General features: G+C 41.9%; 4 protein-coding genes across 5 annotated transcripts; 2 read left to right on the top strand and 2 right to left on the bottom strand.

Moving 5' to 3' along the window:
• Nucleotides 1-57,482: 57,482 nt before the first annotated feature.
• On the bottom strand, nt 57,483-109,106 carry TMTC3 (transmembrane O-mannosyltransferase targeting cadherins 3). Its single transcript, XM_044984613.1, has 15 exons — nt 108,966-109,106; nt 101,786-101,900; nt 99,455-99,671; nt 97,042-97,260; nt 92,688-92,787; nt 91,717-91,832; nt 87,617-87,789; nt 85,579-85,831; nt 78,140-78,288; nt 69,347-69,467; nt 67,248-67,359; nt 64,309-64,412; nt 62,369-62,538; nt 61,537-61,763; nt 57,483-59,802 (listed from the first exon to the last, which is right to left on the bottom strand). Exons 3-15 carry the CDS (start codon nt 99,641-99,643, stop codon nt 58,985-58,987), a joined length of 2,751 nt encoding a protein of 916 aa, XP_044840548.1. The 5' UTR covers nt 99,644-99,671; nt 101,786-101,900; nt 108,966-109,106; the 3' UTR covers nt 57,483-58,984.
• A 326-nt stretch (nt 109,107-109,432) lies between these two features.
• On the top strand, nt 109,433-210,687 carry CEP290 (centrosomal protein 290). Its single transcript, XM_044980233.1, has 56 exons — nt 109,433-109,496; nt 113,654-113,754; nt 115,002-115,124; nt 115,261-115,338; nt 119,709-119,778; nt 120,065-120,111; nt 122,631-122,774; nt 131,521-131,574; nt 132,782-132,934; nt 133,187-133,369; nt 133,775-133,864; nt 133,952-134,074; nt 135,200-135,323; nt 136,581-136,753; nt 138,369-138,531; nt 139,264-139,364; nt 139,446-139,533; nt 140,098-140,210; nt 140,645-141,466; nt 147,148-147,240; nt 147,569-147,653; nt 148,928-149,070; nt 149,845-150,009; nt 152,290-152,439; nt 154,242-154,357; nt 157,409-157,511; nt 165,066-165,296; nt 166,407-166,580; nt 168,826-168,941; nt 170,934-171,135; nt 172,468-172,619; nt 174,288-174,399; nt 174,773-175,228; nt 176,346-176,510; nt 176,821-176,928; nt 177,020-177,154; nt 177,787-178,053; nt 179,312-179,419; nt 180,442-180,641; nt 182,685-182,898; nt 183,494-183,631; nt 184,344-184,565; nt 185,882-185,995; nt 188,445-188,590; nt 191,175-191,330; nt 191,842-191,965; nt 196,811-196,945; nt 198,029-198,115; nt 199,556-199,720; nt 200,381-200,503; nt 200,945-201,117; nt 202,764-202,905; nt 208,154-208,227; nt 208,364-208,467; nt 209,471-209,559; nt 210,483-210,687. Exons 3-56 carry the CDS (start codon nt 115,023-115,025, stop codon nt 210,669-210,671), a joined length of 8,304 nt encoding a protein of 2,767 aa, XP_044836168.1. The 5' UTR covers nt 109,433-109,496; nt 113,654-113,754; nt 115,002-115,022; the 3' UTR covers nt 210,672-210,687.
• On the bottom strand, nt 210,380-236,952 carry C1H12orf29 (chromosome 1 C12orf29 homolog). The gene is made up of 7 exons (XM_044980220.1): nt 236,705-236,952; nt 234,410-234,527; nt 232,931-233,026; nt 219,359-219,475; nt 217,677-217,874; nt 214,379-214,548; nt 210,380-212,285 (listed from the first exon to the last, which is right to left on the bottom strand). The coding sequence occupies exons 1-7, from the start codon at nt 236,792-236,794 to the stop codon at nt 212,097-212,099; spliced, it is 978 nt and encodes a 325-aa protein (XP_044836155.1). The 5' UTR covers nt 236,795-236,952; the 3' UTR covers nt 210,380-212,096.
• C1H12orf50 (chromosome 1 C12orf50 homolog) lies at nt 234,938-273,758 on the top strand. Of its 2 annotated transcripts, none has more exons than XM_044980198.1 (13): nt 234,938-235,090; nt 241,254-241,417; nt 243,715-243,834; nt 244,867-244,990; nt 251,077-251,235; nt 252,677-252,754; nt 252,844-252,957; nt 256,079-256,189; nt 257,408-257,515; nt 259,123-259,230; nt 259,549-259,749; nt 271,974-272,066; nt 273,507-273,758. In XM_044980198.1, the coding sequence occupies exons 3-13, from the start codon at nt 243,823-243,825 to the stop codon at nt 273,530-273,532; spliced, it is 1,134 nt and encodes a 377-aa protein (XP_044836133.1). In that variant the 5' UTR covers nt 234,938-235,090; nt 241,254-241,417; nt 243,715-243,822; the 3' UTR covers nt 273,533-273,758. The 2 variants fall into 2 exon arrangements, with proteins under 2 accessions (XP_044836133.1, XP_044836144.1); XM_044980209.1 differs by lacking the exon at nt 234,938-235,090 and adding an exon at nt 236,831-236,942.
• The last annotated feature ends 14,600 nt before the right edge of the window (nt 273,759-288,358 follow it).

Below are 288,358 nucleotides of genomic sequence, written 5' to 3'. Positions count from 1 at the left end.
CTCTTTTTGGTCCTATCATCACATTGTCGTTGGTCTTTACTAGTACTGGAGTATTATTTTAATTTTCAACTGCAGTAAGTTTAACAAATGCACACTCAGAAGTCAGCTGGCTCCAGAAGCCAGCTGTTTCTTTAAAACACAGCTTTGTTTGTTCCCCACTTCAGATCTCTGAGAAACTTCAATTTTTACTGAAAGAAACATCAGTGTTTTGCCAAAAGAAAGGCTTATTATAAAACTAATGATTGCCACAAGCTAATAATAATCTTTCTGCAGTTATCTAAATAAAGCTCAATATCTGACAAATAATTTCACCCTCTGCTTTTAAACACACAAAGAATGGGGAAAGTTAGGTGCCTAAAAACAGGATTCATAGATGCCAGAATGCTGAGCAGGAAGCCACCTAAGCTAACCAGGAGGAAATGCTATGCAGAGGGAACGACCTAAGTTCCACCCTTAAGAGGGAATTAGGTGCTTCCCTCTGCATGGGATTCATAGCTATGAACTCTTTTGTGGAGTTAGGTGCCTAAGCCAGGTCAGTCCATTTTCAAGAAAAACCCAGAAGGGGGAGGTGAAAGTGCCCTTGCTGCCCAAGTGGCTAGAACATTTATCCAGAATTCAGGAGACCAAGGTTTAAATCTCCACTCTTCCTGATATGAAGCAGGTTTGAAACCAAATCTCCCCATGCCTAAATGAGTGCCTTAGTCACTAGAGGATGGTTTGTTATGGGAGAGGATCCCCTCTCCTGTTGAAGCTGTCCCACTTTGTATAAAATACTTAAATAACCATTGGGCTAGAGACAGATTGATTCTATAATCCAGTAGTTAGAGCACTCACGTGGGCTGTATGGGTAGGTTCTACAGTGCAGATAGACACCTATGACTCTGGCTTGGACTAAGGGCTATTTACATGGGCAGCAGGTGGAGCCCTACTTTGAGGAGGCTAGCCTTCAGCTCCACCCCTTCTGCCCGCCTGCCCCCCCCCATGGCCAGAGCCCCGAGATCTCCTGCCCCCCCCAACTTCCCCCTTGTGGCTGGAGCCCTAAGACACCCTGCTGCTCCTGCAGCCTGAGCCCCAAGACCCCCTGCCCCTCTTGCAGCCCAAGCCCTGAGACCTCCTTTGCTCCCCCACAGCCTGAGCCCCGAGATCCCCTGTCCCCCTCGCAGCCCAAGCCACCCTCCCATCTCTGTGGTCAGAGTCCCAAGACCTCCTGCCCTCCACGGCTAGAGCCCCGAGACCCCCTCCCTCCCATAACCAGAGAAGCCCTAGGCCATCTGGAGCCCTGAGACCCCCGTGCAACCTGCTCAGAGTATCCCTGGGCTGGCCAGAGCTCTTGGGGCCACACCTGCCCTCCGCAGACCCCAAGCCGCCTGCGAAAATTCAAAAGCTCTTCTCTAATCTGGAAGAAGAACCTGAGCTTTTGCTATGCCCTAGGCAGGTTCTGAGGCAGCTGAGGAGGCGGTATGTTTTACTCAGTGACTCCAGGGAGATTACTGATGAACCCAGGAAGCTGAATAGCACATATTGCCTCCTCAGCTGCCATGGAACCTGTATGGGGCATAATAAAAAGCAAAACTGTCCCTCCTGCCAAATCCACAGCTGGGGTCCCATGACAGCGGCTGTGCTAGGGGAGGCAGAGGAAGAGCCTCCCCTGGCCTATTATATCCGCCGCCCATGGCTCTTTAATTGAGGTGTAGATATTCAGGCTCAGGCTGCAGCCCAAGCTCTGGGATCCTCCAACCTCTCAGGGTCCTACAGCCTGGGTTGCAGCCCAAGCCTGAACATCTACACCACAATTAAACAGCCCCTTAGCCTGAGCCCCGTGAGTCTGAGTCAGCTGGCAGAGGGCAGCTGCAGGTTTTTAATTGCCGCGTAGACATACCCTGGGAGACCTGAGGTCAATCCCTGCTCCAATGATGATTTAAATGTTATACAAAATTGAGAGCAGCTTCAATGGGAGAGATTCGGAGCAAGACCTACCTCAGGATACTCCCTAGTCCAGTGGTTAGGGCACTCTCCTGCCTCTGAGGAGACCTGGGCTCAAATCCCTATCAAACAGATGGAGGATGTGTACCTGAGTCTCCACATTCTGGTGGAATGCTGTACCTTTGGGTTGTTTGTTATAAGGGCACTGGTACCACCACCATCTCCTGTGTTTTGTGCAAGGCTTGTACAGTAGATGGGCTCTAAGACAGCCTCTGAGCACAGATCAGGCCCTGCCAGAGTGATGGGTGGGGGGAATGACTATCTTATGAATCCCCTGGGGTTTAGGCATGAATTGGGCTCTGAGCTGCTTGGTGCTGTCAGGATTTAGGCAGTGTGTGTATGTTCAACAGCAGAAATTTAGGCTCCCAGGAGATTTTACCACAGGAAAATCAGGTGTCTAGGGAATTTGGATACCTACAGAGTTAGATGGCAGCTGAGTAGGAGTATTTTGAGTATCTAAATTTTGGATTTAAGTGCCTATAAGTGGCAGCTAGGTGTCTAAGTCCCTTTTATGCATTTCACCCTTTCTTTCTATCCCTTAACATAAAGGTTCACCCTTATTGCTGGAATCTCTTTTGTTTAATGTTCTTATTTTTCCGACTGGCATCTCAATTCAGCAACATTTGGAACAATGAGAAGTAGCAAGGTGGGGAAAAAGGAAATGTAAAGGGAAATAAAAAGAGACCCAAGAGACACAAATGAGGCTTCCCTAGGAAAAGAACTTAATTAGTAAATCATATTTATTTTTTTAAATGCTGTGGTGACTGTAGGCTTGAAAAATCAAAGTTTACCTTACTGTATACTCCTGCAATAACTTTAAAAATATATTTTGAGATAAAAAGCATAATGTCCAGCGTATACTACTGGTCTGTTGTGAGTCTGGTTATCTCTAAGAGGCACTCACATACTGTGCTGATGGCTCTCATAAGAACTTTGATCAATATAGCAAAACACTGAGGTCACCAAAGTCCTCTGATATGGGAGAATTATTCATTTGAATTAGCAAATACATTCATGTTGTCAGGCACTGCTATACGCGGCTATACTTCGTAATACACACTTCTCAGGAAAAATTAGTAAACCCAATCCTGCAAACATTTAGGCAAGTGAGTAATTTGACTTAGGCAAGTAACATCATTGACTTCAATGGGATTACTGACTTGCATAAAGTACATGCCTAAGTATTTGCAAGACTGGGTTTACTAATTTTTCCTGAGAAGTGAAGTTATAGCTCTACATACCCACTTGTTTTTTTCTGAACAATGGAGTCAGATAGGGTCAAACATTCAAATTACATCATGTTTAGTGGTGCCAGGAGTTAAGCTCAAGCTATTGTTTGCTATTGATCCCAAAGAGAGTTTTTTTGTCAGGGCATACCCTGCTGATGCTAGTTAATAATGAAGGTATCAGTCTCAATGAGATGTCTAAGTAAGTGTAGAAGACAGATGAGATTAGCTCTAATTCTTTTCTTTAACAAGAGAATGTGTTGCTCATAAATAGCTTTTGTAAGTTGTTTGCTGCATCAGAGTCAAGTTCTCAGACATCAGTAGGATTAACTTAAAGATATGTGGGAGAACCAGGGAGATGAAATGCTTCAAGGTCCCTTTTAAATTTAACAAATCAATTTTTAGAAATGTGGAAGGGAAGTTCTTGCACTGTCACAAGTCCTCCCTGACACAGAAGAAGTGAAGTCCAGTGGTTTAGCTTCAGTGCATGATTGCCAACATTTGAATGTTTTCCCCCTACCCCACAGGAATGCTCCAAAAAGTATGGAGGATTGTATGTACACTTAGGAGACTTTTAGACTAGTAATAAGAATGTAGAATATTAAACTAATCAACATCCATGGTGGGTGTTAGTTCTGATTTAAAGCAAAAATAAAAAACAGTTACCCACCTTTTAGTAACTGTTGTTCTTTGAGATGTGTTGTTCATGTCCATTCCAAGCAAGTGTGTGCACGCCGCGTGCAAGCCAGCCGGAAGATTTTCCCCTAGTAGCGTCCGTAAGGTCAGCCCTGGCGCCCCCTGGAGTGGCGCCACTACGGCGCCCTATAAAGGGGCCCGCCGACCCTCCAGCCCCTCAGTTCCTTCTTGCCGGCACTCCGACAGTGGGGCAGGAGGGTGGGTATTGGAATGGACATGAACAACACATCTCGAAGAACAACAGTTACTAAAAGGTGGGTAACCGTTTTTTCTTCTTCGAGTGGTTGTTCATGTCCATTCCAAGCAGGTGACTCACAAGCCTGAACCTAGGTGGTGGGGTCAGAGTTCACTGCTGACTGGAGTACTGCACGACCAAAGGCTGCATCATCCCTAGCCTGGTGCGTGATGGTATAGTGTGACGTGAACGTGTGGATGGAGGACCACGTGGCCGCTCTACAGATCTCCTGAGTCGGGATCTGAGCCAGGAAAGCCGCAGAGGAGGCCTGTGCCCTAGTGGAGTGGGCCGTGACTGGAGGGACAGGGGTCTTAGCTATGCGGTAGCATTCCCGGATGCAGGTCGCGATCCATGAAGAGATTCGTTGAGAGGAGACCGGAAGCCCTTTCATCCTATCCGCCACCGCGATGAAGAGCTGAGTTGAGCGTCTGAACGGCTTGGTATGCTCAATGTAAAAGGCTAAGGCCCTGCGGACATCCAGGGAATGTAACCTCCGCTCCTCACTGGAAGAGTGAGGTTTCGGATAAAACACCGGGAGAGAGATATCCTGTCCCATGTGGAACTGTGAGACGACCTTGGGGAGGAAGGCCGGGTGAGGTCTAAGTTGGACCTTGTCCTTATAAAAGACAGTGTACGGGGGCTTGGATGTTAACGCCCTGAGCTCCGACACCCTCCTGGCTGAGGTGATCGCCACCAGGAAGACGGTCTTATACAACAAGTACAACAGGGAGCACGAAGCCAGGGGCTCAAAGGGAGATCCCGAGAGAACAGAGAGGACCAGATTCAGGTCCCAGGCAGGAGCTGGCTGACGAACATGCAGAAATAGCTTGTCCATACCCTTGAGGAAATGCCCGACCAGCGGGTTCGCAAACACCGAGGTACCCCCTTCTCCCGGGTGGAAAGCCGAGATGGCCGCCAAGTGAACACGAACCGAGGAGAGGGAGAGGCCCAGTTGTCTGAGGTGGAGCAAATAGTCTAGGATAATAGGGATAGGGACCCCCAGAGGATTGTGACCTCGCTGACCCGACCATATGGAGAAGCGCTTCCATTTGGCCAGGTAGGTGGCCCTGGTTGATGGTTTCCTACTACCGAGCAGCACTTGTCTGACCTGCTGGGAGCACTGCATCTCCACCGGGTTCAGCCATGGAGCATCCATGCTGTGAGGTGGAGAGATTCCAGGTTCGGGTGGCGGAGGGAGCCCTGGTCCTGCGTGATCAGGTCCAGGAGCAGGAGCAGCGTCAGGGGCGCCTGAACGGACATGTGCAGGAGTGACGTGAACCAATGTTGGCACGGCCACGCCGGAGCTATCAGGATTACCCATGCGTGGTCCCTGCGAATCTTCAAAATCACCCTGTGTATCAGGGGGATCGGAGGAAAGGCGTAGAGCAGACCGACCCCCCAAGGCTGGAGGAAGGTGTCCGACAGAGACCCGTAACTGCAGCCCAGGAGGGAGCAGAATCGTCAGCACTTTCTGTTTTCCCTCAAGGCAAACAAGTCTAACTGGGGAAAGCCCCAGAGCTGGAAGATTGAGCGTACCACATCCCGTCGGAGGGACCACTCGTGACCCCAGAACAAGAGGCTGAGGGTGTCTGCCAGGCCGTTCTGCTCCCCCGGAAGGTAGAACGCCGTCAGGTGGGTAGCATTGTGGACGCAGAAATCCCACAATGAGAGGGCTTCCCTGCACAGGGGAGAGGAGCGTGCACCCCCGTTTGTTGATATAAAAGACCGCCGACGTGTTGTCTGAGAGGACTGAAACACATCTGCCAGCCAGGTGAGACTGTAAGGTCAAACAAGCCAGGCGAACCGCTCTCAGCTCCCTGACACTGATATGCAACTCGAGGTCCTCCGGCGACCACAAGCCCTGCGTCCTGAGGTGTCCCAGGTGCGCTCCCCAACCCCGATCCGAGGCATCCGTTACCAGGGAGAGGGAGGGTTGAGGGGCAGCAAAGGGGACGCCCATGCATACTTTCTGCGGGTTGAGACACCACCATAGCGAGCTTAGCACTAAGTGGGGAATGGACACCACTGAGTCCAAGGGGTCCCTGACCGGGCGGCATACTGTCGCTAACCAGGACTGTAGCGGGCGAAGCCGGAGTCTGGCATGGTTCACCACATAGGTGCATGCCGCCATGTGACCCAACAGCCGGAGGCAGATCCGCGCTGTGGTAATCGGGGCGCGGTGCATTCCGAGGATGAGCTCGGAAATTGCACGGAACCTGGATTCCGGAAGGTACGCTCTGGTGTGGGTGGAGTCCAGAACCGCCCCTATGAACTCTATTAGTTGCGTAGGAGACAGAGTGGAATTGGCTTCGTTCAAGAGGAGGCCGAGATTTATAAAGGTCCGCCTGACGAACAACACCTGGGCCTCCACCTGTTCCTTGGAGCGACCCTTTATGAGCCAATCGTCCAGGTAGGGGAATACCTGGATGCCCCACCTGCTCAGGAAGGCCGCCACGACTGCCATGCACTTCGTGAAGACCCTTGGGGCAGCTGACAGGCTGAACGGGAGCACTGTGAACTGCAGATGGGCGTCGGCCACGACGAACCTGAGGTACCGACGGTGTCAGGAAATTATGGCAATGTGGAAATAAGCATCCTTTAAGTCGAGGGCGGCGTACCAATCTCCTGGATCCGGGGTGGGGATGATCGAGGACAGGGAGACCATGCAAAACTTGAGCTTCCGTACAAACTTGTTCAGCCGCCTCAAGTCCAGGATGGGTCTCAGGCCCCCTTTGGCCTTCGGTATTAGGAAATACCGGGAGTAGAAGCCTTTGCCCCTGAGCTCCCGAGGGAGTTCCTCCACTGCCCCTGCCTCCATGAGGGACTTCACTTCTTGAATTAGAAGTTGCTTGTGAGATGGGTCCCTGAAGAGGGATGGGGAGGGGGGCTGGTGGGGCAGGAGGGAGGAAAACTGGATAGAATATCCTTTCTCAACCGTGCGGAGCACCCAGCTGTCCAACTTGATTCGGGACCAGGCACGGTAGAAGGGGGACAGACATGACCCAAAGGTAGGGGTAGACGGATCCAGAGTCTCGATAGGTAGGTCGCCCTCGACCGTACCATCAAATAGGGGGCCTAGGCCCCGATGGTGGTCTCGATTGACCGGACGCCTGGCCGGAGGGGTGGCGTTGGTGACGCCTCCTGCTATTTCTGCCCCGCCTGCGCCTCAGCTCCTGGCGAGTCTGAGGCTGGTAGGGGCGTGGGGCCATCTGCGGCCTAAAGTGCCTGCGCTGGGTCGCAGGGGTATGTAAGCCCAGCGAGCGAAGCATGGCCCTCAAGTCCTTTAGGCTATGCAGATGCTTGTCCGTCTTTTCTGAAAACAGCATCTGCCCCTCGAAGGGGAGGTCTTGAATGGTCTGCTGGACCTCATAGGGAAGGCCCGAGACCTGGAGCCAGTCTCCCCGCCTCATGTCCAGACCCGTGGCCAGGGTGTGCAAGACTGAGTCTGCCGCATCTAGGGCAGCCTGGAGAGAGGCTCGGGAGATCAGTTTCCCCTCCTCCACCAGGGCCGAAAACTCTGACCTCGAGTTCTAGGGAAGGAGCTCCGTAAACTTCGACATGGCTGAACATGTCTTATGACTATATCGGCTTACGATTGCCTGTTGGTTGGCAATACGGAGTTGTAGGCCTGCCGTGGAGTACACTTTTCTACCAAAGAGGTTGAGTCTTTTAGCGTCCCTGCTCTTTGGTGTTGACCCCTGAAACCCTTGATGCTCCCATTGGCTGGCTGCATCCACCATCAGGGAGTCCGGGGGGAGGGGGGGGTTGAACAAGTGTTCATGCCCTTTAGAGGGGACGAAATACCACCACTCCGTTCTCTTGGCAGTAGGGGCCAGTGAGGCTGGCGTTTGCCATAGGGTGCGGGACGTATCCACTATGGTTTTGATCAACGGGAGAGCCACCCTGGATGGCCTTGAGGGAGCCAGGATGTCTACGACCGGATCCGCGTCCACCTTGATTTCCTCAGCCTGGATTGCGAGGCTCTGAGCTGCTCGCCGGAGTAGTTGTTGGAGGATCCGAGTATCCTCCAGGGCCGGTGCCGCAGCCATGCCCGAGACCGCTTCGTCTGGGGAGGAAGACGAGGAAATTACTTGGATCGGCCCTTCCTCAGGTGCATGCAGCCCTTTGGGGTCTTGCAGCACACGGTACTGTGGTTGCGGGGCCGGTTCCAATTCCAAATGTGGCACCGCGACCGGTACCGGGGTCGCCAGTGAACGGCGTGGCGTATCTGGCGGTGCCTGTTGAGCCCGAACTGTAGCCGCTGCCGGTGCCGCTGCCTGGCTAGGGGGTGCTGAACTTGGATATGGCACACCCCTGCCCGGCAACGGTGCCGGTGGAGGAGGCAGCTGCGCCGGGGCCACGGACGCCAAGGAGACCGAGGCCAACCTTGATCGAGGACCGAACGCCTGGCCTACCGACTGGTGGTAGGCCCAGGGGGTCCAAAACAGCCACTGCGAGGGCGGATGCCATTGCTGCTGCCACTGTGGGTAACGCTGGTGGCTCACCCCCGAAACCGATCTCCTGCTCCGCAACCGGCTGGAGTGGTAGGAGTCTGCCTCTGAATCTGAAGTTTCTGAGTAAGAGGACCTGGGGGGAGCAGCACCCGGTGCCATTGGGGAGTGATGCTGAGGCGGTGGGGAGCCTCTTATCTGGTCCGGTGCTGCCCTAGCGGCGCAGTGCGGGGAGGGAGGTGACAGCATGGCCGGCTTGCCCCTCGATTGTACTGGGGGACGGGCCGTGGTAGGCAACTCCCTAGTACAGTGCGGGGAGGCCGGTGCCGGGAGTCTCATCGAGTCTGAGGCCGCCTCGAATGCCTCCGGTGTCAAAGGGAGGCGCAAGTCTCTGCTGAGGTCCAGGGATCTAGGCCGGTCCAGACTCGACCACCCTCTCTGCGGTGCGGGAGTCGACGGAGCAGCCGAGGGCTGTAGCCCAGCCGGTCCGCTTGCACCCGCGGACAGCGTCGGCCTCTGGGGGTCCTGGTGGGGTGACCATTCCCTCACCGGCTTCCTCTTCTTAGCGGGCACCGGAGACTGTGAGCGGTGCCGCACTGAGGCCGACTTCCTATGACCCGACTCCGTCCGGTGCCGGGTTTTAGATGACTTGGGCTGGGCCCTAAGTCCTGATGCCGGTGCCGGGGCGCTCCACACCGAGGAAGACATGCTGGGCACCACCTCGGCCGGTTCCAGGTCTGAGGGTGGTCGCAGGGCAGCCTCCACCAGGAGGACTCTAAGTCTTTGAGCTCTGTCTTTGAGAGTTCTCGGGCGGAAGTCCCTGCAGATAGAGCACTGGTCCTTTTGGTGGCTCTCTCCGAGGCACCTCAAACAAGCAGAGTGCGGGTCACTCTTGGGCATGAATTTCCCGCAGTCCTTTCAGAGTTTAAACCCGGGGGACTTGGGCATGCCCCAACGGGCGACGAAAACGTGGGGGGGGACCCCCCAACTACCAAGAACTATATACAAATGACTTTAAGTAAACTAACTATATACATGGACTATACACGAGGATAGGACACTGCTAACTTGCTATGCGCAAGAGAAGTTCCAGCTAGCCGTCACCAGCGGTAAGAAGGAACTGAGGGGGTGGAGGGTCGGCGGGCCCCTTTATAGGGCGCTGTAGTGGTGCCACTCCAGGGGGCGCCAGGGCCGACCCTACAGATGCTGCTAGGGGAAAATCTTCCGGCTGGCATGCACGCAGCGTGCACACACCTGCTTGGAATGGACATGAACAACCACTTGAAAAAGAATTACCGTTATATTGATGCATTCATCACATTAACCTGTATTAATACCAACTTACTTTAGCACAGTAATTAGAATAAACAAACCATTGATGCCTTCCAAAAGAACTTTTCCATAAAAATAGTAAACAGGCAAACCCAAAAACTTTACATTCTCAAGCACTTAGGACCTTTCCCGATGCCTGTTGAAGTCAGTAGGAGTCCTTCCAGTGATTTTAATAGGAAGTGTATCATTTAACATTAAAAAAATAAGAATATTAAAAAATACCAAAAGCATTTACTGAAACCATAGAAGTTAGTCATTGTCAGAAGTGTCATTTTAGTTTGATGTTCTGAGCACGGTTAGTTTGGGTAATTTTTGCCAGTAGTTTTTTGACAGATTGTGGATCCCAATATGATAGGGTCAGGAATTCTGGAAATAAAATGTATGTTCTGCATGGACAAGGAGGGAAACTTCAGCTGCCTCATTAATACCCATTTATTTTTAATTAGTCTGAGCAATCATCTTTGCATCCAAGTTCATAGATTCGAGTCTTGGGAAAAAAATCAAAATACATTTTTATAAAGAATCCTTTGTTTGTCTAGCTGATAGTAAGCCTCTCTTTGATTTTCCAAGAGGTTCATTAATTTAAAATTAATAGTTCTAGCACTCATTAGTTCAGCACTTTTGAGTAGAACTCTTTTGGTGATGTGATAAGACTTCTCAATATTAATAGGATCTTTTGCTACATTTAAATAATCTTGTGATTAAGGTAGTTGACTGAGACACAGGAAATTTGGAGTCAATTGCCAGCTCTGCCACAGACATCTGGCACAAATTGTTTAATCTCCCTGTCTCAGTTCCCCATCTGAAGATAAGGATAATACTCTTTCTTCCACCCTTTTTCTTGTGTGAGCTCTAAGATAGGGACTGATTTACTGTGTGCCTAGCACAATGGGGCTTCCATATTAGCGCTAGACACTATTGTAATACAACTAAAGAATGGTCATCTACATGTATTAATTTAGGAACAAGCTGTGGAGAGGTGAAGGTGATGTGAAGGTTACAATCACATAGCAGTGATTTAAGTACACAGTACCTTTCAAGATCATTAGCAACATAAAAAAAGAGAGAAAACTAGAAAATTCAGTTTTTCAAAAAACTCATTTGAATAAATGGAAGTTCACAGTTAAGATACCCCAACCACAACCAAGACCCTGAACACTGCCACAACCCTGGGCCCTGCTGTGCAGGGCCGAGTGGCAGCTGAGACACTGGACCCTGCTGTGTGGGGCCAGATGGCAGGCCGGAGCCCGGATCCTGATCCTGCTATGTGGGGCCGGGTGGCAGCCCACTGGCTGCCTGGACCCCGACTCTGCTGGCTGTCCAGACCCCAGAGCCTGCCACATGGAGTCGGCAGCAGCCAGCAGTCCAGAGCCTGCCATGTGGCAGGGCAGCCAGGAGGCCGGAGCCTGACGCCTTTAGCACACAGCTGAACTGGGCCGCAGCTGTGTGCTAATTGGGCCACATGCGGCCTACGGGCCATGGGTTGAGAACCGCTGCAGTAGATTATTAGAAGCATGCATCACAAAATACAAGTTTATAATTCGTTTCATATATCTCTCTGATACACAATGGTGAATACCTCTTATGAGTTGCTTAATGCCCTCAGCATTTTCCAGATTGGGCCCCTGATGGAAAAAAGGGCAAATGATTGGCTTCAGTTATTCTCTAATCAACAGTATTATATTGTGTATGACCATAAAGCTGGCCATAGACCAATACAACCACTATACAAGTAAAGTTAATGTATTCTACATTTTTGGTCACTGATCATTCTTTGTGATGGATTGTTAAAGTAGTAGGTGAGTTTCTGATTTTCATGGTACAAAATTATGGTTGTTTAGCTATCTTAATTGAATTTCCATATTTCAAAATGTTTGGGAGTATGGACATGTGTCACCCTACAGCATCCCCGCCCCACCCCCTAATGGCCTAAGCTAAGGTAGCCCTGCAGGCTACTTTCCCTCAGCTCTCTTTTAGTTCTGCATTAGTTTTGTAATGACTTACTCTAAGGGTATGTCTACACTACAAAATTCCGTCAATTTTATAGAAGTCGATATTTAGAAATCGATTTTATACAGTCAATTGCGTATGTCCACACTAAGCACATTAAGTCAGCAGAGTGCGTCCTCACGACCGTGGCTAGCATCGACTTACAGAGTGGTGCACTTTAGATAGCTATCCCACAATCTCCGCTGCCCATTGGAATTCCGGGTTAAGCTCCCAATGCCTGATGGGGCAAAAACATTGTCGCGGGTAGTTTCGGGTACATGTCATCAGTCGCCCCTCCCTCCGTGAAAGCAACAGCAGATAATCGTTTTGTGCCTTTTTTCCTGGGTTACCTGTGCAGATGCCATACCACGGCAAGCATGGAGCCCGCTCAGCTCACCCTCACCGCTGCTGTTATGAGCATTGTAAACACCTCGCACATTATCCTGGAGTATATGCAGAACCGTGCTAAGAGATGCCAGCACAAGGAGGATTTTGATGAGGACATGGACAAAGACATTCCTGAAAGCATGGGCTGTGGCAATTGGGACATCATGACAGCACTGGGGCTGGTTGATACAATGGAACGTCGATTCTGGGCCAGGCAAACAAGCACAGACTGGTGGGACCACATAGTGTTGCAGGTATGGGATGATTCACAGTGTCTGCGAAACTTTCACATGCGTAAGTCCACTTTCGTGGAACTCTGTGAGTTGCTTTCCTCCACCCTGAAGCGCAGGAATACCAAGTTAACAGCTGCCCTGACCGTTGAAAAGCGAGTGGTGAAAGCTCTGTGGAAACTTGCAACGCCTGACTGACACCTGTCAATCGGGAATCAAAGCTCTTATATACCTAAAAAAGATCACCAATTGTTTCTTCCATCTTAGAGATCACACATAGTCCATCTTTGTGTCTATTTATTCAAGAAAGATTTTTGTTTAAGACACAATGGTCAGCCAGTACTCCAAACAAAGCTCTTATTAGTTCTATCCAGGCCCTGAAGTATGTCCTTATCCTCAACTGCAGGGCACATTTCAAAAAAAAACCTTCTTCCTCTTTTTTCATTAGTCTAAATTTTTTGCCACTCTTTTAAATTTTTCAGTATCAGGCTTTTGAATTCATATTTATTCAAGGGTATTTCTATCACAATCTTTCCATTTCTTGCAGGGTTTTTAGCTGCTTTGTCCATCATTTTGTTCCCTGTTATCTCCGTATGTGCTGGGATCCAAGCTAACGCTATGTGTATCCCCATCTGTATTAACTTTTTTATTAGAAATATAATTTGATTGATTAAATCACCTGTACATACTGACACTTTTTTATTGCTATAAGGCCCAAGATTGAATCTGAAAAAATAACGGGGCGCTCCTGGGTTTACTTCCCAGATCCAATTTGTGCTTGCACAATTGCTACTAGTTCAGCTGTCATGACAGCTAAAAAATCAAGTAAGCTTTTAGATGGACTAATTCCAAATTTTGGTATATAATATTCTGTCCCTACTCTTCCTGTTTTATCTTTTTCAAACCCACGTGTACATATTTGACAAAATCAACACTACTTTTCATCTATATACTGGTAGACTTCACTTTTAATACCTACTGTCTCTTTTTTATGCTTAGATCTATAAAATAAATCTAAATCCACATATGGACATGTGGCTTTTTCCATCCATTACTAATTTTTTCATGACTAAAAATTTTGATGTGGTTTGCATTTCCTTGTTTTTCAACTTCTGCATCCACACTTTAACTGGAATAGCATGTAGAGTTCTAACATCCTATTTATAGTTCACTTGTCACTTCCCCAACAATCCTCATATATTTGTTTCATCATTGTAATTCCCATTAACTTTGGCCCAGAAAGTTAGGTTCAATAGTTTCATACATGATGTATCTGTGGTGGACATACAGTTGTTGTAATAAATGCACTGCACACAATTCATAGTGCCTGACTTTTATTAAAACTAATATTTTAAGTTCTGATTTTGATGCTGACCCGAAAGCTTGGCACCCATAGTCATTAACCAGTCTGATTAAGGCTGTTTTCTTATCTGCCCCCAAATTCATCTCAGCAAGACTTTTAAGCAGGTTAATCCTTCCTGTATATTTATCTTTAACATTGTTTATATGATCTTTCCAAAGTAATTTAGCATCAAATATTATCCCTATGAATTTAAACATTGTAACTATATCTATTTTTTCTCCATATAGATAAAGTTTACATTCCTTTGTAACTTTCTTTTTTGTAAAGATCAGACCTTTGGTTTTGGCAATGGAGAATTTGAAACTCCATACATTTCCCCTATACAAGGTTTCTCATAACGCTTTATTGAGTCTCTTTTCTGCCACCTCAACAGTCCTGCTCCTAACCCACAGAGCACAATCATTACCAAAGAGTATGACGCCTACCCTGGCATTTATTCATTTTGGGAGATCATTTATCATAATATTAAATAAAGTCAGGCTGATAACATTTCACTGTGGTATACAATTTTTAATGTATAGAGAGAGTCAACGTAACTTTCCCAACTCTGAATTGCATGGTCCTGTTACTCAGAAAGTCTCTAATCTACCCATGCATTCTTCCCCTTACCCTAGTGCACCTACATTGTACAACAAGCCTTCTCTCCATAGCATGTCATCTGCCTTTTCAATATCTAGAAAGACAGCTATCATGAAACCTTTGTGCCTCATACTTTTTTGTATTTCAGTTTCTAATTACAGTGTGATCAATGGTTTATCTTCCTTGTCTAAAACCACTCTGAACTTTATCTATCATGCACTGTTTTCCAAACAGGCAACCAGTCTTTCATTCATCATTCAGAATATTACTCTGACAGGTCATAAGGCCCTATAAATAACGCCCTATTTGAGTTGCGATATTGCGGAAATTGCAGATCCCACAATATTAGGCAATTTTGATTTTAATTTGCTTACTTTGCACAGACCACAATTTTGCATGAATTTGGAATATATAATTAGTACTGCACTAACATTCAATGCCTGTAAAATGTAAAAGGCTAAAATGACTGTACTCAATTTGTACAGCAGTTGTGTTAAAACTTTTAGTCTCTTGATTTTATATTGTATCGGTCAAATTTTTTTATGAATATAATATAGTTACAGCAAAATGTCTGGTTATCAAAACAATTAGCAGGCATAACATAATACTTAAGTGTTTATATCATTCCAGAAAATTTTTCTTAAACAAATAGGTCTACTCTAGCTTTTCCATACTATGGCTATTAATAAAGCTCCATTATTACTTTTCTGTGATTTTCCGTGTCTTGTCTGCAATTCAGCCGCAATTATTTTAGGATCATCCTGTAATTCAAGTAGGGCCTTATCAGTAAGCATCCACTTGTGTGGATAGTTTGACTGTTTTTTGTACTGGAATTACTACTGATGCTTCCACCCAGTGGTAGCACTCCTTTCCCCGCAACCCATATAGTATTATATAAATCATCTCCTGTTCTGAGGGGAGAGACAGAATATATACAGCCTTCTTCTCCAAAGTTTGCCCTGATTGGTGAGAAGGAGGGGACCCTTGCCCCACCTTGCTCTACAAGGTTCCTGGTTCTAGGCCCTTAAAGAAACAGTAGCCTAGTTTTTTCCTAAACATTAACTGTTCCTGTAGAACCATCTTTCTCTCTCCTAACACTTGCCTCTGCCTTCTCTGAGATCTTTGTGAGCTCTAAAAATTCTGAGAACCTTAAAGGGACACACCATGGAACAGGTCTTGACTGACTTTAATCCCTTATTACCCCTTAGGGGACACTCACCATGTTATCCAGTCATCCTATACATTTAATCTTAATTCTGCATTTCCTGGGTTTCTAACTGTAAGGTTCTTGAAATACACATTCAAAACACTGATATGTCTGTCACCTTTTGCATGGGAATTAGTGCAATATTCAGGTTAAAAGGAGTAATGAGAGAATTAGTTCTGCTAAAATAAAAGGCTGAACTAAACTATTTACAAGAGGGTGAATCTTTCTTTAGGATTTTTGTTTCCATACTTTCATACCTGCTAAATACAGAACTCTGAATTCTTTGAGGAACCAAGCATCAAATTTCATTGATGTCACAGAATAGTGTCTTCAGGAATATTTTCAGTGAACAATTCATAAAGGAGAAATCTTTTATTTTTTATAGTAAAATGATTGTTTTTGTGTGGAATGCTTCTCACAGACTAGCTGCATACAGCACAGACCTAAGTTTAGAGAAATTTAAAGGTTAATTCATAGATTTCAGTGCCAGAAGGGACCATTGTGACCATCTGGTCTGACCTCCTGTATAGCACAGTCCATAAACTTCCCCCAAAGATACCTAGAATATATTTTTTAGAAAAACATCCAAACTTGATCTAAAAATTGCCAGTGATGGAGACTCCACCACAACTCTTGGTAAATTATTCCAATGGTTAATTAGGTTAATTACCTTCATTGTTAAAAAATTGCACCTTATTTCCGGTCTGAACTTGTCTTGCTTCTAGGGATGTCAAGTGATTAAAAAAGTTAATCATGATTAATCACGTGATTAATCGCACTGTTAAATAATAACAGAATACCATTTATTTAAATATTTTTGGATGTTTTCTACATTTTCAAATATATTGATTTCAATTAAAACACAGAATACAAAATGTATAGTGCTCACTTTATATTTATTTTTTATTACAAGTATTTGCACTGCATAAAAACAAAAGAAATAGTATTTTTCAATTCACCTAATACAAGTACTGTAGTGCAATCTCTTTATCATTAAAGTTGAACTGACAAATGTAGAATTCTGTACAAAAAAACCTGCATTGAACAATAAAACAATGTAAAATTTAAGAGCCTGCAAGTCCACTCAGTCCTACTTCTTGTTCAGTCAATCACTCAAACAAGTTTGTTTACATTTGCAGAAGATAATGTGGCCTGCTTCTTGTTTACAATGTCACCTGAAAGTGAGAACACTCATTCTCAGAGCGCTGTTGTAGCTGGCATTGCAAGATATTTATGTGCCAGATGCGCTAAAGATTCATATGTCTCTTCATGCTTCAACCCACCATTCCAGGGGATATGTGTCCATGCTGATGTTGGGTTCTGCTCAATAACAGTCCAAAGCAGTGAGGACCCATGTATCGTTCATTTTCATTATCTGAGTCAGATTCCACCAGCAGAAGGTTGATTTTCTTTTTTGGTGGTTTGGGTTCTGTAGTTTCCGCATCAGAGAGTTGCTCTTTTAAGATTTCTGAAAGCATGCTCCACACCTCATCCCTCTCAGATTTTGGAAGGCACTTCAGATTCTTAAACCTTGGGTCGAGTGCTATAGCTATCTTTAGAAATCTCACATTGGTACTTTCTTTGAGTGTTGTCATATCTGCAGAGAAAGTGTTATTAAAATGGACAACATATGCTGGGTCATCATCTGAGAGTGCTATAACATGAAATATATGGCAGAATGCGGGTAAAACACAGCAGGGGACATAAAGTTCTCCCCAAAGGAGTTCAGTCACAAATTTTATTAGCACATTATTTTTTTAACAAGTGTCATCAGAATGGAAGCATGTCCTCTGGAATGGTGGCTGAAGCATGAAGGGGCCTAAAAATATTTAGCATATCTGGCATGCAAATACCTTGCAATACCGGCTAGAAAAGTGCCATGCAAATGGCTGTTCTCACTTTCTGGTGACATTGTAAATAAGCAATGGGCTGCATTATCTTCTGTAAATGTAAACAAACTTGTTTGTCTTAGTGATTGGCTGAACAAGGAGTAGAACTGAGTGGACTTGTAGGCACTGAAGTTTTAAATTGTTTTGTTTTTGAATGTAGTTATGTAACAAAAAAAAAATCCACATTTGTAAATTGCACTTTCACAACAAAGAGATTGCATTGCAATACTTGTACAAAGGGAATTGAAAAATACTATTTCTTGTATCATTTTACAGTGAAAATATTTGTAATAAAAATAATATACATTTTGATTTCAATGTAGAAAAACATCTAAAATATTTAATAAATTTCAATTGGTATTCTATTGTTTAACAGTGCGATTAAAACTGCAATTAATCACAATTAATTTTTTTAATTGCGATTAATTTTTTTTGAGTTAATCACATGAGTTTACTGTGATTAATCGACAGCCCTACTAGCTTCACTTTCCAGCCATTAAACCATGTCATATCTTTCTCTACCAGATAGAAGAGCCCATTATCAAATACTTGTTCCCCATGTAGGTGCTTATAGACCGTAATCAAGTCATCACTTAATCTTGGAGGGGGGGGTTGCTCAAATTCAATAGATTGAGCTCCTTGAGCCTATCATTATAAGGTATGTTTTCTAATCCTTTAATTATTCTCTTGACTCTTCTCTGAACCCTCTCCAATTTATCAACATCCATTATGGTTTGAGCACAAGGTGAATAGGAATTTGGATTCTGTTCACAGCTTTGCCACCAATTCATTGGGTGATCTTGAGCAAGTCATTTAATTTCTGTCTGTCTGTTTCAGATTTATGAAATATGGATGATATATACCTAGCACACCAAATTGCCAAGTATTACTACTTCATATTATTTTTGGACTTCCTTTTCAGTATAAGCCTTACAATCAACTCATCAGCCAATGGGAAGATTTGACTGCCAGAACATCTGTAAGTGCTCTACAATTAACAGAAACATTACATAAACATTTGTTCTTCTCTTTGAATAGAATCATCTGTGGAGAAATTTCACCTCATCTCTACAAAATACACTTTCTATTACATTTGGAGATTTATCAGCACTCATAAGCACCAGCCAACACATGATGCAAAATAAAATAAAATAAAATTGGATATAGGTGTAACTTTAGCGCCCTCGTGACCAAGTTGGAGTCTGCTCTGCAGAGAAAGCACACACAGGAATGCAGCAGGAAAAATCCCTCCCACTCCAGGGGCACCTGTTTCAAATCCCCCAGAGTGAACACCCACACGAAAAGTACAATGGATATAACAAAGGGAGGTATTTATTTACAGAGGAATGAGAGGAGAAAAACAACAAGGGGAAATATAGGTGGAGCAGTAAAACAGGGCTGCATCCAAACCAAGGCCCCATGGGCCCAGTGGTAGCACAGTCTGGAAGGGCAGACACTGAGCAACGTGTCTGCACACAGAGTCCAGGAGTCCTGAGCAAAGTTCCAGTCCAGTGGTGAGTCTTGGGTGCTCCTGGTCGTCTTCGGCGCCAGTGAACTTTCCCCCAACAAACCCCTCAGGTGCCCTCTTCTGCCGCTCTCTGCAATGCCACACAGAGCGACCCCCCTCCCCACTTAACTAGCTACAACCTCCCTCCTTGTTCCCAATGCAGAGTCACAAGCAGGGGCGGCTCTAGCCATTTTGCTGCTCCAAGCATGGCGGCATGCCGCGGGGGGTGCTCTGCCGGTCGCCGGTCCTGCGGCTCCGGTGGACCTCCCACAGACGTGCTTGCGGAGGGTCCGCTGGTCCTGCAGCTCCGGTGGACCTCCCACAGGCGTGCCTGCGGATGCTCCACCAGAGCTGCGGGACCAGCGGACCCTCCACAGGCATGCCTGCGGGAGGTCCACTGGAGCCGCCTGCCACCCTCCCGGCGACCGGCAGAGCGCCCCCCGCGGCATGCCGCCCCAAGCACGCGCTTGGCATGCTGGGGCCTGGAGCTGCCCCTGGTCACAAGCCCCAGTACTCACAGCCCCACACAGCTCTGGGCAGCTGTGATACTGGGTCCAGCTCCGGCCTGTCCTTCTCGGGTGATTCCTCCCTGGCACAGTGCTGCTCCTGGCTCCTGTCCTGGGCTGTCCCCGATCAGCTGCCCTGTCCATCCCAGGCTTCAGGCAGGTTCTCTCTACTTCCTTTGCAAGGGCCTGCGGGCTGCTGCCTCTCTCTCCCTCCCAGCTCCAGAGCCACACACCCGGAGTTTCCCTCCTTTTTTCCTCACTCTCCCCCCCACAGGAAAAAGATTTAAAGGGGCCATGCTCTCTAAACCCCAAAGGGGTTACACGGGGAATGCAGTCGAAGTCCAGCTCTAGCACTTTTGCTGCTCCAAATGCCTTACCCTTTTACAGCTGAAAATAAAATATTGAAAAATAAGTCTGAATAGGTGAGAACAGTATTATTGGGCTCTTGAGTCAGAGAAAGGGACAAAGCAAACCCTTCTTTGTCCAAGTGGATGAAGAGGCTGGAGTGCACAAGGCACAAACTTGTCCTTTAGCACTCTATGGTAGGGGTACAAACTAGAGCAGGAGGAACACAACCTGGGTCTCCTCTTCTTTGGACCCTTCTCTCTCATCCTTCTAGTCTATTACCTGAGCAGAGGGGGCAGAAGTGGGGGCATTGTGGTAACTTCAGGCAGGAGACAAACTGCCTCTTTCAGCCCCCACACATTTTGGTTTTTGTGTGACCAATATGTCCAAATTAAACCAAATTTTATCACTACATAACAAAAATTCTCTCTACATATCACTACATAACAAAAATTCTCTCTCTTCCAATAGGTGCTGGATTCTACACAAAACAAAACTGATGGGGACTTCAGAATGTGAGGCCTAGTTCCTCATCAGCTATCCCATTAGCTTTGGTTCTGCCCCCTTCAGCTACAGACTGGTGACAACACACACTGCAGATCCGTGGACCTAGCCCTGAGAGAGAACGGATATATTAGAGACCTATGTGGGGAAGTTTTTTGAACTATATGCCTAACATATGATCATCTCTGAATTTCTAGCAGAAGAGGGCAAATATGTCTGTGGTGACTCAAGCAGAAGGAAAAATGTTGCCAACAACAACAAAATCTCAGCAACAAAGCTTAGAAATCCACATCTGTTGGGAACTGAATCAAAACAAGTCCTGTCATGCAATGTGCATTTCCTGTAAGAATGCGATAAAAGCCAGGTTCTGTCTTGGAACTGTCATTTGTGTGTATTATATACTGTATAGACTCTGTGTTTACAGACGTTAGTGTTATCAGACTGGGGTAGAAAGGGATGTTTTGAACACCAAATAATTTTATCTCCAAAATTAGGAAAATGTATAATCTAGACAAACAAGAAATGGTAAGCCGAATCTTAATTCTCTCCCTTAATGCCAGTTCAGGGATGTAGACTACCACTATTTTAGACACATGGGGTTCTTGCCTTATGAGACACCAAATAACAGAAATATCGAGACACAAGACCGGATAGTAATGGGGGACTTTAACCATAGGTGCCGACTTACTCAGATCCCGGGGGCGGGGTGCTCGGCCCCTGCTCCACCCCAGACCCCAAGCCGTACCCACACTCCACTCCTTACCCCAAGTTCCCACCCCTGCCCTGCCTCTTCCTGCCCCTGCTCTTTCCCCTCCCCGAGCACCTCCTGCACGCCACTGAACAGCTGATCTGCGGTGGCCAGGAGGTTCTGGGGGAGAGGGGGAGGAGCTGATTGGTGGGGCCACCAGCAGGCAGGCAGCGCTGGGGCAGGAGGAGAAGGTGCTGATCTATGAGGCTGCCAGTGAGTGCTGAGCACCATTTTTTTTCTATGGATGCTCCAGCCCCAGAGCACCCATGGAGTCGGTACCTATGACTTTAACTATCCAGATATCTGTTGGAAAAATAATAAGGCAAAACACAAAATGTCCAATAAGTTCCTGGAATGTACTGGTGACTACTTTTTGTTTCAGAAAGTGGAGGAAGTAATCAAGGGGACATCCATTTTAGAACTGATTCTGACTAACAGAGAGGAATTAGTTGCGAATCTGAAGGTCACAGGATTCATCAACACTTAAATGAAATTCCTTTGCCCATCTATAAACTGTTTTAGTTATTTATGACACATTAAGATAGAACTTACTGCTGATTTGGGGAAAGATATACTTTGAGGAAAATATACTTTGATCTCTCCTAGAGAGAGAGATTCCCTTCTCTCCTAGAGAAGATTGTCCCCATTAAAGCAGAGTCAGTCTTAAAATATAATCTCTAAATGAGAATCTTAGCAATGTTTCATAAACATACTGAAAGGATCCCAGCAGTCAACACCAACCATGAAGATTTCTTCAGGATGTCTCCCATGTCCCAGGCAATAATGTGCTGTGCTTATTCCAGAACCAAACAGCTCAAATTTAACCTTTCATTCAATCAAGATTACCTGTCAAAACAGCAATCCATTTTTTTCAGGACCCACAAGTTCCCAGGTCACTAGAATGGTACTGAGTAAATCCCATTCTCAGAATTTGCTTATATTTTTGTTGTAACAATCATTGCTTTTCCCCCATTATATCACTTTATACTGCCAAAATCTGTAGTCTTTCAGTATCAAGTTGGACTTCTTTTAGCATAAAGCAGCTTGGACTTTGAAAATTCTGGTGGAAGTTTTCCTAATAAATATGTATTTCTCCCAGAGATTCTGTCAAGAATAAATAATGGATGCAAGAATTCCTCCCACTGACAGCAGGACTTCCGCATACTGAAGCATAGAATTATAGGATTTGTAAGTTTTCTTTTTTTAAAGATCACTGTAACTGAAGGCTTCATGCCTAAGAACAAAACTTCACATATCCCTACTATGGAACCTGTAATCAGGCTTGTCGAATTTAGATCTATATTTACATACAGGAAAATAGATATCTCAAGCCCTTTACATGCCTAAACAAAAGTGAAGAAAAAGATTGTTCTAAAGCCTGGTCTACACTAGGCGTTTAAACCGGTTTTAGGAGCGTAAAACCGATTTAATGCCACAACCGTCCACACTAGGAGGCACCTTATATCGATTTTAATGGCTCTTTAAACCGGTTTCTGTACTCCTCCCTAACGAGAGGAGTAACGCTAGTATCCCCAGAAGCGAAAGGGAAAACAATCCTCTGACTCTTTTACATGTCACCCTATCTTTACTGAATGCTGCAGACCCCTGCCATGGGTGGCTGATGGTACAAAAGGACTGGTAACCGTCCTCGTCATCAGCCTATTGGCACATGGGGCAGTAACCATGCTGACTAGGCTGGTAACCATCATCATCATAGCAACAGGCTGAGCTCCATCAGCCCCACCCTTCATGTGTAAAGAAAAGATTCAGTTGCCCTGGACTAGCAGAGGGATGCTGGGCTTCTCTCCTACACACTGCTTAATGTCCTGTCTGGACTATCATAGCAGCTGGAGGCTGCCTTCCACTCATTTCTCACTAACAAGTCACCATGTCTTATTCCTGCATTCTTTATTACTTCATCACACAAGTGGGGGGACAATGCTACGGTAGCCCAGAAAGGCTGGGGGAAGAACGGAATCAACAGGTGGGGTTGTTACAGGAGCACCCCCTGTGAATAGCATACAGATCATAATTTCTGCAGGATCTGACACAGAGCAGCTGTGCTCTCTGGTTCTATGATACAGTGGTTATCTAGTACACTTGCCTATATTCTAGGCAGGACTGATTCTATTTTTAGATACCAAAAAGGAGGGATTGACTCAGGGAGTCATTCCCAATTTTGGCTTTTGCGCCCCTGGCTAAGAGCAGCCAGGGGCACTTATGACAGCAGCAAATGGTACAAAAGGACTGGTAGCCATGATCATCTTAGTTACAATTTATGGAAGGGTTGGATGATGCAATATGGCTAGTAACCATCTCTGCTGTCATGCAAAAGCAAAAGCATGCTTCTGTGTAGCGCTGCTGAATCGCCTCTGTGAGCGGCATCTAGTACACATATGGTGAGAGTCACAAAAGGCAAAACAAGCTCCATGATTGCCATGCTATGGCATCTGCCAGGGCAATCCAGGGGAAAAAGGCGCGAAATGCTTGTCTGCCGTTGCTTTCCCAGAGGAAGGAGTGACTAACGACATTTACCCAGAACCACCCGCGACAATGATTTTTGCCCCATCAGGCACTGGGATCTCAACCCGGAAGTTCCAAGGGGCGGGGGAGGCTGCGGGAACTATGGGATAGCTAGGGAATAGCTACCCACAGTGCAACGCTCCAGAAGCCGACGCCAGCCTCGGACCGCGGACGCACACCACCGAATTAATGTGCTTAGTGTGGCCGCGCGCAATCGATTTTATAAAATCTGTTTTACAAAACCGGTTTATGCAAATTCGGAATAGTCCCGTAGTGTAGACGTACCCTTATAAGTTTTAAAAAAATTCTCCTGTGGGAAGGAATTTGCTAACTTTCAATCCTGAAAAGATTTTATTTCTGAGTTAGTACCTTCATTGCAGAATCTATACTACCAGTGCTAGTAAGCCCAGATTATTGTAAACTCTCTGCAACCATCATTGGAAATATGGTATCTTGTCTGATAAAGACGGGTAAATATCAAACTGAAAAACAGGAAGACACACCCTGAGAAAATAGAACATTTTTATTCACTGAAGATACCGTCTGCCAAAGTAAAAAGTAATTTGTTTGACCCAAAGGATTTTGTTTCCATATCATACACTGATTCTGATTACCCAGGAGTTTTAAAAAAATCTGCTTCTAATTTGCCTTAAACAAAGAATCTATGTGAAGTTTTCTATTTTAAATATTTTGGATTTGTTTACTAAGACAAAAAATATAATCTTTCCTTAAAACTGGCTTTAATTATGTCCTAAGAAGAAAATTGGAAATGTAGTTGAATAGAAAGTAGACACGCAGTAATTATAGTTATGGCAGTCAAAAATGTTAAACTAGAATTCTGAAGAGCAGATTACCCTGAAATCCATATTTTACGCGATGTATGCTCCAAAATATTATGTAGAGAATTTATAATATCTGATTTTATTGGTCACCTATGTAACACACAAGACTGAGCAACATTTCTCTATAGAACAACGGAATCAAAAGTTATCTATCTTGAATGTTAGAAGGCTGTTTTGAAAGTTAGAAATTCCTTTTCATGAAAATTTGTCCCATGCATCTTTTGTCTTTAAAAAAAATTGTTCATTGTATGAAGGTGTTGGTTGTGGCATTAAATCATGAACATATTTTGACTCCCTTTAATAAAGTTTGTAATTACAAGCCTCATTAGTCAACACAGTCTGAATTTCAGATCTAGTAATATGTAGAAAGATCACACAGACTCAAAGCAATTATAAAAGAAAAATTTGGATAATACAAAAATTAATAGTTATTTTTAGTAACCCTTGGAGCAATAAGAGAAAACATGGTTTAACAAGAAAGTGCAGTCATTCAATGTTTTTTTGAACCACTTTCTGTACCCAATGACCTCTTCACAAGACTACTGGCTAGATTTTTGGCCCAGTGTAAATCCCCTCTCCAGTGGCAAGTACAAGACCTCAAGCTTCCTTGAAGGGACAACTGAGGAATCCTGTGAGATATGGTTTATACCAGGGATTGGAAACCTTTGGCATGTGGCTCACCAGGATAAGCACCCTGACGGGCTGGGCTGGTTTGTTTACCTGCCACGTCCACAGGTTATGCCAATCACGGCTCCCATTGGCCACAGTTCACCGCTCCAGGCCAACGGGGACAGCAGAAAGCAGCAGCCAGCACATCCCTCGGCCTGCATGGCTTCCTGCAGCCCCCATTGGCCTGGAGCAGCGAACCGCAGCCAGCGGGAGCTGCGATCAGCTGAACCTGTGGATATGGCAGGTAAACAAACCGGCCCGGCACCCTGGTGGACTGTGTGCCAAAGGTTGCCAATCCCTGGTTTATACCATCTACTCCCAACCCCTCTGTTACTAGGAATTATGAAGCAGGCCATTGGGGCGGGGAGCCAGGTGGGAGGGGCCAGGGCAAGAGTTCACTATGTAGTTCACTACTACTTCAGGTGGGAGGGGCCAGGGCAGTATTTCACTATGCTCTGGCAAACCTAGGCCAGCAGCAAGGTGCCTATAAGACTAACCCTAACATACTCTGAGGGTTAGTTCAGCCTCAGCCAGTCCCAGGTTGAGGGAAAATGAAAAGATGGCTAAAACCCACTTTGCCTCCTTGCCTAAGCTCAGCACAACTGAGGATCAAGCCCAGATGTCAGCTTATGCCAAGGCCCCGAGACCCCTCTGAACACTGACAAATGCATAGCCAGTCTGGCTCATCTGTGTGTTAGTAATGTTATAATAGATATCAGAGTTATAAGAATGTGTTTAGTGTTTAGACTTAATAAAATGGTTGTAGGATGCTGCATGCATTGATCTCACTTGCATCTGTAGCCCATGGTATAAAGTTATATTGAGTGTTTGCATTATAAACCTCTGTAAGTGTGTAACTCACCAAACAGGAAAGAAGCATTAATTAGTGTAAGTTGCTAGTCCTGCACACAAGAAGGCCTATTGAATCAAAATGAGCCATTGTGAAACATCAAAGGACAAAGACTTTGTTGATTGCTCCTCCTCTCCACAAACCCATGAAGATGAGACAGACACCTACACAAACTCCATCAATTTAAAGTCTGGGGGAAGAGAATAAAAAGTCTGACCAGAAGGAACTGTATCAATATGCTGCTGGGAATTTGGAAAAACAAGGGATGCTGAAGCTGCTTAGTTTGGGTTTGCCCTAAAAGACATATAAAGCTTGCATATATAGCAGCTACTATCATCTTTTGGAACCTAAGACTGTAACTCATTTGTGTGCATGTTTACCTACTTTATCCTGGTAAATAACTCTCATTTCTTTCTCTAAGTTAATAAATCTTTAGTTAGTTTATTATAGGATTGGCTACAAGCATTGTCTTTGGTTTGAGATCTGAGGTATAATTGACCTGGGGTAAGTGACTGGTCCTTTGGGACTGGAAGTAACCTGAATATTATTGTGATTTTTGGTGTAAAGGACCATCTGTGATGAAGGCAGGCTTGCCTGGGTGGCAAGATGGACCCTAATTTACCCAAGGGGATTGTCTGTGAGTCCATGTTAAGGTTGTTATAGTGCTTTAGGAGCGCACACTTGTTACTTGGTTGATGAAATCAAATTATAGAATGTACAACCAGTTTGGGGTTTGTATCCTGTTCCTTGACAGTCTGCCTTGAGGTTGACACTCATGCTCATGAACTATTCCAGACAGCATGACAACTCTGGGGGTTAGCTCAGCCTCAGGCCAGTCCCAGGATGAGGGAAAATGAAAAGGTGGCTTACAGTCACTTTACCTCCTTACTTGAGCTCAGCGCAGCTGGGGATCAAACCCTTAAAATTTAGTGTTGATTACGCAAGATACTTAAGCAAATGAGTAATCCGATTGGCTTCAGTAGGACAACTTCCATCCCTAAAATTAGGCATTTGCTCAGAGTACATTGCTGAATCAGCTCTTATATAAATTGGTGCATGGTTATTTATGTAGTGAGTTAATTCTGATTACGCTGTACGATGACACACTGACTTGAAGTACTAGAGCTGCTTGCCTGACAAGTGATATTGTTGCAAAAGTTTAAATGCAGTGAAACTTACATAAAATGACTCTTATCATGCTTGAGACTGCCTCAAAGTACCCTCAAAGATAGTGCTCCACTTTGATTAGAAGATTACCTCCATTAAGCAAATTATTTTTGCTGATCACATGAGTGATCACTTGTGTTGGGTTTTGTTTTGTATCCTGCATCCCCAAAGGTTCAAAATTCATGTGGATGGCCTCAAAATCATGAGAGTCTTTTTAAAATACTGTATTATTGGTCAGTCTTTTGATTTTTGACCTCCCACTGTTCAACCCCAGTAGCTGTATGACAAAATTAGTATTGTCAATGCTCCCAAATTTACTGGGTAAGGCGATTTTGACCATTGCAGGAGCTCTCACTCCCATATCTGCCTGTCCTCCTTTTCAGCAATTAATTCTTCTCACTAATAAATTCTGCCCCCCAAACTCCGCATCAGATTTGCCCCAACATCTGCCATCCCTCCCATCAATTCTGCCCCACTTCTGCAGACCCACCACATCAGTTCTGTTCCCCCAGCTTCACTTTGACAGCTCCTGGAGCTCTTTAATCCCCCTTTCTCAAACCTTAGGGGCTTCAGTAGGTTCCCTTTTCTGCCTTCCAGGGTGAGGATGAGCAGGTCGAGTGGCTCTTCCCTCACACAGACCCAGGGCCGTCCTTAGGGTTTATGGTACCCTAGGCAGGCTTATTAAACTGGTGCCCCTGTTAGGGTGACCAGACAGCAAGTGTGAAAAATCGGGACGGGGGTGGGGGACTGTCTCTATAAAATCGGGACATCTGGTCACCCTAACCCCTGTGCCTGTCTTGCTCCTAGCAACACAAACATAAGCTTACAGTATTGGAAAACTTGCCACATGCATGTTATTAAAGCCAATTTAACTTAATGAAGCACACTGTAATGCTGATGGACTAGCACTAAAGAAGTAGCCCTATAGAAAAAATTCTGATTTGACAGAATGATGCAAATAATATTTTTTTTTAATTTGTCAACATTTTATTGGAAATTTCTATGAAGAGGTATTGAAACAAGGATTTGTTTTTAATTAAAAGCAATCTTTATGGCTTTTTTGGCTGCAAAATCAGTAATAATGTCATCATATGACAAAGACAAAGTGATGGCTTGTTCAATTGCAAGAATAGCAAGACCAGTCAAGTGTTCCTGACTCATTGTAGAGCGGAGATAGTTTTTAATGAGCTTTAGTTTTGAGAAACTCCGTTCTCTCGATGCTACTGTTACAGGAATTGTCAGTAGAATATGAGTGGCAATGTACACATTAGGATACATATCAACAAGTTTGCTGGTATGAATAAACCGTACAATGTCCATCATCGATTTTGCATGTGGCAACAACTCAATTCTTTGTACAGTTCAAGTACATTTAAATCAAAATGATCACCTTGCTTCAGAAGGCTCTCTAGCTCAGGGGTCCCCAACGCGGTGCCCGCGGGCGCCATGGTGTCCGGAGGTGCCTCTCAGTGCACCCGCATACTGGCTAGAGGACGAGCATCTGCCGAAATGCTGCCAAAATTCGGCAGCATTTCGGCACCGACGCCTCTGGATGACACCGCTTGCTGCCGACAAGCAGCGTCATCCAGAGATGTCGTCGCCGAAATGCCGCCACCAAATTTCGGCAGCATTTCGGTGGATGTTCGTCCACCACCACGGTCCTTCATCTGGCGGGTGCCAGAGAAAAAAGGTTGGGGACCACTGCTCTAGGGTCCTGCACTTTGTCATTAGTTGCTCTTGTTTTTCTATTTCGTTAAATTTAGTCCCACTCAGCCCGCTGCCAGCTGAGTGAATGGAACCCCAAGCCAACAGCGGGTTGAGTGGCTCAGCCGGGGTCTCAGCCGCCAGCCTGCTCAGCCCACTGCCAGCCTGGGATTCCTTGGGGGTCCTCAGGCCAGCAGTGGGTGCTGAGTGGGGCCGGCGGCCAGGACCCCGGGTGGCAATGGGGTAGCAACCGGAACCCCAGAGCAGTGGCGGGCTGAGTGCCGCTGTGTGCCATTAAAAATCAACTCACGTGCCACCTTTGGCACATGTGCCGTAGGTTGCCGATCCCTGCTCCATGCACTAGTAAGGAGATGAGCTTATTACAGTTGTTGGAGGGCTCTATTTAGCAATAACAGGGCTATAGGAAAGTCAGTCAACATTTTTTGTTTCTCTGATGAAAACTGGCCCATACCCTTCCCCATACCAAACTTGTCACAAATAATTGTCAACAACTTAATTTTCTGTTTTTGGCTAAGATATTGATTTAAAAAAAATTTAAATTGAATTCAGGATTGTTAGCAAGCATTTTTGGCAAACAAATTTGTTAAATGACAATCTAAATGGCAACACAGCACTGCTTTCATGCTTAGTTCATCTCCCAGCCTGCTGGTCCAACAGCTGCAGTAGAGGAGGAGATAGGTGGAAAACTGCAGGCCCCCAAAATCCACCTCTTGGGGTGCAGAGTGGCAACAGCAGCAGCACACTCTCAGGTCCAATCACACGCCAACGGGCACCACCGCCAGCCCAACGGACCGTGGTGAACTTAGCCCAGCATCTGATCTCAGGGACGGGGCACCCATGGAACCACTGCAGCTCATCCTGCCCTGTGCAGCTCCCTCTGGATGAGATGGATCACTGGCAGCCCGGGGGAGAGACTCGCTCCCCAGCTAGGGTGACCAGATCCAGATGTCCTGATTTTATAGGGCCAGTCCCGATATTTGGAGCTTTGTCTTATATAGGCACCAATTACCCCCATCTAGGGTGACCAGAGAGCAAGTGGGAAAAATCAGGACGGGTGGTGGGGGGGAATAGGAGCCTATATAAGAAAAAGACCCAAAAATTAGGACTGTCCCTATAAAAGTGGGACATCTGCTCTCCCTACCCCAACCCGCGTCCTGATTTTTCGCACATGCTATCTGGCTATTCCCAGTCCAGTCCTGTGCGACCATTCCAATCCTGGCTGCCTGCCGAGGAAGTGAGTTACTTTCACTTTCATTCCTCAGCAGGCAGCCAGCCAACCTCCCCCCGCCCCCAGCACCTCACCCAACCCAGCCCTGGGAGAGAGGCAGGGCGGGTGCTCCATGGGGCAGGGGGGGAGAAGAATGGACATTATGGGGGACAACAAAGGATACTGCCAGAGCCGCGGAGCCTGCCTCACCTCATGCCAGGGGAAAGAGTCACACTCACAGGTGAGTTCCTTCCCCACCCCTCCTCCCTCCCCTTCTCAGAGACTTCCCAGCAGCCCAATCCCCTCCCTCAGACTGTGCTGCATTCGGCTCTCTCTAGGACCCAGCAGCCTGCTCTTATGTGCTCCACTGCTTCCCATCTGTCCGGGCTCCCAGCAGAGTGGTGCCCCCAGACCTAGTGGTGCCCTAGGCGGCTGCCTGTTCTGCCTATGGCTAAGGACGGCCCTGCACAGACCCCTTTCCAGGTCTGGTGTTGCAGGGAGGGGAGGAGAAGAGCAGAGGAACCATCCTCTTGCTCACAGAAGGGGTGGATGGAAGAACCACCCTGAGTTACTAGGGTCTTTCCATTCCCTCCTGCCCTCATCTCTCCTGTGAGAAAGGTGTTAACTGCTAAGGGGAGGTGGATGCCCTGCCTGCTTTCTGCAGCAGCTCTAATTAGGTCCTCTTCCTCAGGAGGAAGTGGGGAAAACAACCAGAGGGGGGTTTCCACTAGGCAGAACTGCAATTCAGGATAGGACAGGTCTAGATTCCAGAGCTGCTTGCATCATTCTTTTCTTTAACCTTCCACACCTTCAAGTGCATAGGGCATCCACCAGTTTCTGCCATTTATTTCAGTCTTGTGCTTCTCTGTTCAGGCTTCTGGGTATCATGTCGATGGATCTGACTTCTTTCTCTATTGTTCGGCCTAAGGTTTCTCTAGATTTCATTCTTTTTCTCTTTCTAGATGATGTCCATAATATCACTTCCCCTGGAGTCATGTGTTTAAAACATGTCCTAAATATGTCCATTGTTGTCTACTATATTTGATGCTTTAGACTGGATTTCTCTACTAAGAATTCATGCAACACTGGGAGACTAGAAATTTGCCTGTCAAGAAAAAAAATCACTAGAGCTGGAAATACTGCCAATCATGGATAAGACACTATATCTGTCAAAATTCAAAAGCAATAAATTGAATTGTCATTCTGTCCTTGTGAAGAAGAGTATAGTTAAACTTCTGAGATTCTTGATTACTAGAACAAAGTTTCATTCCAGAACATTGACAATGAGCTACATGGTAGTTTTGATCACTATCTTGGAGGATAAGTACACTACAGCCCTGGGAAGATATTAGTTAAAAATGCTAAGCAAAAGGAATATAGAAGACTATGCAGGGACCAAAAGTTTTCCCTTAAGAAGCACACTAAAATGTCATTTAAATACTAACATGATGTATCTTCAAAAAGGTAATTACACTGGAAATGATTTAATGACTATATATTTTCCTGGAGTCCTGGACTAACTCACTGATGTTTGGCATGAGCTTTCCTCTAATGATGTTTCAGGAGAGAAAATGACTCCCAATTGGTTTACAGCAACATTTATTACCTATTACTCTTTTGTCCTATTATTATAGAAATTTTCTTTTGTGGAAGACATAGATTATGTAAAAAGATACACACTGCTCGACTTTTATTAAGTATAATATTCTTTTTCCAGGGCCATGGCTGTATAGACCAATGGTTCTCAAACTAGGGCTGCCACTTGTTCAGAGAAAGCCCTTGGTGGGCCGGGCCACTTTGTTTACTTGCTACGTCCACAGGTTTGGCCGATCGCAGCTCCCAGTGGCCATGGTTTGCCGCTCCAGGCCAATGGAGGCTGTGGGAAGCAGCGGCCAGCACGTCCCTCGGCCCGTGCCACTTCCTGTAGCTCCCATTGGCCTGAAGCAGCAAACCACGGCCACTGGGAGCTGTGATTGGCCGAACCTGAAGATGTGGCAGGTAAACAAACCAGCCCAGCCCACCAGGGGCTTTCCCTGAACAAGCGGCGGCCCTAGTTTGAGAACCACTGGTATAGACAATATTTGTCAAATATCTGTTTCAAAGACAATATGGAAGAAAGTATGATCTCATGATCTCCTTCATTATAATGAAAGAATGGCACCCAGATGCCTTATAAGAACATTAGAAACAGAGTAGGCCTAGATTTTAAATTCAAGCAGAACTAACTTATGCACAGATATCCAAACAGATATTTGCCGCTGATGGAAGGGATATGTCACAGAAAGAAACTCTTCCTAGTACCAGGCCCATACTACAGATCAGGCACAGAGGGACACCTATGGTATCCCAGGGATGAGAGCAAGCAGAAGTATGCCCCGGGCCCACAGACAACATTACACTTCTTCCACATGAGGCATCCCTTCCTCACACAGAAATAGGAAGGATGTCTGCGGCCTGTGTCCTGCTACTTACAGGAAGGAAAAAATAAGCACTTGGAATTGTTGTTGGTCAGAATTACTCAAGATTTTTTTTTAAATTGATATGACAGAAAAAGCAAACATCTTTAGAGCTTGAAATTACTAACAAAGAGAAATTAGTCCTGCCAGCAGAACAAAATGTATCACGTGAACCAGCTTTACACACTTACTCTCTGGAAACAAGAGAGAGCTACATAGAGACTGACCATGACAAGTCCTGCACCAAATAAACTGGAGGCACAGCAAATTTCAAGACAATCCTGAATCAGTGTGGATTTTAGACCATTTAGAAAAGTCATTTGCTAAACAGTAAGTGAGTCTCAGCATTCAACCACATGGTGACTTAATGCACAAGCTGGGGTGAAAATTAACAGCACAGTAGCTTGCCACACAGTAACTAGCCGGGTGGACCCTGGTGCCAGGCACTACAAGTTGCAAAGTGTGCTTTGACCTACTGCCATTTCAAACAGCAGTAGATCAAAGCACACTACAAAACTTAGGCCTGGTCTACACTGGGGTGGGTTCGAACTAAGGTACGCAAGTTCAGCTAGGCGAATAGCGTAGCTGAACTCGAAGTACCTTAGTTCGAAGTACTTACCCGTCCTCACGGCACGGGATCGAAGTCCGCGGCTCCCCCGTCGACTCCGCCACCGCCGTTCGCGGTGGTGGAGTTCCGGGGTCGACGGGAGCGCGTTTGGAGTTCGATATATCGCGTCTAGATGAGACGCAATATATCGAACTCCGAGAAGTCGATCGCTACCCGCCGACCCGGGCGGGTAGTATGGACGTACCCTTAGTGTGCAGCCGCAAAGTCCACACAGTGACTTAGTGCGCGGCAGGGTAGTCCACTGTAGATTTACACCCCAGCTTGCCATGCACTAAATATCCATGTGGACAAGCTCTAAGTCTTAACTATAGCAGAGTTATTGCTCTGCTAAAATTATGGCCCAGATCCTCAAATGGTGTAAATTGCTGTAGCTCCACTGATGACTGTAGAGTTAAATTGCTTTTCACCAACTAAGTCTCTGCGTTAATATTTTTATATATTATTATATAGTGCAAGAGCTTTAAAATAAATGGCATTTTCCTTCTTGTGGGTTTATAGCAAGAAAAAGACCAAAAGGTCTCTGGATTTCCTGAGAGTTTGAAGGGCAATCTTGTGCCCATTTGATATTTAATGTTTCACACACTTATAAGGCAATCTAATTTTATGTTGTTTTAAAAGGCTATAATCAAATTGCCACAGATCTTCCTTCAGCTCAGGTGGAATTGACACTAAACAGTCTCAATTATCCTGATTTTTCTTTTGAAGAATTAAATCAACCAGACTCAAAAATTCCCGGCAGAGAGAAAATAGGAGCAGTTAAACTGCAGTTAAGAATACATATGTTTAAGCCATGAAGATTCTCTGCATCTATTTATTTAACCTCAACAACATGTACAGTTGTATACTACACATAAGAAACAAAGCCAAACCCTGCTCTAAAATGTTTACAGTCCATACAGCAAACACAGTTATGGAAATGGGAGAAAGAAACAAATGAAGTGTTGAGGCTGGTGTCATAAGTGAAAGAAGGGTGGGGAATAAGGTGAGATGTGGGAAAAGCAGTTATATAATACCCTGAAGGTGAGGACAAATGTGACTTAATATGTTACACCAATATGGCTTCCAAGTTACAGGGCAGGTGATGGAGAAGATGGTAGTCTCATCAGCAATGGGAAATGAAAGAGGAGGGGATGCTTTAGGAATTAAAACAAGCTCAGTTTTAGGCTTCTTAGAGTTGAGTTGTTCACAAGATATCCAAGAAATAATACAACAAGTCTTCATGTTTCTGAAAAGTGTCAACCAGTTACTGGATTTTCATTACAAAGATGGATCAAGATCAGGTCCTGGCTGTAAAGAGCTTTTCACAAGCTGCACAGAGTGTTCCTTTTTAAAAGGCTAAAAAAAAATCTATATGCCGAGTATGTTGAAAGATGTATCCCACGATGAAGGTTACATCACATTTAGAAGTAGACGAAAATGCTGAGTGATTGATCAATCATATCCTTCCATGAAATTAGAGAGATTTGAATGCAATCCAATGTTTTAGAAAAGCCCAGGGGTAAGAGAGTAGAATAAATCCTCACATACAGACCAAAAATCATGTACCAAGAATGAAAAAAAGAAACTTAATTTACCGCTAAGCAAAGATTTATTCACTCTAGTATGTAATGCTACTGCCTCAGACCTTTGACAAGCTAGGAAACAGTTACAATGAATGTTTAAATTTTAGCCCTCATGTTGACTCAACAACATCTACAAGAGTATAGTCTACTAGATTAATGCAGTTATCCAGTCTTCAGATAAGATGATTTTATTGTATTTACTTTTTTATTTTCTCTCAGTTAACTAATATACTTTCTTTATTCAAAATCTTTCTGGAGTTAGGCTGTTATTTGAGCATGCACTGCCAGCAATTCATGGAGACAAGGAAAACAAATGTTCTCCAGAGACAGTCATAAAAGTGCTATAAGACATAAATGACATGGAGCACTCTGTCCAAGGTTTAAGGCAAAGCTGTGATGAATAAGGAGCATGGGAAAGCCTAATAATCATTAGGAGAGACAAGTATAGGGGGACCAAAATCTACCATGGGCTAAACCAATCCCGAAAAGTTTAGATAGATGGAAATACAAGAGGGTTGGCAATGCACTGAGTTAGTCTCATGAGAGGCTGCTCAAGACAATCTGCCAACTTGGGCAAAACTTCAGCCTGTGGCACCGCTCCTAACCTCTTACAAGTCAAACATACCCCTAGCACATCCCCCACTGCTGCCACCTTCACGCCCAAACCTCATGCAGCTGGGTTGGAGGCTGAGGGGCAGATCCCATCCTTGATCTGCAGAGGCCACTTAGTCCCCAGTGACAGACCTCATGGGATGGGAACAGTCCCACATCCAGGCACTGGCAAGGGTCAGCTCCTAGCGCATAGGGCCCTGATCAATGGCAATGCATAAGAGAGCCATATTGGGTCAGCCCAGTGGTACATCTAGTCCAGTATCCTGCCTTCTGACAGTGGCTAGTGCCAGATGCATCAGAGGGAATAAACAGAACAGGGGAAAATATCAAGTGATGCATACCTTGTCATCCAGTCCCAGCATATGGCAGTCAGAGGTTTAAGGCATTTACCTAATTCTTTCAACCTAGTTATACTTTTCACCTTCATAACATCCCCTGGCAACAAGATCCTGAGATTACCTGTATTGTAGGAAGAAGTAATTCCTTATGTTTTTTTAAAGCTGCTGTCTATTAATTTCATTGGGTAACTCCTGGTTCTTATGTGAAAGGGTAAATAATGTTTCCTTATTCACGTTCTCCATACTGTTCATGATTTTATAAACCTTTATCATATTCTCCCTTAGTCATCTCTTTTCTAAATTGAACAGTCCCAATCTTTTTAATCTCTCCTTCCTGGAAGCTGTTTCATACCCCTAATCATTTTTGCTTCCTGTCTCTGAACTTTTTCCAATTCCAATATCTTTTTTTGACATGGGGTGACCAGATCTGCACACAGTGTTCAAGGTGTGGGCATACCATGGATTTTTCAAGCGGCATTATGATATTTTCTGTCTTATTATCCAGCCTTTTCCTAATAGAGCCTAACATTCTATTCGCTTTTTTGACTGTTACTGCACACAGATGTTTTCAGAGAATTATCCACAATGACTTTAAGATCTCCTTCTTGAGTGGTAACTGCTAATTTAGACCTCATCATTTTCTATGTTTAGTTGGGATTATATTTTCCCATGTGCATTATTTTGCATGTATCAACACTGAATTTCATCTGCCGTTTTATTCCCTGTCATCCAGTTTTGTGAGATCCCTTTGTAACTCCTATTTAAGTCCAAAGCTAACTAAAGTCTTGAGTAATCTTGTATCATCTGCAAACTTTGTCTCCTCACTGTTTGCCCTTTTTTCCAGATCATTTATGAATATGTTGAATAGCACCAGTCCCAGTATAGATCTTTGGTGAGGTGGAGTAGACCCTGCTATGTTCCTCTCTACACTGTGAAAACTGACCATTTTTTCCTACCCTTTGTTTCCTATTTTTAACCCAGTTACTAAGAAGACCTTCTTTCTTTCCCCATGACTGCTTACTTTGTTTAGGAGTCTTTGGTGTGGGACCTTGGCAAAGGCTTTCTGAAAGTCCAAGTACACTATAACCACTGGATTACCCTTCTCCGTGTGTTTTTTGACTCCCCCCCCTCAAAGACTTCTAATAGATTGGTGAGGCATGATTTCCCTTTACAAAAGCCATGTTGGTTCTTTCCCAACGTATCATGTTCATCCGTGCATTTGATAATTCTGTTCTTTACTATAGTTTCAATCAATTTCCCTGGTACCGAAGTTAGGCTTACTGTCCTGTAATTGCCAGGATCACCTCTGGAGCCTTTTTTAAAAAAAGACAGTTACCTTTCCATAACTGGTGTTCTTCGAGATGTGTTGCTTATCTGATGCTTGCCTGCCTGTTTGACCTTAGAGGGCCCAGGCCGGGATTGCCTTTGCAGGCACTTTTTATAGCCCCTTGATTTTTTATATGGGGGTTCATATCTGGAATGGGTGGCCTGACTGGGAGCCTGCTGTGGTTTGAATTTGGTCCTGGCTGGAGCAGGGACATAGAGGATGAGGGTCTTTAATATTGTGCGGGAGTCCTTCAGACCTTGTAACTTCACATCTGTTTGTTCCGCAAACAGGGCCTTGCCATTGAATGGAAGGTCCTGTAAGGAGTTCTGTGTCTTGTTGTACAACCAAGACAGCAGGAGCCACGATGCTCTCCTCATGGACACCACAGAAGCCATAGACCTTGCAGCCGTATCCGCTGCATCCGAGGCTACCTGAAGGGCCACCCTGGCGGCAGCCTGCCCTACTCAACCAGAGCCTTGAACTCCTTCTTATCACGCTCCTGGAGAGAGTCTGCAAATTTGGGCACAGAGCCCCACAAATTGAAATCGCATGTACCCAGCAGGGCTTGGTGGTTCGCTACTCACAGCTGGAAGCTTGAGGACAAATAAACCTTTCTACTGAATGGATCTAGTCTCCTCAAGTCCTCATTTTTAGGAGTAGGAGCGGGTTGACCTTGCCGCTCCCTATGGTTGACCGACTCGGCCACTAGAGAGTTGAGAGCAGGGTGGGTATACAGGTATTCATACCCTTTGGTGGGCACAAAATACTTCCGTTCTGCCCTCTTAGAGATGGGGGGCAAGGAAGCTTGGGTTTGCCACAAGGCATTCGATATCTTTGCCACCCCTTCATGGAGTGGGAGAGCCACCCTGGCCAGTGCCAAAACCAAGAGGACATTGAAGAGGGAGTCCTCCACCTCCTCGGCTTGTAGGCTGGGGCTTGATGCCACCTTTTTCAACAGCTCTTGCTGAGTTTTCATGTCCTCCTGCGGGATGGGCGGAGGAAGGGCCATGATCGCCTCATCCAGGGAGGATGAGGATGGGGGTGCAGTACTCTGCGTCCCCACCAGTACTGCAGGTCCCACCACTTGGTCCCCTTCTGAGTGCAGGACTGGGAACGAGTGCTCCACTGACTCTTTTCTAGGAGGCTGAGAGAGGAAGGCCAATGGTCTTTCCAAGGCTTCGGCCACCGAGCAAGCCTCCACCGGGGGCTGCATCGGGGCCCACGGGGCCCACTGGTACCATGGCATTGGCCAGGGAGCCTGGTGCCACTGCACCTGCTGTGGCACTGGCAAAGTGGGCTGTCCAGCCTGACTAGCCTGGCCCATCAACTGACGATTCCAAAGGGAGGCTGAGCTGGCATATGATCAACCGCTATCCCGGGACTGGGACAAGTGGTGACATCGGGAGTGGTGCTGAATGCGAGACTGTGATCCTGGCGTGGAGGAGTGGGAGTACCATCTGTAGCAGCTGCTCTGCGAATGCTCCAATGGGCAGATACGCGATGGCAGGGTGCTGGCGATCAACCCTGGGGCTGCAGGAGCAGTGCCATGGCAGGGACCTCGAGCGAGACAAAGAGCGGGAACAGCGTCGACATCCATACCATGAGGGGCTATGGTAGCTTCTTGGAGATAACGACCTCCGGTACTGTCTGTGCCAGTCTCGGCAGGGCACGCTCTCTTCACAAGGTCTACATTCCCTCAAAGCGGAGCAGTGCCTGGAACCCCTGCTGGTCGGTACTCAGCCAGACAACCTGGTTGGGGTCGACGGGGAACAGCATGGACTGCGCACGAGGTGGTCACTGAGTGGGGAACGGCGTTGGAAACCTTCCCTCAACCGTGAGCGGTACCGTCCAGGCGGCGACTGCGGGGGTCCAAGCGGTGGCTTGCCTCTGGATCGGGAGCCAACAATGGTGGTGCTATCGGTACTGGGAGAGATATAATGTCTCGAGCTGCCTGAAGGGCCTCCAGCATGTAGGGCACCTGAATGTGGCCACTGGCGTCCAGGAAGGTTGGCTCGGAGTGGGCCAGTCTACTCCGCTCAACTTGAGTCGGAGTCCGTGGAGGCTGATGGGGACCGAGAGCTGCCCAACAGAGATCTAGTCTCTCCCCCAGTCTTGCTCTGGTGCCTTGGCAGAGAAGACCTCTTCTTTGTCATTTTAGAGTGTCCCGTGGACAGGGAGCGGTGCCGACTGCTGGAGGGCACTGTTGGGTCGCTGTGCACTGATGCCACGGTGCTTGGTGCTGACTCGGAGTGGTGCAGCAGAGTCGGGATCAGGGCTGACTCCATCAAAATGGCTTGGAGCCGAATGTCTTGCTCCTTCTTGGTCTGAGGTTTGAAGGATCTGCAAATCTTGCAGCAGTCGCTAAAATAGGTTTCCCCCAGACAGCATAAACAGTCCGCATGCTGATCACTCGTGGGCATAGGCTGTTTGCAAGTGTCGCATGACTTAAAGCCTGGGGCACAGAGCATGCACTTAACTAATTCAAGCTAATGTAAAGCCAATGTTCTAAAAAATGACTTTTGTTTTTGTTTTTTTAACTACAGGCTCTACTAATGACACACTAACAGATTCCAAAGAGGGAAAGCTACAGCAGAGCTGGAGCAGAGCAGTTCCGAAGCACCTTCATTGGGGCAAGAAGGAACTGAGGGTGCAGGGAGCGTGCAGCACCCCTTATACTGAGCCTGGCGGCGCTACTCCAGGGGGCGCTAGGGGCGCTCCCCTACAGGTACTGCTAAGGTAAAAACTTCTGGCACCAGTGCATGTGGCGAGCACGCACACCTATTGTGGAATGCACATGAGCAATCACTCGAAGAACATTGGCTTTACATTAGCTATTTGCCAGTCATCTGATACAGAAGCTAATTTAAGTGATAGGTTACATACCACAGTTAGTAGTTCTGCAATTTCATATTTGGGCTCATTCAGAACACTTGGGTGAATACCGTCTGGTCCCGGTGACTTATGACTGTTTAATTTATCAATTTGTTCCAAAACTTCCTCTACTGACAACTCAATCTGGAAAAGTTCTTCAGATTCGTCCCCTACAAAGAATGTCTCAGGTGTGGGAATCTCCCTCACACACTCTGCAGCAAAGACTGAGGCAAATAATTAATTGCCTTCTCCACAATAGCCTTGTGTTCCTTGAGTTTTCCTTCAGTACTGTGACCATCCAGTGACCCCACTGATTGTTCGGAAGGTAGAATGCATCTGATGTATTTTAAAAAAATTACAGTTAGTTATGTGTCTTTTGCTAGTTGCTCTTCAAATTCTTTTCTGGCCTAATTACATTTTTACTTGACTTTCCAGAGTTTATGCTCCTATCTATTTTCTTCAGCACCTCCAAAGCCCAGATACAGTGGGGTTGAAGCAGCAGTGGCAGCAAGGCAGGAGCCACAGACTACCTGGACTGCAGGGCCCACAGGGGCCAGGCGCAGAGCAGTAGGTGCAGGCTGGGTGCCGACAGGTTGCTGCACCTGTGCCCAAAGCCCCAGCAGTGCTCACAATGCCACCAGAAGCAGCCTTGACACACTCAGCTCATGAGTTGTAGCTGCGATCTTACCACACTGGAGCAAGGAGTGGCTGCAGGGCAGGAGCACTTTTCTGGCAGCTCAACTAGGGGGCCACTTTCGGCTCCTCAGAGTCCTCGCTAACAGCCTCCCTCTCCCTCAGTCAGCCTCACCAGCCTCGTCCCCTGCTGCTTCTAAGCACTCTGACTCTGACGAGAGACTGTTTTAGAGCCAAATTTTTGAGGAGTAACAAAACACAGATTGAGGTCTTTTGATGGCGAAAATAACATACCAACCTACAATTATGTTAGACAGATATATAATAGGATATGAGAAGGTCATAGGGAATAATAAGAAGAAATACAGGACTAGATGAAATCTGTGTGTTTTCTTGTTATACCAAACTAGGATTGATTGCTAGAAATGTCAATCTTGGCTCTGTATGTCTGAAAAAAAAGCAGTGAAAGGGTTTTCCATAAAGCCTTCAAACATACTTGTTTACCTATTGCTGTGTTGCTTATATGCCAACATGCTAGCTATGAACTGCTGTATGGTAAGACAAGGTGGCCCATTCAAAATGACACTGGCAATTCAGAGGTTCAGGGGGTTGGAGGTGTATTTTACTAAACTAGAGTACTTTTGAGCTTTGTCAAACACTTCCATATTATTTTCCTCTATCATGCAGATATCACTGTGGTATTCATTAATCACCCTGGGCCCAAGGTGCTTGACAGATCCTCTTTATTCAGTAAAGCAGTTCCCAACTGTCTCTTCTTCTGCAGTGCCCATCCTCAGCCTTCCTGTCTATGAAGCAAACTACCTATAGGCAAGTTCCCAATACCACCATCACCACCATAATGAAACAGTGCATTTGGAAATTGTGTTGCAGGAAAAGACATTTCAGGGGGAAAGAGGGCAGTGCTAAGGTTGCAGTTCATGGTCTATGTTATATAGTAGTGGTAACTGGAAGGTGTATGCTTGTGAATGGAAAAGTAAAGCATATGTACTGTTAGGTGGCTTAACTTTTCATTTCCTTGTTTTTGTTAATTTGCATCAGGTATGTTATATGTGTAATTATCCTAACTGTCTTCAAATGAAGATTTTTGCATATGAGTTTTAATAGTCGCCAGTGTTCAGAAAGAAACAATTAGTATGTATTTCCAAATATCCTGCAAACTTAATGCAACTGCTGCTTATGAGCAAAACTATAGGCAAAACTATTGTCTGCATTTCTGCATATTATCAAGATAATTATGCTATGTATATTACAGTAGTACCCAGAGGCCTCATTCAGGTTTTAGGCACCATTCTGCTGAGTGCTATTGTGACAGAATGTGCCCTGTATTCATATGCTACACATTATTTTAATAATCTTTGTACAAAGTATGGCTTGTAAGGTATCATTTGAAAACTCATCATTCACTGATCAGGATCATCCTGATAAAATGTGTGTGGCAACATTGTCTGTGAAGTTATAAGATTCCACTGTATGGTGTTATTACCACATGTTCCAAACTGAGGTTGAAAAACAGGTCTGTCTTAAACAAAGGAATATGTGCTCTGCTTAATTTACATTTAAGCAGTAAACAGAGTCATCAAGCAGGAAGGGAAAAAAGGAAACAAACAGGTGAGAAAAAAGCACCAGGGAACATCTTTCCACATAGACTTTTTCCATCTGGTACCTAGCTGGAAATATTATTCAAGAGGGGGACTAAAACTATAAAAAGGAGGGACAAACACACTCCCCCCCCACACCACACACACACTGCCCATCATGTTCACTGAACCTGAAGCAACGAAGGAAGCATTTGTTGCACTCTTGGAGAAGGGGTCCTGACCTAAGAAGTTTGGCCAGTAAGACTGCTGAAAGCATGTGGTGAGAAAATAAACTATGTTAAATTCAAAGAAAAGTTAAGTTAGGCATGTATTTTTCTTGTAACTCTTTCTGACTTTTGTGCTTCATTACTTGTACTCAGTTAAAATCTCTCTCTTCATAATTAATAAACTTGTTTTATCTAATCCACTGTGTTTAAATTCAAGTGTCTGAGAAACTCTATTTGGGGTGACAAGCTGCATGCATAGCATATTATTTCTATTAAAGAAATAACAAACTTAATATAACTTGTATTGTGCAGGAGAGGGCTGGGCAGTACAGGATATACATTTTTTGGGGGAAAATAAAACTAAGACTGGGGTATGTGTTGGGCTCATCCTGCAGTATAACCCAGGCTGGTGAAAGCCAGAATGAAACCCAAGTATGGGTGGCAGGCTGCAGTTGTACACAGACACATAGTGCAGTGTTTCCCAAACTTGGAACACTGCTTGTGTAGGGAAAGTGGTGGGTCGGGCCGGTTTGTTTACCTGCCATGTCCGCAGATCCGGCCACTGGCCGCAGTTTGCTGCTCCAAGCCAATGGGAGCTGCTGGAAGTGGCGCGGGCCGAGGGACTTACTGGACGCCGCTTCCAGCAGCTCCCATTGGCCTGTAGCGGCGAACTGCGGCCAGTGGGAGCTGTGATTGGCCAAACCTGTGGATGTGGCAGGTAAACAAACCGGCCCGGCCCACCAGGGGCTTTCCCTACACAAGCGGCATCCCAAGTTTGGGAAACACTGATGTAGTGTGTGGTTTGCTGGCTGGAAAGCTGTTTGTGAATGGTCCAAGTGAGAGCTACTTAAGTAAGGGCTGATAACGCACCCCACGTTTCAGGGCAAGAGTGACACAGCTACTCTTTAGTCTGGATTGTATCCTGGTATGTCACAGCCATACATACATTGAAGCATTATTTGTATTTCCTTCTAATTTAGAATGTCTTCTGAACTGTCTTGCTATCCGAGCATACTGTCAGAACTTTAATAAAAAATAAAATATAACAACTTGTTTTAGCATGAATATAACTACATGTTGATATGCCTGTCTGGTACTGAAAATTTAGAAGTTGACTCACACCTGATATTTCAAATACAGTGAATTTTGTTTGCAGCAAAACTTCAACATATGATAAAAATGATAAATGATTATAAGTAGTTTTACATATGGTCCTTTTTACAATAAACTCGATTAAAATTAATTATAAAAATGATTGCGCAAGCTACATTCCCCAGATCAACTATAAAATGTGTTCAGAATCAAGAAGAGAAATTGCCATTAGAGGAAAACAAAACTTGGAGAAGTATTAGTGGGAGCCTTCCAAAAATGTGCTCACTAAATCTAAGAAAGAAGCCTTGGGATCTCTCTGCAGAACATTATTTTATTTTTATCTGTATACTCTGTAACTCCAATGCTACAGCTATTGCTCCATCTCAGAACTTGTTTCACTCAATTTTACGAATGATGGCAACATCTGATACATTCAGATGGAGAGCAATTCAAATAAACTATTTCAATAAAAATGCCAATATTTAATATATTCTAGTATGGCAGCAACCCACAGATTGTGATTTACCACATGGGAAACATTATATTCTTAGAGTGGTGTTTGCACATCATTACACTATACTTGGATGGAGCTATATAAATAATAGATTGATGTCAAACAAAAGTGTATTTTTATTTTACTAGTGGGGGGGACGGGCTCCCTGGACCCCCCCTTGGGTCCCACTGTCCTTTGTGTACCCTCTCCTATGGGTCATCAGTCTTTGGTGGGAGGAGCTCACTGCAGGCCAGGGTTTGGCTCTTTTTCATCTCCTTTCTTTGCGAGACAGAGGGAAAGATCTAGCTTCACAATGAGTATCTTGGTAGCTTTTATGATATAATAAAATGTACTCTTCGTTGTGAATCAGAAGATACAATGAAACAGAACAATCACACACTGAAATCATCAAGGCACAGGCACAACTTCTAGGGGGTGACATTTCCCTTATCCACTTTCAATCAGGAGGGATCGTTCTCCCTACTCTAACTTTAAGACTGTGATAGAGAGGCAGGAAAGGCATTGTCAGATTAAGCTAGCAGGTGGAGCCAGAGGGAAGAGCCTAGTTTTCCTCCTGATGGCTACCCTCCTAGGAAGACAGAAGAAAAGTACCCTCCACCACAGGCCTAAAACACATGTGAGGATGCAGAGAACACCCACACACTGCTCCCTCCTCTCCTCCCAGACTCCGAATGGAGGTGTGGAGTGAGGAAAATACTGTTGGAAAGGGGTCGGGCACCCTTTTGGGGGAGACTGCACTCAAGGGGAATGGAGTCACAGAACATGGAGGACAGTGGGGAGATTTGGGGGGGTCACAGAACAGTAGGAAAGACAGAATACTCAGGGACAAGTAGGCGCATAAAACATGGGGGTGCAGCACATGGAGGGCACTATGGATACAAAGAGAAGGAGGAGATGGGGACACAACACTGGGGGAGACACAGCACTATACACATACACATGTACACTCAAGGCAAATATAGGCCTAGGCATGCACACACGCATCTGATATAAATGTAGAACACGATACCAGTGGGAGCTTTTGGGAAGAGGAGATCAAGCTCATCTGTGGAGCCATCTCCTTGTTCTCCTTTCAACTTCTAAACCAAAATGTACTCCACTGACCGCTTATTACCCCTACCCCCCACATTTTTTTTAACGTGATTGCTTCTGTACACCTAAAGGCTTAAGTATGCAGCGCCGGTGCAACCATTTAGGCGACCTAGGCAGTCGCCTAGGGCACTGTGATTTGGGGGGCAGCATTTTCTTCAGCAGCAACCGCGGCGGCCAGATCTTCGGCTGCCCTGGTTGCCGCGGGCATTTAGGCAGAGGGAGCTGGGGCAGGGAAGCGCCAAATGCAGCAAGTATGGGCAGGGCGGCACGCAGGGGAACTCCCCACCCCAGCTCACCCCTGCCCCACCTCCTCCCCAAGCACACCGTGGCTGCTTCACTTCTCCCGCCTCCCAGGCTTGCGGTGCCTATGCTGATTGGCGCTGCAAGCCTGGGAGGTGGGAGAAGTGAAGCAGCCACGGCGTGCTCGGGGTGGAGGCGGAGCAGGGGTGAGCTGGGGCGGGGGGGGTGCCTCAGGACGGAGGGGGGGGAGCCTCAGGGCAGGGGCTTGGGGACAGGGGAGGGCGCAAGGTGGAAGTTTCGCCTAGGGCGCGAAACATCCTTGCACCAGCCCTGTAAGTATGCAAATGCATAAGTATGTGCACAACTGCACTTATGTGAGTATTCGTTGACGATGGTCTTGCCTAAGGCCCCAATCATCCACTCATGCTGATGTGATTGCAGAAGCAAGGTTTAAATGTGTTACTGCTCTGCAGGTAAAACTATCTTGAGTTCCTGCAAAAGAGAAATTTGCCCTGTCGTGGTACATGGAACAGTATTGGCAACCCTGCTGATTTTATGACGACTCTAGTGATTTTGGGGTGCTTTTTAACCTGTGTTATGTTAACAAGATTAAATGAACCAAATCATGAATTTTCCCTTATTCAAAATGGCCACCATCACCTATTAGTCTATAAGGTGCCACAGGATTCTTTGCTCCATCACCTATTACTGTCAATTAGGCTGAAGCCAGCAAGATGGCTGCCATTTCCCTTCAGTCTATAGCTCCCCCAACCTAGAGAGATAGTAGGGGATGGTGCGTAAAAAGCAATTGCCTCTGAGCAGCTAAAGGAAGGCAGTATTGATTGTGAGTCACAGGATATTGGTGTCTGCAGAAGGAGCTGTCACAAAGATTGGAGTTCTTCGAATACACAATTTTCAGGGCTAGGCAGAGCATTATGTGAGAGCCGCATGGCTGAGGACACAGACATGCCCTGCCCATGAGTCCTGCCTTCATGTATGGATCTGTAGCAGAGAGAAAGTCCTGGAACAGCAGGAGGCATGGGAGTCATGGAAGTGGTGCTTCTGGGCCCCAGGTAGAGGAGAAGTCCCAGGGCAGCAGGAGACAGAGAAGTGATGCTGCTGGGTCAAGACAGTAATAGGAAATAGATGGCAGTTCCCCTGTCTTGGGGCAGAGGGGCATCTCCAGCTGAGCAGCCAAGGAGAGGCATGCATTTTATGTGCTTTATAGGTTGACTTTTCAACCTGCAATTATCATGCACACATTAGCAGAAGAATACAGGCAAGTTAAAGAAAAAAAGGCCAGACTAAAACACCTGATTTGTTGTTTTTTTTTTAAATCTCATGATTTTTGAGGGTCTGACTCATGATTCTTGATGTTGGCAATACTGTTGTAACCATGTCTGAAACCACAACTGCAGCAAAACAGTTGTCATATTTTAAAGAAAAGTCCATTGTAAACAGCCTAGTATAGAAGTAGTGGCTATTAGCCAGGATGGGCAGGGATGGCGTCCCTAGCTTCTGTTTGCCAGAACCTGGGAATGAGCGACAGGGAAAGGATCACTTGATTACCTGTTCTGTTCATTCCCTCTGGGGCACCTGGCATTGCCCACTGCCGGAAGACAGGATACTGGGCTACATGGACCTTTGGTCTGACCTAGTAGGGCCATTCTTATATTCTTAAGTAGCAACAAACACTTGTTTTGCTTAAACTTTTATCAGTAATTTCAAATGGCTGACCTGTATACCATGATCATGAGGTTAGGAACTTTTAATATAGCCAGATTTGATATACCGTGTAGTCAGAGATTGCATAAATCATCAAGGGACATTTATTTATTCAACAGAAATATTTCAGTGGAAACACTGACATTTAAACTTAGTTATTTTGAATGAAGTGTGGTGGATTAATAAAATACATCTTTCTTAAATGTATTGTTGTGAGATTGCAAGAAGCTATGCCAGCAATAAATAATGTCAACCATATGCATAAATGGAAATTCATCCAGGATTTCTAGTCATGGTAATTGTTAAATTCCATTGTTTTTATTAGAAATGACATACAATTGTTGAAATAATGTGATGACAGTGACTGATAATCTAGAATCTACAGTTTGACAAAAGAAAAAAATCCATGCTAATACATTAAATCCAGTGTGTTTCTGCTGCTAGGCTTGCATTAATGCTTGCTAATTTGCAAAATATGAGTTCTATCACTGTGGTGTGTACTTTTCAAGTATAATTTGCTTCAAGCATACATTTAGTTTTGTCTCTCCGCTAATACACATAAACCAAGAAACATCCCAAACGATAATGTCCAAAACAAATGGCATGTTAATCTGAATATTATTATTGGTCAAATATTTTGTATATGGTTTTCTTGTCTGTGGAGGGATGGAACATCCTAACTAAAGACTTGAAGATCAACCCATGTTTTCTTGGTCTATAATCCCTAATCTAGACTGCTGTATCATAGCCAACACATAGTCACACAGGTTTGGATGGGATTCCCTTTGTGGCCACTATTACCCTTCCTTTAGGGCCTGAATCTGCCACCTTTACTCACACTGAGTGATACTCTACCCTAAGTGTGGCACAATCTAGCTCTGAAGCAGGAAGAGAAATTGCTGATAAGCAACACAAAGGGTTACCCTCATTTCAAACTGAGTGCCCTGCCTCTGCAACAGTCCTAGGCAGATCTTGAACAGAGATTAAACCCAGTGATACAACATAACATCATGGCAATCAATTGCTCTATAGGTATTGATAATAGATAACTTTACAGACATATTTCATATATGGAAAACCCAGCTCTCTGAGTAGTTATTGGTGTGATTTGCATAACCACTCCATAATTATTTCTCACTTACAATATAGTATCCAGATCCATTAGCTCACAGTCATTATTGTTGTATAGTAAATCCCAGTAATGATATTATGAATAAACACATTTTACTATTCCTACTGGATTTTAGAATTATTGTGTTCTGTCTCCTGTACTCAGGTTGCAAAGTTTCTTATTCCCTTCAGCAGAAAATTCCATGTAAGAAGAAAAAATGTAACACCCCACCCATCTCAACAAATAGGAGACTATATATTTTTTAAAAAGCTTTTAAACCCTTTCATTTACTTTCTTCCTTTTCCTTTCCATGTCCCCTTTATTTCCCTACTGGTTCACTGTCCTCCATACAGGCTCTTGTCCCTAGAATGATTGTGATGTGAAAATGTGCTACTACCATGGAAACAAGAGAGAGGAAAAAATGGGAAACAAAACAGGGGCTAAACATACTCAGCAGACCCCAACATTCAGATACATTATGGCCACCCTAAGGCTGCAGCCATTTGTCCCTCCCAAAATTAAAGGACCAGAAACGAGCATGTTGGGAAAACCTCATATAAGAGGTTCAACCTAAAGGAGTTCAACAGTAAGCAGGCACTTGTTGAGTAAATGGGGTTTAAAGTTTAATTACTTTCCTAATGGCAGGGGGCTGGGTGAAAGGCATCCAAAGGATTTTAGAGTTGATGCCCAGTATAATTGAGATAGCTGTGTTCTCTTGTTTTCCCTTGTTATTAGGTAACTCAAACAAAACAGCTGTTTTCTGCACTTTAAGTTTATTCCTCATTGCATAGATGGGAGTTGTTTATATTGTTCCTAGTAGAAGGATCACAGACCCATTCTGCCAATTTTATGCTCACAATGTCAACAAACAAGCTGTTGTAATTCATGGGAAAAGAAACTGCAAGGAGGGAAGAGGGTGAGGTGGCAAACATACACATAAGAAAAAAAAGGAGTTGGAAAAGAGAAGATGGGAGGAACTAGAAAATTGATGGAAAGAACAAACCCGTTTTTAAACCTTCAATAAAATAAAATTGGTCAGTAGTTAACAGCCTGTTCTGTGGTTTGCAGAGTTTTATTTTTTAATTCAAAAACTGAGTATTTAGGGAAAATTTTCAGTGCAACACTAGAAATGAGGAAAAATTGAACATAATGCTAGACATGGGAATGTGTTAATTTGTCAAAATAAAATGAAGCAGAGAAAATTATGCAAAAATGCTTTTGCATTTGTTTCAGATTAATTCACTCCAGTGTTTTTTATGCCTGTTTAGCATTTATGTTCCATGAATATTACAGCAAATTCAGTTATCAGGAGTGTTCATGGAAACAGCAAATGCTAAGAAATATCCATGGACAGTGAATCTAACATTAAAAAATGTGAATATTTGCACAGGATCCCTGATTCTAAGTGCTGTGTTAGGGAACAGAAATACACTGTGCAGGGCCAGATTAACCTATTGTGGGCCTGGCGCCAAACTTATTTGTGGGCCCCTGTAACGGGGTTCATGCTGTGCCCTTGGACATTTGGCCCCTGGGCCTCCCTCTTCAATGAGTCAGGGACACTTCAGTCTGGTGCAACACCCATGCCCTTTATTCTCAAAAGGTTTCCCACCACTAGTTCCCAACTATATACAGGCTTCACAGCCACTTTGCCTACAACAGGCCTAGCCAGAAACAGACTAGGGGGCTCCTTCTGTGCCTGACCATTCTCTTTCCCTCCCCCCTTCTCTGGCTTCCCCCCAACCTTTATAGCCCTGGGTTAATGAGGCTGGCAGGTGCCCGTTACAAGGCAGGCACAGGGTTATTCGCTCAGCCCCAATCCATTCCCCTTGATTGGGGCTGGAGTGGCAGGAGCTGATTAAGAGCTTCTTCACCAGCACCCTGCCACAGCCCCCATGGGGGCAATGGAGCATGGCATGGGGGGGTTGGTCCCTGGAGCAAGGGGCCTGCCAGGGGCATGGTAGGGGCAGCCCCGCTCCGCCCAGTGCAAGGGCATTACAGTTAAACCCTGTTATCTCGACGGCCTAGGGGTTTGCCAAAAGCCATCGAGATAACCAATGATCGAGATAAACCCCTATCCACCCCCCCACCCCCTCCCTGCCCCCTTACCGCGCTGCCTGCACGTGGCTGGATCCGGCAAAGCGGAGCCGGGCGGACGGACGGACGGGCGGGCGGGGAAGCGGAGCCGGCGGGCGGGCGGCAGGCGAAGCCGGGACCAGGTATGTGGGGCGGGGACGGGCAGGGACCAGGTATGCGGGCCGGGCGGGGGGGCGGGGACAGGCAGGGACCGGGTATGCGGGGGCGGGGAAGCGGGGACCGGCGGGCGGGGAAGCGGAGCCGGCGGGCGGGCGGCAGGAGAAGCCGGGACCAGGTATGTGGGGCGGGGACGGGCAGGGACCAGGTATGCAGGCCGGGCGGGCGGGCGGGGACAGGCAGGGACCGGGTATGCGGGGGCGGGGAAGCGGGGACCGGCGGGCGGGGAAGCGGAGCCGGCGGGCGGGCGGCAGGAGAAGCCGGGACCAGGTATGTGGGGCGGGGACGGGCAGGGACCAGGTATGCGGGGCCAGGCGGGCGGGGACAGGCAGGGACCGGGTATGCGGGGGCGGGCAGGGAAGCGGAGCCGGGCGGACGGGCGGGCGGCGAAGCGGGGAACCGCGGGGCTGGGGAGCCGGGGAGCGGGCGGCTGGGGACACGGTGGGTCGGGGACGCGGGGAGCCGGGCGGCTGGGGACGCGGGAAGCGGGCGGCTGGGGAACCGCGCGGCTGGAGAGCCGGGGAGCCGGCGGCTGGGGACACGGTGGGTCGGGGACGGGCTCGAGATATTAGGGTTCGGCAAATCGACATAACGGATGAGAAACTCATAAGCCAAAGAGGGAGTTTGGCGGTTCCACTTGTAAACCGTCGACTTAACAGGATTGGCAAGTTAACCGAGGTCGACATAAATGGGTTCGACTTATAAACCGGCAGTTGCCAGATGCACAGTGGCCCACCCGGCCCTGTGCTGCCAGCATGCCCCTTCCCCTCGGGAGTGGGCCCATGCCGGGCTACCCCCACTGCCCAGCACTGGAACACCCCCCCAATTCCCTATGGCCAGAGCCCCCTCGGACCTGCTATGCCCAGCGCCTCCCCCCCTGCTCACAGCCCCACCGCAACTGCCCAGCACTCCACACAGAACCCCCACTCTCTAGTGCCCCAACACACACAGATTTTTCCCCACCCCCTCACAGCCAGCATTCCCCCCCCAGGCCCTCCAGAGACCCACTCCCCCATGCCCTGCCTCCCGGTCACACTCACTGGCTCTTTAGGAGGAGACTGCGTCTGCCGGGCTGAGGCTGGTGCAGCCAGAGCTAGTCCCTCAGGACCCACTTGTCTGGAGGGGCCCAGCCAAGCCCTCCACACTGTTCCCAGCCCCCAACTGTCTGAGACTGGCCAGGCTTCTGCACCAGTCCCAAGTAGCTCAGCTCTGGGGACAGGGCTGGCTCCAGGCACCAGCCCAGCAAGCAGGTGCTTGGGGCGGCCAACGGAGAGGGGCGGCACGTCCGCCTCTTTGGTGGCAATTGGGCGGCAGGTCCCTCACTCCTTCTCGGAGTGAAAGACCAGCTGCCAAATTGCCACCGAAGACTGAAGCGGCGGCAGTAGAGCTAATCGCAATCACGTTTTTTTTTTTTTTTTTTGCTACTTGGGAAGGCAAAAACCCTAGAGCCGGCCCTGTCTGGGGAGACAGGTGGGGCCCCACAGGTGGTGGGAAGCAGAGACTGCCCAGAGCCGGGGTGCACTGGGGTCCAGCCAGGAGGCAGAGAGGAGCTGGCAGGTGGAGCCAAGGGACCGAGAGGAGCCCTTGGCCGGCCAGTGGGGAGACCGAGAAGAGCAAGTGATGGGCGGGGTGGGGAGCCAGAAGGCTGGCGGGGTGTCAGGGCACAGGGCAGGCCAGGGCCCCTTCTGAGCATGGGCCCGGCTCTATGGCACCACTGTAAACCCAGCACTGGCACTATGTAATATGTATCCTATTAAAGCTCACCAATAGGGCTCATCTTTCAATTCTGAATACCTGCAATCAACAAAGTACCTGTTATTAGAATAATGATTCTCAATAGTCCATTCTGCCTCTCATGTGATTTTACATGGCATCTGAATTTCCTACCCATTTATTTTTACATGACAGCTTTCTTCTTCTCCATTTAATTTGTGCATTTTAAAAAAATATATTCTGTGAATGTGCTAAATGTTTGAACAGTGTACTGATCATTGCATGCTTGCTTTAGAAAAGGATTGTATTCAATGTCTTCTTTTATACTTGTTTTATCAATTGTTTACTTTTGTAGATTAATTAGTAAGATTTTTTTCCTATTTTTACATCACCTTTAAAAAAAGCAGTAATTGTGTGCCTTTCAAATCACTGGAATTCAATAATGCTTGGCAGTTTATTTCATATACTTTTGCTTCCTCCATTCCCTCAATTACCTACACTTTCCTACATAATATATTCATGCCTTCATTGTCTGCTAATCAGAGGGTACACACTTAAACAATTCCAGAGAAGTCTTTAAAAACCACCAGAACTGGCACAGGCAGATATGCCTTTTGATATTCTTAGAACTGATAAACAGAAACGCACCCACGCACTAAAAACTGTAACAATGAAAATTGAGAAGAGGAGTTGGTGTAAAACCACTAAACATACAACCCCCCCCACCCCCACACATTACCCCTGAATTTGGTTTGAGCTGAGGAAAAATGACAAATACAAGTAACAATCAATAGTCAACATGCAAAGAAACTCCCTTTCAGTAAATATAGCAGACCTACTAATTCTTTGTAAGCAGTGCATTTTCTCATCTTCAAAATTTTTTGTTGATAATAATCTCATGCAACAAAATTATAGGACTGTGCTTACAATTGCAGATCAAATAAAGGTGAGAATGTACTTAAGAATGTATTTCAAAATCAAAATTGTTACTACTCTTTTTGTATAAAACATCCTGTAATTGTTGCACTTCCTTCCCCATCTACCCCTATTGTTTGTGGATGAATGAACATATAATTAAAAGTACACAGCTAACATAATTTAAAAAGGTAACACCCTAGAACTGAACATACTGGTACATAGGAACCAAAAATGCATGTTGAGTAACTGTGGCTAGTATGATCAGCTTGCGTTATTTTAATACTCAGAAATGGTAGAAATGTACAAACCTCCCAGATAATTCAGTGCACCAGAAACTCTCCAGCTGGGACCACCTCAACAGGAAAGTGCTGAACGAGCTAAACTTCCCAGAAGACACAATTTGGAAGATAATATAGTGCATGCCTGGTGTGGTGAAGCTGGTGTTAATTCCACTGTGACAGAAAATAATAGATAAGCAAAATCAGAGCAAGATGGTGTCTGGAGCTTGGTATGAACTTGGCATTGGATGAGAACAACCATATGGAAACAGGATATTCTAGAAAGCCAAAGACCAATGCAGCAAGGATCTATGTCCAGGAGTCTCCAAGAACTAAAAAAATGAACAAAGGCTATGCCCAAGGTTGCAGGAGTATGCCAGCTTTTGCATTCAATTAGCAGAGAGGGGTCTGGTTCTGCTGACTTTACAGGAGACCATTCAGATCCTGCAGATGAAAGTGTAGAGGATGGAACATCTGCTTTATGATAAAATATTCAGACTGATGACCTCATGAGGTGGAGCAGAAACAGAAATGAGGGGTAGCTCAATTTCCCTCCCATTACCTCTTCCCCCAACTCATGAATCTCTCAGGACCTCTCACATACATATCTGTAAGAGCAGGTGTTCCTGTGTCTCAAATGACCAATCTCTCCCACTACTTGCTGCCTACCAGGGTTGGTGAGCCTGATCCATCAATGGCAGTACTGGTTGAGATTTGAATAAATACATCCTGCTCCCAGTCAGTTACAATACCAAGGGGAAGATTTACAAAAGAAGGAAGAAAAAAAAAAAAGGCCCACAGTTCATGGGTAAAAAATGCATGTTCAGAAACACAGGTGGAAAATGTGCACCCAAAAGTTCACCTGCAATCATGCCTGTGTAACCCATGCCCACTTGGTGTGGTGCTTTGCTCCCCTTTAGTGGCACCTAGAACATTGATTAGTCTGCTACCGCCTTAGCTATGAGCAATGTAGCTTTTAGCTCATGCAGTAAAAGGCTCATGCATTTAGCTCTAGAGGTCCCAGGTTCAATCCCGCTCGCTGACAAGGGTCTATCGGCATTACTCGTGCATCTGTTGTAATTGTATAAGTGCACCTATCATCATGCATATATTTGTTAAGATTATGTACATGCATCTGCAATCAATCATCCTATGCTTTGTGCACCAACAATTGTGCATGCATTTATATGATTGCAATAAAGAGTGGTGCAAATTTATTGCAGTTGCAGGTGCAAAAGGCTAGCAAGAAGCCAAGCAATCATTGATGCATGCATCAGCTGCAGAAATTGCATGTGGACTGGGAGCTCTCCATCAACTCTCCATTGAAGCTGAGTAGAACACTACGAGATGCCTAGTAGATAATAAAGGTAAATATATCATTGATGCCAGGCACCTCATGATGTTCCAATCATATACTTACTTTATTAATTAGTGGGCACCTCATCACATTCCATTGCAGTTTCAATGGTGAGTCAGCAGAGCATAGGAACCCAGATGCTAAAGTGGAGGGGTTAAGTTATCTTACATTGTGAAAGAGTGCTCTCTGCAACTTTCCCTATAGACAAGTCCTAACATAACTCAGCCTGCTGCAGGGAGGAGCTATTGTTTTTACAGAATTGAGCCCTAGCACATTAGTATGAGTGGAAGCATGCTCTCTTCCCTTCCTCAACCCTGGATATGGATAGAGAGGAGCAAGATGGGGGCAATTTCTGGATTCCTGGAAGTTCTCTTGACCTTTCTGGGAGCAAAGGATTCTAGCTTCCTTAGCTAGATTGACCAATAGCTTTACTAGTACAGGGGGCTGTACCTTAGTCTCTCTGAGGTCAACATGACTTTTCCTCAAAAGAGATCTTTCCTGGTATTTAAGGCTTAGAACCTACTCTAGCGGTGTCAAGTATTCTATTAAATGGCTAAAGATGCGATGTTTTGGAGATCACCTAGACCAGAAAGGGGTTCTGTCACTGCCTGTAACCTTGGGTGCCTTTATGCTGTGCAGCTTTGGTTCAGACCCCAGATACCAGTAGCTTGTCCACAAACACAAGGTCTCACCCTTGCTTCCAGCAGCCTAGTTACTCCTTGCTGGGTGACACCAACAGCTCTTCCAATCCCAAGTCTTCCCAAATCTGATCTCCCCAAGTTCTTATCTACCAGACACTGGTGGTGGATTGGATAGTCCGACTAAGGGGTAGGGCTACCCTTGATGGAGCTTCCGCTGACAGAATATCCACCACCGGGTCCTCCACCTCTATCACCTCCTCTGCTTTCAAGTTCATGTTCTATGCCACCCTGTTCTCCCAGCAGATATCAGGGTGATTGAAGTCCCTCATGAGAACCAGGGCCTGTGATCTAGTAACTTCTGTTAGTTGCCGGAAGAAAGCTTTGTCCACCTCACCCCCCTGGTCTGGTGGTCTATAGCAGACTCCCACCACGACATCAGCCTTGTTGCTCAGACGTCTAAACTTAATCCAGAGACACTCAGGTTTTTCCCCAACAAGTTCCACATCACCAGCCTCTGTTCCCATAATTGTGTCAGTTAGAGAGAGAATAAAACAATGATTCTCAAACTGAGATCAGTGGACTACCTGTGATCCACAGAGCACTTGATAGTGGTGTGCAGAGGGCTGGCAGTTCACATGGGGCTGCTTTCCTTATCTCTAGCTTGTTAGATCACATTTAAAAAACACAAATATATGAATACTTTCCAAATTATTACTTTTCCATGTAAATAATTGCTGTAGTAGCACCAAAGAGGTGTCTGAGACTCACTCAAAAACATTTGATAGCCCTCCAGGAGAGGAGGGATGAGTATGCCAGGCTAATTTTGAGATTAATACAATTGTCGTGATACAGCAAAATTTCTGCTTCTGTTGCTTGAAGCAGAAGTCTGCCCAGTGACAGAAAGGATCATGACTGTGCAGGTGACTTACTAAGATCCTAAGCAGATGCTGGAGAACCCGATCTGAGGACTAACTAAAATGCCAGGAAGCAGACTGGCTACTGATGAATTCTAGTGTGAACCTCTCTCCTCCTAAAGGGCTTAGAGAAAAAGTCTCTCATGTAACAAATATATACATGACATTAGATTTTATACATCAACTGGCCTATAAAAGCTTTGTTCCTGCTGTAAATGTGGAGCACTACAGTTACACTAAATAAGGCAGTCATGGCCCAGATCATCTCTTCCCATGGAAAATCTCATGAGGACAGGGAGAAAGCATAGTGGAAGAAGGCTGAGGTTTCCACACCTCTCTCTCCCAAGCCTGGAAAATCCCTGAGGAACCATGGAAAGCCTGGGTCAGCTGCAGAGAAGCCCCATATTTGTACACTGAAGGTGGCTCCCTCCCTTGGCTTGGTTAGAGCTGTGATCCTGTCCTTAGCTGTGGGATTGCAAGGAGGAGGGAGATAAAACCATTTGTGGAAAAAAGATAATGCAACCCATAGTATCATTTTCACCAAATTTCCATGGAGCCAGATGGAAGATATGTACACTTTGACCCCTACCCACTGATCTTCTATCTCATCTCCGTATAGCATCAACCCTGGACTTCAAGGGGAAGCCTCCACAAGGTCTTTTTGGGTGGGGAAGGAGAATATGGTGGTATAGACAGTGCAGTGGAGGCACCCGAGTGCCCTTAACCATGTACAGAAGGATGGCGTTCCGAGTCATCTTTGTGATCTTATCTAGAGTCCACTATCTAAATGTGAATATTAATTTCTTCCTGAATTGTTTTCCTTCCTTATTTTATTAATCTGTTATTTTAGCCCTTCATTTCAAACAAGAGATGATTTGCCAAACTAAATGTTTATTTAGGATTTTTTTTTTAAATTCAGCCTGTAAAATTACTGATTTTTTTTTCTGATTCAGTTTTAATTAAGTCAGAAATGTTAGATCTGTACTACTTGAAACTAAGCTAACAGGAGGACTCCTAACCAACAAAATGCAAGTAAACAGGAAATGGTACTTAGCTGTGTTTTCATAGCTCTTAAAAAATCTGATTGTTGAGCTCACTCTAATGTGAATATAATTTGAAATAAATAAGGAGACTCTGCATTAAACTGTGATTTTCATGATTCTTTTCATGTTTCATATCTACAGTAAAGCAAGACAAATAAGCAATTTTAGGTAATCAACAGTATATTTAAACAAAAACATATGCATAACCACAAGGATAAAAACTGTTGAAATTATCAAACAAAAATGTTTCATGTGAGAAATTACATTTGTGCATTGTGAAAGACATGTTAGTGGAAACTTTTTAGGAATTCAGTAGTCAAAATAAATATTTAATAAAAAAATCATGCTTACTCGGTGACAAAAATATCAAACAACAGAGGAGTTTGGTGCTTGGAAGGTACATTTCCTTATGTCATAGAACATCAGGGTTGGAAGGAACCTTAGAAGGTCATCCAATCCAACCCCCTGCTCAAGGGAGGGACCAATCCCCACACAGATTTTTGCCCCTGATTCCTAAATGGCCCCCTCAAGGATTGAACTCACAACCCTGGGTTTAGCAGGCCAATGCTCAAGCCACTGAGCTATCTCCCCCGCCCCCAATGTAAAACAGTGCTGAACTTAGTGGCTTAATTATTGTAACACTGCCCTAAAGAGTAGGTAAATCATTTTCATAATTAGTTTATATTGAAAGTCACAAGACTAAAATATTGTTTGATGACTGCAAATAATAAAGCCAGTTTACTATACATAATGAATAATTTATTACATCATGGAATCAATTGATACAAACACACCATGGGCCACTGAATAGCATACTAGTTACCAAAGATGCATTTGTCAGTGTCCTGTGAACTCAGGAGCAAATGAACCAACCCCCCAAAGGTTTGATGTACAATGATGTTTTACAACTAGATGACTGGTAGTAGAGAAAGATGCATATGCATTTTTTTCAAAAGGAAAAACCACAGTAAAATGTCATGAGAGCACCACGGGATTTCTATTTATCAGTTAGATAAAATGGTACAAATGATTTTTATAGTAAATGAAGAACAATTAAAACATTATTGTATCATCCCATATTCAGAAAACAGTCGCATTTATTATTTTAGAGTGTTGTTTCATCAGAGTATATTGTCTGAAAAAAAATTATCTTAAAAATACCACTGGTGACAGTGTGTGTATTTATTCTTTGTTAAGCTCTGGAACATTAGTAATGCAAAGAAAAGTTTACTGCATAGTGAAGATCTAGAAAGATTTAAATCGCAGACACATACTGAAATTTAGAAAAAGTTAATAAAAATAGAATCATATAGAATCAAGCCGCAATGTATCTGGGTTACCCCATTAGCTCTCCACTGAGATTTTTTGATGCTTCCTTGAGAATACAGTTACGGGGTCTCTCTGGCCCCAGTATCTTAGTGTTGGAGTGCCATTTTTCACCATTAGAAGATCCATGTTTTCTTCTCATACTCAACTCCCAACTCAAAAAACTTGATTAAATGTTACGGATTTCTCAATAGATTGTTCTGTGTGTTGTAATGCAGCCCTCTTTTGCTTGTTAAATGATATGCTGTCAATATTCGTTCCATTTTCAAAGCACCAGTCTAATTTCCAGTTTGATCAAACATTATGCAATAATTAAAAGTCATGTCCTCCCCCTGCTCTATTGTGACATGGATAATGGCTATTCACCATTTAAAATACGTTCAATCTCTTCTAGTCTTTTCAAAGCAGCAACTCTTTTTTTTTCAATGTCTTTGATTTCTTTTGTAGATTTTTTTTTAGTCTCTTTGTCTGTGTTATTTTTTTCTGTTCGTTTCTTGCTATTTGACTGTCCTTTGTTAATGTTACTATTCAATGTCTGGGTGGTTTTCTGTTCATTTTTTACCTCTTTCAAGTTTTCAAATGGAATTTTTTTTTCTCCCACAGCTGCAGTCCCATCTGCTGGAAATGTTGACTGTTCTGCAGCACCAAGCAATGAAATTTTACTTCTGACTATATTTAAATGACGCTGAATATATTCCTCATGCGGTGCTAATACCAATGTCTCAACAAGACATTTTTCTGCTTTTATTAAGTCTCGTTCCTCAAAATAAACTACACAAAGATTATGTTTTCCTTGTACATTGTTAGGATCCATTTCCAGGATTTTTTCAAAACACTTTTTAGCTCCACTTATATCTTTCTTTTGGTTCATTAAGATGTCTCCCTTTAAAATCAGACCTTTGGTATGATCAGGGTAATATCTCAATAACTCTTCCAGGACTGGCAAAGCCATCAGCTCTTTTGCAGTCTGAGAATAAAGCAGTGCCAAATTAAATAAAGCACTTCGGAAGCCTGGTTGTAACCTTATGGCTTTTTTCATCCAAGACTCTGCTTCAGCATCTTTTTTGTCATCCATCGCCAGCATACCCAAGTTGAAGTAGCCATTTGCATCTTGTGGTTCCTCTTTCACATAACTTAACAGCCTTTTCTTGGCTTCAGGTCTAAGCATAGGGTCACCTAAAGTGACAGAAAATACATTACAGGTATTTTTCCAAACACTTTTAGAATAGCTCTGAAAAATGTTAGCATAACCCCTAAACTAAAATGTAACATTCTTTTATATATGCTTAGCATTAAATAAAGCTGCAGAAATGGTGGGGTCTCAAATGCTACTTAATATCTTTGAAGGCTATAAAAGATATAATTATATCATACTGCTCTTCCCTGTTGAAGAAGCAATTTTAGTTTTGATATGATAGATCCAAATAATGGGATCTCTACAAGTCTGAGAAGATGTGCACAAATAGAATGAGGAGAAAAGATCAGTTTGGACAAATGGCTCTTGCAAAGGAAATTGGAGTGAAAGACCTCATTTTATTGTTAAAGAATAGATTTTAAGACTGGGAGGGACAATTAGATCACCATGTCTGACTCTCAAAGCCAAGCTAAAATATCTTCCAACAGCATATCAAATTCAAGATCCTAGAATCTTCCACAATTGCAAACAGCTCATGTAATCTATTTTGTACCTTTTAAAGTTTTTGTGTTTCAAATTTTGCCAGATATGACTTTTGTTAAAATTCTGGAACACACACTGCAAAAATGTTGCAGTCTGATCAGGTTATGGTGAAAACTAAGTAATGGCTCATTGCACCTTTTACAATACTCTACTACATATATTTTAGTATGGGATTTTGCTCAACTTTATGTAAAATACACACTATGCCTATTTAGAGGCAGTTCACTCTTCTTTTCTCCACAGTAAAAAGTAAATTTGTAACTAGTTACATTTGCCATATAATCTTAACTGTCAACGTGCATATATAGGGTTAATTTAACCATACTTTTCAAAAACTTCTACTAGAAATTAAGCAAAGTAAGTGAAAACTGATGTACATTTACATTAGCCACTGACATTACAAGGCACCATATAGAAAGAAGTAGGTATTATTTAATGCCAGCTTTAAAGCCCACTGAAGTTAATGGAAACTTTTATAGTCAGTGAAGAATAGATAAACGTATGTAAAATACGTATCAATATTTACAAGCATTTTGGGAAACCGGTTAGAGACAAGGATTTTATGTATGCTCTGTATCAAGGGTGGCCAAACTGTGACTCATGAGTCACATGCAGCTTTTTTACAGTCAAAGTGCAGCTCCGGGAGCTCACCATGTGCCCCCCTTCTCTGCCTAATAGACTGGTGGGGAAGGGAGCTCGGGGCTCCTGGCCTCTGGTGGGGCTCAGGACTTCAGCCCTGCAGGTGTGCCTGCTGGGGCCCCGAGTCTTGGCAGGCACCTCCCGTGGGGCAGAATTCTCAAGCCCCACCACCCTGCTGCAGGGCAGAAGCCCAAAGCCCCAGCAGGTAAACCCCACACGACTGAAGCCCTGAGCCCTAGCAGGCGTGCAGGTTATGAAAATCATCATATGTGCCTCAGAAGGTCAATAAGTTTGACCACCCCTGCTCTATATGCTTAAGAAGGTACCTTAAAAATAAATGCAGACTTAAAAACAAACACATACATCAGATGGGTTACACACACAAGTAAAACCTTGGTAAAACTAAAGAAGTTCCATAAGGTCTAGAAAAGCCTAGAGGGGCAACTATAAGAGGAAATAGTTTCTTCTCTTATTGCAGTTCTTGAGAAAAACATGACTTTTCTAAAGATAGGTCAGAATTCATTAGAAGCTTAATCATAGTGTGTCTGGTACATACAAATATAGAGTAAATATTTTAGGCAAAAAAACCATACCAGATTCTTGCATGAGTAGTGCAGAATTGAACAACGCCAGTTTATGTTTAGGATTAAGTTCTAATGCCTGGTTGAAGTTCTTCAGGGCTTCTGTTGGATCTTTTAGTTCAATGTAAACAATTGCCAAGTTGTACCACAGGTCTGCATTGGTTCTGTCCAGTTCCAGGGCTCTAAGATAAGCCTCCTTTGCTTTCACAGGCTTATTCATTTTTAAAAGTAATTCACCTCTGTTGAGGAACCAAATTTCTGTTTAACTTTCATGTCAAAGAAACACACACATCTATTTTATAATAAAAAGTTAACAGTTTGTTTCCCTAAATTTAAGGGCTCTGGTATGGGAGTAAAGAAAACTTTAAACAATCAGATAATTGGATTTCGTATCAAAAGAAGACCTATTCAGGAGGCTTTAAAAAGGCAGCACTGCAGACACAGGAATTTAGGGCAGAGCTTGCTGTACTGTCCATTTGAACAGGCTGCAGTTTGGGGCCCCAACCCCAGAGGATATGAAAAGAATGTTGTGAATAAGCATTCTTTAAAGCAGGATGGTTTATACTGATATACGAAGTTACAACGTAGAACAAGCTTGGAGGCAAATTACCAGTAGCAGAAGTTCATAAACTGGGATTGAACTATGATATTTGACTACAACCAACCAAACTGTATCTTCTTTTCAAATGTAAACTGACAGATTTTTTTCCTATTCTTAAACAAAACCGCTCAAAACTTAAATCCACAATAAATAAATTAAGTTGTTTGTTGGTGTTCTGTAATATTAAGCAAAACTTTAGTATGTTATGAAGAATAAACAATCTCCCCAAATCAACAAAAATACCTGCTAATGTAAGCCTGTTTGAAATCTGGCCTCATACTAATTGCTTGTCGATACAACTGATCTGCTTCTTCAAGGCGAGATTCGTTTGCCCGAATCAAGTTTGCAAGATTTATATAAACATTTAGATGGTTAGGAGCAACTCGTGCTGCGTATTTTTTACCTGGGATAATCTGGCAAAAACAAAAACAAAAATAAAAAAAAACAAAACACAAAATCAGTGGAAAGTTAAAAACAAAATCAGAAACAATTCATATAGTTAAACGCATGAAGCTGCTTTCCATACTTCTTTTATCATCAAGGTAAAACAGGATGATATAATATTAAAAAAACCCTTGAATTTACAATGCCATGTCAGCACTGAAAATATGCATTCTAAAACATCATAAATCCCTTCCCTCCAAAAAAAAAAATAAGAGAGTGCAATTCGATATGCCAAGAACCTTATTTAAAAATCCATATCAATTTACCAGTAGTTTAAAAATCACAGTGGCACAAAATTTAAACTATAGCTGGAATATCAGGTAGTTGACAGTATAGCTTAAACAACATAATTGGAACCATGGCAAATACTTACCCACCAATTTACAGCCCCAAGTAGAACCCTTCTCATCCACTCACTAGGAACATGGATATTTTTCAGACAGGCATTTTAACTTCACTTTTCTCTTCTCCATCCTAACGTTATATTGGTACCATGAAAGCTGGAAGGGCCACTATCTGAGGTGGATATCAGGACAGCCCTAACATTTATACTGCATCAGATCATCAATAACCCTCATCTTGTTGCACTACACAGCAACAATTTAAGCACATACTTTAGATTGATACTCTGATGTTATCAAAAAAGAATGAGAAATGAGCTTGCTTAAATAAGAGTGAGTATAAAACTGGATAATGAATTGTTAAGGACAAAGCCAAGTAGCTAAACTGTTCTAAACTCTAACAGTAACAGAAATGCATGCTCAATCAGCACGTTTATCTAGTTAAACATTCTCTTGCAGCTTTGGAAACTCAAACATCAGCAATGGCCAGTCCATGGGAAACAATACATTTTTGTACTGTTTAATGGGTTGGGCTTGGGGGGTTTGTTTTTTTGGCCAAGCAGAAGGTGGTGCAAAAAAATGAAATAAAGAGTAAAGAGTTTAAAAACTCCTCATTTTAATAAAACAATTGTCAAACTGATATGATTTTGACTGGACCCGTTTCTGAGGCAGTATATTAAAACTTCCTTAAACTATTCATAACAGTGCACAACTTTACACATTAAGTAAGGAAACAGCAGAAGCACTTGCTGCACAATAGTCAATCTTTAATTCATGATGCGCCTGACTGAGATCTTGTCTACATTTGCAGCTACATGCAACAGAAAAGGGCAGGCTGTGTCTGGGCTCTGGGCTTCTGCCCCCCACCTCAGGACTCCTGCCACAGCTCTGGGCACCGATCTCGGGGCTTCCTCACCCAGCAGCTCTTGGGGTCGGGGGCTTCCGTTCCTGCCGGCTGCGGCTAGGGCAGCCCAGGCTCAGGACCTCTCCCCCGCTACAGCCAGGGCTTGGGCCAGCTTCCACCCCCCAACCCCAGCCGAGGCAGCCTGGGACCAGGACTTCCAGCCCCCAGCTGGGGTTCAGGGGAGTCTGGGATTGAGGCTTCAGCCCTGCAGCTGCAGTCAGGGCTCAGCACACCTGGGCTTGGAGTTTCTTCCCCCGAGGCTCCCACGGTTACAACACCCTGAAATTTCAGATGTAAACATCTGAAATCATTGAAGATGACCAATATTAAACCCCTCTGGCCGTGAAATTGACCAAAATGAACCATGAATTTTGTAGGGCCCTACTCATGCTAACTGGGTGTGCAGCGTCTGTACTCTACAGGCCATCATAAATGTAGACATACCTTGAAAGATTTCAAAAGATGGTAGTTAAAAAAACAACATTACTACTTACCTGTGGCATCAGTGATTTAGCAATCATGTATGATTCTTCTGCTTCTTTGGTTTTGTTTAAATTTTTATAAGTTCTTCCTACGTTCATGTGGGCACCAATATCATCTTTAAAAAAATATATATTTAATATACCATTCATGTCTCATAAGTAAGTGTCATTAAAAATCTGTGCCTCATGAATATTAAATATTAATGCCTCCATTATAAGCGTAAGCCAAAGGAGTATTAAGGAGTCACTGATGCCTGTTGGAAACTGAAAAAATATTCTAAATGAACTGGATTTTGGTTACACTTCTTGTGAATCTTCCCCTTCTCCTTTTCTTAAAGAAGGAACTTTTTATTGAAATAGCATCTGATGGCTGAAGAGTTCTAACTTTTCCTGACACTTCTCACCTGAATTCGTTCTGTTTGTGACAGTAAAAGAAAAATCTTCACAATAACTAACTGTGGATGAACCAAAATGGTGCACAAGCGTCTGCACAGGGGTAAGTTACACCGCATGAGAATTATATAAAAATTATGACTTCAGGTTAAGAGTAAGGCAGAGATAAACTCTTACTTTTTCTCTTTTATAAAGACGCGGATATTGTGACAAAATGGCAGATGTTGGTATGGTGAGTTGCTTTTCTTGGCGGGGGGGGGGGCTAGGACACCACCCTTTGCCCCTCCTCTTGGGGCGCTGAGGGCCCCGCTAGTGGCCTGGGTAGGTGGTAGTAGAGGAGGGAAACGGGGGGGAGGGATCCGGGTTTCCTCCTCACTCTGAGCCCCAGCCCCTCTCAACACCTGCGGGTTTCTTACCCTCTTCCCCCTTGGGCAGGGTTACCCTTGGTCCTTGAAGCTGGGGAAGGGAGTCTACCTGCTCTGCTGGGGCAAGGTCTCGCTTCCTCCAGTTCTCTGGTCTTTCAGTTCTCAGCAACACAGCTCCAAATTTTAGCCCTCTCGCCTTCCTCGCTACACACTGTGTGCCTGAAGCAGGGTTTTTTTTATTAGGTTCCTGACAGGGCCTTAATTGGCTACAGGTGCTCCAATTAACCTGTAGTAACCTTCCCTAGAGTACACCACGCCTTAATTAGTCTAGAGTTTACATATCTCCCCTCTACCACTCTCCCACTGCTCCTTTGCCCTGCTGTATCACAATATACAAAAGAAGAGGTAACACAGGAAAACATTATAAGCAGAATTCTGTCAAGATTATTTATTCAAAACAAGTCAGTAGATCCCTTTTAGCGTTTTCAAACTCGGTAAAAATCGATTCTTGGCTAAAGCACTCAATGTTCAGAAGCTGATGTTAGAACATTGAACAATACTGTTCTAAGCATACTTTCTACATCATCCCATACATTTTGATTCCATATGTGGTAACATTATCTAGGAAAGAATCTGAGGTGAACGACTGCAGTACTTTCTACGTGGCTATCCAGCAGATCAGTTCAAGTAGAATTGACATGAGGATGACAATTCGGCTCACATGGATCAATGTTTTTATATGACTTTCTATGACTTATCAAAGAACAAATTATAAGAATTTCTACAAAATTCTTTTACATACAGAAGCAGACCTTACATGCTAGTCTTAAATCAAACAAAATGCCCTTTGGGCTTAAAGGACTTTGACATCCCAAAACAGAACCCAATGGGCCTTTTTATGTCTTCTTTACAGAATAAGGCAGAGGAAGTAATCAAATAAACCCTACATAATGTAGAAGACAAAGTCTGATTCTAATATGAACAGCAAATAGATTTAAACGCTATCCACCTCACTAAAATACAAAACCACTTTCAAGAAGCCAGGAATGACTCCAATTCTCTTTAGAGAATTTCTGTTTTCCTTTCTTTTGGCTAATTTTACACAATTATTTGAACATATTAATCTCAGATATCTTTATTGACAAAGGAAGTGCAATCTATAACAGTTTTGTGACCCCAGTTAATACACAACACTTAAAAGGTTAATTCATAATTGAGTAACTTGAAACATCAAAGCAAAACAATTATTTCAAAAGCTTTTTGAAAATAGTAATAGTACGAGCAGTTTGAAGTCATTTTGAGACTACAAAATCACAAACAAACCACTAAAACAGGAAGAGTGTGGATCTCAGATCCACGTTTGGCATACAAAAGCTAAATGATCATAAGGGTTTTTGGTTAGTAATTTTTCTCTCACCATGGCAACTTAAGTGAAAAGAACCTATAATTAGGTGACAATAATCCTTTTTCATTCTCTCCCCGTTGTTTTTAAACAGCTAATACCCTAACAGTTGTAACAGCATCGAAAAAAAAAATCAAAACTTCTATTGACTTTGGGTTTCAAACAAAACACCCAACCATACTATTAATTATAATGCACTCCAAAACCACAACTCTTACATAATAAAACATGTACTGTGCATTGTAAAGAATGTCAAAAAGCACACCAAATTGTGTGTGTAGTGTGCCACAAATATGATATGCATGTTAAACTGTAAGTTATTTACTTTTTCCTTTCAGATAGTTTTGAAAACTAAAAAAATGTATCACAGTATCATCTGCATACTGTGTGTCAATACAGTATCAACAATACATAAAATATAAGGACTATGTATTTAGTATTAATATTGCATATGTACTTAAGCTTCATTAACCTTTCTTACAACTTAGATTGTATTCCTCTTAAGAGATTAAAAACCCTGCATCTCTGAACATCCACAAAACTTTACTCAGGAAAGTTTACATAAGATAATATTTTGTCTACATTTCTTACAGAGAATAATCACACCATAGTCAACCTACTAATTATATTACATGATTTAAAGTTCAGTTATGGAAACAAACATAATTAATGCAGAAGTAATTTCCTGAAACAGTGCGCTTAGAATAGACTACAAAAAGAGATTCCTTTACAGTATCAAATTATTAAGAAGAAATGCACCTGAGCAAATGAAACTCATCAATAACTTTTACCTGGTTGCACTTGTGTGGCCTGTATGAAGAATCTCAAAGCTCTTTCAAAGTTCTTTTCATTTTCTAAAGCATGACCCACATTATTCCATAGTTTGGCATTGTTCTTATTTACCTGAATATGGAAGGCATACAGATATTAAATTTCAAGTATACATCACTTATAGTGCTTTTAACTATAATGAATATATTTAAAGAAGCAAAGCAAATAATTTAGAAAGTTATATAAATTCCATGAAACTACTATGTAAAAAGAATATCAAATCACAGATTGGGAGAATTACAGCAATTAAAGTAAACTTGTTGCCCAGGATCTGTTTTCTTTACCAAGCTCTGCCAGACTCGGTCCTTATGAAAGTCCAAAAAGGGTCCAATCTGTATTACAATTCTTAAAGGGAAATGGGCATCCAAGAGTAAATAGACTTCCCTTCCTCACCTTTAATTCAAAGATGGCTTATTTTGAGGGTTCAAATTTTTCAAAGATTTGGTCCTCAAGAGAATAAATGCATCTGTGGGTTCATTCAAATGATCAACCATGCTATATAATACCTTCAAATGTGTGCTTACTGTGCTTACTCACAGTCAAGAAATTTTTTTGCACATTAATTCCAATGTGAGATGACACACTGGTTTTAAAACATTTGCAGAAACAATTCTTTGGGCATAAAGATTGCCATGATGCAACGTAACTTGTAAACCAATTCTCCAATATTATCATGCTCAACTGCACTTAGAATTTTGAAGAAACTGGCTAAAATGGTCTCACTGCACAGTAAGTAGTGGGGGCTATTGTCAGGCTTGCTGGAAAAAGGTGTGTATTCTTTTAAGGACTAGAGAGCCAGGGAATGACTTTCTGCTACAGCTGCACACCAGGCCAGTGTTGGGACACTGACCCATCCTCACTCTAGGTCAGGGGTCCCCAACCCCCGGTCCGCGGCCCGGTACCGGTCCGCGGCCTCTTACAAACCGGGCCGCGAACCGACCCAGTGGACCTCCCGCAGTCGTGCCTGCGGGAGGTCCGCTGCTCCTGGGGCTCCGGTGGACCTCCCGCAGGCATGACTGCGGACGGTTCGCTGGTCGCGCGGCTCAGCTGGACTGCCCGCAGGCACGCCTGCGGGAGGTCCACTGGCTCCGGTTGAGCTGCCGCAGGCATGCCTGCGGGCGGTCCAGCTGAGCCGCGCGACCAGCGAACCGTCCGCAGTCATGCCTGCGGCAGCTCAACCGGAGCCGGTGGACCAGGTCTACCCGAGCCGCGGGACGAGCGCTCCCTCCGCAGGCATGACCGGTCTCTGGTCCTGAAAAGGTTGGGGACCCCTGCTCTAGGTGACTGAAAGAGAGGGGGAACTATATAGGTCCATGCCAGTGCAGGAAAAGCCCTCTTTTACCTGGACCAGGCAGAGCAGCGCCCACCCTCGCTCCAATGGAAGTGGTGAAATATTGAGGTTTGTCAGAATCCGCTGAGGGCACTGCACTAGTTGCTACTTTCTTTGAGGGTTGGGAAGGAATTTTTCCCTCACCGCCAGATTGGCCAAGGAGAACTGTTTTTTTATTTCCACCTTCCCCACAGCAGGTTCAGGGGGTGCTTTGTTGGAGTAAACATGAAATGAGAGTTAGGCTATGACATTGCAACTACTTATGTAAATGTGGGGTGGATGTCCAGTACAGGTACTCTATATGGAATGGATAGTGATCAGAAAAAATGGACTGGCAAAGGATTCAAACAAGGTAATCTTTAAAGGAGCAGAAGCAGGGGGGTGGGTGGGTGTTATGGCTCCTATGACTGGAATGGCAGGGAGCCAATCCCCTCTTCTTTATAGCCCCCCCCAACCTCATTTGAAGTGGGGGATGGCAAGGTCCCAACAGCAGGGTGGCTGGGGACCAGGATGGGTAAGGGTGGGGGGGTTGATGGAAGCCCACCAGGTACATCTAGTGAAACAATTATGGAAAGGACTGAACATTTTTATCTGCTGGGTACTCCCAGACATTTAAGAATAAAATTGTAGCTTAATTAAACCACATCTAGCATCTCCGGTCCTTCTTCCAGTGCAGCCAATGATCCATTATCCACTTACCATATGCCACTTTGAAACATAACACCATACCTTTAAAGCTGACATAAATAAGGTGTATTCTGATTCCCAATCCCAGTTTCTGTGCAGTGTTTTTAAGGCATGAGTGAATAGCACTACAGACAGACAAATCCAGGACAGCTTTCTCAGCACACTGTTAAACAAACAAACAAAAAACAAAAATAAAACCAGAGCTGTAAAAATACTGACCACTACACAATTTCAATATTATGCTAAGGGGGATATTTTACCTCCTTTCAGAGAATAGATATAATTGTTATCGGTACTCATTGGTGAGTTAAAGCAAGAAGAGAACATTTTGCAATTGCTATTGTAATTTATTCCAACTGAATACTAGTAGCCAGGGGCGGCTCCAGGCCCCAGCACGCCAAGCGCGTGCTTGGGGCGGCAAGCTGCGGGGGGGCACTCTGCTGGTCGCCACAGGGGCAGCAGGCAGGCTGCCTTTGGCAGCATGCCTGCGGAGGGTCCGCTGGTCCCACGGCTTCTGGACCTCCCACAGGCATGGCTGCGGGAGGTCCGCCGAAGCCGCGGGACCAGCGGACCCTCCGCAAGCACGCTGCTGAAGGCAGCCTGCCTGCTGTGCTTGGGGCGGCGAAATGCCTAGAGCCGCCCCTGCTAGTAGCTAATTTAAACTTTGAGGAAAAGAATATTTAGCCTCAAACTTTTATTTACGGTATCAATTGTAATGTCACAATGTCCACTTGATAAATAAGTTTATTACAATAATCCACAACAATTTTCTACAACTAAAGTAAAAATGTGGGAGGTCCTTACATATGACAAACTCTCAAAAGTCAAATTCAAAATTAAGGCAATGAATGGGATCCTGAAGTCAAATGAAAAAGTTATTTAAGTATTTTAAAAAGCAGATATTGAGAACATGTACTAGATCATCTATTCCATCATCTTTGTCTAATACAGGACCATCCTATACAAGTTTTTAATGCACAGTTTCTCTAACTTTTACATAGTTTGGATGTCATTTTAGTGGAGAGGTTGTCTCCTGGACCAACTTGTCTATTCACAATCACGTAACAGTCTGTGGCACATAACAGTGGCAACTACAATTTCTTAAATGGAAGAAAGTTTTAATGCATCTTTAGCTCTTTTTAATCAGTTTTAGAAACTGAAAATAATGGAAAATCCTAATCCATCCCACTGGGAAAAAAACTAGTAAGGACACAGTAACCTTCTGGTAAATACATTTCTATTGTTTGGGTTTAAGAAAGCTTTAAAATGCTTATCTTATGCAACCTTGTCAATGTAAATAACTTGTAGCGGCTTATTGTTGTCAGTTATTTCTTATACTGTATGTTCTATAATAACTGTTCCCAATGTGCTGTATTTTTGGAATTAGAATCAGGGACTGCTGCTTCTCTAGGGGGCATGATGAAAACAAAAGGCTTTTTTATAATACAGAAGCATTTAAAATGTTTTAGATATTGTGCAGACCTAAGAAGACAGGCCAGAAAAACTATGGTGATTGGCACATGCCTTATTATTCTATTTATATATCAATCATTGCCTCTTTACCCAGACATCATTAGTTCTCTTTTCAAAAAGATATACGTTATTCCCACACCTTCCTGAGACAATGAACCCTGTCTCTTTACGTAAGACCCTCTAGGTGCCTGTGTGAATGGTCCTGGGAGGCCATGGGAGAGCTGAGACCTTCCTATGCACATAGTGTGCAGGGATCAGATGGCAGGTATCAGACAGTAGGAAGTCTTATGTCTATTTATAGGGCATTTGCTCTCATGTCACTGTAGTGCTAGGGCTGTGAAAGTGTGACTGGGACTTTGTGCAATGTCTCCTATGGGGTGACCCTGCACAGCGAAGCTGCCACTGTCCATCCTTAGCTCTGCATCTCATAAAACTAAACCAGTAATCAACATTTTAAAATATACAGCAAACTGAAATATATTTTATATGATTATATAAACTATGCAGTTAAATATACACAGGTGATAGTATTCGTCCTTTAAATGAAGTATAAGTCAAGTTTGAACATATTCTCCTTAGAACAGATTCTTAATTTATATTTCTTTGTGCTTAATCTTTAGAAAGTGTATAGCAATGCTAAGGAAAATAAAATTAAACATTTGTGTTTCTTTGATATAAAAACAGATGGGACTAATTATTAGGCTTAGAAAGGCTAGGTCTACTTAGCAGCAACATTAGCATGTAACCTGAAAAAGAATATTGCACTGCAATAGAAAATATTTGGTTTCAAAGAAATTTTTTTTATTTTTTTTTATTAAAGAAAAGACAATTATTGACACTAACATCTTTTGAAAAAAGGTAAATCACAGAGAATATAAAACTCATGAAGAAATGCTCAGTAGTGAACCATACACTCAGTTGACAGCACCACTCAGGTTACAAGATGAAAGACTACCTGCACTGTAAATTATCCCTAGGAATAGGTTTTCAAAGTAGCCATTCCTCTATAACCTGAAAGACACCTCCCAATTTGCCCTTCACCAATACATTATAGAAACTTAAACAAGTCAAATCCTTCACGCTTACAATTTGTGGATCAGGAGAAAGAGGGAGGCAAGGACTACCTTCCTTTCTTAACATTTGATTTCATTTCCAAATTCAATTTCAAAACAAATTTTAACCCAATTATTCTACACTTAAACAACTGTAAAATATCTTCACAATTCGGATGTGGCAAGCACTAAGAATTAAAAAATATTAAAAGCTAATAAAGCGCTCAGGATAAAAGATAGCGAATTAATCAGGGAAACAGAAAAGAAACCCAAATATTCCTCTGCGAAGGTGGTGGTAGAATTCAAAGATAGCTTCACAATATTTGAACCAGAAATATTAAGTGATGCAATGGGATTAAGTACATTAGCCTTTCACCTTTGCATATGTGCAGTGTGGACACTTTAAAAGCAAGACACTAACACAAGGCAGAACAACATTTTGAAAGCACCTGTGATAATGGTATAGGATCTATGTTCCTCCTACACATATACCAACAAAAGTAGCTTCTTTTACCTCTAAGTTTTAGTTCAAGAAGTACATTTAATACAAAAGTAATTTTAAAATTACATACAGTCCCTTAATCTGAGACACAATCTTCAAGATGTCATTGGTTCCTCTGACTGGTGATAATTTTTTAACAGAAACAAGGCAGATTTTAACATAAGCAAGTGAGTAAATATGCTTCTCTTTATTCAAAATTTGTTTTTTTTTTCCACTGTCATAAATCAAAAGACCCATTACCACCTAAAAATAGCAGAAAGGTGGAATTTCACGGCTCTCTCATTGCAAGAATCTACAAGAGCCAAATGAACACATTTTAAAGCAATGACGCTGTAAGTCCAAATAACATTTTGGATACAAGTGAAAATTACTGCACCACACCTTAAGCAGGGAGGGCAAGGGGTGCATTGTCTGACTTAAGCCTGGTCTACACTAGGCGTTTAAATCGGTTTTAGGAGAGTAAAACCGATTTAACGCCACACCCGTCCACACTAGAAGGCACCTTATACTGATTTTAATGGCTCTTTAAATCGGTTTCTGTACTCCTCCCCGACGAGAGGAGTAGCGCTAATATCGGGATTAACATATCGGAATAGGGTTAGTGTGGCCGCAAATCGACGGTATTGGCCTCCGGGCGGTATCCCACAGTGCACCACTGTGACCGCTCTGGACAGCATTCTGAACTCTGATGCACTGGCCAGGTAGACAGGAAAAGCCCCGCGAACTTTTGAAATTCATTTCCTGCTTCCCCAGCGTGGAGAGCTCATCAGCACAGGTGACCACGCACAGCTCATCTGCATAGGTAACAATGCAGTCTCCTGAGAATCGAAAAAGAGCCCCAGCATGGACTGCACGGGAGGTACTGGATCTGATCGCTATATGGGGAGAGGATTCAGTGCTAACAGAACTGCGTTCCAAAAGACGAAATGAAAAAGTATTTGAAAGAATTTCTAAGGCTATGATGGATAAAGGCCACAGCAGGGACTCAGTACAGTGCAGAGTGAAAGTTAAGGAGCTCAGACAAGCCTACCAGAAAACCAAAGAAGCAAACGGAAGGTCCGGGGCAGGTCAAAAAACATGCCGCTTCTATGCTGAGCTGCATGCAATTTTAGGGGGCTGCGCCACAAGTACCCCACCCCTGACCATGGATTCCGAGGTGGGGGTTGTAATCTCTGCCATGGCTGAGGATTATGCAGACGGGGAAGATGAAGATGAAGAAGAGGAGGACGACCTAGCAGAGAGCACACAGCACTCCGTGAGCCCCAGCAGCCAGGAGCTTTTTATCACCCTGACGGAATTACCCTCCTCCCAGCCCTCCCAAGCAACTATCGCAGACAATGACGCCATGGAAGGGACCTCTGGTGAGTGTACCTTTGCAAATAGCAAACATTTTTTTTAAGCAAGCGTTTTTTAATGATTTATTTGCCCTGAGGACTTGGGATGCATTCGCAGATAGTATAGTCACTTAGAAAAGTTTGTTAACATGTCCGGGGATTGAGAGGAAATCCTCCAGAGACATCTCGATGAAGCGCTCCTGTAGGTACTCCAGAAGCCTTTGCAGAAGGTTTCTGGGCAAGGCAGCCTTGTTCCGCCCACCATGGTAGGACACTTTACCACGCCATGCATGTAGCAAGTAATCAGGTATCATTGCATGGCAAAGCATAGCAGCGTATGGTCCCGGTGATTGCTGGCATTCAAGAAGCATCCGTTCTTTATCTCGCTGTGTTATCCTCAGCAAAGTGATATCGTTCAGGATAACCTGGTTAAAAATCAGGAATTTAAGTAAGAGGGATGGCCATTTTCCTACTGGGTTCATGGACTGCAGCAGCTTAAAAAAAAAATCCTTTCCTGCATGTAGCCAAGCGGGGGGAGGGGAGGAGTGAAATGCCGATGATCTTTTTTGTGTTTGGTCAGTGGGGCTTTGCCAAGCTACCAGCCACGCAGTGGGTGGGGGGTGGGAAGGGTGTTGATTAGCAGGGAGCTAGTATTAGCCATGCGTTGGGGGGAGGGTTAAATCACTACAGAAGCCGAAAGACAGTGGCTTACCATGGCCGCATGCAAGCTGAATTCTGATGCCCGGACCTGTGTCTGTGAGATCTGTAACTCCAGAGCTGCAGGCACTCAGTATTAAGATGAAAAATGCGACCTTGTAGGGAATTCACATGTGCTATGTAAGGTGAATAGTGCTGTTCACTGTGAAAGAGTATAACCATTGTTCTGTAAAATGTATCTTCTTAAATATTTCTCTCCCTCATGCAGCTGCAAATTTTTCAAGCGTCCCTCCTCCATCCCAAAGGCTAGCACAGATAAGGCGGAGGAAAAAGAAGACGCGAGATGAAATGTTCTTGGATATTATGGAAGTTACACGCAATGAAAGAGCTCATCTGAATGAGTGGAAGGACGTGGTATCAAATTACAGGAAAGAGGCCAGTGAACGTGAGGACAGGAGGGACACCCGAGATGAGAGGTGGCGGCAGGAAGACCGGCAGGAAAATCAGCGGTGGCGGGATGCAACTCTGGGGCTGCTGCGTGATCAAACTGACATGCTCTGGCGTCTGGTGGAGCTTCAGGAACGGCAGCAGGATCACAGAGTGCCGCTGCAGCCCCTGTATCACCACCCTCAACCCTCACCATGTTCCACATCCTCCTCACCCAGACGTATAAGAACGCGTGGGGGGAGGCTCCGTGCACCCGCCCACTCCACCCCCGTGGACAGCCCAACCAGAAGGCTGTCATTACTGTGAAATTTTTTTAATGGCCTTCTCCATCCCTCCTATCCTCCTCCCAAACCACACCCTTACTTCTCTCCCTCTTTTTATAATGAATTAATAAAGAATATATGATTTTTAAACGAGAGTGACTTTATTTGCATAAGTAAGCTGTACTCGAAGGTGGAGGGGGAGTTGCTTACAGGGAATGAGTCAATCAAGGGGGGGTGGGTGTTCATCAACAAACACAGCAGTCACACTGTACCCTGGCCATTGATGAAGCTCGTTTTCAAAGCTTCTCTGATGCGCACCGCTTCCTGGTGTGCTCTTCTAATCTCCCTGGTGTCTGGCTGCGCGCAATCAGCAGCCAGGTGATTTGCCTCAGCCTCCCACCCCGCCATAAAGGTCTCCCCCTTACTCTCACAGAGATTGTGGAGAATACAGCAAGCAGCAATAACATAGGGGACATTGGTTTGGCTGAGGTCTGAGCGAGTCAGTAATGTGCGCCAGCGCGCCTTTAAACGGCCAAATGCACATTCCACCACCATTCTGCACTTGCTCAGCCTGTAATTGAACAGATCCTGACCACTGTCCAGGCTGCCTGTGTATGGCTTCATGAGCCATGGCATCAAGGGGTAGGCTGGGTCCCCCAGGATACGACAGGCATTTCAACATCCCCAACTGTTATTTTCTGGTCTGGGAAGTAATTCCCTTGCTGCAGCTGTTTAAACAGAGTAGTGCTTCTGAATACGCGAGCGTCATGAACCCTCCCTGGCCATCCCACGTGGATGTTTGTGAAACGTCCCTTGTGATCCACCAGTGCTTGCAGCACCATTGAAAAGTACCCCTTCCGGTTTACGTACTGGGTGCCCTGGTGCTGCGGTGCCAAGATAGGGATATGGGTTCCATCTATCGCCCCACCACAGTTAGGGAATTCCAGTGCAGCAAAGCCATCCACTATGGCCTGCACGTTTCCCAGAGTCACAACCTTTCGTAGCAGCAGCTTAGTGATTGCTTTGGCTACTTGCATCACAGCAGCCCCCACAGTAGATTTTCCAACTCCAAATTGATTCCCGACTGACCGGTAGCTGTCTGGCGTTGCAAGCTTCCACAGGGCTATCGCCACTCGCTTCTCTACTGTGAGGGCTGCTCTCATCTTGGTATTATGGCGTTTCAGGGCAGGGGCAAGCAAGTCACAAAGTTCCATGAAAGTGCCCTTACGCATGTGAAAGTTTCGCAGCCACTGGGAATCGTCCCACACCTGCAACACAATGCGGTCCCACCAGTCAGTGCTTGTTTCATGGGCCCAAAATCGGCATTCAATGGATAGAATCTGCCCCATTACCATCAGGATCTCCAAAGCGCAGGGGCCCGCGGTTTGAGAGAATTCTGTGTCTACGTCCTCATCACTGTCATCGCCGCGCTGCGGTATCCGTCTTCTCCTCGCCTCGGTGTGAAGGTCCTGGTTCACCATATACTGCACGAGAGTGCGCGAGGTGTTTAAAACATCCACGATTGCGGTATTGAGCTGAGCAGGATCCATGCTTGCTGTGCTATGGCGTCTGCACAGTTCACCAAGCAAAAAAGGCGCGAAACGCTTGTCTGCTGCTTTCAGGGAGGGAGGGGTGAGGCTGTACCCAGAACCACCCGCGACAATGATTTTTGCCCCATCAGGCACTGGGATCTCAACCCAGAAATTCCAAGGGGCGGAGGAGGCTGCGGGAACTATGGGATAGCTATGGAATAGCTACCCACAGTGCAACGCTCCAGAAGTCAATGCTAGCCTCGGACCATGGATGCACACCACCGATTTAATGTGTTTAGTGTGGCCGCGCGCACTCGATTTTATACAATCTGTTTTACAAAACCAGTTTATGCAAATTTGGAATAGTCCCGTAGTGCAGACGTACCCTTACTGGGGAAAAAGGGTATACGTCTTTAAGGGTAGAGGCAAGGATACTGCTGTACCCGCAGAGCATATCAGTGTGAGGATGCTAACTCGCCCTTCTCCCCCGGTGACCAGAAGATAGGGGAAGAGTACATAGGTACAAGCCAGGTGAGGGAAGCCCTCTTTCATTTGGACCAAGCGGAGCAGCACCTACCCTTGAAAGTGGTGAAATACTAGGTTTGGTCAGTATCCACTGTGGGCTCTGTGGTAGATGCTGCTTTCGCAAGGGGCTGGGAAGGAATTTCCCCCTCGCTGCCAGATTAACCAAGGCAGAGTGGGGTTTTTTCCATCTTCCCCACAGTGGATTCCAGGGAGAAAGGGGGAGCTTATTTGGGGTGAGCAAGGAAGAGGTGTTAGTCTATGAGGTTGCAACTCAATTCTATGGGGTGGCTGTCCAGTGCAGGTATTCCATAGGCAAAGGATACAGTGCTCAGATAGTTTGATAAAGGATTTAAAGGTGTTTGTTAAAAGGATGGAAATAGAGAGGGTTTGGGCTCCTATAACTGGTACAGCACAGAGCCAACCCCCCCTCCTCATAATAGCCCCACCTTAATCCTCATTTGAAGGAATAGGGGGATGGTAGGGTCGCAGGAGGAGGTTGGCTGGGGACCAGGATGGAAAAGGTGGGGGGACTGATGGAAGCCCCCCAGTAAATATTTAAATGATCATGGAATTACCTACACTGTACACTGTTATCTGCCAGGTACTCCCAGACAGTTAATAATGAAGTTGTGGCCTAATTAAACCACTCCTGTCCTTTTTCCAGTATAGCCTGACAATATGTTTGAGGACCTCCTCCCAAGTCACTTGTGGACATTTGTTCACATCACAAAACTGCCATATAATTCATCCTGACTGGCAGTCCTTGTTCAAGAGGCAACCTGGACTGGAATAACAGATATAACATACAAAGACAGAAACACACCTGGTTAGAGCTCTTTAGAAGCAGCTTGCAGAGCGACTTATCTACCTTTATTTTATAATGAATAAATAGATAAATATGTAGTAATACTTAACATTTATATAGCACTTCCATCAGACAATCTCAAAGCATTTTACAGATATTAATTAATTGTACCAGGTTTCTGTCCACTATCTTTATTCATAGAATGACCCCCTGCCCCCCCAAAACCCCCCCTAATTTTGACCTACCTTTTGTTTGATAGTCTTTTCCATCCATGTGCTACTAGAATGCAGAATCCCATGCTAGGGACGTACAACACTCGTTCTGCTACTACAAACCCAACAGGAAAAAAGAGGTTTGATGCAGGAATGAATGGCAACACTATTAAACAGAGTGCCTAGAAAACAAAAACAAACACGAACTAGTAATCAAAACTAGAGTTACAAATTGTGCCTGTCACCTGAACAAATAGAAAAATAATAAAATTAAATGAAATTAAACAATACTTATGAAGATTAGAAGACTAAGTACACTTAACAAATATCAAGTGTAATTTCTATGTTACACTAAGAATGGACCTTTTTCACATGGGAGGTAATTTTTAGTCTACAAAGAGAAAGAACCCATTTTTGCTTAGTAACCTATGAAGCTTTACCAATTAACTTATTTGGTTGCCTACAAGTTGGAAGTGGGGAAAAAGATCCATCTGCTAATATCTATTTAAAACAACGGTTCTCACACCGCATGAAAAACAATAGGAAATAAGACAAATAACCCCAAACAGCAAGACCAACTTTATACCATTATTTTAAAGAATTTCCCACTGATTTCAATGAAGAATTCTGCATACAAAAAGTGACATGAGATGGTCCTATGTTCTAAATCACCACGTTTCAGTAATGTGAAAGTCAGAATTTTCAACATTATGGCTCTTACAACTATTTTTTGCCCGGTATCCATGTATATTACTTGTGTGCTGTTAAACTTGTGCATTAGTATATGACATATGAACATCAAAACCATAACTGAATTTCCTAATTTGCCTTGAACTTGTCAATGGTTTGAAAAAAGATTTAATATTATCTTTCTTATACATTACACAAAACTCTGAATTGTATAATGTAACAGCTCTATCAGAGAAGTTCTAGAATCTAGTTGCATTGGTTATTGAACCATAATGTAGCCCTTTGAATTCATCCCAGAGCTTTTGTCATATTTAAAGGAAGAGAATGAAACTCTTCCCATGACACTTTAATAGTACTTTCAAACTTGATTTAGACCTAGTTATGTTTGGATTCATATTCCTAAACATGTGGCTAGCTGAATTTCTATTATCAATAAGTACTGTATGTGAAATAATTATTGTGAACATTCTTGTTCATTTTAAAGTATTTCCCTGACAACTCTTACCTACATGTTCACTTCAAAACTAACAGTACAAAATATATGTGTTGGTTTTAAAAATACATTTATTCAAGTATATTTAAGAAGACATTTGACATTCAAATAAAAGGACAAGTTTTGGAAATTGCAATTTAATTTAAAAGCATTTTAACCAATTTACACCTTTTACAATTATACATGGAGTGAATGCATGCCAAATATCTCCATAAAGTCAAAATAGTGCATGTTCATTCCATAAAAATGGTTTTGTTATTGAAACTATGACCAATTGCATTTGTATTTGCTACAGCTCACAATTATATAGTGGACCTGAAAACAGAAACTGGCAACGTCATCATTTAGACTATGAAGGAGTTTAGACAAGCCTGCACATAGTCCTGAGCCATCCTGGGGCTGTTTCTACACTAAATTTTTTTGTCAATTTCTCCCACTGCATAGTGGTAGCTCTACAAATGGAACACAAGTGCAGACTGGCTGCTGATATTTTTGCCATTGAATCATACTACTCCCAGAGAAGTGACCATATAAAAAGCCCTCAACCAAGCTACACTAGCACTTCCTGCATTGCTAATACCGGTGAAGCTACTTTGTAACTTATCAGAAAGCTCAAGTAGACAAGGCCTAAATTAACTTTATGTTGATTACACTGTTAGGAACACTCAAGAGCTAAATCCATGAAATGATTTCATGAAGGCACTGAAAAAAAATGATTTAACTAAATTTGCTTACATTTCCCATTTTTCTTGGGGCTTTTTGGATGCATAAATCTCTCAAGTGAAGCCAACTGGCTGGAAATCTTCAAGAATCTACTTATGTGACAGTTCAGTAAATTTACAAGCCCATGTTGAAAAAGAAAGAGGTATTTTATAAACCTGACCAAATATTAATACTGAATCTCAAATACTCTGACATTTGCAGTAAGTATTAATAAACATAGCTTCATATAGGAATTAAGTTATGCTACCATAGATATATTTTAACTCTCATACTGTAATAGATGCATCTTTAACAAACAGCCATATAACCTGAATTTCCCTTTCATGCTATAAATTAAACTTTGCCATATTTATGGCCACTTAACCACTAGCAGCTAGTAGTTTTATTGAAATAACCTAGATCTGAACTTAAAAAATTGTTTTGCTCTAAAATCATACTTCCTAATATTAAGCCTAACTGACTTTTCATGTTCATTTTTGTAATCTGCTGAAAAACTTTCAGAAGTATAAAATAAATATATATGTAAAGCATTGGGGGTGTAATCAAATTTATTTGGAAAAAGGCTCTTGCGTGTAGAGTTTAATAAGAGATATATAACATTATTAATATACTTGTCTTTGCAAGTATACTATGGCACAGTCCGAGTCCCTTTTTCAATTAATTCCCTTACTAGAAGGGTGAACCAACTCTCCAAAGACGTGGTGGTAGGAAAGAATGTCAGATATTACTACTTATTGGGAACTCAGAGAAGAAAGTGGACAATTTCCTTTAAAAAAGGTGTGTACTCTTTTTCGAAGTTAGTTTAGGTACCAATTCATAGTCACGGGCAATGTGAAGGTGGGAACCATTGCTTTAGTGGCGCTGGACACAAGAATCGTCACTGGTCCCCTATATCACAGTGACTTTTTGGTAATGGCCCAGGATGGAATTGTGTAGTCATTTTTTTTTTAAATATAAAGGGTCTAGGGCAGAGGTGGGCAAACTATGGCCCGTGGGCCACATCTAGCCCGCAGGACCATCCTGCCCGGCCCCTGAGCTCCTGGCCCGGGAGGCTCACCCTCAGCCCCTCCCCCGCTCTTCCTCCTCTCCCGCAGCCTCAGCTCACTGTGCCGCCAATGCAATACTCTGGGCGGCGAGCTCCTGGGGCAGCGTAGCTGCAGAGCCCGGCCTGACGTGGTGCTCTGTGCTGCACCGTGTGTGGCTGGCTCCAGCTGGGCAGCGCGGCTGCAGTGACGCCAGCTACCAGTGCTCCAAGTAGTGTGGTAAGGTGGAAAGGGGGATTGGATAGAGGGCAGGTGAGTTCGGGGTGGTGGTCAGGGGTATGGATAGGGGTTGGGGTGGGGAACAGGGGTTGAATGGGGGCAGAGGTCACGGTGAGAGCAGTCAGGAAGGAGAGGAGGTTGGATGGGGCAGCAGGGGGCAGTCAGGGGCAGCGGTTCCAGGGGCAGTCAGGGAGAAGGGGTGGTTGGATGGGGCAGGGATCCCGGGGGGCAGTCAGGAATGAGAGGAGGGGTTGGATGGGGTGGCGGGCAGTCAGGGGACAGGGACAAGGGGTGGTTGGATGGGGCAGGGGTCCTGGGAGGGCACTCAGGAAAAAGGGGAGGGTTGGATGGGGTGGTGCAGGGCAGTCAGAGGCCAGCGAGCAGGGAGGGTGGATGGGGCAGCGGGCCCAGGGGGAAGTCAGGAAGAAGGGGGGTTTGGATGGGCCAGGAGTCCAGGGGGGCCATCAGGAGGCCAGAAGGGGAGGGTGGGTGGATGGGGGGGGGCTGGGCTGGGCCACCCCTCCACCCCAGCCCTCCATACAATTTCCAAAACCCGATACAGTCCTCAGGCCAAAAAGTTTGCCTGCCCCTGGTCTAGGGCAAAAATGATGCTCAGAGTTAACATGGTCAGAAATTACTACAAGAACAGCACTAACAAGCAGAACAGGGCAAGAATACAAGAATACGATCTTATTGATATTAAGAGCTATTTAAATGCCCCAACAGTTCACCAATTGTGTTCAATAGCAGTATAAGTTGAACTGTTTTGTTTTGTAATATTTGGGATCTGTTTAAGGATATCTTTCATATTAAGTTAATAAAAAGTTGTGTAACCAACTTTACTTCGTGTTTTCTATAGTATACCAATTAAATCTGTTTAAGGCAGCCAGAATTGGATATACATACTGCTGCACCATCTATAATTGCTGTCAGGCACTTCAGAAAGAAGGATTCTGACGACAGTCTCCTACCTGAAGTCAACAGCTTGAGTTACTAGTTAAAGGTCAAAAGGAAATTTGGAACAAGAACAACCAAAATGACTTGAAAGGTGCTAAGCTTTATTACAGAGATCATAACACCCAGTTGTACATACTGACATGGACTCTGGAGACTTATTTCCAAGAACAGAATTTTCAGACTGTTTATGTCTAGCAAAAATGGCAGCTTTCTTTTAAGATGTGGTTCTATTCTGAAAAGGGTCTGTAAAATGGCATTGTAGGATTCCACATTTAATATGGTACATGTAAAATGAGCACAGTTAATGTCTTTTTATAATTCGCCACCCAACTGGCAGACTAGCCAACTCCACCTGGGATCCAAGTGATGAGGTGGGTTCTTTTCTTCTCATGCACCATCTGTAGACCAAAACGTGCCCTCAGTGCCAGCTGCAATGGGCTTGCTCAAGTGTAACTCATTGAGTGTTAGTAAAGAATTCTCAACAGGATTTTCAAAGGAGCCTAAAGGAGGTAGGCACCCAAATTTCAGTGGGATCTGGCCACTTAATTTCTTTAGGTTCCTCTGCTGGAAACTCCACGAGGAAAAAAAATCTAGCTTGCTCTCTCCACTGTTGTAGTTCTGAAGTGCTGACAAGAGTAACAAGCAGTAAACTTATTTTTGTCACTAAACCAAATGGATATGAGTAAACACACATGGAGCTAATTCACTAAGTAATTAGGTGTCACATTCACAGGGACTTATCATGGAGCAGAACTGCACTTCAAAATGATCAATCTAATACCAAGTTGTGGGATGAAGAAAAAATTGTTGCTTAACCATATACTGTAACCTGTTTTTCCAGTCCATATCAAGTACATAGGGAAAGTACATTAAAATCAGATATAATCATTTAATTAAAACCTGTTAGTAGATACAGCAGTGATGAACACATGGAAACACCTACGATGAATATATCAGCATAAGCTTTTTAGAGCACAAAGTGCCACCTTAACTACGGCTCTCTTTGGTTACTGAGAGATGTAACTCAACTAAAAGGTGGGAAAAAAAGTTATGTCAAAAAACTAACTTTGAGGGAAAAGCTCACCTAATTCAATGGAAGTTGCCATAGCCATTCACTTACTATTACAAATTACTCATCTTGGAAAATATAACACTAAATCATAAATTAAAAATATCTGGCATCAGAATAGCTTGAATTACAGATTATAAATACTTTGGTTTAATTATGAGATCAAAACAGATAAAGTCAACAGAAACTCAGCTAAAACTGAGTCAGTCAGTACGGTTTTCTGGCAGTTTTCAGTACCAGGAGCTGTGATGGCATTTTCCGTCTTGATTCAGTGAACAATAATATCTGCAATTAGATAATTACTGTACTATCTGCAGTTAGGTCTGTTGGCTTAACTACTTATTCTACACCAAAGCATGCAGTATACCCAATTAGAAAGTGGCTTTGGGACCCTATTTTAACTCCCTATCTTGTGGATGGTAGATTAGCAAGAACTATATAAGCAACGTGTTGTAAAAATGCAGAGGTAAAAAATTAGTTCAAAATAAAGAGGTACATAAGTCATAACATCAAATTTTCTTCATAGGTAATAGATGGGGCCCCACTGTTGGACAATGAAGACACAGTCTACACTTACGTTTTACCAGAACAAATATGTAAGTCAAAAGGCATGATTTTTTCCTGATACACTTACGCTGGTAAAAGACCAAATGTGGGCACAGTTCTACAGGTATAAGATACTATATAGCTTATTTTTCATTGCGGAATCAGAATGAGCTATATAGGTATAAACACTTTTATACCAGTATAAAACTGTGTTCTACACTGGTGTGCAAGTTAAAGAGGGTGTCTGCCATTTTAACTATGCTGGATAAATTAAAGCAACAAAACTTTTAACTGAAGAAAACACCTTATATTGATTGGCTAAGAACAGGGCACACTTGGAAGTCATTGAGTCTTTATTTCAAAACGAGCCAATTAGTGAAAAGGCTTTTGGTGGGTTACTTTAGAAAAAGATTTCTAAACCACAATTAAGATATCTAGACAGCAACTGTCTTATACCTTTATTAGGCAGCATTTATAGCTTACCTAGTTTATTTAGATAATAAGCGCTTTCTCACACATTTGCTCTACCAGATGGGCGAAATCTCTTTTTCCACCTACAGTATTAGCTGTGATACAGATGCATAAATATACTGTAGATTTTTATACATCAGTACAAAGTAGATGTACATTGCAATTGGTCTCACTGGACAAAGACTGGGATTGCCCATTTTACTTAATGACTGTTGTGTGATTTTTCTTAATAGGGTAAACATCTAGGAGGAAAAGAAAGTTGCATGGTAGCAGCTATTTTGATCAAAGTTTGAAAATGGAATATTCTAGAAGACACAAGTCAATGTTTCTTCATGCTAGCCGGACCACCTACATCCAGCCAACAAGGAGTTCACTGTACTAGTATCCCTAAAGACAACAGATTAGAAGCAGTTTTCTGACCTACAGTATTGTTTACATCAGGGGTAGGCAACCTATGGCACGCGTGCCGAAGGCGGTACGCGAGCTGATTTTCAGTGGCACTCACACTGCCCAGGTCCTGGCCACTGGTCTGGGGGGCTTTGCATTTTAATTTAATTTTAAATGAAGCTTCTTAAACATTTAAAAAACTTTATTTACGTTACAAACAACAATAGTTTGTTTATATATTAGACTTATAGAAAGAGACCTTCTAAAAACGTTAAAATGTATTACTGGCACGCAAAACCTTAAATCAGAGCGAATAAATGAAGACTCTCGGCACACCACTTCTGAAAGGTTGCTGACCCCTGGTTTACGTTACAGTATTTGAGGGATAATTGTATCTAATATATAGTAATGCATCCCCATTTTCTGGTAAACTGGGCTCCAGGCACTTTGACACTGATTCTTTGGCATGAAATCTAACAGCTAAAAGGATTAAAAAATATGTGTATGCAGCTGTGCTACATGCGGAGACTGGCAGTGAACATTCTATTATAAAAAGAGATGTTTCCATCAGTGAAGCAGACATTTTAAACACTAGAAATAAAAAGGCCTCTTTAAAATAAGCTAGTACTATTTAACTGACTATTCGTGGTGAAAATTCTATTAATCCTTTTTTTCTCTGAACTTGGTTATTTTCTCTGGAACTACGGAGTCTCAATGTTCAAGATTCCTTACCAGGGAAAGCCTTTTATTTCTTAAAAAATTATGCTGAAATTGATGTAAGGAACAGCTAAGGGAACCTCAGGAGTTTTCCACTACTTTCAGAATAGGCTACTTCACTGTAACCAAAAAGACTAAAAACATGCATTATTCCTACCATCAATACAGTCTTGGAGGAATCCCCAGGGTATCGGAGACTGAAGACAATCAAAGATCCCAAAAAGCAAAAAAACGTAATGGTGGCAATATTTCTTATATCTAGGAAAGACTCCACAAGTGGAATAGTTCCCATTGTCCAATCACAGCAGAGCTCGGAGGGATTTAGAAGAAGCCAAGCATTTACAGGGAGGAGGTAGTTGAAAGTCAGCTGCCTTGCAGGAGATGGACTTACAGCAGCTGGGTTATCAAACCTAAGTAGGACGAGAAGAAAAAGAAGAGGACCTTTTAGTTGAAAAAAAGTTACAGCTTAGACCCCGCACTGCAATGCAGTCACTTTGCACAACACCACTGCCAGATGCTGGACCTAGAATATCTCTTATGTGGGGGACTCCTGCAGCAGGATAAAGATGGATTAGGAACTACCAAGCCATCTTATCTTTGTTGCATTTATAATGTACATGGCTATGGAAAGGAGAATTGGCTGGGGCTTCCGAAAACACTTGCCATATTAGCTCCTGAGGACCATTGGCAGATGGCATAAGTTAGAGCAGGCCTGAGGCTGCTCTAAGTTTCTTCAGAGGGCTGGGATGCTACACAACTAGCTTAGCACAGAGGGAGTACAGAGACTACTTTTAAAACTCTTGTTGTGAACAGTCTTTGGCCATAATTAAGTATTCAGACCTAATTTCCAAGGGAAAATGCTAGTATACTACATTTACATATCACTCACAAGAATGACACAAAATTCCAAATTTATGAATAGTAAGAACAATGAAATTAATAGTAAAGGGTATGTGTCTTCTAAAGTCTGGCCACAATAAAGAACCAGTATCTTGAAGAATGGCATCTATATAATGAGTGACAAGTATCGCAGGTTTCACCAAATAGCATTATCTTTCATTATTTTCCTCCATTATTTTGTTTTGACTGCAACAGTACATGTAGTTTTGAACTATGTTTCTTTTCAAACTGAAATATTAGTACATGGACTAACACGTTTACAAGAGAAAAACTCAAGTTTGCAGTCTAAATACAGGGAAATTAGTATGAAATAAGAAAGTGGAGGCTAATATGTTTGAAGCAGTGATAGCTGCTGATAAATATGTACTTACACAATATTATAAATCTAGACTAAAACACAACCAGCTAATAGTGCTTCAAATGTGTTAGCTTGCATCCTAATGGGGCTTTTCAGTCACATTATGCTAACGCACCCGTTTTTTCCATCAAGATGGGACTAATGTGTTTAATATTGAACATGTGAATAATCCCACTGAGGTTAAAATTAAGCATATGGGCTAAGCACTTGGAGGATCGGGTCTGATATACAAAGATGCAGCCTAAACAGTGAAAATTAGATTTTAAATATTTTTAATCATTTAATTTATTCAGATTACCTCAAATGAAACCACAGCTTCCATTACCTTATTCTTTTAATAAATGCATTACTAAATATAGTTTCTCATCTAAACATGAAATAATTTCTTTTTCTAGCTATTTTAGATGATACAGGAGGCTTTATACATTCCAAATATTGATGCTTGATAATCAGACATGCATCTGGAGAGTGGTATTAGAACTGAAGGACTGCAGTTTTACTTACTGTAAACACTAAATTATTTGTGTGTGATGTTTATTAGACACATATTGCTACTATATATATATATATATATATATATATATATATATATATAGTGAAAATGCTTCATTAATGAAGGCTTTCACCTTCTGCCTACAAGTCTGAATATACTAGTGACCAAATGTTCTTACCATTCAATGAGTGCTCACTGGCTACTGCTATTTAACTGGTGCTCAACAACTGCAGTTATTGCTGTAATATAATAGGTGATTTATCACAGATAAATATAAGACTGTATGGGAATTCCAAGATAATATTAAAGTAAGTTAAATCTAAACACTACCCAAGGTATTTTGTAGCCATTTTTAATTGTGACTTAATGAGGTCAGTTTGATTTATTACTATCTTTTAAAATAATAAAACAAACTTTTCCATTGAATTAATTTTTGTTTTTTACCTGGTAAACACTGGAAGCTGAGACTGAATGACCTGGACTCTGACTACAACAAGGAGCAGTGTACTGAACATCAGAACAATAAGCTTTAATAGTGTTTGGAGCATAGAATAAGGAATACTGCATTTCCCTCGGAGAATCTGCATGGCAGCATCCAACAGCATAGGCAAAGTATACTAGAAAACAGAACATGATGTATGTTATCAGACAGTGCAGTCATGTTTAATCACATTCACTATACTTTACCAATACGAACTTTATTCTAGGGGGACTGTCAGTGCCTGCTAAAGTTAAGGTTGCCAGCTTGGGCCAGTAACTAACAACCTTTGAAAGCTTTAATATTTTTAACAAAAGCATCCAAGTGTTTTTCACATAGTTTGTCTCTGCCCAAAGTAACTTTTTTTTATTTTAATTAAATGAGAGCAAAAATATTTCACCTATTTTTGTATACAAAAATGTGTGTGAGTGTGAAGAGGGAGAAACACTTTCCCCCCATTATGAAAAAATTCTTGCAAAGCCAAACAGCTTGTAATATTACACAGAAGTAGGCCTCACTGAGGCTAACAACTAACTGTACTGAAGATGTATGGAACAGTCCACAGGTGTCTAGTCAGTTTCAGATTATGGAGTTAAAAAACAACACACACAATAGTTTTTTGTCAAGACAGCAAAGCTTTTAAGTTCTAAAGGAATGAAATTCCTTTTTGTTTTCTCTTTAAAAAAAAATCCCCAAAGTAAAAAAAATACCAAAAGTTAATGTATCACGTGCAGCCTTAAATCTGCATAAAGACAGTCATATTACATGATGACACCATTCTCAAACAGAATTTTTATGACAATTGTAGATACATCTTTTTTTTTGTTCTTTTACATTAACACCATTTTCACTGTCATAACAGTCCCATACATTTTTATTGACAAACTTTTTGAATAAGGAGTTTTCTTCTCTTTATGGAATTTATTAATTTTACCAGCAGCTATGCACTATGAGTATACATTTTCTTTTCAAAGAGCAGCTAGCTTTCTTTCAGTGCAATTCAAGGGCTTAGGCAATTAACTATAAAACTTAGCAATGAATTCAGATGGCCCACATATATCAACAAATTCTCACTAATACATTGTTGCATAAACAGATACCAAGTAAACTCTGTATATTGTATATTTTTCATATAAATAACTTCAATGAATTCAGGCATAAAACGGTATGCTCCAAGATGTTTCATCAAAGTATAAGATTATAGAAAAAAAAAATCAGTATATTCTATTTTATTATTTAAAAAATAATATGGATTCTAACTAGACTATTGTAATGCGTATGTGCAAGCAGATGGAATGCTCACACAGCCTTAATTCTCTTACTTTGAGTGTAAGATTTTTGTACTGGGTTTCAATAAAAACGTTTATAGACTGTGAAAAAAATATATTGCTTCCTTAAGGGACAGTCGTGGACAGCTTGCTATATAATTAAGAAGGCCCGGCCCCTACAGCTAGGCTGTTTATACAGGAACAGAAAATTGAATAGGACAAAGGGCAGTAGAAGCCAGGCCGAGCTTAGTTTCTCTTTCAGGATCTAGGATGGGGTGGGCAAACTACTGCCCGGGGGCCACAACCAGATCTTCAGATGTTTTCGGAGCAGAGTCCGGGGCTTGCCTTGCTCCACGTGTGCTGTGGCTTCGCATGGCTCCCCAAAGCAGAGGCATGGCTCCCCAAAGCAGAGGCATGTCCCTGCTCTGGCTCCTACGCATAGGGGCAGCTGGGAACCATGGCCAATGGGAGCTGCAGGGGCAGCAGCTGTGGATGGGGCAGCATGCAGAGCTTCCTGGCCGCGCCTCTGCGTAGGAACCAGAGGGGGGACATGCTGCTCCTTCTGGGAGCTGCTTGAGGTAAGCACCACCCGGAGCCTGCACCCCTGACCCCCTCCTATGCCCCAACCATGATCCCCCTCCCACCCTCTGAACCCCTTGGTCCCAGCACAGTGCACCCTCCTGCACCCCTTACCCCTCAGCCCCACCACAGAGCCCGTGACCCCAGCTGGAGCCCTCACTCCCTTCCACATTCCAACCCCCAATTTTGTGAGCATTCATGGTGCACTATACAATTTCCATACCCAGATGTGGCCCATGGGCCAAAAAGTTTGCGCACCCCTGATCTAGGAGATCAGCCTAACCAAACTCAGAGTCTTTGTTTTGTGGACTTTAATAGAGGGAGATAGCTCTGAACCAGGGCCCTGAGGTGAAGACCTTATGAATGGTGTATTGTAATTGCTTCTGTCCTCAAACCTTATTAAAAGGGGACATGCTGTTTTGTTATGATGTTGGCTTCTCCTGGCTCTGGGCTGTTAGAGTGAATCTATTGCTGTCCCAGCTGGGGAAATTAAGGTGGAGCACATCTGCAGTGCCACACTGGGCTCCAATAGGGCATATGAGGATCACCCATGACTTTGCAATGACAAAATAATGAAAATACAGTAGATTCTGCTTATTAGCAACCCCTTGGTTGACAGCAAAAAGTTGCAATTATCTAGCAGTTACCAATAAGTGAATGCAGGTGTTTGAAAATCTGCAGTAATGAAGCACTGTGAGGTGCCTTCCTGGCTGCAGCCCCGCAAACCTGTCTGGGGGCAAGGCAGCAGCATGAAGGGGGTCTGCAGCCTAGCACTTTCTACAAGGAGGGGAGGCTGTGGACCAGCCAGTGCAGGACAGCAGTGGGGAGAGGTACTGTTGAGCTTTGAGCCCCAAGTGCCCTGTGAAAAGCCCTGGCATCCAGGCTGCAGGCCCACTCTCCCTGCAACCATCTTGTCCACTGCCTCCTCACCCAGTCCACAACCCCAGGACTCTGGCAGGGCTTCTGCTTTGGGCAGGGAATGTGGGTGCCACAGCCCATTGCCTCCTGTGTGAACCCCGTGGGCAAGAAAGTTTGCAGGGCTGCAGCCAAGGAAAAGTGCTAGGATGTGCGTTCCCTGGCTGCCCGCCCCCAAACCTGCCTGCAGGCAGGGATGTCTTTCAAAAAGAGTTTTCAAAAAGCATGCCATTGCCAATATCTGAATCCTATTAACCTATATTAACATTAATGTCAATGGCATGGGATGGGTTCCTGGAAAAACACTGTCAAAGAAGTTGTTAAAAATCAGGCTTGCTATTAAGTGGCATCCACTGTATAAAGAAATACTACTGAATTAGTTTAGAAATTCTAGACCAAAATTTCAAAGGTAGGAACAAGTCAAAAGACACATGCATAAACTGCATATACAAAACACGCATGCAAAGTTTTGCAGGCACAAAGTTGAAAATGTAGCCTTGAATGCTTGTGACTGACAATTTCTTTTTATTTTGGCTAATATTTTTGCAGTTTTGGCACATAACTTCTAAAAATAAAATTTCTTAAAATTAAATATATTTAAACTATACAAAGTATAATACTGAAAGATATGTTAAGAAAAAAAACATTATTTTAATTGCTAGGAATATCACCCTCTCTTGACAAAGGAAAGTTAATATTAAATTATGGACAAGTCAAATTTTAATTGTCAAGGGATAAAATGAAACCTTACATTTTAAAATATATTTTATTTAGAAACTGACTTTAGAGCCTTTACAGAAGGAGGAGATTTCACAAAAATCTAAATGCTAATTGATTCAAATATGATACTCCAGAACACTTGGTAGTTCATTAACATCTGATGGAAAAGTCTCCACTGAAAGCACCTTCTCTAATTTCATGTAAAGAAATTAAAAGAAAATTAAATTAAATGAAACGGTAAATCAATTTTATGTGCCCTTCACTTTAACCACATTATATACATAGTTTTGGCCTTTGCAAGCATCAGTCTGTATTCAAATTAAAGAGATGTCAAATTTTAACGTATTTCCATTTTTGCTAATATCTTTGTCTGCATACAAAAAAACCTGCGTTAGGCATTTACATGATACATTGAGGGAACATATGTATTTTTTTTTCCAAGATCACAAAAATACAGAGTTTGCTTCAGCAGACAAAATACTCAGCACACAAGCATGTGATGGTTATTTAAAACTCTTACAAAAATACTGCAGATCTGCTTGACAAAGGAAATAGTTACAATGGAAATTTTTACAATAACTTACCCCTTGAGCTATAAATACTTCGTAGACACAGCATATCCCCACCACTGTTATTCCTTGTTCTTTGCACAATGTTGCAACGGCTACTAGACACACTGTCACTGCAATTGGAGTCCACACTGCAACGTAAAAGGACAGACATTATAAAAACACACTATTTTACAGGACAGCCATGTGAACAACATAATTTGACTAATTAAAGTGAACTATCTACAGTTTTCACTAGCCAGTATTTCAACAAGATCCCTATTAGGTTGCAGTTTATCTAGACATTTACCACCTGTTCTGTCTTTGCCTCACTTTACATTAAGTACCTTATCAGTTTCCCAGTCGTCTCTTTGAAGCTGAAATATGTGATAAAGAGGTGTGAAGACTTGTATAAATATTCCAAATAGGAAAAGAAAATTTTTACTAGCTTTCCAAAAATTTCTTTTTATGCCTGTATCTCTAAGCCAATGGTTTTCAACTTGTGATCTGTGGACCCCAACTTCCTAAGATTTCCAGAAGGGTCTGCACTTCCATTTGAAATTTTTTAAGGGACTGCAAAGGAAAAAAGGTTGGAAACCACCGCTTTAAGCAATATTTTCATAAATTTCCAAGTGTTGCAGCCGTTAGAACAGGGGACTGATTGTTAACGCCTAAGTTCTACTTCCAAATCTGTCACTGACTTAGGAGAGTCAATTAGCCTATGTACACCAGTACACTCTCCTCTATAAAAATGAAAATAATAGTAACACTTTCTACTAGAGAGTTGTATGGTTTAGTTAATGATTGTAAGGCACTCAGAAGTCCTCAGATGAAAGGCACTTTATAGTACAAAGTATTATTTATGTTATTACCAAGGCACCAGTAGTCTGAATTAAGGAGACTTTAAGACTAACTGGTTAACCGGAATATTTATGTTTATATTTTACTACCTGAAACCAATATAGTAAAATCAAAACAGTTATGTATATATGATGTTAGGTATTTACCTATGGTATTGTCTGGCCCTTTAGATTTGGTGTATGACAAAAAAGCAGCTAGAAAAAAGATAGATGATAAAAGCTCTGCTCTGCCAACCACTCCAGTTACCTGATGGGGGAAAAAAAGTTAACACTGTTAACTTCTGAACAGGATTTGGTCTTGAAAATTGCTCATATTACAGAAATTAGAAGCCAGTGATAGAACTAAACAAGACCAAAAAAAAAAAATAGGGCCTGAATCTTCCTCAGGTATGTAAGTGCAATTCCTGTTGAGTTCACTTAGAACTGCACCCATATATCTGAGATCAGACTGGGGCTTAACTACTTCCACCAGCTTCTCATAATTACATATACAGTCCTCAAGTGCCCTCATGTGGCAAATGTCTGGAATTACTCATGTACCATCTAATTAAATTACCTGAGTATTTACTATGAATAACCCTTGCAAAGAACATACGATTTCAATGAAAGTTCACTGTGCAGCATGAGAGTAGTATGACCCTTACCCTAAATTTATTGGTACTGTAATTTTATAATATAACTTTAAAACAAGGTACAGACATCTCCTCTGTACACTGCAGAAGGGTGTGTAAATAGGCAAGATAAAGAAACAATGTATCACATCAGCAATGAAAGTGATAAAATTATAGAGTGACTTGGTCAAGTCATAAACCACTAATAGAAACTATTAGCCAAACAGAACTAAAATGAGTAGCTGCTTCTGTGCAGATGAGAGGTAAGTCAATCCTTACATTAATTAATAAAAGGACGGAGAAAATAAAATAAATTACTTACTGGTAATTCTTTTTCTCAAAGATATGCCTCTCTGAATTGCTACTCTTGGGTTTGTGCTTGTGTGATGAAGTGGGAATTTTTCTTAATATTCTGTATGAATTCTGTGTGTGCCTCAGTTTCCCCTAAGTGCTGCATGGTTAACTAGGCAGTGGTAAAAGGTGGCTTATTCTTTGTAGCAATGCAGGTGGAATTGACACCTGGTTGTCTGGGGCCTCACACCCATGATGAACCCAGAAGACAATGGCCCAGACATTCAGTGCCTAGCAATGAAAGACCTGGGATTGCTGACCCCCTCTCTGCAGGAAGCCAGTCAGTTTTGGCCAGCGGGAGAACAAAGAGCTAAGGAGGATGACCAGGTGACCTGTTTTTGTCCGGGAATGAGAACAAAGAATGGAGTATACTATACTAACCCTGGAGTATAGTCTGGACTACTGGAAGCAGGAAACATGCTTCTCGACTGGGGCAATTGCAGAGGAGGCTCTGGAGGGTCAGGACTGATCCAGACAGACTGTGTTGTAACTTTCTATCCTCAATGCTATCTAAGAACTTTCTACGCTCTGTTCCAGACATCTAATAAACCCTTCTGCTTTGACAATGCTGCCTGAGAGTCATTCCAATCTAAGGAAGTTGGGGGATAGATTGCTCCCTTTGGGTGTGCAGAAGGTTCCAGGGTTTGATCGCAGGAGATGGCGAAGCCAAGGGGTTTACCCCAGTGAGAGTGTGATCCTAAAGAGGGTTAACATTCTAAATGAGTCCTCTCAGGCACTGTTCCAGACCTCTGGATCTGTGACTGCTTGGAAGCACAAGACTGGACAAGAACTCCATGGTCTTTAAATTTTTGGAAGTCTGAGACACTTAATAAGATACCTTCCTTTGAAAAGCATGTAATGGTGACTCAAATAAAAAAACCAATTAAAAATAAGGTAAAAATATTCTAAATACTTGTTTTCAAATTCTAAAGGAAAAAGTTGAGTGGTGATGCAGAGATCTATGTTTAGAGAACAAGAATTATAAATAAGTATTATTTTCCCCAAACATACGCTTCCCACTCTTGGGCCCTAAAGCTAAAGATAACATCTCTAAAATAAGAAATAAAAAGATTAACAAGAGAAAAATCAAATCTAACCATGCCTTAAAACACTGATTCTCAAACTTTTGTACAGTAACTCCTCACTTAAAGTTGTCCTGGTTCATGTTGTTTCATTGCTGATCAATTAGGGAGCATGCTCGTTTAAAGTTGTGCAATGCTCCCTTCTAACTTTGGCAGCCGCCTGCTTTGTCCACTCCTTGCAGGAAGAGCAGCCCGTTGCAGCTAGCTGGTGGGGGCTTGGAACCAGGGTGGATTGGCAGTCCCCCTATCAGCTCCCTGCTCCCCTAAATTCCCTGTGCAGCAGCTGCTCAGCAGGCTATCAATTGCCAGCAGTTCAGCTGTCTCTCCCCACACTGCCATGTGCTGCTCCTGCCTTCTATCTTGGAGCTGCTCCCCAAGACTCCTGCTTGCTGTGTGTGGGGGAGGGGAGGAAAAGGGGGGCTGTCCCCCTCCCCTCTGCTCCTGCGCCCCGCTTACCCCATCTTCCACAGAGCAGCCGGGACACATGACAAGGCTCAGGATGGAGGGAGCTTGCTGGCAGCAGCTACAGTCTCAGCAAGCTGATCTAATTAACAAGGCAGTATACTTAAGAGTAGGGTCGGGGAAATGCACATCTCTCTCTCACACAGAGGATGTCTCTCTCTGTCTGGGATGCTGTCTCCCCTCCCTCCATTCCTGCTGCCTTGCAGAATGAGAGAGTTAACCATTGAGGGCTCAGCCAATTGCTAGTGTGTGTGTGTGTGTGTGTGTGTGTGTGTGTGTGTGTGTGTGTGTGTGTGTGTGTGTAAAAATAAAATATGGACTTTTGTCTGATGAAAAAAATTTCCATGGAACCTAACCCCCTCATTTACATTAATTCTTATGGGGAACTTGGATTTGCTTAACATCGTTTCGCTTAAAGTCACATTTTTCAGGAACATAACTACAACGTTAAGTGAGGAGTTACTGTACTGGTGACCCCTTTCACATAGCAAGCCTCTGTGTGCAACCCCCCTTATAAATTAAAAACACTTTTTTACATATTTAACACTATTATAAATGCTGGAGGCAAAGCGGGGTTGGGGTGGAGGCTGACAGCTTGTGACCCCCCCATGTAATAACCTCGTGACCCCGTGAGGGGTCCCAACCCCCAGTTTGAGAGCCCCTGCCTTAAAAGGTGAAAAACAGGACTAGTTTCTCTTTTTGGTGTATATGAAAGATAACTCTTTTACAATTGAAAAAGTTGTGGAGGACGAAGATATATTCAGAAAATTTTCAAAAGTGGGCAACTTAAAGAGAATTCCTGAGACAAATACAATTCTTGGGATTAGGAGTGTCTGAGGAACAGGTTTGTGAACAACGTCATCCTGGATGGAAACCCAATCTATGCAAAGATGCACTTGGAAACATGTACAGAAAATACCATGTAGCTGCTTTACAAATCTCCGGGATAGAAACAGATCTGATGCTAGCTAACCAGAGCTGCTCCGTTCCAAAAAGAATTGAGTTGTGACATTACCAAGCTACAAGCCTGGTTGGCTGAAGCAGTAAAAATACAATAAAAAAGCCCTGTATACAAGGTATTCTTGGCAATAATTAAGTTTATTGTTTTGGTGTCAAACAAGACAGATGGTGAGTCTGAAACAGTCGGAGGTTTAGGAAGAATATCCTGTACAGGCAGGGTATACCCTAACTGTCTACTATGGAAATTCTTGCATCTTTCTCAAGTTCCCAGTATTGGTCACTGTCAAAGCCAGGACACTGGACTAGATGGACCAAAAGTTTGATCTAGTACGACAGCCACTATGTTCCTTAGGGCTCTAGTGTACGTTCCAGATAAAACATAGATATTTTCACATCAAACTTGTGGAAAAAGGCCTTATTGGGATGGCTGTACAGTAATGAAAAAGGTTGGCAGGATAACTGGTGTAACTGGAGTGGAACTCCATTACCACTTTCAGAAGGGACTTAAAGTGTAACCATAGCACTACCTAATCCTTGTAGAACTTAGTGTAAAATGAATTATTAGGAAGAGCCAGAAGTACATTCATTCTGTGAGCTAAGCTAACCGGCTCCAGGAAAAGCTTCCACAACTTTGTTTAAAAAAAACACAAAACAGGAACTGGATCATCCTTGACTTTTGTGATTGTCAATTATTTCTAATTGTTTTGAATTGTGTTGAATTATTAGTTTTGCAATGCAGCTACTTGTCCACTATGAATTGGATTGAGATCATAAAAGTAATTTAACGCAAGCCACAAAATCTGAATTGGGACAGATTTAAACTGTGGAACTTTGTTTGCACAATAGCAAAAGCCGTATTAAATCCTCACTGTTAAAATGCGTTTAACTTTATGATACTTTTTCTTACACCTCAGCAGTATAAATACTTTTAGAGGCTACAATATGCTAACACACACACACATCATATACACATATAAAATTAAATTGAGCCGAAAATGTTAATGAATGAAAAATGTCCTCCTCAGGTTTACCTACCGCTTCAGTGTGTATTGGGTGCACTGCAAACAGCAAGGATGCAATTACACTGCTCCTGTTGTCCAGAAAAAGCTTACAGACCTTAATGAAGACTATGCAAACCACCGCATGAAAAACCAGATTTAGGAGGTGATAAGAAACGGCATTTAACTCACTGAACAGGTAGTTTAAACGAAATGTGAGGACAGTAAGCGGTCGATACGACTTATGACTCCTCTCCTACAGGGAAATAAATAAACCATAATAATCATCAATTTACACTAATACAATTTAAACTATACACAAGTATTTTTTCCACTGCTGAAGTGCGTCTACCTAAGATGAATACACCAGTTGGTTAACAGCGCAGAGCAGCACTACACAGCAGTTAGGAGCAGAAAGTAGAGACTGACAATCATTTAAAATTCCAGGGAGAATTAAGGAGGATAGGACAAATGTAAAGAGTTAATTTTGATCATTTCCCCAGCTTCCAAATGGGTACTGTATATTTTTCAAGTATACTGTCTGATCCACTACTTACCATAGCTGCTGCTCTACTAGATAAAGCACTAATGAAAATGGTCAAAAAATAAAAATAAAATTCAACTCTTTTAAATACATGTATTAGTTTGATATATGAGCAAAGTTTGTATCTATCTAGGTTCTTATTTGGCCTTCATGAGCACACTTCTGAATTATACAATGTGTACTCAAAGCTGATTTAACCAGAAAAGTGATAATGAGTAGAATAATACACATTTTATTATCATCCAGGCTATTTATACCATTCCAGTCTGGCATGTCTTAAAAATACACACATTTTTAAATAAGAAGTATTTGAGATGAAACGATTAGCATAGTTTCTCAAAGATAATTATTCTGTTTAATTGATGAATAAATCTTACAATTTAGATATTCTGAATGTACAGTTTGGGGAGAACTCTTTCTAGATTACTGGGAGTTAGTAGTGTTGCCACATGTCATTATAAAGAGAATTTTCCTTAGATATGAAATGAGTGTGGATTGACTTAAGACTGAAGTCACAATAAGTAGGATATTAATATAACTCTTCCTTGAAATGGTACTTCGATTGCTATTAATATAGGCACCAGAAACTACAAATACATCTACAGTATTATATTCTAACACTGCCAGCTAGTAAGAAGTCCCAAATCCTATTTCATGGCTATATAGTCAGAAGAATGTTTCTTAAAATGATATAATATCACAGCCATAAAAATATATTTTAAAATATGTGGAAGTGTTTCCAAACTATTTTTATGGCATTTTATTTTATTCTTGTGATACTAAATCTTAGGAAGTTATCAAACTGAGAAAAATAAATTAATATTCATGAAGAAATACATGGATTGTACTGACATTTCTTAAATTGTTGAGTGATCTATAAAACAAATATAGGGAAACTAATTAATTAACTGACTAATTAACGTAGGTAAACATTTGATGTATCTGAAATTTTGTTTTATTTCAGGGTACAGTCAGTATGTACTGTAAAATAGTGAGACTATATTAGAGGTAATTAAACCAACAATGAGAGTAGATTTGTTTACTAGTAAAGCACATTCCTAATGGTTAAAGTGTTGTAATAGTTCTTTGAGTTTCTCTCAAACTGAAAAAAATTCAATACTTAACTGTTAGGTTTACATTACAATTAAACAGAGCTTGGCAGTTTTGTATATGTGAGACCATTTACTTTTTAGCAGATGATTTTAGCTGTGAATATATGCAAGCACATATTTTATTTAATCTCTGTATTTCTACTAATCAGAATGTCTAATATCAGACCTGAGGATATAACAGACTGTGTATAGAGGCTTATCTCAGTACTTATATGCTCCCCTCCCTCCATTTTAGTAATGAGTGCCTCCAAAAGATTAATGATTTTTTTATGTGAGGTTGGGAAATATTTGGAAGTGAGGCACAGACGGTGAAATCCTTGCCCCAATGAAGTCAAAAGGAGTTTTGCCAGGATTTCATCTAGGGAGATGAAGTGATTTGACCAAAGTAAAGTTTGGGAACTCATCTCCCCCAAGTACTAGGCAACTGCACGAACTACAAGCCCATCTTTTCTTCCCGTTTCTATAGAATAGTCTACTATTAGGGTTTTTTGTTATTGTTTTTAATTCTTGGGTAGTGTTCAGATACTACAAGTTCTAATATAAAAAATAAGACTGGATGGACAAAAGTATTGTATGTGATACCGGCCTAGTTTATCTTTTGTTGCAAGAGGCTGTTGATTAACCAAATGAGTTTATAAAACACATAACTCAGGAACACAGATTAGAAATTGGTATTATTTACCAACTATCGAACAAACTATTCTGCAAAAATGAAATGATAAAGGAGAACATAAGTGGAACTTTGAAGAACTTACAATATTTCTGAGACTAAATAGATCTTATGGCCAATTTACCTCAGACATAGGAGTCCCCCAGAAGTCATTCTGAAACAGATTTTTTAAAGGAGTAGAAGGATGCAAGTCTTTATTGTCCAGAATTGCTGAAACATCATCAAAAACAAAGCCACAGAAGAGACTGTTCCAGTAACAGGCTGCCACCACACCTACTATCAGTGCTATTTCCTTCAGGCTAACATCAGCCATCTTCTTCACAAGCTTTCATGGATTAAATCTGGAAAAATGGACAGTTTCATGAACACAAATTTTATTGATTTCAATTTTAGTTTATTTCAACTTCAGCTGTTGAACGTAGATTTAGAACAATCCATATTAAAAAGGCATAAACCACGGGTCAGCAACCTTTCAGAAGTGGTGTGCCAAGTCTTCATTTATTCACTTTAATTTAAGGTTTCGCATGCCAGAAACACATTTTAATGTTTTTAGAAGGTCTCTCTCTCTAAGTCTATATATTATATAACTAAAATATTGTTGTATTGTAAAATAAACAAGGTTTTCAAAATGTTTAAGAAGCTTAAATTTAAAATTAAATTAAAATGTTGATCTTATGCCACAAGCCCGCTCAGCCCCCTGCTGGTCTGGGGTTCTGTTCACCTAGGCCGGCAGCGGGCTGAGCGGGGCCTGCGGCCAGGACCCCGGATGGCAAGGGTCTGGCATCCAGAACCCCAGACTGGCAGCGGGGGCAGGGGGAGGGGGAGCAGAGGGGGGAGAAGAGTGGGCCGGGCCAGGCTGGGCTGGATTTTTAATGGCATGCTGCTGCCTGCCAAAGTGCCGGCAGGCAGCAGCGTGCCATTAAAAATTAGCTTACGTGCCGTGCCGTCTTTGGCACGCGTGCCATAGCTTGCTGACCCCTGGTATAAACAGTACAAAACTAAATTCATTCAAAGCTAAATTTATACACACGAGGTCACAGTAATAAATTTAAGCTTAAAACTGAGGTTTTCAAAACAAATTTTACAAAACCTAATATTAACAAAAATGGTGTGACTAAACTTTCTCCCCTTAATGAAGGCTTACATCCAAACAAACCTCTGTTCTGCTGTGTTTCATTTACTTATTTCAATTTACAAAAAACTCAAAAGTGGCCATCACATACCACAGCCTTGCTGCCAGAGACACTTGTAGTCAGAACACTGCCCTATGAATGGTATAGATTAAGGCTATCAATTAATCATAAATTCATGCATTCAATTAATGCAAAACTAATTAAATTAAAAAAGTCATGATTAATCACAGTATTAGTTGCACTGTTAAACAATAAGAGAATACCAATTTAAATTTATTATAAATGTTTTGGTTGTTTTTCTACATTTTCAAATATATTGATTTCAATTACAACACAGAATGCAAAGTGTACAGTGCTCACTTTATATTATTTTTTATTACAAATATTTGCACTGTAAAAAATAGTATTTTACAATTTATCTCAAACAAGTCCACTCAGTTCTACTTCTTGTACAGCCAACTCCTAAGACAATCAAGTTTGTTTACATTTCCAGGAGATAATGCTGCCTGCTTTTTATTTACGTCACCTGAAAGTGAGAACAGGTATTTTCATAGCACTGCTGTAGCCTGCTTTGCAAGGTATTTATGTGCCAGATATGCTACACATTCATATGCCACTTCAAGCTTCGACTTGTAGGCTCTAAAGTTTTACAATGTTTTGTTTTTGAGTGCAGTTATGTAAAAAAAACAATAATTTTACATTTGTAAGTTGCACTTTCATAAAGAGATTGCACTACAGTACTTGTATGAGGTGAATTGAAAAACTATTTCTTTTATCTTGTTTACAATGCAAATATCTGTAATAAAAATAAGATAATGAGCACTGTACACTTTGTACTGTGTTGTAATTGAAATCAATATATTTGAAAATGTAAAAAACATCCAAAATACACATAATAAATTTACATTGGTATTCTAGTATTGTTTAATTGCATGATTCAAACTGGGATTAATCATGAGTTTTTTTAATCTCACGATTAATTGCAATTTTTTAAAATTGTTTGACAGTTCTAGTATAAATAACAGAACTGTAAAACTCTAGTGCTCTCAAATCCTAATCACAAATAAGAGGGCACTCGCAGCATACCCTAATGGCATAGACTGTACTGTTAATGTTTTTGTAGAATTTTAAAACTGCATTTTTAATATAATTTTGTTTCTGCAAAACAGCTACTAAATAGAAAACTAATCATATAAACACAACCTTCTGGAATATACATGAAACATTTTATATAAAACGTAAGTGCTTCAGTTAAGTACCTTGGATGCTCAACTGCAAGTGAAAAAAGTAATGATTTGTAAATAATAAAAAGTTTAACTTACTATTGAAGTGGACACTTTGTTTATCTGCATTCTCAGTAGAAAGTTCATGAAGAGGTGAACTTAATTTTTTTTTCAAACTGTTGGCATTAGTCCTGATCACACTTACGGGAATTTTCTATAAAGATGAAAAATGATATTTAGGGAAAATACTAAAACTGAACCCCCTCTTTCAATTTCATCTTCCACAGTTGTCTGGTAAACTCATCAAGCACTAGAAACAGTCAATAAATTGCTATGCAATAATCTAAGAATACTGTGAAGTAATTATTTTATTAAAATTGATGAGACTTGGTCAGTGAGGTGAAGTTACTGCATACTGGGTTATAAGACTTTCCTGTATGAATATATTGTTCTAGATTAGCAGGGGGCTGTAGGGAAGAACAAAGAAGAGGGCAATTACAGGTCAAAGTGACACAGCTGTTCTGCAGAGGCTGGGACCTAACAGATCAAAGAGCAATAAACAGTTAAAAAAGTGACCTGCTCTTAGGGCTTGTCTACACTTGCACTTTACAGTGCTACAACTGTCTCACTCAGGGGTGTGAAAAAACACCCCCGAGAGTTGTACGTTTCAGCGTTGTAAAGTGCCAGTGTAGACCATGCTCCCAGCACTGGTAGCTATGCCCCTCGTGGAGGTGGGTTTTTTTTTTTTTATTAAGAACGCTGGGAGACCTTTCCCAGCGCTATGCCGTGACTACACAAGTCACGTTAAAGCACTGCCAGGGAAGACTTGCCCTTATGGAAGGGGAGTGTTTATCCAAGGACTAAGCAGATGAAGCTGGAGAAAAAAAAATGGTTTGTGAATTAGGGAACAGACAATGCCAGCCAGTCCCTAAGGGTCTTGGGGAGTCTATAGGAAGCTTAGACCTACCACGATACCAATGTGTGTGTGAACATGGTGTGACCCTACAAACACCTCACTGCCAGCTGGCAAAGGGTCCACTGTTCTCTAGCAGCAACTCCTTTCAGGCCTACACCTAACACATTGCTTTCATTTATGCAAAAAAAGGTCATGTGTGTTCTCAAATAAAATCTCATGGTATACTGGTCCTCATAATTGTTGCAAGATGTTCATTCAATTGATATTTAAGGAGCTGTTTATACATACTGAAAATATGTGTTAGAGCCTGTATCCCAGGCAGAGTTGACAAACAGGTTTTGGCCAGATATACAAGGGATGTATATTCACATGGAAAATAAGTGTTATCAGCCAACACAATGGAAGACCGCTTGCATATGATATCAACATGAGGATATGAAGGCAACGTGGAGCCAGCACAATAGGGAATAAACCACAGGCATCATCCTGACTCTGGGGACAAAACAATGAACTTTGGGGATACAAAAAGAATGTGAAAAGACATTTTGTTATCTTTCACCACAGAAACAAAAAGCATAATTTTTGCATTCACGAAAGGAGGATCCCAGCCATGCTGCTTGGAAACACTGGGAGTTTGGAAACGATGGGAGTTTGCTTTAGGTATGATAAATAACTTTAATGGGCTAAAATCCTTGTCTAAAGTTAAGTGTACACTCTAGGAAGCATGGTACTTTTTGTTTTATCTGTAATCATTTATGTTTCCATCATTATCCTTGTTCACTATCTCTTAAACCTTAGCCATTGAAAATAAACTTACGATTGTTTTCACTATAAATATATCTTAGTGCTGTGATGTTATATTGCAGCTGATTCTCCGTTGAACCAAACAAACTGGTATATTCACTATTCCTTTGAGAACAGCTTACCTGGTAATTTCTGAGAGTGTCCAGTGGTTAAGGGCTGGATGCTACAGGGGAACACTTCAAAGGGACTCAGGGGGTATATCTATTGTTCATCCGCAAGGTAAAGTAAGGGTTGGCAGAACCCTAAGGAGATTATTTGGGTGGCTAACAGACTGGTGGTGTCAAGGAGCTGAAACTTAGTTACATACAAGCATCTTTCTCTCTCTCAGTGGAAGCAAAGGAGAGGACGAAAGGAGGGAGGGGGCATAACAAGATGACTCTCAATCCTGAGCATTCCAAGCAAGCAACACAGATGGTTAGACAACTGGTAAACTAGACATGTGCATAGTCTGTTTTGTTTTAATATTTGTGTTCTCTTAAAAGCTTTTTTTCTAAATAAATAATACTTTGTTTTAAGGAGGTTGTTTGGTTACTGGTTACCAATGACCATTACTCCTCAACACTGGTGAAACAGCCACTGCTAGAGAGAGCTAACAAACAAATGGTATCGCTTAAAGAAAGAGCCCAATTATTTGCAATTTTAAAATGTTACACCAAGCTGTGACATTGTGTACCCCATGTAAAACCCAGTACCTCATATATACAACATTTATATGATGATATATTTTGTACAAAGTATGCCTTGTGAGGTATCATTTGAAAACTCATAATCTGCTGAAAATCATTGTTCTGTTAAAATGTAAGTGTGTGTAAATCCATGAGATTTTATTATATGTTGTTGCTGAGATGTGTTGTAATTCTGAGGAACACCCACAGACTAGCTCCTCAGAGACAACAAAGGACTGACTACAGGTTTTAGAAAACTATTAATTGTTGAAGCAACCATTTGCTAGTAGGGGAGAGTGTAAACAAACAAAAAAAGTCATCTCTATTCAGGTCAACAGGGCTGGTGCATATTCATTACCCGTTGTTTGAATGATGGACTAAATATGAGCGTATACCATCCAGTGGGCTCCTGAACAGTACAAGATGCACATTTCTGGGGGGCAAGGCTGGGACCAAGGGATATGAGGGTGTCGCCCTGTATCTATTCATAGATGGCTGGGCACAGCATTCATGTATTCAGCTGGGAGTGACATTGCATGCTCGTTTTTTGCTGTGTAAGAGAAGGAGGTACGTGTCAACATACCCTTAGTGGATGAGTAGGTTCTGCTATCTGAAGAACATGGATTATGTTTCTGGCTCTGTGAGAAGTTACCTTGTGAAACCTTTGTCAGGTCAAAGCCTACCTTTGTGAGACCAAGGCCATTTGACTTTTTTGGTGAATTAAGGAGAGCATGTGAAGATTTATAAACTGAAAACTGGCTACAACTTTAAATGGGCAAGACAGAAATTCCAATACACTGAATTATTCTGACTCACCTCAACATTAGAGACCTTCAAATCCATGCCACAATCTTCTACCCCTGGAGCTAACACACCTTCCAAATACATTGCAAAACTTTTTTGCAAGACATCATTAGAATGTTTGGAATCAAGATCCCTGGGTTCTATTCTTAGTTCGATAAAGGAACTGTAGGCTAGTGCAGGAGTTCTCAAACTTCATTGCACCGTGACCCCCTTCAGCCAAGAAACATTACTACAGGACCCCAGGAGGGGTGGGACCAGAGCCTGAGCCCGCCCAAGCCCCATCACCTATGGTAGGGGTAGGGGAGAAAAAGAGCCAAAGCCCCAATGCCCCAGGCTGGGAGGCCAAAGCAGAAGCTCTCGGGACTGGGCCCCGGGCCCCAGCAAGTCTAAGCCAGCCCAGGACGCACAATTTGAGAATTGCTGATCTAGTTGTTAGGGCAGTTGTTACTGACAGAATCAGTAAGCACTGACATTTGATACAGGCATTTCAAAAGCCAGGTTGGCTGAATGAGGAAGACTTGAGTCTTATACCTTAAGGACCTAGGGTCTATTCCCTGCACTATCCACAGAGAGCTGACACAATCTCAGTTATCTTACTGGTAAGATAGGTGGGGATATGATAGTTGTCTATCCTAAGCAGAGAATATGGGGTATTGACCAATAAGAATCGTGAGAGGCAAAGAAATATTGCCAGTTAAAGAGAAGACTTTAATTCATGGTCTTCTGGCTCTCATCCAGGGCACTTTCCCCTAAACTAGTGGGTATTTTGTGTGCAAGGGGTTTCAATTCCCTCCATGTACAGTGCTGGCATTTTATGCTAGAACAATAATGTTCTGGCATACTACTCTAGAAACAGAAATAAAGTTGAACAACATTTTTATTTATAAGATTTCACAAGTTATCCTTTGTAGTGAATACCAGATATCAATAGGGGAAAGCCAGTGATAAAATTTAATTTGGTTTCTGTGGTTGTTGCCCACAGATATTCCCCCCTCCATCCCAACAAAAATGGTTAAGAAAATTGAATTTAGAAAAACAGGCCATAAGGGGAATAAGGAGTAGGACTTTAGAGTGTATCCAGGAACCCCTAGACCAAACAGCCTGAAATTTAAACCATAAACACTAGCGTGAATTTGCATGTCAGTTTTCAAGAGGATCTGACTACCTGTGTGGAGAAGTTAGAAAATTCATGTTTAGATAGAAATGCTATTGTAACTCAAAGTATGGTACAGCTATTCACAGTTAGCAATCCTGTGGGAAGCAAGCTCTCTGCAACATCATTCCTACTATGGAATCTTGCAGAAAAAAAAATTGGGCTTATATTGATCAGACAGACCTTTAATTAATTGAGAACCAATTTTATACAACTGGAAGTGGACTGAATATTACTCTTCTGCTGGTTTTGTAGCATTTACTACTTTTTTCACACATTTACTATTTTACACCTTTGGTTATTCTATATGCAAATGGTAGAAGGGAAATACATTTACATTGTATAAGTCTTGTATAGCGTGTCTTTTATATTATTCCCAGAATACTTTACTGCTCTAATAAACCTTTTCAAGTTCTGTGTAAAGATGGTAAAGTAATTCCAGCACAGAAGTGCATTAAGAACAGTTCATGGTCCAGCACCACACACACTTTTACATAGGTGAATACCAGTTTGAGTCACTCAGCGTTTTTCAAAACTGTGTGAGAACCTGACAAGAATAGGTCTCCATTAAAATTCCACAGACACTAGGACTGTTGGGTAACCTGTAGCAAGTTTTTGTGCTAGAGTTCTAACTCCTGAAAAACATTACATATAGTTTACATCTACTCAATATTTGAGGGTTCAGATATATTCCAATTTCAATGATTTCTTTCAGAAACTCTCAACTGAAAACATTAATAATAAACAGTTACTAACTTTAATTCTTTCCAAAAGAAGCAGATCTCTTCTAAGCCTTTGGTTTCAACAACAGCCTGTGGCTACAAGTTCCACCAGTTTAATTATATGTTGCATTTATTAGTTTTAAATTCGGTGTTTTTAATTTCACAGACTGCCCCACTTTTCATTGTATGATGAGACATGGAGAACGAAAGCTTCCAGTCCACTTTCTCTGTACCATTCATTATTTTGTATACTTTATCCTATTCCTTCTTGTTTAGCTCCTTACTGAGGTAATCACTCCTAGTCTTTTCAATCTCTCATAACAGTTTTTTCCATCCTTCTGATAGTTTCTTTACCTTTCTCCAAACCCTCCCTCAATCTACAATATTCTTTTTGAAACTGGGGGAACCAGTACTGCAATTTACTAGATGAGGCAACATCTAGATTTATGGGATATTTGCTGTAAGATTCTCCATTCTGTTCCTTATACAATAAAAGCTGTGTTATCCGGCCCCGTACCAACCAGAAAGCTCTATAAACCAGCATTTCTAATCTTCAAAGAATGTCTGGTTTACAGTTTGGTTGGCATGCAGAATTTTTAATTTCTGTTGCAGAATTTTTAATTTTTTGCCACAGTATTTCCACAAGAATGGATAGTTGACTCAGAACCCTGTAGGGCAGTGGTTCTCAAACTAGGGCTGATGCTTGTTCAGGGAAAACCCTTGGTGGGCCCGTTTGTTTACCTGCTGCGTCCGCAGGTTCAGTCGATCATGGCTCCCACTGGCCGCTGTTCGCCGCTCCAAGCCAATGGTGGCTGCAGGAAGGGCGGCCAGCATGTTCCTAGGCCTGTGCCGCTTCCTGCAGCCCCCATTGGCCTGGACTGGACAAACCTGCGGACGTGGCAGGTAAACAAACCGGCCCAGCCTGCCAGGAGCTTTCACTGAACAAACAGCGGCCCTAGTTTGAGAACCACTGCTCTAGGGCATATGAACAGTTTGATATTTCTTTTCAGTATGCATTATTTTGCATTTACCTACATACGTCATTTGCCATTATGATGCCAACTCACTTAACTTAGTTAAGTCGCTGTGACGTTTGTTACAGTCTTCTCTGGATTTCTGTATATTCCCCTCCTGCCCCCACCCAGCTATATCCCTCAGGTTTGTGAAAAATTGTGCACCCTTTGCGATGTCATTAAGAATTCTTCTACATTCTTAAGGTCAACCTAAGCAGACATTGGTACCACCTCCCTGAGAGGTGGATTAACTCCACTGATGGACAAATCCTTCCCATTGATATACGAAATGCCTACTCTACAGCACTACAGTGGCATAGCTGCAGTGCTGTAACTTTGCTGCCATACTGTAGACATGGCCTAAGCATTGCTTTTGTTTAAATTGTGATTGGTTACCTGCAACTTCATGCCTAGAAAAAAGTGAAAGTGACTTCTGAGGAAGCTATAATAGAATTTGAGCACTTCCTCGAGGATGAGAGGGGTTACAATCAGGATGAGGCATGTATGCACATAGGGAGAGTCAACTAACCTAAAATGTTCCAGGCATGGTTGAGCATCAAAATGCAACAGTACATAGAAAGAAGAATATGGAAAAACTAACAGCTACAGATCCACTCGCAAGGCAGGAACAATAATGAGAAAGCTCAGCTTTGAGGGCTATACACTATTGGGTTTTTTCTTGTTTTGAATATCCTAGTGTTTTCTATAGCTTATTTGTACTGAGGCAGGGGATCCCTGCTGGGCCAGGCACTGCACAACTCAAGAAACTGGTCCCTGCCCCAAGGAGCGCCCAGTCACAGCACGCCGGCTCCATGTGGGCAGTGGCACTGCAATGCGGCCTCTCCCGGGGTGCGGAGCTGTGGAGCGAGGCCGTTAGGGGGCCGTTAGCCGGGGCAGACCCCTGGTCTGCGGGCGGGAAGGGGCGTACGGCTGAGGCAGGCCGGGAAGGACCCGGACCCGGACGGTACAGGGACCTGCAGCCGGCTCTGAGGCAAGACTCGGAGCAGAGGCGGCTCTGAGGCTGGGCGCGCAGGAGCCGGGGGAGGGCAGCGGGGCGGGGTGAGCACGTCGCGGCACGGGGGGAGCAGCCCCTCCCCGGCGGGTGCCGCGGGCGGCATCACCCACCCCGCCGAATCCCCTCCCCCCCACGGGCCTGGGGGAGGTCCCAGCCCGGCCGCCCCGCCCGCGCAGCGCTCCCCTACCTGATGCCGTGGGGTAACGCGCGCTCCCTGCTGCCAATGCCCATCACTCGCTCCGCGGCCAGCGAGCCCGTGCTACGGAGAGCGGGGACGCGCCCTTCTGCGCTACGCAAGCGCAGAACCAGCGCCTGCCCGAAGGATGCCGGGAGTTATCCCGCCAGACTACAGGTCCCAGCCTGCCGGCTGGTTTGAGGTACCCTGAGGCACTGGGACCTGTAGTCTCGGGGAGGCCGCATGGCATGCTGGGAAATGTAGTCTTGGATTTAGGCTCGGCGGATTCCTCCTTGGACAGCCTGGTCTTACGTGCCACTGAGAGCGGTCCTCGCCCGTTGTGGCGCGTTGCATGCCGGGAGTGGTAGTCTCCGCCGGGTCCGCTGTGCACGCTGGGGCTTGTAGTCCCGCGGGAGTTTTGATTCGACCGGGGTTTGCGTGTATCCGGGTCGCTCCCGGCTCTGGCTGAGCGCGGCCGCGGAGCAATGTTTGATGGCGTCGCCTAGCAGCAGCCGTTGCCTGCAGTAGCTTCCACGGAGAGGGGTGAGGGCAGGCGGGCGCGGCGGCGGGGCGGGGGGGAAGTGAGCTGCCGGGCACGGCGGGAGGCCGCCGGTGGGCCTGGAGCGCAGCTGGGGCGGGGCGGGGGGTAGCGGCGTCCCCCGTCTTTTCTCCACGTCTCCCCTCCACGGGGCCCGGGCTCGGGGCGCGTTATCCAGGCACTTGCGAGGGAGCCGCGCCGCAGCCTCCTGCTGGCAGCGCCCTGCGCGGCTGAGGAGAGGAGAAAAAAAATTGGAGATATACCAATCTCCTAGAGCTGGAAGGGACCCTGAAAGGTCATTGAGTCCAGCCCCCTGCCTTCACTAGCAGGACCAAGTACTGATCTTTGCCCCAAATCCCTAAGTGGCCCCCTCAAGGATTGAACTCACAACCCTGGGTTTAGCAGGCCAATGCTCAAACCACCGAGCTATCCCTCCCCTGCAGGGCGTGGCCACGCACCGTGGGAGGGCCTCGTCTGCGTGGACCGGCTCTTGCTGGTGGAGGCTGTGTACGAGCAGAGACTGCCCTGCGCTGGCACACGCTGATGGGGAAGAACCGCAGCCATGGTCTGGTGGCGTGTGAGGGAACCATGGGGTGCGTGTCGAGCCTTTAAAAAACGTTCCTGGCAAATAGAAAGAATGCGAAGCCATTGGGTCTCTGATGGTGTGATGCTCCTTGGGTACCCAGGATCACTGCCGCTTGTCCTTAGCCTGAGGAAGCCTTGATTATGCGGGCTCCCTCGAGCCCTCTGAGCTACAGTGTCCAGCCCCTGATCTATGGGGCACTTGCATTATCACAGATTCGCTGCTTCCAAAGAAGCAGTACATCTTAACTTACTGGTTACCTTACATCACTCCTCTTAATGCTCATGTTATGTTTAGAGTGAAAACAAAAGTTGATTTATCTAAGTATAGAGATTCCAGGGATAGCAAGTTGAAGTATCGGAAACAAAGGGTTTCATATAAAATAAACTAACACGCATAACTTGCATTCTAGGGTTTAGTCTTAATTAACAAGATACTCTCATGCCTCATAAAATATTGTTCACTGGCACTTGCCAGGCAGGCAGGCTGTGATCACTTTTTCATGAGAGATGATGCACTGTCTGGTAGGTGTGAAGGTATGCTAGGTATGCCAAGTATACCTCTCCACTCTCAGCTATGCCCCCACAATCCACTGTCTTTACTTGTAAATGGGATCCCATCCTGCTGTTTATTTCTTTGTGAAATTTACAAAAGTAAATTTACAGAATCTTTCCACTGGTATCACAGTCACTATGCAAATAAACCACTGCCATTATAAAGTGGACAGTATACAACAATGGTTCTCAGCCTGTGGGCCGCTTGTGGCCCAATCAGCACACATCTGCGGCCCATGTGACATCCTCAGGGCCATACAGATATCATGCATATTTTGTGGATGCGGCCCACATAACACATAGAGAGCTGTATATGCAGCCCACAATGGTGCATAGGTTGAGAACCACTGGTATCCAATGACTGGACAGCGAGGTAAGCATCTGTTACCCCTGCCTGCAAAGAACCTCTCTGTGGCATGTCACCTTCTGGTGATCTGCCTACCTTAAGAACATAATTCACAGTATAGATGGATAATTTCTGAAATATTATCCTGACATACATTTGGCAATGATTAGGATGACTAGTGTGATACAGGCTCTTGGTAGAGAGCTCACATGCCACCCTTTGGTGAACTATTATGCATATATCTAACCCAGCGGAACCCTGTAAAACTCTCTGCACCCCCTGTGCTCTCTGCCAGTTGGCACCCAGAGGTTCCTAGGTCACAGATGGTGCCGTCGATGGAACTTGCTTATCCATTCTCTACACTTCACTTAAAGTATTGGATTATATTAACTATAATGTGTTATATTCAAGTCATATTGGATTGAACTACCTCTCAACCATGCTCCAATTTCAAACAGCTACAAGGTAATGCAGTTTACTACTCTGGTTGGCTGAGATGAAAAGAAGTCAGAGTTGTGTGTCATCAGCATATTGATGGCATCACAAGCCATATCTCCTCACACACCCTCTCAATGATCCTATACATACTGTACACTGAAGAAAAGGGGTAACTAAATGGAGCCCTGTATGAGATGACTCTTAGGGAAGAGGAGCCATTTGAGAACCCCGAGCCATCTAAAATCAGCCCCATCTACTGCCGCATAGGTCCACAGGCAAGTTGGTCAACAACACCTCATAATCATTAGTATCCAACGCAGCAGATCACCTGGATCAATCAGTCTTCAGCTGTCATTAAGACTGTCGATCACAACACGTCCGCCATTCTTCTCGCACTCTTGCCTTTCTTTTCCACGTTCGTCCGAAGCGCTTAACAATGTCATCTTCCCTCCTTCTTGGAGGCCGATGGAGTGGTCTTTTCTATTCTCGCGGGTACCACTCAGCAATGATTGCGGACCTATTGTCCGTGAGCCATGCTGTGTGGCCTGCCCATTGCATCTTATTATATCTGCTTTCCATGACAATGTCTTTCACACGGCTGCGTTCTCCGATCATTTCATTTGGGATGCGATCCAGAAGGGAAATCCCAACATAGCTCATTCCATTGTCCTTTCAGCTACCAATAGCCGCTACTCTTCTGTCTTCGTCAGTGCCCACATTTCACTGCTGTTGGAGAAAAACATAGTTCTCACTCTTTGGTTGGGTGCAGCAAAGTCAGACACTTTATTCTCAAGCAATTGCATAGAGGGAGAGAGTGCACTAGGACACAGTGTTTCCCCCTCCTAGGCAGGTCTCTCTACAGGTAAATAATTACAGCAAGCATGTATACCTTTTGTTACATACAATAATAAGCAACAGCTGCATTTTGTATATACATAGGTCATCTTGATATCTTATTTTTCTCACTTCTATTTAGACTACAGTCTACATTCCATATCTAACACAAGGTCGCAACAACTTCTCACACAGTTCTTTCCCATTCACCTCACACAATCCTCGCTTCTACAAATCTCACGTTATTAGAATAACAGCTAGCCTGACTCTTGCTCACAGAGATGACTATTTGAATTGAAGTCCCCTTCAAATCCCTGTCAGTTCTTAATCCGCTGGCGGGCCGCGAGACAGTTTGTTTACATTGACCGTCTGCAGGCATGGCTGCCTGCAGCTCCCAGTGGCCACAGTTCTCTGTTCCCGGCCAATGCAAGCTGTGGGAAGTGGTGCAGACCACAGGGACGTGGTGGCCACCACTTCCTGCAGCTCCCATTGGCTGGGAACGGTGAACCATGGCCACTGGGAACTGCGGGTGGGGTGCTTGCAGACAGTCAACATAAACAAACTGTCTCTCAGCCCGCCAGTGGATTACCCTGATGGGCCTCATGCGGGCCGCATGTTGCTCACCACTGCTCTAGAATGTTATGGAATATATTTCCCCACAATTCCTATATTTTTCTTTTCTATGGCATATTATGCATATGGGCTATTAAAGACTTTTTAATACTGGCCAATATATGAAATCAAGTAATGTAGAGCTTCTGAATTATATTGCAGTAATGAATATATCTCTTCTCCCTCTCTTTAGGTACTTTTGCTCAGTGTCTAAGGATTCCCCAATAAAACTAGATTTAGACTTGTAAAAATGATATAACGGAGGTAATAAATGTGAAGTACAGATAGCTGGCAGGTCACTGGAGGCTAGGGAAAGATGATTTGCTTCATAACTTAATTGCACAGCTGGAGGAGAAAATTTTTCATGTAGTCATCGCAGACAATTCTAGGAATGCTTTGAGGAAGGTAGTGGCAGCTGAGGTTGTGTGGCTTTGCAGTATAAAAAGGGAGTTTAAGCTGGTGAAACTCTAGACTGGGCTGAGGTAATGCAGAGCAAGTTTTGCCAATTCCCAGAAGTATGTGTGAGATTCCCACAGCCTCAGGTGTGGGGAGTATGAGGGCTAAAAAGACATCAGAAGTCCTCTCTTTTTGTAGACTGGGGCACATAGGAGAAGTTGGATGTCTGAGGGCAGGTCTACACTACGTGGCTAAGTCGACCTAAGTTATGCAACTCCAGCTATGTGAATAACGTAACTGGAGTTGACGTACCTTAGGTCGACTTATTGCGGTGTCTACACTGCGCTGGGTTAATGGAAGAAACTGTCCCGTCAACTTACCTTATGCTTCTCGTTTCAGTGGAGTACTGGAGTCAATGGGAGGGTGGTTGATTTAGCTGGTCTTCACTAGACCCAGTAAATTGTCCACTGGGGGATCGATCGCCACGTGTCAATCCCACGGTAAGTGGAAACCAGCCCTGAGAGGGTGATTGTCATGCGCAAAATATCTGTCCCAATTCTGTATGTCAGCTCGCAGCAATGGAGTAAATATACTGACTGTTCTGTTTTTTTGTTTCATTTTTTTTACTGCATTGTTGCTGTGCCCACAAGGGGGGCCGAGATACCGGCGAAAGAATGACACTCAGCCCGAGAATAATAAGCAAGGCTTTACTGAGGGAAGAACTTACACTCCAAGCTGCGTGGGGAGTCCCTGAGGCGCGCAGAGGGGCTGCAGGGGATTCTGGCTGTCCGGGACAGCTGGCCAGGCAGGACTCCACCAAAGGGAGTTCTCTGCAATGTTATATCCCTCACGCTTATCTCAGGGTTATACGAGGTCAACAGCTGGCTACATTCATTACATTCATAAATTGTACATATTATATAAACTGACTTGTTTACAGACAAAAACATGCTGAACTGTACTAAACCATATCTTAGCAAGGTCTGTCAGGCAAAGTTCACTGAATGGCCTGCATCTTCCGCCCACAGTCAATCACATAGTCGGTCCGCCACTTAGCTCCTCGCCAATCTTCCGCAACCTTACCCCTACAATTGCCATCCTTCTAACTTAGGGCAATATCTAGATTTAAAAAAAATGCTTCTTCTGTGTTTAAACTTCGCAGGGCCTAATTGCTCATTTTGGGCTATTGTCAGCACGTGGCAGGAACAGCCAAGGTGAACGTAGTAATCCACAAACTCAACCCTCTCCTTACCGATATAGTCCAGGCATTTCTCTTCATGTCCAATACAATGGCAAGCCACTGTGACACATAGATATAGACAGGAGAGAAGCTCCATGTAGATGGACTTACTGTTTCACATTCTTATTACCCTCAGAACAGACTGGCCAGCTTTCAGGTTAACTACTGGATTTTATAGATACAGGCACAGTAAGCGAAAAGATGAGGGTAGTAGCTAGCACAAGAGTTTTGCTGTCTTACAGAAATGAATGTTGGGTAATCAGATGTTCGCAGTGCAATTGTTGGGTGTTATATAAGAGATTTTCTGTTATCACAGGCAGATTTGCCTTCTGGAATATCTGATTCAAAGATCTCAGTGTGTTCACTGAGAAGCACAATGTACTGCATTTTGAGATTGGTGGATGGTTCTTAGCATCGGTCTCTGCCATTCACATGGTTGCTTCTGACAATCATAGCTACAAGTTCATAAATAGTAATAAATTCTGGTGTTTGATTATTTTGTTACAGAAAAACTATTTTAAATTCAAGATGCCACCCAATTTAGATTGGAAGAAGCTCATGAGAATTGATGCTGATGATTTGCCTCGTCAAGAAGAACTGGCAGATAGTTTGCTGGTGACTGTATCCAAGGTATTTTAAGTGAACTTTAACAGTTTTATTATTCATTCTTTAATTAACCTGAACTGGTATAATATGTGTGTAGTATTAAGTGTGTTTATTTAATTTTCTTGATGTTTAACTAAATGATATTCTCATCCATATTTAGGTTGAAGGAAATGACTTAAAAGATGAAAATCCTGAACATGTGGTACATCTTTTTAAAATTACACAGTCACTAATGAAGGTTTGTATTAATCTTATTTTTTAAAACAACATGAACTTTTTAAAATGCCTTAATGTATTTATTTTTAGATAAAAGTATTCGTTTCCATTTTCAAGTGGAAGCTCAGGGCTCAGTTCTTTTGTCTACACACATGTAACTCCCAGGTGTACTGGAAGACACACACACTTTGTTGCTTCACATAAGTGCTCCTGGGAGTTACATGTGTGTATGATGAATGGAAAAACAGATTGTGTAATTAAAAGACCCTGCTTTTCCAGATAGAGAAATACAAACACAAATCTCAAACAAATTTTAGATGCTGTAAATATTTTAAATAATTGTTTTTCTGTAACATTTCTGGTGCATAAAAATACATGATGGTGTGGTGCCCGTTTGATTGGGACTAGTCTGGAATAACCTTCAAAACTTGAGTGTCAGCACTACTCATTAGGAAGGTAGTGTGGGGTTGAAAGGGATAGTTTTAAATTGTTGGATGCCAAGTAATTTTATTTGAAAAATTACTAACAACATTTAGTTTAGAGAAACAAGGAATTGTAGGCGAGCTCTTATTAATTGTTCTCTTATTTCCAGTTTAGGGGTATGGCTCCCCCTCATGTAGTCACAGAGGTTCTTTTACATACCTTACAGGACACCATGATCAAGACCAAGCAAAATAATCACAATTTTTAACCATGGCTATTTTATTATTAAAGAAAGATTTTATTATTATTAAAGAAAAATTAAACCAAACTGCGTAAATGACTGAACACAAAAGATAAACTGGTTACTTCTGTTACAATCTGTTCTGCATGTCTCTCTTTGGAGAGCTGTTATCTCCCTTGAGCGTGAGCCATCTCAGGGGGTGGGGACGCTTTTCTCTTGGTAAGATAAGACCAAAGTATATTATTTCCCAAATTATTGTGAATTAAGCTTTAGCATCTTATTAGATACTTAAAACTGTTCATCTGAACAAAATAATTTGTTTAAAGGAAGTGAAGCCTATTAATAATTAATAATCTAAGTAGTTTATAGTTGGGTAAAGTAAGCAATCTTAGCTAAATCCTATGAAATTGAAGAAGATATTTAAATTAGTTACTCAGAAGAAAGCCATTTAAGGATCTGTCTTAAAACGGGCCATTTATGAAAATTAAGAATTTTAGATCTAGTTACATCCCATTATTTCTCTGTTTATCCTCTTGAGAAATACAGGGTCTAACCACTTGGTGATTAACTTGGTGTTAGCACTGGTTTACACTACAAACTTATGTCAGTATAGCTACATCGCTCAGGGGTGTGAAAAATTCATGCTCTTGAGCAATGCAGATATATGGACCGAACTCCTGGTGTAGAAAGTGCTATGTTGACGGAACAGCTTCCCCCGTTGATATAGCTACCGCCTCTCAGGGAGGTGGAGTATGTAAGACAACAGGAGAAGCTCTCCTGTCGATGTAGGTAACATCTTCACTAAGCTGTACGTATAGATAAGCCCCATGTTTTCTAAGTTACATCAGTATTTCAGCAAAATCATTACAAAAGTTTTAAATCTAATCACTTACCAGTGTATTTAGTGAATTTTCTCTCACCAGTCCATGTTGAAGTCTTTGGGAGAGTTTCCTGGAGTTGGTTTCTTCTTGCGTATTCTTTGTTTTTCTTATCTGTCTGTGGCAACTTACTTATGGAGAGCTGTGTCTGAACAGGGTGACAGAGGGTGTATGTGAGGGAGGCTCACTTCAGAGTTTCTATACCCTTCTCCTTCCTATTTTCATGAAATTATAGGAGAACATACCTCTTTCAGGTTTGTTTAGATTCAGAGTTGGCTGCTTACCTTTTCATTGACTTCATCCCCTCAGGATTGGCTTAGGTGACACTCTTCAACTCCTGACAGTGCAGTCTGTTTAATGAATATACAACAGCCCTTTAATTGTCTTGTGGCAGGAAAGCATCAAATAACTTTTCAAAGCTGATTTCTTTTTATTCAGTCCATTGTCTGAGATAAACTTTCATAAAATTGAAAGACTAACAGGAAATGAAAGTCTGTTTTCAAAAAGTCCAAATATTCCTGTTTTTTTTATATAAGAGTTTTTTGGTTCTTAAAAGTCTTTTAAAATTAAATAATTTTGAGAAAGTCTTCAGCTTAAGTTGTTGATTCTAAATGACAGTTTTTGGAATGATGGATTTTCTTGTCTTCCTGAGTTGGTTGCGGGTTTGCTTGTGCACTGCCAGTAATTAATTTATTATCCATTAATATAAACGTTGTTTACACAAATGGCTTCTTACTCTAGTTTGCAAGGTCATTTGATTCCATGTTGGGACATAAAACATGTTATAATTTACATAGTGTGACCGAGGTCCCGGGGGGGCCACGCTGAGGTTACTCAATTAGGGCAAATTGCAAAGAATGGTGCAGACAATCCCCAAAGCTGGTGGTTATTCCAATACTTAGATCCACCAAGCTAGCCACAAAACAGCTTCTATAATATCTTACTGGTTACACAGAAGCCAAAACGCCAGCTCCCTTAACTTAAAAGCAACCCGGCCTTTGGGCTCTCTCCCAGACAGCCAAATTCTACCAATCCCAAAGAATCGGACACAGTACCTCCCAGGTTAATGAACATTCCAGATCTTGCCCAAATACATGCTTACAGCCAATTCTTATTAACTAAACTAAAATTTATTAATAAAGAAAAGAGAGTGTTGGGTAAAAGATCATTATACACACAGACATGAGTATAGTTCTGAGATCAGTTTCATAGTAGAGATTGGGAGCTTTGGAGTTGCAAAGAGTTCTTTCAGAGTTAGTCCATAGATTATAATCCAGTGTTCACATCCAGGGTGATCCAGATGGGACTGGAGATCTCAGTCTTACAACTCAAGCTTCCCCTGAATAAAGCTCAAGGAGATCTGAGATAAAAAGGATCAGGACCCAAGAGTCCTTTATTCAGTTCCAGGCCTTCTTTTGACAGCATAGAGTCCTCAGGTGACCAATAGGCAATCATCGGGACTTGGAAGTAGACCTATTTCCTAAGCATCACTGGTAATTAGATATACGGATTAACATAAAGCAATTGCCTATCTTCCACCATTCGCAGGTACTCTGCTATATACTTAAAAGAGAAATCGATACAGTGATACTACTATATTCACAGTTCTTTTAAATGTTAAGATCTCCTTTTGATCTTTCAATTCACAGAATACAACATAGACAGGAACCGTTTGATTACATTGTTAACCTCTAACAAGATATAGGTAAACATAGAATACTACAATTACTATCTTCTTCCAATTCTTTAACAATACAAGTTTACATTTCAAAGCTGTAGTCTATCTAACATTGCTTTGCTAGCTACTTGTAAGGAATAGCCCTAATTACCACTTACATATTTTCCTAATGTCTTTAAAGGTAAAATTTGGGTCATTTACCCTGATACTTGCTTAACCCTTTCTGGCCCAGCGTCACACATTGCAATGACATTAGGAGCTGTATTAGGCACTTTGCATTTAGCTAACGTATTTGCAACTATCCATTTCACAAAGGTGTTTTTCATTTCAATATTTTAAGAAATAAACAGAAGTTTAAAACATCTCCAGCTACACATGTTATTCTATAAGGTTTTTAAGAACATAAGTAGGTTTTCTTGCAAGAGGGTGGGGGTTATTAGAGCTCACTCTACCTAGATTTATTGCTGTGATAATATACCCTACATTCCTTCTTACAGTTAGCCTTCTACTTAAAACATTGTTTTACGTGGTCTGTGCTCTTGAGGTATGGTTGACGTTGGGAGAGAGAAACAAATCTTATTGAATTTCTTTGATTAGTTTTAACATTTTGCAACATAACTAGCTAAACATATATATTCTTATATTTCTGAGCACCCTGTGTATAACATTCTTGTAGCTACGTCTTAATATTCAGTAATGTGCAGACAAGTTTGTAACAACTTTACAATTATTTTATAATTTATTAATGTCATTTTTTTGCATCAATATCAAGGTATCTTCCTCCATCCCAAAACATGCTTATGAAATCTTTATATCACACTACTTGTATTCTATCATAGATGTATTGAAAATGGCAGTGCCAACCAGGTTACAAAGTCTGTTTTTTGTAGGGACCTTTTCTATAGTTTTCAGGATGTGTGCTTCTGAGCACATAAGATTTCTTTATTGTTAGTATAATTCCTGTGGAAAAATACCTACTGTGGCCTAGTGCCTACCTGTGGCCTAGTGCAGCTGCCTGGTGCTCGGAGGGTATCTTGTTCTATACCTGACTCAACTACTGGTCTGAGTGATGTTCCATTAGTTCTAAAATGAGATTTTGTGGAAGTTATCACCATCTCATAAATTAGCCTAAAGGTAAATCTGTTTTCTTGCTATGTATATTTCTTTGCTAGATGAAAGCCCAAGAGGTAGAGCTGGCTTTAGAAGAAGTTGAAAAAGCTGGGGAGGAGCAAGCCAAATTTGGTGAGTAACTCTTCTGAATAAGCATTTAAAAAAAATAGCTATGCACAAAGTGACTTATTACACGGGGTCTATAACTAATAAAACATTAGGCTTAAATAACTATGGGTTGAATCCTGTCCACATTGAAACCAATGGCAAAATTTCCATTGATTTCAATGGTGCCAGGATTTCACCCTGATATTGATAAATGGGAATGAAGATTGCTGCTGTTACTGTAGTTCTCATAAGTATTTCCTTTGCTTAGAGGTTTTGGATAACCCAGTATGTCCTATTTTTATTTCAACAGAAAATCAATTAAAAGCAAAGGTTATGAAACTAGAAAATGAATTAGAGGTATGTTTGTTTTTAAACTAAATTAGTTTCTAGAGCTCCAATGGTATTTATTCTTTGTGGACTTGGGTACAGTTTTTAACATTATTTGAGTTTTGAGCATGGAGAAATAATCTGTCCTTTTTAAAATGTTTATAAAAAGGTGGTGGGTTTTGTGCTTGGATAAAGAACTCAAAAAACCAAGTCCCTGTTCATGTTAGGGACTGATCAAAAGCCTATAAAAGTCAGTTAGAAGATACTGATTTTTTTTTCAGGCCATTGAAGTAAATGAAAGACAGACAGTGGAATATATTTTACGCTGCAGGTTGCAACTTTATGAACTTAAACTGGGTAGAAGTGGTATATGTCTCCACCTTATCTCACATACTAGGCACATAACCAGGTCCAGTGCATTGTGACAGGGCTCCCACTATCTAACCCAGCATTTCTTAAGCTTCATTGCACTGTGACCCCGTCTGACAACAAAATTACTACATGACCCAGTGCCCTGTGTTACTCTAAAATCAGGGCTGGCATTAGAGGGTGGCAAGCAGGGCAATTCCCTGGGGACCCACAAAGCTAAGTAGCTTCGGCGTCAGCCCCGGGTGGTGGGGCTCGGGCTTCAGCTTTCTGCCCTGGGCCCCAGTGAGTCTAACGCCAGTCCAGGTGACCCCATTAAAATGAACTCGCAACCCACAGTTTGAGAACTGCTGATCGAACCCAGGGGTGCCTAAACTTGGTTCGCAGCTTGTTCAGGGTAAGCCCCTGCTGGGTTGCGAGATGCTTTGTTTACCTGAGCATCTGGAAGTACGGCCGCTCGCAGCACCTAGTGGCCGCGGTTTGCCGTTCCTGGCCAATGGGAGCTGCAGGAAGTGGCACAGGACAGCCCACCCTTTCCCACAGCTTCCATTGGCCGGGAATGGCGAACCGCAGCCCCTGGGAGCTGCGAGCAGCTGTACCTGCAGATGCTCAGGTAAACAAAGCGTCTCACAGCCCACAAGGGGCTTACCCTGAACAAGCTGTGAACCAAGTTTGGGAACCCCTGATCTAACCTATAATCCTGTAGACCCTTCAGTCTACTCCCTGGATTCAGATCATGTCTGAGTTCTTTACTCGACAAGGGATAGAGAGTACCAAGGGAAAGCCTCTGTCTGAAAGATTTCAGACCTTCTTTTCTGTGTAGGGGCACAAGCAAAGCTAGTAAAAATCACGGGTCACATTTACCTCTGGGAGCTGGCTCTATTAGCCTTTATCCACACTAGACATCGACTGCAGATTGTGACAAATGACACACTCTTATATTATCGCTTAGTATCAGACTTCTGAATTCTATTATTTCTTACTTCAACTGTGCCTCCATGATACTGTGAGGAAACAAAGCTCCCTATCTACCTTACAGGGACAGGGGCAGGACAGCTGAAGAGGCAAGAGACTTGTGTAGCACAGGAAAAAGTTTAAATTTTTAAGAAAGGGAAGTATGAGAGTCAACCGGCTACCGATCCTCCTCCCTGCTGGCCAGTGGGATGTAACAAACCCAAATAGGGAGAGGGGCCTGACTCCAACCTGTGCTTTCCTCCCTCCTATCCCCCTGGGAGTGGCAAATCCCCTCTTTAGGTCCAACCAGTAACATCCTCCCCGACCTGCTTTGAGGGTTTGTGAGCTGGAGGAGGGGATATTTCAGGCAGAGGCTCTCCCTCACTGATTCCTCCTCTGGGGATACTGCATTCTCCCGGCTGTCCAAACAAATGTCCTCTTTTACTTACTAACTTATTTGCACACACACACTCTCTCTCTCTCTCTCTCTCTCTCTGAGATTTCTGGGGACAGATTCTCTAGGCTTTGGATCAGACACTTAGGGCAGGTCTACACTAAGGGCGGGGATTGAACTAGGGTATGCAAGTTCAGCTACGTGAATAGTGTAGCTGAACTCGAAGTACCCTAGTTCGAACTACTTACCCGTCCAGACGCCGCGGGATCGAAGTCCGCGGCTCCAAGGTCGACTCCGCCACCGCCGTTTGCAGTGGTGGAGTACCGGAGTCGACCGGAGCGCGCGGGGAGTTTGAACTATCGCGTCCAGATTAGACGCGATAGTTCGAACTCCGAGAAGTCGAACTCACCGCGTCGACCCGGCAGGTAAGTGTAGACTAGCCCTTAGGCCTCAGTGCGAGAAAGTGCCTTTGACATGCCTGAAGAAAATGGTTTCACAAATAAAAACAGTACCTACCGCTGAAAGAGATGTATTTGCAATGTATGGTTGTTAATTTCAGTATTAATTTGGAATATGCACCAAGTACATATGTGCACTGTGTATGTATGGAGATTTCTAGGAATATCTTTATTTTAATAAATCTGAAGATTTGTGCTCAAGTAATTTTTGTCGTTACTAAAACTTTACATGGAAACATCACCCATTATCTTGGTTTTTTAAAAACTGTTTGCAAACATTGTTACTTCCATGCAAATAAGTCTGTCTCACTAGTTGTCCTACATTTTTAATTTGAAGAAAAAAATGTACATTTGTTAGTTTTTAATGTTCTTCTAAGATGGCACAGCGAGCTGCTGGTGGTCGTGATACTCGTTTTTTGCGTGATGAGATCCGTCAGCTGGAAAAGCAATTGGAACAAAAAGACAGAGAATTAACAGATATCGAAAAGGAGCTAGAAAAAGAGAAGAAAGTTAATGAACAGGTAAGAAATATTTTATTCCCTTGCACAGCTTCTCTCTGATTTCATTACTCGTGGGCTAATGTCCCCCACCTGGAATTCGGAAGGGATCCAATGTTGTTGCTGGAATTTCCAGGCCTAAGCTCCATCCTTCAGCTCCGGCCACCAGATTCTTGCCTCCGTAGGTGGAACAATTTGGCAGTTCAGTTTCTCCTAACCATTTGTTTAGAAATCTTTACTTTTAAGAGGGTGAATTATGCCCTGCCTGTTCTCAGCCAGCCAGCCCTGGCAGTAATAGGATATGGGGCTCAAAGTCAAACCAGCATGTCGGGTACTCACCTTGCTCCGAGGAGGTGTGACTCTAACACAGAAAAGCCCAGTCAGGAGCATTTTATGTGAGAGTCTAAGGACAAGGAGAAGTACCCTGCCAGCTCAGGGGCTGAGTCCCTCAAGAGACCTGGACTGAAGGGGGAAAAATCCTGAAAAGATAGAGTGCACCTCCCCCAGGTACAGAAGTGGGTCCTCAATCCCCTGGGGAAAGAAGCAGGCTCTTACTCAATTCCATTTTCTCCCACTATGAGTTGAGGGAATTTCAACAATACTCAGGGTAGGTCCTGCAAACTGCAGAGACTCCAGATGCAAAGAGGCAAAAGCAATTGTGTACTTCCCAAGACAGAAATTCATATTTTTAATGAACAAGTGGGGTGAAAATCAGGGGTTGAACCTCTTCTCATTTGCCTTCCTCTGAGGGAGTGTTTGTGGGGCTTTCCCCATGCACAGAGGCTCTCACAGTGCTCTGTATCTTGTCACTGCTCCTCTTCCACCCTGCAGCACGTCTGGGCCTGCAGGGAAACCTGTTCCTGTGCAGCCCTACCTCAGGCTGCACTCTAATGAGAATTGTGGGTATCTGGCTTTCAGCCCCAAGGACCATTGCAGTGCCAGGGAAAGCAGCACAGATTTCAGGCAGCTTTGGAATGGGAATTGTGCCTTCTGATCATCCACCATAAACCCTTGCTCTGCCCAGGAAAGGGTCTCAGACTCTGAGCGGCAGGGATAGGCCCACCTTTCTCTCCCCACCGCTCACCTGCTCCACAGATTGGCTCCATATTAGGAGCACTTCAGGCAGTCAGTGACTAAGAGAGAGGCACAGGAGGACTGCATTCACCATGAACTGCACCTTCATGGGATTACAGAATTGTAAGTGAGAAATGCCCCCGAATGTTCAAAATTATCCTGATTTACTGAGTAAAGCCCTGATTGGTACAGAGTTGCTCCTACAATACTTACTTGAATGCTAGCCAGCATGGGGGAGTAGTCAGGCAGCTTTTCAGATATGTCTATGGAGCCTGTAGCAGCAAGCCTCCCAACCTGGGTCAATAGCCTTTGGTTTGGGCTACTATACTAAGAATAGGTGTCTAAGACAGCGCTTTATAGCTGTGGCTTGGTCTCTGAAGTCCACTCTGCTCCCTAGGCTTCAGAGCCCAGGCTTCAGTCTAAGCTGCAACATCTCTACAGCTATTTTTAGTGCGGTAGAGCGAGCCTGAGTCTGTCAACCCAGGCTGGGAGGCTCGCTACTGCGGGTTGTGTAGGCTTGCTCTGAGGCTCCTGGGACATCCAGCAAGCTATTTCCACATTCAAGTTATGTGTACAGTACCCCTCCTCGGTTGTGTGGTCCCCATGCCAGGATGAATAGTGTACTACCTTCCCCTGGTAAACAGCCAGGGAAATAAGTACCACAAGTACATCACAGACAAACTAAACAAAATCTACAGGACTTCTTCAGGACTTAGTGGCTTTCAAAGAACTCATTAATATTAATAAAATATTTCCCTTTCAAGCATTATTAAATACATGTTTTCCCAATGATGCCTCCTTTGAAGGCATCATAAAATCCAAATGAGGACACCTGATTAAACCAAACATTAAGCTAAAATGTTTATATAAAACATAGACGTTTCATAAATTTGGGGAGCCTAAGGTTGGTGCAACAATAGCTTTGCTACTCAAAAACCAAGTCAGAAGGGGACTTCTTCCAAAACACCCCATAGACAAGGGGTTTTCAAACTGGGTGTTGTGACCCCTCATGGGGTCATGAAGTTATTATGTGGGAGTTGTGAGCTGTCAGTTCTGTGGTGGTGCTTGGGCTGTCAGCCCTGCCATTCGTACGGCTGACAGCCCAAGTTCCGTCATGCACAGGGTTGACAGCCCAGCTCCACCCCCTGCCCCACTTTGCCTCCAGCCCTGCTCTGCCTCCAAAGAAAGGATGCCAAAATAGACATTCACTCAGGGCACCATTTTCTCCAAGGCTGGACCTGGGATTGAGACATTAGAAGGCTTGATTATTCAGCAGCTGAAGAGCTGCATTAAACCGCAGACCACTCAGAACACTGGGATAGGCCAAATTTTTTTTATAATTTAACAGTCAGACACACAGGCACATATTTTCTCTTCAAAATAATGGCCACATCTGCTGCTTAAAACTGCTAAAAAGTGAAAGTATCTTGAGTCTTACATTAAACACTATTTTACCAGCATTGTTACCTCTGGTATTGAAAAACCACAGTGCATCATGTGCTGTGAAGTTTTCAATGAAACCATGCAAGCTGCAGCAACATCTTGAAACTAGACATCCTGAGCATAAAAATCAAAGTGTGGATTTTTTTCAAATGCACTGAAGAGGCGACAAAGCCAGCCAGGCTTAATGCAGATGGACATTTCCGACAGCAAACGTCCTCGGCTGTGGAGGCCTCTTATGTTGTGTCACTATGAATTGTCCGTGCCAAGAAGCTGCATTCAAGAGGTGAGAAGTTTGTTCTGTCAGTGTGCAAAGATGTCTCGATTATAGTTGACAATGATACTGCCAAAAAGCTTAATATGCTTTCTATGTCAAATGATATTGTGAAACACAGGATATGTGAGATGTCTGAAGATACCAAAGAACAAGTTATGCACAAAATTAAACATTCTGCTTTCAGTACGTTCAGCCTCAACTTGATGAAATTACTGATGTTACTAACTGCATGGAATTGATAGTGTTCGTACGATATGTTAATAATGGGGATGTTAAGATGAATTCTTATTCTGTGAACAATTTGACATCAGCACAGGACATTTTCAATAAGATGAATGCCTTTTTCGAAAGCAGTGGCAATAAGTGGAAAAATCTTTTTTTTGGTATATGTACTGATGGTGCTCCAGCCATGATGGGTGTGTGGTCTGGCTTTCAGCAGAAGGTAAAGTGTGTGTCACCTAATGTGATTGTCACTCATGGAATCCATTGTCAAGTCCTAGCTGCAAAGACATTGCCAATGTGCTTTAATGCTATGGTGGATGTTGTATGCTTTGAATAGTTGTCCTTTCAAGAGCTCTGCAAAGAAATGCGTGGTGAATACAAAGTTTTGCTTTTCCACACTCAAGTCCGATGGCTTTCTAGGGGACGTACATTAAAGTGTGTTTTTATACTTCATGAAGAGATGGAGGAGTTTTTCCTGGAAAAAGAGAAACGAGCTGAACAAAATGTTCAGTGACAAGAAATGGCTTCTCTGCTTAGCATACCTAGTCAATATCTTTGATAGCCTTAATGACCCTTAGTCTGTCACCTCAGGGAAAATGTTCAATGTTAATAGACCTGACTAATAAAATCAGAGCCTTCCAGATGAAGTTGGATCTGTGGCGCAGTAATTTGGACACAGACAGATATGGCATGTTTCTGACACTTTCCTCATTCAGTGAAGAGGAGGAAGTCAATATTGATAGTGCTCTCAAGTCAGCTATTAGTGAACATCTGAACATCTGCTTTCCAGCGCTACCAGAAGCACTTCATTCCCTGGTGAAGAACCCTTTCAGTGTGATGGCTGAGAAGGAACAGTTTATCGACATGATCAATGATGACAAAGTGAAAGCAAAATTCACACAGCTGCCTCCATACCAGTTCTGGTGTTCAGTTGCATGTGAATACTCACTGGTGGTTGAAATGGCCCTGAGAGTTCTTCTGCCATTCCCCACTATATATAAACGCAAGAGTGGATTCTGCAGTCTTCTCACAATAAAGATGAAATCCCGAAACCGATTTGATGTAAAGGACGATATCAGGTGTGCCTTTTCTAGCATAACGCCAAGAATAGAACTTCTTGTCTCGAATAAACAGCATCGTCCATGTCACCGATTTTCTTGATGCTTATGATTATGCTTATGGTGATTAATTGCTGTCAAGTATTAAAATGAAATTCTACTTAACAGTAACTTAAAAATAACTTTTCTGCTTCTAACATTAATTCAATAAAAATGGGTTTTAGTCTTAATTTAAAAGCAGTGAGGAAAAAGTACATTCATTTTAAACAATAAAGTTATACATTTAGAATTTAAGATAGTGTTTGTTTTTAATTTAAGGGGGAGGATTGCACTCAGAGGCTTGCTTTGTGAAAGGGGTCTCCAATACAAAAAGTTTGCGAACCAGTGCTGTAGACCATAACACTGATGACACGATGCACATCAATTTCAAAGCCCTCAGCTATCACCTTTCAGACCAAAGGTTTTTCATACACTTTGCAAGGAAAGCCTACTCTATGGCAAATGAATGGCTCATGGACTTGGGATATGATTTTTGCTTGGAGTGAGACATCTTGGGCTCTGTCTTGGTCAAGCCCTTGATATGATTTGTAACAAGCAATGGGTTTTAACTTGGTGATCAAAAGGAAGCTATGTTACATCCACAAATTGCCATCATTTATCCTAAACGGCTATCTGATGAATGCAAACTTACAGGTGAGGAGCTAGTGTGGGGAAACAGAGAAATTATCAGATGAGATTGCAAAGACACCTCAACACTCACTCTCAAAGCCAGCATAGCAATCTGTTGCTTGCTACCAGCCCAAAGGGCATCCAAAAAGGGGCTATTACCATGGAAGAGGGAAAAATATGGATCAAAAGTTCCAAGGAAACTGTGACGGGATCCACGGGGTGCAGCATCAGACTGTGGGACCACTGTGCCCCCTTAACTCTCCAGCCTGGGCTGTCTCTCACAATGAGTTGCTAGTGACAAGCAGCAAACCCCTCCAGGCGCTGTTATCACTCAGCATAACTGCATGTGGAGCCCCACATCCAGCTAGATTGCATGAATGCTCCCAGAGCCACTCATGAATCACACAGAGAAAGATACCAACCAGATCCCCCCAGCTTCCAGCTTTGTACCTCAGCAGTGCAAGACAGTATATTCCTGAAGACCCTTTATTGAGCAATGCAAGTTTATTAATTGGGTCACCATTTCATCAATGGAAAGTAGATATACACCAGCCTTTGTGACCTGAGCAGATTTACCAAACAGTAAAACAAGTTTATTGATTGATTACAAAAGATAGATTTTTTTAAGTGATTACAGGTGATAGACAAAAAGTCAGAGTGGTTACCAAAATAAAATAAAATATATAAGCATGCAGTCTAAACCTTAACTCTTATCACACTAGAAAGTATTTAGATGAAGCAATGTTCTCACCCCACTGGATCTTACAATCCTTAATATACAGGTTTATCTCTTAAACATGGGCCAGTCTCCTCTGTTGAAGTCTTCAGTTTTCTGAGCATTCTTGTTGCTTGCAGTGTAGGTAGCGGGAGGAGAAAAGGAAAAGCATGGGGCCACAGTGTTCTGTTTTATACCCTTAGTCCATGTGCTTGGAGAACACGAGTCCAGGCATGCCTGTTTGGCATTGCTGAGTCACCAGGCAAGATTGAGCAATTCCCCTGGTGTGGCCTTGTTCAAGTGAGTCATTGAATTTTACCCCTTGCAGGACAATGGCTGTTGATGGTTGTTTGACACTTGCGTGGGTGTTGGTTAGTTCCCTGGTCCTTGTCTCTGGGGATCTAATATCTGGATTATTCCAACCTAGCTTGCTGGGGATATCACAGTGTAGGAGGGAAGCTGTGTGTCCTGGAAAAAAATGAGTCTCCAACCAAGAGAGGTGACGGCTGAGAAGCCAAGAGCCTAGAGTGGGTGCCCTCGAGCAACCAAGGAGGGGAGAATAGAGGTGCAGTTTTCCTGAACTGTGACAGTAAGTGCAAATAACATGTGGAAAGCCAACCCAATTTTCAGTCTAGATCCTTGCATATTTACTATGGAAGCAAGCATACAAGATTTCCAAAATCTAATTGCATACATCTTTTTAGTTCATTTTGACACCTCTGTCAGGGTGTATCCTAAAAAATACATCCTATACCTGGCCATAGGAATTCATACCAGTTGTCCATCAAGTCCCCGATACTGTCTATGATGCAACTAGTAGAAGGTGCAAGAAACTATATAGTGGGCAATTATGATACTTTCAGAAGTTTCCTTCTTCTTGCCATTAGGGGTTTGCTTATGTTTGAGGCATGAGTGTTTATATCACTTCCAAAACTAGGGGTACAAAAGGTCAAAGCTTCTCCATGGCAATGGAAATAATGTCCTGGGTAGAGAAGAATCTGCTACCTTTCCAGAAAGTTCACCTAAAAGATACAGAAAAGAAGAAAATGGAGAGTTTTGGTGGTCCTCCTAGTGCTCTAGTGACCCAGAAGAAACTTTAGACATGCCAGACAGCCAACGACCCCACATTGTACCTGCAGAAAACACCAGACCTCTTGAAGCAGGGATTCCTTCTTTAAGATTGGGAATATCTGCATTTAACAGCCTGGGTATCAGAAGAGAAGTGTAGTTCAGCATGGATTTTCCATTAACTTCTAATACAGTTTGGTGTCCAGACAGAACTCAACCAGAATAATTAATTGATCTGGTCAAATTTATGTTTCTGGTGGGAGGGGAAACAGAAAGCTCTTTGGGGTAGTGTTTGCACTGTGCCTGGCACAATGCTGCCCTTACCACTAGACGTTATTGTGATGCAAATAATAATCCCAAAGTTCTGGTGATTTTAGTTATATTAGAGTTTCTCCAGGAGGTTTGGTTGGAGTTCTACTTGTAAAAGAGGATACCAGCCATACTGGCATTTTGTAAACTCCATCTTATCAGGTGCCAAGTTTAATCACAGTGACATGTGAGACATGACTTGCCTGGTCTTTCTCATCACCATTGCCTCTGAAAGGCAACTTTTGGAATTAGTTCCCATATCCATACAAGACCTTTGTCATAAGGAAAAGGTTATTTTTATAGCTCCAGAAACCTTTCTGTTCAAGGTAAGTTCCTCTCTCCACGATTCCTGGGAAATAGTTCTTCCATCACTTTGTTTGAACCCGTGGAAGCTTGTGGAACAAATGGACATTCCTAGAGCTCTAAAGATATAGCTCCAGCATATGGAGTACATATGCCAATTGTAGCTGGTTCATCTTATTCTATCCAAAATGCCAAGGGCTAGAGGTTGCTGCAGGCAAGATGTAAAAAAATCCTCGATCAATTGTTAGGCATATGGGAAACTATTTATAGAAGTCCCTAAAGGCACTCAGGGAAAAGTGTATGAGCCTCATCTCAGGAAGATTTACAAAGTAAGTTTTCTTTCCTCTGCAGCCTTTGGTAGGAAGATGCTACCACTTTGGTTCCCACACAGCTCCTTAGTTTATAAAGCTCTTGCTTTGTATTGGGGGACCTTCCTTTCCTGCATATTATTCTACTATAATAATTAAACTGCTTCTCCTTTCCCTCCTTATTACTGGGATTCCCTGCTTGCTACTTCCCATGAGTAATAAATGAGGAGAGAAGCTGTGCAACAGAATGAGAAATTTCTTACCTGATAATTTTCTTTCTATTAGCAGCTTCTCTCTGAATTTCATCCAATTTAGTAGTCTGGTAATTCACCAGAATATAATTGAAATTTTTCTCTAAAGGAAGAATTAGTCATATATTGTCTTAAGGGTACAGTTGCCTTCATGCTAATAATTGTTTGCTGGAATGTTTCTATGATGGTGCAAGAACTCTTCTGGTGGCCTGAGCTGAAGGGTGAAGCTTAGACCTCAAGTCTCTCACAACAACATTAGACCACCTGTGGAATTCACAGGTGGAGGGCATTAGTCCATGAGTAATTAATTTGGAGAGAAGCTGGTAATAGAGAGAAAATGATCAGGTAAGAAATTTCTCAATCCAACATCTCTAAAACTATCATAAGATTCTAATGCATACTTTACTAGAAGAGCATTCTGAGAATGGTCTTTGAAGTGAAATGTGTTGATGATATGGGACCACAGCATACATACAAACAAAAAAAATGTGTGAAGTTTTATTTTTTGTAATAGATGGTGATAACAAATGAACTGGAGTAGAATTATTTGCATTATGTCTTGGTTTTCTGATTGTCATACACTTTTATATTGTTATCTTAATAAAGCTTTATTTTTGAGTCCACATGAAGTAGGGGAACATGAATGGTGTGGGGTTTGAGAACTCCTGAGTTCTAATACTAGTTTTGTCACTGATTCACTTTGTGACCTTTAATCTGTGTGTCTCTTGCTCTATATGTAAAATGGGATAATGATAGCACCTATCTTACAGGGCTGCTGTGATGGTTAAAGTATTTATGGTGCTTTAAAATTGTAAAAGCACTATATAAATGATACATTTAATTGTAGAAAATCAAAATGAGTTTTAGATGACCTTTAGTCCTTATGTATGTAGTTGAGTGGTTTGTGCCAGCACCACTTACTCTCCTGAGGAATTCTAAACTAAAGACCAAATGAAGTACCTCCCATTGTCTTCTCCAGTATGTATCCAAGGGTAGAACTTGGCTCTGAGATGTCATAACATATGACAGTTAAGCGATTTAAAATATATATAATATCACTATTCCTATCATTTTAGCTTGCTCTTCGAAATGAGGATGCAGAAAATGAAAACAGCAAGTTAAGAAGAGAGGTTAGTAGAAAAGTGTTATTCATATAATACCTATCCAATTAATTTATTTCATATATGTTTCTCTTGAATTTTTGACGCGACAGTCTAATTTATTTTGGCACATTTATCAGGTACTGGAACTAGGGGAACGTTAAGTTCTAAGTAACCAGATTTTAAGACTCTCCTTTAAAAGAAGTACATATTTGGTGAAACTTGACTCTTTGAGGGTAGGAATTGCATCTGTGTTCGAATTTGCATAGCCCATAACACAATGGGGCCGTTATTTTGACTGAGCCTCTGAGCTCGACTGTAATAAAAAATATGAAATAATAAAAACCTTTTTGTAGAGTCATAATATAAAATAATGTGTTATTTAAATATACTCCGTTACTTTAGATGCCAAAATGAAGTAAAATAATGGCTAGGCTGATATCTCAGGGTGGATTTATTTAGTGATACTCATAGGGTATTTTAGGCAACTGGACACTTTTCTTTTCTTGTGTGTGGGAACTTTTGCAGTTTTCCCCCCTCTCTTTTTCTAACATTCATCCTTCAGTTAGGTCCTCTTTCAGGCCACAGCTACCAAGATGCGCTTCTTCCATTACTGCCATTGCTGCCCGGCTCCTTTCTCATGTCACTGGTTGTAGTATTCTATATTCCTGTTGACTGGCTGTGTGAAATTTCACTTGTCTGCCTTTTAGAGCAAGTTTTAAAGGACATACAAGAGAATCTTACAAACTTTTTTAGTTTGTGGTATTTTTTCTGTCTGCTGAGAAATTTTCAGATTGTGAACTTTCAGTGAGTTTGAGATTTTTGAAAGCTAATTTTTCCCTTCCTTATCAAAACTGATGAGTTTCACCTATTTAAGTTTAGAAGCTATGTGTTTGGTAGTCTTAATTTCTAGTATACAGTTCCATTATTCTTTGTTAATGTATATAAAGCTATGCATTTTTTAACATTTTCTCTTTTTGCTCGTCTATTTTTTAAAAATGTATTTTTTCTAATTCTGTGTTGCTCTTCATCTCCTTTCTTACTTTGTTCTGTCCTTTTTAATTTGGAGAAAAAACGAATAAAGAAAAAGGTGAGGATCCAAGGTATTCAAAAGCGTACTGTAGGAATTTGAATGAGCTTTTACTAACTTAAGTGTGTGTGGTAGCTTTCTAGAAAAATAGTATTTTCAACCTCTGATTTTTACTAATTCTTTATTTTGGGGCTTCTTTGTATGCAGAATGAACAACTTCGCCAGGATGTAATTGACTACCAGAGACAAATAGATTCACAAAAGGAAATGCATATGTCATGTAGAGGAGATGAGTCTGATTACAGATCTCAATTATCCAAAAAGAACTTTGAGCTTGTCCAGTATCTGGATGAAATTCAGGTAAAGTTTATGGATGCTTAATCAATTTAGTACAACAATAATGTTACCAATTTATTGTCATTTGGCATAACCTTTCAGTGCCTAACAGACTTAGCTGGATTTCAAGGGGTCATCTAGAGGTGAAAAACTGTATCCCATTACTAATTCCCTAAACCTTCCAGACCCTACATTTAGTACAAGTTATATACTGATAGAAGATTTGAAGTACCAAACCATATATTTTTAAAAGTAACTTTTTCTCTAACTTTGTAGAGTTTGACCGAAACTAATGAGAAATTAGAAGCTCAAAACCAGGAAATGAGGAAAAACTTAGAAGAATCAGTGCAGGAAATGGAGAAGATGACTGATGAGTATAACAAAATGAAACTTATCGTGCAGCAGTCTGATATTGTTATGGACCAATTAAGAAAGGAAAAGGAACAGTATAAGTTTCAGGTAATAAATGGCTTGTCCATTATTGAAGGGTATGTACTTTTCTGGACAATGCTGCATAGTGGCAATTTGCCTTAAACCTAAGGCACAATATTTTTAATGTTTTTAAAATGTTCTATTTATTTTATCCAATTCCAAATAAGAAAAAATACTACTTTCTTTAACAACAAAAAAAATCGTTCTTGACTAGAGAGCTAACTTGAAACCCAGCACAAATGTTAAGAACTTGATTATAAATCATAGAAAAAAGGCTTCATATAAAATGTTAGCATTCCTCTTACTATAGCACAAGTTTGTATTACTCCTATAGCATTAATGTAATAAGTGTATTTACAGGTGTGGTTTTGTGTGTGTGTATAGTATAATATGTGTAAATTTTTATGAATTAATCAGTGTGTCAATTTACAGATACAGGAACTAACAGACCAACTTAAAGCAAAAAATGAAGAAGATGATCCCCTCATGGCAGCTGTAAATGCAAAAGTTGAAGAATGGAAGGTACTTTATAGTCGTTTCTGATTGCATGTTACCTTTAGAAATTATTTTAGGTATCTCTCCTTATTATGTTGCTTATGTTCCTTGCAGAGAATCTTGGCTTCTAAGGATGATGAAATCATAGAATATCAGCAGATGTTGTTTAACTTGAGAGAGAAACTGAAAATGGCCCAACTTGATGCAGACAAAAACAACGTTATGGCACTCCAGCAGGTACTGTCTATGCAAACGTGCATGTGTCATAACCTCTCTTTTAAATAACTGCCTGTACAAGTCCATGTGCCAAACACCATGTCATTGGGCAGTTGAGAGTCTGTTTCAGACCTATGCAAAGGCTTACCTTCTTTCAAGTGTTCCTCATGTTAGTCCCAAAATTATGCATGTTCCACACAAATTTGGTGTCCTTGCACTTTTGTGTAGAAAATTATTTACATCAGAATAAGGAATTGTAAAACGATATGTAACTGTGTCAATCTCTTACCTTTCAGCTGAAATGTGTCTGGTTTGATTTCTGCCAAAGACTGAACTTTTGTTTCTTCAAAGTTTTTATCAAATCAGTTCAGCTGTTGTTCTTGAAACTTTCCTGTTTTACAGTCTTTCTGTGACTTCTTTTGAACTGTTCTCCTTTCTGGTCTGACTTCTTTCACTCAGCATAGAGAAATACATCAGACTCTCTATTCAGCTTCCTAAGCTGCACATGCATGCACAGAATCTGTAGAATAGTGGCATACTGTTAAGAGCTCACATATGCAACCAGATTGTACAGAGTACATTTTTATTTTTTAAACCTCTAACTTTGAGAAATCCCAACCAAATTTTCACTAACCCTCTGAAAGACACATGCATCCAGGAACACAGGAATTGCCCTACAGGCCAGTGGTCTGTCTAGTCCAGAATCTTGTCTCTGTCAGTAGCCAGCACCGGATGCTTATGAAGAATTTGCAAGAAAGACCCCAATCTTGCCAACATGCACATGCTTAACTTAAAGTTTGCATGTTGGTCCACTGAAGTTGATATATATCTCAAAACAGCTCAATAAATATGTATTTAAAGGGTATTGCTTTACGTACTATTTTTACAAGGTTATATTAATTGTATATTTTACTTTTGACTATTTTTCTTTTATTTTTACTGCTTTGCCTTTATATACCCACTACTAGATAATATCTGAACTTTATGTTGTAAGTATTACCATTTCTTTAATTGTTTCTTTCAGATTTTTTTTGTATCAACTGTTCTACATCTTTTCATTTTCTTTCTGTTCAAAGTAGTAAGTTACTCTGTGTTAGCAGTTTATTAAATATTAATTACTTTTCTAACATAATTGCATTTTTGTAGGGGGTGCAAGAACGAGACAGTCAGATCAGGTTGCTCACTGAGCAAGTTGAACAATATACAAAAGAAATGGAAAAAAATGCATTGATTATTGAGGATTTGAAAAATGAACTCCAAAAAGATAAAGGTAATTTGGTATTTTTATACCAAATTGGTGGCAACTTATAATGAGCATTTTTTAAAACTTTACATTGTTTTCTGTATTTTTAAAGAATATGAATGACATTTATTCCCTTACTGATTCACTTCCATTTGATAAACATTGGACACTGACTTTCAGTGTGTGGGTGTGATCAAATTAATTGTTTATAGCTATTGAAGTATCTAGTATTAAAGTCTGTTTTATAAATACTTGTCATATTTCTTCAAGTACTGTAGATTTATGTAAGTTTCACTCAGAAATATGCAGTTACATCTTCTGTGGCATAGTTATATGTACAAACAGTAATACATTGCCTACATACCAATTACAAAAGTAGATACGGTAATTTAACTGTGACTCTGTGATAAATTAACTTAAAAAGAGTAAGTTAAATTCAGATACAAACTGCAGTAAGAGACCATTTATTAAACCTCCAGAAGCAAAGAGATGTAGCTGGGCTCTGATTCTGCATAGATTTAGGCCTTATTTATCTCCATAGGGAAGTTATAAGGGTATAAGGTATGAATTTAAACTGCTATAATTATACTGGTATAACACCTCTTGTGGACACAGTTATTCTGGTATAAAAATGCTTCTTTCTGGTTTAATTTATGTCACTTTGGAAGCAGTTTAAGATGAGCTGGGGGAAAAATATTTTTTTTCTGGAATAAGTGTGTCTATGTAGGGGAGTTATACTAGTATACATGTAACAGTTTAACTACACTACTATAATTATACCACTATAACTGAATATATTTCCCATGTAGTCAAGCCCTTACATATGTGCTTAACTTCATTTACTGTGAGCACTCCTATTGGCTTCAGTGGAAGTAATCAGAATGCATAAGATTAAACATATACATAAGACTTTTCAGGATCAGGGTCTTAATATATAAAGTCTTTCTTACACACATGAAGAGTTCTAAATATGCGAGTTGTGCCATTGAACTCAAATGGAATGCTATTGTCCATTATATGAACTAACTTCACATAAGTTGCCTTAATAGTTGCTTGTAAAAATAAAAAGACCATAATATAAACTGCTGTAAAACTGTTTATTTCAGAATGAAGTTAAAAGATTTGTGAAAACCAAAACTCAAATACAAAATAATAATTTACTTGAGGCAACTTTGCTAGATTTCAATCCAAACAAAGTAGAAGCACTCAGTTACTTCATATCAGAAATGGCTTAATGTTCTTAATCATTCAAAATATAACAGCAAAATTTGCTTTTCTTTCCAGGTCTCTCATCTCTTGCTCAGCAGAATCGTATTGGAGAAATACAGGAAAAATTACAGCTGCTGGAACAGAGAACTAAAGAGGCTGAGAGAGTGGCAGAATTAGCAGAGTCTGATGCTAGGGAAAAGGACAAAGAACTCATTGAGGCTCTGAAGCGAACGAGAGACTATGAAACGGTACACAGTTTATTTGATAAAATGAAAAGAGCAGTTTTTGACTATATCTTCAACAGATCTTTTTTTTTGTTCGCAGTTTTCCCATTTACTATGTTCTAGCTGAAAAAAAACCAAAAACAAATATCAAATGAACAACTTCCCATGTTGTTTTTTCTCTCATTCTTATGCATTCCTTGATCTTGTTGTAAATGGTAGATGAGTGAATTGAGTCTTGAGTTAAGCTATATTTGGCAAGGTATATGAAACTTCTATTTGAGCATCCAGAATAGTTGTCTTGAGACAACAGAAGTTGGATAGCTAAGATGAGGAGCTTTTGAAGGGTCAGCAGTTAAGCTAGTAACAGAAATCCATCTCGCAAACAGTGGGAAAAGCACTTCTGAAAATTACTGGCAGCACCAAGTAAAAAAATGTTTGTCAGAGAAGTAAGAGGAATGAAAAGATGCCATTTTTAGATAATCACTTTCCTGATCCTAACTGTGCTTTAAATGTTTGCATTCCTAAAATATTCTGCAAATTTGGACCCTGATTCTTTGCAGAGATCTATGTATGTGTGGCGCTCATTGCAGGATCAGGGACTTAGCATGTGCATGTTACACATATACATCTCACGGTAAAGAAAAAGATGCAGTTCCTTTCCATCGCATTGAATTGTATTGTTTGTTAAATAGTAAACGTCACATTGTCGGATGATGTCTGATTATCAGTGATAAGCTTTAAGGTTTTTTTTGTTTTTTTTTAGCCATACTTGTGAAAGGGTGATCACGTGACAATTCTGTTTGACAATGCAACAAAAGGTTTTTGTTTACCATATTTTCAAAATAAAAAAAGGACCTTTTTATGGCAACATTTTTTAGGGTTGCAGAATATTCATGCAAAAGTACTTTTTAAAAATGTGCGCTAGTATCACTACTTCAGACTCAGCAGAGAGGCATGTGTATTTCTCAAAGGTAGTGGATTTTTTCAAATAACTCAATGTTCTGAATAAGTTTATTGTGAAACATTGAACAAGTATGGTTAACGTTTAGTTTGAGCAAAAACCACCTTTGATTGTGTTTATACTCATTCAACTTTTCACTGCAAACACTGTTTTGAATAGCAATATGTCATAAGCAAACTTTTTTAATTAATAAAGAACCCTTATATTTTCATTGATAAAATAAAAAAAAAAAGGACACTTCAGATTCCAAAAGAAGATATCTGGACCCAGGGATGTTATGTAAAATCTGTATGTATGGTCTTTGACAAAGGTATGCTGGAATTCAGTAAAACTACATGCGTTGTCATGGTGACACTACTTACAAACACTTGTCATGTGCCAATTTTGATCAAAAATTTAATAAAGGAGAGAGACATAAAGTATTGTAAATTAAGACTTCTATTCTAATTACAAAGTGCTATTTTCCATGATCAGAACAATTATTATACTTACTCTTCAATGGACTTTGGATCAGGCCTTTCAAGGGGGTGGATTACTTCAACTTAATCCTATAATGTTCTTTCAAAAGAATCCCTCCACTTACTCATAACCTTCTTCTTGCCTGTCATGAGTCTTTAATTTTAGTATGTTTGGACAATTTACGAAGTCCTTTTAAATTCACCTTTGGGACTGTTTCAGGGGATATATGGTTTGGAAGATGCTATTGCTGAAATAAAGGATTTAAAAAAGCAGATTAAAATAAGAGATCATGAGACTGAAGGATTGATTAAGGAAGTGAACAAACTTGGACTTAAAATCAATGATTTTCTTGATGAAAATGAAGACCTCAGGGAACGCTTAGGTATGTCATTTATGAAATTTTACAAAGATTTCACTGTGCCATAGAGTTCAAATAACATTATATTTATGCAAATATCTTACCTTTTTGTAATACAGTGTGTGTAAATTATTTTATTTGTCTTACTAAAAATGAAGTGATGAATTTATTTATTTATTTATTAGGAAGAAATTATTAGCTGTAGGATTGTTCATGAACAAATGTGGTCAGTAAGCTGCTCTTGACAGAACTACATTTCTCTCTCTCCCTGCCCCCCACACTTCCCTCCAGAAGAACAAGAAGAAGTAGTGTTTGCAACCTGCATTTTTATTTCCATGATGCTATCTAACTTTTCCCTATTCCAGAATGGCTCATCCAACATAGTACATTCTAACACTATGATATTTGTAAAGAAAATATAGTGTTATCTGTCATAATATTGATTGAAAAATGAAGAAAGAACAAACATAAGTTAGTCTGTTTAGGCTCTTTTATAGCAAAAGATAAATTGCTACCTGAAGTATATTACTTTTAGTTATGGGTAAGTCAACTAATATTGTCCTTTTTCCAGATTATATTAGGTATGGAAGAGCTGTTATATATGAAGAAAATAAGTCCCCTTACTGGTTTTCTGTATAATTATTTGAATATTTATCAAAGTATTCTTATTTAAATGGGTTATGTGTTAATGCTTTGTAAAGTTAGAATTATTTTTTCTAACTTATGAATAATTACACAGCATGGATTGTGTTTCAGGTCTTGATCCAAAGACAATGATAGATTTAACTGAATTTAAAAACAGCAAGGCACTAAAACAGCAGCAGTACAGAGCTGAAAACCAAGTCCTTTTACAAGAGGCAAGTGATAAACTGTGTTTATGCATATTTTGTAAAATGAAACTGAACAGAAATAAATATTAATATTTGATTAATGTGCAGATTGAAAGACTGGAAGAAGAAAGAGTTGCACTGAAACAACAGATTCGTAAACTGGCTCAGGAGAAAGGAAAAAGAGCGGCAATGTTAGGTAGGACAGAATCATGTCTGTTTATTTAGATTTTGTCAGTTTTCAGACCAGCCACTGAAAGTGGTTCTGTGTAGATTTATTTGGGATAACTTGACAATGTGCCGCATTTGCTAATGTATCTAAATGTTATGAAGCTGAGTATAGATAGTGGCCCAGATCTTCAGCTGCACCAGAGTTCAAGTTGGTGTATTTGAAGGAAAGGGATGGAGTGGCTTTGTATTTCACTAATTCTCCAGCCTCATGTGTGTTCTAGCTTGTGCTGGCTTATAATGGCATCTGAAGTGTTGTCAGAGTGCAGAACGTTCCAGCCGCACCCTCCTCTCTCTTCAGGCAAATGTTTGTAACAGAGATGTTGCAAAGAGCTGGCTATGCCAATTCTACACCAGCCAGAAGTACATCCACCCCAGGGGACTCATCAGCTGCCTACCAGGAGCAACTTTATGACTCCTTTGCATCACAGAACAGGGACCAGAAAGCTAGCCCACTGTCTGGAACATTTCATTTTGTTGTCAATGATAAATTCATTCATAATAATTTGTTATTCATACATGTATTGGTAATTAGGATTGGATGCAGATGACCTGCAGCTGATTGATAGCTTTACTGAAGATCTGAAGACAAAAACGGGGAAATCAGACTTCATGAGCACAGTTACTGTTGATGAAGTTAAAGCAAAGGTAGGGTCATGATATGTTAGTGTGTACTGTATTTTTTCTGTATGAGTTGGGCCCCAAAACAGGAACTGTTAGTGTCTGAGTATATAGTTTTTAGACTTCCATATAGTTATTAATTATTAGTGTAACTATCTAAAGAAACAATCTTAAATGACAGGTTTCAGAGTGGTAGCCGTGTTAGGCTGTATCAGCAAAAAGAACGAGGAGTCCTTGTGGCACCTTAGAGACTAACAAATTTATTTGAGCATAAGCTTTCGTGGGCTAAAACCCACTTCATCGGATGCATGCAGTGGAAAATACAGTAGGAACATCTTGAGCTTATGCTCAAATAAATTTGTTAGTCTCTAAGGTGCCAGAAGTACTCCTAATCCTAAATGAATTGTCTTTACATACTGATGTAACAATAATAAGCATTGTTTACTTTTCTATGAATACAGGATAACAGTTCATATAACATGGAAATGAAAAACATACTTTCAATTAGAGGAGCATCATTTAGTTTGTTAAAATCTGAGAAGGATATATCTGAAAATACCATGGTTTTGGGAAATCTATCAAGAAGAATTTCTAGTGTACTTCGTAATCTAAATCAGTCAGAAAAAAGTGGAAATATTTTTGTCCAGTTAGATTCTAGACACCTGGCACAGATGCAGCTAAAAGATGATGGCCATAATTCAGAAACTTTTACTATAAAAGAACTTTACAGATCATCAGGATTACAATCTACAGAAACACTAGGGACAACAGACTATGCAACTAATAGACAGCTATCAAAAGGCTTAAAATCAGACTATCCATGTGCATTTTCTGCTGCACAAATAATGCAAAAGGATTCCAAAAGCCAGCAGATTCAAGGACAGAACGGTGAAAATTATGGGGAAAAAGCATCTTTTCAGAAACAAACAGCAATATGCTCTGGTTCAGACCAAACATTTTCTGAAGATTTCCAGGGAGGGCTGTCTCTTAGTCAAAAATCTGCCATTTTTTGTCAGTCTATTCTTGGAAAGCCAGTAACACCCTATAAATCACAAGTAGTGAAGCTGAAAGATGAACAGGACTATTCTCAAATAAAGTATTCTGATTTCTTAACTGATTTTCATGATGTCAGCAAAGAACAGAGAGCCTTTCCAGAATCATTGCAGGCAGAAATTTTTAAAAGTGGACTTGAAGGTGGACCATCAGAATACGTATGTCAGGCAGATCCAGTCGAAAATCTCATAGGGCAGTTGAGGAGTGAATTATTTTTTCTTAGATCGCAGGTGAGGCTTCTCCAGCATATCTGTAAGTTTACCTTTTGTAATTATTCAGAAAATATACTCAGAAACAAATAACAGACAATGTACATTTTTTATTTTCTGTGTTTCAACTTCATTAACGTATATAAGACAGTTCCATTCCAGCACATTTGAGGTGTCGGTAATACAACATAGAAAGTTCCTTAGGGCTAGTCTACACTTACCGTCCGGGTCGACGCGGTGAGTTCGACTTCTCGGAGTTCGAACTATCGCGTCTGATCTAGACGCGATAGTTCGAACTCCGGAAGCGCCGCGGTCGACTCCGGTACTCCACCACTGCAAAAGGCGGTGGCGGAGTCGACCTTGGAGCCGCGGACTTCGATCCCGCGGCGTCTGGACAGGTAAGTAGTTCGAACTAGGGTACTTCGAGTTCAGCTACGCTATTCACGTAGCTGAACTTGCGTACCCTAGTTCGACCCCCGCCCTTAGTGTAGACCTGCCCCATAATATAAAGCCACCAGAATCACAACTGCTTCTTAGCCAATATGTAGACATCAAAAATACAAAAGAGGTGTTTTCCATTTAAAAAAAAACAAACAAAAAAACCCCAAAAACAAGATTAGAGAGATTTTTAGTTTTGTGGTCAGTTTTGTGTTTTGCAAAAAAACCAAAACAAATCCTTGTTTAACTTCTCCCCCTTCCAATCTTACCTTTCAGACTCCCTCATGACTGTAGTGTTCTCTCCATTCTTATGTTTCAGTTTCAGTTAAGCAACAGGCCACAGTAGCATGAGGCATAGGTGCTGGCTCCAGGGTTGGCGCACCCACGGAAATTAGTGGGTGCTTAGCATCTACCAGTGGCCAGCTCCCCAGCATCTCCCCAGCATCTCCTGTCCACTTGTGGCCCCACTGATTAACTCCTTCCCCTCCCTTCCAGTGCCTCCCATCCTCTGCGATCAGCTGTTCCATGGTGTGCAGGAGGTGCTGGGAGTGAGGGGGAGGAGCGGGGATGGGGCGTGCTCAGGAGAGGGAGCAGAACTGGGCAGAAAGAGGTGGGGTGGAGGTATAGTGGGGTGGGAAGAGGTGAGGTGGGGGTGGAGGCTTGGGGGGGGCGAGGACGGGGTTGGTGGACGGGCGGGGGGGTGAGCACCCCTGGAGCCTGAAGGAAGCCAGTGCCTGTGGCATGAGGTGAGTCACTTATTAATTAGTTTACATTTAGATAAAGTCCGGTAATTTACAGCCCTTATCTGAATGAGGTGGGGGCTGAGACAGTGCTGCTCTCTGATATTAGTGGAAACATTAATGAATTGCTAAGGGGGAGTACAAAAGTATAGTACAAGCATATAGGAACAAAATCAGAAAGGCTAAGGTACAGGATGTGTTACACCTAGCAAGGGATATAAAAGGCCATAAGAAGAGGTTTTTTAAATATGTAAGGAGCAAAAGAAAGACAAAGGAAAGTGTAGGTTGTCTACTTAGCAGGGAAGGAGAGGTAATAACTCATGACATCAGGAAGGTTGTGGTGTTTAATGCTTATTTTGCTTCAGTCTTCACTAAAAAAGGTTAATGGTGACCAGATACTCAACACAATTAATGTTAACAACATAGAGGAAGGAACACAAGCCAAAATAGGGAAAGAACAGGTTAAAGAATATTTAGAGAAGTTGGGATATACAGGTTATTAGGGCCTGATGAATTTCATTCTTGGGTACGTAAGGAACTAGCTGAAGCATCCTTAAAACCATTAGCAATTACCTTTGAGAACTCATGGAGGATGTGTGAGGTCCCAGAGGACTAGAGAAGGGCTAACATAGTACCTATTTTTAAAAATGGAAACAAAAGAGGACCTGGGGAATTATAGACCAGTCAACCTAAATACCTGGAAAGATGCTGGAGCAAATTATTAAACAATCAATTTGTAAGCACCTAGAGAATAACAGAGAGACAGGGTGGGTGAGGTAATATCTTTTATTGGACCAACTTCTGTTGATGAGAGACAAGCTTTTGAGCTATACAGAGCTTTTCCTTGGGTCTGGGAAGGGCACTAAGGGTATGTCTTCACTAGAACGTGGCTGTGTAGTCGCGGCATCTGTTTTTAAAAAAAACCCAACCCCCCCCCCCAAAAAACAACCCACCCCCATGAGGGGAGTAGCTAACAGCGCTGTCAACACTTCCACTTTACAGCCTGAAACTTGCAGCGCTTGGGGGCGGGGTGTTTTTTCAAACCCCTGAGCAAGAAAGTTTCATCACTGTAAAGTGGCAGTGTAGACAAGGCCTTAGAGCATCCTAGCTAAATACAAGATTGAACAGCTAGTTTAGCATAAGTAATTAGCACATATTCTAAGGAACCATTCAAAGTGAAGTGGCCCGTTAATACCCTTGTAGTAATAGGACAAATGGGGTGGGGGTTAGTGGGTTACAGAATGCCATAAATCCAGTGTCTTTATTAAGACTGTGATTTTTAGTGTCTAGCAAGGTTATGAATTTAAGCTCCCAGGCTTGTTTTTTGAAAGTGCTGTGCAATTTCCTTTGAGGATGAGGTCTCATAGGTCAGCAATAGAGTGATTGCTTTGTGAAAAGAGTTCACACATAGGTGATACAGTGTTTCTGTCTTTTATTATTTTCCTGTTTCAGTTCATTGGAGAGTCTAGTGATTGTCTGGTTTCATCCACTGGATGAGGTACACCACATGTTGTGATAGGCGTGTGTAGGATCCATGGGTCTGGAAAGGTGTGTTGTGGAGAGTGTTGATCATTGTAGCAGTGGAGATATGTCTGCAGGTTTTGCATGTGTTGTTGTGGCAGGGTGTGATGCTACTTTGAGTTGGTGTGTCCTGGTCTCTAGGAAGCTTGCTTCTGATGATGAGTCTGGAGAGGCTGTGGGGCTGTTTGAAGGCCAGGAAATATTTTTTTTCAGGGTGGGATCCCCACTGAGTATGAGTTGCAGTTGTTTGATGATGCCTTGCATGGGTTCCATTGTGGGGTGGTAGGTGACAACCAGGGCTGTGCGGTCAGAGGGGGTTTTATTTCTGTATTGAATCAGATTCTCTCGGAGTATTTGGGTGGCCCATTCCATGATGAGATCCACTTGTCTTGTGAAATATCCTTATTTGGTGAACATAATTTTGAATGTGTTAAGGTATATATCAAAACCACTAACTACTTATTCTATAAACTATCTGTTCAATCTTGTATTTAGCTGTTATATTTTGAGTACCATTCCCAGACTTGAAGACAAGCTCTGTGAAGACCAAAAGCTTGTATCTCTCAGCAACAGAAGTTGGTTCATTAAAAGATATTACCTTTCTCACCTTGTCGCTCTAATATTCTGGGACTAACACTGCTACAACAACACTCCATAGAGGATAATAGGCTTGTAAGGAATTGTTGGCATGGATTTGTCAAGAACAAAAAACAACCTAATTTCCTTCTTTGATAGAGTTATTTGTTTACTGCTATATCTTGATTTTACCAAGTATTTTGACACAGTCCCATTTGATAGTCTCATAAGCAAGCTAGGGAAATGTGGTCGATCTGAAATTACTATAAGATGGGTTCATAACTGGTTGCAAGACTATATTCACATAGTTATAAATGATTCACTGTCAGACTGAGGATGTATCTAGTGGGGTCCAATAGGGGTCAGTCCTGTGAGAGACACTATTCAATATTTTCATTACTGACTTGGATAATGGAGATAAGAATATGCTTATAAAATTTCCAGATGACACCAAGTTGGGAGGGGTTGCAAGCCCTTTGGAGGACAGGATTAGAATTCAAAAGGATCTTGATGAATTGGAGAATTGATGGGAAATCAACAAGATGAAATTCAATAAAGACAAGTGTGATGTGCTTCACCTAGGAAGGAAAAAATCAAATGCAAAACTACAAAATGGGGAATAACTGGCTAAGTAGTAGTACTGCTGAAAAGGACCAGAGGGTTATAGAGGATCACAAACTGAATATACATCAACAATGATGCAGTTGCTAACGAAGCTAATATAATTTTGGGGTGTATTAACGGGGTATCTTATGTAAGACATGGGAGGTAATTGCCCTGCTCTACTCAGCACTTATAAGGCCTCAGCTTACTGTGTCCAATTCTGGGTGCCACAATTTAGGGAAGATGTGAAGAAATTGGAGAGAGTCTAGAGGAGAGCAACAAAAGTGACACAAGGTTTAGAAAACCTGACCTATGAGGAAAGGTTAAAAAACTAGGGATGTTTAATCAAGAAAGGAAGGGAAAGTCTAAATTTACTTGGTCCTGTCTAAGTGCAGAGAGCTGGACTTGATGACCTCTTGAGGTCCCTTCCAGTCCTACATTTCTATGAGTTTGTGATTGGCGGAATATCAGAGCAGTGTCCTCTGTCAAAGGATGCCACAGCTTTAGCCAATGCAAGGCATAGGGGAGAAGTAGCTTCTGAAGCTTGTGCTACCAACGAGGATAGGCAAGGAAAAGAACCAAGGTATTAAGGAGATGAAAGATTCCTTTGTTTCAGTCATCCCCCAGCTAGTGAGAAGTTTCTGAGTTGGCTTTCAATAACTTTTCTCTCCTATCTCTTCATCTAGTGGCAAAGAAACTGTAGATTTAATATTAGGAAAAGATTTCAAGTGGTGAAATCTGTTAGATTAGTGGTTCCTAAATGGTGGTATATGGAATGCTTTCCAGTGATTCATAAAGGAGCTAGTTGGTCACATATGCAAAGTTGTATTTATTTTTCAATGCACTAAATAGTTTCCTAACATTAATTGTCGGTGTAAGTAATTTCTGTACTTCCCAAAGGGATTTTATTGGATTTCCAGTGGAAAAGGAGGTGATCCACTTGATCATGAATCGTATGGGTGTTGTTCATGACATGAAGTCTACAATATGAAAAATTTGGGGAACTCTATATTAGAATGCTGAAATAATCTTCCAAAGGAAGTAGTGGAGTCTCTGTTGCATGAATCTTTTTTAAAATTGGACTGAAAGAAGCCCTGGAGAATATGATATAGGGAACATCATTAGCACAGGAATGAACAAGTTAATAAAAGAGTTCTTTCCCATTACTAACTTAAATGAGTAAAAACTATGAGAGGTATTTTCTAGATTTATCAAACTATTGTTCTTTTTGATATCCATAATTGATAAATGGGACTCGTATGTCTGTATAAGTCAGTCTTTTAGACCAGGGGTCCCCAACCCCCGGTCCGCGGCCCGGTACCGGTCCGCGGCCTCTTACAAACCGGGCCGCGAACCGACCCAGTGGACCTCGCCTGCGGGAGGTCTACCCGAGCCGCGGGACGAGCGCTCCCTCCGCAGTCATGCCTGCGGGAGGTCCGCTGCTCCCGGGGCTCCGGTGGACCTCCCGCAGGCATGACTGTGGACAGTTCGCTGGTCGCGCGGCTCAGCTGGACCGCCCGCAGGCACGCCTGCGGGAGGTCTACCCGAGCCGCGGGACGAGCGCTCCCTCTGCAGGCATGACCGGTCCCTGGTCCTGAAAAGGTTGGGGACCCCTGTTTTAGACTATTGTCTCTTATGCTTTGCTCCAACAGGTCGTTTTTAAGTAATGTGTTAACAAAATTGTAAAACAAATAATATAATTCATTTAATGTACTGCTAAAATGTAAAAGTTGTTTCTTTATTCATATCACAGAAAAGGTCTTGGAAAGGTAACATATATAAATGGAAATCAAATAATTTGCTAATTATTCATTATTCCTCTAGAATGAGCAGATATCCAAGGATTTGTTGGCCAAGAACACATTATATAGAAATGCAGAACTCGAGCTTGAGAGATACAGAAGCCAGGCAGTGCAGGTAGTGCATGGCTTTCATAGGATATTTATGAAGAGAGGAAATTTTAAATGCTTGCGTAAACATTATTTATAGCTTTAATATTTTTCTTTTACTGGTTTTGTGCAGATGACACTGTTTCTTTTACTGTTTTCTTATAATATAATTGTACTGTCAGCTATGTATGATTTTAATATTTCTTCAGGAATCTAGTTTTATTTAACAGCCATTACTCAATTGTATGCTCTTAAATATTCTAGTACTAAAAGACTCTAAATCTTATGTCTTGAGAATCCAGTTTTTAAGATTGTTTCTTTCTTTCTTTTTTTCTTTCTTTCTCTTTTGCTGGTAGAATGAATACCTTGCAAAAGAATTAAATGAGAGAGAGAGAGATTTGGAACGGAACAGGACTGCGGTAGCCAAATTTCAATCCAAATGTAAGCTGTAATTCTTTGTTAGTATAGGCCATGATTAAATTTATAAATAGCTGCTGGTAGTCAGATTTTTATGTATAATTTTTAGAGGGCTAATATTATCCTGCTTTATTTTGTTATGCTTGCAAATCTAATTTTTCCTTTAATATTTTAAGTTTACAGTTTACACCTCTACCCCGATATAACGCTGTCCTCAGGAGCCAAAAAAGCTTACCGCGTTATAGGTGAAACCGCATTATATCAAACTTGCTTTGATCCGCTGGAGTGCGCAGCCCCGCCCCTCTGGAGCACTGCTTTACTGCGTTATATCTGAATTCGTCTTATAGCGGGTCATGTAATATCGGGGTAGAGGTGTTTTTCAGCTGATGTTTTTCAGAATGCATGAACGGCACTGTGTGTGTGTAAATATATATATATACACACACACACACACAGAGAGGGTATATATATATAGAGAGAGAGAGGCTTGTATGACCTAATACCTTTAAACTCTGAAATGTAGATTGAGGGTTGTTCCTGATAAGCTACAAAATGATGACAATGAAATTTAATTTACCAAGTCTCTTATTTCTTTAGAACTTCAATAAATACTTTAAACTTTCGTATATCTTCTTTAAAAGAGTTTCTGTTGTGTGGTAAATATTTCTGATTTTAAACTTAAAGGTTTACATCAGTGGCACTATATGGAACACATTTTATTTATTTTAATATATGGTATTAAAATAACAAGTTGCTTAGATCCAATCCAGCACAGCACTTAAGCACATGCCTAACTTTAAACCCATGAATGTCCCATTGAAGACAGTGGTACAACCCACTTGCTTAAAGTTAGGCATGTGCTTATGTGCTTTGCTGGATTAGATCATTAGTAAACAAGGGGTTGGGGAGTCAGAATGATGCATTTACTACTTGTGCATAGAAATCTGAAGTCTCTGAACTCTGTAAGTGTGTGGGTATTTCCTTGAATAAGATAAGCCATTTTTATTGTATATCAGACTAACAGAAACCGAGATGAACTTGTATTTTTCCAGAGTATTTTAAAATATTTTAGAAATATACACCTCTACCCTGATATAATGCTGTCCTCAGGAGCCAAAAAATCTTACTGTGTTATAGGTGAAACCACATTATATCAAACTTGCTTTGATCCGCTGGTGCGCGCAGCCCCACTCCCACAGAGCGCTGCTTTACCGCGTTATATCCGAATTCATGTTATATTGGGTTGCGTTATATCGGGGTAGAGGTATATTTTAGAAATATACATTATTGTATTGCAGTAAAAGAATTATCAGAAGAAAACAAGCAGCTTGAGCAAGGAATGAAAGAGATATTACAAGCTGTCAAGGAAATGCAGAAGGATCCTAGTGTGAAAGGAGGAGAAACAGCCTTAATGATCCCTAGTCTGGAGCGATTAGTAAATGTAAGCCTTCTTTCATTTGAATTATTTGGCTTGGTAGACGTTATTTATAGAGTTCTCTTTGTTTTGACTGCTTCAGTGTTGAACATTAGCTGTTATATGTTCAAAATACACCCTAAAATCTTAAAAACACAAATCAAATTGACACTTGAGAGTAAAATTCATCTTGACGGAATAGTCAGTCTTCAAAGCCTTGCAGAATACTTTAAATATGGATTTAGTATATTAGAATATAGTATTTTACATAAAAGCAGATTATAGTATTGTATTAAATATATGACTTTTAAAAAGTAATAATCTACTTTGAGTTATCATGGTAGAGAATCAGATCACTGAAATATTAGCTTGAGACATGATGTTCATGCTGAAAGTGTACTGTTAGATTTAGTTTTCTTAATCACTTAGCAGCTAGATCTGCACCAAGCTCACAGTCATGGCTACCTAAAGCAGAATGCTTCCCTAGGTTTACTGGTGGGATTGCACTGGTGATGCTCATTTTGGGTTGTAGGAACTCCCCTCAGCACAGCCAGCCAGTTCTGCTAGCTGACACGAGGTTGGGGTTGAGTTATGGCTTTGCCTACTTTTGTCTGTCACTTCCCCCTTATGATGGTTTGATGGTATTAGTCCCTGTACTCTCTCTGTCACAGTGGTTGCAATTTTGAGCCCCACTTATCCACACTGGAAAGCTCCAGTTTATTGGGAAATATGGAGAAGTATTTGAGTTCTTTTGTTTGTTTTTTGTTTTTCTGTTTACTAAATTAATTCTTAATGTGATAGGCAATCGAATCAAAGAATGCAGAAGGAATATTTGATGCCAATTTGCATTTGAAAGCTCAAGTTGACCAGCTTACGGGGCGAAATGAAGAATTGAGGCAGGAGCTAAAAGGATCTCGAAAAGAGGCAACAAATTTCTCTAACCAGTTAGCAAATGCTAATGTAAAGGTATATATTCTAATTTCTTCTACAGTGAAAATATAGAATAATTTGCTGGCTCCATGGATAACATAGAACAAAATACACTTAATATTTTGTATTAAAATTGTTGTAAATACTAGATATTGCTGTCAGTTTTTTTAGTGTAACTCACACATTTTTATTTTTTATTTACACATTTTGAAAATATGTAAAACCTGCAGATATAATTGACGAGATACAATCATACATACTTGTTACTATATTTATGGATTATAATCTATGTTTTTGTTCTCACTGAGTTAAAATCCAAATAATCCAAATGTTATTCCATACTTACAAAAATCCTAATACCTAATGCCCCATCATAGAGTTGTGTCTACTAGGTGAGGTGTTGGGGAAAGCTGTGCTAAATGTGAGTTGCAAAAACATTTTTGTTTCATTTTTCTTAAAATGAGCAATAATCATTTTATACTTCTTACATATGTGAGATACTCAAATAGCAAGGCTAATGGGGATTCAATGAATAAATTGATTTTAAAATGTTTTCCCTTTTTGCCACTGAAATAATACCTGGTGATTTTAGCTCAACTGTGAATGCTTCCAAATGTTTATATTATGTATCCCAAAAGGTATAACATATTAATATTAAACGTATCTTCAAACTGACATCTTTATAAAAAGCATACTCTCTCTATATGAACCCTTTAAGACAGCTGTGTTATCCAGTATGACTTCCTAGTACAGTAACTCTTCACTTAGTCGTCCTGCTTAACGTTTTGTTGTTACGTTGCTGATCAATTAGGGAAAATACTCATTTAAAGTTGTGCAATGCTCCACTCTTACGTTGTTTGGCTGCCTGCTTTCTCCACAGCTGGCAGCCTCCCTACACCCCTCCACTCCCAGCACCTTCCGCCCGCTGGCAGACCCCATGGATCAGTGCCGCCATGGGAGGCAGGGGAGGAAGGGAGGGAGGAGGCGCGTCAAGTCCTCTCTCCTCCCCCTGCCTCCTGCCCGCACCAATCAGCTGGCTTGCAGCGTTTTGGAGGCAGGAGAGAGCGGGGAGGAGCAAGGACTCTGCGCACAGGCTCCCCCTTCCTCCCCTGCCTCCCAAATGCGGCAAGTCAGCTGATTGCCCCAGGCAGGGGGGAGGGGGAGGGAGCCTGCGCCAAGTCCTTGCTCCTCTGCCCTCCCCGCCTTGCAAACGTGGCAATCCAGCTAATTGCCCTAGGGAGGAGCGAGGACTCGATGCGCCTCCTCCCTCCCTCCCCTAAAGGTAATAATTGGAGATATACCAATCTCCTAGAACTGGAAGGGACCTTGAAAGGTCATCGAGTTCAGCCCCTTGCCTTCACTAGCAGGACCAATTTTTGCCCCAGATCCCTAAGTGGCCCCCTCAAGGATTGAACTCACAACCCTGGGTTTAGCAGGCCAATGCTCAAACCACTGAGCTATCCCTGCCTCCCATGGTGGCAATCAGCTGGCTTGCTGTGTTTTGGAGGCAGGCGGGAGGGGGGAGGAGCCAGGATGCAGCATGCGAAGTAAAGGGGGAGGAGATGGGGGGGGGAAGAAAAGACGGGTTAAGGTTGGAGGCTTGGGGGAAAGGGTGGAGTGGGCAGGCTGACGGTTGAGCCCCCCACCCCTGGTGTTTGCAGAGGAGAGGTAATAACTCATGACATTATTTACATTAATTCTTATGGGGAAATTGGATTTGCTTAACATCGTTTCACTTAAAGTCACATTTTTCAGGAACATAACTACAACGTTAAGTGAGGAGTTACTGTATTTTTAGCATTACAGAACAGTATTTTCTGGGGCATTGTAGTTAGAGATTGTTGTCAACCAAAACTCTTTGAAGGGTTTAAAGAAGAAAGACATGGTAAATTTAGAATAAATGTGCTGGATAGCCATCTGAGCCATGCAGTTTTGGACATTGAGGCTTAGCTCAGTCTCCATATGAATGTTTGCAGGTAAAAAGAAAGGAAAAATAACCTACAAATTATATGCTTGAACAACTAAAGTAAAATTGAGATGGATCAGCAGCTGTGTGAGCCTGCTCTGGATGCTTGATTATTTGTAGCCATTTGACTCAAAGTATTGTATTTAATATTTTTGTGGAATTGTAATTTTAAAAATAGAAAAATGTACTTTAAAACATTAAAAAAATAATTGGGACTACCTAAATTATGAGATGTTTATAATTCAAAACAGTGTGAGTCTGGACACCTCTACATTTTGTATCCATATTTTTTGGCTGAATAATAGGAGTTTCGTCTTACTGCTTCTATTCTCTTTATTTATTTTCTTTAGATTGCACAACTTAAAGAGGAAGTTTGTTTGTTACGTCAATCGGAAGGTGCCAATATAGTATTCAGAGCAGTAAACCATCCAGAAGGGATGACTCCTTCAAGTGCTCATATAGTTAATTCTCAGAATGGATATTTAATACATCTTTTACAGGTAACTAATTTAAACCTGCACACCAGGGGTATTTGTAAATCCTTCCAAATCTGTTGTTATATCATATGTGGAAACTGGGGAGTCTCCTAAAAACTGTAACGTGTATTGTTGTAATAGAATATAGTTGCTTGAGCCTTCCTTGTATGACATCTCTGGGCTAGAGATTATTTTATTTCTAACCCCACCAAAGCAATCTGCAGGGAAGAGCCAATCCCTCTTTCCTGTCCCATACCCAACAAGACAAAGAAGACTTCTTGCCTAGAATTGCATTGTTTCATATGCAGTGTAGTCATCAAATGCAATTTAAAGATCCCAAAAATCAGGAATATTTCAGTATGTCTGGAAGAAAACTCACTATGCATTGGCTCCTCCTCCTGGACAGCTTGAGGTACTCGAATTTTTCATTTTTGAGCTCCTAAGCCTGATGTGCTTTGTGAGTTATGTTAGAGAGTTTATTAAACAATTATACATTCCCAGCATCACAAACAGACTTTTATACAATACACTTGGGAGAAAAATATGTATGGAAGGGAGTGGACAGTTTTTACATTTTTACCTAAAGTCTAATGTTTGTAAAGCCAGAGGACAATTGACAAAGTATGTCTATTCTATTGTTCTTCTCATCTAAGTTCCTATGCCAGTTTTATATAGTATGGAAGGTTAGGAGACCATATTCAAGCATAAAGTAAATGGTGAGGGGTATAATCTTCCTAATTTAGCCAGTGGGAAGTTGGCCTTTTCTATGAATTTATAAAGAAAGCCACTTCCTTTGCTTGCTATGGGTCAATTTCTTCATTACCAGAATGCCATAAATGTAATTTTATCAAGATTATATTAGAAGATGTTTTTCCCCAGAAAGTTGCCAGAGTACATTTAGCTGGAAGAAATATATAAGTACTGAAAATATTTGTATGTTCTGCCATGAAAAAGTTATAGCCTTTGTAGCTTTTGCATTTGTTTTAGAAACCTGTAATTATTCTTCTTCTAGATTGGGCATTTATGAGGAAATACACAAAAGTTAATATGTAAGAGTTACATTGTTTAAAATAAATCTGTTATTTTTTGTTTGTTTTGTTTTAAAACTGAATGCTGGTCTGCAGATCTGTGCACCTATTCTCGTTGAATTCTCTCCTTCTTTGCCACACACTTCTTCTGTGCAAAGCTCCTTGTAGTCTTATGTTTACTACTTTTATGTCTCGTGAGTTAGTTGCTCATTTGTGTGGAGGGAATGGTCTGAATGTTGAGAAGGGCTTAAATATGCTTGAATTAAAACTGTTGATTGCTGGGATGAAGGGAAAGATAAGGTGATAAATGGAGGGATGGGAACTTAAAAAACAAGCACACTAAACATAACTAGTAAGATGTGTGCCTATCATTACCCCAGTCAGCTTGCTTGTATCAGAAAGATTTTTTATATTGTATAGTTATGAAGTATGAATGCATTTGGCAGTGTGAGGAATGCTTAACACTTTCCAGGTGTGCAGTTTCATTAGTAGTCTGTGTGGACAAATCCAAAATGTCAAGTAATTCTCAACTCTTTTTGGTCTGTGATCTGTAAAATTATTTATTATTTGTTAATTTATTACTTACAAATATTTAAACATTACTTTTTTTAGACTGTTTTGATATGTTGTTTTAGCATAAAGACACAAGCTCTGTTTCTTCAGTATGTTGATTTCAGTGGCGCAAAGGTCTATGCTAGAGAATACTATTGAATGACCATGGCTTTGATGAATACTTTCAGATTTGAAGCATACATTGTTAATTATATCATTAATTTTTATTTTGAAAATGATCATTAGGAACTAGAAAATAAAGAACAGTTACTTAAGAAATTAGAAGAAGCAGTAGAAGAATATAAGCGAAAATTTGCAGTAATTCGCCATCAACAAGGCTTGCTATATAAGGAATATCAAAGGTACAAATCCTTTGGGGTCTTCCTTTTGAGATGGTCGGGCTGTTAAAACCTTAAACTTTCAAAGTGTTTCAAATATTTTAAATAGGAGAAAATATTAATAATTTCCCCACTGTGTTCAAGTTGTTATTTCTATTAGCATCATGGATATTTGTGTGAAATAATCATTCTTCTTTTAGGTTGCCTCTGTATATTCCCCATGGTGCTGCTGTGCTTCAAAAACCTTTTAGAAAAGCACTGTCGCGCTCACATTTTGTTGCCTGCTTTGTGGCAAGAACTAGCCTGTACAATTTTCATAGTGACAGAGATCATTTAAGCACCAGGGAAATCTGCAAACTGCGATCCTGTCAAGCTTCTCTTGAATCTGCATCCGGGAACTCATTTGTACCTGACATTTGTGGAAGCCTCACTTCCACTCTTCTCTGCTTTCAGACATAAGAGTAGGAATAATTGGAGCTCAGAGGGAATCTTGAGCTGAGGGACCCTGTGTTATTACAAAGGAGGAAAAGGAAACATTGCTGTGGATCCAGGGATCACAAGTGCAGATTGGAGATGTCAGCTCCAGGGGTGTCTTTGGCCCTTCATGTAGTGCCAGTTCCTAGGACAATTCCTCTCCTTCTTCGAGTGATGACTGCTTCTGATTACCACAGAATGCATCTTTCCCACCGGAGGGTTAAGGCAGAAATTATTTAGATACAAGCAAGTACACGAGTCTTCTAATTTGGATTCTAGGTTCTGAGGGCTGCCCAGATTGATATTTCACTATTGAATTAGGCCTGGAGGCTCACTTGGGCAGCTTCTGAGACAAAAGAGCTTCCTTTGATTTCTGGAGATTTATGTTTGTTGACTAACTTGACTAGCAGTTTCTGGATCCTGTTTTTGTGTCAGTCTGTGACATTTGGGTTGCGCTTCTATTCCTGCAAGTACAAGAGGCAGATAGTCTTACGCATGGGGCCTCGAGGTTTGGCCACACCCCTTCTGCCTATGTACTAGATTCTCTACCTCCAGCCAAGCAAATAAAATAGTGATTGAGTGCTCCCACCTTCCCTGATGCATTCAAGTACAGCTGGTCAAAACTTGGAATTTCTGTTCCACTGAAAATTCTGAAATTTTGAAAGTGTTTATTCCATTTTGGAACAAAAACAGGACATTTCTAAATTTTCATGAAAAAGAAATTATAAGTTTTTGTTTCAGGAAAAAAAGTATCCATTTTATTTAGATTTTCCTGAAGCGAAACAGAGCAGCTGGCTCCCCTGCTTGCAAGGCACTACCTGAACTTCCCCCACATCCCCCAGAAGGAATTAGAGGCAGCCTTGGGAGTGTCTCTTGGTCAGGGGAGTCACCTGCCATGAAGCAGGCAGCCTAGAAGCCCTGAGAGCCCTGGGCCAAGCTGGGGCTCCACAGCTTCCAAAGTTTCCAGGCACTCTGCTGTATAACAGAGACCTGGAAAATCTTGAGAGCCCTGGTTTGAGCTAGTGCACCCAGGGCTGCCCTGCTTCATGAGCCTCCCAAATCTTTAAGGTTCCCAAGACCACAGCAGGGACTCTGGAGCTGCAGGTATTAGAAGTCCAGGGTCTCCAGTTCTGGGGCAGTCTGCATGGTGGAGCCAAGGACCCTTGCCTTCTAGGGTCCATAACTCTGAGGACGCTCCACTATTACAGAGCTTCCAATTTGTATGACAGGACTGCCTTGGGTATGTAGACCCAGGAAGGCATGGTGCCTTGAGCCTTTGGGCATTCTGTATGGCACAGCTGCTGCAGATCCTGGAAGCCTGAGCTACCCAGCAGCTTGCCAGGAAACCTGACTGTGATTCAATGAAAGTTTGCTGAACCCAAGATATTTCCACAAAATGTTTTGCGGTTGATTAATTGACATCTTGCAAAGAAACTCTATATCATCACAAAATTACTGACAAGATCATTGAATGTGTAAAAGCTTTTTTGAAGGAGCAGTGAGTAGAAAGTTGCCACCCCTTCTGGAATCTTTGCTTCCTTGCCTCTGCATCCCAAATAGAACCACTGTCAAATTTATTCTCTGCTTTTTGCCCTTTATCCCTACCGTGGTGGAAGCTAAGAAGTAGATGTAGTTTGTCTGTGAGGAGATCCACTTGGGAGCCAAAGAGGAGGAGCTCTGCCACAACTGCTCCCAGCCCACAGAACCTCACTCTGACCAGGGAAAAATTTTAGAGTCTGGACTGCTTATCGGAGCCTCCTCATCTCCCCAAACCAGATGAAACTTGTATGGGAGAACCTCCCCAAGGATAGGTCAGTCTCTTCATTATTGAGTCCCGACAGGCCACACTTTCCTCACTGATGGGGGGGCTTGGCCCCACAGTGCAGACTACAGGGCCCAGTAAAGTGAGTTGCAGCGCCCACTAAAGTGTTGTTTGATAACTGCTAGCGTGAATAGGTATCTTTTGAATGGGATTGTGTTAATGTGAAATTGGTACCTTTTAGTTCACTCTAGCAGGGTCTACATGGGACACTTACAGAGCAACACTGTCATGCGCACTGCAGTTCACCCTCTGGCAGTCCACACTGCAGGGCCATGTAGACAAGCCTTGCAATCTTTGGGAGCAACTTCAAATATCTTTTCAAATCTGCTGATCTAATAGACTTCAGAAGGAAAACACACCAGAATTCCCTTACCCGATCATAACAGGGTAACAGTCTGGCAATAAGGCTGGCATCCTTTCTGAATCTCCTTTTTCACAAGAGGGAGATCTGGGCAAGAAGTATCGCATACGTCACGTGTTCAAGTTTAATGGAATGTTTCTCTTAATAACATGTTTTCAAATTTAGATAAGTATGCATTCTTCAACACAGACTATAAAACACAGTTCCAACTTTTAATAGTAAAGTTAATTTTGAGTTTTCTAAACGTGTTTAAAAAAAATTAAAAAATGTGTTAATGTTAAAATAGCAGATTTCAGTTAATAAGATTATAAATGGTAACATGATTTACAAACAGTTTTGAAAAAACTTTACAATATTTAATATTTCTGAATGAAAACATTGAACTATTTTTATTTAAATTAATATATATATATTTTAGTGAAAAAGAAAGTTGGCAAACAGAATCTGAAAAAATGAAAGAAGAAAAGAAGAAGCTAGAAGATCAAAAAGAACAGGATGCTATGAAAATAAAGGAATACAATGTAAGCAGTGTTTGTTTTTTAAAATTTTTTAACTTTGCTTGAAAATGTGTTAGATTTTTGCAATTTTAGAGTTTTTAATGCAGGAGTAAAAAAAAATCCAAAGTTAACTTGGCACAAGTAGAGAGAGAAATTAGTTTCTGGTATGACTTACAACTACACTATCTTGAATTGTAATATTACTCACATGTTCATCTTATTGATGCACTTTGTGTTTCATTCATTTAATGTATTTAAACTGTTGGCACGAATAGTATAATAATAGACCAAATTCAGCCCCATAAGAGGCTGCAAGTTCTTGCTGCTTAATTAGTGATGTCATACTTGCTTATATCATGGCTGTATTTGACCCAGTGTATTTTGTTAGGATCAGGAAATAACCCTATCAGACCAGTGCTTAATTTGTAGTGAAAGAGGTGCCAGGGCTCAAGCAATTTTTGACTTTCATAACGGATGCGGTAAGCCCAGAGGTGCCGGGGCTATGAACTGCCAAGCCTAGGGTGGCTTAGCTCTGACAATTCCTGGCACAAATTAAACATTGTATCAGACTATGAAATTCAGAAGACTGCTTGTCTCCCACTGTATCACTTGCAATCATTTTTGTAGATCCTTGACTGATTTTTTTTAAGTTGTTTTTTGAAACAACTATGACCTAAATGTATATCCAGAAGCTAGAACATTCATTCTCTGAACATTTTCTCTTGGGTCATTAAAAAAACCCCCAAAAGACAAAATCCTCTGTCCTTTGCAGCACAAGCAAAAGCCTGAATTTTAGGTCTCTTTCTTGGAGGTAATAGAGAAAAGGTAAAAATTCTTTAAAAGAACCTATAGGGTAACTAAATTATTATAGTATCCCACTCTGAGTCTCTAGAATTTCTGGAATACACAGCAGTGAAATTAGGATATTTTGAATTTTTCTCTTGGAAAAATCTTTAAATATATATTTAAACACCTGACACACTTTTATGGTGCTATCCAAAAATTACTTGTTTCTTTAAGGAATCTCTTTTTCCAGCTATCTTTCATTTCTAGAGCCACTAGCACATAAATCTGTCCAAAGAGGAGGTATGTTAATGTATTTTAAAATATTCTTGTTTATATATATGAAGTTTTGACTAGAGATGGTCAGAAGTTTTCAAACAAAATGTTCTTCTTCGAGTGCTTGCTCATATCGATTCCAATTAGGTGTGCACGTGTCGCGTGCATGATCATCGGAAGATTTTTACCCTAGCAACACTCGGTCGGTCGGCTGAGGCGCCCCCTGGAGTGGCGCCTTTATGGCGCCGGATATATGCCCCGGCTGACCCAGCGCCCCCTCAGTTTCTTCTTACCGCCCGTGACTGTCAATGGAACTGTGGAGCGCAGCTTAGCTGATCTCCACACTCCCTAGCATTCGCTTTAGTACCTGTAAATAGTTTCTGATTAGTTGTTAATAGTTGGTTATAGTTGTTAATAGTTGTGAATTACTTAGTATAGTTAGAGTTAGTTTAATTAGTGGGGGGGAACGGGGTCTTCTCCCCTCTCCACTATCCCGATACCTAGGTCCATGCCTGGATCTCCGGACTTCAAACCCTGCTCGGCTTGCCAGAGGCCAGTGCCAACGGGAGACCCCCTCGACTCTTGCCTAAGATGTCTGGGGGAATCCCACCAAGCAGACAAGTGCCACATGTGCAAAGCCTTCAAGCCGAGGACCAGGAAGGAGCGGGACTTTAGACTGAAGCAGCTTCTTATGGAGGCGGCACTTAGCCCGGTCCCTTCCTCCGCACGCTGAGACTCAGCACCGTCGCCCTTGGTGCGGAGTGCCCCTGTGGCACCAACTAGTCCGGCACTGTGTTCGGACTCTACCAAAGACTCGTGGCGCCAGATCTCCCCGACACCTCCACCACTATGGCACAGGTCTCTATCTCTGAGCCAGAAGAAGAAGCAGCCCAAGCAGGTGCCGGCCACTTCTTGTTATGGTGGCGGCTGTCGCACCAACATTCCTGCACCGCAGTTGGAGCCACATCCATTGCATAGGAAAAATATTGGCTCCTGCACCGTCGACTCCGGTACCGTAAGGGCCGTCGAGTCCGGTGCATGTAAGCTCCCCGGGGCACACCATGGTGGAGCTGAGACTACTCTCCACACCGGAGACCTTTTCAACGGCGCAGGACTTGATCGCGCTCACAGAGCCGACTCCTCTGCAGCCAGCAGCACCTTCAGCACGGACAGTGCTGTCGAAGGGAAAGCCATGCCTCATGCGACCACCGTCCCGATCCCAATCTTTTTCCTGGCACCCATCACGGCATCCCAAGCAGTCCCGGCACCGCTCTCGTTCTCGGTGCCGGTCGTACTCACGACACCATTCTGGCTCACGGAGATCCGAATCATGTTACAGCCGGTACTGATCGGACTCCCGGCACCACTCCCGGTACCGGTCAGAGCGGCACTCGACCCGGAGCTGATCCCGAAGCCGATCTCACTGGAGCTCGCCATTGAGATCCAGATCAGGCTCACGGTACCCATATAACCGCAGGCACCGATCGACGTCTCGGTACCATTCTGCCTCACGGCACCGGTCCCCGGCACCATGGCACCGTACAGCACCGGGGTACTCGGCACCGGTGCGTACAGCATTGCCTTGGCCATCTCACTCCGCCTTTGTGTCGTCACACTTGCAAGGTGACTTCCACACCCAGGATCAGGGCGAGGGCAGTACAGGTCAGTGGCTAGAAGAAGGCCAGGACCTGGGCCACGAACCCACACAGTGGTCCCTTTGGACCCCCTGGCATACCATCAGGCCCAGGGGGCTCGTTCGGGGGCTTCCCGTTCCTCCTCTTCGGAGCCCCGAGAACTGGAGGCCACTGTGTCTTGGCGCCCCCTCCCCTCCCCCCCGTGAGGCTCTGAGGCGACTGCTCCAGCGCCAGTGCAGGCCCACGCTCCTAGCTTGATGGACATTGAGCAACAAGATCCTCCACAAGAGGACTTCACACAAGATTGCTTAGTCCCGGGGATATCTTCCTCGTCTTCGCCCGATGAGGCGGTGGCGGGGACTACGGTTTTGGGCCCTCCTCTTATGGACCTCTATGCCCACCAGGAACTGCTCCGCAGAGTGGAGTGCAATATGAACCTTCAGGTAGAGGAGGTAGTGGGGGTAGAGGACCCTGTGGTAGACATTCTGTCTGCAGAGGCACCGTCCAGAGTTGCCCTCCCCGTCATACGAACCATACAGGCCAATGCCAAGACAATCTGGCAATTGCCAGCCTCTGTTCCACCTACGGCCAAGGGGGTGGAAAGGAAGTACTTTTTCCCTTTGAAAAACTACGAGTACCTCTACACCCCCTCCCCAACCATGCTCCCTTGTTGTGGCTTCAGTCAATGAGGAGTGGCACGGTCAGCAGGCCCCGCTGCCTAAATCAAAGGGCGCTAGATGCCTAGACTTGTTTGGGCGCAAGGTGTACTCAGACGGAGGCTTGCAGCTCAGGGTGGCCAACCAGCAGGCACTCCTGAGCTGATATGACTATAATTCGTGGCACTCTATGGAGAAATTCAAGGAGTTGGTTCCACAGGAGTCCAGAGAGGAATTTGGGGCTATAGTAGAGGAGGGCAAGAAGGTGGCCAGAAACTCCCTACAAGCCTCTCTGGATGTGGCAGACTTGGCATCTAGGACCCTGGCCTTGGGCATAGCCATGCGCCGCATCTTGTGGCTGTAGATCTCTGGCTTACCACCAGTTACAGGAAGCCGTCCAGGACCTGCCCTTTGACGGCCAGGGCCTATTCTCCGAGAAGACAGAGTCAAGGCTGCAGAGTCTGAAGGAACATGCGCTTTCTGGGAATGCATACCTCAGTAACGCAGAGAAGGCCCTTCAGACCACAGCCTCAGAGGTCATACTCTCCCCCTTGGCCGAGACAGGACTTCTTTAGAAGATGCGGCTGAGGTGGTAAAAGGAAACAAACTGGACACCAAGCCAGCCCAGGCCAGGGCCCTCCCAAGCCATCGGCAGGGCCTAAGCAGAACTTTTGTAGGTGCGCCCGAGGACGGAGCACCAGTCTTCATTCAGGATCCTTCCCCGCCTTTCCAAGATCTTCTCTCCCATTTTCTCCATGCGTGGTCCTACATAAGGACACGTTGGGTCCTGTGCACAATGGAAAGGGGATACTCCCTCCAAATTGCTTCTCCCCTCTTCCCCCCTCCTTCCCCGTCCCTCTTCAGGGACGCTTCTCACAAGCACTTCCTTCTACAGGAGGTCCAATCACTCCTGGCTTTGGGAGCGATAGAGGAGGTTCCGGGAGATTCAAGGGGCTTTTATTCCCGCTACTACCTAATCCCCAAGACCAAGGGCGGGCTTCGGTCCATCCTGGACCTACGCAGACTCAGCAAAGTTATGGTAAAGTTGAAATTCCGCATGGTCTCACTAGGGACCATTATTCCTTCCCTAGATCCTGGAGACTGGCACACCGCCATCACCTGAACTACACATTTCCTCTGCCACTGCGCCTGCCACAACTTCTACACTAAATCCGGCAGAACAGGATCTAGTTATCCTGATCACCCTACTGGCCCAGACAGTTTTGGTTCCCAAATCTCTGATGCATGTCATCCACAGTTCTGATCATTTCCCAAGCTCCCGATCCAGCAGAATGGCAATACCAAGCACCCAATCTGCATTTGCTTCACATCAAGGCTTGGTTTTTGGATGAGCATTGTCCTTAAAATGCTCATGTTCTGCAGCCATATGAAACATACTTTCTAATATTAGGAAGGATTCCACTAGATGAGGTTACCTGGATAAATGGAGTTGTTTTTCTTCTGGGGCACATCAAATGAACATTCTTCCAGAAAAAGCAGCTATCCCTCTCATTTTAGACTATATCCTTTCTCTAAAGGCCTGTCCATGGCAGAGATTTGGAATTTCACTTGAACCAATTAATCCACTTACCTGTGTTCTTACATAAACTACATACTTCCTCAGAGACTCCACATCCTTGATGTCCGTCAGGCCTTGTCAGCGTTTAATTTGTAATGAATGAGGTGCTGGGGCTCTAAGCAATATTTTTACATTCATAACTGGTGCAGCAAATCCAGAGGTGCCGGGACTATGAACTACCAAGCTTAGAGGTGCCAGGGCTCAGCCCTGGCAAAAATTAAGCACTGGGCCTTGTTTAGCCTTTTACCTACACAGAACAAGACCAGTCAGGAACTCCCCGAGACTATTTGTCGCTATAATAGAAAGACTCAGGGGACAAGCAGTCTCCACCCAGAGGAGCGCCAAATGGCTCTCTGGCTTCATTTTACTTTATTCTCAACTATTGAACCTTCCCTTCCATCCCATGGAGTAACACCTCATTCCACGGGAGCACAAGCAGAGACTATGGCGTCACTTCAGGAGGTATCCTGCTTGATATCTGTAAAGTAGCCAAGTTAGGGCTACATTCATGTCTTTGCAAGACATTGTGGCCTAGTCTAGGACTCCTCTGCTAATGCCTCCTTTGGAACAGCTATCCTTCTCTCAGCCCTACTGTCTTCATCCTCACACCCTCCTCCTACTTAAGTCACCCACAGTGGAATACAATAGGGACCATCACTCAAAGAAGAAGAGGAAGTTACTTACCTGTAACTGTAGATTCTTCAAGGTGTGTGGTCCCTATCTGTATTCCACTACCTGCCCTCCTTCCCCTCTGCTTTGAATCTCTGATTTGTGGTGGAGAAGGAACTGGAGAGATGGTCAGTCTGCCCTGCCCTTTGTCCCATTGGAGGCACAGAGGTGAGCCAGGGTGCATATGTGGACCAGACAGACAATACTTCCAAATTCTCCAGCTCCGTGCACATAGTGCGCGTGTATAACCCATAGTAGAATACAAATAGGAACCATACATCTCGAAGAACGTACAGTTACAGGTAACTAACCTCCTCTTTTTTTGGTTGGAAAATGTGCTCACTACAACTGAATGCAGTGTGTCAGCTGAAAGAAAAGAGGTTATTGCTTCTTTAAGGGCCCCCTCTGCAATTGGGGTGGGGTGGAAATTTACCTGGACAGAGCTGGGAGGAACAGGGAGTGGCAGGACCAGATCAGGGACACTGCCCCTCCAGGTGCCTGAGGGAGTTCGGATATTTATACCCTAGGCAATTCCAGAGAAGCCCCCTCTCTCTGCAGTCATGAGCTAGCAACACCCCTGGGACTAGAGTAGGACCACTTTTTTCATGATCTGCTGTGGATGTTATACTAGTAGCCATTTTGCTTTCAGGTCTGGAAAGGAACTTTTCCCACACTGCCAAATTTGCTGAGATGGGATAGTTTTATTATTTTTCTTTTGTCTTCCCCATAGCAGGTCAGGAACCCAGTGGGGTAAGGAGTTTCAGACAAGGTGACACAACTTACTCAGTAACGTGTGGCAGGTGTCAACTGCAAGTACTTAGTAGAGAAGGGATGTAGTTCTCTGATGAAGTAAATTTAATGGAAAGCATCCTCTGAGGAAGCTGGGGAAGGAAGGTTAGGTTTCCTAAAGTCTGGTACTGTGAGGAGACAACCCTCTTGCTTTTTCCAGTCCTCCGTTAAACCTCATAAGAGGAGAGGGTGCTGAGGCCCCAGCAACAAGCTGGTTGGGACCAAATTGGGAAAGGGGAGGTCCAATGGCAGCCTCCGAAATAGGTGAAAACAATTAAGGAAATAATGGTAACCTTCACTGTACAATTTATTGCCAAGTATTCCCACACGTGTTAAGTGAATAATATTGCGACTTAATTAAACTATATCCATTGCCTCTCATCTTTCTCCCAGCATGGTCAGGACAATGACAATGCATCAAAATCAACACATTCCTGTGGAACAAGGCAGTTTACTCAAGGAAACTTGCCTTGTATTTTGCCAGCTCGTTTGGCAGCCTGCCTGGAGGGCGGTAGAGTTGGGGTTCCCAGAGCTTCTAGTCTTCCAGCTGACAGGGAGTCAGGAGACTAGGAACCATGACAGCCCCACTTCCAAAGCTCCTCCAGATCCCAGGCTTCTGTCTCCTCAGCAGCCCACCATGTGTGTTGCCATGGAGCCGGGATTCTCAGGGCTTCCGGAGCACCGATTCCTTTATTTTTTGAGAAATGTGAAATTTTCCATGAGTGGGAAATTCCAGTCCCCATGCAGCGCTAGTATTATTGACCTCTCAAACTGGAAAATTCCTTGTAAAAGAGTTTCTACAGAGGCAAGTGTCACTGGGAAATTTCTTTGATTTAGAAAACAATCAAACAGAGAAAAATGTTTTGATTCAGAAAGTAAAAGCCACATCATAGACCCTTTGACAGGTTTTGTAAGTGAGGGAGTAGAGAAAAAATAATTCTCCCACCCAGCCTTTGATGACAAGACATGAATTGAGAAATATCCATGTCCTTCTAACCTTAGAAAATGCCTGCCTTATACAAAATTCCTGTCAATTAATTATCCAAATGTTGTAGAATGTTTTTTGCTAGTAGAATTAAGTAGCAAAAGATATTTCAACAAAGAGAGTTTGAGCAGAAAGGAGCTCTGATTAGTTTATTTTACTGGCATGTATTTCAGCCCAACAGTAATAATATTTTATTGATTTTTATAGAATTTACTGGATGCACTTCAGCTGGGTACGGATGAAACCAAAAAACTACTTGCAGAAAACAGTAGAAAAATGACCGTCTTGCGAGTGAACGAACGGTCACTGACAAGACAATATACAACTTTACTTGAAATGGAACGGCATCTTAGAAAAGAAAATGAGAAACAAAAGGCTGAACTAACATCAATGGAGACTGCAGTTGGAGAAAAGATTGGACACTTGCAGCGATTCAAGGTATGGCTTTTGTGGTATATCTTTTGTCTTAAAACTTCATTCATTTTGAATTGTACGACATTCTGAAAGGTGAACACCGAATTGGAGACATTTGTGAATTCCATTTATTTATTTAAGTTAAAATTGGCATTTTGGAGTCTCCTGCTGCTAGTTTGATTGGAAAAAAGACATGATTGTGATTTTGGAAGAATAGAAGCACAATATCAGAGATTATTAAACAGATTATACCTTGCCATAATACTGGTTAACCAGTCAGAAGAACTTTGCTATTTAGATGTTGAATATTTTAACATGTAAATAGCATGTTAATATGTATACATGAGAATATGTAATACAGCTTTTCTCAGTATTCAAATTGGTATCAAAGAAGAAAACAGGTTTACAATATCTGACATTGAATCTCCCGCTCTGTTTCAGCCTGTGTCATTGTTCAGGTTCAGAAGTGCTGATTTCAGCTAACTATTTTAATTTTAAGTACAGTTTAAACTTCATAAACTGTAAGAAGTGAGTCTCAGCATTAAATCTTTAAAGATATGTTTGTGAGTATCAAAAATTATAAACTGGAGATGACAAATGCAACTGAACCAGCAATAAGCAATCATGTGGCTATGAGAAAAGTAAACACAGCACTGGGTATTGATATGTTACACCCACAGGTGATACATAAAATTAAGAATCAAGGCTGGGATTTTAAAAAGGGCCAAATACAACATAGCCCCGTTCTTTTAGGCAAAGTGTTCAGCTTCCTAGGCAAACTGCTAGATTTGCAATGGCATAACTGATATTGTTATAGTCTCATATTTAATTTATGTCTCAAAATGCTCTGTTCCTTGTGAGACAGTTTTTCTCTTCTCTTTTGTTACAATAAATAGTTACTGAACTATTTTGAAATTTATCTCTTAAATAGAAAAAAAAGGTGGGGGCAGACCAGGTTCGAAAAGTAATAGTGAAATAATTGTCCTTACAAAACTATTTTTATATTAGTATCAGATATATTTGGCAAAGAAGCAAGCATTGCTTTCGCTGTGTGTGTATATGATTTAGGAGAATGGTAGCAATTTAAAAGCTTCAAGTATACAGAAAACCAATATAATATAATTATTTTCATAGGAAATGGCAAGCTTTAAGATTGCAGCTCTGCAAAAAGGTTTGGATGACAGTGTGCCTCTGTCTGAGCTAGAACTGGCTAATAAGCAGTATAATGAGTTAACTGCTAAATACAGGGATATGCTACAAAAAGATAACTTGCTTGTCCAGAGAACAACTAACTTGGAGCACATGGAGGTAATGTTACTTGATACTCTTGACCGTTATGGAAATAACCACATTTTGTTATGTTGAAGAAAGATATAAATATATAGGGCCAGATTGTCCCCCTTGGGTCCACTAAGGGTATGTCTGCAACTGCACCTCTGTAGCGCTTCAGTGTAGACACTCACTACAGCAATGGGAGGGGTTTTTCTGTTGCTGTAGTAAATCCACCTCCCAGAATTCTTCCTTCAACCTAACACTGTCTATATCAGGGCTTAGGTCAGCATAGCTATGTCACTCAGAGGTATGGATTTTTCACACCCCTGAGAGATATAGCTATGCTTATGTAAGTTGCTGGTGTAGACCAGCCCTAAGAAGAGGAGAGCACTGTAGCTGCTGTAACACCATACCCTCTTCCATCACCTTACTCCTATGGAAGTCCCATTGCTGGAGCTCCTCACAATAAGAGATTCATATACATGGAAATATGTAATACAGCTTTTCTCAGTATTTAAATTGGTATAAAAGAAGAAGACAGGTTTACAATATCTGACATTGAGGCTCCCGCTCTGTTTCAGCCTGTGTCACTGTTCAAGCTCAGAAATGCTGATTTCAGCTAACAATTTTAATTTTAAGTAAAGTTTAAACTTCATAAACTGTAAGAAGTGATTCTCAACATTAAACCTTTAAAAATCAGAAGGAATTTAGTTATAATTTTTTATAAGATATGTTTGAGAGTACCAAAAATGATAAACCCGAAGTGACAAATGCAACTGAACCAGCAATAAGCAATCATGTGACTATGGGAAAAGTATATGAGCTGGAGGGAGTGAAGGAAAAGAGCTGTCATATTTCACTTAAGCACCAAAGTGATAAGCAATTTTAGAAAAACCTGAGAGAGACGGTGAATAAGTTAGTTCAGGGACTCAGAGCAAAGTCTAGGCAGGAAAGCACCAAATTGTAAAGCTGTCTTTTCTGTAATTGTTATTGAGCAATCAAAGGGAACCCAGCCACTGTCAGTGTTGTTGGTAAAGAGATGACTTTAACTGGTATAGTCCCTGTTTTTCATATGAAGCTCCTGGTGTCCCACAAACTTTTTTTGAAAAACACTTGAAATGTCCTGTTTTTTTCAGTTTATCAGGCAACCAAAGCTATGTTTTCTTCCAAAGGAATGTTAATGACTCTTATCCAGTGTTTCATGATAAATTCAAATACTGAGTTATTTGAAACAATCTCCTGCTCCATGGAAGAATAACACATTCCTGAGTCAGAAGCTGGCAGTAGTGATACCAGCATATATATTTTTCAAATGTACATTTGTGAAATAACCATTCAAAAAGATAATGCTGTAAAAATGTCACAACAAAAATGACCTACGTTTTGATTTAGAAAATATGGTCACAGTGTGATATAGGGACCAATGAAACTGCAACTATTCCTGAAAACGTTTTTCTCCATACTGAAGTGGGGGTTCTCTTTTCTCTTCAAAAATCCCTGCCCTCTCCTTCCATTTAATCCCACCAGAGGAGCATCTCATAAGGTAAAACTTTGTAATAACCCTGTCCACTGATTTTTCTGAGGGTAATGACAATTTAGCCCACAGGTGCTAGGTAGCCAGTTACTCCAGACATTGTTTTCAGGCTGTATGTATGGATACATACAGCCTGAAATGTATGTATAATTGGTAACCGCAGAATGAGTGTTTCCCTAAGATGGGTTGTTGTTTTTTTGTTTTTTTTTTTTTTTACTGAGAGAAAAGTTTATTTATTTTGTTTATCCCAGTAATCTGAAAGGTCCGAAACTAAGAAGCACTTCTCAGCATGAACAAATTGTGTGAAATGTGTTTGCAAACTAACCCAATTAAAATAAGAGTTGGCAATCCTTTCCTCCTTTTTGTTTCTTTTGGAATTAATCATGAACATTTAAAGCAACATAAAGATCCTATTAGTTGTACTGGTTTAAAGCATTAGTTTCAGCCATCATTTGGTCTGGGAGAGAGGGAACATTTTAAAATACCAATAAAGGATTTCGGTTTTGGTTTTTAAGTCTTGGGCATCGTGTACCTAGTCTTTGAGTTTAACATTTTGTTGATAAAAATGCCTGGTAAATAGAAGCATACAACATACACAGGCCAAAGACAAACATTTTGATTATTGTATAAAAACTGGATACCATAGGCCTCTCTATTATGAGTTAATAAGTTATGCCAAAGCATAATATTTTAACCATCAACCACATTACTGTTGTATTGCTCTATTACATTGTCTCTGCCATACAGAGTGAGAATGCATCCTTGAAGGAACAGATAAATTCATTAAATAAAGAACTTGAGATCACAAAAGAAAAACTTCACACTGTAGAACAAGCTTGGGACCAAACAACTAAGTTGGGCAAGTATAAAAGCTATTTCATATCAGTAAAGAACATATCATATTTCCTTTGAAAAACTAATTTTTTATAAAGATTGAAAACAAAATACCATTAGGAAACTTTAGATTAAATTATAATGTATTTCCTCTTCATTCAGAGGTTAAGAAAATTTTAATGCAAAAACCTTACTCAAGTTTAGGATTATTTTAGTCTTTTAGAGAACCTCTTGGCTGGTATTTTCCAAATAGAATAGACTTTTATTAGTTAGTAAGGTTAGCTATACTATTATTTTGTTAAAGCTTGAAATCCAGAAAACATTTTTAACAATGCTTTTTCACTGCCTTGATGGCAGGTGGACTTGGTGAGGTGGCCAGTTCTGGCTCTTCTTTCCTCTTTGACCGTACACTCCCAGGGCAGATACGTTCTGACCCAGCAGCTGCTGAACCACCTGGTTCTCTCACAGGGGAATTGCTGGTTCCCAGTGGTGCCAACAGCTTTCAGTCACCCTCCCTTCAAGTGGACTAAAGGTTGGGATTAAAGATTGGGACTTTTTAGGTGGCCTCAGTTGAATCTGATTCAGAGGCCCTGGGTCCTGATTGGAACATCAGTCAAGTAACCAGACAGGTGGTTTGCAGGACAGTGGTTTCCTCTGCCTGGATTTTGAAACTTCAATATACTACTTTCATGTTCTCAATAACTGCACCATTGCATGGGTCCAACTTGCTTCCCCGATTTCTCTCTTATTTAGTCGTCTCTTCTGCACTTGTTTGTTCACTTTGTGTTTTATTCATTTTCTGCCAGTTATTTGCTAGTTGAGTGACTAAAAATGAGAGGTTACATTGAAAATGGATATGCAGTCCTAATTATGATGATCGCTGTTGTGCCTGTGATATTAATTACTAAGTGAAATCCCATGTTGTCATAGGGATTTAATTCATAACGTGTACAAATGCTGAAAATGGCTGAGAACTTAAAAATTGGACAGTAACAGACAGCAAATCCCAGTGATGATTGAACCTGTGGTACGCCTACACTTTGATTACTGCGTGCAGTTCTGTTTGCCCTATTTCAAAAAAGATACATTAGAATTGGAAAAGGTACAGAGAAGGGCAACAAAATGACTGAGGGTATGGAACAGTTTCCACAAGAGGAGAGATTAAAAAGACTGGGACTGGTCATCTTGGAAAAGAGACGAATAACAGGGGATATGATAGAGGTCTATAAAATCATGAATGGTGTGGAGAAAGTAAATAAGTGTCATTTACACCTTCACATAATATAAGAACCAGGGATTACCCAACAACATTAATAGACAACAGCTTTAAAATAACCAAAGGGAAGTATTTCTTCACACAACACCCAGTCAACATGTAGAACTGGTTGCCAGGGGATGTTGTGAAGGCCAAAAGTATAACTGGGTTCAAAAAAGAATTGCCATTGATGGACCAATCCTTCAGGAACTTTTCTATTAGCCAAGATGGTTAAGGATGTAATCTTGTGCTCTGGGTGTCCCTAGCCTCTGATTGTCAGAAGTTGGGACTGGATGGATCTCTTGATAATTACCCTGTTCTATTAATTCCCTCTGAGGCACCTGGCCACTGTTGGAAGACAGGATACTGGCATAGTCTGGCCCAGTATGGCTATTTTTAGATTCTTATGTTCTAGTCTGAACAAAAAGAGCTCTCAACCATACTTTTAGCTCTTTCCATCATTTTACACTACCTCAACAAATATTCTAGACTTCAGAGTGACACATGGACAGCATGATAATCCTGGAATCTTCTTACATAGCTAATGTTTTCTTAAAAATGGATAAGATTTTTTTAGATTTCTGATGTGTGATGAGGGAAGACTAGTTAAATGCCTAGCTCTTCCAATTCCAGAAACTGTTTAGGTGTTCTGGTTCCTTACAGAGGTAAATCAAAAGTACTTGTGCTACTTTAAGAAGTTGTATTTTTGTTTTTCTAATTTAAAAACCTTGTTAAGCCTAATGAAAATATTATTGAACATAGGGAGTGACAATGCCAATGACAAGGCCACAAAAGCAATTACCAACAGTGAGATTGTTTCTATTTCTAAGAAAATCACTGTGCTGGAAATGAAGGAACTAAATGAAAGACAGAGAGCTGAACACTCGCATCGAATGTATGAACATTTAAGGAACACTTTAAAGCAAGTGGAGGAACGTAACTTTGAACTGGAAACGAAGTTTGCTGAGGTATAAAGAAATGTAATTAAATAATTTGTCAATTACATCCTAGAAATGCACTTTGAGCTTTTTGGTGTGTTGCTCTATTATATACCTACCATTGGTGCCTTTTTTGATAGATAGGTTTACTTATCAAAATGTAGCTGCTTGTAAATAGGTTTTTGCTTGAAGAGAGATATTTAATATGTAATATATTTATTTGTCAGTAATTTATTTCAGAACTTAGTTATTCACTATAAAATTAATGCTGATATAATATGACTCTCACACAGTGGGCATATTGCAAAACCTTGTTAGTTCCTTGGCAACCAGATTTTTGCAAAAATCACAGTTCTTGATCTTTCTGTTCCCAATGTCTAACAGATATAAACTGTTTTCTGCTATTTTTTCCGTGATCATCAGTGACTGTCATGGACTTTCTGCTATGCCACTTCAGGCCCTGCAGAAATCTGTCTTGGCCCAAAGTTATTTGATTTTAAAAAGTGACTAGTGACCTTGGGTGCTTCAGTTTTTGGTGCCCAGTTTGAGACTTCTTCAAGGGACCTGATTTTCAGGAATTGTTGAGCACTAACTCTCCTAAATTCTGGCCCTTTTGAGAAGCGGAATTCCAAAGAGGATGGAGCTAGGCTGTTCTCAGTGGTGGCAAATGACAAAACAAGGACCAATGGTCACAAGTTGCAGTGGGGGAGGTTTACGTTGGATATTAGGAAAACTTTTTTCACTAGGAGGGTGGTGAAGCTCTGGCTGAGATGATTTAGTTGGGATTGGTCCTGCTTTGAGCAGGTGGTTGGACTAGATGATCTCCTGAGCTCTCTTCCAACTCTAATCTTCTATGATTCTGTGTCTCGAATTGAGCAACAAAATGACTAGTCGCATTATTGTGAAAATGCTGGCTAGTAATGGTAATATAAATACACTACTCAGTGAGTCATCTTCTTATTATTTATTATTTGTAGTACCAGCACCCTTGTTCTAGGCATTGTGCAAACATATAACAAAGAGAATCCCTGTCTTGAAGAGTTTATAGTCCAAGGATTGTTCCCTTTTTCTATCCCATTTTATTGTTAGTGTTTTTGCTTTCACTGTTTCAGGAAACTGAAAACATTGGTTTTCTTTTAGAATACTTTGTTGTATGGATGCCTGCATAGCTACTCTGATGTGCATGTGATGTTGTAAGCAAGAAGTTGAATGTTTCAGAGGAGAACAAAAGAAAACCAAAGGAAGAAACTGAGAGGAAACAGTTTCATTAAATACAACTTCACAACATTTTGTGCTGACTAAAAATATATTGTATGCCTTTGCCAAATACATTAAGCAAATATACTGTGGGGTTTTTTTTAGCTTACTAAAATCAACCTCGAGGCACAAAAGGTGGAACAGGCATTAAGAGATGAACTGACAAACAGTGTGAGTAAAGCAATAAGTGATGTGGATAGACGAAAAATCATGGAGCTAGAGAAGAGTGAAATGGAACTGAAGATTGAGGTATCAAAGTAAGTGCAGAAGTACCAAATTTAGTATTACAGTATGTTTGGAAGTATTCCATAATTTGAATTATACAGATATATGTTGCTTCTACATTAATAGTAAAACAATTTTCATCTGTCTTTATATATTCTAAACCTGGAATTTTAGATGAAGCATTACATAAAGAATCTGATTTAGAAGAACACTGATTCTGATGGGACTTAAGCAAATGCTTATGTGCTGTCCTCAATAGGCATGAATGTAAGCAGGTGCTTAAATGCTTTCCTGCATAAGGGCCTTAATTAGATACAACAACTTTTTGTGGTTATTAAAATATTTCAGACAAATTAGCAAAACAATAATTTGTTCCCTTTGTTGCATCCTTATCAAGTACACCTCTACCCCAATATAACGCTGTCCTTGGCAGCCCAAAAATCTTACCGTGTTATAGGTGAAACCGAGTTATATTGAACTTGCTTTGATCTGCTGGAGTGCGCAGCCCTGCCCCCCCCCAGAGCACTGCTTTACCGCGTTATATCCGAATTTGTGTTCTATTGGGTCACGTTATATCGGGGTAGAGGTGTATATAGAAAACTGGTGAAAGTACTGCGGGGAAACAAAAATATTAATTTTTGGAAAATAAATTGATACTTCATTGAGAATTTTTTTTAAAAAGTATTTTGAAAGAATCCTGTTTATACAAAGTATTTAAAATATCATTACCTAAGTGTTGTCATATTTGCCCCAAAACAAGATCTTTGAATTAATCTTCTCTCATTTATACCCATCTGAAAGTTGTCATCAGACATAACAAATAGCTTTTTTTTTTTTTTCATAAGAATGTCTGCAGTAAAAAATAGCAGAGGAAGTGACATGAAAATAAATATTATATATTCTGTAAAATGAATTGTTTCTAAATATGTTTTTCTTAAGTAATATTAGGCTTTTGTTTTTGCAGTAAAAGACAAATACTGGTTTTGTTGTGGAAGATACTTAATCAAGACTTTTGTGTATCAAAATATCCAAAAGTAAAAAGCAAATCTGCAATGCCATGTAATTGCAGAGATTATAAAGATGCTACAAGATATTAATAGTTCATCTTTCTGACTTCACAAGATTATGAATTATGAATTGACATACTAACATTTGTGGCCTAGAAATATAATTGTGACTGTGGACAGTGGTCTCTCTGTGTAAACAGTCTATACCCCTTCCAGGACTCCTCTCTACTGTTTGTTTTTGTTTTTTTCTGTTCTGTATAGAGCAATTATAAACTTTTGTAAAGACATTTTTAATAAGGTTCTTGTAACAGGTCTTCTCCTGTAATCTTGAAGTCAACTGGGATGTTTGCCATTGATGTAAGTAGTGAAACTGAAGAATCAGATCCATAAACCTCAGCCTTATTTCCAAAATAGGCATGAGAAGAGATTAGCAGGAGCTTTAATAATGGGGACAGTATCCAAATTACTCATCCATACTTGTATATGGGAGGGGAAAAGATCTGGAAATGCTGAAAAGTATGTTAACTTTGAATCTCCTAATATGAGGGAGAGATGCCTATAAGCACCTCTCTTCAGGACCTTTTGTGTAGTAGAGCTTAACATTTTATTGGTAAAGGAACTTGGACACCATTTTAGCTTGAAGGATTATTTAATATTTTAAATTGGTATAGTATTCTTGTTTCCCTCTACTAGGTTAAGGGAGCTTTCTGATATTGCCAAAATGCAAGTTGCAGCTCTGGACGCACGGCAGCAATCCAGAGAGAAGGAAGTGGAATCCCTTCGAATGCAAGTTTTAGACTATCAGGTATGGTCAGTACTGCCCTGCTTTGTTAAAACTTTATAGTTAACTGATTTATTTTGGGAGGAAGGGTTAGGGATAGAATATTTTTATATTAGGTTAAGGAAGTGCTTTCATCATATTTTGGAGAAATATTATTTTTAAAATCTGTTTTTGAAAAGACAGATTTTTTTTTATTATTATTTTGGCTATAGAAGTAATACTGAACAAAACATGAATTGATGTGAGGCCAGATGCTGCTTCCATTGATGCCCAGAAGAGTTTTGCCATTAACATTAGGCATTGTAATGTGGTAATCACTTACACTTCATATGTTTTAATTTTCAATAAATAATTTTATATTTTAAAAAATGTCTGTGTTATATATTTTGGTGCTTAGGCGCAGTCAGATGAAAAAGCTCTTATTGCAAAATTACACCAGCATATCGTAGCTCTTCAGATTAGTGAGACCACTGCTGTGGGCAAGCTAGAAGCACTTACAATGAAACTGCAAAAGATGGAGATTTATAATCTACGCCTAGAACAGAAGCTTGATGACAAAGAGCAGGGATTATACTATGCCCGACTAGAAGGGAGAAATAGAGCCAAACATCTACGCCAGACTGTGCAATCTCTGCGGCGACAGTTTAGTGGTGCTCTGCCCTTGGCACAACAGGAAAAATTCTCTAAAACCATGATTCAGCTACAGAATGACAAATTAAAAATCATGGAAGAAGTCCAGCGTGCTCAGGAAGAGCGTCGAAACATAGAGAACAGAGCAAGGGAGATGGAATTAAAAGTAAAAGGTTTAGAAGAGTTAATAGGCACACTGAAAGATACAAGAGGAGCCCAAAAGGTTTGACATCTTATAGCTTTTAGTAATCATTAATTTTTTATATGTTTAATTAAAACTTTAATCTACTCTGTACGCTGAATTTTTGCTTTAATATGTGCCTTCATGATTTCAGAATATGCAATATTGTAACATCTGTTTGTTTTGTTTTCTAAAGAAAGGATAATGGCCAGCTTTACTAGTTGGTATATAAGACCATGTCTACGCTTACTGGTAGATCAGCACTGTTATGATCGATGCAGCTGTGTTGATTTAGCGGGTCTGGGGAAGACCTGCTAAATCGATCGCAGAGCACTCTCTGGTCAACTCCCGTGCTCCACCTCCCCAAAAAGAGTAAGGGAAGTCAGTGGCAGAGCGTCTCCTGTCGACCCAGCGTTGTGTAGACACCTCGGTAAGTTGACCTAAGCTACGTCGACTTCAGTTACATTATCCATGTAACTTAAGTAGTGTAACTTGAGTTGACTTGCCGTGGTAGTGTAGACCAGCCCATAGTCTAAGCAGGGTCAGACTTGTTTTTCTTTTGATTGGAGGCCTCTAAAGCAAATTTAAATTCTGTAGGAAGCGGTATTAGAGATTCAAAACAGTATGAAATAGGAAGCACCGTGCTACCCACTTTTGGCACAAGTCCCAACTACTTTTGGCCATTAAAAATCCCATGTCACTTTTACCAAAAAAAAAAAAAAAAAAAAGTAGGGATGTTAACTCTGGCATCCGGGGCAAATTGTTATTTGGGTAATTATATTTTGCCTTTTCTAAATAGTTACCTTTCAACTGAATAAGACATTCTCATTTTCTGTCCCAACTATTGTATAGTATTGCATTCTCTATTTAAAGACATTTGTATTACTATGGTGGGTAAAGTGGCCTTGGGATATTTAGTTTTCAATCAGTCTGTAAAGTTTTTTGAGCATTTTGGGATTTATGTAAGTGATAGATATTGCTACTGTTAGTGTGTGTGTATATATATAGTTGAATGTTATAGTTCATTATATACAACTTTTGTGGGTTGTTTTGCAAACTTAGTTTCACTTTGGAAAAGACATCCAAATTCCCTAAATGCTCTTTTCATCTGATTAAGATGATAATGATAATGAACTGTATGAACTATTATTATTTACAGGTAATTGAATGGCATATGAAAATGGAAGAACTTCGTCTCCAGGAACTTAAACTGAATAGAGAGTTAGTCAAACAAAAAGAAGAGATGAAATATTTGAATAATATCATTTCTGAATATGAGCGTACAATCAGCAGTCTGGAAGAAGAAATTGTACAGCAGAGCAAGGTATAAACTTCTGCATGGTGTTAGAATAACAATATATTTTCTGTTTTATTTAATGATTTTTAAAATTCTTTTGTTACATTTAAAAAACTCATAACTGACAAGTACAAGATGTATGATACTTAAATGTCTGTTATCCCATGCTGTTACAGTTAAAGATGAATTGCCGTCAATGGCACATTGGAATTGCTTTCAAATTCTCTAAAGTAGGGGTGAAATCCTTGTCCTGTTGAAGTGAATAGTAATGTTCTCATTTACATCAGTGGGTCAGGATTTCAATGCAGATCTCTTTAATCAAGCTTTTTTTTTATAGTTTTATGAAGAGCGGCAGATGGCTTGGGATCAGAGAGAAGTAGAGTTAGAACGTCAGCTAGACGTATATGACCGTCAGCAAAATGAAATACTTAGTACTGCTCAAAAGGTACCTATACTGATTTATTTTAAATAAATTAATAAGTGTGCTGATTAGAGTTGTCAGAGAAATAATGTTCATATCTGTCTTTTCTGTGCAGTTTGAAGATGCTACAGGTTTGGTTCCAGATCCTAGTTTGCCCCTTCCACAGCAGCTTGAGCTAGCTTTGAGGAAAATTAGGGAGCACATTCGAACAATCCTAGAAACTCAAGCAACCTGCAAATTATTAGAAGAGGTAATTAGATGAATCTACACCTAAACTATTAAAAGCATATGTATAGAACAAGAATAAATATGTTCACATGTGTAATATGAGGCATGCATTTATAAGAAAAGAGTACCACTGAATAGTTTGAATACTGTGAAAAGCTAATTTCTGTTGCTCTTTAGGTATGAAAAAACTCAAACAGGAAGAGAATTGGAAACAGTTTATATTCAAGGTGCTGAGATTGTGTAAAATTAGGTTTCTTAGTACTAATTAGGTTTAATTAGCATTCTGTAGCATTAATTGATTTAATTAACATTATGTTAAATTTAACAAATCGCACCACTAATTCCTTTAAGAAAGGGTACCAAAGTGAGACTCTGTTACATAGATTTCTTATCAAACACTAAATATAAAATTAATCCTTTAAAAACACTTTATTAATAAATTTGGTATGTAAATACATTGTGCTATGAAAATTCCGCACAGAGAAATACAAATTATAATTGTATTGGTGTGTAGTGTGTCTAATAATCCCAAGTAGGGAAAATTGAATACAACGCCATTTTTTGATTTGTAATTCGATTTAGACGTATTCTGACACATTTCTTTTTTAAAACGTAATATTTCTATTAGATTAGTAATAATTTCCTTTGTTGTAGAAACTGAAAGAGAAAGAAACTGCACTGTGGAAAGCAGAACAAAATGTTTTATCAAGAGACAGAGTTATAAATGAACTAAGGCTTCGATTACCTGCAACAGCAGAAAGAGAGAAGATAATAGCTGAGCTAGGTAGAAAGGAAGATGATCCAGAACACCATCATGCCCTGAAAATGGCCCACCAAACCATTACAAATATGCAAGCAAGACTAAATCAAAAGGAGGAAGTGTTGAAGAAGTATCAGCATCTCCTTGCAAAAGCTAGAGAGGTATACACACTTTTTGTGTTATCTTGTATTATTTTTTTTTAAGAGTTTGAGTTAACTTTGTGCTCAGTCCTGCTTTCAGTGGAGGCCTGGCAAAATTCCCATTGACTTCAGTAGGAGCAGAACAGGGACTTTATTATGAATTTCTCATTGCACAAAGTTCAGGTTTTCTTAACCTCTTGTATTTAAAAATTTATTTATGTAAAAATTTTCTGATAGTTCTCCTTTGGAATTGCTTTAATATGGCAGGACTAGGAAGCAAAGTCTGCAGTTAACAAATAGTATAAGTCTACATTTTGGTTGTTTTTCATGCACTTTCCTTGAAAAAAACCAAACAGAATTCTGTGCTGTAGCGGTTCATTATGGCTCAGATCATGCATGCAGCGATCTTACATGGGTAGACTCTTGCACAGGTCTCATTACAGGATTGTGACCTGTGGTTGCAGTTATGAAAACATTTTATTCATTAGCTGTATAAGAACTTAAAAAAATTCTTTAAGATGAATTTAAAGTTTGTTAAAGATGCCAGTTTGATGAGGAAACGAGGTGCATAAATAGATGGAAAAGACAAGAAATGGTGAAGAGAATGACAATATTAAAGGAGATGGTAGAGAGAACAATCAGGAAAGGCAGGAATACTGATTCTTTGGGAAGTATGATAGCACTGAAAACCGTATAAAAGGAAGGCAGAGAGGCAAATATGCTCAACACCTTTCTTGAGATTCCATGAGTCTTGTACCTTAGTCAGACCCATAATCAGTGGCTCCTGCATGACCATATCAATTTATTAAATACTCCTTGGTCTGCCTGACAGAATAAGGAGTGTTCTATGATTGATGCTCTACCTATGTACACAAAACCGGTGAGTACAGAATGTTACAAACTCCAAGCTTTGTCTTGCAGTTTGAGAATTAAAGAAGGGAAAATTCTCTCTTTCAGGGTATTCGCACACTTCCAGAAAAATGTAATACTATGACTTAAATCTGAACATATTGAGAGGCTTAACTTAACATTGCATTCATGTAGTTTTGGGTTTTTACTTTTTTTTTCTTTCCTCTCCTAGAAAAAATTGCCAGGATAATGAAATTACTTTAACTCCTTAGTGCTTATATTTGCTTGCCAGTGATAGGATTTCCTCAGCTCATATTCTGTTTCAAAGAGTCAAGTAATTAGCATGGAAAGTACGCCAGTTCCATGGATTTCTGGAGTATCATGCATGTATACATGAAATAAAAAAAAAATGTTCATTTTGTGCTAATAGGAGCAAGAGGAAATCTCAAAGAAACATGAAGAAGACCTCCGGGTTCTACATCAGAAGCTAGATTTGCAAGCTGATAATTCACTTAATAAATTCAAACAAACTGCTTTGGTAGGTTTGTTGGTTTGTTTGGGATGGGGGATTATTTTGTTCAGTGTTGTATATCTGTTTGTATGTTGTTTTTTGTAAATTTTGAAAATTATGTTAATCCTCCATACCAGAGGAGCAGTTTTTTAGTTCAAGATAGTATAAACAGCAAGGTAAATAAGTAGGACTGTCATTACATTATTATTGGTGAAAATGAAATTGAAAGAATTTGAGAAAGATGAGTGAGGAAATAAGGGTCAATCAACACATTTGGTACTTCAGTGTATACGTGCATAATTCAACATATCCTAGTCTATAGAGAGCCCGTGAGGAGGTTGATGTCTTCCATTTTCTCTCTCCTTTTTTAATATTCTATAGTAGTTTCTGAAACTGGGGTCCGTGGACCCCTGGGGGTCCTCAATGGTACTTCAGGGCATCTGTGGGCCGCACTAATCAACTTCTCCCTCACCCTCCCAGCGCCTCCTGCACGCCGGGGAACAGCTGTTCAGCAGCATGCAGGAGGCGCTGGAAGGGAGGGGGAGGAGTGGGGATGGAGTGTGCTTGGGGGAAGGGAAAGAAAGAGGCGAGGAAGAGGATGGGCAGGGATGGAGCAGGAGTGGGAAAAGGTGGGGAGGGGCCTTGGGAGAAGGGGTGGAGTGAGGGTGGGGTCTGGGGCTGAGTGGGGAGCTTGGGGGTCTGTGAAAAAATTTAAATCAAAATGAGGGCCCTTGGGTTGCTAAAGTTTGAGAATCACTGTCCTATAGTAAATAAAATAAGCTCCTAACCCTAATTAAAGATTTGCCTTTGACACTGTTTCTCAAAAACTGACCACCTATATTTAACCAGTTATATAACTACTCTTCAGATACAGAGACCATTTACCAATGTTCAGTGTGGCTATGAGTCACATCACTGGTTATAGAATATAGTGTAAATGTTGCTGCTTGGTTATGTTTGGGATCAAATTTAACATAATGAAATAATTGCAGCACTTTGCTGTATAAGATGTAGAATATTTAATACGAATGATTTTTCTGTTTTTATAGGAGTTAATGAAAAAACCTTCTTTATCAGTTCCCACCAACAAACATTTCATTCGTTTGGCTGAGATGGAGCAAACAGTAGCAGAACAGGACAACTCTCTCGCTTTACTTCTAGGCAGATTAAAGAAAACATCATGTGATTTGGAGAAACAAAAACAACTTACTTTATTAAAAATCAAAGAGTTTGAAAACATCAAGGCTCAGTAAGTATTTAGATTTAGTATTAAGACCATTTATTGAATTAGAATAACAGAAGATTAGAGTTGGAAGAGACCTCAGGAGGTCATCTAATCCAGCGCTTCTCAACCAGGGGTCTGCGAGCCCTTTCAGGGGTCTGCGGAGCTCCAGGGCTGAAACCTGCAGCCCCCCGGCCCTAGCCGGAGGCGGTGTGGGGATGAAGCTGGCGGTCCCCCTCCCCACAGCTGGGAGTGATGTGGGGCTGAAGCTGGCACCCCTCCCCTCACTCCCCAAGCCAGGAGCAGCGGGGGGCTGAAGTCGGGAGCCCCAGTGCCCGCCACCCCCCGCTGAAGCTGGAAGCTGCACTGGGAGCCCTCCCGCCCGCACACAGCCCCTAGCTACCCCCTGCCTGCACCCGGAATTACCCCCTGCCTGCACACAGCCCCTAGCTGCCCCCTGTCTGCATCCTGAGCTGCCCCCTGTCTGCATCCTGAGCTACCCCCTCCTGCACCCTGAGCTACTCCCCTGCCCGCACACAGCCCCTAGCTGCCTGTCTGCATCCTGAGCTATTATCCTCACTTCACACAGCCCCTAGCTACCCCCTCCGAGCACCCTGAGCGGTTTTCAAACTTTTTGAACTGAGTCCCCCCCTTTGAGTTATATTTTTTGGTTGCATCCCCCCACAGCCCAGACAGGCTAGGTGGTCTCCTGAATGAGTCTGGAGGTGGTGCTCCCTCCCTGGACCCTGCTGTATGGAGCTGGCTCGAGTCCCACCAGTCTTTGCCCGCCGAAAATAGAAGTAAAACTATGCCTATGCCCAAGGGTCCCCCGACCCTGGCCCGGAGCCCCGCGCTCTCTCCCCTTCCCCTGCCAGGCCCTGTTGTTTTTGTAGCATGTTGAGGTGGACCTCAGAAAGAAAAAGGTTGAGAACCTCTGATCTAGTCCAACCCCCCTGCTCAAAGCAGGACCATCTCCAACTAAATCATCCTAGCCAGGGCTTTGTCAAGCCGGACCTTAAAAACCTCTAAGAATGGAGATTCCACCACCTCCCTAGGTAACCCATTCCAGTGCCTCACCACCCTCCTAGTGAAATAGTTTTCCCCAATATCCAACCTAGACCTCCCCCACTGCAACTTGAGACCAGTGCTCCTTGTTCTGTCATCTGCCACCACTGAGAACAGCCCAGCTCCATCCTCTTTGGAAACCCCCTTCAGATAGTTGAAGGCTGCTATCAAATCCCCCCTCACACTTCTTTTCTGCAGACTAAATAACCCCAGTTCCCTCAGCCTCTTTTCATAAGTCATGTGCCCCAGCCCTCTAATTTTTTTGTTGCCCTCTGCTGGACTCTCTCCAGTTTGTCCACATTCTTTCTGTAGTGGAGGGCCCAAAACTGGACGCAATACTCCAGAAGTGGCCTCACCGGTGCTGAATAGAGGGAAATAGTCACTTACTTTGATCTGGCTGGCAATGCTCCTTGCAGCCCAATATGCTGTTAGCTTTCTTGTACATGCTTTAGCAACAATTTGTTAATATGACTGCTGAATGTAAGGTTTGATTGAAGAAACTAACCTAATAATTTATAAAGCCACAAGTATAACTTTAAAATATTTGTTTTGTGGATTGTCATCAAGGCTGTCATTTGAAAATTGTTGTTTAAAATATGTAATGGTCAATTATAAATGTTGCATTATTGAACACTTCCTTTTAAATTGAAATTGTGGTGCTCTGAACATAGTTTTTTGAACTGTCAAAAATATTTTTTTATATTTTTAACAACATATTGGGCTTGCTATGCAAAAGAGATGAAAGTCATGAAAATTTAGCCCATATGATATGTTTAAGAAAAGGAAATTGTTATCTAGTCTTTCTTGCTTTACTCATGTGAGTAGTCCCACTGGTGCTGTGCATTTGATCACTGTTTGGTATTAATTCAGGAAGTGGGACCACAATAATTCTCTAATCTGAAATTATAAAAAATGTGTAATATTTTTTCAGTCTTTTCTAATCCACCTGGATCTTACTAAATTAAGTACTTCTTGACACTGCTATTTATTACTTTGTTGTACTAGGCTTGAAGAAAAGCATGTAGCTGAAGTGAAAAAACTGAAAGATGAAGCAAATGAATTGAGAAACCTGTTATCGCAGATAGAGAATGAATTGCTGCAAGTAAAAACTGAATTAGCGGCCCAAAAAGAAGCAAATAATAGAGCGCCAACAACTACAATGAAAAACCTAGTGGAAAGGTTGAAGAACCAGTTAGCCTTAAAAGAGAAACAACAGAAAGTAAGTAATTTTAAAATTATTTTATTATTTAGCATCTATCATGGAGACAAGAAGTTGATGTAAAACCAAATAACTATGAAAATTATGAATAGCAAACACTTCCACAACTTTTTTTTCAGAAGTGCCACTAGTGAGTTTAAGAGATGGACAAAGAATACCTGAAAGATGCCCTTCTGTGGAGATTCATTAGGGCTGTATAGCCTGCTGTAGAAAAAGGACCAAAAAATTAATGAAATTTGATGTAGAATTTAACTTCTCTGTAATTTTTGGAGCCAGATTCACCGATATACTTCAGCTGCTTTATGCTACTCTGGTGATGCAAAACAGCCTTTAACTTAGTTTAAATGGCCAACTAAGCTGCATTTTTTGTGTTGCCAGAGTATTGCAAAGCAATCAGAGCATAGCAGTGAATGTGGCTCATCATTGTAAATCATATGGAAACTGGCCAAAATATTATATGAATTGTGCTGTTAGTATGGAATACATATGGGTAATTTAACATAAAAGGTAGTACAATTTAATTCCCTTTAGCAATTTTTTAACATTCATTTTCAGCAACTTGCTTACTTACAAACGAATTTGTTGATATTTTCAGGCTTTGAGTAAAGCACTTCTGGAGCTCCGAGCAGAAATGACTGCTAATGCTGAACAGCAGATTATTTCTGTAGCATCACAAAAAGAGGCATACATGAATGTTCAGCAGATTGTTGACAAACAAACAAAGGAGCTTACGGTAAGCACTAATTAACCTCCTTATACTGTGTTCTACATTGTATTCTTATTTGAAAAGAGAACACAATGTTTATAATTTCATTTTGAGTATTATAATAATGAATGTTGTACTGTCATAAGGTTTGATACAACTCCCAGTGAAGTGAATGACAGTCTTTCTATTGACTTTATTGGGAGTTGGATCGGGCACATTGTGTACATTTGTTTTTAAATATTAAAACAAATAATCAAACAAAATGTGTAAGTACGTACAGTGCCGCTAATTAGCCTACATCTTTTCTTCAGAATTTTAGAACTTACACATAAGAACACTTACATCAGGTTTAAACTTGGTATATAAAGGTTCAACCTAAGGCAGCTTTTTCTTAACACAGAAAATAAATTTGGTTTTGCCATTTAAGAAAAAAACACCCCAAACGTTGATTATTTTGGTTGTTTATTTTACTTATTTAAATTTAAACTTAAAAATGTTTTTCAAACTGACTTTTTGCTACTTAAACATATCAGCAGATTTATAGGAATTTACAAATGATCTTCTAAGTGATTATTTTAACACATTTTACTTTACAGATTACTTAAATATAGTTGACAATATATGAAATAACTGATTTGAGAAATGTCTGTGGAATCCAGGAAATATACCTCCTTAACCTCAATATGTTTTTGTTAGGTGGCAACCTTGACTAACACTTTTTAAAAATTTATTTTTATAGACTCATATAGAGGAATTAAATGAGCAACTAACAAAATTCAAAGATGCCCTTAAAGTAAGTAAAACTAGAGAGCGCTCTTTGTTAGATGAGATGGATGATTTAAACCAAGAACTTCAAAAAAAGCAAAAAGCCATTACTAAAGGGCTAAGAGAAAAAGAAGAAATGGAAAACGAAAACGAAGAACTGAAAAAGCGGATAAAAAGACTAACAAACAGCATTCAGGTGAGCTTAGTTTTTATTAGTGTAAAAATCTAGGGATTCAGTCAAATATTATCTAATGGATGTACTGTTTTTGGAAGACTGAGTATGATTAACAAGCAGAGGGACCAATACATGTTGAGGAGAATTTAGAGATTGGAGGCAGCAGACACCAGACAGTGTAGTGGGGGTGCCACCAAGCCATTGGCTGGCATCCTTTGTTGTAGATGTCAAATGTGGGTAAGATGCTGAAAGAGACTAGCTCTCTGAGGTGAAGATGAATGAAAGACCCAGGAGATGGCTTGTAGAACTCACAGCTTGTAAGAAGACGGGGAGATTTAAATTATTGCAAACTGAGGGGACTCTCCTTTCATCTCACAGTAGGAGGTCAAGGAGATTCAAAGGTGAGCTGAAACCTAGGTGTATAGGCTGAAAAGGTCCAGCCCTAGATATTAGTTATATGGCAATGAGATAATTTAATACCATAATAGACACAAGTAAATGCTTTGTGGTTTTCTGAGAGGGTTTAGCTTCAACCTCCAGTTACAGATAATTAAAAATTAACAAAGTTGCAGTCCACTTTAAATACGTCCCTTTGTTTCATTTTTGTATGTGCCCTGGTCAATCCACCACTTCAATTACTTATTCCCTCCATGGACATACTGTTTTTCTAGGAGCTGCCATTTTATTTACTCTCTTCTATCCTTCTCAATACAATCTATATGTAGTAGATCATTCTATGCTACTGGTAATGCAGTTCCCAGCAGTCTCCAGTTGGATTCCTCTCAGATATTTAAGCAGGAATTACTGGTACTAGTTTATTTTTGCCAAATGAACGTGGTCTTAAAATGTTTTAAAACTCTCTGTATATTGTCTGTGCTCTGTAGAAAAATATTTCTAAGTAAAAGTGTTTTTTCTATCTATGTATTCATTCTTTTTTCATTTCTAAATCTGCAAATAGAGATTTCACATACTATTAAATTCTCAGGTATGTGTCCTTTAAACCAAGTTGTGTGAACTCATCTGATTTGAAAGAGTCATTGTAATTTACAGAATTTAATACCTAACCCTTACTAAGTTTTAGAACAGTAATAGTGTAAATTTCTTTTTTGAGTCCATTACTCATGACCAAATATAAAGTAACAATCCAACACTTAAATAGTAGTTGTAATCTTTAAAGAGACACATTTTAACCTAAATTGTAATATTTATTCAAAGCACTTCCGTTGAAATGAATAAATCAGTCAATATTTAGTTTCTGTATTTATCCTAGTGGAGAAAAAGTAGGAAAGTATCTAAATGGTGATCATTAAGCTGTAAAGATAATCATAATTTTTCAGAGCAAAGCTGATGAACAAAAATTCATCGATGAACTTCAGAAAAAAATTAAAAAGCTTGAAAGTGAAGTTGAAAAGAGTGAGGAGGTAGAAAAGAAAAGTGTAAAAGAAGACAAGGTATGTGACAAGGCATCATTTAATTTGTGGTATTGAAAGGGACAGCATCAACTTGAAATCTACCCACTTTAAGAAAAACAACAAATCAGAAGTGGCTTCAGAAATTTCACCTGCTCCTGATTCCCCTTACCAATTTTTCTGATGTTATTTTATATTTTATTAATATTTTCCCTTCCCTTCTTGCTGAATATAAAATCTGTACAAAACATTTAGGAAACTGACTCAAATGTACAAGATAACAGTGACTGACTACATATAAAGTATTGTCAAATTCATAAAGTAAAGAAACTGAAAAACATAATTTCTTTCAGTGGTAGCAACCTATGGTGTTTCTTGTAACCATAGCAGTTTAAAAACATTTTGAGACAAAAATATGATTTTTTTTTTTAAATGGATGGATGGATGGTGTCCCTTCAAAAAGATACATTTCCTAATGGATATCTCTGCAGCTGATTGATTCTGACTGGCGAAGGATGTATTTATTCAGTCTGTTGGGTTTTTTTCTGCTGTTATGGTAGCAGATTAAGTGTCTTGTCTTGGTACCTAGTAAAGCAGACTGGAGCAAAATACATGTTTTGTTCTCAAATTGCATTCAGTGGCATTTTATACATTCAAGATGATTTTAAGCAAGAGCTTACAATTCCCATTAGAGAAGTTTGAAGCACTGTACATAAATTGCTAGTGTTTGAGATGTATTTTTGTCTTGTACTATGGAGGGGTGAGTGTGTGTGTATTTGTGTGTATGTGTATATATATATATATATATATATATAATTTGTTTTATTTTAGTTTCCATAGCAGTAATGTATTTGTAAATGTTCTACATATGTATGTATGGAATTAAAAATAACGAATACACTTAGACCGTGGTCCTGCAACTAAGTCCGTGCAGGTAGATCTCTACTCTCAAATAGAATCCCATTGAATTCAGTGAGGCTGTCTGTATATAGCTCCTTGTATCCATGTGGTGGCCCATTGACTTCAGTGGGAGTTTCTTCAGGATTAAGGGTGTGCCTATGCAGAGCTGAGATTTATGTATGTTATGTATTGGTTCTGCAGACTGAATCTTGGGTGTAAAACCACTTTGAGTTCTTACGTTTATTTCTCTTTTGCCAGCCTCATGGTAAGGAATGTTTTTAGTTCTTGAAATTACTTATACAGGTTTGTAGTGAGAGCATTATTAATCAGTGAAAGAATACATTTCCAACAAGTAATTGAAGTGGTTGATCCAAACTAATGCAAATTACACCTAACTTTTCAAGACATTTTATGCTATTTGATATTATTCAACATGACTTTCCGAATCAGTCTTAGTGCCGAATTCTGCAATGACATATGCACATCACATGCACACGTTTCTGCAGGATTGGAACATTGGTCACAACTTCGAATTTTGCAGGAGGTAGGGGCTTTATCTTAAGGAAGCACTGTTTCAGTTGCTAAATAACCATGTTTTTATTAAGGACTCACACTCCCTGACTCCACAGTTAAGGTTGTTTCTCATTATGTTTCTCATTATGAAATTTGATTCACTGAATCTAGTTCACTGATTTTTCAAAAGACATGCTCCAGGTAATCACTTTGATCTTTTTTTGTGCTAGGACAGCTATCCACCAATTCTCAACGTTGCACAGCTGGGATCTCATGACCCAGATAAAATACTAAATCCTATTAAATGCTAGGAAAAATAATCTCTTCACCTCCCCCCCCCACACACACATTTTCCTCTGAATCAGATCTCAATTCGTTTTTGTAGGTAATAGTACAAGTTTAAAGTGGATGTGGAAAAGAAAAGAGAGAATCAACTAAGGGAGGCGAGGGACTCCAGAACAAAACAACTTCATTGCCACCTGTAAAAATAACATTAGCTTAGCTTTTTCAATAGCCATTTGTCATAAAGTCACCTTGTTTTCTGTTATAAAAACTGAATTGGGACTATTAAGTAGAAATTCATTTTTCTGTGATAGAAAGTGAGTTTAAAATCACCATTGGACCAGCAACTACGATACTGCAGGGGCATCTGAGCTCTTGGTGAGTTGGAGGAGGAAAGAGGGGTCTGCTGTATATATTATAATTAGCACAGAATAGCATCATGATCTTTTCTCCTATCTTCCGTTAACTTGTTTCAAAGTGGGAGAATATCTTGTGAAAGCATCCCTAACATTGGATTTCATAAAAATGTTTCAGTCCTTTTTTGTAAAGTCAATGTTTAATTTTACAGAACGATTCTCTGATAGCATTCAGATGTACCAGATTGTGCATCAGATTTCATAACACCCAGTATATGCACCAATCACCTAGTAATAATTGCTATATTTAAACCTCTATTTTTGTTTAAAATTTTGAAACGGGAACTTTAATCAAATAGTGCTAGGCTGACTTGTTTCTTGTTCTGTGGTGTTAAACTAGACCAAAAGGAAATCTTACTTTGTTTTTTAATGTTTTACAGAGCTCTAGGGAAGAAATAGCTAGGTGGGAAGAGGGTAAAAAATGGCAAGCGAGGATGGAAGGGATGCGGAACAAACTAAAAGAAAAGGAGAAAGAAATGGACACTTTAACAAAACAGTTCAATACATTAAAGGAACTTTATTCCAAGTGAGTTGATTTTAATTAGATGTATTTCTAAACTGATGGAATAAAATAAAGGAAACTTGGTTTCTTGGTTACAAAAATATTGTAACAGTTTTATTATATTAACAAAACTAGATGCTTATAATTTACATTTAAGTTGAGACTACAGGGGACAACTTATTTTCAAGCAGCAAGCTGCCTTTATGTTTCTAGCTATTTTAGTATCCTGTTTTCTATAGGAGCTGACGGTATTTTATTAATTAAATTAGTTTTGCTCAAAGACTGTTTCTAAGTTCTCTATTAATAATTAGGGCTGTCAAGCGATTAAAAAAAATTAATCGTGATTAATTGCACTGTTAAACAATAATAGAATACCATTTATTTAATTTTTTGATGTTTTCTACATTTTTAAATATATTGATTTCAATTACAACATGGAATACAATGTGTACAGTGCTCACTTTATATTTATTTTTGATTACAAGTATTTGCACGGTAAAAAAAAAGTGTTTTTCAATTCACCTAATACAAGTACTGCAGTGCAATCTCTTTATCATGAAAGTTGAACTTACAAATGTAGAACTACGTCAAAACAAAACAAAACAAAAAAAAACTGCTAGTGTCTGCAAGTCCACTCATTCCTGCTTCTTGTTCAGTCATCGCTCAGACAAAAAAGTTTGTTTACATTTGCAGGAGATAATGCTGCCTGCTTCTTGTTCACAGTGTCACCTGAAAGTGAAAACAAACGTTCTCATGGCACTGTTGTAGCTGGTGTCACAATATATTTACATGTCACCATAAAGTGAGAACAGGCATTTGCATGGCACTTTTTTAGCCGGCATTGCAAGGTATTTACGTGCCAGCTATGCTAAACATTTGTGTGCCCCTTCATGCTTCAGCCCCCATTCAAGGGGACATGTGTCCATGCTGATGACTGGGTTCTGCCTGATAACGATCCAATGCAGTGCGGACCAACACATGTTCATTTTCATTATCTGAGTCAGATGCCACTAGCAGAAGGTTGATTTTCTTTTTTGGTGGTTTGAGTTCTGTAGTTTCCGCATTGGAGTGTTGCTCTTTTAAGACTTCTGAAAGCATACTCCACACCTCGTCCCTCTCAGATTTTGGAATGCACGTCAGATTCTTAAACCTTGGGTCAAGTGCTGTAGCTATCTTTAGAAATCTCACATTGTTACCTTCTTTGCGTTTTGTGAAATCTGCAGTGAAAGTGTTGTTAAAATGAACGACATGTGCTGGGTCATTATCTGAGACTGCTATAACATGAAATATGTGGCAGAATGCGGGTAAAACAGACCAGAGGACATACAATTCTCCCCCAAGGAGTTCAGTCACAAATTTAATTAACACATTATTTTTGTAATGAGCGTCATTGGCGTAAAAGCATGTCCTCTGGAATGGGGGCTGAAGCATGAAGGGGCACACAAATGTTTAGCATAGCTGGCACGTAAATACCTTGCAATGCTGGCTACAAAAGTGCCATGCAAATGCCTGTTCTCACTTTATGGTGACATTGTAAATAAGAAGAGGGCAGTATTATCTCCTATAAATGTAAACAAAATGTATGTCTTAGCGATTGGCTGAACAAGAAGCAGGACTGAGTGGACTTGTAGGCTCTGAAGTTTTACACTGTTTTGTTTTTGAGTGCAGTTATGTAACAAAAACATCTACATTTTTAAGTTGCACTTCCACGACAAAGAGATTGCACTACAATACTTGTATGAGGTGAATTGAAAAATACTATTTCTTTTATCATTTTTACAGTGAAAATATTTGTAATAAAAATATACACTTTTTTATTTCAATTACAACACAGAATACAATATATGAAAATGTAGAAAAACATCTAAGATATTTAATAAATTTCAGTTGGTATTCTACTGTTTAATTAAAACTGCAATTAATTGCTATTAATGTTTTTGAGTTAATCGCATGAGTTAACTGTGATTAATCAGCAGCCCTATTAATAATTTGTTTTTAATCACAGTCAAAGAAGCACCAGCTGCAGGTGAGGACAGACTTTTCTTACCACTGTTTAGTTTCATCAGACTACTAGAATTAGCAGCTGTCTTAGTCTGCAGTGTTGACACCTCCAGCATTGTGATGACCAAGACTTTTTCAGCAAAACTCAAGAAAAGATGTTTATTTCATTTAACCATGTTTTCAATGTAGTCATATCAAAATTTTCACTGACCTAGAATTCAAGAGATGAAAAGGAACAAAAGAATAACAAGAATTATATATATTTGTAAGTTCCTTTCACTAGCTGTGCTTTGCTTGGGCTTTCCCTTTTTGTAAAGGGGTACATAAATGTAAAATATCAATGAATGCTTAAGCAAAATCTGCAAGTGATTTGTGAAATGTACAGTATTCACTCAGTGTTCTTTTATGAGAAACCAGAAAAAAATCTTTTATGAGAAACTAGAAAAATGTCTATTTATAAGGTAATTAATTTAAATCAAGAAAAGTTCATTGAGCAATTGGATTGCAGGTCTAGAGTCATTAGGATGAAATGCTGTTCACTTTTAGATGAAGCAGATTGGTAAACAAATGTACCAAAATTTTAGTAAAAACAAATTGAATGTTGCAGAGCTGATAAAGAGAAAATTGCTTTACAAAAGAAACTCAAGACCAGCGGTATTACTGTTGAGCATGTTGTGGGAGTGCGGGCGTCAGAGTCAGAGAAAGAGCTGGAAGAACTAAGAAAACGGAATATAGACTTAGAAAATGAAATTGCTCATATGAGGTAAGAGTTGTTCCAAAAGGAGAGACCCCATTTGAAAAGCTTACAATTTTTCCCCTTAAATACATTTTGGGTTTATTGTTCAAGGAATTAATTCACATAAATAGAAGCTGGCTCCCTGTACATAAAAGTGAAAACACAGTTGAGTCATTAGTTCAACTATAACACCTTAGCTCTGGGTTTTTTTTCTTTCAAGTTTTGGAAACGTGTTATCTTTTCAGAGTGTATGCATAATGCACCATTATTGGTAACAGAAATTTCATATAAACATCAAGAGAAAATAGACTCTTAGGATTTCTTAAGGCTGAATACTATGCCAAATTCAGAGTTCCTGGATCCTGGGGTTTATTTCATTCAGTTTATATAAATAAAATTGATTTAGTATAGCTACATTTATCTAACAAAAAATATTAAAAATCTTCAGTCTAGGAAACCAGCAGTCCATACTTGATTTACATTAAAGGATGCTTTCCTGTATTAATAACAAACATTCATTTGTTTATTTTTGATATAGAACACAACAAGCTCTCCCTCGAGATTCTGTGGTAGAAGAGTTACATTTAAAAAATCGATATTTGCAGGAAAAGCTTCATGCTTTGGAGAGACAATTTTCAAGAGACACATTTTCAAGACCTTCAGTAAGCAAACACCTTTATGTTATTACCCAAATTGAAAACTGAATGCCTCTCCTACTCAAAGACATATTTATCATCCAGCTATTATTCTGTAGTATTTGGTCCATATTGTTTCAGGTTGCAATCATCCAATACAGCAGCTGAAAAAATGAACTTTTTTCTCCTTTTATTAACCTTATGGCAATAAAGTTTAGCATTTTTTTTAATTCTAAGAACTAAAATGTATTACCGTTTTTCATAAACATTATGGGGTTAAAGGGAAGAAAGAGGTGCTTAGTGCTATAAGCACAGAGGACAGATACAGTCCTCTTAAAGTCGTCCCGGTTAATGTTGTTTCATTGCTGATCAATTAGAGAACATGCTCGTTTAAAGTTGCGCAATGCTCCCTTATAACGTTGTTTGGGTGCTGCCTGCTTTGTCCACTGCTTGCAGGAAGAGCAGCCCGTTGCAGCTAGCTGGTGGGGGCTTGGAACCAGGGTGGTCCAGCAGCCCCCCATTAGCTCCCCGCTCCCCTAAGTTCCCTGTGTGGCAGCCGCCCAGCAGGCTATCAATTGCCGGCAGTTCAGCTGTCCCTCCCCCTACTGCCATGTGCTGCTCCTGCCCTCTGCCTTGGAGAGCTGCTCCCCAGAGCCTCCTGCTTGCTGTGCATGTGTGAGAGGGGGAAGAAGGGGGCTAATGTCAGGGTGTCGTCCTCCCCCCTGCTCCTGCCCCCCGCTTACCCCATCTCCACAGAGCAGAGGACACACAGGACAGGACTCAGGACAGAGGGAGCTTTCTGGCGGTAGCTGCTGTCTCAACTTGCTGATCTACTTAAATAGGCAATGTACTTAGAGTGGGGTCAGCATACATAAAGGGGCAATGCGCACTCTCTCTCACACACACAGGGTGTGTATCTCTGTCTGCCATGCTGTGTCCCCTCCCTCCGTTTGTGCTACCTTGTAGAGTGTGAGGCTATGTTAACAATGATGCTTTAACCCTTGAGGGCTCAGCCGAGTGCTAGATTTAGCAGTAAGGCATTCCCTGGGAAATATCCCACCCTCTTCCACCCTCTGACTTCACCACCTCAACCAAGCTTCACAACCATCATTGCTGTGTACAGTATTAAATAGTTTGTTTAAAACTTATACTCTGTGTGTGTGTGTGTGTAGTCTTTTGTCTAGTGAAAAAAATTTCCCTGGAACCTAATGTGTGTCTCTCCCTCCCCCACCCCCATTTACATTAATTCTTATTGGGAAATTGGATTCGCTTAACATCGTTTCGCTTAAAGTCACATTTTTCAGGAACATAAATACAATGTTAAGCGAGGAGTTACTGTACTCCCTACCTCAAAGGTCTTACAGTCTAAAAGACATATAAGGCAAGACACACTGGGACACCCAGAGGAAGATGTCTTCTAACCCCCCTACCCCCGCTTTCATTATTTATTGCCTAGCATTGGCTAGTGTTTGGAGCTTGTTTAGGAGGGATTTGCTTTTGAATAGAACAGGGAACCAGCACAATAAGATGGAGGACAGTGTAGGGCACAGCATGGAAGAAGGTACAAAGCTGGGTGTGGCTGTAGGAAATAAATGATTCTTCGTTGATTGTGTATCAGTGTGAATCCCCCACTGTAGGTGTGCGTGCACCTCATGCACAAGATCAGATTTTTTTTTTTAATAGCAACGTCTGTCAGGGCTGTAACTGTGTCCTGTACTTCCTTGTGAGAGCATAAAGGGTGGAGTGGCTGCAGCCCTCCTTCTGTTGAGTGTGCACCTGACGAGGAGCACCCCTACAGACACGTCTTGAAGAATTCCAGTTACTGCACAAGATGAGTAACCCCTCCTTACAGGTAAAAGAAAAAACATAAAACACAGTCTATACTTATTAACAATTAGACTATTCCTGTCTAATAAGGTATTTCTCATCCAATGATCTGTCTTTCAGTGCTTATCCATCCCATAAAGCTGGGATTCACTGTTCATAAGACCTCTCCTTCCCACTGTCCGTCTTCTCCTATAAAGGATACCACTAGGGCCATTTCTCCTGCTCTTTTACAGTAGGCTATTGTCTCTTAACCAAGAGGGCCCGCTCTTCTCAGAACTCTCATGAGGTTTGTTTGTCTTTGTAAATCTCCAGCCTGCATCTAGTTCAGACAGTAACCATAGGCTGTCTCCAGGAATGTTCATTTTTCTTATATTGCTTGAGTCTGCTCTCAGACTCCCCCTCCTCAGGTGATAGGTTTCACTCACAACAGATTTGGAACACAATATCCTACAGGTTACATCACTCTAAAATTGTTACCCATTCAAACATCTTATAATAAACATGACAATCGGGTAGTTCTTTGTTTTCGGCAAAGACCACACAAGACCCTCTTCTGTGTAATATCAAGAAAATGGTCAAACACAGATGTAATGTACCTAACAGCATATGCTTGGGCATGTCTGTGACACACTGACTGTGGCATGAACAAGAGTATTTTTAGCCTTTAGAATAGAGAAGAAGCTCCAGCTCTTTTAAATGTTCAGCAGATAGAAACAGCGCTATTGTTAACACCCTAAATGTGTAGGGAGAAGACAAGTAGTCAACGATTACCCAGCTTTGTGAGACTGAGAGACTGGGAGGATGCTGTGTTGTCCACAGCAATGGAAAACCGGGGAGGAGATAATGAGCTTGGTTTTGGCTACATAGTCTCTTGCACGCAGGGTTCTCTGTATTCCTAATGTCAGATTATCTGGTTCTTAATAAATCTACCACAAGTGGACATGATGTTATATATAGGTATGTTGTCTTATTTCTTTTACTATCTACTTCTTTTCTTTTCATGCTTCATTGCACCTTTCTTCTGCTCCAGAGTGCTGCATGTGACACAGCTGCATTGACTAATTCCTCTTTTGCTAACAATGTCAGTAAACACAAGAATTTGAAATATCCGTGGAAGAAAATTGCTTCAAGTAAGGGCAAAGTAAAACACCAACCCACTCTTAGTATTACAAATGGCAGTGGAATAGATGAGGGTGCAAACATTACTGATGAATGCCTTCAGGCTGCTGGAGATGCAATTACTGAATTAACTCCAGAACAGGAAATTGAAGATTATGAAAAACATGAGAATTCAAATAATTCTAGGGTAGGATCAAAAGGCAAAAGGAGACGCTCTCTGAAAACTGAAGCTGATGAAGAGGGTATCAGTGATGAACAAGAAAATGTAACAGGACCCGGAGAGAGTGAAGTTAATGAAGAACATGATGGAGAGAAAGAAGGGAAGCAAAAAGTATGCAAGCAATCAACTAATAACAATGAAGGAAGTAGAGCAGAATCTTGTGCTGATAGAATGAGCAGCAATCAGTCTGATTCAGGGGAGCCTTCTAATCAACCTAATGATTATAAGCTAGAAAATATAAAAATGAATAATGGAGTGGATAAACACACTGAAGAAGATACATATGGAAATCACCAAACCTATATAGAGGGGACTGAACCAACCCCAGGACTTTGTGAAATGCCCCAGGTTTGGCACTATAGCAGTCCTTTAATCCTTCGCTTCCCTATTAGCTGCATTGTTTATATGTGTAAATGATATAGACTAAAATATTTATTGTAAGATAGTTTGTTTCCTGATACGCATTTAGTTTTTTGATTATCTTCCTGCTGTGTGATTTTTTAGCAGTCTGTGCTGTGACAATATCATTTATATTTATTAGAGAGAATATATTTTACTAGTGGGGCAGTTACTTTATTCCCCCATGTTTTTATTGGTGATACTTAGTTCATTAATTCTAATTATTTGTGGAATTATCAGAGCTGCTTTATTTTATCTTTGCAGGTTTCTATTTTTATTTTATGTTTATTTCAAGGGAGACCATTCTTAGTTTTTACTGCCTTATCTCTACTCATGTTGTAATCCTATGAGACTAAATCCCTTGCACATATTTGCAGAATTGGGCCCAATGTGGAGTTTTTTATTTCCCTGTTCAGATTTTTTTTTTTTTTTTAATCCAAGCAGTTTGATCTTGTTGAAAAAGAGAAAAGGTTCTTGGGATTTTTCTTTTTCTTCTGAGACTAACTTTGCATAAATTATACTAATAGTTGGACCCTCTTGGCTAGTGACAATTTATAGCTGTTTCAAAGCTGAGTCTCTATAAAAGGATAGTAGAAATAATTACACGTATCTTTTATTAATTCTTGCATTCTAATTTCTTCATCTTACCCGGTGCTCAGATTCTATAGTAATTAATTTGGTACAAAATACCTAGATGGATAGTTACAGTACGGTCTCATAGTCACAGCAGTGGACTGGTACTCAAAGGGCCTGGCTTCTATTCCTGGCTCTGCCACTGATGCTCTGGTTGACTTTGGGCAAATCACTTCACCTCTGTGTCTGTTTTCCCCTTTGTAAAAATACGGATGATAATGCTTGCCTCCTTTATTAAGATCTAGAGATGAAAGGTGAGGTATAAGAGCTAGGTATTACTAGGAACCAGATTCACATATCCTTTTCCTGTTGAGATACACTTTACTCTGAATGATCTGACTTCAGTGGGGGAGTGATTGAGTAAATGTATCAGAAGATGGCTCTAAAATAGATGCTATTCACAAGTAGAGTATCCCTGTTTAGAACACTGTAATTTTTTTCCTTTCTAGATTTTGAGATTTCAAACTACAGTGTTTATTTTTGCCAAACAGAAGTCTATACTGTTTTATACCTTCACTTCACTTAATTTAATTTAGTCTCAGTATTTCAATATGGAATGTAACAGGATTGTATCTTCATTGCCCAGATTATTGATCGTTATCCAGTGTAACTAATGTAAGGATTAATACCTCAACATTTAATAATATTTTATTCTGCTCCTTCCCTTTCTTAAGACGTCAGGAATAGGATCAGATGATCAGTGTCAAAGACAACAGGAGCTTCAGAAAGAAAATTTGAGGTTATCATCTGAAAATGTTGAACTAAGATTCCAGCTAGAGCAGGCTAATAAAGATCTGCCAAGATTAAAGGTATTTTTTTTTAGCATACAACACATTTTAAAGGCTCATTGAGAATGTAAATGTACATTTTAAAAAAAAAACTTCTGTGAACTCTGTTGTGCGAATACGTATTCCATACATACTATCTATATTTGATGTAAATGTATTGAAAACCAAATACACTGGGGGCAGATTTCACAAGCCACCTGTAAGGCCTAGTCTTTCAAGTAAATACATCTACTTACAGCTTAGGGGTCTAAAGCCCCCATCCTGCAATGAGTACCATAAGAGTGGAACCCTGCACCCTCAGAGAGGCACTGTAAAGACAACAGAGTTGTGCATATGCACAGAGTCCTGCCCACTGTAGGGACCTAAATATGTACCTGCAGTTTATCATACATAAATGTTTGCAAATTAAAAAAATAATAATAATTAAATATGCCTGGGTAAGAGGTCCCTTTTAAATTTGTCCCTTTATGGTATAAATTATGGAGTGGGGTAATTGCTGTTCCATAGTGTAGTTGAAGCCAGCTTCCCATTACAGTCCCTATTTTCAAACTGGCCCTTTCCCAACTTCTGCCCCCCATTCTCCCCCGTCGCCCAAAAAAACCCAATCCAATTTCAGATTGACGTCTCTCCTACTAGGGTAGAGTTTACTGGGAAATTTGGAAAAAAATCAGAAAACGTAGTTTTTGTTTTTTTTAATTATTCCTATGTTATAACATATTAGTTGAAGCTAGATTGTGCTGTACCCTAAGAATCTAGATTATGAGAAAACATACAAAACTCTCACATAATCTCTAATAATTTTTTTGTTTGGGTTTTTTTAAATCTTTATAATGCACTTAATATGTAAGACCAGCAGCATTCTTTAATGTTTCTATTTAAGAATAAAATATGGGGGTACTCTTAGAGGGGATGGCTTTTGTAAACTGTGTGGTTGGTAGCAAGTGATGAATTATATGGCAAGGGGGAAATTATTTTTTGGTTTTGTTTCATGTTTTTCAAAGTAAACTAACTGAAGCTGGAAAATTTGTAATTAAAAAAAAAGTTTAAATTCACCTGTTAATTGAGTAAAACCTAAATAAAATGATTATTATTTGTATTCTTTAGGACCAAGTAGGTGACTTGAAAGAAATGTGTGAGCTTCTCAAAAGAGAGAAAGCAGAAGTCGAGCGCAAGCTAGGCAGTGTTAGAGGGGTGAGTAATGCCATTGTGTTTTTCAGAATAATTAAATGATTGAAATACACAAGATTACTAGTAAGGTTTAATTACAACTGAAATGTTTATCATCAAGCAAAAGAAGATGGGAAATATTAGTTTTTACACTTAGTTACCTCTCCTTATTTTATTATCTTGGTACTTTAATTAAAGATCCAAGATACTAGTCAATTGTCTATTACTGTTAGTAAAATTTCTCACATACTTAAATCTTTGCAGGCTCAGGGCCTTAGTCTGCCATCTGGATTAACAACAGTTACCTGCAAAAAAATATCTTCACCAATATGAGAATATAGCCATAAGTGTATGCAAATTGATATTTAGTATTGTATTTGAAAATCTTTTGATAGAGCTAACCAAATGGGAGTAGGATGTTAGACAGTGGAACCTGTTGCTAGAGAAATATTTTGTTTTTTAATATGCAAGAGGATTATATAAATGGAGCTTCAGTTTGCCTCAAGCCTATCTTATTGATTGATGTAGTCTTCAATTCTCTTCTCACCAGTACACTAGTACAAGTACACTGCAAGTATAATGGTGTGAAGTACACCCTTCTTCATTCCTCAGAAGACTAGAAAACAAATACTGCAGCAGAAACAGCACTCCTCCGTTACCAACAAGTGCGATACTTATAAGATGCAAACACTGTAAGAGCCGCACTTGTGGCTCTTACACTGTACAAGGAGCGAAGCTTGCTGCCTCCACAGTTTTTGTTCCCTGGGCTTCTCAAGAAGTAAAGAGGAGTTAGCATAGTGCTGCAGGGAGCCATAAGAGGATTCCCCACATTCCTTTGACCTCCTACACTATGCCACTGTTTCTTCACTTCTTTACTTCAGAAGCAACAAGGTCTGCCTCCTCCTTTACTGGATAAGAGGAAAGTAGCTGTGAAATTCTCTTAATTTACTGAAGTGATTGTACATTGGAGTTTACTCTGTGTAGAGTCTTTTTCTCTTCCCTTCACCACCACCCCCAATTTAATGAAGTAGGAAGGGGAGGAGATAATCCACTGAAATGCAGTACTTCATACTTGCTTGACCCAGTGGTGCATTCTAAAGGAATTAGCACAGTGGAACTATGCTAATATGTATGTATAAATGCAGAATTTTCATAGCACAGTGTATTTACATACCAAATGAATAAATGTTGTGTCAGTTCTTTTGTTAACACAAAAATTTGGACCCCCAATCTTGCAATTTGTTGTGCATGGACTTCCTTTGTGTCCTCCACCTGCAGGTAACAAATTTCAGATTCAAAACTATAATCCCAAACTATGGTTACCTTATTTTGTGGGTTTACAACAAAGCACAAAAAAAAAAAAGACTTCAGACATATTTGATATCTCACTTAGAATTTCAAGCATTTACTTCATTATGCTTTTTTTTTAACTTTTCTTTTTTTCCCCCTGTCTTTTCTGTGCAGTCTGGTAGAAGTGGAAAGACCGTTCCAGAATTAGAAAAAACCATTGGTTTGATGAAAAAGGTTGTAGAGAAAGTGCAGAGAGAAAATGAAGATCTGAAAAAGGCCCCAGGAGTTGTCTCTAATGAAAAACTAGTTAGCCTTGAACTTGAAAATGAGAGGCTAAAGGTACTGATTTAGCATTCGTTATTATTTTGTGTAGCAACTTATATGTAAATTAATTAGGAAAACTGATGAATAATAGTATTTCATCTAAAACATAAATAACTTCTGTAGTGTTTATAATCAAACCAATTCACATTATTTGGCACAAAAATTTGTTTGTTAAAAAAAAAAAACCCACAAATGTGAACTTTGTACTACACAGAAGCAAAGCTTTACATATGCACTTCCTCCACAAAGTACTAGACCCACCAAACAAAATAGATGCTTTGTATTATTTCAATCTCATATGAGTAACTTCTAAAGCAAAATGTGAATTTTATTGTAATTCAAAACGTGACAAAGAGTCCTTTGGCACCTTATAGACTAACAGAAGTATTGGAGCATAAGCTTTTGTGGATGAATACCCACTTCGTCAGACACATGTGGTGGAAATTTCCAGAGACAGGTATAAATATGCAGACAAGAATTTATTGTGACACAGAGATGTGTCTCTAAGGGAAATTATTTTTATGCATTTGAGGTATAGACATAAGCATGTGCTAAAGTGCTTTGCTGAATTGGGACCTGCATGTGCTAGATAACTGTAACATTCAAAATGAGAACTCGAAAGATTCTAAGTTGTGTAAATACATATTTTTGTTTTGTTTTTTGTTTAATATTTAGTCTGAAATGGAAAAAATGAAACTTCATCTGGGTGGCCAGCTGAGTATGCGTTATGAATCAAAAACCAGAGGCATGGAAAAAATCATTGCTGAAAATGAGAGGCTACGTAAAGAGCTGAAAAAAGTACGGTTATAGGATAGCATCCAGCCATTTGAGCAAATGGTTGGTTATATTAAGCATCTTTTCTTTTAATCTGGCTGGAACTATACATACTGAATATTGAATTTACACTTGTTCTGCTCCCTAAATACAAAATAGATAGTATTCATTCTATTCTTGATACCATACCAATTTGTGCTGTAGTCCTATTAGATCACAAAGGCTAAGCAGAATCGAATAAGGCCAGTGTCTTGGATGGGAGACCTCCAAGAAATATCCAGATGCTATTGGAAATAGTGTTTATGATCTAGTATGTGGCCCTCTTCCTTCTGAATCAGTACTGACTCAATTTCTGAGTGTAATTTTATGGAGTTCAGTGCTGCGTGAGGTTCTGTATTTTGGATAAAAGAAGCATAAATGCACTTTGCCACAATGTATATAATTTTGTGCCTCATTGGACAACAGGAGGCTGACACCGCAGAAAAGCTACGAATAGCAAAGAATAACATAGAGATAATGAATGAGAAGTTGACTGTGGAACTCGAGGAGACTGTTAAGAGGTTAAACTTTGCTGAAAGCAGAGGTCCACAACTTGAAGGAGCTGACAGCAAAAGCTGGAAATCAATTGTTGTAACAAGGTAGGAACTGAGAATAAAACAGGCAGAATGACTTGTTTTCTTTCTTAAGTATTTTCAAATGAATGAAACTTTCATGATCATAGTTCTCAGTTCCTTTTCTAAAGCATTTCTTACTGACCTCATAGCAATCATTGACAAATTTACTATATTACATATGTTCAATATACAAACTTCCAACCCAGATCCAGCAAGCATGTAGCCTCCTCAGTCATGTGCCCATACACCCTGTTGGTCTCTGCTGCTCTAGAAACTGTTTCCTGTTCTGAGAATGAATCCTCCCTTGCAGCTGCAAAATGCTGGATTGCTATGCTGAGGAGATTACCTTCCAGATTCTGCCCTGTACTATTACCAAATATTGTAACTTGGCTTTGAAGAATAATTTTGTGGTATTTGCTGAGCATGATAAGCAAGTCCCTTAGCATCCTACCATGAAGGCAAATTCCTCCACAACTGATCAAAAAACCACCCACAGAACTCTTGAAAGGTCTGTGACCTGAATTTCTCAGACTTTGCCTTGTTAATAGTACTCTGGTGGTGGTGGTCAATGGGAAGCGGTATAAAGAGGGGTTATGCTGCTTCAAAATTACATTACCACAAAAAAACTCAACAAAACACTAGTCTGAGAGGAGGAAGGAGCCCCTTCTCCACATCAGGAGTATGATGGTAGATGAACCCCAGGCATCCTACAAAGGATTGGAGAGAATAGAAGGTAATATACACAGACCCTTCTGCCTACCTTTCCCAGATAGTATATTTTTAGTAAACAGTTGGGCCTGGAGCCAGTCAATTCTTCCACCTGTAGTGGACAGGAAAGCGTTACTCTGATCTTAAGGCATCAAATTCCCACAATAACTATATTTTCCCAGAAAAATGCATAATAAAGAACATTTTCTTAGCTAATATTGAAGGAAAGTGTTTTCCACATACTGTGGTAAATTACATTAATTGCTCAGCAACACTATTCATGTAACTTCCATTCTTCTACAGTCCATTCACTTAATAAATGTTGCCTTGTGGATCTTTTCTCCTAACTATGAGTTATTTGACACTAGATTTACTCTTATTGTAGCAAGTAATTTAATGTTGATGAATTTCATACAAACTGCCACATATCATGTTCCTCAGCTGTTCCCTTGAAAATCAAAGCAAACGCCCTTTCTTATGCTCTGTACAAGGTATTTACAAACAGGATTGTTGTTTTTCCAAAACGTTGACAGCCTATCTAAATAAGAGTGTCTGCACTAGAACTCTAGAACATTAATGGTATGTCTGCACTTGGAACTGGGGGTGTGATTCCCAGCTCAAGGAGACATACTCATGCTAGCTTTCACTGAGCTAATGGGCTATCAATAGAGTGTAATTGCGGTGGCACAGACAGAGGGATGGGTACACCCTAAGTAACCATTCAAGACCATAGGTACGTACTCAGTGTGACTAGCCTGTCCTGCTGCCTGTGCTGCTTAGCTACATTCCGTTTTTAGCACACGTGCGTGTGTTCTACTGGGGTCACCATCTTTGTTTTTCAAAAGGTTAGTTTTTGCTATAGTCCTTTGGACTGTGTGTCGGGTTTGCAGGATGGGAAAAAATATTTTCTAGACTAGGCATAGTATTTGCAGAATGGCCTTAATTTTCTTTCCTGTTTTCAGGATGTATGAAACTAAGATGAAAGAACTGGAAACTGAAGTTGCCAAAAAAAATCAAAGCATTACTGATCTTAAACAGCTATTGCGAGAGGCAACAGAGCGTGAACACAAGATTGAAAAAAACACACAGGACTTAAAGGAACAAGTGAGTAAAACAGCCTAATGGTGACAAATTTATCTTATCTATAATAATAAAAGCCGGTTTTTTTCCTTCCTGGTACACATCTATAGGTTTGTTATTGTAATGTTTTTCATTATTTGTGTACCCTAACTATACATTTCCATACTTCAGCATGTTTGGATTTCTTTTAAATTTAACCTTAACTGTGAATGTTCTTGGTTAATAAACTTAATATTGATCTAATCCCTATAATGTGATTAACCCTACATTTCTGATATGAACTCTCAACTTTAACTCCATTTTAACATAATTAAATGGGAAACATAATCAGAGGTAGATTTTCCTCCACTGTACACGTCTAAACATTTATCACTGTAGTATTGTTCGTAAGTGCTGAGCTGTAGGTATGGATGTTTTAATGTGCCTTAAAGCTTTCTTCTAACTCATTCAATAGAGCTGTTTGTTGACTTTGACTTTCTGACCATAGTGCAAGAACTGTCTCCTTATTCAGACTTTAGCTTTCATGGGTTGGTTCAGAGGGTGGAATCCCACACTGTATAGGAGGAAGGCTTTCAGTTTGACATTTTATCATTTCACTTGTAACTGTTTAATGTTATATTCTGTATATGCAGCATGTAGAGATGCTTACAAGTGTATTTAATATATTGAAAAATATAAATTAATAAAAACTTTACAATCTTATGTTTAAAAAGAAAAGTTTGGTCAAATTTTTGGCCCACTAGTCTTGACAGAGTTCTTTTAAATGCCCCAGCGTAATTAGCCCCAGGACTCTATTTGCCAGGATTAGCCAAGTCTTGTCTTGTTTTTAATGTGTATGTCCCATTTCTCCAGCATTATATGAGCAATCAAAGGTTTGTCAGAATGCATAGAACTGTGACTTATTTTGAGTAATTTTTAAAGTTTAAGTGCTGTATTCTTCTTTGCTAGTTTTTGATTAAGTATCAGTAATCTGAACACTGGGCTGGGGCAAAATCAGCAGAGATCTGTATGTAAACTTTGCCGTTTTTTATTATCAATCTGGAGCAAGACACTTTGCAATTTATTTGTGTCTCTCAAATAAAGTTTGCAGCTGTCCTTCATCAAACATAACTCTATATCAGCAGAACAGAAGGTGTGGATGTGATTAAGAATAAACACTTTAGCAACAATAGATTAAAATACCCAGTACAAAAAGCAAAACTGTATGAGATCATTGACTATTACAGTTCATTTGAGAAGCATGTTCATTCAAATGCCCTAGCTGGAATAAACCTCTTATAGTTGAAATACAAACCATTGTATTCATAACATATCTAGCACAAAAAGATAAAGGCTTTATTTAGGAAATACTGATTTAAAAGTTTTGCTTTATTAAAATACTACCTCTAAATTCTCTCCCCATTGACCATTTCATCCTTGAAATATACCATCTGCACAGAATTCTCATTCTTGGGCCTTAGTTCTTTGGAGTTAAATTGGCAAAATTCCCCAGGCTCTGTTTTGTTTTGTTTTTCCAACCTGATAGTAAGGTGGAGTGTGAGCTAGGCCCCATAGTATACATAACTCACCCCTATTCCCATGTATAAATGCTTCCCTTTGAACATTCCATTCGTACCCTGCCACTGACAAAATGTCCCATTGACTTAGATCAAGAATACACTGTGATTTAAAGGATAGAACACAAGATGGAGGCTATGCCTACACTTACAGAAATGTACAGTACAGGCACTACACATGTAGCTATATATCTGTGACAGACCCCCAGGGTAAAATCTGGAACTGTGGGAGCCCATACACCCTTAACTCTTCAGCCAGGATTGTCTCTTCCAATGCTATGCTAGTGACAAGCGGCAAACTCATCCAGGTGCTATCACTCAGCTAACAGCATGCAGAGACACACTCAGCTAAGTTGCATGAGTGCTCTCCAAGCCACTCAAACTGTACACAGGGAAACATCAGCAAATTCCCCCCAGACTCAGCCTTCAACCCCAGAAATGTTATACTGCTCAAGACCCTCTTGAATGATGCAAGCTCATTAATTAGTTCACCACTTTATCAAAGGATATAGTGGACATGCACCAGCCTTTGTAATCTCAGCAGATTCCCCCAAGCGTTTAGGATGAACTCACTGGTTAAGATTAAACATTAAAATAAGTTTATTCACTACAGAAAGATAGATTTTAAGTGATTATTAAGTGTTAGGTATAAAGGTCAGAGATGGTTACATAAGAAATAAAAAGTAAACACACATTCTAAATCCTAAACTTTATCAGACTAAGCATGGGTTGAATCAATCAGTTTATCTCACCCCACTAGGCACTGTAAGCAGTTCACAGTTCTTAATACTGCTTAGCCTCGTTCCAGTCTCCCCAGTTCAAAGTCTTTTTCTTCCCAACATTCTTGTTGCCTTCAGAGGAGGTGTGGGGAGACAGAGGTGATCTTATGATGCCACTGTCCCTCATTTTATACCCTCAGTTCATGGGCCTAGAAAAATACTGGCTCAGACATGGAGTCAGGTATGACGTCCTGATACTTTGCTGAGTCAGGGAATTAAGCAATCCCCATTGTGTGGAGCTCAAGCAGCTGCTTCTTATTGAATAGTACATCTCTTGTTACAATTCTCCTGCTGGTCAATGGCTGGTGATGGTCACTTAACACATGTCAGGGTATAGGTCACATCCTTTGTTGCCACTAGAGAGCTAGCTGTGGGCGTCTCCCAGACTCACAACATATTTCAGTAACAACCATATAGCAAAATCTCATAACACCGTGTAGAATGAAGATATACATATTTTGACAGAACAGTAAGTTTCAGCAAATCATGACTTTTCATATGATACCTTACAAGGCATTCTTTGTACAAAATATAACAATATACAAGTGGTGAATATGGGGATTACAGGGTGCTATTTTGAAGTACAGTAAGTCACAATATCACAGTGAAAAGTAGACCACATCCACATTTGTCACTGTTGTGTGTAGCTACATGCCAAAATGAAAGGCTCTATTAGCTCCACACTACTGGAGCCTTTCACTGTGGCAATGGGAAGCTGGCAGAGCCTTTCACTGTGGCAGGGAAACACTCTGGCAGTGGGGTAGCCGCAGGTTACTGCACTGCACTAGTTAAAATAGCAGTGTAGATGTGGGAGGCACTGCTTGGGCAAGTAGAGAACCTGTGTAGGATATATACTGTAGGAGTTCAAGCATGTAGGATACTCTACTCGCTTAATCCATGCCTCATCATCTACACTATTTATACCCATGCTAGTTGCATGTGCAGTGTCTGTACTCTACATGCCACAGTAAGTGTAGACATATCTTGAGTCCAGAGAACTGAGTTCAAGTCCTGTCTCTACCGCTTACCTGCTGTGTGATTTTGAGCAAGTCACTTTCTATCTCCAAACTTCAGTTTGCCCTTCTGTAAAATTCAGCTAATACAACTTGCCTTTCTTTGTAAAGCACCTTTAATAGGCAGCAGGTTTAAAACAAATACAAGGAAGTTCTTCTTCACGCAGCGCACAGTCAACTTGTGGAACTCCTTACCTGAGGAGGTTGTGACGGCTAGGACTATAACAGTGTTTAAAAGAGAACTGGATAAATTCATGGTGGTTAAGTCTATTAATGGCTATTAGCCAGGATGGGTACGGAATGGTGTCCCTAGCCTCTGTTTGTCAGAGGATGGAGATGTATGGCAGGAGAGAGATCACTTGATCATTGCCTGTTAGGTCCACTCCCTCTGGGGCACCTGGTATTGGCCACTGTCGATAGACAGGTACTGGGCTAGATGGACCTTTGGTCTGACCCGGTACGGCCGTTCTTATGAGTGATCTACAAAGGAAAAGCACTTGATGAGAGTAAAGTATTATTATTTATCCTGTCTGAAGGATCTCAAGAAAGGGAGAAATTCTTTGATGTATCTGTCTCTTTGGATCAGTGTGTATCTAGCACTCCTCCTCCCTTGCAGGCTTCCCAAGCCAAGAGAATCTTAGGGCTCACTCAAATAGGCTCAGTGAAGTGACTACTATACTATTTCCCTCTGATCTGCCACCAGTAGCGAGCCATGCCAGAGCTCTTGCTAGGACCAGATTGTGCAAGCCCTCAGCTGCCACAGGAAGGTTCCATTCATCTGTAGCTAACCTATCCAGGACCAAAGCTTGAAGGGAGTGCATCCACTTTGTCCCAGAATTCTTGACATCTCTATATAGTCCCTTATTGGACTTACCTGCATTTTATTTGAACTGACTATTTCCCATTTATCTTCCCTTGTTTTCAACTGACTACCATATTTGCAACTAATTAGTTACTTAATTGCATTTATCTAGGTGATTTGCCAATTGTGCTATTTGTCTGATTCTTTGAATGCCTTGTTTTAACTGATTGCTGCCCATACCCACTGCCACCTCTACTTTGCTTTCTTCCATATTTGATAATGCTCAAAACTCCTTCTGATTCCTGACCACTTCCCTTCTCCCAAAACCTCTGAGAGAGAACAGTATGTGAGGATAAAGGACACTAATTCCTCAACTACTGACTATGGGCCTGATCCTACAACCTTTACTCATAAGTAATTGTTTCTAACAAAAATAAGGATCACATGATCAGGTCCTCTGCTTTTATTGCTTAAAAGAGGTTAGTTATGATCAGCTTCAAACAATGTGGAAGTTAATACTTTAAAATAGTGGAATTCATAGAGATTAAAATTTTACCTTCATTTAATTTTTTTTACCTAATCAAGTCCTTAGGGCCAAACTTAAAGGTATTTAGGCATCTAGAGATGCAGACAGACACCTAGTGAGACTTTCAAAAAGTGAGGTTAGGCCTAACTTACTTTGACACTTTTGTAAATCCCATGAGGTGTCTATCTGCATCTTTATGCATATAAATACCTTAGTAAATCTGGCCCTTGATCTTTATCTAGACTACTCTGTATTTTCTATTCCTTCCTACAAGGCAGCTGAAGCACTAATTCATATTTACTAGAACAGGCTTGTAGATAACTTTAGAGGCTTTATAGGAATTACCAGCATCTACAAAGACGCTTCTGAAATATTTTATATTGCAATTTATTTGTTTGTCCAATTAAAAGTTCAGTTTACCTTTTCTTTAAGATTAATACTATTCTCTCTGCTATTAGGCTTCTATTTTTTCCTTTCCCTGTATTACTTTAGCTATTGTATTCTCAAGTTGAGTTGCTTTGAATTAGTAAATGTAACTACAGATATTTTCAAATGTAAAACTTCCTCATTTTCCTTATACTTTTTTTAAACCTAAGATTGAGCTTCTCAAACACTTTCCTGAAGGTGCTAGCACAGAGCAAGGCCTTGCCAGAGAGCTTCAGCTTCTCAGGTAAAGTACTAAGAATCACTCCTAAAAAAGGAACCTCTGCTCCACTATGTACAGAAATGAGAATGAGATGTTCTTAGAGAGGAATATCCAGAGCAATTTTTACTCTTCACAATGTTTCAAATTAATTGTTTTACAGATTAACCAATAATCGGCTGGAGAAGGAAAAAGCAGAACTAGCTCACCAGGTGGAAGCTTACCGACATCAAACAGGCATCAATGCAAGCAAAGGCTCTGCAGCTGGTAGCCATTTTCAGTATCTAAAGTATAAGGATTTTTCAGTAATTTGGGCTGGAATCTGCTCTCATTTACTACACTAGTGAGAGTCGGGAGTAATTCCATAACAGTAAATTAAATTAGAACAGTATTATACAACTGCCACCGGAAATCATGTTTTAGGCTATCCACTAGCAAGTTTACAGCTACTTAGTACTGCTTGTAACCACATAACAAGTGTCAGGACGGGGGTGTAACAGTGGAACTATGCTATTAAATTAATTTTAAAAAGCACCTTTGATCTAAAGAACATTTACCACAGCTCTCTTCCTTACAGCTGCTGCCCCTTCCCTAGTGATTCACTTTGAGCCCTGAGGTATAATTAGAAATAGCTGGATTAAATTTTAAGACAATTAGGTATAGAAACTCAATGGTAAAATCTCTTCAGTTTTGGAATAGTCTCTCAAGAGAAGTGGTAGAAGCACTGTTGATTGGAAAATGCACTGGAGTAAATGACATAATTGCTTTCTTCTGTATTTAACAGTCTAGCATGGCCAGCCGCACTGGATTTAAAAAACAAAAATGTTTCAGCAGAAACATTCAGTTATCACAGTGAAATTAACAATGTTGGTCTTTAAACTTATCACCAGGAACCAAGGTTAATAAGACTTAATTTAAAAAAAACCAAACCTCTCAGAGCTATTGTTTCAGATTCATTTCAGATTCCGACTGCAGATTCATTAAGATAGCCCTGCACTCAGTCAATCAAAATGTTTACTTCACCACAAAGACTAGCTGCTTAATATTTTTCATTGAGACCTTGTTGTACAGAAATAGATGGAACCACCAGAATAGTGTTGGGGATGACTTTTTGCCACATTGCAATATTGGGTAACGGGGTTTAATGTTCTGCACTATGTATTGCTTATAAAATGTAATAGTTATGAATAAGTTAAGCATTTTAATTGTCTTGCAGTATCTTGAATTTAGTAATCTAACTTGTCCTTTTCATAACATGATTATTTTTTAGAGAAAGGCAGAATTGACAAGTTAATGGTAGATGTAGTAGATCTCCAGACACAGCTGCAAGCCTCAGATCTGGAGAAAAAGCAACTTACAGTGAGTATTGTATGGATACCACCACTGTGATATTGTTCACTTATCTTATGAACTAACGGACAGCTAAGAGAGAAGATTGCATCCACCCATTAGTTGGTCTTATATAATGGCCAGACTTATGACTTTTAAAGTACAAATGCTCTAAAAACAAGTTTATAGTACATCCCTACTCTATGGATTCATGTATGTAGTGCATGATGGAAATTGGCATTGTTAAAAATACTGAACCACTCTGCCAGCTTGTTGTCGTGTCCCTTCCCCCACCATGTTTCAGTGGCCAATAACTGCCACTCCTTGGCCCCTCCCTCTTTTACAAAATGACTCAAACTGCAACCAAAATCTTCTGACATCTGCATGTTTGGTTCACAACTTTGATGGGGCTATCAAGAGGATCAAATAAAAAGGGAGGAAGGGAAGTTCTGCTCTCTTTCAACTATTAAGGGGAGATCTAGAATAGAATGTACTGGGACCTTGAGACTCAGGCCCTAAAGCTAGGGTCAGAATACATTATTTAGAAGCACAGCACTGTTTTCCCCCCCAAGAGCTCTTTTCTCTTCTCACATTATGTAATAATTATGCTGTACTGACTGTGTGATTAATTTAACAAAGCACTCCAGTCTCACTGTAAACATTTCTGTTTTGACATAGGGTAGGTACCAAACTTTTAACTCAGCTTCCTTTTTCATATATCAAAGCACCTGTCCTGCAGGTGCAATTAAGTACTAAGGTACTTAAATGATAACCTGTACCTTTACATTCAGAGTGCACAAAGCAAAGCTAGTTTTTAAAAATCTATCCCATAAAGGAAAAGGCAATAACACAATTAATGTTGTCATTTAGTCCTTTTATATACACATTGGCACAAAAACAGAATGTAGAATTCTAAATTGTAGTAAGTTGGTACTATTCAATTCTTTTATTAGGAAGAAATCAAACAGCTGAAAAGAGAACTGGATAACTTTGACCCTTCCTTTTTTGAAGAAATTGAGGATCTGAAATACAACTATAATGAAGAAGTAAAAAAAAATATTATCTTGGAGGAGAAATTAAAGCAACTTTCTGAACAGTTTGGTGTTCATGTGGATATTCCAGCCAATGTGTCTATTGATTAAATCCATGTTAAGTATTTTAAGTAGTAACACACAAATTGGGTCACTTGGCGGTTATATGTATTACCACTTGTATGCAAGCTTGATTCTAATTTCTCACCGTTGTGAATTAGGACCAGCTCCATTGAAGTTACAATAATTTGACACCAGAGAAAGAGAGAAGCAGACTTTTCCAAAAAGTTACTAAAATCTTGTTGTTAGTGCTTCAGATGCTATAGATCTAGCAATCAATGTGAAAACTTGTCTTATTTCCTCCCCACTTGTTTTGCATATTTTATGCTTTAGTTCAGAAATGACAGCAGGAAACAGCAGGAGAGATCAAAGGATTTCAGCAATCCTGGGGTGAGGAAGCCCTTGACTACAAACCAAACCTGCTGTCTGACACTACTGCACAACAGAAAGAGTTGTAATACTTCAAGGCAATGAATATATATATATTTTTTGTGCTTAGATGTAAAGCTAATTTATTTGAAAACTGTTATTTTTATAGATTTAGTGTTGGTGGATGTATGGTACGTGCAGAGCACAGATGTAAATAGAACGAAATTGAGAATACACAATTTGAATTGTCTATTTTTCTAAGTTTTTTTGAAACATTACACGCTCCACTTGATAGTTATTTTCTAAACGCTTATGGACTATCACATTCCTTTTATTTGTCTGTTTCTACAAAGCATTTTCAAAATAATTAAAACTAGTTTACTTTTCACTATTTATGCCAGCTTATTAACAAAAAAAACCCAAACAATTTGTCCCAAGAGATCGGATAATGTAAACAATGTCACTACTTGGTTTTCAAGCCTTAGTACACTACTGCAGCATGAGGGGGATTACAAATATTGTGGAATGTTTAAATCCAAATAAAAAAATTACAATTGTAAACTTTTTTTTTTTAAATGTAGGGCCTGATTATGGTCTCACTTACCGATTTAAATCTGTGTTATTCACAGATATTATAGAAAGCATTGGGCCCTAGGTCTGGGGCCTAAACATAAGAATGTCCTGTGAGTTGCAGTTTGACTTCAGAGTAAACTGCAGGCTGTAAAAATTCAGAAACTAAAAGTTAGCTGACTTCTGTTTTTGTTTTAAAACCATCACTTTCTGCTTCACTATACAAGCCCCTGAAAGCAGCTAACATTAAACACTGTCCTCCTCTTAGCCCTAACAGTTTAAAAAATTAAGGCTCTTTCAAAACCAAACAACAAACGTACTGAAATCTAAGAGAGGGAGATCCATTTTGGATTTGCCTTTACTGCTCTTTTGCTTCATATTATTGACCATATTTATGCCAATCATTTGCATTGTAGCTATGGAGCTACCTATGCCACAATTATTTGCAAAAATATCCACTTATAGTGTAGGCAAAGCAGGAGAAGAAGGTACAATAATACATATGGCAACCATCTCTGACAAGATTCTTTTTTCTCTTTAAACATTAAACTTTATATCTTTTAGTCTACTGAACCTCTGCCCATCCAGCTTTGAAAAATGGTTAAACAAACACTTTGGTTCAAAGTCACAGTCATATTTGGTCCTATTAACAGCAATGACAACTGGTTGAGAATTCAGATATGTCTCTGGAATTGGCCAGCACATACCAAGATGATGTCGATGGAGCTAAGAAGAGAGAAACAGGAGATCAGTGTAAACATCCTCATACATTTATCACTTATTACAAATATCCGTCACTGGTAACTCAACAGCTAGCTGTTGTGGTCACTGATGTCACGGTTTTGACATATCATTTACAAAGCTCATAGCTCTTGTACACAGTGTGTGAAACTTATATGGCAAATTGCTTCTGGAAGTTTGCCATATACCACTTCAAACTACTAAACTTTTCTACAGCTGAAGTATAACAACTTGTTTTAGATAGCAGCAGGAATTCAGACATTAAGAGTGAAGAAAAGCAGGGGGATGGGGATCTCAAAAAAAGTAGGTAGCAACAATCACAACTGCTGTGATGAAAACTAGCACAGTGTTGTATTTTTTTTAGCTAGGGTGACCAGATGTCCCGATAGTTAGGCGTTTGTCCTGCATATCTATGTTTGGTCAGGATGCAATTTGTCCCAATTTTTTTTTTTTTTTGCTCCACCAGCAGACCGCCCCCCCGCCCCCCCGTGTCCCAATATTTTCTTCCTCTCATCTGGTCACCCTATTTTTAGCTGTGATTTAGCAGGTGAATGTGAAAAGTGGCAGACTGCATCACTAAGTAGTCCACCACAGTTTGAAGAACAATCTTGCAGAAACAATGCCAGCTTATTTTGATTATTATAAAGGGATCCCTTGTTTTAAGGATCTGTGCTTCTTTGAGTGCTTGTACATACCAATATACATATGTGAGCACTCCAAGCCACTGACCCACAGAAAAAAAATCAACTGCAGGCCCCACACAAGTAAAAAAACAAATTAATTGGGGGGGGGGGGGTTAGAGAGAAATATAAAACATTCAACTCACCCGCCCAGGTAAGCGTGGAGGCTCAGAGCTTCCCCCTGCAGTGGGGTGAGCCAACACTCCTGGCTTCAGCCCCGCAAGGGGGAGGAGGGGAGGGCACCAAGACCTGCCACAGGCCGGATGAAATTAAGCAACGGCCTGGATCTAGCCCGTAGGTTCCCCACCCTTGCACTAGGGGAAAAAATTCCAGCAACTGTGCTCAGGATGCGCAACACATCTCAAAGAACAGTTACAGAAAGATGATAGTTTTTTTTTTTTTAGCACAAACAAGCCCTTGAAATAAAAAAAAGCAAGCCTTAATTGTTGGGTGCTACCTCCACAGGACAAGACAATACAGGGGTCATCCATTATTTTGTCTGTTTTCGATTAATTGTTCAAACTACTGGCATAATTTATTTAGGGTGGAGGCAGGAGTTTTATACATTGTTACTTGCTGAATATTTGGACCCATTATGCTAGGACATTTGTGTGCTCTTCTTGGCATCCACCTTAGAGACCTTGAAGGGGAGTGGAATGTTTATTGAAAGCACAATGGAAAGCAATGTATAGGATAATGGCAGGTGGATTTACCTACATCAGCATAAATGACTATATCAGTTTTTGAAGTTAATTTGTTTTTATAACAGTTAATAAATACCGTTAAGTATTGCAAGGAGTCCAATGTAGTTTGAAAAGCTACAACACAGCAGTTACAAAAAGGTAGAGCTGCTGGGCAAGAGAGCCAGGTGTTCCGGCTACAACAAGTGAGAAGTGATATGTAGAGAACTGGAGCCCTCCTGCCCCCAGAAAGAAACTGGGTAAGATACTCCAGTTGGCTTCCCACTGAAGCTTGTACTGGGAGCAAAGATAGGTGACTAGTGCCTAACTGACAGTTTATGTTGAAAATTATCACACTGGGCTTGTGAGGAGCTGATCAAAGCTGTCAAGTGCTAATTTGAAACATGATCTCACAAAGTAGCTAAACTGATTCTCACCCAACTAGAAGTAACAGTGCATATGGTGTTTTAATCCAATGCCTTTTACACTAGTTGTTTTGTCCTTGAAGTGTTTCAGGGTTTTTTTTAAGTATCAGAGGGGTAGCCATGTTAGTCTGGTTCTGTAAAAGCAGCAAAGAATCTTGTGGCACCTTATAGACTAACAGACGTTTTGCAGCATGAGCTTTCGTGGGTGAATACCTACTTCTTCGGATGCAGGGTTTTTTTTTTAAAAAGTTTTTGGGAGTGCAGATTCACTCATGACATTCTAAAATAATTACCTTGATTAAATGTCCATCATTACAATGCCATACAATTCCTTCAATTTTACCCTCTCTGCAGCTTTCAAACCAAGACAATATATCACTGTGCTTCAGCATAGGTGGTTTCTTTATTTCAAATGCTCCATGTGGTACAAGAAGATGGACAGGGTGCTTCTTACTTCCTAATCCTACATATATATAAAAAAAATAATTAACCTGTTAAATCATGTACAGTCACTGAAGCCAAAATTTCCCTTATTTTTATTACAGCCACATTAAGAGTGCAGTCACAGAATATTTCTGTCAGATACAGAGGGTTGGCCTAAGATACATTGGGTGAAATCCAGGCTGAGCTGAAATAAATGGAAATTTTTCCATTGATTTCTACAGAGATAGGATTTCACCCCTTCTTTTCAGCAACAGAAGTAGATTTCCTGTTCAGGATAAAGTGGGATATTAATTTTTATTTTCATATTAGGGAGACATAAGTCTTCATAATTTTCTGATTCCACTGTAACTTCTTGCCCCATGCAATATTATGACATTAAAAATGTAAGCCAACAGAAGTACAGTAGTGTATATAGGCTGTATTCTCAGTTTGAAAGATACAGCTTCTAGGAAATTAAATAATCACCTCTGCCGTTTGTATGGCAAGGTGCATCTAAAAAACTAGTATTTTTTTGTTTTTAAAGAAAACTTGTGTGTAGATAGATATCTTTGATTTTTGACTGATTCCAAATGGGTCCCATAACAACACTACTACAACCATCTTATTAGAATCCGAAGGAACTACACCTTGACATGCTTACCACAGAAAAAATTCTCAGTCTCAGAAAAAACTGAGTTCTTAAACTGTTTTTTTAAACTGATTTACCCGTAACATACTATTGTGGTGAGATAGGTAAACAGCAAGCTTTATATATTTAAGCTCTACAGTTACCAAATGAAAATAGTCTAAATTTGATTAGAACATACTAAGTCTCTCTTGCAAGTGAAGAGATTTCTGCTTCAATATGCTCCGAAGAGCCACAAGTTAAGACTACTTGACACAATACTCCTGGGAGAATTCTTCACCACTGCGCACATGCAGAATTTATGTCCCCCACAGATCCTCCCACTCCTCCTGTCCCCGTGACAGAATATACATTTTGTGAGAGATGTGCTTCAATTACATTTTTCATCCACCAGGGGTTGCTGTGGCACCAGAAGAGAGGGCAGCTAGCTCACAAGCTGGAGTAGGGAAGGGTCAGAAGTTGCCTTCCTCACAGCATCCTGGCTCTGGGGCCAGGTGAGAAGGCACAGAATATGGGGGGGATGGATAAAGTAGGGCACACAGGGCTGCTGGAGTGGGTGTCACAGGAACTAGAGAGGTGACAGCATTGAGCCAGGGGCTCAATAAGAGTGAGGGCTACAGGGCCACATGGGAACATGTGCAGATATGCCTGGCTGAATGGGGAGTTGGGGTGCAGGGAAACACTGGGAGAGGGGCAGATGTGCCTGAGTGAATGGGAGAGGCGAGGGGTCAGCCAGGGTCTGCATTGGGGAGGCTCCCCAACATCACATCCCCTCCCCCACCACCCAAAAAAACCCAAAAAACCCTAAACTCTGTTCCATACTTCTCCTACCCACACCCAACAACCCTCCAGGTTTACTTTCAGACTCCTCCTCTCTCCCTCAGCTGCTCCGCTACCCCTGACTCCCCAAAGCCTTTCCACTGCTTCTGAGGAGTATGAGAAATATGTTTCTGTATTGTAGTTTAAATGAATTATTATTCAAAGTTCTGTTAATATGCTTAGCCAGGAATCTGTCAAAAAACATTTGCTGAATCTTTTTTGTTCTCTGTATTGTTACAGACATAATTGCTGGCAGGTATTTTGAAATAAATTACCAAAATAATTGAAACTAGCAGGATTATATTGTTATTTTGACAAATAAAATATGCAGAATTTTGCAGAACTTCAAAATATTGTGCACAGAATGTTTAATTCTTTGATGCTCAATTCCCCCAGGAATAACACAAACTTCATGCGTCATTATTGAAGTGAAATAGGGATGGTATAGTAGAACTATAGCATACTCTTCCTGCCATGCTAGGACAACAGCTGTTATGTTGGGAATGAACTGTTACAAGTAAGCACGTGGAACACTCAAAAGCCTATTTAACCTGCTCATTTTTAAACTGCGTTATAAAAGAGAGAGCTGATCATTTTGTTCTATCAATTTTTATTTAAAAAAAAACCCAAATATTTCCAATGAAGTGTGATTTAATGTTTGTTTCCCAAATGGTGTTGCACCCTTCTTTGGTTTTGAGAAAAGATGTCTGTTTAAATGGAAAACAAATGTATATGCCCCAGTCATTCATCCAACTTCACTGCAGCAGAGTTCACCTAAACCCAAAAGGAAATTTTTTTGTGGAGGCCTCTTATTAAAAGTTAGCAGCACATCACTGACTGGCTTTGGAAAGTAGAGCAAACATTGCCCTGCTAGTTCAATGTTATGTCTTCACTAAAAGAAAAAAGTGTGGTTTTGCATTATGATAGCTATCTTCATGTAAAATCCTAGTGACCATATAGCCTGGGTAGTTTTTACCTGAATGTAACTAATTAAGGTCAACCCATGTGGAAGGCACAGGATTAGCTTGACTAGCTACTACAGTACTATATCAACTTAGCTACCTTGTAAAAACGCAGCTATTGTTTGCGGTGAAGACAGAGTTGTAGTCTTGCATGAAGGAGAAGAAATGTATCTTAGTGGCAACCCTTTGGAATTACATGCAACAGGTGCGGAGGGGAGAAAGAGATAGTTAAAGAGACTGTGCATTGTGCGAAACTGCCAATCACTGATATCTAATAATCTCTCTGTACTCCACCCTTTGGGCACTGCTGTAACTACCCTCATTTTCCTTTTTAAAGCGTTATAAGGGGGGTCTCAAACAGGGGGTCACAAGGTTATTACAGGTGGGGGGAGTCGCAAGCTGTCAGCCTCCACCCCAAACACTGCTCCACTTCCAGCATTTATAATAGTGTTAAATATTTTTGTAAGTGTTTTTAATTTATAAGGGGGGTGGGGGGGTCGCACTCAAAAGCTTGCTGTATGAAAGGGGTCACCAATACAAAAGTTTGAGAACCACTGGGTTATAATATGTTAATAAGCCATTTTGGCAACGTACAAGTTGCTTCTAATTCATGGAGCTTAGTGAAGTCATTCCAATCTCTTATTTTGTAACTAAGAGACACCATACCATTCACTCTCAATTAAAACACATTAAAATATTTAAGGTATTAATGAGTATTAAAACAACATATGCTATACTTGCCATATGGATTTGCATTAATATTAGTTCCAATAAGCTCCAGTGTTTGTTCCAAAAGGTCCGATAATGGCACGGAACTGATTTCCAAAAGTCCAGGATCATCAGCATGGCACTTCAATATAAGGGCTATTTCAGCCTCATAATTAACAACAGATGAATGCCAGCAATATTGTTTGCTATTTTTCTCCACTGGCACCCAACCTACGAGAAAACATTCCATTTTACTTCTTGTCAAGGCACATTAAAAACTGTACATACATTAGAAAGTAGCTGTAAACTATAGCATTCTACTAATATGAAGAACTACATATCTAATTATATTTTTACAAGGAAAATAAACTTATCCCAAGGACAAAGTTACATAGTACCTCAAAGAAATGTGTCAAAGGAATTTAATAGGGACAACTGTGTCTTTTGGCTCAAAGCTTTGCAAATCAGCGTGGTCAAATGCCACAGGAAAAAAAATGTCTGCTACAGCAGAACAAAGCATGACTGAATAGTGAGTAAACGACACGTTAGGAAGGGACTTTCTGAATATGGTGCTATGCAGTGTAGTTGTAGCGATATCGGTCCCAGGATATTAGAGAGGCAAGGTCGGAGAGGTAGTATCTTTTATTGGACCAACTTCTTTTGGTGAGAGAGACAAGCTTTTGAGCCACACAGAGCTTTTTTCAAGTCTGGGAAAGGTACTCCCAGAGTCATAGCAAAATTCAGGGTGGAACAGATTGTTTAGCATAAGTAGTTTGCACATATTGTAAGGGATCATTCAAGGCAGAGTGGCCCGTTAATACCTCTGCAGTCATAGGATAAAGAGAGGGGGTTAGTGTTGTAATAAGCCATAAATCCAGTGTCTCTGTTCAGTCCACATTTTTAAGGTCTAGCAGAGTAATGTCAAGCTCCCAGGCTTGTCTTTTGAAAGTGTTGTGCAGGCTTCCTTTGAGGATGAGGGACTGATAAGGTCAGCTATAGAGTGATCACTTTGTGAAAAAAGTGTTCATCCACAGGTGTGAATTCATTAGAGAGGGTAGTGATTGGCTTCACCCATAGGCACCGACTTCCTCTCTGCCCGGTGGGTGCTTAACCCCCCACCCGCCCCTGCCCTGTCTCTGCACCGCCCTCGACCCACCCCCATTCCACCCCTTCCCCAAAGTCTCTGCCCCACCTCGCCTTTTCCCACCCCAGCCCTGCCCCCTTCCCACCCTCTTCCCCCAAGTCCCTGTCCTTGCCCTGCCTCTTCTCTGTCTCCTCCCCTGAGCGTGCCACGTCCCTGCTCCTTCACCCTCCCTCCCGGAAATTCCTAAGCGCTGCCAAAGAGCAAGAAGAGCAGGGACATGGCGCGCTCACGGGGAGAACTTGGCTGCCAGCTCTGGAGCATCCAAGGAGTCGGCGCCTATGGTTTCACCCACACAGTTGTTATTCGGGCAGTTAGTGCTCCGGATGAGGTACACCATAGCTTGGGGTAGGCATGTATAGGATCAATAAACCTTGAAAGGTGTGGTTTGGGAGATATTGATCATTGTAGCAGTGGAGATGTGTCTTCAGGTTTTGCATCTATTTTTCTGGCAGGGTCTGGTGCCACTTTGAGTCCTGTTCTGTTGGTATTTTAACTCTTGGCCTAATTCTAATCCACTTTAGAAGTAGAGAAAAGTCCCCTTTTCATTTAAACCAGACTGTATGGTATATACCTGGAATGTGTCCATTTTCATCAGGCAAAAGGTTTCCACTGGATTGCTGGATTTCCTTTGCTGGAATCCAGCATTCTGGGACAGGTCTGAAGTCTTCTTCAATATTCCAAATAAATTCTTAACAAAAGAAAGGTAATTATTTTGTGACAAAACGTTAGCTAATTCTACTGTGTGATAATCTTTCAAAATAAACATTCAAATAATCTGACATAGGAAGAGCACCAGCACGAGGTCTAATCTTTTGTTGTTTTTTGTTTAAGTAATTTAGTCCACTTAGATATTTAGACAAAGAATTTCCATTCCCACAATCCTGGACTTCTGGGGCTGCTCTCCTCTCTGCAGCTCATAGAGGCAGAACAGCCTTTTAGCACTAAACAGTCTGGCCAGAACACCTCTGTTCCTGTTTGCTGCCAGATTCTCTGCCACTGCAGCAGCAAATAGTGGCAGGTTCTTTTGCTCCTGCCCTATCTCTAATTTAACTTCTTTGCTCAATTTTTGGCCAGTTGGGAGCAGTGTTCTCCCTTCTCAGAATTCGTCCCCCTCCCTGAGTCAGTTAACCCTTTGGGGATTCAACCTCCCTGAACCGCCACTGCAGTGTCCCCCTGCTTGTTCCTCCAAGCTCGAACGTCTACATGGCTATTAGCCCCTTAGCTCGAGCCCCTGAGCTTGAGTCAGGTGGCACGGGCCAGCCACGGATGTCTAATTGCAGTGTACACATACCCTCTGACAATGAGTTTCCCCCTCCCAGGGACAATGGGACTGAGTGGGAAGGATTCTGAGACAGAGCTTTCGAGAGGGTCTTCAGGTCTTAAGGAAGGCAAGCCACAAAAGATCTCACCAAAGCCACAGCAGAGTTTCTGCACTCCCAAAGCATATTCAAAAGGTTAAAAAAAAATCTAAAAGGCAAAACAGGGAAAGAAAAAGCACATTAAAAAATCCAGAAGTTATGAGTCCTCGGATTCCTCTTCCTCCCCCATTGAGGAAGATGAGCTTTCTGACTCTGAAACCTAAGCAGCCTCCTGTAAGTAAGCTTCAGAGTAAATTTCTCCCCTCAAAATCCTCACATGTGGCTGCAATATCCCTTCGCTTCTCCCTCTGAGGAAGTGATTAGGGATGGATGGAACAAGCCTGATAAAGGCAAGCATATTAACAACGGCGACCTCAGACTCTACAACATTCAAGAACCCAATGGCTCTATTACTGATAAACCAAAAGTTGATGCCAATGTAGCGTCCCTCACCAAGGATATGATTATTTCCTCAGAAGTGGAGTTCAAGCCTAAGGAACCCACGGATAGAAAGATGAAGGCCACTCTTAAAGTGGACTTTGAAGCCTCAAGCCTAAGAGGTGGCTTCCAGCTCAGTAGCCAGGCGCCACCTATGGCTACAACCCTGGAAGGTGGATACTCACTCTAAGCATGTCCTATGCTCAGCCAAGTTTACAGGCTCCTCCTTTTTGGAGAAAAGCTGGATATGGTGGTTGCTGACAATGTGGCTAAATCCAAATATTCTCTCCCTTCCCACTAAGTGCCCACAGAAAAGAACAGAGACTGGCATTCAGAAAGAAGTGCACCTTTCTCTCCTCTTCCTCACAGAGAGTCAACAGATTCCCCAAACAGTGGAATTAGGGAGCGGGGTGGGGAGGGAAGAAACAGTTCAGAGTGACCTCAGCCTTCCTGAAATCCACTTTATGACAAATATCTCATAGACCTTCACCCAGAGCTGAAGCAAGAGAACAGGATTTCTCATTTCGTAAAGGAATGGTTTTCATCGACTACAGACAAGTGAATCAGAGAAATAATAAGCTAGGGATACTCCCATAGGCTGTGGGCTCCACCCCATCCATTCTTCATCCAGTGACCCAGCTCTAACGACCAGACAATCCAATCCAGAATGAAATATCTTATCTTCTGGTTATGGGCATGACAGACTATGTTCCCTCAGCATAAAGGTTCTCCAGACTTTACTCTGTCTTCTTCACTGTACAGAAGTGCACAGGTGGTATTTGAGCCATTCTTGACATCAAAAGGCTCAACAAGTGGATGAAGAAAATGAAGTTTAAGAAGAAGACCCTGCCCACCAATGTCATTGCTGTCGTGGGGGACTTCTTTACTTCAGTAGATCTAGCAGATACATATTTTCATATCCCCATCAGACAGAGCCACCGCAGACTTCTGAGGGTTGCCTATGACAGGAAAGACTATCAGTACCAAACTCTCGTGTTCAGCTTGTCATCAAGCCGCAGGGTTTTTACAAAGATGATGTTGATGATACTAGACACAGCCAGGTCATAGTGAACTCATCTGTACCCCTTCCTGGAAAACATCCTCAGAGTTCCAGCGCAGTCAGGAGCACACAGGGCTATGTTTCAGACCCTCTTAAGATCTCTTCCAGGTGAATGGCTTCATCATAAACACCTGGTTCCACCAATTTGACACCATCAGCTCAGGATCAAACAAAGACTGTGAATGGCTTGCCAACTACAGAACCAGTTTCTCCTCTCTTGGTTTTCACTCAACTGCTAGAACAGGGCCTCATCCTCCCTGATTGAACTGACCTCGTTATCTCTAGCTTGCTTCTTGCTTGCATATATAAACCTGCCCCTGGAAATTTCCACCACTTGCATCTGAAGAAGTGGGTATTCACCCACGAAAGCTCATGCTGCAAAACGTCTGTTAGTCTATAAGGTGCCACAGGATTCTTTGCTGCTTTTACAGATCCAGACTAACACGGCTACCCCTCTGATACTTGGTTCCACCCAGGAATTTATGTTCTTACTCCAGAGCTGCAGGCATAACTCTATGCCTCAAATTGCTAGGACTCCTTGTGCTGTGTATGAGGAACACTCCATAGGCACAATCACGCATCAGAAGTTTTCAGCCTTTATACAAAACGTATGGGACCACTCCCCAGAACACATGAAAGATCAAGTACAGATTCCAACACATATATTCAAATGATAAGATAAGCTCTAACCAGCATTTTCCTGCTGACCGTCTGCATAGACGGAGGCGGTCACAACTAAGTTACAATTTGGGCATGAAAGATAAAATGTAAAAAAACTTGGGCAGAAAGGAGGACACATAGGTAATGTAATTGGTAAAAATTTTGTTATTTAGGGATGTGGGATAATGTGATAGGTTTAGTACATTTGAAGGAAGTACACCTCTACCCCGATATAACGCTGTCCTTGGGAGCCAAAAAAATCTTACCGCGTTATATGTGAAACCGCGTTATATTGAACTTGCTTTGATCCGCCAGAACATGCAGGCCCCCTCCCCCGGAGCACTGCTTTACCGCATTATATCCGAATTCGTGTTATATTGGGGTAGAGGTGTAGCTAGCTTTACTTATAGAATATAAATGAAAAACAATGCTCTTTGGGAGCCATTCCTGGACTGCAGTTCAACATCAAGCTGCTGGAACTTACAGTGGTGGTCAGCCCATGGTAATAATCCCAATGATATGCCCATCTGCCTTCAAGATCCTTTAGTCCTTACAATTGACTCCAGCCTAGAAGGCTGGGGAGCTCACTTGAAGACCCAAATAGCCCAGGGCCTCTAGACTGAGAACCTCAAATGGCTTCAACTAACAGCCTGATTATTAAGAACAAGACATTCTAGTGCTTCTGTCTGTCCTCCATACTCATTGACTGCTTTCATCTAGCAGAGTCTCAATACTAAAGCGTATTCCCCTGTCTGGTCAGGATTCAGCAACATGGTGCCAGGAGCACAATGCAAATCTCAGAAATCCAGGAATTCCAATCATTCTGGACTTTCTCCAGGAAAGCATAGACAGAGGCCTTCAGCCCTGCACCATTGCATGCCAGATATCTGCTCTTAGTAGCATGCTATTCACAGGATCCTCAGACTCCCTGCAGACAATCCACAGGTGGCTAGAGTCCTTCAAGCAGTCTGATTAGCCAGACCAGTGGTCAGGCCATTCTTCCCAAAATGGGACCTTCTGCTAGTTCTGTATGCCCTGACAAGCCTCTGACTTCAGAGTTAACCTTTTATTTATCCATAAGACTTATTTCTTAATAGTAATTACGTCTGCCAGGCGAGAGTCTGTGCTGGCAGCCTTATCTATACAGGAGCCTTACTGCATGTTCCATGAAGACAAGGTGATGCTCAGGACACCAAAATCCTTTCTTTGTAAGGTAAGCTTTTCCTCCCACACTTCCCAACTGTTCCTCGCACAATACAGGGTACCCCGCCTATATCCTACCGAGGGCTCAAGATATGACCCTGTCAATTTAGGCACCCCAACCCTCTCCCTCCAAAGGCCTGGTCAATTTAAGTACCTGCCCTTTCCATGGGGCTCAGGGCTCTACAGGTCTGTGCGATCTTTCCCAGAGAAAGAGCCTTACACAGCTGTGCTCTAAATGTCTATTTATTAGCAACACACACAGAATACATATTCAGAGTTCCAGCAGCTTGATGTTCAACTGCAGTCTAGAAATGGCTCCCAAAGAGCACTGTTTTTCATTTATATTATGTAGATAAAGCTAGCTACCTCCTTCAAATGTACTAAACCTATCACATTATCCTACATCCCTAAATAACAAAAAAAAATACCAATTACACGCTGGCACCTGTGTCCTCCTTTCTGCCCAAGTTTTTTTACATTTTATCTTTCATGCCCAAATTGTAACTTAGTTGTGACCTCCGTTTATGCAGATGGTCAGCATAAAAACACTGGTTAGAGCTTAACTTATCATTTGTTGAATCTCTTTCTGTATCCTCCCTAATTTCCCAGTGCCTAGGTGTCTCTACTTTACAATGCTGGTGGTTATAACTCTCTTTAGGGTCATTCCTGAGGTGTGGGTGCTTTATCAGCAACAGAACATTCTTTTTTTCAGTTTTAGTGGTGAACTCCCTGAGTTTCACCTAAGTCTGGTTTAATATTGGGGGAGGGGAGGGAGGGAGGCTGATCAGGTCTCAGGCCTACACAAGAGGATGTGCATCCTTCATTCTGTCCAAAACCATAGCATCCAACTAAAAAAGGCACAGCATCTTATATGTCAAAAGAGCTTTGAAAATCTCTCTCAAACATAAAGAATCCACAAAAATACCAGGCTCCCTATGTGTGTCTTTCCACCCAAAATGCCAAGTACTCACAGCTCTCCAAATCCTCCATCGCTAGGTGGATTAGACTATGTATTGTGGAAGCTTACAAATCATCAGCGGCTCCTGTCCCAGAAGGGATCAAGGCACACTTCATGAGATCCTTAAACTCAAGGGTGGAACAGGCAACTGCATCCACTGCGGAAATCTGCAAAGCAGCCACTTGGTCTACAGCCAATCCCTTCATTAAGCATTACAACACGGACTTTCTATTTTCTGCAGAGGCCTCCTTTGGCAGGAAGATGCTGCAAGCAGTTGCCCAGAAATAAATACAGACTCACAAAAAGTGGGGTACTTCATTCCTACCCAACTTTTGTTTCATAACCTCCCTACATCTGTTCACTGCTTGCTACTTTCCAGATGTCCAGCACTGTGAGAGATGCTAGGTTGCAGAATGGAAAACTTCTTACTAATAATTTATTTTCTGCTAGCCGCATCTCCCAAAATTTCCACCCTGGATAGTTCATGAGTCAAAGGTAAGATATTAAGTGGAATCCTTACCATATGACCATCTTCCTTGGTCTAATGTACATAGCTATTCCATTATCCCGGGAATGTTTTTTAATAATGATGTTATGCAAATTTTTCATCTTGGGAATAACTCATTTGGCAGCAAGCAGGAGCAGAAGGACTGTGGTCAGACTGCACCACTAAAACACTGATCTGCCTCTGAGAGCTGCAAAAAGAGGACAGCAGCCCCATCTTTAAAATAGGGAAGAAGGAGAACCCGGGAAACTACAGCCTCACCTCAGCCCAGGAAAAAATCATGGAGCAGGTCCTCAAGGAAACCATTGTGAAGCACTTGGAGGAGAAGGTGGTGATCAGGAACAGTCAACATGGATTCACCAACAGCAAGTCATGCCTGATCAACCTGATTGCCTTCTATGATGAGATAACTGGCTCTGTGGATACGGGGAAAGCAGTGGACATGATCTATCTTGACTTTAGCAAAGCTTTAGATACAGTCTCCCACTGTATTCTTGCCAGCAAGTTAAAAAAGTATGGATTGGATGAATGGACTATAAGGGGGAGAGAAAGCTGGCTAGATTGTCAGGCTTAACAGTAGTGATCAACGGCTCGATGTCTAGTTGGCAGCCAGTATCAAGCGGAATGCCCCAGGGGTCAGTCCTGGGGCCAGTTTTGTTCAACATCTTTATTAATGATCTGGATGATGGGATGGATTGTACCCTCAGCAAGTTCACAGATGACACTAAGCTGGGGAGAGATGTAGATACGCTGGAGGGTAGGGATAGGTTCTTCTTCGAGTGATTGCTCCTATGCATTCCAGTTAGGTGTGCGCGCCGCGCGTGCACGGCTCTTCGGAAGATTTTTACCCTAGCAACTCCGGCGGGCCGGCTGGGCGCCCCCTGGAGTGGCGCCGCTATAGCGCAGGATATATACCCCAGCCGGCCCGTCCGCTCCTCAGTTCCTTCTTTCCGCCCGTGACGGCCGTTGGAACAGTGGAGCACAGCTCAGCTGACCTCCACTTCCCTAGCTACTCGTAGTTTTCTCTCGTTCTGTTTATAGTTGTAGTTAACTCTGTTTGTTTGTAGAATAGTATAGTGTATTTATTTTACAGGGGTTGGGGTTTATCCCCTTCCCCTCACCCGGGGCCGGGTCCGATGCCCGGTCCACAGGGTTTTCTAATGCTCAGCTGGCCACAAGCCGCTGCCGACAAGAGATCTTCTCCTAAGTGCCTCGAGGGATCTTACCTCTCAGATAAGTGCTGCATTTGTGAGGCCTTTAATCAGTGGACAAAGGGGAGCGGGGCTTTCGTTTTAAACAGCTCCTGAGGGAGGCAGCTCTTGCTCCTCCGCTCTCGGCGCCGAGCGCTAGTTAGTTTTCCCGGCGCGCTCCCTCGGCACCGGACCGCCGGTGCCGCCAAGGCCTCCTGGCACCACCGTCGCTGACTCCGACGTACCCTCGGCATGGACCTCTCTCCTGGAGGATGAAGAGTTACTCCAGCCAGGCAAGAGCCGTCGAGTCCGGTGCTGGAAAGCTCCCCGGTACGCACCGTGGTCGAGCTCACCCGGAAGCTGCGTCCGAGCCGCCTGCTCCGCAGCCGAGCGCTATGCTCCGTCGGATCGCCCGGCACCGATGTCTGCCGCGGCACCGACAATATCCGCACCTTTCACTCCGGCCAGGCAAGAGCCGTCGAGTCCGGTGCTGGAAAGCTCCCCGGTACGGACCGTGGTCGAGCTCGCTCTGAAGCTGCGTCCGAGCCGCCTGCTCCGCAGCCGAGCGCTATGCTCCGTCGGATCGCCCGGCACCGATGTCGGCCGTGGCACCGACAATATCCGCACCTTTCACTCCGGCCAGGCAAGAGCCGTCGAGTCCGGTGCTGGAAAGCTCCCCGGTATGGACCGTGGTCGAGCTCGCTATGAAGCTGCGTCCGAGCCGCCTGCTCCGCAGCCGAGCGCTATGCTCCGTCGGATCGCCCGGCACCGATGTCGGCCGTGGCACCGACAATATCCACACCTTTCACTCCGGCCAGGCAAGAGCCGTCGAGTCCGGTGCTGGAAAGCTCCCCGGTACGGACCGTGGTCGAGCTCGCTATGAAGCTGCGTCTGAGCCGCCTGCTCCGCAGCCGAGCGCTATGCTCCGTCGGATCGCCCGGCACCGATGTCGGCCGCGGCACCGACAATATCTGCACCGTTAAATCCGGCCAGGCAAGAGCCGTCGAGTCAGGTGCCGGAAAGCTCCCCAGTACGGACCGTGGTCGAGCTCGCCCGGAAGCTGCGTCCGAGCCGCCTGCTCCGCAGCCGAGCGCTATATTCATTGGGACCGCCCGGCACCGATGTCTGCCGCGGCACCGACAATGCCCGCACCATTAACTCCGGCCAGGCAAAAGCCGTCGAGTCCGGTGCTGGAACACTCCCCGGTACGGACCGTGGTCGAGCTCACTATGAAGCTGCATCCGGGGTGCCAGCTATGGTCGAGCTCACTATTCCCTCCACGCTCCGGAGACAGTGTCCACGGCGAGGGGGCTGATTGCAACGACAGCATCTACGCTGCCTCAACCCCTGGCACCGCCGGTGGGGGTTACATAGTCGATTGGCAAGCCTGCCTTGATCAGACCACCCTACCTCGGCACCGCACAGCGGCACCGTTCAGGGTCGCGGTCCCGCAGATGTTCTCGGTCCCGTCACCGATCTAGGTCTCGGCACCGTTCTCCATGTTGGTACCAGTAGTGCTCGCGGCACCGGTCAGCATCCCGTTCGCCGGTCCGGGACACTCAGCTCCGATCAAGCCTCAGGCACCGGGACGCTCGTAGCCACTCCTGATCATCGAGCCTCGCACCCTCGGTCGACCGCCCGGCACAGCTTCGGTGGCAGGTCCCGTTCTCGGTACCGGTCTGTCTACCGGTACCGATCCCCGGTGCCGCATCGAGCGACGTCAGTTACAGACGGAGACTCTACCAAGAGCTTTCAGCTCCTCCAGGGCCATCCAGCCACGCATCAGTGTCGTCCCGTGCGGACACTTCATAGGCGTAGCACTCTGTTTTCCGATGTGCCCTCCAGAGTCTTCCAGGAGACCTATCAGTGGTCATTCTGGACGCCGTGGGTGTACTACCACGCCAGAGGCGTACCGGTGATCCCATCTCGCTCCGTTCCCTCCGAGCTCTGGGTGCCAGAGGTGACAATTAGTCGTCCCCGTCCGACCGGTACAGAGCAACCCCCGGTTCGGCACCGGGCTCCCAGATCCCACCGGATCAGGAGGTCGTCCAGGAGCTCGAGCCCACACAGGACCCGCTTGTCCCGGGCCTTTCTTTTTCCTCCTCCCCAGAGGAGGCGGGGGCAGGAACATGTCCCTCCGGCCCTCCTCTAATCGAAATGCGACCAGCCCCTAAATCCAAAGAGGCTGGGCGTGTGGTCTTACTGGGCTGTAAGATGTACCCGGAGGGGGCCCTGCAACTTCGTGTAGCGAACCAGCAAGCCCTGCTTATCTGCTACTGTGGGTGGCGGTGGGCAAATTTACAGAGTCGGTTCTTCGGAACTCCCGTCAAGAGTTCGATGCCCTCCTGCAGCAATGGACGGAGCTGGGAGAGCTTCCCTCCAGGCCTCGTTGGACGCAGCTGACTCCGCTGCCATGACTCTGGCCTCGGGTGTTGCCACGCGGCACGTTTCAGGACTCCAGTTATCGAGCCTTCCCTCGCAGCTGCGGCACGCTATACAGGACTTGCCCTTCAATGGCACAGGCCTGTTCTCTGAAAACACTGGCCCTAGGCTGCAGAACCTAAAGGGCAGCAGGGTCACTTTGCTCTCTCTCTCTCTCTCTCTCTCGGCATGCACACGCCGGTAATTCAGCGCCGACGTTTCCGTCCCCAACCTCCGCTCTTACCCTGCGCCTTGACAAGGTCAGGACATGGCCAGCGGGCGTGGCTTACACGGTCGTGGCCATCAATCCGCACCCCAAAGGAGCCAGAATTAGGGTCCTTCTGACCACCAATGGGGCAAAAGCCTACCCATCCTCGCCCCTCCTAAGGACGCCTCTCACGAGCGATTCCTCTGGCAAGAGGTGCGGACGCTCCTCCTCATCGGAGCTATACAGGAGGTACCTAGGGCGAAACCTATTCCCCTAAGCGAAGGGAGGTCTCAGACCTATCCTAGGCCTGCAGGAACTCAACAAGTCACGATGCAGATGAGTTCCGCATGGTACCCAGGGCGACCGTCATCCCATCCTGGGATCCCGGAGACTGGTACGCCGCCCTCGATATGAAGGGCGCGTGTTTTTCACGTTGCCATTTCTCTTCCACACAGAAGGTACCCTCGGTTTGGGGCCTACCATCGTTATTCCCAGTATACGGCCCTCCCGGTTGGCCTCTATACAGCCCAGGGGTATTCAAGGTGCATGGCTGTAATCGCCGCCTTTCTTCGCCACCGTCGGATACACGTTCTCCGTGTCTAGACGAGTGGCTCATTCGAAGAACCCCCGGGCCCGAAGTACCAGTCATGTGGGCATCGACACGAACCTATTCCTGTGTCTAGGCCTGATGATCAATAGTAAAATCCACTCTGATTCCCACACAGGGAAGGGAATTCATTGGGGCCGTCCTGGACTCCAGACTCGCCAGAGCCTGCTTTCCTCAGCCTTGGTTTCAGGCGAGGGTAACAATTGTACAAGGTCTACGGACCTTCCCGCCAACTTGGGCTCGCACTTGCCTCGGTTTCCTGAGTCACATGGCTGTCTACACGTTTGCAACTAAACATACCAGGCTTTGCCTCTGTTCACTTCAATCGTGGCTCACCTGGGGGTGCCACCCGGGCAGAGATGGCATACTCGTGGTCGTCTCGTTCCCCCCGAACAGCCTAGGCTCCCTCGACTGGGAGTCGGCGTCCTCCCCGGTGTATCCGGGGATGCTGTTTCATTCACCCCTCGGGGTCCCTCATGACAGACAGCCCATCTCTCAGCTGGGTGCGCACCTGGTGTAGTTTCGCACTCACGGCCTTCGGTCGGCTCAAGAGCTGGCCTTGCACATCGATGTCCGAGAGCTGAGAGCAGTCTGCCTTGTGTACCAGGCGATTCAGCTGGCGGATCGTCTCAGCAGATCCTTCCTGTCTCACAAGTGGTGGTTTCCTCCCGTCTTTATCTATTCCGTTTTCCAGAAGTGGGTCTTCCCCCGCATAGCCCTCCTCGCTTTCGCGAGAACGGAAGGAGAGAGAGAAATTCTCCTCATTCCAAGGCCTCTCCCCAGGCTCGGTCTTGGAGGATTTTCCTGAGGCCATGGATCAGCCATCTGCCGTACGCTGTCCACTGTCCCCGCTGGTTCACAAGGTCCTGCTCAAACTCCGCAGGGACAGAGCGCCCCTGATCGGGTTCGCTCCAGTGTAACCTGGGCAGCACTGGCACACCATGTTGCTACACCTGTCGGTAGCAACCCTCTTGGCACAGACCCCATGACGCGGAATCACGACAACCTTCACCACCCGATCTTGTAATCCCTGCACCTCACAGCAGGACTCCTGCGTGGCTAAACTGATCCGAGTTACGTTGTTCGGCCTCGGTTCTACGGGATTCTCCGGGGTGGTAGAAAATCGTCCATTCGGTTAAAGTATCTGCCGAGTGGAAGCGTTTCTCATGCTGCTCCGAAACGCGCAATGTTTCTCCCGCCGAGATCCCGCTCCATTCCATCTGGTTCCTCAGGGCTTGGAGCGTTTATACACCCCCCCCCCCCAAGTGGGGCCCCGCCATAAACCTGGCTCTTCAATCTGGTTCTACCCAGTTTTATGACTGCCCTATTCGAGCCAATGTCAACAGGCTCATTGATATAACTGTCCTGCAAGGCAGTTTCCTGTAGTCTTTCCTGCGGCCAGACGAGTCTCCGAGCTTCAGACTCTCACAATAGGCCCAAGGGATACTGTGTTCCTCAAGGACAAGGGCAGTTATTACCACGTCCGACCTGCCTCCCCAAGGAGGTGTCGGCCTTTTATATCCACCAGGATATCTTCCTTCCGGTCTTCTTTCCGAAGCCACTCTCTTTGCAAGGAGAGCAATGGTTGCCCTCCTTCGACATCTGCAGGGCGTCCCCAATCTATATCTAGCGGACTGAGCCCTCTCGTAACGCCCCCCAAAACCTTCATCGTACCGGCATACCGGACGAAGGGCATACCTGTCTCCTCCTAGAGGATTTCATCTTCAATGACGTTGTGCATCTGCACCTCTTCTGTTTCGGCCCATGTGCCTTAGAGCCACCTTGCTGCACATTTCGCCAGGGCTCACGCTTCTCAGCTGCCTTCCTGGCTCGCATTCCCTTTCGGGGGATGTGTTGTACACCTACCTGGTCCTCGGTCCACACCTTTGCCTCATTGGTCCCGGAGTCCAGAGCTGTTGCAGCCTCTGGCTTAGCGGTTGCATTCTACAACATCTAACTCCGACCCCACCGCCTACGTAAGGCTTGGGAATCACCTAACTGGAATGCATAGGAGCAATCACTCGAAGAAGAAAAGACGGTTACTCACCGTAGTAACTGTTGTTCTTCGAGATGTGTTGCTCCTATCCATTCCAGACCCGCCCTCCTTCCCCACTGTCGGAGTAGCCGGCAAGAAGGAACTGAGGAGCGGACGGGCCGGCTGGGGTATATATCCTGCGCTATAGCGGCGCCACTCCAGGGGGCGCCCAGCCGGCCCGCCGGAGTTGCTAGGGTAAAAATCTTCCGAAGAGCCGTGCACGCGCGGCGCGCACACCTAACTGGAATGGATAGGAGCAACACATCTCGAAGAACAACAGTTACTACGGTGAGTAACCGTCTTGTCCAGAGTGACCTAGACAAATTGGAGGTTTGGGCCAAAAGAAATATGATGAGGTTCAACAAGGACAAGTGCAGAGTCCTGCACTTAGGACAGAAGAATCCCATGCACCACCACAAGCTGGGGACTGACTGGCTAAGCAGCAATTCTGCAGAAAAGGACCTGGGGATTACAGTGGATGAGAAACTGGATATGAGTCAACTGTGTGCCCTTGTTGCCAAGAAGGCTAATGGCATATTGGGCTGTGTTAGTAGGAGCATTGCCAGCAGATCGAGGGAAGTGATTATTCCCCTCTATTTGGCATTGGTGAGGCCACATCTGGAGTACTGCATCCAGTTTTGGGCCCCATACTACAGAAAGGATGTGCACAAATTGGAGACACTCTAGTGGAGGGCAACAAAAATTGTTAGGGGGCTGGGGCACATGACTTACGAGGAGAAGCTGAGGGAACTCGGGTTATTTAGTCTGCAGAAGAGAAGAGTGAGGGGGGATTTGACAGCAGCCTTCAACTACCTGAAGAGTGGTTCCAAAGAGGATGGAGCTGGGCTGTTCTCAGTGGTGACAGATGACAGAACAAGGAGGAATGGTCTCAAGTTGCAGTGGGGAAGGTCTAGGTTGGATATTAGGAAACACTATTTCACTAGGAGGGTGGTGAAGCACTGGAATGGGTTACCTAGGGAAGTGGTGGAATCTCCATCCTTAGAGGTTTTTAAGGTCCGGCTTGACAAAGCCCTGGCTGGGATGATTTAGTTGGTGCTGGTCCTGCTGAGCAGGGGGTTGGACTAGATGATCTCCTGAGGTCTCTTCCAACCCTAATCTTCTATGATTCTAGATATCCAGAATTGTGGGAGACGGCGCTATCAGAAAGGAAATCCTTGATAAGAAATTTTCTGTTCTAGCAATGAATTTCCATTCTAGCAAAAGAAATACCATGAAGCAAATGAAGGAGATATGCACTCAGAAAAAGTTTAGTATTTAATACTAGCCCAGAGTGAGGATCAAGTGATTATTTAGCCAAAATTATAATGATAGTACACAGAGATAAGTAAAGTCATCATAGTATTTGAAAAGAAATATAGAAGTTTTGAGCCGGATCACTAATATTTCAACGTAATACTGGTTTTGTTTAACCAAAGGTATTTATCTCAAAGAAATACTTCAATTACCAAGAGAGAAAAAAAAAGAAAAAACCTCACTGACCTTTTGAGTCTTCCATTGAATACATGAATCTTTTAAACCTTTTCTCAGATAGTTTGTTGGGTTTTCTATCCAACCTCGCCCAAAGATACGGCTGCCCTACAGGTTTCAGAATTACAAAAACAACAGGTTATTTAGATAACAGCATGCAAGACAGGATTTCTGCCATTAAAATGGACAGTTTAACATGAGAGGTAAAATATCCAACAGTAAATATTCCATTCCCTCCTGCCTTCAAAAAAAAGAGAGTCATATAAAAAGAGGATATGTTTAAATTGAGGTTAATTTGCTCACTTATCAGAAAACCTAAGAGCACTGTGAACAGTACCTTGCTTACTTAATATGATGCACAAACTGCTTGAAAAATATATTTTAAAAACCCACAAAACAGATATATGCATATTAAAAATATACTTTCAGTAGGAAGTGAGAACAGGAGGAATTTTCAAGAGTTCATCAGGTCTTCACTGAACTACGCTTTTTCCTTGCACCTCTGCAAATAAACTACTGTCTATCGGACTTTCTGAGAAAAAAAAATTCTAATGACAAAATGCCAACCTGACTAGTCAGGTAGAATAGTTTTCTTTGGCAACCAGGTTCATTTAAACAAGATCATTTTCACCTGGACTTTGGTTTCACAAGCTATAAGAACGGCCGTACCAGGTCAGACCAAAGGTCCATCTAGCCCAGCACCTGTCTACCGACAGTGGCCAATGCCAGGTGCCCCAGAGGGAGTGAACCTAACAGGCAATGATCAAGTGATCACTCTCCTGCCATCCATCTCCATCCTCTGACAAACAGAGGCTAGGGGCACCATTCCTTAGCCGTCCTGGCTAATAGCCATTTATGGACTTAACCACCATGAATTTATCCAGTTCCCTTTCAAACGCTCTTATAGTCCTAGCCTTCACAACCTCCTCAGGTAAGGAGTTCCACAAGTTGACTGTGCACTGCGTGAAGAAGAACTTCCTTTTATTTGTTTTAAACCTGCTGCCTATCAATTTCATTTGATGACCCCTAGTTCTTGTATTATGGGAATAAGTAAATAACTTTTCCTTATCCACCTTCTCCACATCACTCATGATTTTATATACCTCTATCATATCCCCCCTTAGTCTCCTCTTTTCCAAGCTGAAGAGTCCTAGCCTCTTTAATCTTTCCTCATATGGGACCCTCTCCAAACCCCTAATCATTTTAGTTGCCCTTTTCTGAACCTTTTCTAGTGTCAGTATAAAAATATATGAAATATATGAAAATCCAGCACAATTTTATAGATAGGTGTATCTTCTATAAAATTACAGTATACTTACATTATCAGTTACTGCATAATTTTATAGTAAGCCATATATTTTTTTAATGTGAGAATCTGAATTTCCCAGATAAAGGAATGCAATAAAATGTGAAATCAATAAAATGAAAATTATGCACAACTTATGGGTACTAATCAACATGAGAAGTCTGCATACAAATCTTCCATATTACCTTTATACGTTGTTACATAACAGCAGGTTCCATCCACCTTCTCAGTTGGAATTGCATTGTATATATCTGCATCTAACGCTTTTCTATTTATGGTTTCTGTTGCCAAAACTTTAAATGGCTGAAAAGACAACAATTATGTAAACCTCACTCCATAACTTCCCATACGGACTCTAATATATTATAATTGACATCCACAAATCCAGTATCATTTTTTTTTATTCCTAGTTTCTAATATTGCCTAAGAATGCAACTATTTCACAATATATTACAATCTGAAAATGCATCAAGGCAAAGGAATAAAACTATCACACCTGTTGTCATAGATAAAGAATCATTTAATGAGCCTGTTTTCCTCCTTTCTATTCTGGGTTTATCTTTAGGAACAATCTGCTCCCCCCGCTTTGAAGTAATGTGTGTAATGTAGAAGAGTTCCAGCCTGGTGCTACAGAATTTCAATAGATGCCTTCAAGACATTACCATGGCAACAAAAGTTCCATGCATCATTTGAGGGACTAACTGCTCATAAGCTTCAGTTTAGAGATGGAAGCCCTACTAGTACTAAAATGATGGTGATAATAAACATACCAGAGTGATGGAAGCTGGTTAAAGCAGACACATTTTGAATAACACAATAAAGATTGTAGTCTTGAACTAAACCTTTCCTCCTGAAAGAATAAAGAGGTGAGTGTTCCAAGGAGTCTGAACAGACACCCAGTGGACATTGTGAAGTTGATATTGTTTTCTGAGAAATGGTGTTGGTAAGACTTCTAGAAATATGTTTAGATGAAGAAAAATCATTTTTGGTAAAGGTTACTTTTAAAATATTCTCCTGTAGAATAATATTCTTTCCCCCACTCTTCTTTAGACTGTAAGCTCTTTGGCATAGGGGCTGTCTCTTTCACTATGTGGTAAAGCACCTAGCATGATGGTGCCCCAATGTAGGTTGAAGCTTCTAAGTACTACTGTTATTGAAATACATAAGAAGAAAAAGCCTGATTCTCTCCCTGTTTTGCACCTTCTACAGCAATCTACACCTGTGCACCATGGGTGTAAAATGCTACCTGATCAGATTAGTACACCCACATTGCACTGGTGTAGATGAATACAGAAGGTGCAAGACAGGACAGAATCAAGTTCACACTTTTTTTCCTTTCATTTCAGTACATATATACTTAATCTTCTGTTCTTCCACATAATACTTGACTAATTTTTTATAGTTATGCATATAACAAGTTCTTACTTTACCCTGACCTTCTGTCTGCTTCTTGTAACAGTAAGAAACAGTAACATAAGGAAGAATACACACTAACGTAACCACAGTTAAAATAACATTAGCCCCAAGAACTTAAACAAACAAAATGTGAAACACCAAATACCCATATCATCGCGATCTTTCGGGTCTGCAGGAGCTAACTCCTTGAAACAGAGGTAGGACTGGATCATGCAAGAGCAGGGACTTCACAATACTTGCTTGCTGGGTTATAAACTCCTAACTCCTTTTAACAGGAGACTAAGAGAACCCATCAGAAGTGTTATGTGAACAATCATTTCCATCAGAGTTAAGGAAGAGTGATGCCAGCAGGCCACCCCTGAAGTCACTGGGGTATATCAACCAACCAAAGCCTCAAGCAAAGACCTCCTGAGAAAGATGCTGAAGAAAAGTGGGCTGAAGGAGGATGAAGAAGAGCAAATCACCCCAATTACTTCTCAAAAAGAAATCATCATTCAGATAAGGTTTTATTCATCAGTACTATTCCACCTGCCTTACCCTCAACCTGGTATGTGGACAGTTTCCTATTGATGCCTTACACAATGAAAAGATGCATGGATCCACCAAGAATCTCAAAGATGCACCAGGCATTGCTAGAGCTGGATGTGGCTGCAAGTCTCAAATGCCCTTGTCCCCAACCAGCCCACTGCATCCCCTCCACCCCAGCACCCTGAGGCTTCTCCACCCCCGCCCCGCCAGTCCCACCATCACCCGGGTACCCACCACGCCCCCTTCTCATCCTCCACCCCAGCACCCTGAGCCCCCCCCCAGCCAATCCCACTATCACCCGGGTACCCACGACACCCCCTCCCCCACCACCTCGGTACCCACCGCGCCCCCTCTTCCTCAGCACACGCCAGTCCCGCCATCACCCGGTGTCCACCGCGCCCGAGCGGCTTCCTCTCCCCTCACCCCAGTAGCTCCAGTGCGACCCCTGAGCTCGCCCCTCATGGGCGGCAGGTCCCCCCCGCACCCGCGGCCCCTGCCCCTGCCCGCTCGGCCGGGCCCAGGCGCTGCCCCGGTACCTGGCGCTCCCGCTTGGCCGAGGGCTCCTCTTTCACCTGCGTCACAAACAGGCAGGGCACCTTCCGCTGCACCGAGCCCAGGCGGCTCATGGCCCCGGCTCCCCGCACGCGCCTCCGGACCGAGAGCGGAGCCGCCTCCCGCCGGCAGGACCGGGCCGCAGCGCGCGCTGGGAAATGGAGTTCGAGGGGCGGGAGCCGCCGAAGGGCCTCGCGGCCTGTAGCTGCGCCCTGCGTGCGTGTGAGTGTCCCGCCCCCGGGCCCGGCGGGTGTGTCTGTGCGAGAGTCGTAGCCGCCCCGCTGCACGGGGACCGCTCATTGCATCGGGGTATTACAGGCCCGCGCTCCCCTGCTCTAGGGATGGGAGGGAGGTTAGTTGTGTGGGTGTTACAGCCCCACTCCCCCTGCCCAGGGAATGGTTGGGGGGTAACAGTGAGGGTGTGACAGCCCCCCACTCCCCTGCTCTAGGGATGGGAGGGAGGTTAGTTGTGTGGGTGTTACAGCCCCACTCCCCCTGCCCAGGGAATGGTTCGGGGGTAACAGTGAGGGTGTGACAGCCCCCCACTCTCCTGCCCTAGAGATGGTTGGAGGGTAGCTATGCGGGTGTTAGAGCCCCACAGTCCCCTGATGTAGGGAGGTGGGGCGCTAGCCTTCCGCTTGTGTGTTGCAGTTGGAGACCTTCACCCTCTGTGCTCAGAACCAGCCTCAGTGTTGTAAGTTGCCTCTGCTGCAGTAGCTCAGCTCCATTTTCTACATCTGTGTTGTCCATGGCTTTCATTATCCTCTATTCAGTAATGTAAACACATCTTTACTCGCTGACTTTCCAGGCATGGAAGGGTGGATGAAACTCAGTGAAACCTGGTTCTGGGAAAAGATAGAAATGAGACATTGAGCATGTGGACAGGACTGGGCTGATAGCAATGATGGCTGCTTTCTTAGAAAGAACATAAACTAAATATCCGTCACTGGAAAATGTTACTGGTTCCAATGCAATGTATTGTGAGGGTCCTATTCTGTTTCATGTAAGCATTTCTCAAGTACTAGCATATGCTGTACGGTACTTCTTTGTGGAGTGCCAGTTTCCTAAACTGTTCTCAACAAGGCCTATCCAAGTACCAGGACACTTTATTATTTATCATATGTATTTATTTTTATTGTTAACAATACCATTTTTAATATGGAGGACTGTGTGGAGTCAAGACTTCTGTGTTCTAGTCCTAGCTCTCCCACAGACTTGCTGTGTGACCTTATGGAAGTAACTGGTCTGTACCTCAGTTTCCACATCTATAAGAAGTGGAATAGTGCTCAGTTAATGTTTCTAAAGTGATTTGAAATCACAGAGAGAAAGCAGAATCATCTCAGGTCATAAACATCACAAAATAATTTGATTTATTAAAACTAATTTGGTTCTGGAGTTGGCCTCTGCATATTTCTTATTGTGAGATGAACCCACTGACACTGTTGAGCTTCAGAAATCTGCTGGAAAGCAGCACCCACTGAAATTCCTCAAACACCCTCTCACAGCTCTGAATATTTGGATCTGAGGATATAAAAGGGCTATGTAGAGCTAACTACTTCAGTTCTTTTCTTACCACAGCCAGTCGATAAAAAGTTCTATATACATATAAATAAAAAGAAAACAAGGGAAGAAGAATTGGGACTGCTAAGCAGGAAAGATGGGGTGGAGATCAATCTAGGAATGGTCCAACACCTAAATAAATACTTCACCTCAGTTTTTAATAAGGGTAATGAGGAGTTTAGGGATAGTGGCAGAGTGGTTAATGGAAATTACTATATCCAAGGGGGAAGTCAAACACAATCTGCTTAATGGGACTAAATCAGGAGGCCTGGATAATTTCCATCCAAGAATATTAAAGGATCTGGCACATGAAATTGCAAGCCCAATAGCAAGGATTTTTTAATGAATCTGTAAACTTGCGTGTTGTGCCCTCTGACTTTAGGATTGCTAATATAGGACCTATTTTTAGGAAAGGGGGGGGGGAAGTGATCTGGGAAACTATAGGCCTGTTGAAAGACAAAATAGTTAAGGACATAGAGATAAACGGGAATAGGGATAAAATACAACATGATTTTACAAAAGGTAGATTGTGTCAGACCAACCTGATCTTTTTTTTTAGGAGATAACTGATTTTTTAGGGCTGGTCTACACTTACCTTGCAGTCCGACGCGGGGAGTTCGACTTCTCGGAGTTCGAACTATCGCGTCTGATCTAGACGCGATAGTTCGAACTCCGGAAGCGCTAGGTCGAACTCCGGTACTCCACCGCGTCAGGAGGAGTTGCCGGAGTCGACCTGCGAGCCGCGGACTTCGCTTCCCCGCCGTCTGGACGGGTAAGTTTTCGAACTAGGGTAGTTCGAATTCAGCTACGTTATTCACGTAGCTGAATTCGCGTACCCTAGTTCGAATTAGGGTGTGTGTGTAGACCAGGGCTAAGACAAAGGGAATACAGTAGATCTAATCTGCCTGGATTTCAGTAAGGAACTTTAATACAGTTCCACATGGGAAATTATTAGTTAAATTAGAGAAGATAGGGATTGATATGAGAATTGAAAGGTAGATAAGGAATTGGTTAAAGAGGTGAGGGTGACTATAGCAGGTCATAGTGAAAGGTGAACTGTCAGACTGGAGGGAGGTCACTAGTGGAGTTCCTCAGGGATCTGTCCTGGGCCCAGTCTTACTTAACATTTTTGTTAATGATCTTGGCACAAAAAGTGGGAGTGTACTAATAAAATCTGTGGATGACACAAAGTTGGGAGGTATTGCCAATACAGAGGAGGACTGGAATATCAAACAAGAAGATCTGGACAACCTTGAAAACTGGAGTAATAGAAATGGGATGAAATTTAATAGCACAAATTGCAAGGTCATGCATTTAGGGACTAAAAAGATTTTTTGCTATAATCTGGGAATTTATCTATTGGAAGCAACAGAGGAGGAGAAAAACCTGGGTGTATTAATTGATCACAAGATGACTGAGCTGCCAATGTGATTAGACATGAAAAAGTCTAATACAGTCCCTAAGAATCGTCAGGTGAGGTATTTCCAGTAGAGATAGGGAAGTGTTTGTACAATTATACAAGACATTGGTGAGACCTCATCTGGAATAATGTGCAATTCTGTTCTTCCAAGTTTAAGAAAGAAGAATTCAGACTGAAACAGGTGCACAGAAGGGCTACTAGGATGATCCAAGGAATGGAAAACCTACCTAATGAGAGGAGACTCAAAGAGCTTGGCTTGTTTAGCTTAACCAAATGAAGGCTGAGGGGAGATATGATTGCTTTCTGTAAATATCAGGGAGGGAGAGGAGTTATTTAAATTAAGCACCAGTGTTGATACAAGAACAAATGGATATAAACTGACCACCTACAAGTTTATGCTTGAAATTAGACAAAGGTTTCAAGCCATCAGAGGAGTGAAATTCTGCAACAGCCTTCCAAACGGAGCAGTGGTGGCAAAAATCCTAACTGGCTTCAAGACTGAACTTGATATGATTATGGAGGGGATGGTATGATGACTGCCAATAATGGCATGTAGCCAATCTGCGACTGCTAGTAGCAAATATCCCCAGTGGCTGGTGATGGGACACTAGATGGGTAGGGCACTGAGATACTACAGAAAGTTCTTTCCCAGGCATCTGGCTGGGTTCACAGAGTCCTAGAGCCTGGGCTCCACCCTGAGCCCAGGTTTCTACACCGTAATTCAACAGCCCTTTAGTCTGAGCCTTGCAAGTCCAAATCTACTGGCATGGGAGGTGGGGAGTCCGTTAGCACCCCTGCAGTCACTGGCCAAACAACAATCTGTAACCCACTAACTCCCTCTTTTTTTCCTATGACTGCAGCGGTGTTAATGGGCCACTCTGCCTTCAATGATCCCTTACAATAACTACTTATGTTAAATAATCTGTTCCACCTTGCATTTTGCTGTGACCTGAGAGTTCCTTCCCCAGACTTGAAGAAGAGCTCTGTGTGGCTCAAAAATTTGTCTCTCTCACCCACACAAGTTGGTCCCATAAAAGATATTACCTCACTCACCTTGTCTCTCTAATATCCTGGGGTCGATACGGCAAACTATACATGTTCCTGCATCAAACAGTTATGTGAGTGTTCTATATCAGGGGTCAGCAACCTTTCAGAAGTGGTGTGCCGAGTCTTCATTTATTCACTCTAATTTAAGGTTTTGCGTGCCAGTAATACATTTTAACGTTTTTAGGTCTCTTTCTATAAGTCCATAATGTATAACTAAACTATTGTTATATGTAACGTAAATAAGGTGTTTAAGATGTTTAAGATGCTTCATTTAAAATTAAATTAAAATGCAGAGCCCTCCGGACCGGTGGCCAGGACCTGGGCAGTGAGAGTGCCATTGAAAATCAGCTTGCGTGCCGCCTTTGGCACGTGTGACATAGGTTGCCTACCCCTCTTCTATATTCTCTAACTCATGTGAATTATGTTTCAATCTGTTTTGAATCAAAGAAACATTAGGATAACAGACTACTTAGAACAACTTCATTTTTTTCTATTTTACTCAACAGCAATGAAAATAAGTGAGCAGTCCCAGTCTAAATGGTCATGTGATGTCATTTGTGATGATGTCATAAGAACTAAAGTAACAATGAGAGAAATTCTGGAAGTTTGAATTTGTGCACTGACTAGCAACCACTTTCAATGTTTCATCACTTCGGCAAACCTGGAGAAGGTACCGTCTGATTTGTAATTAGTTTAAATATAATTTTGAGATATACTATAATTGGAGGTCTGTTTTTAAAAGGAAATAGAGCTTAGATCCTGAAAACCACTGTCTTCAGAAAAAGGAGTTTTGTTTCCGTACACATTGGTAGTTCTTACCTGTACGTTTATACCCTTCTTGTATAAAGACAGTGGAGTAGAAGTACAAGTGGTGACAATGGCAGAAGTTGGGAATGACTGCTATTTCTATTTTTATTCCACCTGCATAAAGGTAAATATTGTAGAATGTACAGTGGTTTGCATCTTTAATTTTCCTGCTGTAAGGAGGAGTTTATAGTTTGAACTCGTTAGTCTCTAAGGTGCCACAAGTACACCTCGTTCTTTTAGTTTGAACTTACGTCTCTTCTTTATATACTGATGTATATGTCACTCTGTGTGTGTCTCCAGACATGTATATTTGACACACACATAGGTCCTGATTTTGAGAGGTGATGAGGACCCACAGTTTCCATTCACCTCAGATTGATTTGTGGGTGCTTATTAGTTCTGAAAATCGAGCTCACACTCTAAAGGGGTTTAATTCATGAAAAATGTGCACTGTGTAAGGTGGACTTTTGTAAACACTACATAAAGATCACTCAACACACTTCTGTTTCATTTAAACAACATTTTTATAACCTGTGATAAACAACATTTATAAATTTGTTAGACAACAGGAGCGTTGCCTGGTATTGATAGTGTGACTACCTGACTTTCTTTCATACTGCTTTTTTGAAATCACATCATTCCTGATGTTATCACCCTTTGAAGAAGTGCTTGTGAGAATGGGCCCAATAGGCAAAGTCAATGGGGTGATGCAGAAGTCTATGTTAGTACTTCCAATTGCAGGATTAGGACCTTAGTGAATAGGTTTTACTTTCAGTACAAATCCCTAACATATGTTACCAGTCTGGCCAGCTGCAGTGATTTTATTTAATAAAGTAATGCATTTTTACAGACAGTACCCCTTGGCCCTATTATAATTAATGTATTCTATGATGCTCTGAAAAGAGGAGTAAGTGGTATTAAAATTCACAGATGTTACTAAATTAGGAGGTGTTCTCAACTCCAAAAATGTTAGAGGAATAACAGAAAGAAAATAAAATGAAATTTAACCTGGACAACTAGCTAACACAAGAGCGTTTAAGTAGTATGCATCATACCACTCCATGCTCCCAAGTGGTGAAACAACATCTATAAGACTGCATGTAGTGGTGGGCACTTCAGAACCAGAAAGATATTGACCAGCTGGATGGAATCAAAGGAAGAGAACAAAATGATTAAGTAGCTGGAATGTTTGATTTATGAGAAAAGATTAAGGGTCAGTCTCTTAATCTGCTAAATTTACTTTGTGCTGCATAACACCAGCTGCCCCGATATCCCTGCTGTAAGGGTGAGGAAAGAGTTGTGTTAGTTGGTGACTGGGGCTGGCATGGGGGATGTGACTGAGCTGAGCTTCTCTAAGCCTGATCTCCTGCTTTCTTAAGCCCCATTATAGGCCTTACACTAGCTGTGGATGTTAGAAAATGCCCCCTGCTACTCGGCTGGGGCTGAGCAGCAGTCAGCTTCCTGTGACTGCCACTGCTCACTACCTCTGAGCATAGCTCTTACGTAGTGGAGAATAGGGTACTGAAAGAATAAAATCTATGTAGTTTGCTTACTGATCACTACGGGAGACTTATGTTAACATTTGCTAGTATCTGAGAGCGGTATAAACAATAAGGAGGGTGAGGAATTGCTTAGGGTGATCCAGGAATATAAATAGGAGTAAAGGGATAGAGCTGGGAAATAGAAATTTAGTTCAAATATCAGGAAAATAGTAATACCCAGTAGACTGTGGAATAGTCTCCCAAGTTCGTAAGTAATGGGAGCCCCATATCTTCAGGTATTTAAACTAAATTGGACAAAGCGATTATGGCATAATTCATGTGACATTAACAGGACCTGATTTCCCCCCATTTACACTGGCATAAATCAGTAGTAGTTCCATTGAGACCAATGGCCTTTTCTCCCTCAACCATATAGGCGTAACTCCCATTGGCTTGGGATTTTTACCTGTGTGGCAGAATTGGGCATAGTGGAGCTACACTAGCATCTGTGAATCAGGTCCTAAATTTTTTCTGTTGCTTGCAGGTATGTAGTCACAACAATAATACTGTGCTATACAGACTAGTGTATTGTCCACTTTGTCATTAATAAAGAAGATATAAACCAACTACTGATGCATCTAACATGATACACCTTTGACTTGCCTTTTTTCTGTGTTAGGGTTCCAAGTGCCGATTCCGTCACTGTGAAAAAGCCCTTGGCAGTGAGATTGTGTGCTCGTTATGGAGAGAGGGAAGATGTTCACATCAGCTTTGCCATTTTAGACATATGGAAATACAGGTAGATACGTTTCTTGAAGTACACTCATTCTTAAAGCAAAACTGACCCTCACTTCTGTTAAACTTCACATCTGACACCCAAGTTCATATTCAAATATGAAGACCTTGTGGCACCCAGATACAAGCTTCCCCCCCTGCCCCAAGTCCATGGCTAGCATGCACTGCAAGCTTTAAAACTTGTATTGATTCAAAGTCAGTCACTGGATATTAATTGCTTTTCTGATTTTCCTTTCATAATAATAATATCCTTTTTATAATAAAATAATAAAAATGTAATACTTTGGACTTATACAGCAGATTTCATCCAAGGATCTCAAAGCACATTACAAGTATGAATATATTTAGTTTCACAACATGCCTGTGAGGTAGGTATTATTATCCCTATTTTACAGATAAGGAAACCAAGCGCTTGTCTAGATGAACAGTTAGTGCGCAGTAAGTGCGGGAATAAGTCTACCTCACATTAGTGTGATGCACGCTAACTATCCATGTGGACTCTCCTACCACACACTAAGAGTTCTCTAGTTCACTTTTTTCTGTTCCCATTTCAAAGCAGAGTAGATCAAAGCACATTATGGAACTTTTAATGTGTGGTAGCAGTATCCTCATGTACAGTAAGTGTGCTGCACACTAATGTGAGATAGATTTACACCTCAACTTGCTGCACACTAACTGTTCAAATAGACAAGCCCTGAGACACAAAAATTAAGTGAATTTGGGGTATTTCAAAATTAATGTTTTTTTCTAAACATCTCAGAAAGTCTGTAGCAGAGCCAGGAGTAGAATCCATTACCTTGATTCTGGTCTGACACCATTATAACTCCATTGATCTCAGTGAAGAAATTCCTAATTTACACTGTTGTAAAAGATCAGAATCAGGCTTCATGTATCCTAGTCCTATGCCTTCACAACAATACCATATTTCTTTTTTTTTAACTGATATTTGGTACTAATCAGTGTTCCATCCATTATTTTTTGTTGTTTGTTATAATCATCATATCTAAAAACTGTACCTTTTTTATTTTTCCCATAGCAAAAATACAACAGAATTTCATGTTTCTGGGAAACACAGCCTTTAGGCTGTGTGAGGATCAGTTGTGTCTTCCATCATAGCAAACCTCGTAATATAAATGGACTTTTTTTGCCACCTAGTAGCAGTGAGTAAAACTATTTTCTCAATAATTTGCACATTGAAATAGGTATGCTAAAAATGTATTGGCCACTTCTAGTGTTGTTATAAACCTTTTAGGTGAAGAAAGACAGCATTGCAGATTGGGTGGAATATGATCTGAAGTCAAGGTTAGTAAAGGACTTAATGATTATGTTTGACTAGGGTTCCCATAGGAATTTCTTTGGCCATTGTGTTAAGAATGTCTGTAGGTAACAGTTACATCAAAGGTGATGTACTGAATAGCAACTCAAATTTTAATCCATTTGTCTCACAAGTGAAAAATTATACACTGTAACATTTTACATGCTGTGTGTATCCTTGATGTGCTGAATGACAGTCATGTGAGGCAGTGATTTCTGTATAAGCAGTCAAATCTAGTTTGAAGAGTTTGTGTTATAGGAAATCCCTGTACTTTTTACTACCTCTGTAAAGCTTTGGGCCTTGCTAACATCCACTCATCCACTTCCAACTACATAATGGCCTCTTCACTGACAGTGAGGTCTCTTCAGGACTTCACTCAAACACAGGAGCTGAATGTTAAAGCAGTACAGTACTTCACAGCATATAGTATTCATTTGGGGTCATTTATGCAGTCACAATTTTAGAAGAATGTATACTGTACATTACTGCATGGCCATGATTCATTGGTTAATCATACATGACTAGTGGATTGCAACTGTTTGGGCAGTAGTTATACCTTCTCTCACTATCCTTTTCAATTTCCCCCCACTCCCTCACGTACATACAAATCAAGTAAGCCTTCTAAAACAACATCTGAAATAATCTATTCCATCTGTGGAAATGATCTACTGATCTCAATATAGAAAGAAATAATCAAAATTTTTCTCCTTCTCTCCTGTCAAATGCTGGCTGTTTTGCTCACATTCCTGATACAAATGATCTAATTTATATATCTGAAGAGGGTGAGGGTATGTAAGAATTTCTCACTTATAAGTTCAAAGCAGGTAACCAGCCAAATGTCAATATAAAAATAAGAACTCATCTTCCTGTACCAGTTTCACAGCATCTCTTGGCATTTGGGAGACCACTGTGTTTTCAAAGTGGGGTTCTGGCTGAGTGGAAAACTTTTTATTTTAAGATTCCATTCAGTAATGGAGCAAGTAATTAGATGTTGATTAAATGGTTAGCTTTGCCAAATGGGAATGTTTCTGAGACAACTGCCTCATAGTTACAGTGAACCAGAGAGTTAGAATCTATGTAAGCCTTTTCCTAGTGTAAAACACAGCATTCACAGTGGCCACAACATGGTGTATGCTACTCCAGAAATTAAAATACAATGAACAGATGAAATAGGAGAGAACTAATTTCTTCCCTTGCAAATACAGGCTAGCTAAGTAAAGATAAATTTTAGATTCCATCAATTGCCTTCAATTATTAAACAGCTGAGGTGGGGAAGGGAGTTAGTGCATAGAAACTGTGGTGATGAAAATAGAAAATCTCAAAATGAAGGACAGATTAGATTTACCAGATAGGAATGGCAATAAAATGTTAACAAAAACCAACACCTACAAACATTTACTATTTCATATTTTGGTTTACTCAGGATGTTTACTATTTTTTATTATTTTTACTATTCATAAAATAATGAAAAAGTTTAGAAACCTAGGCAATATTTTAAAAGAAAAAGGTTCTTTGCTGGGTGTGATGTCACCAGCAGTCTATGATGGGACATCAAAAGTCAGGGAAATTTTAAATGTCATATGTATGAAATGGCCCTCATTTGGAGACAGTTAAAAAAATAATTTCTAATGTTGCATCATGTGTGCAAGTCACTTTCAGGTGTTTTACCCCCTTAATTGACTTCAATTAAGTCTTTCAGGCTGGGCACGTGGGGATGGGGTTAGGGAGAGAATATGTGAAGCAAATACTTCTTAATTATGATTTCTCTTTTACTCTCTGATTTCCAGAAATCTAGACTATTTCTGGAAAAATGGCTAATACTTTTTCAACCCTTCCTAAAGCAAAATGAAGTTTTGCCTGAGTTAGGTCTTCAGGATTGGGATCACCATGTATGCACATCCAGACTCTGAAGCCAAAGCTACTGCATATGATATTCTTAAAGACAGGGGCGGCTCTAGCAATTTCGCCGTCCCAAGCACGGCGGCACGCCGTGGGGGGCGCTCTGGCCGTCGCCGGTCCCGCGGCTCCGGTGGACCTCCTGCAGACGTGCCTGTGGAGGGTCCGCTGGTCCCGCAGCTCCTGCAGACGTGCCTGCGAGAGGTTCACCGGAGCCGCCTGCCACCCTCCCAGAGACAGGCAGAGCGCCCGCTGCGGCATGCCGCCCCAAGCACGTGCTTGGCGCGCTGGGGTCTGGAGCCGGCCCTGCTTAAAGAATACAAAGTTGTATCTTGTGGAATAGGTTATTTCAGTGTCCCTCTTATAAATCTGTAAACCAAGAAAAGTGACTGTAGCCTTAAGGCAAAATATTAAAGACCAACTCAACTTCATAGAATGGGATAGTGTCAGTGAATGTGTCACTGACCCTACTGACTGAGGTCAACATTTGGATCAATATGAACGCTAAAGATATTGGGCTCATGCTGAAGGCAGTGGAATAATAACTTCAGTGGGAGTGTTATGCAGCCCTTAAACAATACATGTCTGATGAATTTTCAGTTCATATTTGACTTATGTATGACTCTAGACTTTTATAAACTACTTTAATATGTATATTAAACACATTAATATATACTAATTTGCAAAAAAAATAAATTACAACTTAATAGTTTCTCAATAATTTAGATCACTACTGATCATTATAGTGGTGTCACATTAACATGGACTATCATGTGGCCTATTTCCAAGCATAGTGATTGGACAGGCATTGGCAAAAGGCTTCAGTTTTGTGCCAGAAGAATAGGAACAAAGAAAATGTAGCCTAATGGGGGGAGTTCTTTTCTGTCCGTGAGACAAATCTAACTAAAGCTGAATGCAGACTTTGCCAGAGCTATCTATTTCATGGGAGTGTGTCCAGTGCGTACTATACATGATGACATGTGTGCAAGCCAAACACATTATGGTGCACTGAGCAACCCATGAAAGACTTAACAAAGGAAGCTCTGTTTTTAGAATAACAATTGAAAAAGCATACCAAATTATGGATGAGAGTGCAGCTTGGAAGAGCTATTAGAAAGTATAATTTCTAAACTCATAGGTGATCCACAGCTGGATGCACACGGTGGCATTAAATAGGGAGCTTTGTTCAATGGTGGAGTAGGGTTTCCTCTTACCAACAGTGCTTCCGGATGTCTTTGGGAGAGCAGGTCATTAAATATTACAAACAAATCCAAGGCTTGGCATCCACACTGCATATTGACCCTAAGTTTAGAATTTCTTGACCTGGGCTGCAAATCTGGGGCTCCACACTGCAATACTCAGTCCCAAGTCAAACCACTGTTTCTCAGGCATCCTAGTGCCCTCCGCAGCTGTAGCCACTCCAGCCCCTGGTTAGTGTTGCAGTGTGGGAAAACTTGACTGTCCACCCCACATGTTACAGGAAGTTGTCGCAGTCTGCCAAGTTAGCAATAGATCTTGCCAAGCCTGTTTCAGCAAACAGGCAAAGCATCCATGAGATGCTGGTGGATGTTCTGTAGGTGGTTTCTGACCTACTAAAGGTGCCTGATGGAAGAGGAGGATGATACAGACATGGAAGAATCATACTGGCTGATGCTTCTCACAACTCTTACTGTAGCTGGTGATTCCCCCCATGTAGACCAGAGCTTCTGGAGCAGGAGCCCAAGCACAGACTGGTAGGATCACATCATCATGCAGACCTGGGATGACCAGTAGTGGGTCCAGAACTTTTGCATGAAGAAAGTTTTGCATTTCTGGAATTTTTTGAGCAGCTCGCACCTACACTCCAGCATAAAGACACGCATGAGGGCAGCCATACTGGTCCAGAAGTGGGCTGCTATAATCGTCTGCAGCCTGATTACCACAGGCTGCTACAAGTCTGTTGCTAACCAGTTCAGCATTGAAAAGTCAACCATGTGTAAAGTGGTCACAGAGGTTTCAGGCACAGTCAGGCATGTGATTTACCCAAAGGTGGTGGGCATAAACAAATATCCCTTAAGTAATTGCTGGTTTTAAGAGAATGGGGTTTCCAAATTGTGCCAGGGCCATTGATGGGACTCATGTGCCCACAGTTTGACCTCCTCAAGGAGTACATGAGTGCATAAACTGCAAAGGGTTCTACTCCATTATTATGCAGGCCCTAGTGGACCACAGAGGCTGATTTATGGACACCAGTGTGGGCTGCACTGGAAAAATTCATGATGCCAGGGTTTTCCGCTGATCGGGAATCTACATTCATGGACAGGTTGGGACATTATTCCCACCAAATGACATTGTCATAAATGGAGTTACTATCCCCACTGTTATTTTAGAGTATCCAGAATAACCCCTTTTTCTTTTGCTTATGAAACCATATTGTGATAAGAGTCCCTAGAAAAAGAAGGTTTAGTTACACTCTGAGTATCTGTGGAATGGTGGTTGAATGTGCATGTAGCAGATTGAAATCCCACTGGTGCTGTTTACAGACACATTAGGATTCCAGCATCATCAATGCTGTCTGTATTACTGTGGCTTGCTGTGTTCTTCACAATCCCCCATTAGCAGATACATACTGCTGCCTGTAGCTTGCAATATATTTTGCATTGGGTAATAAACTGGAAATCCCTCCCATAAACTGGAAATCATTCCCACCCCTATATTAATAATAACAAACATGGATCCAGAAACTTACCAGGCTTCTGCCTCTTGTGTTTCTGATGCCGGTTTCATGGTGGACAGCTCTTCCAGAGAGGCATCAAAAAGTTCTTCAGAGTAGGGACCCTGAATGTGCTACAGCTGCTCTGGGGGACTGGTCTGGGTACAAGAGTCACTTGGGCAGCTTCAGCCAGCACTTGCTGGCTCCCTTTTAGTCCTATACTGTATTTGGGGGTGAGAAGGTTGCCCTCCTGACTGACCATAAAGCACTGATGGCTCAGTGCTCAGTGCAGTACCCAGCACCTGGTCAAACTCCTTGTAAAGGTGGCAGGATGACAACGAGTTCCCAGAGATCCAGTTCTCATCCCTAGCTTTCCGGGAATTGGTCTTGAACTGCTTAATCTGCTCCCTCCACTGGTCACTGGTCCAGTGAATCCCCAGCACTGCCAGCTTCTTCACTATTAGCTGGTATATGTGCTCATTCCTAGAATTCTTGTGGAAATTGAACTGTTTGCACACCTTGCACCAGAGATTAAGCAAAATGGGGTGGTGCTCCTGTGACCAGCTAGCAGCACACTTGGCAAAAGACTTCTTTATGGCGGTGACCATTACAAATGCAGGAGATGGCTCACTCTGCTTGCAGCTCAGTGGGCAGAATAAAAGGAAAGGTTAAATGCTGAGCAGTTGCATTTGAACCAGGAGTCAATTGGCCAGTCTTGGGATAGGAAAGACAAAGGACATTGTCCAGGGGGTTGGTGGATTCTCAGGACCCAAATCTGGGGGGCCCGGGCCTGAGCTTCATCTACAATGCAAAACAATGGAGTTTGGGCCAAAGCTTCTGTTGGAGTCAGGCTTGAATCCTCCATTCCTGTGGGATCCTGGGGTTTGGACAGAGTTAGACAGAATTGTGTGCAGGTGAAGAGGGATTTGGGCCTGAGCTAGAGCCCAGGCAGTGTAGACATGCCCCTAAAAAGAGGCAGGAGTAGGCAAAGTTATTTATACTTCCCCATACACACACCAGCCAGAAGAGATGGCCAGCCACTGGAAGGACTGTATGCTATTTCCTACTCAGGGCTGGTGCAATAATGTGTTATCCTTGCATGCTGAAAATCTCTGGGAGGCACTGTGTGTCCCTGAGTCACTATGTCTCCCCATGTTCCTTCTGCTGTGGAGACACATTTCTGCCAACCTCCTTCCCAGTACAGTGCCTAAAAGACACAGTTTGGCAATTTGTGGCTTTATCAAATACTATTATGATTTCAAATGTATAACAAACTGATCAGAACCTGATTTTGGTGATGTAGAGTCTTATTAACAGACTGAACTTCATGTACTTTCCTATAGATGCCACACTCCAAAAGGAAGTTCAAGAAGGAACTCTGCATCCTGCCCACACTCAAGAACCCTTAAAAGGTCAAGAAAGCATTTTAAGACCCATTCATCCTCCACTGATCATAAACATCAGCCTGGAGGAGGAAGAGGAAGAGGAAGAAGAGGAGAACTGTAAATATGACTTTTTTCTGAAATCTGAAACTAAAATGGATTTTCTCAAATAATTTGCAAAATGGTTGCCAACAGATTTTTGGCTGTTTTCAACAATCATGCCATTTTTGAGGAAAGATGTCAAATATTTGAGAATAACCTCATTACAACTTATTTTATAAATATCTTTATTTTATTGTACAAAACACAGTAAATGTAGACTCTCATCAATAAACTTTCAAAATATCTAATATCTATTTTTTTCTTACTGATATAATTCAAATACTCTTTTTTCCTTAATTAGAAATGGATTCAAGTGCCACAATTCACATGGCACTGAAATACAACAATTCAGATCCAGATCCAGACTCTCTCAAAGTTCAGGGATGTTCAGACTTATTTGGCTCCATCTGTAATTTAAATGACCATTTTACTCATTGAAAAGGTTCTTTGATTTCTCCCAAAACTCTTAGATTTATCACTGTATAGGTTTGATCAGGATGCTAATTTCATTTTGTGCTTTAGCTTTAACAAGAAACATGTTAGCTGTTGCTAGGTGGCATTTAGTTGAGAATGTAAAGTATCTGCAGCAATTCAGAGATGATGTAATTTTTATGCCAAACAAGAAGATTTAGAGTTCTATCCAGCCTAAAATCATTTCCATGCTTGCTGTTCTACAGAGGTTGTACAAACCTCATGGACTACACCTGCCCCTGAAATTACCCCTATTCTTAGTGTGTACTTATCTTTCTGAAGAGGCTGCTTGCATATAGTTGCATACCTAGGGCTAGGGTCATAGCCACAGGGCTTGTCTACATAAGAAAGTTGCACCACTTTAATTTAAATCAGTTTTATTTCTCACCCCTATGTAGACAGTCTTATTTTGGTTGAGCTACTGAACTAAATCACTCTTAAACTGAAATAAGAGTGTCCACACATGGGTTTGCACTCAGTTGACTAAATTGGATCACAAACAAATAGTTAATTATTTCTGTGCAGCTTCCTCGTGAAGACAAGACTTTAGCCAAGTGTCTTATGAATGTGCAGAATATGCTCAGTACGTTCCCAGATAGCCTATCAGAGAATAGGTGATTCAATAGTATTTAGTTGCCCACTCAGGATCACTTCCTTTTATGTGTGATTGTATGGTTGTTTTGAGAGGACTGAAGAAAGGCTTTTGAATTATTTTTAATTTAATCAACGTCTCAAATAAACATCAGTAATGGTAAACCGTTTGACTTTCATTGTAAGTAAGACAATATTGGTCATAAAAGTATCTGACAATAAGCAATAGTTTTTCTGTCCAGAAAGCAGAGGGCTGGGATACACTAGCAATAGGAAAGGGGGAAAAAAGTTACTTAATTTTATAATGAAATTGTTTATATTTAAAAATAGTGCATTAACAAATCCTGAGATGTCTGTACTCAGGTATAGTTCTCTCTTTTAAAAATATTTCCTATAGATGCCTCTTATTTATTGACAAAGACTCCGGCAGACATTGAGGAAGAAAAAGCAATAAAGGAGATGTGTTATAAATCTGGTAAATATCTAATTATTGATTATTTTAAAAATATTAATATAATCAATAAGTAAAGACAATTTTTTCTTTCTTTTGGGGGGCATGAGTAGGAGAATATTACAGAATTCAGACTCCTCAGGAGAACCAGTCAGCAAAAATCATGTCTTCAACACTGGATAATGAGCTATTGAAACCCATGGAAACTGGCAGAGACTTACAGGAAGGTAAGTACTTGAGTGGTAATGCTTTTCACGTCAAGGATAATGTTTATATACAGTATATGTAATTACACAGAAAGACACTATCATGTAGTTTAGATCCAAATATTAGGTTTTGCAAATGTAGAAAAAAAATAATTATACAAAATAAAACCAATAGAAATATTTTTGTGACTTTTTTAATTAAATGGAAACAGCATAGACATGGTGATGAGGATGGGACACCTGCATTGACTATAGCATGATGAAATAAGGCCAGGTCAATTGAGTAGAACCAAGGTTAACGTCTTGTACTTTCCTGAACTCCATGGCATGCATCTCTGCTACAATTTGTCTTCTAGTATCTTTTGAAATAAGGTTACAATCTCTTTTTTATTGGGCCTGCTACAATACATCTGAGCTCCAAGGGATATGAATTAATGAACATTTATTCCACTCAAGATTTTAAAGAGTTTTTCTTTTTCCCCGTTAGCCAGGTGGTATGCTCTGAACATTCCCAGACGTTAATGTAATTAGTGGGTTGGCCATTAAAGTATTTGAGAAAGAAGTGAGATGTTAGCATTAGTAACACATTTATCATTGACATAAAGTTGTTTACAACAAAATGGAAAACTCCATGGATAACCATCTGGATCTACAATTACATAAAAAGAAAATTGAAGCAGGAAGATAGTGAACAATAATGAAGAACTGCAGAGTGAAAGAGAGTATATTATTTTGGTTCAGATAGAGATAATCTGAGATAATATTAGTTGGTAAAAATATGATCTTTTTGGACCTCTGTTTTTTACCAATTTAACCTTTTTAATAGGCGTGAAGAGAGAGAAAAATAGTTTCTCTGTACAATATGCTGTGAATTCTGTCTTGGGAGTATAGGTATTTTCGTTAAAGTACTTTTGAGGAGGTATTTCTAATGGGTATTCAAGAGCTTAGATATCACAGTGATAGGCCCTTAGAAATACCATAGATTATATTCATAAACATCAATCATGTGATTTGAGTAGCTATAATATTAACCCCTTTGCACCTCTACTATAGCCTGTGTGTGGTGGCAGTTCGCAGGAATCGTGTAATGTGTATTTCATGTACTTACAGTGCATAAGTTACATTACCCAGCATCCAAATGACTTAATAAAAGTGGAAAGGAGAACATTTAAGGAGAGGTTAGAGGAAATATACTCTAAACCAATGATTAAGTCATAGAGAGTGGTGTGGGAGGAGAGTGACATTATCTTCAAAAGGGAAGGTTTATAATGGCACAGAGCAGTCAGTTATGAATATCACAATGTCTCACTATACTTCTTGGGATGCAGTCAGGGTCTGTTCACTTTTATGATATTTGTTAGTAAAAGCAACACTAACTTGGACCCATAATCTGACCTCACTGGGTATGTCTACACTGCACCTGGGAGTGAGCCGCCCAGCTTGGGTCCACAGACTTGTGTTAGTGGGGGCTCATGCTAGCATTCTAAACATAGCTATGTAGACAGTGCTTCAGAGCCCAAGCTCCAGCATCTACACAGCTATTTTTAAAGCTCTAACACAAGCCCATCTACCACACGTCTGTGGACCAGAGGCAGTGTAGAAATGCCCACTGAGGCCCCAGAAACCCTAGGCAGATCTTTCCCATTAAGACCTGTGCAAGACAAAAGTCAGGGAATTTATTAAAGCATACTGCCCATATCCCCCACCGCAGGATCCCACCTCCCTGGGTCTGGCTGTGGAGTGTCTGTGGAATATGAACTCTGTGGATTTAACAGGAGGCTGGACAGTTGCATCCTGAGGATACTTCCTTTCGTAGGTCTGAATTTTGACCAAATCTGCTGATGAATAAAAATGTGCTGGTGATCTGTCATTGTTTGCAGAAAGAAATAATACAAGTAGAATTAAATTTATTATGCTGAAGTGAAGTAGCTAATCATTTTCAGTACAGTAACTCCTCACTTAACGTTGTAGTTATGTCCTGAAAAATGCAACTTTAAGTGAAACACTGTTAAACAAATCCAATTTTCCCATAAAATTTAATGTAAATGTGGGGGGTTAGGTTCCAAGGAAATTTTTGGGGGGCTGACAAAAGGCATTAATACTGTACAGTACTGTACTGTACTGTGGTTGGGAAGTGCCCCTGGCTTACCCCACACAGGCACAGCCCGCTGCAGGCAAAGACACTAGGAAGCACCTTTGCAGCAGCAGTGGCAGCTTCCCTGGAGAAGAACAGGCTTGGTCTTTGCCGGGAATGCTCCAGACCCGCCTCTTCCAGCTGTTTGGCGGTGCTTAGGACTTTCTGGGAGGGAGGGGGAGGAGCAGAGATGCAGCACCTCCCCGCTCCTGCCCCTCCCTCCCAGAAAGTCCTAAACACTAAGTGCTGGGAGGGAGGGGGAGGAGCAGAGAAGCCCCACGTCTCCAATCCTCCCCCTCTCTCCGAGAAAATCCTAAGCGCCACTAAACAGCTGTTTGGCGGTGCTTAGGACTTTCTGGGAGGGAGCGGGAGGAGCGGATACGCAGCACTTCCCTGCTCCTGCCCCTCCCTCCCAGAAATTCCTAAGCTGTTTGGCGGTGGGGTGAGCGCTGGGAGGGAGGGTGAGGAGGCGGAGAAGCAGAACTCGTGCAATGCTCCCTTGTAAAGTTGCTGCTCTTCTACAGAATCTTACAGGCAGGCAGCCAAACGACGTTATAAGGGAGCATTGCACAACTTTAAACAAGCATGTTCCCTAATTGAGCAGGGACGTGACATTGAAACAACGTTAAGTGGGACAACATTAAATGAGGAGTTACTGTACAATTAAATATATTTGATATATGTGCAATAAACATGGTTTGCTCAGATATCAATTCAAAAGTTTTAGCACATTGTATTTTTGGAATACCTCTGTCAGAGATAGGGTTTACCCTCAACTTTATATTCTGAGATTTAATTCTATTAATCCTTTAAGCATTCATGGAAGTTTTGCTCATAATTCAGAAATGCTCGCAGATGTGTCTATCCATAAAATCAGTCAGTGTGCAAAAATGTCCATGTTGCACAGTGCTATCCATAACTTCGTTTACTCTCCCAAGCTCATTCATCTATCACAAATGCACTGACTCCACATAACTAAGCCAAAAAATCCCTCTGCTTTCTTTCCAGGTGATGGTGTTACAGTTCCAACAAAGTTTAATATTATAGAAAGACAAGGAGAGGTAACAGCATCATTAGATGGTAACACCAGGACTGATCTTGGAGCCTTTGAAAATGGAGGTAATTACTTTAAAATATGTGTTCTCATTATCTAATATCCTTTGGTAGATAAAATGATTTCCAAATATACCTTTCATGGAATTTATTTCTGTATTTTCTGTAGTCTTTTTATTTCAATGCTGTTAATAAAAAAAATATTACTGTTGTATTTGAATTCCACCCATCTTAGTAACATAGTGAAAAAATATTTTCAGTCTGGTGACTCCACTTAATTGGATTTTAATTTAATCTTGAAAAAGAGATTGTTTCTTAGAGCTACGCTGGCTGCAAAGAAGCTCACACAGCATCAGCTTAGACAAGCATGACAGTCAGATATAACAGGGGTATACTAAACTTTCAGAAATCACTATATTTGAGAGAATATCGTTAGTAAAGCTGAACAGACTATGTTTTTGGCAGTCACATGGGAAAGTATTAAGGCCCCAATCCTGCAAGCTGTTCCATGTGGGCAGATCCTTGTGCCCATTTTCAGTGGAGTTCTGTGCAGCCATAGGAATCTGCTTAGAGAGCTCAGTACAGGATCAGGATTTCAGTCATTAAGAATGAACCTGGATACCGCAAGCATTTATGTTTACTTAGCATTGGCTATCTCCTTTTCTTTTGAAACCCCATCCTCTCCAGTTTAATAATTTCCCATGTGGTACTGTGTCAAATGCTTTACTGAAGTCCAGATAGATTAGTTTTGCTGCATTTTTCTTGCAAAAAAAAAATCAGTGATCTTATCAGAAAGATATCAGATGTAAGTAATAGCAGAAATAATAGGGTTTTTGGTAGCATTTTATAAATTGTATCACTTTCCTGAGCCCTGTATGTATTATAAGCAATGTATGTGTTTGTTTTTATGTTTTATATGTTATTGCCTGTTGTCCTAATGCTTTGTATTTGGTTAATCAAGAGTTAATTCAGAGGGAGAATTAATTATGGAAACGTACATTCATACTGAGAGGTATGAATTAAAATAATATTAAATATATTTTTCATTTATCTGACTTTTATAAACACATTTTTACATAACTGCTTTCTATTTGTTTTTCATGTTTATGTTCTTACTATTTTATGTGAATTTAACCAAAAACTAACACAAATTAAATGATAAAAAAGAATAAAGTGAAAAGGTTGCATTCTGCATTTTAAACACAGTACAATCAATTTTCTCTTAAAATGAGGACATATCGTGTCTCTGTTTATAATTTGGTGATGCATGCTAATTTTTTGCAGGAGGTGATTGTTATGTACCACAAAGGAGCATATTTGTTGGAGGGAAGCAAAGTGAAATATTAACTGGAGAAAAAGAATTAATTACATCCAGACGTTCAGATGTGAAAGGTATGAATCATTATTTTTATGTTTTGTAATTTTGGAAAACATTATTTGCTTCCTTTGTAATTAGACTGGACACTTGAGGCAGGACCAAATGACATATGTTATATTCCACACACTTTGAGTGAATTGGTGAAGTCCCATCAACAATATGGTTTCTTTCATCATTCTAATTGATGAAAGCACTTTTATTGGGTTAGGGCAGTCTTGCTCCCAATGACTTCAGTATCACCAGTATCAGCTTGTTAATAATCTTTATCTTCCTAAAGCCCAAAGGTCTAATCCTTGGAGGCGGTGATCACTCTCAGTTCCAGTGAAAGTCAATGAGAAATGAGGGCGCATAGCATCTCACAGAATCTGGATCCTAATGAATACCAGTATAAGGCCTTGATTCAGCTAAGCACTTGAGCACATGATTAAATCTACCTAAGAACTACTCTCGTATTTCAGATTAGGCACATGCTAAAGTACCTGTCTAAATTGGGACCATAATTTGCACTACAGAATTCCAGAATGTTTGGAAGAACACAAAATTTCCTTATCTGAATGTATTGTTTTTTATGTATATAATTATTGTGGGCAAATCATTTCTTGCATATTATTTTTCTGTTGTTGAAGTAAAAGATAAGACGACAAATTCTGGCTATAAATCATAAGTAGGTTAAAAAGTAATGAAACTGCCTACATACATTGAAGTGGAAGTAATTAATTTCTCCTATACTTTGACCTGAACTGATAGGAGCAAAAGGTAGTGCTTATGCTGATCATTTGGATGTGAGAGCAGACAAAGCCCTGGATTCCTGTAGTGGAGCAGGGGACATAGGGTCATAGAGCTTGACAGCTGCCATGCAATGCAGGATGTGAGATTCTGTCCTTCCCTTACTCCATCTGCTTACTCTTGGTGTAGCACAGAGGGAGACCTTTCTTTCATATGTTAAGCATCATAATTACCAGTGTCTCATCTAGACCAGCTGACTGGCAAGGCCAAGGACATATGAGGGTCAATTATATGTTGCATAATAGCTCATTCCATAGTTGTTATGTTGTGTTTTGTGTCAACATGCACAAAATTCTGTTGTGGGTGTAACACACTCACTTTTGTAAAGGACCTCCTGCTCAAACAAGCTTACATAAAATTCATGGGTTACAGTTGGAGAACATATGTGTGGATTACCGCAAATATCTGTACTCCTTAAAATATATGTTGTATTGGCTCAGATTTTTTGGCTGGCATATGGACACCTTTTGAGCCAGAATTTGTACCAGAAATATGTTACATACTCTACTAACACCTAGTTTCCTAAAATAAGCTTGAGGTTTGCTGCCAAAATGTTGAGAACTTTTTTTTCTAACAGAATCAACATAACTTTTTGGAAGCATTATGATTTTGCTCTTAGGGATGATATTTACTGATATTCTTACTATAATTACTGTTTTCAGAATTGTTTTTTAGCACATAAAAGAAAGGTCTGTATCCAACAGAGAGTGTATGTAAAATGTGAGGAAGTTATTCTTGTTTTAATTCACCACAACACTCTACTACTTTAATGAGGGAATTTTACAGAATAATATGTTTTTTCAAAAAATAAATTTTCCTTATTTTTCTCCCTTAGCAATGAGTCACACTGAGCCAGTAAAGAAACGTCACTTTAAAGGAGTGAAGAAAAAGAAATGGATTTCTGAAGAACCAAAAAACTCATTCAGCATGTTTGCAGGCAAAGGTATTTTGAGAAATCATTTGGTTAATTTGTTTTAAGTTAATATCTCCCTGTCCATAGAAGCTCACCTCCCCACTTCGTAGGCATCAGAGCCTGAGCTCCAGCCCAAGCTTTGGAACTTCAAAGCGCTGTCTCCACAGCTATTTTTAGAATGCTGGTGGAAGCCCCTTGGCTTGGCTAGTGGAACCCCTTTGGGGTTGGGAGGCTCGCTCCAAAACATTGTGTAAACATACTCTGTGTGCCCTTCTCTCTGACATAGTATGTCAGACATTGAATAGCATCTAGCAAGTTTAGCATAATATTGTTTTTTCCCCCTTGCAGCAATGCATGCTTCAAACCCAAAAGGTAAAGCAAATTGCCAACAAAATGATCAAAGCAAGGATGCTGAAAATACTTATGTTCCATCTCAAAGAGCCATTGGGAGAAGCATTTCCTTGAATTCTCCAGAACCTGGAAGATCAACAAACATGACCTACAGTAATGTCAGTGTTACCAAAGAATCCAAGCTGAATCTGTCTACAGGTGAGCTCCTGATTACACAGGTTTCCTTGCTTAGAAGAGACATATAATTGGTCAAGTACCCCAGTTATGCCAGTGCAACTCCACCAGATTAGTATAACCAGCTAGACAAATTCAGACTGGAAATACAGCATTAATTTTTAACCGTGAAAGTAAATAACCACTGGAACAACTTACCAAGCATCATGGTGGCGTCTCCATAACTTAGAAACAGTGAGAGTAGTTAACCATTGGAACAGTTTACCCAGGGTCATGGTGGATTCTTCATCATGGACAGTTTTAAGATTGGATGTTTTTCTAAACGATCTGCTTTAGGAATTGTTTTGAGGACATTCTATAGCCTGAGTTGTACAGGAGGTCAGACTAGATGATCACAATGGTCCCTTCTGCCTTGGAGACTATGAAAAACCAAGAGCAGAATTTGACCCAATATATTGTATTAAGCAGGTCTCATTGCAATATTTACAGGTAAAAATGAAAAAATTAATGCGCTTCTGTGGAAGTTGCCAATTAAAGTCAGACAGAATTCTCTTGAGCAACAGTTCTGCCACTTTTAGAGGGTGCAGCACAAATCCACCTCCATGTCCAGTCAGCTCTGCTGTCTCAAGGAAAGAGATGAGTCCATGGCCTCACTCTCATCCTCACCATTTTCAACAGATAGTGCCCATTGGAGCACTGGCAGTGAAGTGCAGTCCACAACTGTAGTCCTCAAAAGGATTTTGACCAGTTCCTGAACAGGAACACAGGAGAGAGAGGACCCGTCACCTGTGTGAACCCATCCACAGATTGATCAGAATCTAGTTTTGTCCAAGAATCGAGTATTGAATTTTACTTGGTGTACTGTATTCTGGGATCAACTTACTAGATGACTCTACTGTATCTTTCCTTTTCCATTAGTGATATGACCCAGAGACATACATCTGTCTCTTGAGAACTTTGTCATTCAGCGTGGCATCTTCTTGAAGTTTCTTGAGCATTTTATCATAGTTTGATCAGATCACTCCTTCTGTCCTCCATCTGGCATGTAAAGAGATTTAAAATTAAGGTTCCCCAAGATGTATTAGGTTAGAGTTTACTGAGGAAGTTGGATTTATTGGAATTCTTAGCTAGTCACATGTTCTGTAGAATTTTACTCTGCTCAGCCAGGCTAAGGTCTGGGCAGCAGAAGTCATTTTATGTCATGTATTACAGGTTACTTCCTATGGTGTGAACTCTGACTTAATTTTGTTAAATCCGCAAAGATGTACATTTATTCAGTGGTTTGGGAATTATGATTATCTCAGAGCATTTGTTTTCTGCTGTGGTTGTTAGTTAAACATTTCTGTTCTATCTCATTCCTGCTGCTCTTTCTGTTCATGGAAAGGAAATTTAAGCTATTCGATAGATAGGACAAAGGGGACAATACACCTGAGTTTAGTGTAATTGGATAGCCGCTTTTATAATGTGCCTAATCTTTTGAAGTGTTTAAGAAACTTTATTTTATAACCCAATGTTCCATCTTTAACTCCATTGCTTATACTGAATATTAATCCCAGACCTTGTCTAGTTGAACAACTCAGTAGTGAAAAATCTCAGTTCCCTTCCAATAAACATGTCTTATCCAACCTTTTTTTCCCTAAACAGGAGACCAAGGAACCACCTTTGCACAAGATAATGTTATCCCTGATTTACCAATGCTTTGCTGGGGTTTTGTTATGATCTATTTCCTATTGTACAAATAGGGATTTGTGGCTTTCTGAAACTTCTTGTGCCAATTTTAAATCTATTGGGGATTTTCATGTTGTATGGGTTGATTGGCTGTCACTTTCTGTTTCTGTCATTCTGACGACTGCATTAGCTTCTGTCTGCAGTCCTTCCAGGATGGCAACAATGACATTTTCCTTCTGCTCTTCTTCCATCTTTGAAGTATGTTCACTGCCTTTCTGGCAGTGCTTAGTACCATTTAGGTACTTGAGAAGAAAGTTTCAGGTCAGATTCTGAAGTCTTGTCTTTGTTTCTGGCATTTTGTTTCAGGTATAGCTTTAAGTCTACTCTGTGGCCTTCTCTCTGTTTTTAACTTGTTGACGTTGTCTTACTCCACAAACAAAATCATAATTATTACTTGCAATTCAGCATCTTGTCTTTTCCTCTCCTGTATGACTGCACTTAATTTGGGGATTAACTTCATTCTTTTGGACAAACTCTCATCTCTTATTCCAGCCACAAATTTAGCTGTAAATAATTTAAACTACAGCCACACTCCTCCATCGAGAGTCACTAAAAACACTACAGAGTCATTACAAATTCTATTAGTTTCCCTTTTTCCTAATTTCTCTTGTTGAATTTTGCTCTGAGAGGAATGTTCTTAGACATAGGTAATTACAAAGATTCAGTCTGCTCCCACCCCATTTCTCTCACTCCCATTCTCCTTCCTCAGCCAATCACTGTTGGTCCCACCCAGCTCCCAATCTCCATACACAGCTAGCTCGAGTTTCCCCCGTAGCTTCCAGTCCTAGTCTCCTTGAAAATCCCAACCCTCCCTTCCTAACTCTCAGTCCCAGTTTCCCTTTACCCTCCCTCCCCCTGTTGCCAGCCTCTAGTACCAATTTCCACTTTGCCCTTCTCCAGCCTTCTCCCAATTACTCCTCCATCCCACCCTCCACAGGTCCTGATGTTGTGCCATCTGCATTCAAATCAGGCAGCTTTTTCCTTGATGCTGCAAAGGCCAGGGAGAGGCCCAGCAGAGACAGGTTCCTTGCTCTCAGTTCAGATACTCAGACCTGGTATGTCCCATAGCAGGCCAGAAATGCAATTGTGGGGAAAGTCAGCTCAGCCCAGGGCTGGAGCATACTTAGGGTAGTCGGATTTTAGCTGCTAAAATCTAAGAGGTCTCCGCTGTACATGTGCAAATTGTGATTTGGCCAAATTTGAGCAATTGTTCACAGGGATTCAAAAGGCATGTGCTGCCAAAGGCCACCGTGCTGCCAAATTACAAGTCCCTGTTCCGAAGCATAGGGGTGTTCAAACTTTTCAAAAATAACATCATCAGAATTTTTTTAAATGGACAAAGCAAAATAAGGTATTTTCCCCCTAGTCTTGTTCTTGGAAAAGGCTGAATCATTTTGGCTGAAATTTTCCAAAAAACATTCAGCCTGAGATACCCAGTATGGAAAACTGCAACCCAAACAGTTAAAGTTTGGCAAAGTTATAAGCAACTGAAGACAGTGTCTTATAATGGGAAGTGTCAAGCAACCTTAATGATAGGCCATACTACAGCTCTGCCTATAATATGAATGCGTTTATCTGGTTCACCACTTCTTTCTCATTTTGTTACCCCCACAAAACAAACCCAGGGTACCCTCCACAATAGCTTGCTTATTGTCCCTTCCTGGGCTTACTAGTGATTCCCTTTACTTGACTGCTTTTGCAAGGTGAAAGGGGGCCTGCCCTAGTGAAATTACCAAGGCTCTCCCCCTATGCCATTCAGGAAATTTCCCAGAACAAACTAGATCTGTTCACCACTGGGAGGACACAGAGATAGCCTTAGAATCATAGGCTATCAGGATTGGAAGGGACCTCAGGAGGTCATCTAGTCCAACCCCCTGCTTAAAGCAGGACCAATCCCCAGACAGATTTTTGCCCCAGATCCCCCCTCAAGGATTGAACTCACAACCCTGGGTTTAGCAGGCCAATGCTCAAACCACTGAGCTATCCCTCCCCATAGGTTTCCAGCTCCCAGCAGCTCCCATTGGCCTGGAGCAGCGAACCGCGGCCAGTGGGAGCCGCGATCGGCCGGACCTGCGGACGTGGCAGGTAAACAAACCGGCCTAGCCCGCCAGGGGCTTTCCCTAAACAAGCAGCATCCCAAGTTTGGGAAACACTGGCCTAAGTGATTATGTTCTGCACATGGTGTCATATGCAGGACACTGACAGCAATCTTAACAAACTCTAAGTTTTAGACATAATAACATAGACATATATACCACATGTATCAGAGAGGTAGCCGTGTTAGTCTGGTTCTGTAGAAGCAGCAAAGAATCCTGTGGCACCTTATAGACTAACAGACGTTTTGCAGCATGAGCTTTCGTGGGTGAATACCCACTTCTTCGGATGCAAGTAGTGGAAATTTCCAGGGGCGGGTTTATATAGGCAAGCAAGAAGCAAGCTAGAGATAACGAGGTTAGTTCAATCAGGGAGGATGAGGCCCTGTTCTAGCAGTTGAGTGAAAACCAAGGGAGGAGAAACTGGTTCTGTAGTTGGCAAGCCATTCACAGTCTTTGTTTAATCCTGAGCTGATGGTGTCAAATTTGCAGATGAACTGGAGCTCAGCAATTTCTCTTTGAAGTCTGGTCCTGAAGTTTTTTTGCTGCAGGATGGCCACCTTAAGATCTGCTATTGTGTGGCCAGGGAGGTTGAAGTGTTCTCCTACAGGTTTTTGTATATTGCCATTCCTAATATCTGATTTGTGTCCATTTATCCTTTTCCGTAGAGACTGTCCAGTTTGGCCGACGTACATAGCAGAGGGGCATTGCTGGCATATGATGGCGTATATTACATTGGTGGACGTGCAGGTGAATGAACTGGTGATGGTATGGCTGATCTGGTTAGGTCCTGTGATGGTGTTGCTGGTGTAGATATGTGGGCAGAGTTGGCATCGAGGTTTGTTGCATGGATTGGTTCCTGAGCTAGAGTTACTATGGTGCGGTGTGCAGTTACTGGTGAGAATATGCTTCAGGTTGGCAGGTTGTCTGTGGGCGAGGACTGGCCTGCCACCCAAGGCCTGTGAAAGTGTGGGGTCATTGTCCAGGATGGGTTGTAGATCCCTGATGATGCACTGGAGGGGTTTTAGCTGGGGACTGTATGTGATGGCCAGTGGAGTCCTGTTGGTTTCTTTCTTGGGTATACGTCTGGCTCTGTTGATCTGTTTCCTTATTTCCTCGTGCGGGTACTGTAGTTTTGAGAATGCTTGGTGGAGATTTTGTAGGTGTTGGTCTCTGTCTGTGGGGTTAGAGCAGATGCGGTTGTACCTCAGTGCTTGGCTGTAGACAATGGACCTAACCAGATCAGCCACACCATCACCGGTTCATTCACCTGCACGTCCACCAATGTAATATACGCCATCATATGCCAGCAATGCCCCTCTGCTATGTACGTCGGCCAAACTGGACAGTCTCTACGGAAAAGGATAAATGGACACAAATCAGATATTAGGAATGGCAATATACAAAAACCTGTAGGAGAACACTTCAACCTCCCTGGCCACACAATAGCAGATCTTAAGGTGGCCATCCTGCAGCAAAAAAACTTCAGGACCAGACTTCAAAGAGAAATTGCTGAGCTCCAGTTCATCTGCAAATTTGACACCATCAGCTCAGGATTAAACAAAGACTGTGAATGGCTTGCCAACTACAGAACCAGTTTCTCCTCCCTTGGTTTTCACTCAACTGCTAGAACAGGGCCTCATCCTCCCTGATTGAACTAACCTCGTTATCTCTAGCTTGCTTCTTGCTTGCCTATATAAACCCGCCCCTGGAAATTTCCACTACTTGCATCCGAAGAAGTGGGTATTCACCCACGAAAGCTCATGCTGCAATACGTCTGTTAGTCTATAAGGTGCCGCAGGATTCTTTGCTGCTTCTATATATACAACAGGCACCCATCTTTATTAACCCAAGCATACACATTCATTAAGCCTACTTCTAGTCTATACCCTATACTATAGCTAGCATGCTTACGCTCTGTAGGCTTCTCTCCCTCGGCTCTGTCTAAGGATCCTTCTGCTCTGTCTCAGTGGCACCGTTGCTACTGCTGTTACCCTGGGGTTGCCTCTTCGCTGTTCTTCGCTCTCTCAGATTTCTTCTTTTTGGTCTAATCTTCTCCTGGCTCCCTGTCTTGACTGACTTTTGCCTGTTAACTCTCTCTCCTTTTATATAGTTTTTGACCTGTTCTAATTGGCTTGTTCATCTTCAAATGCTTGCTCATGTCAATTCCATTCTAGGTGTGTGTGCACCCACATGCACAGTCGTCATAGATTTTTGCCTTGGCGGTATCTGTAGGGTATCTGTAGTGCCCTCTTGAGTGCCATGCCATTGCACCGGAATATTAGGCACCGCCGGCCCTACACCCTCTCAGTTCCTTCCTACTGCCTGTGAGGGTTGGTTGGAGTGCCTCCCTCATCTTGCATTGCAAGAGCATTATCAGTTCTTAACAGCTATTGTTACCTCCTTTGTTTTATAGTTCTTAAGTACTTAGTTAGCCATTAGTTTGTGTTAGTTGTGTAACCCTTCTGCCAGGTGGAGCTGGCAGCAATCAGAACCAGGTTCAATATCTAAGGGTTCCTTTTCAACAATACAACACTGAACTGGCTCAAGCCCCCACCCAGTAATCTGGGAAAATGACACATCATGCCTGGGTGCCTTTGAGAGGCGATACTTCCCCATTCACAAGCACAGAGTCTGAGTGTAGAAAAGAAACTTTTAATGAAAGGAGGGAAGTCACCCAACATGAATTAGGGAAAATGCCACAAGCAGGATTCATAATCATAAAACTGTGAGCAGGACACTCACCCCAGAGTGCATGGGGCAGCGCCTTCCGTCTCATGTTCTTGAGTTCTACAACCAAAAGTTCCTTTTCTGTGCTCCTCTCTGATCCCTCACCATACCCCACTCACAGTGGTTGTCCATGGTCAGTGAGGACCTGGGGTTCAGAGGTGCATCTGTGTGAGTTCACCTCCCACCTGGGGAAGAAGGCACCTTGCTTGTGCTTGCTCTGGCTGGCAGTCCCAGCAGCCGCTGTTCCTCGTCACCTGGCCACCCTGCCAGCTGCTGCTCCTTCCTGCCTGGCCACCCTGCCAGCCACTTCTCCTTGTCACCTGGCTGCCCCACTAGTCACGGTTCTTCTCCACCAGCCACGGTTCCTTGCCGCCTCACCAGCCACTCGTTCTGCTCACCAACTTGCCAGCCACTCGATTGCTGGCTGATGGTCAGTCACCTTCTACGGCCACCTGCCTCTCTGCTTCAGCCTCTGCACATCAATCTCTTAGTAATGTTCAGCTCTTTGCAGGCTGGGCAGAAACACTGCCCCCTCTCAAGCGATTTCGGCTCTCATTTGAGCACTTTAACATAACAAAGATGCTCCTTATGATCCCTATTTAGCTCTTTCTTTGAGCAGTGGGGAGGAACAAGTTAAACCAGACTGGGGACCCTTGGGGAGAGTCCACTCCTCCTGGCTGGGACATCTGTCCCTACCCCTCTTACTTTCACAGGGCTCTGGCATTCAAGCCCCTGGCTTAACGAGGTCCTTTCAGCTGAGGGTGACCCCTCACTTGGGACAGGTTAAGCACAGTACTGCTCCCCTTTATTCATACAGTAATGAAAACAACATCAGTACCAGCATTTCACTACCCCTGCATTCAGTACTAAAGTGATTTGTAACCCAACACCAGCCAAAGTTGATTATTTTGAGCAACACACCACTCTACCTGATGGATATCTGAGCAGAGTAGATGTGCTTATCTACAGTTCGCTCCTGAAGTCGCTCCCCCTCCCAGCTAGTTGTCAGGGGAGAATTCATTCAGACCGTGCTTACAATTGCTAGCTTAGTAGTTAGAGTCCCGGCCAGGAGTTCTCCCTGGAGTGGGGCATATCCCATTCCCTGACCTTCAAACCATGTTCATCATGCAACAGGCCGATAGCTATTAGTGACCTCCATGACAGTTGTTTGAAGTGTTTGGGGAAGTCCTATATAAAGGACAAGTGTAGGATTTGTAAGAACTTTCACCCTAGAACCCAGAAGGAGTGGGATATCCACTTTTGGGCCCTCCTCATGGAGGCTGCGCTTCATCTGGTATCAGAGCCCTCCCATTTGGACTCCACTCCTAGCCACCTCAGCATCGGTGTGGAGTGCACCGTCAGCACCGGGCCCATCTGGTACCGTTCCCCCTTGCCGGTACTCAAGAAGCAGCAGAAAAAGAAGGGCTCCCTGGCACCACCTAAGGAGGGGAAGGGGGCTTCAGGCAAAGGACCTATGTCAGGCCACATGTCCGCCCCGGAGCTCCAAAGGGGAACTGCTGGGTTTGGACCCCCCAGCCAGGGATCCGACTCCAATTCCTAGGAGCGGCAGGGGACTCTGGCTCCTCCTAGGGTCTTTGTTGCCCGAAGCAGCCCAGGCAGCTAAAGATCTAGCCGATACCGCAGATGCGCCAGGCACTGGACTCAGCTAAGGCCCTGCTGTCTAAGGGCAAGCCAATCATGGGACCGTCCCAAAGGGCAGTGGAGTGCCCTCGGTCCCCAGACTGTAGGGGTAGGTCCCCATCACCACAGTCTAGGACTCCGGCCCCGCAACCCCGCTCTCTGGCCAGAAGACCCAGATCCCTGTGCTGTGTTCTCCTTCTACAAGACATGGAACTCTGAAATCGAGGCACTGGTCCCCATTCTCGTGGTACTGGCGAACCCCCCACCAGAGATTGCCACGGCGCAGGTCACTATCACCTAGACGATCTCCCAGGTGTCAGTCCCCACCCGTGTGTGGGATTCCTCCTCATTGCAGCACTGGTCCTCACCGCTCCACTACCACTCATCGGGCAGGCAGTGATCCTCGCCCTCTACACACTAGTCTCCGACAAGGGTCAGTCAGCAGACACAGGCTTCCACAGCTCTGCCCTGGTCACTGGAGGGGGAATGGTTCAGTCTGGAGCAGGATTTCAGCTTCTTGCCAAGAAAGGGTGAGTCACTGCCCACCCACAAGACCGGTGCAACATCTGTGGCAGCAGCATGGCAGCAAGGACAGTGGCCTGCTCAATGGCCTTATTGGAATCCTTGGGGTGTGCTGATGATGCCGGTCCCATGCTCCTACCACTCCTCCCTGGCTGCCTCGGACAAACCACCTACGGCACCGCAGACACCAGGGTTGGAGCATGGTGCAGAATCTGACACTGGGGAAGCACAGCAGGGTCCAGTGCCAAAGGAGCCATCCCCAGAAAGGGAAGAGGAACCCGCCCCCTCCCTGTGGTGCAATCGTCGTCTTCGTTGCCAGACGTAGCAGTGGTGGGCCCCTTCCGGACTGGCAGTCCCTCCAATGACTTCAAGGAGCTCCAGGCCCTCCTTAAAAGGTTGGCTATCAATTTAAATCTGGAAATTGAAGAGTTGGCAGAGCAATCGGATGACCTTTTCAGCATCATATCCTCCATCAGCCCAGCCTGGATTGCAGGTTGCAGGTTATGCCAGGAGATGCAGGCCACTCTGCAGGACCTACTGTTTGAGGGAACTGGGCTCTTCTCCGAGCTCATGGATGCACAGCTGCATGGCCTGACAGACTCCCATGCCACCCTCCACTCTCTGGGCCTTCATACTCCTCACAGGCCAGGAAGCTCTTCCGTCCTCTGCCTCCTCCAACAGAGCACCTAGTTGGCCAAATGGAAGTGGTTCACCTGTTGGACCTCGGATAAAGGCATTCAGCCTGAGTAGGCGCCACTGCAGTTGACCCTAGACTATCTTTTGCATCTCAAGCTCCAAGGCTTGTCCCTTTCATCTGTCCACTTGGCTACTATTTCGGCCTTCCATCCTCTGTTCCAGGGCAAGTCAGGACATGACGTTCAGGTTCCTCAAAGGCCTGGAACTTCTCTACCCCCACATCTGGGATTCCGTTCCTCCAAAGGGATCTGAATCTAGTGCTGTCATGACTCATGGGTTTCCCCTTCGAGCCTCTGGCTTCCTGCTCCCCCTCTTCCTCCTTTCCTGGAAGGTCATGTTCTTACTTGCAATAACATCTGACTGCAGGGTCTCGGAGATTATGGCGCTTACCTCGGAATCACCCTGTATGGTCTTCTACAAGGACAAGGTCCAGCTGCAGATGCACCCGGAATTCCTGCCCAAGGTGGTTTCACAGTTTCATATGCGCCAGGACATATACTTATCTGTCTTTTTTTCCAAAACTGCGTAAGCTGGAGGAGGAGCGCAGGTTGCATTCCCTAAATGTCAGGAGGGCACTAGCTTCTACATTGAAAGGACCAAGCCATTCCACCAGTCGACGCAGTTGTTCTTCGCAGCCGACAAGATGAAAGGTCGCCCAGTGTCGGCTCAGAGAATTTCATCTTGGATCACTGCCTGTATTCGCTGCTGCTATGATCAGGCAAAGGTGCCCCCTCCAGCGATTTTAACTGCCCATTCAATCAGGAAACAAGCCTCTTCGGCAGCTTACCGAGCCCAAGTGCTGATCCAGGATATCTGTAGGGCCGGCACCTGGTCATCCGTCCACATGTTCACGTCCCATTACACACTTACCAAGCAGGCCCAGGATGATGCTGGCTTTTGGAGAGCAGTGTTACAAGCCACCTGATTGTGAACTCCTAGCCCACCTCCAAGGATACTGCTTGTGAGACACCTAGAATGGAATTGACAAGAGCAAGCACTCAAAGAAGAAAAAACAGTTACCTACCTTTTTGTAACTGTTGTTCTTCAAGATGTGTTGCTCATGTCCATTCCATTATTCGCCCTCCTGCCTCTCTGTCGGCAAGAAGAAACTGAGAGGACATAGGGCCGGCGGCATCTAATATACCGGCACATGGGTGCAGTACTCAAGGCGGCGCTACAGCCGACTCTATGGATACTGCTAAGGCAAGAATCCCTGACTGTGCACATGGGCGCGCACACACCTAGAATGAAATGGACATGAGCAACGTATCTGAAGAAGTGGGTTTTTTACCCACAAAAGCTTATGCCCAAATAAATCTGTTAGTCTTTAAGGTGCCACCGGACTCCTCGTTGTTTTTTTTAACTAATTACAAAAAGGTAGGTAACCGTTTTTTCATTAGCACACTGTCTGATTGGTCCATACTTACAGGCCAATCACAACTGCTAAATCTGTAAATCAGAGCTGTTACACAAGTTTTAGTGCTATGGGCTGTTTATTGTTATGGTATGGTGACTCTGACCTAGTTTTGGACTGAACATGCCTGACTAACTGCTCCATGTAGTGCTGGAGTGACCTTTACCTGACCTCAGCCCACATTTGTCTGCCTGCCAACATAGGCTGATCTTAAAATGCCATCTCATTCTGCTTGACTACGCCAACACTTTACACATACCAAATTACCAAACTATTAAACTGTAAACAATTACCTCATCCTTTTTAATATGTTTCCAATCATTAACTTATGCATCTTAACATTAAGGTCTACTATTGCCTTATTTCTTACCCATTTAGTTAATTTTATTTCAGTTCTTCTCCTATTTTCAGTTAATGGTGACAAAGGCATGTTTTCAGTGCTGTGTTTAGGAAACAGAATAGAGCAGCTCAAAATCTTTCATATCAATTTGAGCCCTGATCCAGCAAAGCACTTAACGTGTGCTTATCTTTAAGCACACTGTCTTCAGTGGGATTACTCATGTTCTTTAAAATTAAGCACATATTTAAACAGTTTGCTGGATTGAGATCTTAATCTTATGAAATGTAGTAATCTACTAAACCAGAGTTTCTTAAACGTTGTAGTTCTTCATACCACTTCCACAGAGAAACAGCTATACACAGACTCATTTTTCCCTGACATTTGATTCCCACAACATTCCATTCAGTGGATCTAGGAAGGGCTGTACAGATCACTGGAAATCACATTTTGAGATTCACTTTCCAAATCTGTTCTTTACCAAAAAGTCAAATATATCTTACAGGCTATTATTATATTATTGTTTTGTCAAAGACCAGGATCGCCATGAAAATATTCATCGGATTTGGGAGCTCCTATGGGTCTCCTGAAAATGCTGCAAGATTACAAATGATTTCTTAATTTACTGGTGAGTAAGGATTTGTCTACACAGTGTTTTAGTAATCATCAGCTGGTGTGTAAATTCTAATGAGCGCCAGCATATTGTGCACTAACTGGCTCATGTGAACCCAGCTGGCAGACACCAAAAGTTCCCTAGTGCATATTAATGTAGTACTGTTTGAAATGGTACTAATTTAACATGCACTTGGGAATTTTTAGTGCATGCCAGCAGGGGCCACCCAGACCAGTTAGTGCACAACATGCTGGTGCACATTAGAATTTACATGCCAGCTGGTGTGAACCAAGGAACTGTGTAGACAAGCCCTCAGTCCCTGTTTGAAGTTTAAATTATTTATATTTTGGAGATGGCTTATGTTGTGTCAGTTGATATTATAGCTAATATTTTTGTAACGTGAATAGCAGAATGAGAAGCAGTGTACTGTAATTGCAAGTGAAAATGTAAATCAAGAAATATATTTCCTTACAGACAAATGGACTGCAGCATCCTATAATTCACCAGCTTGGAGAAAAAGAAGCCCACATACAAAAGCATACTCTAAATCTGAAAAAATCCATTCAGGTACCTATTTGACAGCATTACTTTCAGTGCACTGTAATATATTAAAAATGACATATCTGTTTTAATTCTCTCTCCTGCTAGAATCTGGAAAAAGCTTCTACCTAGGCACCTATCCTAAGACTGCTGGTTTCTAAGAAGTGCTGAAAAATCTGAGATAGTTGTCTGCCCTTTTGTTTTGAGATCACCTCCTTTTACCCAATATCTCATGCTTTCCCACTTTTGGCAAGATATGTGACTTCCTCTAAAGGCAGGAGTTACTATGCTATTGTTACTGTATGGAGTAGCTATTGGCTTGCAGTGCTGGACAAAGTAAAATGGTTATGCAATCCACATTACTACAGTGTGGATCTTTGACCTCCTTTAGTGGTTTGTCCAAAGAAGACCTTAATGAGAATGCAACAGCTGCAAGCTAGGGGACTAAGTCCTGTAGCTCAAGCAGTAGAGCTGATGCACTGAATCCAGGATGTCTTGATCCCCTCTGACAATCCGTGGTGGGTTGTCATCACAATTGGCACCCTTCCTCACCGTCCTTTTGCTTTCTAAAACTTCTGTTTACCAAGGTATTTAAGCACATGCCTAACTGAAACCACGTTAGTAGTGGGCTACTTAGACTTAAAGTTAGTCATTTGCTCAAGTACCTTGCTGAACTGAAACCTAAGTCCATACATCTTCACTGCAGTGTCTGTATCAGACCCGAAGCCCTTCCCAATCCATATGTGGCAATACAGCGGTGGAGCTTGTGGAATCTCTGTGATCCTCCCATGGTCCCAAGCTATGGAAATTGCTAAGTGATGCAAGGCAGGTTCTTCCTCCTCTGTGGCATACAGTCTTATATGGTCTTCAAGATTGCTAGTTTCAGAAGATATCTTTTAAATAGTCTGCGAACACCCACAAACCTGGTGAACTGAATTGCTCTTAAATTCTGGAAATGATGTCCCTGAGTGAATCAATGCTTCCACTGCTGGATCAGGCTTCAGTGGTGGTCTGACTGTAGTTACTAAATAATCTCTGCCATTCAGAGATTATTTGATGCTAAACCAGATCTTTGATCTCTACAGAGAAAAGATCCTTGAATGCAGCCTCCTTCCATTTTGTTTGCCCAAATGCTGTAGGGCAGTGTTTCCCTCTGCCATTCAGGTTTTCCCATTTACAAAGCTGCCCACATTTTCCCAAAAGTTATTGCATAAATTCTATATGTGATATGCATTTTTAATGTGCACACACACACATTCACACTGCTTAAAGATCTATTTGTGAAGATGTTGGAGAAAAAAATCTGTGTGGCATTTTAAAAATGCATCAGTTATATTGAGTGAATATTTTCTCTTTATTTTAATTGCTATAAGTGCTAACTGCTCAAATACTGAATAAGTCTCTAAACGGACATGGACATTTATAAAAATAAATTATACAAAAATATGCTGTGTATTTTGACTACAGATCCAAAAAGAAATGGAAGCAAGTAAAAAAGAGAAAGAAAGAGACATCGAGAAAATAAAGTGAAGCACAATCCATCATACAATTTACAATAAAAAATGATAAAAATGCAAATTCAAGGAATGAGATTATCGCATGCTTCACACTGGAGATTCAAAGATGATAAAATGCAAATTCTAAAAATAAGATGCAGGAAGTGTACACTGTATGGTTTCAAAACTGATAAAAATGCAAATTAAAAAAAACTACATACTGCTTGTGTATTTATGAGTTCTGCAGTCTATTCAGTATATTGTTGAAGTTTAACCTAGTTTGAAAGTTGGACTATTCAAGTCATTTTTAACTGTGATCCTGGCTGTAAAATGCAGATTGATGCTAAACCAGATCTTTGATCTCTAGGAGAAAAGATCCTTGAATGCAGCCTCCTTCCATTTTGTTTGCCCAAATGCTGTAGGGCAGTGTTACCCAAACTTGGGACACCGCTTGTTTAGGGAAAGCTTCTGGTGGCCAGGCTGGTTTATTTACCTGCCGTGTCCGCAGGTTCAGCCGATCGCGGCTCCCACTGGACGTGGTTCACTGCTCCAGGCCAATGGGAGCTGCTGGAAGCAGCGGCCAGTACGTCCCTCAGCCCGCACCACTCCACACCCCTGAGTGATTTAAGTTATACCGAAGTAAGTACTAGTGTGCACAAGCCCCTTGGTAAATGTTAACCTAAAGGAAGACATTACAAACATGATCCCATGTTCATTACCACTTTAAGTCTTAGTCATTGACAAAAAAAAATCTTTAAAGAATAAATATAGAGCTTGATATTTAGGTACTGAACACTTCTGGTGAGGTGCTAAGTGCTTTTAACTACCACTGAAGTCAATTGGAATTGAGAGTTTTCAGCACTTTACAGTATCAGATCCGTAGCTTAGGTCTTTGGGCTTGGCTACACTTACAAATTTGCAGCGCTGCAGCAGGGTGTGAAAACACACCCTCTGCAGCGCTGCAAATTGCGGCGCTACAAAGCGCCAGTGTAGTCAAAGCCCCAGCGCTGGGAGCCGCGCTCCCAGCGCTGTCCGTTATTCCCCACAGGGAAGTGGAGTACGGACAGCGCTGGGAGAGTTTTCTCCCAGCGCTGGCGCTTTGATTACACTTAGCGCTTCAAAGCGCTGCCGCGGCAGCGCTTTGAAATGCAAGTGTAGCCAAAGCCTTTGTCACAGCTGGAAAATAGTTTTAGGATTAATTAAAAAACAAAAAAAACCAAACAAAAATGGAACTATATCTGGTATTATTATTTCCAAATCACCAGGGCCTCTCCTACTATATTAGTTAATCCTTTTATATCTGATTGTCTTTGGGTATGTCTATACTACCCTCTTGTCAGCAGGCAGCAATCAATCCAGCGGGGATTGATTTATCGTGTCTAGTCTAGACGCAATAAATCAACCCCCGAGCGCTCTCCCATCGACTCCTGTACTCTACCGCCATGAGAGGCGCAGGCAAAGTCGATGGGAGAGTAGCAGCAGTCGACTCACCACAGTGAAGACACCGCGGTGAGTAGGTCTAAGTACGTCGACGTCAGCTACGTTATTCACATAGCTGAAGTTGCGTAACTTAGATCGATCTCCCTTCCCTCCCCGATGTAGACCAGGCCTTTGTCTTTAGTACCCCATTAAGCACTTCAGTGGGAATTGAGGAAAATCAGCATTTCGCACAAACAGGCCCATACGTTGCATTGTTTTCCAGGTCATATTTTTCAAAGCAGAATTATATTAGTAATAAAATAGGTTAGGCATTTTAGGCACCTGATATAGGTTAGGTATTTTAGATAGTTAGCAGACTAAAAAATGCCATCACCTGTATTTTATAAGAACCTGTAAAAACTCCCATCCTGAGACCCTACATTTCAGAGCACTAACTCTGGGGTATAGACAGCATTGTAACATGAAATAAGCTATATATATATATAAGTAATAAATCAAAATCTCTCTTTAGTATACACCCAAAGGACCAGCACAAATTTGTTGCCTTGTACAGCTTTTCTTAAAAGTTTGAACAAAATTGTACCAGAAACTTTGGTGATACTTTAATATAGGGATTTAAGGCAGCGAGCTCCCAATGGAGGTGATCATTAGTACAGATTTTACAGCATATAAATATTTAATTTCAAAAAATAAAAATTAAGAAAAATATAAATGGATTTGATTGTGAAAAAGTCTAATCAGAATTGTAGTCACTAGAGGTCAGTATAGCCATAGGAATGGAATCAAATCACTAAAAATGTGATTTTACTAACTTTCTTAAACATATAGGGTCTGATGCTAATTTGTAGTAAAATCCCTTTTGTGCTGCTTTGGCATGAGTTTAAAGTGAGTGGAAAAGACCCATTGCAAATCCACTTGTACAGGTCTGTTCCGGCATACACTGGGCAATATACAGATGGATTCTCTAGGATCAGTCTAGACATCTGGAGGGAACCCACTTAGAACAATACATCCTTTCTTTTGCTAACTGTAAAAACAGGCTTCTGTTCATGTGTTATAGTTTCCAAAATCAATCAGTTGCCTATGGTCTGTTTATTGAAGCTCAGGCAACTCACTGGGCCTGGCACAGAGCAGCTCAGCTCAGGTGGAAGTGCTGTCAGGAAAGGTCTGATGGGGGGATGTAATGATATCACCACTTTTCAGAACTGGGTCAAGATGCAGGGGCCAGTTGTACAAGGTATTTAGGCACCTACAGGTTTAGATAGGCACCTAGTGGAATTTTTCAAAAGCTCCTAAACAGGTTAGATGCCTATCTCTCATTGAAAGTCTTGGCTCTGATCATGGCTTAAGTGTACTTGTACTCTGAAAAGGGACTTCGTAAACGGGGGACATTTCTCACTCAACAGATCTGCTTCCTAAAATTTACACTTGGTAGCAAAATCAACACAGACAAGAGGTAGTGAGCCTGATTCTGTTGGTGGGTGCACATTAGTAACTAAGGATTGTTAACTAAATTCCAAATGGAATGCCAAACTCTGCTTGTTACACCTCTGCCATCCCACTGAGGGCAAAGAGGGTGTAGAGCTGTAACTAAGGGCAGAATCTGAAGACAGTAGTGTTTCCTAGGAGTAAGGGCTTTATCCTACAAGATGTTAGGCACTCCCATTGACTTCAATAGAACTATTCACATGCCTAAAGTTAAGCATGTGATTATGTGCTTTGCTGGATTAGGTCAGAGTGTTTAGCAACTGGCCAGATTGCAAATCTGATAAATAAATTACTGAGAAACAGTTAACACAGAACCACGTTATGTAGTCTTTATGGAGCCAATTTTTAGTGTAGAACTGCATTTTAATGAAGTAGATACAGCAAATCACCTCGTATTTACTTCTTCTGTTGGTTAACATCCTTTTATTTTGATGGCCCAAGTGAGAGTCAGTGTGATAGAGGATAGATAGTTTGTTGTGTAGTTATGTATTCTTGAGGAGCACCACATCACCAGTGCTTAGAAGTGGAATCTTTGTTCTTCCGGATTGCTCCACATATTCTTTTATTTTTACATCTGCTGGTGTGATGAACTCTCTTATGGACTTATCAGAGGTGGTTGTTTTTACCTTGGGCAATCTGGTTCTGTGTTGCAGGCCAAACCGAATTGTATCCAATAGCACTAATCAAGCTGTGAGGGGTGGCCTGAGGAGCTAATAAGAAACAGATATAACTTCTTATGTCAGTTATCATGGAGATACATTGAATGTTCCTGAGTGTCCTAATGAAGTGTTTGGTTTTATCCTTGGTTTGTGGCCAATGTGGCAAGATTTTCTAATGATGGAAACCAAGATACACAGCAAATTGTGTTAAACTGGGTACTTTAGAATGGTGGGCCATTGTGTGTTTCGATGTCTGCTGACACTTTGTATACTAAATAGACTTATCTAGCTTGGCCATCACTGTTCTTTGAAGGTTGGGTTGAGTAGTTCATAGTTATTTATCAAGGATAAGCAGCTTTACAAAATCAGTTGGATTTTTATATGGAATTCAGTTTTGTGGTTTAATCTTGGGAATAGGACTTTTTCTCTCAGGAACACTTTGGATTGCAGTGTACTTTGCTGGCCTTCAGGAGTTAAGTCAATTCTGTGATACCACAGAAAATGAGACAAAAGCAGCGTTGTGTCACAGAAGTGTACATTATGATCTGAGGCTCATAGCTTTGAGTGTAAGTTCATCTTTTATGTGATGTTTAAAGAGCTCATTACTCTTGTACTTCTGGCATCTGATGCCATCAACCTGCAGATAAACATTTCCATTACTGCTCTAGCATCATTTCAATAATAGTTTATAACCAGGTGTCCAGAATGGCAGTTTTTATGTGTCAGATGAATCATTTATTGCTTTAGGAACAACATTGTTTGCAGTGTAGTTCTAGCCCTGTTGGTGCCTGGATATTAGAGAGACAAGGCAGGTGAGGTAATAGCTTTTATTGGACCAATTTATGGTAGTGAAAGAGACAAGGTTTTGAGCTACACAGCATAGGTGCTGACTCTGGGTGCTCCAGGGCTGGAGCATCCACAGAGAAAAAAAAACAGTGGGTGCACAGCACCCACCAGCCAGAGCTGATGGTGCCACCGCCGATCAGGTGTTTGGCGGCACCCGATCTGCTAATCGGGGGGGGGAGGGGCGTGCCACCAAACAGCTGTTTGGAGGCGCCACCAAACAGCTGTTTGTCTGCTTGGGGAGGGATTTCGGGGAGGGCGGAGAGCAGCAAGCAGCTGGTGGGTGGGGGCTTTGAGGAGGAAGCAGAGCAGGGACAGGAAGAGGCAGAGGGAGGGTGGAGCCTCGGGGGGGCAGAGTTGGGGCAGCAAAAGGAGCGAGGATGGGCCTTGGGGAGCAGGTGGAGCAGGGTCAGGAAGAGGCGGAGCAAGGGCGGGGCCTTGGGGTAGGGGTGGAGTGGGGGCGGGGCAGAGCAGGAGTGGAGCACCCACGGGGAAAAGTAAAACTCAGTGCCTTTGCTACACAGAGCTCTTCAAGTCTGGGAAAAGTGCTCAGAATGTCACAGCTAAATGCCCCGTAACAACTACGTGGGTGAAACCAGATAATCACTACACTATCAAATGAAGTCTCATGGAAAATGATAAAAGACCCATGGGTGAACATTTATCACAAAATGAGCACTCCATATCTGACCTCTCAGTTTTCATCCTCAAAGGAAACCTGCTCAACACTTACAAAAGACAAGCCTAGGAGCTTAAATTCATAACTTTGTAGATGCTAAAAATCATGGTCTTAATAAAGACACTGCATTTATGGCTTATTACAACAATATGTAACCCACTAACCCCACTTTTTTGTCCTATGACAGCAGAGATGTTCACCTTGAACTTCACCTTGAGAATATGTGTTAGTTACTTATGCAAAACAATCTGTTCCAATTTTTATTTAGCTGTGACACTCTTGAGTACTTTTCCTAGACCAGAATAGCAGCTCCATGTATCTCAAAAGCTTGTCTCTTTCACCAGCAGAAGGTGGTAAAATAAAAGCTATTACCTCATTCACATTGTCTTTCTTAGAAACAACAAGAGAGTTGAGAAAATTTACATGAGCAACTGCTGTTTCTGTGTGTCAGAAGAAGTGGTCTGCAAGACTGATCTTTCCCAAGTGATAAATTACATTATTATGGATATGAATCTTGAGCATTCAATTTGATCAGCAAACCGGTGGCTGAAAACTTTGGTTGTTGAACATGAGTTTCAGTTGTTTGTGATCGGTCACCACCACAAAGTGACAGTCATATGTGCATAGGTGAAAATGTCTGCATCCCCAGATGACAGCAAGACAGAGCTTCCCAGAGGAGCAATACTAAGAATTCCCCTCAGACAAGACTACTGCAATGTGTCAAGTCTAAAAACTGGCAGATGTTTAATATTTTTTACCTTAAGGCCACAGATACCTGCTGTTTGATTTAAGGCATTAGAAAAGCCATCAGCATGGCTTGTGCCGAAATTGCTGCAAAATAAACAGCCTCAAAAGTTGAACTCTTTTGTGTTTTCATTGTTTTATTTGCTCTTGCTTGTGTTGCACTATATTAAAGCAATGCTTCTCTGTGATTCACAGCAGATTCTCCTATGCTTTTTCCAGCATGAGTGAACCCAATGTGGATACACTGGAGATAGTGGTTTAAAAAGCCTTTATTTAAAAGATGATAGCATGAAGTATACTAACATCATTTAAAAGCTATTTGAATAGCAGGATAGAACACTTGTATTATTGGACTAGAATTCTGCTTTTTTGTTTTGTTTGGAGTTTTTGTTTTGCATGATAGGAATATAGGTTTTGTTATATTAGAGCAGACTATTCATCTCTCTAGTTTGGTATTAAAAATCTGATCTGATGACATCTTACTCCCAGCAAAACACTGTAATTCTTACTGTTCCCTGTTGCAAACAGCTGATACCCTGAAATAGGAGATTTGATTATCATTTCTCTTTGAATGTACACTTATCTTGTGGTTGACCATAAAATTACTCAGCTGTTTTTAACAATTGTCCACATTATTTGACTCAGTGACCTCAGGCAGTGAATTCCATGTGTTTGGCCAGATTCACCTTCCTGGGCTCAAGGGGCTACAGTTTTCAATTTCTGCATGCTGTGCTAGAGTGGGGATTCACAGGAACATGGGAACTGCCATACTGGATCAGACCAGTGGTCCATCCAGTTCAGTATCCACTCTCTGACAGCGTTCAGTGTAGGATGCTTTAGAGAGAGATTCAAGCAACTCCAGAGAAGACAGATATGGAATACTTTGTCCAATGGAGAAGTTTCTTCCAGATCTTTTCAGATGATGGCTGGCTTATGCCCTGATGCAGAGAGTTTTGTACTCTTTCTAAATATTTTTCTCATCTTATCTAGTGGAACAGTGAATATTTCTGTAATTCATATAAATGTCCAACCCTTTTTTTGAATATTATTAAATTCTTAGTCTCAATGATCTAGTGTGGCAATTAGTTCCACAGGTTAATTGTTTATTTTGTAAAATAATTTATTTTATTTTCATCAGTTTAAAATTTGCTGCCGTTCACTTTAACTGAATGTCCCCCTTTTCTGTCTGGCATTATACAAAAAGGTAACTATGAGCTCCTGATTTATTTTCTCTTTGTGAATCATTATTTTGTATACCTCTGTCATGGCCGTTGTATATGGCAGATATAGCACAAATCCTTGATTAGAAACACAGACATGCACACAAGGTTGAAGTGCTGACTCCGTCTTTTAATACAGAAGAAGAAAGAAACTGAGTATTACGTAACAACAGTTTCAACATAAAAAACTGCTTAAAGAACTATAACTGGAAATGCACTGTGGCAGAGCTGTGACCTTGCTCCCGTGGGTCCTGCGCTTCTAGGTGGTTTATGCTAGCCTCAGTGGCTCACTGTGACCCTCCACGTAGCCATTCTCTCTCTAGGGCCAGGGTCACAGTCTACTGAGCCCTTTTCATCATAGGCCAGCAAGGAGGTTGGTGAGAGAACTCCCACAGTCTCTGTTCAGCCTCCTGTCCTGACAGGGACCTGACTTCCCCTTCCAGGAGCTGTTCCTGTAGTGGTGGGTTGGGGGGAACCCAGGCCCGCCCTCTACTCCGGGTTCCAGCCCAGGGACCCTAATGGTAGCAGTTGTTGGCAGCCAACCTTTCACTGCCAGAGTTGCTACATTTCTCTGGGCCACTTCCCCACAGCTCTCCTGCTTCTCCCTTCTTTACCCTTACCTTAGGGCTCCTTTAACGATGGTTTGAGAGTGTCTTCAGTAACCAGCCCTTCAGCCGCACTTCCTCTCCTCTGGCTCCCTGGCTCTCCTCTGCCTGACTGGAGTGAGCCCTTTTTATAGTATCAGCAGGGCCTTAATTAGAGTCAGGTGGTCACATTAACTGAATGGCCTCACCTGACTCTTTACAGGTTAATTAGAGTCAGGTGTTCTCATTAGCCTGGAGCAGCCCCTGCTCTGGTCAGTCAGGGAACAGAAAACTGTTAATCCAGTGGCCAGTATATCTGCCTTCTGCTATTCTGCTGTACCCAACTGGCCTGGGTCTATCACAGCACATAAACAGATTCATCACTCTGGTCAATACGTTCAGGTATATAACATCTGTCATGACCACTGAAATGAAATAGGCAAAACACCTTTGGAAGTACTTGTGGGGAAACAGCCAAATGTCCAGCTGCATGTCAAGCCTTGCAGGCAGCTTGCGTTCTCTTTCTGGAGAGTGTCTGCCAACATTATGAACACTTCCATGAGGAAATACCATGTCTGCAGAAATGTCTGACTCAGATGTTCCCTCAGATGATGCTGATTGCTCAGCACAGCTGCTTTCCATTATAATGTTATTGATTGTTGCTTCTAGCTGGGACACTGATGTGGTAACAGCTGTTGACTTGCCGAATTTTGCTTCTTTTGTCAGCCAGGGAGTCTTGCAATTGGTCAACATGGTGGCACCAAAACATATTTTGTGCCTTTTGTTCTGTATAGATCAAAGGACCCATTTGTGCAGTAACAATTACCATAAGCCATGCAGTGGGTCCCTGATAGTCACACGCTAACACTATTTGACCCACTTGTAGCTGACAAGGTGCACTAGCCCTCTCACCATAGCTTGACATATTTGATGATTTGTAACTTGTAGCCAAGCTCTGGCTTTAATATGTACAAGAATGACCTGAGATTTTGGCCCATAAGCAACATTGCCCATGTTTGATTTGACGTGGCATATATCACATGTCAGTATGCTAGTAAGAAGCATGCCAGCTTTTGCTGCACTGACCTCTTCTCATCTGTCATGGATCACAGGACTTATTTAAAAGTTTGTACAAACCTTTCAACCAAGAAATTTGTGGCTGGGTGTTTTGGTGCCGAGGTGATATGGCTAATACTTTTTTTCTTCATGAACCACTGAAACCCTTCTGAACTAAACTGAAAACTATTGTCACTTGCAGCTTGTTCTTGCAGTCCAGTTCTTGCAAGCAAATTTCAAAGTTTTTCTACTGTCTGTTCAGCTGTGGTGGTTTTTATGTGATAATCTTCTGCCCATTTGGAATGGGTATCCATCACTATTACATACATCGTTCCCAAAAATGTCCTGCAAAATCAATATGCAGATGTTGTCCAGGAGCTGATGGCCATTCTAAGGGCTGTAATTGCACTAGTTTAGGCATGTACTGTGCCTTTTGGCATCCCAAACATTGCTTAGCAAGATGCTGTATTTGTTGCTCAATGCCTGGCCACTGTATGACACTTCTAGTGGGTGCCTTAATTTTAACTATCCCTAGGTGACCTATGTGGCAGTCTTCTAAGACTATTGTATTCAGTTTAGTAGATATAACAACACAAATTCCCCACATGACACATCCTTGATGTATGGTAACTCACCTTTGTATGCATAAAAGGGTGCCAGATTAGGGCTGTCAGTATATTTACAGTCCTCCAGAGTGGTTTCATAAACCTGATCTAGTGTGGGTTTCCTCTTGCTTGATCAAACGACAAGTCGTTGGGGCATGCTCAATCTAAAAACAAGTTGACAAATTTGATTGATTCTGTCTCTATTATAGGTTGAAGTCACAGGCAAGCAGAAAAGCCTGTCTGCGTTAGCATGCATTTCTGTTCTTTTGAATTCAATGTCATAAACATAGCTGCTAAGAAGAGAGGCCAGAGTTGCAGATGTGCTGCATTTGTCACAGAAACTACCTTCCTTGGATGAAGGATTGCTGCTAGAGCAATGGTTCTCAAACTTTTGTACTGGTGACCCCTTTCACATAGCAAGCTTCTGAGTTCGACCCCCCTTATACATTAAAAACACTTTTTTATATATTTAACACCATTATAAATGTTGGATGCAAAGCAGGGTTGGGGTGGAGGCTGACAGCTCGCAAACCCCCATGTAATAACCTTGTGACCCCCTGAGGGGTCCTGACCCCCCAGTTTGAGAACCCCTGTGCTAAAGGTTGGTGGTCCATGACAAGGATTGAATTTCCTTCCCTATAGTAGATACTGGTTGAATTTCTTCACACCTCATACCTTTGTCTATTTGTGCATAGTTACTGTGACACCTCATACCCCATGCCTTTTTGTCTATTTGTGCATAGTTACTGTGACAGGGTGCAGGGAGAAAGTAGGTGAGCCTACACTCTGATCACTTAGATGCTAATTAATGACCCAAGAGAACCTGATTGAGATAATTATCTGACCAGGCTGGTGGGCTGGGTGAGGTAAGAACTCAATTGGTCCCCATCAGCCTAACACTGATAAAAGAGGCACAAGAAGGGAGTGCAAAGGGAGAGAGAGGAAAACAGGGCTTGCTGAATCTAGTCATATAGAGGCCTCAGAGTAGGGAGACCTCTATTCCCCTCAGGTCCTGCTGGAAGAGCTTAAAGCTCAGTAAATATTGTAAACAGGTGGGACCGTGGGGAGACTGTGGTGATATTGGTGAAGGGGAATTGAAATAAAGTTTCACTGAGAGCACACCAAGTGGAGTCTATGTGGTTTCACCAGGGAAGAGGACAGGCCAGTGTTACAGTTACATTCTGCTGCTGTGAGAGATCGGGAGGCAAATGCTATGGATTTCTCACTGCCATCTGGCATGGACTGTGATAAAACATCCCCCCCATTCTATGTGAGGAACAATCACGTGCTAATGTGCGTAAGATGTGACCAATTGTTTTGCTTCCAGGAATCCATTTTGACACTCACAAGACCATACCTACTTTTGACCAATCTGCAACAAACAGTTCAGCAGATGCAATACAGTTGCTAGGTTTGGTACAATTTTCTATAGTAGTTAATAAATCCTAGAAATGATCAAAGTTGTGTCACATCCTTTGGCAGTGGAGCTTCCAGGACTGCTTTAATCTTCTGCTGAGATTTATGTGGGCCTTGTGCATCAATAACGTGCCCACAATAAGCTATTGAGTCCTTGAAAAAAATCACATTTTATGCAATTGGCTCATAACCCATATTCTTCTAGACATTTCAATACACTTTCTGAGATTCTATATGTTCTTTGTCATGTCCACCAGTCACAATAATGTCATCTAAATCAATGGTTCTCAATCAGGGGTACATGTACCTTTGGGGTACATAGAGGTCTTCAATTCATTTAGATATTTGTCTAGTTTTACAACAGGCTACATAAAAACCACTAGTGAAGTCAGTACAAACTCAGGTTTCATAAAAAAAACAAACAACAACAATGAGGAGTCTTTGTGGTGCCTTAGAGACTAACAAATTTATTTGGGCATAAACTTTCGTGGGCTAGAACCCACTTGATCAGATGCATGAAGTGAAAAATACAGGAGCAGGTATAAATACGTGAAAGGATGGGGGTTGCTTTACCAAGTGTGAGCTCAGTCTAAGAAGATAAATCAATTAACAGCAGGATACCAAGGGAGGAAAAATAACTTTTGAAGTGGTAAGAGAGTGGCCCATTACAGACAATTCACAAGAAGGTGTGAATAACAGTAGGGATAAATTAGTATTGGGGAAATTAAGTTTAGGTTTTGTAATGACCCAACCACTCCCAGTCTGTATTCAGGCCTAATCTGATGGTATCCAGTTTGCAAATTAATTCCAGTTCTGCAGCTTCATGTTGGAGTCGGTTTTTGAAGGGGTTTTTTTGTTGAAGAATTGCCACTTTTAGGTCTGTTATTGAGTGACCAGAGAGACTGAAGTGTTCTCATACTGGTTTTTGAATGTTATGATTCCTGATGTCAGATTTGTGTCCATTTATTCTTTTGTGTAGAGACTGTCTGGTTTGGCCAATGTACATGGCAGAGGGGCATTGCTGGCACATGATGGCATATATCACATTGGTAGATGTGCAGATGAACGAGCCCCGGATGGTGTGGCTGATGTGTTTAGGTCCTATGATGGTGTCCCTTGAATAGATATGTGGACAGAGTTGGCATCAGGCTTTGTTGCAAGGATAGGTTCCTGGGTTAGTGTTTTCGTTGTGTGGTGTGTGGTTGCTGGTGAGTATTTGCTACAGGTTGGGAGACTGTCTGTAAGTGAGGACTGGCCTGTCTCCCAAGGTCTGTGAGAGTGAGGGATCATCCTTCAGGATAATTTGTAGATCCTTGATGATGCGCTGGAGAGGTTTTAATTGGGGGCTGTAGGTGAAGGCTAGTGGCATTCTGTTACTTTCTTTGTTGGGCCTGTCTTGTAGTAGGTGACTTCTCGGTACCCTTCTGGCTCTGTCAGTCTGTTTCTTCACTTCAGCAGGTGGGTATTGCAGTTTTAAGAACGCTTGATAGAGATTCTGTAGGAGTTTGTCTGAGGGATCAGAGCAAATGTGGTTGTATCTTACAGTTTGGCTGTAGACAATGGATCGTGTGGTCTGGATGAAAGCTGGAGGCATGTAGGTAAGTATAGCGGTCAGTAAGTTTCTGGTATAGGGTGGTGTTTATGCGACCATCGCTTATTATTACTGTAGTGTCTAGGAAGTGGACCTCTTGTGTGGTCTGGTCCAGGCTGAGGTTGATGATAGGGTGGAAATCATTGAAATCTTGGTGGAATGTCTCAAGGGCCTCTTTCCCATGGGTCCAGATGATGAAGATGTCATCAATGTAGTGCAAGTAGAGTAGGGGCATAAGGGGACAGGTGCTGAGGAAGCGTTGTTCTAAGTCAGCCATAAAGTTGGCATACTGAGGGGCCATGCGGGTACCCATATTTATACTGCTCTGTATACTATACACTGAAATGTAAGGGAATATTTATATTTATATTCCAATTGATTTATTTTATAATTATATGGTAAACATTAGAAAGTAAGCAATTTTTCAGTAATAGTGTGCTGTGACACTTTTGTATTTTCATGTGATTTTGTAAGTTTTGAAGTGAGGTGACACTTGGGGGTATACAAGACAAATGAGACTCTTGAAAGGGATGCAGTAATTTAGAAAGGTTGGGAGCCACTGATCTAAATAAGACTGTATCCTTGGAATATCTTGCAAATCATGGTCCATTGCCATAGAAGAAGCTGAAGCAATACCAAACACTAGCCTTGTTTGTCGATTGTAAGGTACACCTTAGACTCTTCCGCAACATGTAGGTAGACCTGGGACAAATCCGTGTTGCTGAATCATTTTCCCCCTACCTATGTAGCAAAAGTGTCTTCAATTTTCAGCTTTTAGGTACAGGGTTTATGGTGACCTTGAAATCTCCACACATCCTTACTAGATTTTTTTTTTAACATTTGTAATGATAGGAGTTCCCCACTTACTCCAGGTCATTTTTGAAAGTATGCCCTCTCTTTCTAGATGTTCCAATTCAGCATCTACTTTCGAGTGACGCCTGTAAGGACAGGTTAAGCTTTGTGAAACTTGGGCTGCATTTTATCAACTAGAATTATTTTAGCCTTCATGTGCTTTAGAGTTCCTGTGCCTTCCTTTTTTCTCATATTCTGAACGTGAGATAACAGACACTATGCAGCCTGTGGCCAATTTCATTTTGAGCATTTTTCCCACCCCTTGAATGTCAACCAGATTGCTGACTTGTCATTTTTGCTCACACTATATATATCCAGGTTGCCTACTCCACTCCTGCAGTCCGTGTCACTGCTGCCTGTGTCTACAGAACATACACTGATATTCTTTTTTTCTGTTCCCTCTATTAGGGCTCCCACACCCTCCCTTGGTTCTTGTTCCGCAGACAGACAGCAGAAGGTCAGGGTTCAAAGTGCAGGCAACGCAATGTTTATTGGGGTTAACAAGCAAGCATAACCACAGTTCTTTAGACCAGTAAAGCTTCCTTCTCTCCCTCCTCCTTCTTGGTAGGTTTAATTATACCTGTAATGCTTGGCCCTGGTATCACCCCATACAACTTATGGTCATATTCCATTTTGGAGGGTCTTGAGTCTGGGGGCTTTGGTACCACCTCTTTTGTACCCCATGGGAGGGGTAGGGAGTGAGATTGTGTTCCGACCAGGGTCACCTTTCCTTTGGCTTTTCGTGTTTCTCATAGCTCTCCTCCATCCCCCTTGCCGCTCCCAACTGACCTTGTCTTGGAAGAGGAGTCGGGGCAGAACTGTCTTTCAATTGTACATTAATTGTGTATTGTACACAATCGTATATTAAATTCCCACCATATCCAGCAACACTTTAACTCTATTTCTTAACTTTTCTCACTGTTCTAAAAAAACCCATCTGGCTGTCGGCAGAAGCAACACACATTCTTTGTTCCTTGTTGACATATATCAGTGTAAGACACGAACAACTGTATTTTTAAAAACCTCAAAATTCAAATGGGCAAACAAAACCCAAAATTCTATCTCCGACAAATAAACAGGCCTAAATACTATATTACCATCACTAACATCCTGATTTGGTTTCTTCCACATTTCTCTTAGTGCAACAAACCACTTGGATGTGCCCTTTTTTTAATTACAGCTTCTGCAATATGCATCTTTAATTTGGCAATCAGAAGGCAAGCAGAACCCTTTTCCCCTCCTATAACGTGTGTCTGTCTGCTGAGTGGACTGGCTTTTGCCTTGAGTTACAGATAGTTTATGCATTCCTACTTTTGTTTTAATTCTGGCATGCAATACTATCACATCCCTTGCTGAAGTTTCCATCGCTACTCCAATTTCTACTGTGTGTTTAAAGGTTAGATTTTTCCTCAGTTAAGAGCCTTTTCTGTGTGCTTCCATTAAGCAGTCCACACACAAATCTATCTCTTTGGGCCTTATTAAGCCCATCCTTAAAAGCACAGTGTTCTGACAATCATTTTAACTCTATCGCAAAGGAGAAAATAGATTCACCTTCAAGTTTATTCTGCTTATGAAACCTGAACCTTTCTGATATAATCAGGGACTTGGGTGCCAAGTGCTCTTGAACAATTTGCACTATCTCTTTA

Source organism: Mauremys mutica, chromosome 1 (genome assembly GCF_020497125.1).
Source record: "Mauremys mutica isolate MM-2020 ecotype Southern chromosome 1, ASM2049712v1, whole genome shotgun sequence".
Classification (NCBI taxonomy): domain Eukaryota; kingdom Metazoa; phylum Chordata; order Testudines; family Geoemydidae; genus Mauremys; species Mauremys mutica.
The sequence above is the reverse complement of the archived record's forward strand: the minus strand, read 5'-3'. Positions and strand labels throughout refer to the sequence as shown.

Excerpts from the sequence above, each read along its gene's own strand:
- TMTC3 (XM_044984613.1), bottom strand. The coding sequence starts at position 99,643 with ATGGCTGATGTTAGCCTGAAGGAAATAGCACTGATAGTAGGTGTGGTG. Across the intron at positions 87,790-91,716 it reads AAGTATTTATAGCTCAAGGG|TATACTTTGCCTATGCTGTT; the intron begins GTAAGTTATTGT and ends TCTGTTTTCTAG. Across the intron at positions 85,832-87,616 it reads CAGCTTCCAGTGTTTACCAG|GTTTGATAACCCAGCTGCTG; the intron begins GTAAAAAACAAA and ends CGTCCTACTTAG.
- CEP290 (XM_044980233.1), top strand. The coding sequence starts at position 115,023 with ATGCCACCCAATTTAGATTGGAAGAAGCTCATGAGAATTGATGCTGAT. Across the intron at positions 149,071-149,844 it reads GTCTGGAGCGATTAGTAAAT|GCAATCGAATCAAAGAATGC; the intron begins GTAAGCCTTCTT and ends TTAATGTGATAG. Across the intron at positions 180,642-182,684 it reads TTTGAAAACATCAAGGCTCA|GCTTGAAGAAAAGCATGTAG; the intron begins GTAAGTATTTAG and ends TTGTTGTACTAG.
- C1H12orf29 (XM_044980220.1), bottom strand. The coding sequence starts at position 236,794 with ATGAGCCGCCTGGGCTCGGTGCAGCGGAAGGTGCCCTGCCTGTTTGTG. Across the intron at positions 219,476-232,930 it reads TTCAATGGAAGACTCAAAAG|AATTTATTTGGAATATTGAA; the intron begins GTCAGTGAGGTT and ends TCTTTTGTTAAG. Across the intron at positions 212,286-214,378 it reads ATGATGGACATTTAATCAAG|CTCCATCGACATCATCTTGG; the intron begins GTAATTATTTTA and ends CTCTCTTCTTAG.
- C1H12orf50 (XM_044980198.1), top strand. Across the intron at positions 256,190-257,407 it reads TGGAGCCTTTGAAAATGGAG|GAGGTGATTGTTATGTACCA; the intron begins GTAATTACTTTA and ends AATTTTTTGCAG. Across the intron at positions 272,067-273,506 it reads ATCTGAAAAAATCCATTCAG|ATCCAAAAAGAAATGGAAGC; the intron begins GTACCTATTTGA and ends TTTTGACTACAG.